Raw genomic sequence first — 288,358 nt, 5'->3', positions numbered from 1 at the left:
TAATGAGGTGTTTTTATCAGAAATCCCAATAAAGCTCTGAAAAGGTTCCCACAGAAAACATTTCAGTGAGCAGTACTGAAGTTACTCTTCTGGTTTTCATTGACAGCTACAATGCAATTCAGGGATCTCTGCTCCAGCTGGGCAGTGGGTGCCTCACTATCCCCAGGCCCCATGGCTGACTGCAGAGCTCTGCAATGGAGCAGTGAGAGCAGCTGGGCCTGCACCACAAAGACAATTCCCCCTGTTCCAGCTGACCTGTACCTACTGCTCTCCAGGCACACCAAGGGAGGCAGAGAAAAAAGAACCCCTGAAAGCATTCCTCTAGCCAGTAAGGCAACAGCATTTCAAACACAGTGAAATACACAGGATGTGTGCTGAACGTGAGATTTTGCTTACTCCACTTCAGTCTCCATCCTACAGCAGGACAGCAGTGTGCTCCACAGAACACTGTGAGGGTTCCACATGTTTCTTAGGGCATGGATATCTTCAGGATTCATTCTTCCCCAAAACTTAATGTGCCTTCCCTCTCTGTCAGAACTCTACCTCCATCCCAAGAGCAATCTCCACACGGTTTCCTAGAGAGAGGAGTTCAGCATGATCCTGATGTATGCCATTAAATAGCCTTAGTCTCTTCTCACATGCTCTGCGACTATAATGGGATCTTTTCCTTTAATATGTTAATTTAAAGGAACTGCAGCTTTGTAAGAAAATTCAGCCAAGAAATGTGTCCCTCAGCACCTTCTGGCTTGGTAGTGTCAGTGTCACCCTAAAGAATGTAATGGAGATTTGGAACTGGAGCAAACTTCCAGTCTTTGATCCAGCTCCCAGAGGAGACACTTGTGCTGCTTGCCATTTTAATCTCCCTAAATCATAGCTCACAGGAAGTGGCAATGGGAAGAGTTACTGAATACATTGTGCTCTATCTGGAATTTTAGGTAGCAGAAATTAGCACAACTACCACTGAGATTCTTAGAGAATAAAAATAAAACCAGGAGTATGATGTACTATTCCATCCAAGAGGAATTTTTGCACATCCCTTCTCCCAAAGCCACCTCTGGAATTTTAGTAAATTCATAGGAGTTACACCCTGGATTAGGATTTCTCTTATGATCCCATGCCCCTTTCTATCTTTCTATTCTAGGTTATAAAGATTGTGTATATTAATTTAAAATATTCAACTTTACAGAACATCAAGTGCTAGTCAATTAATTCCACTGATGATAACTTGGCCTTAACATGGCTCTTTCTATTCATTTCAATAAAATGTTACTCCTCTGAATACCATCAAAGAGCTGAAGATATTTATGAACCTATCAAAAATATTTAAATCATTAGTTATTTTCAATCTATGAAGTATCAATGCTAGTTCTTAAACTGGCTTTAGAAAAAAAACCCACTTTGGATACTTTGAATATGATAATTCTGATGTGCAGAAGGGAACCAAATTCTCAGACATCTGCTCAGGGCCTGGGTACTCTGAGCTGAGAAGGATTTCTCACAACACAGGCATCAGAGCAGCACTTAGTACCCTGCAAACTAAGTACTTCATTGCTTCTGATCTCCCTTTCAGATATTCTGGAACAAGTCCAGAGCAATCCAAGCAGATTAATCTTGTGTCTATAACAAGTGATTGAAGGATCTTTTACAGCTCTTCTGTAACCTACTTTAAGTCACAATTCAGCTGCTGGCTACCTGTGTTTCTGTCTTTCAAAGTCAACACAGCCACACAACTTCATTGTTGTACTACAGAACACTCTGGATCCCTAGAATTTCCAGGTGGAAGACTGCTTGTTTCAGATATCCCTTCATTTCATAAAAATGTAGTAGCTTTCCCCAAAGACCTTCTGTGAGCTGACACTGCCTTGGGTATTTCCACACTGATTGTATATTGCACTCTCTGGGATGGTGTGGGTAGTTAGAAAATGCAGTAAACCAGTATTTTCCCTCTTGCTGTGCAGCATGTTAGTCCCTCAATACACATCTGTGATCCTGAGTAAGCTTAATTGACTGTAATAAGGCAATCAAATGTGAATATCCTTTGCTCTTTGATTTCTAGGATACTCTTTAACAGTAACCAAAATGAGACCAAATACATTCTGCACCTTTGCAGCTCTGGGGGAAAGGAAGGCCTCAAATACTTGACTTTTTGTGCTTTGCACTTCACCAGTGTCCAGTGATGTTAGACATCTTAATGTAAAGGGAAGGACTGTAGTTCCTGACCCAACTGGTGACATCACCAACTTAAACAGGCCTTGCCTCTGGCCACTGCTGCCCTACATCAGAGGGCTCTCCCCTGTGCCAGCCCAGCTCCCTGGAGTCATACAGTGATCCTGCAATTCCTCTTGTAGCCAATCAGCTTGGAAACTGATCCAGTTGAAAAACAATGCTATTTTTTCTTGGTCATCCTACTTTTTAGCAGGACAAGCTCCCTGATCTTGGTGACTCAGCAAGAAGAGACCAGTTGTGCTGGGGCAATGAAGGGACTACAGGAGGTCAGGAGTGAGTGGGTGGCCCAAGATCAGGAAGAAGTTTGCTCAGTTGCTTGGGCACTACTGAAGCCAAATGTCTAGTCAGGAGCTAAACACTGAGTCACATTTTTTTAAACTTTAAATTTTTATCCTCAATTTAAAAAATAAATAAATTGCTACCATACCAGTGTTTTTATTATCCAGTTAAGCCCCTATTAGTATTTTAAAGACCTTTCCTCTCCTCGAATTTAACTGATTTTCAAAAATAACTTTAGCAAAAGAAAGGGAAATCAGAAAACCCCATAATTTGTCATTCCAGCTCATTAAGTAATTAATTTTTCTGGCTAGAATTAATAAAATTTATATTAGAAAGGTCTAGGGAAATATCCTTGAAAATACAATTGTTTTCTGCACTATCAGCCACCTATTATCCAGATGAAATAAAAATTTCATACTTTGGAGATTTTGTGTACTTGCTCAAATTACTGCTTTCATTTTCCTCACACCCTCCATACATATTTCAGCAGAGTAACCACAGAAAAAGTACCAAAATCAGAGAGACAAGGTTTAATTTTGAATAATACTTCCTAATCGAATGCTTTCCTATTACTATTTCTAGTTTTAATACGGCTATTTAGACAAGAAGAGAAATCCCTTTAATAACGGAATTTTGGTGTAGTATTTTTGGGAGGTCTCTTTGCCTTTTTTTCCTCTTGATTCCCCAACACCACCCACTTCTTTTTTATTCACACACAAGCACTCAGTTGGTAATCGTGTGTGATCACTAAACACAGAAACATGTAGGCATGAGCATCCCTAATCAGACGCACACAGAAGCAAAATCTCTGTCCTTCAAGGACAGGGCAATTTCTGTCAGGCATTTTAAAGCCAAGGCAGGTCATTGAAGTTATTATTAGCACTAATTAGGACTCCCACAAGCTGTTGAATTCTTCACCTGCAGCCAAAGGGCACTCAATATGGTGCAGAATTTGCTCACATCAAATCAGAGAACTTGCTCCTCTTTAGAAACACGAGACTGCTCTATTGCCTGTGAATAGGCCTTTGATAAAATTGTATCTGATCCGTGTACCAAATGATCTACAGAAGGAGAGAGATGATGAAATTGGCTCAAAACAAAGAAATTCTACAAATGTCTAAACAGACTCTTAGTCAGAAAAGGAAAACATCTGGTCTTACTTAATGTAGTGGTGCTATATTTTACCTTTCTACCAGGTTACAGACAATTCATACCTCACAGTTACAGTGCTGTTCTTTTAAGGTAGTGTTTTATGTAGGACTTTGAAGACAAGTCTGTATGAAAACTGAATTTTTGCCCTTGTGAGCAGCCTCCCCTAAGAATTAGAGAGATTTGAACTGAATCACTGAGCTCCAAATAAAACACTGATCCTAATTGTGACAGTGGCTAAGTGATGAAAGCCCAGTGAGCCATCACTTTTGTATGTTAGGCACATTTCTAACAAAGTGTCATAACAGGAAAACCTGGCAATAGCTCTCAGTCAAAAGCACTGCTTCAGAGCAGTTGCTGGATTTATTTGAAAGAGGGGAGAAAGAAATGTGTTAAAATCAGCTATTTTGGGTCTATGAAATTACTGCCAGTATGACCTTTAGAGATAAATTTTCTACAAAGACTAAGCAAAACTGTAACAGGAGCCAAAAGAATAACATATCATCCAAAATAAATAGCAAATATTTCCCACAGAACTTCCTATGTGGGAACCTAAACGATTCACCTCCAAAAACAAATCACTGTCCTCTATGGCAAGAAGCTGGATACCTTTTGGAAGCCTTAAAAGACAAGGTGTGTCTCCAACTACCCTTCCTTGCAAAGTGAAAATCAGAGAGTGAGAAACACAGAACAAACACTGCTTTAGAAAATTCCAAGGCCCAGCTCAGTGCAGACAGACCAGTGGCAGCTCTGCAGTAACTGGACATGCAACCCACCAGCTGAAAGCTGACAGCATCACCCAAACTGGGGGCTGCCTGTGTCACTCTGAGCTGGGCTCAAGTTTGTGTCTGTCACAGAGGCTGTAGCTTCCCCACCAGCTCCACTTGGCAATGCACTGGCCCACATTTTCATACAGCCAAATGTCAGCTCACAGAGCTGGGAATAAGGCCCTGGGATGGGCATCAGTCCCTCCCATGTGACACAACACATCAGCTTTGTGGCTGCAATGGTCAGCCAGCCCCTTTGGCTTTTCCTTAAAGTAGCACTCAATATTTTAATGAACAACTCCACAGTTCTGAAGCATCGGTAACAAAAATGGTCACAATTTTAGTGTGATCTGTATCACTACTTCTGCTTTCAATTAGACACCAAAAAACCCCTGAACCTCTAGCTACAATGAGAGTATTCAGTGTGACAACTGGAATCCTTTTTAGCCTCCTCTTCCCATTCTTGAATAATTTTCTTTGTCACACTGAAGACAGCAATGCATTTCCTCTAAAAAAAAATACACAAATAGCATCAAAATGCTGGCCTGCACTTGGTCAGTAGTGATAGTACCATTATGAAGATGAATCAGGGTCACTGCTTTTTTATTTGTGTTATCCACTTCTTGAAAAGCAAGTGCCACAAACTGAGACATGATGCTGACAACAGAGTCTCTGTCTTTTTTCATAATTTTCAACAATGCACATTTGTAGAATTTTCATTGCTTAGATACTTGATTTCCTAACTCTATGGCACAGCTAACAAGGTGTATTTCTGGGAATGCATAAATGGCATGATCTATTTTTTTTAGTAACATGCCAGCAGTTGAAGGGTGAAATAATTGCCTGGAAGTGCATTGACTAGTTTCATTCTGCTGAACTAATTAGGATAATAGGAATTCTGGAAGTAAATCTCTGGACATCTGAGTAAAATCAAGTGTTTTAAACACTATGACAAAAATGAATGTCAAATGTATCAGGATCACTTTCCTTCACAGAGACAAACCTCTCTACAAAAACAAGCATTACTAACTCATAGTTAACTCTCAGAAAGGAAAAGAGAATGATTTCCTAACCCATTGTGATGATTCTAACCCAGCTGGCTCATTTATAAGGTTGCAAAGTCAAGTAAAGGTTGCTGAGCATTGATAGTATACCAGGATCTGGGACACTTTGGATATCCATGTAGAGATTCTATTTACTAAATAAATAGGAGCTGGATACATTCAAAGAATGAGGGCAGTGTTTATTTTAGGAGACATTATATATGGTTTCCAGCCTGTTTCAACAAAAAAGTTGTGCAAAATTAGAGAACTGAAACCAAAAATCTTTATTTGTTGTTGTGACATGAGGGATTGTGATTCTGGTATCTCAGGACTAGGAGGCATGTGTACCACCCTGCCCACTGAAGAACTTTAAAATGAAAATAATCAAATTTACAATGCATATTTATAAGCAACCAAACTCAGCTAAGTTGTGTATGGGCATTGGTAAGTGTTTTGATTCTGGAAATAAGGATTATTTACTTTGAATTACTTTCACTAAATTAAGAGCCATGTGTTGCTGTTGTATCTTTGAACTTTTTCCGTATCTTTTGGCATCTATCAGCTCAAATGTTTAAGATATTAAATATACTTTAGTACAACAGCTGTTATCTCAGAGGAGGAATCTGACCCCACAAGAATCTGTTTGGGCACACTTTGGTGTTCACCTGACATTTCCAGGCAGCCAGCACATCTCCTTGTGAACTGGGAGGGTCAGCAGAGTAAAAGCAATGGTAAAAACCAGGGGATTATAAAGTACATAGAAAACAAACAATTAAAGAACTTCAGAGTTTGCTTTTCATACTTAATCTCTAATGTCAAGATATACAACCAGCTTGTCTTCTTTACCACCTATGAAAAACTGAGGAAAACAATGCTGAGATAGCCATATTTAAAATAATGCTTTAAAATCTCTCTCCTATATCAGAAGAATATAATCTTAACATTATATTGTGGCATTTTCTATTAGAAAAATCAGTTTTCTGTTTTCATCAGCATTGACACATATTGTAATCTAGTGTGCATCAGTTACAGATGAGCCACCATACAAAGAAATGTGGTGATCATTATCACACTCATCATGGAACAATATGGAAAGCAGGATTCTAAAGGGCAAGAATTGTTTGCAGTTTCCACTATTACTAAAACCAAATGTTCCAATTCCTTACTTTTCAAACCAAAAATAATGTTTCTCTCTGATCACTTTCAGTTTCCCTATTAGGAGTTATACAAAAAACTCGATAAATGAAAACAATCTTTTCTTAACAAGGTATCTTTCCACATTCAGGAGAAAAGCGTTCAAAATACATAGATAAAATTTTACATAAAAGTCTACATTCATGATTCTTATGTGACCACTCTGGTTTTTCGGATCTGCTCAAGCTCAGTGATTTTTGGAAGTTAGCTCCAGCCCATAAAAATTATATGTAACCCAAACTTCAGTGACTTCAACATTTCTATCAAGTTTGTTCCTGGAAAGGAAATAATCCCATCAGAGGAAGGGGACAAAAGGAGATTTGCTCAAGAGATTTAAATTTAGGTGTTTTCTAAAATCAGGTGTTTTTTAAAATATGGGCATTCCCCACAATCTCCATTTGTGACCAGTAAGAAAGCAGAAAGACAATTCTTGAACATATTATTACAAGAAGATTAGGCCCCTGAAATCAAGCTATGCTCTCAATATCTCAAGCAAGTTCCTAAATGATGCGATTCCCTGAGAAATTTCTTGCTTTGTGAAGTAATCAGATAAAATATTCATGTATTCATGTTCTCATATAGAACTGCAAATAAAAAATAAGTAAGGGCAGGCTGTCAGTGCTGCTTGCAATACAGTAGCAAAACATGAATGAAAGTAATAGAAAATGGCATGCCAACAAAGTAATTTGAAAGCAGTTAAAGAGATTTATTTCCTTCTTGTTTTTTACTTCTTCACTGGGTTTAAAACTAATTTTTATTAAATATCTCACTTGAGACTGAAAATAAATTCCTCAAATAAGATAAGCAAGAAAAAGGCCCCAATATTCAATTAATAAAAACACATTTTCTTTCTGCTTTGGTGCACACTCCAATGCAGTATTGTGACCAAATATGAAAACAGAACAAAGAATTTCATATTCAATCCATGGCCTCCCTCAGCTTCCAAGAGAGCATAAATTTAAATACTAAAATAATATGGTGTATAAGAAAGACAGCAGAAGTGTGTTTTATTTAATCTACTATTTCCTCTTTAAAATATTTTGTATTTGCTCTAACTACTATTTCTGCTTCACTGGCAGCTATTAATCTTGCTATAGATTATAAGTACATCGTTCATCACGTTTAGCTCATGTCACTGCAAGATGTCCTACAGTGCAATAAGAGCAGGTCTGAGCAGTGAGACATTTGGTGTTAAACACCAAAGTAAGGCCACAAGAGGCCTCTGTGGCAGGGGAGTGCTGGGAATCACTCTGGACTGGTTCTACTCTCGTTCTGGGGATGAGGATCCATGGGAAGCTGCAGCACATCAGCTACATCTGGAAGCACAGGCTTTGGTGTGGATGAGGCTGTGAGGAGCCTGCTTTGTGTGCCCAGATCACTCCCCAGTACAAACCAAAGCATGGGGACATGGGGGGCTGCTTTAAAGAGCACTCCTGGTGAGTTCACTCATCCTGGTGCTGAACAAAAACCTCCCATAGCTGCATCTCACTTGTACTCTCATTGAAGCAAAATTCCTCAGTTCTCCTCTCATGACACAGACAAACTCTGCCCAGGCACTTTCTCTTATCATCTCATTGGCTTGGGAACATAAGAATAAGGCTTATCTTTCCAATTATGAGGAATTAGTAAATCATGGGTCTTGGAATGGAAATTGGAATAATGCAATTAAATTCAGATAATAATTTTATTTCCAGATATATTTCCATTCAAAAGCAACTTTAAATGGTCTCATTGCTAAGATGAATAGCTAACAGCCAGGCTGAGCAGGACTTCCATTTTTAAAAGCACGATATGTCAAATCTACATAATTTTGTTCTTTTTTTAAAATGTTTTTTACAATGTCTAAGCAAATTTTACACTTTGGCTGAAACATATAATAAGCAGCAATTAATTGGATACAATACAATTACATAGCATTGTGAGATTTTTGTGAGAAACTATCATTAACAGAAAAACCTTTTTTTCCTCTAATAATAATTTGTACAGCTTGTTTCCTTTTTTCTTTTCCTCGGTAGTACATCTGGAAAAAATTTTATAAAGAATGCCCTCCATCTCCTTGAAGGTAAACTCTTGTTTGAGTAAATGTAGCATTAGCTCAGAAGCAGAGCTCTCACAAAACCGAATGGTTTCACACTGACTCCCTCTCTTTGCTACTCCTTGTTCCCACACCAGCTTGCATTGCAAAACCTTCCTGCTCTGAACCACAAAGCAGCCAACAGGCTCCTGGGAGCCACTCCCACTGATGGATGCACTTTTCTTTCCAGGGAGGCTACTTGTGACACTTTGGATTAACAAAAAAAACATCACCACAAAAAAAACCCAATAACAAAAAGGAGGTGGGAGGAGATAAAAGCTCATTAATAATGAGATCCCTTGATTGCTGCTGTAGGCAGCTCTGTGCCTGCTTCCTGCCACACAGGCTCTCTCCTAGCATTGCCTTTCATTCTGGGGCTGGAGAATACCTGGTGCCAGAGAAAGAATGAGACAAAGTCTCCACAGTAGAAATTTAGGCTCCTTTAAAATAACTTTGAGACATGGCCATATGCCTAAAAAATCTATCTTCGATTTATTTTATAATGAGCTCAATTCTTCCCAAATCTATTTATAAATTCCTTCATCTTCTGCACACTGAGTATCTTCCTAACAACATTTTATTTTTAGAAGATTCCTTTGCCTGACAATTTTGCAGACTCTACTCAACCAGTCTCCTGAAAAATTCAAATTAAAAACTTGGTAATTAAATACAGAGAAGTATTTCATCCTGTCATAATGGCTGTCTGAAACATCAGAACCTGTTAAATAGTTTGCCTCCGTAGCAAAAAAAAAAAAAGAAAAAAAGGAGAGAGAAAAAAATATATACCAAGCCTGAGTTCAAGAAGCACTTGGACAATGCTCTCAGGGACATGGTGAGGTTCTTGGAAGTCCCCTGCAGGGCCAGAAGTTCGACTCAATGATCCTGATGGGTCCCTTCCAACTCAGCATATTCTGTGACTCTATGAAACTTGTCTGCTTTAATTAATCTGTTGCAAAACAGCTTTTAGAACCACCTAGGCAAATTTTAGGCATCTTCCATAAGGTTTGGTGTTTGAAAAGATGTTTATTCTCTCATTTTGCAATAACACTGACTCAGATTCCAGTTCTCTTTCTCTTCTTGGGACAGGTGTTGTTTTCCCCTCCACCACAGACACTATGGGCCTCAGCTAACAGTTTCTGTGCAGTGTGTCAAATTGCTCTGTGTACTAACACATTTTAGCCACAATTTTTAGAATTTGCAGTTAGATTAAAGGACAAACAGAACAATACAAATAGAGAATCCTCCAAACAAACTCCTTACTTGCTGAGCAATAGTTTTATCAGAAATCCAGAGGTCACTTAAAGCTTGTCTCTGTCTACAGACTTCATATTTCTTTCTCCACAAGATACTCTGCCTTCCTTTTCAGTACAATCTGCACAGTCCTACTGAAAGTTAACTTTATATTCAAGCTGACAAAAGGTCAACTATTGTGTCCTCTCTGAATACTGCTTTTATCTGACAGGTCTATGAGTCAGCAACATCTTTCCTAAATACTCACTTTTATTATCACACGTACAACCACGACAGCCTCTTATTCAAACGAATGATGTTCAGAGAACATGCCCTGGGCATGTCTAGTCCCAAACTAATGCAGCAGCAGCAGGATTTAAACTCATAAAGGCTCTTACACATATCTCAAAGCTACACTGACTTTTAATTTCTGCCTCCAGACAGAGTTATCTTTCCCTGCTGCACAGAGCAAAGCACACCAGCAGTTAAGTCACAAGCCTCGTAGGCGTGGGAAGGAAGGAGGCGGGCCAGGCCTGCTGCTGTAATGGAAGCAGTGTTTGCACACCTACACCTCAGCCATTGGAAATGCAAAGTGTGCCCGGCTGTCCGGGCATGTTCCCTGCACGCTGGCCAAAGTCTCTGTTTGCTGACACATCCCCATCCTGCAGAGCCAAGCACAAGATGAAGGAGGCTGACTCAACTCTAATCTGCTGCCTGGGAGGTTTAGGTGCTCCAGTGCCAGGGAACAGCTCTCTACTCTAGGCTGAGATGCTACAGTAAACTTTGTATGGTTTATTGCCAAACTCTGCTCAACAGAACATAGCAGCTCTCTGACTGAAGGAGAAAAGGAATCAGTAGAAGCTGGTGGCTGCTGCTGTCCCACACCTCACCCTAGGCCGTCCCTGTCCTTTGAGAGGATTTTGCACTGCAGACACACCATGGAACATGCTCTGTGTCCAGAGGAATACACGGCCCAAACAGAACTATTGCAAGATTATGACTCAAACAGTTCTTAGGTTTTATTCATAAAAACCTATTCGAGAAAAAGAATGAGGAATCTAGGAAGATTTTTTCATAGTTTTCCCCATTCAGCTTCCATTCCAGACCCAGCAGGCACTGGCCTGGGGACTCTTCTTTATTACAGTAGGCAATACTGTGCCTTTAAAAAATGATGAACCAACTATGGACTATACTGTTTCTACCTGGACTTCAGAATAGAAGAAATATAAATGGATGATCAGAACTTCTGACCTAATACAAGAATTGTCTCTCTCAACTTTATGTCAGGGACAAAAGAGATAAGTGAATGTGGACTAGAAGTTCATTTTCTCATGGCGTGTTTATAGTCCTCCTATTCTCCCCTCCTCCTCTAATAAGAAGGAATAATTTAATTCTATCTAGAATTTGAAGGGAAATATTTAAGTTATATTTCTTTTCCACATGTATTTCAGACAAATATTTCATATTTCACTTAACACTTTATTATCTAAATTTGCCAGGAAAAGCTGAGCTCAGACAACTCTATTGGGAATAAATGAATTATTCTGCATTTGTGAAGGAAACACAGACCATTCTGCAAATCACTGAATAGACTCTAACAGATAAAGAACAATTAAAACTAAATCAAAAAGTCAGAACTTTTGACAAATTCATTGTTACTTCATTTTCACTCAATTCCAGTTGGAACTGCAAACATACTGAAGCACTGTAAAAAATACTGCCCTGCCCTTGTGAGCTCTCTTATGATTTCTGGGATGCTTCCAGCATGTTCTGAAGTTCAGTCTGATATACTAGGAAATATATGTAAAAATATTTTGATATGAAAATTACAGTCAGTTAGGTGTGGCAGCCTAGCAAAGTTCAGATGACAAGGGTGGCTAAGGATCTCTCAGGACAGTTTTATAAAATGCACCACTATGGCAGAGGTTGTACAAACAATTGCAAACCTTTTATGTTACCCAATTATTCTACTTGTCTTGAAGAATTCTGTCAAGATAGGATGGCAGCTACAAAACATGTCAAACAGAGCCTGTCCCCAAAAATAATGTTATGCCAGTGTAAGAGTACTAGGTTTGTTAATAAATGCCAAAAAAATCCCTACTTCCATTCCCCAAAAGCCCTTGTCCAGGATTAAGTAAATTTGAAAGCTGCTAATAAAAGAAGCAATAAAGCTGAGAGACTAAGATCTATTCTTAGGACAAAATGAACATCCATTTTAAGGAATAATTCTCCCCGTATTTCAACAAATGTAACCCCAAAGGTGGCTACAATACAGAGCACTACCTCAGGTCTGCACAGCACCACAGAAATTAGAGTAAGTGCTGCTCAAAGTTAAAATTCAGAATACTTAGAATATCAGCCCTGTCATTACACAGAAGCATAATTACAGCTAATTACCTTAAAGGTTAGGAAAGAACCTGTGCAAAATAAAGGAAGCTCTTTCTTCTGTTAATGGAAGGTTTGGCTAATAGATTTGTCAGGTCCAGGTAGAAGAACATGTATTTATCTTTTAAAAAATAACAAGCCCTTTATGTGAGTCTATAGTGGAAAAATATGGGAGTTATTAAAATCACTGTAGAGGGGTAAGAGATGATTCTAATTCAAAATGAACTGAATAGAGTGTGACTTTTGCTGCTTGCAGTGGCAGTTGTGTAGTCTAGGCAGTCTCCCATAAATCTGAACAACACCCATGACACTGCTGCAAAACAAACTGAATACAAAAGGCAACAAAGAGCTTCACTTTCATTTCTAACAACTGAGCCAGCCCCCATAGAAAACATGTGATGTATGTCCAGCTGATAGATACAGGGCCTGAGAAGCAATCATACACACCAGCTATCAACACAGTTGCATGTGGATTATCTATTATCAGAGAGAAACTTTAAAAAAAAATCATTAAATGTAATCAAACAATGTCCCATCAGCAATATTAGATGTGATGCCTGGAAAGAACAGAGGTAGTTGCTTGTTGCTGCCAATGACAGCAGCCAAAGTGTGCCCCACATTGAATTTGGTTATAAATTCTCACTTTGTCTGTGTTGCCCAGATTGCACCAGGAACACTCAAAATAGGCAGGACAACAATCATAGAACTGAACTAAAATTGGGAAGGAGTGGTGGGGGGGGGGTGTTTTAGTTACTTTTTCTTTAAAGTTCTCTTTGACTTCCCTTTCATCAATTAGCTCAGTATAAGATGGGATTTTCTTTCTATAATTAAATTATCATAAACCATCTTCTGCCACTTTCCACTGGCTTGTCACACTCTTGACAGTTGATTGAAGTTATTTATTTTTCCTTCTTTCTTTAGGTTAAAGTAAAGTCACTTTAATCACTAAGGCTCTACAGAATAAATGATTATAGAAATTACTAATTTAGTACCTTCCTAGCATTTTGGCAGAAATACAGAAGCATTGTCATTCACAGGAAAATAAATATAATTTCTCAATTGCTACTGAGAAATATTTACATAAAATTCACAGAAAATCAGTAATTCTATAAATCAAATAATTCAAATATTCTATCAGTCTGTTTACCATAGCCGTAGCTATCAGAAACTCTATTAGGACAAAACTGGGACTTTTAAAAATTTCTAACCAGAGGCAAGCTATTACTTGGAAAAAAGAAAAGACAGCAGTAAACTTACCAAGCTAGATCTCATGTCTGCTGTGTCACATAGCCAAACTCATGTGCTCATTCAATACAAAAGGATTCACTGACTGAGATTTCCCCCAGTATCCTCCAAATCAATTGCCCAATAGTTTCAGTCTAGTAAGAACTAGTTCTGTGATGAATTAGGTTCAAATATATCCTTTCTTTTCCTAAATTTTTCAAGTGTCTGCTCAAAAAAAACCCCAATTATTGCTAGCAACATTCTTTCCTTTTTTCTTTTTTAAATATTTTACATTTTATTGATCTTGAACAACAGTTTTTCTTAAATTAAACATACTATGTTAGCTTTTAAAGAGAATGAAACAACACCCATAACTGCCTGGCTAAAAATCATCCTGTGTTCATTTCTTTTCTCATTACAGAACAGAAAGAAAATAGTTATAGTTATTACAACTGAGGTGCATGATGTGCATCTTTGAGAGGAAAACTCAGGAGCACAGGCTCTGTCTGACATGCTGTGCCAGGGAATGTGGATGCACAGACCTTTGCCTCCCTGTTATCATTAATTCTCACATTGTCCCAGATATCAGTATGGATGCACATTATCCCTCTCCTCATGGTTATACAAAGAGCAGTGAATTGACACAGAATATTTCTGCTATCCTTATTCCCTGTCAGTAAAGTGCAGAATGCAGTTGTTACACCTTTCCTTAACTAACTATTGTGTGTCCAACTGTCCATGCTAGTTTTGTTACAATTATGAGCCTTTGATAAGCCCAAGAAAACCGTTGCCCTGTTGGAATAAACGGCTTTTCCTGTCGATTTTTTTCTGCATTTTTCAAGAGAGGTCTCCCAGGAGAACCTAAGAACTGGATGGTGAGGACTGTGGCACATGCCCCTTTTTCACAGTGCACATCATTCAGCAGGACTCACTGGCCTACCAGCAGCTGAAAGGGAATTTGGGATTCATTAGTATGCTGGTGATGCTCAGCTTATTTCCTATATTTTACCAGAAATGTCATTCTTCAGCCAAGATGCAGACATGAATGAGAACAAACTTGGCTGGAGCTGACTCTGCAGTGGACAAAGGCAGTGCTGGCAGCTGGCACTGAACCATTCACATTATTCTAGCCTAAAAAGCACTATGCACTCTGATTCTTGCATCATGCAGACTTTTACTGACCAAGTTAGCACAAGCAAAGGTGAATTTGGTTTGGTTTGGTTTTTCAGTATTAAGTCATGAAGACATTCAGGGAGACTGGAGAGTCTCCAGCTCTAGAACCTGCTCTGATGACAGGAAGAATGTCCATGTTTAGCATTACACACAGCATCATTTTTGGGAAAACACATCACTGTGCTATATTTGATTGCTTTGCTATATGACAAGGAAGATTTGAATTGTCTATCTGGGCATGTGGATTTTCTCAGTCCATATAAAACAGCAAAAGGCAATAGAAGGCTATATTTTCTAAAGCAAATATTAAACACAATGTGTTTTTAAAAATTAGAATCTGATATGTATGTTTATTGGATATTATCACAACTTCGAAGGGATGGACCAGAGGGAAAAGGAAATTATGCAATGAACTGGAGAGAGTTGACATGGAAAACAAAATGTTCTGGCAGTGTATAATACATTATCACCTTCTGTGACTTAGCCACATAAACTATGACTATTATAGCTTTGTTTTTTATGTAAAGAACTTAGCTCTGAGAATTCTAGGTTGAACTCAAATGTATACCAAATAACAAGGCTACATGGTGTTCCTGGCATGACATGAAGAGGCAAACAATCCTGTTTATCTGTATAGTTTTTCTTCTGACTCTATTACCAGGTTGATCACTAGAGATGAATGAAATGATGGTTTGGAGATGAAAGAAAGCCTTGGGATAATTAGACAGCTATCTGTTGTTTAATAAAAGTGAACAATTAGAAATTATTTCTGGACACATAAATTTGATAAATAGATATTACTGCTTGCTAGAAGATGATAATAAAATACTGTCTGTTTATAGCTAATTTCTGTTTATTTATACTATAGTGAAAAGATTCCAATGTCCACAGTAAAACTGAGTGAACTGGTTTGTGTCACACAGACCAATACAAGTGATCTCCATTTTGAAAGTGTAAGGAATGAATAAAATTTCAGTGAGGCAGTTTTCCAGAAGCTAGCAAATGATTGCATGTGTGTATCCCAGGCCATTAACAAACATCCTTGGTCAGTCAGGCATTACTGCCTGTAGCACCCCACCCGCTTTTATCATTTCCGGACAGCTACTACTTGTATCCAACTCCTGGAGGAGACCAGTTCACATAAACATGCCCACATTTCTTTCAAGCAATATAAATTAGACCAGTTTAAACCAGTTTAAACAGTCAAAACAGGTGATGTGAGGTAACCTAGTGATTTTCCTTGCAGCAAATGGGCAACATTGGAGCACTGGCAACAGAACAGCAAGGGTGGTAATTTCTGGCAGGTGGGAAGTGACAAAAAGCTGGAGGTGGTAACCTCTTTGCTGGTACAGATGGATGCAGACAAGGATGCCAGTCCTATGATCTGAATAGACTCCAAAGCACATTTAGGTTCTTATATACAAAGAAAACTCTGCATCCAAATAGTTTTGTTTCTATTGTTACAAAAGTTGGGGGGGTTTTTTAAAGATGTTTTTAAACTGGAAAGTGAATTTACATATAGTGATAAAAAGAAGCCATCTGGAGGAATCTTTAACTATTGTTTTACAAAAGATTCCCTCCCATTTTGTGTCTTTAATTCTTTGCATATGAATAGCAGTTCCACTTTCTTTGCCCTACAAAATATGACAGATTCTAGATAAAACATGCCAACCAAAGTCAGAAGCATGAGCTATGGTGTTATATGCCCCACCTATGCACAATATGGTAAAGCAGCTTTGGACAAACTCAAGTAGTAAAGAGAACAGTGCAGAAAGGTAATCTCCATATTTCTGCACTCAAGTTCCCGCCTCCCTCGTTATTGCTGTCTCCTCCCATTCCCAGCGAATCAGAGTTCCAATACTTTGATCTGCAGTGGCACCGAGCTGTTGCTGCTCCCTGTGAAGTGTCCCTGCCTAGAGAATTACAGGAACAAGCCCAGAGTTCAGCCTTGTCCCTTCTTACTGTGGGCCCTAATGCAGCTGCTTGATGCCTTACGTGTCACATCCGTATTTTGCACAGAAAGGCTGGAACAATCTGCCACTCTGACATGGTCCTGGTGCTTTTTGTAGGTTTCCTGTGCTCAGCAAGGGCAGCTGTTCACCAAGCAGCAAACCTGGCTATCTGGCTGTTCAGCTGAGCCACTGATCTCTCTTCTGGGCTCGTGCATGTGAGATGGCCTTTTCTGGATTGATAACAAACTGCTCCTTTCCCCCACACTGCATTCACCAGGCCTTTTGGCTGCACTGCGCTCTCAAGCACTACAGAGAAATGTCTCATAAGGTTTTCTCAGTCACTTCATAGAAGTTTCACATTGTTGCCCAAATACAATTGGTCTGTAACTATTTGAGAATTTTTAACTTCTGAGGCTACATACTCTGTGCTAGGCAAACGAATACAGGGATTATAAAATCAGCTTTCCAGGTACTTTCAAAGATACCTTTTCTTATGCAAATAGAAAAATAAGAAAAGGTTTAAGTGGGCTGTGATATTTTTTACAGAACAATCTTGAGTAAATTAAAATGTAAATTTTTCTACAATCACTTCTTTTGGGTGACAACCCTTTTGCTTAAGTCTTTAGATGCACCATGCTTCCATTTAATTTTCACATTTGGAGGTTTTGGAAGAATTTGCTTGATCAGTTCTGTGATCTCTTTTCTTATTCCTTATGCTGACTTAAGCAGTTTCTGCAGGAGTCTTTTTAGCCTGCTAAGCCAACAGCAAACTAAACTGGTAGAAAGGAAGATTCATTTTCACATGTTGGCTGAGTGAACTGAATCAAATGAGTGCAAGAATCATGGCTGAACTGCTCAGGTATGGGGAACTGGGTCCTCTGAATTTTCTGTTATCACCTCCATGGATGCACAATTCCCAGTACCAGGCCTGGGCCCTGCCTTGGGAGCTGGGGTTCCTCCCTCACCAGCAAAATCTTCACGAGTCCCGTGTGCCTACAGAGCAAAGTCTGCCAGTGCAAAAAGGCGAGGTTTGGTGTCACAGCAGCCCTGCCCAGCAAAGCTCAGGTCCCCCGGACAGCTGCAGTGCCCCCAGCACCCTGAGGAACAGCAGAGTCTCATTCTGAACGCCTCCACTCTTAGCTGTGCTTGCCTGCTCCCACTGGGGGTAGGTACATCCAGTCTTACATCTTTTGTTTAAATTAGCTCCAATATGTCAGCTGAACACATAAGATTATTTTAAACATGTAAGATTATAAACTTAAAGAGTTAAGAATACAAACTTGATTTAGAGGGACACATATTTAAAGACCCTAGAAGTGAAATATAAGGACGTGAAAAGGACACGGAAAGGACACAAGTCAAATTTATAAAAAAATCTGTTAAATCATTTTGATTCTCAGAGGAACAAATACCCAGCCCTCTAATCTTGGATGGTTGGTAGTATTTGACACAATGGGGCTCCTATTCTGAACAGGCCTCTAGGTACAACTACAATGTAAATAACAAGTCTCAGTTATTAGATTTAGGGACATTACTCTACTGTAGTAACGTATACATTACATGGATTATTTATATGAGTCCAGAAAGTCTTATTAAATTAATATCTTAAAACACAAGTATAATATAGATAGGCAATATTTTAAATTAATCTCTTCAAAGAGAAATTTACAGACTTTTTGTTACCCTTGCCAGTGGGAGATCAATTCTGAACATCTTCCCTTGCAGCATCTGGCAACTGAATTATTGATTTTGCTTGTGATTTCCAGACTGTCAGATTTAATATATCTTTTGTTTAATGATTCCATCCTCACCTTTAAGATTATTGAGGATTCTTCTGTTTTAATCCCAGCAAATATCACAATCAAAATCCCTACTCCTAGAAGATGAGGCATCACTTAGCAAAATGGACATTCCTTTTGGAATGGTTTAATACTTCAGACATATAAACATCACAAGCTTATAGTAAAATTTAATATTGCCCATGTTTGTTGATTTTTTTCCCACTAAGGCAGATCCATTTCATTTTGCAAAGCAAAGCAAACTTGGCCTCAGCACACTTTCATGGTGCTGCCCTGTTGGATTCTGTTGAACAGCTCCTGGTGAGAAAACACAAGGCTGCTTCATTAAACATCCACCAGCAAATCTAATGTGTGAAAAATTTCAACAACTCATTCATAGTTCAGCTAATTTATAATAAATTGCTCATCAACACGACATCACAAGCAGAGATCAAAGAAACTCCAGGGAATGATTTATCTTCTGATATTCATAAACTTGTGAAGGTGGAAAGTCTAAAGAGAATGAGCAAGGGCAGCTGATGAAATAAGAAAGTTTGTATTTCCATCTGTGGAAACGAGTTATAAAATAAAACCCCATCCTAAGCAGGAAATCATTGCAAATGGGGGGAAAAAGTGTATTTTTGCTTGAACTATAGTAATTACCATCAGGAATACATTGTTCACAAGAAGGGTTTGACTGACTGGGAGACTGACATTTCCTGTTCACAGACCAGAACCAGCATGAATAGAAGCATCCCTAGAACTCTTTGTCTGTCCCTGGCTTTCAGTTCATTCTGCTGTGCACTCCTGCTTAGTGCAAATTATTGGGAGACATTTTTTGAAATTCCAAATTTCCAAATAATATTTGCAGAACATTCATTGATTTTCCCAGTTGTTTAGCAATAGGTTTAGCACAATAGGTTTAGTTATGTGTGCTTTCAGATATCCTAAAAACCAAACACATTAACCATCATACTGTTGTTCACTTTGGAACACAGTGATTTTGTTCATCAATTTCTTTGTGTTCAAAATACGGAAAGCAACTTAGATCTTCCCAGTTTGGTTCACGTCAGTCCACAACTGCTAAAAAACCCATATAAATAAAAATAATCTAACTGAAAATGAATGTTAAAAGTTTTCCTGCAATGTGACATACTGTTGCAAAATTCAAATACCTAGGACTACTACATGAACTGAAATAACAGATCTAACCAGAGACACCCTAAAAATCTGGTCAGAGAGCTATCAATACTGAATGGTCTAGAAAAAAAAATAAATTTATCTTGAAAATTAGTGGTTGACTTATGCCTTGAAGCATTTTGAAGGTTATCCAACCTACCACAGCTGTTCTGTTCACATGTCCTTCATCTGCATTAAGAACCATGCTCTGGGCCTGGAAAAAGTGCACAGGAGCACAGCAAAGATTTAGAAACTGGATATTTTATGTATATGGTCTCTGAATATTGAACACTTGAATCTTCTAAGACAAATTCCCAAAGTAATGTTTCATTCACATTAAATGCTGTAATAATGAGAGGAATATCATATGCTTTATCAAGTGCATGTAAGCATTGTGGTATTTATAAAAAGCATTTAATAACCATGTATATATTTTTTTTAAAGATACCCGTTTCTATGTGTGTATGGACTTTGCACAACACTATGTAAGATAATTGCATAAATTACTTAGCTATAATGGACAACTATGGACCAAATTATACTCTAACATAGCACTATACTATTACATAGCACTACTTTGCTGCCCTCTAATACATATTTACTGCTACTGGTTTCCAGAGTTTTGGTCCCAGGACACCTTAAAAACCTACAAACTTTAAAGTTACCAGGAAACCAAACAAAACAAGCATTTTTTTCTCTGCCCATCTCAAATTTGGAGTTCTGCACCCAAATTTAAAGTACTGCCAGAGGCCCAGAAACTGAATTCTCCCTGTCACTGCATTTAACAGGTTAAAATTGCAGCACTGCATGCCCTTGCAGTGCTGCCAAGAGGCAGCTTTATTTCACTTGAAATTGAGATTTAAGGCCTTGAGTGAGACACAAATCACATGTCTAGCCATCTAACTCACTGGACCTTAGCATCATGACTTTTAAAAAGCAGGTTTTATCATTTTATACATATTTTCCTTATGACTGGAATCATGATGTGTAAAGGTATTTGGCATTACAGGTAAAAGGGATAAAACTCCTATTACAAGTCTTCTATGCTGTTAATACTTTTAGTAACATTTTGCATTGTACTATGTAGATAGTATTAAGTATTCCACAAAATGGTATCTTCTGTAATAGTTCTTACAGGACTCCTGGAAAGGCCTGCAGAGCTCAGCAACAACTTTGCCAATTTTAATAATGGTTCACCCCAAACTTAGAGAGACAAATCTTTATAGGACACCGTTGCGAGGCCCCTTTTACTGAAAGAGAAAGTTGTACTAGAACACTAAACAAATGAACTTCAGAAATTCTTTGTGAACATTGGCACAAGTGATGGCCATTGTTATACTCCAGTCTCTGTTCATCTACACAAGGAAAATTGTAACAAATATTGCATGACTGCATTAATAAAAGACCAGTTCTGTACACAGAATGTACTTAAAATACATCCCCAGTAAATTCTTCTTCCTCTTAAGGAGTTTAATTTTAAAATAAATTAATTCAGTATTTGATAAAAGTCTAATTTCTAAACATAACTGCATGGAAATAACTTTTTGTAAACACTGTGCACTCCAGAGGTTTTAGAAGAAATATCTATGGGCATCTACTGTGAAAGATCCATTTGGAGAAATTCCAAAGGATACACTTAAAATGATCAAAGCCTTTTAATACTGTATCAGTGAAACCATCAAACTCTTGCTTAGATGAACACACCAAGTGATTGTCAAAGCAAAAAGTGTTTATCTACTGGGAAAACAGGATTTCCCCTCAGTTATTCTGGCGTAACTTGGGCTTTCAGACAAAAACAGTAAAACAAAACAGTTCTATTATTTTAAAAAAATTATTTAAAAAATCAAAGGACATAATGGAAAAACCAGGAACTTTCTGGAGAGGCAAGAGAAAAAGAGACAAGAAGAAAGGGAGGAGAGGGAGATTAAAGCAAAATAGAGCTCCCAAGAACATATCCTTTAAAATTCTCCCAGTATTTCCTCTAAGACACAGGTTTCTTGGAAGTAGAAAAATTTTAAGGACTAGATGCCAAGTCACCACTCAAACTGAGACTTTTGGATGCTTAGTCCTATTCCCTGAATGGAACAAAGGCCACTTTGGTAGCCTGAGATTTAATCATACTCAACCCAGGAGGATTCCTCCCACAAAACAAGGCTTGAGAATCCACTTTCCCTTTTTTTCTACCACCTGTCCACTGCAACACTCAATCATCTTCCAGGCCCTACTGACTTCTCATTTTCCCCACTGCCTTTCTGCAGACTGAGACAGTTATTTGTCTCTGAATACCAGAGGTCTGCCAAGCATAAATATTCACAAGGGGAGTTTGGTGGAATAGCCACTAGCAAAAATTCATGAACAAAAAATAAGCAAGTAAGTAAATAAACCCACAATTCACTAACTTTGTGCAGACAGGGTTGGTTGTACATATGACTGTTGTACACCCACTCCCCTCAGCTTGGCTCTGCCTTCCAGGGAATAAATCTATTATCCAGCAGTCTGTCCTGGAGGGTTGTCCCATGGCTCAGCAAGTGAGTTTTACTCAGCAGTGCCTTCCTGTGCTAATATTCTAAAAATGCTGATGTTTCTCTTTTCTCGTTCTTCTGGTTTTGTTTTGTGTTTTTCTGAAATTCAAACACATGTTCTTGGTGCATACATTTAACTTCTCCTCATACTATGGACTGCTGTGATCCAGAAGTCATGCTGAATTTCTGACATAGCACGTTGGCACCAGAAAAGTGATTTGCAGGATCACAACAAAGAAAGTAATGCCATAGGAAGAAAATTAACTCCCATTTCCAGCATAGCTACCCTAAAATACAACTCAAAAAATGTCTTACCTATTGCAAGACAGTCTTTTTTTAAATCAAAATTTACACCTGTCATGAGAGCATATGGGAAATGGTTCCAAGGGATATGCACATAAGTAATGGAGGTGTTCTCCTGGTCCCTTGGAAATAAAATTGAGAAAAACAATGTTCTAAATGATGAAGTTATAAGCAAATACATACACAGTTTTGAATCCTTTGATCTAGATTTCCTAATTACCTCTTGTCCATCTCTTCCAGGGTAAAAGCTGACTTGACTTTTTAAGAGCTGAGCAGGATAATATTTTCATATCCCAAGAACATTTTCCTGCCCAAACTAGATAAAAAGCTAAAACTTTACCAGCAACAAAATTTCAAATTAAAATTTCAAAGATTCCAACATAAATTAGCCTAAATATGCTGTTGCTCAATTCTGATTTCAGCAATATTTTTAAATTACTTGAACTCAATAATGATTTCAAGACAATTAATAATTCTGAACAGCAAGTATTAACACTGATAATCTGGATGTGAAAAGGAATGAAAAGTTTTCAATGGACGTGTTTTCCAAAAGCTGTTATTTTTCATAAGGTGTTTGTTTAAGAACCAGCCAAAATGTAAGACAAAAGTAATGCCAGGCAGAGCTCTACATCAAACCTAAGAGTGGGTGTTGTGATGAAACCCAGGCCCTCCCTGTTCAACCCTCAAGAGTGGCTGCCAGACGTAGGTGCACGCTCAGCTCAGCTGCTTTATATAAATCCTTCATTCCCACATCACACCCAGTGAGAAATTCCACAGATTAACTACATGTCTCAAGGAGAATAAATTCATAATCCAAGATTTTGCTTAAGAAAATTCAGATTAGGTCAGATTAAAGCATTGGTGCATTAACTTCAATTTAGGAATTCTGCATTATACAAATAGCACTTAAATGCTCCTATTTAGAAGTACCTGGCTTTAGATGAGACAATTTAGAGGACAGTGTTTCTGCCACCCCACAAGCAATGTGAGTTGTGTGGCTGGTGCCTCCTCCTGTAAACTTTTCAAGAGAGGAGAGAGATTTGGATGCATTTTCCTGCTGGGATAGCAGTTGAGCTCTCAAGGGCCATTGCTGCTTTCATTGAGCACTGGTTTCCCTGTTCCTTGCAACAACAACCCCACAAGTTCATTGATTATTGTATTTAAACTCATGTTTTTAGTGGAGATTTAAATTATTTAAATTATATTTACAAATTATGTCACAATGAAGGATAGAAAAGAGGAAAATCTCATTTAATCAGACAATAAAATAGATAGAAAGTTTTGATAATCAGCAATCTTCCGTGAAATTTTCACCTGATATAAAAAGACAAAAGCACAGTTAACAGTTTGGAGGGTGGGTGTTATTTCTTTGCCTTCTGTTCTAATCTTCACGTCAATACTTGATTCTAAGTAAAGGAGATGTGAAAAATAAATTTTGAAATTTCACCATAGTAAGGGGATTTTACATGGAAGAGAAAGAATAAAATAGTATGGCACAGGAATCAAAAAGAGACAGTGCTTTAGAGAATTTTAAAACAACCCAGTGCTCAAAACTGATGACAGAAAAACAAATTCAGGAAGAAGAGGAAAAAAATACATATTCTCATACTCTAATACATAAATAATAAATAGATAAATCAGAGAAAAATGAAAGGGTAACCCACTATTTTTTTCTCTTAAAGGACATGTTACACTGCATTTTATTTCTCCCTCTTTTGAAGGCATTAAATAGAAATGTATTATTTGAATCATAAGTGACTTCAGATATATCTCTAAAGAGTTGAGACACACAACAGCAAGTGGAAACCAAAGCATGCTATTTGATCTGTTTTGCCATCTTTTTCAAGGTTTTCTAGCAAGACTTCTGTTTGATGTTCTCATTTTATTCTTCAGATCCCCAAATACTTCTACTTAAGGCACTTTGAGGAACTGAAACAGTTCCTGTCTCCATCACCTGACCAAATGCATCCAGGAGAGGCAATTTCAAATAAACAGCAGCACAAGCTACCTAAGTAGAGAGTTCAAAATTAACTGACAAGGTTCTTTGATCAAATTCTTTGATACAAGCAACTTCTGAAAGTACATTGCACTCCTTTGCTTGGACTCCTTGGTCTTAGATCACCAAGCAAACAAATTGTACTAAACAATGATCTGTACTGAATACTCTGAATATATTTTACAGTTGTTTTATATTGCTATGAATGCAATACTGGGTATTTTTTCAAATTAATTTTCATTTAGGAAGCATCATAATTTTTTTAAATGAGGGAGAAATATCATCTAAGTTTAAACTCCTTATTAATATTTCAACAACTTTTTTTAAAAGTTTTTTTTTAAAACACGATTCTGCTATTACTGAACAAAACATCAAATTCTCTTTCTCCAATTCTATGCAACCAGAAATTAATTCTGAATAAAATTAACCAGAAAGTAGTAGGGGTATAGATCTCTGCTGACAGTTCTAACAAGGTAGCTAATAAATACATCTACAAACAAATTTCCACATTCCTCACCCCTCCTGCAAACAGTCCAGGTAAATATAGAACACAGACTTGGGAGATCCAGGGAAAGCAGAACAGAACAACCCAGTGTTAATCATCTCTTAGTAAAGAATTTGAAATTTGGATTCTGGTAGACATTGGAAGGGTCTGATTTTCAAAGAAAACAAGATCTCCTCTGCACTCTAATGGTAATCAATCACAGACAGTCAGAATCGTCCCTGATAAGCACAGAGCTGATTTCTGACCAGGCATCTCACACACCTTCCACTCAAGGTGCCATTGCCTCACTAACCAAACTTCAGAACCAGCCCCAGTGAATTTTGGATTGGCTTCTTTCTAGACACATCCTTCTCCAGGTTCAAGACTCACTAATGGCACCTCCCAGTAGCACTGTCTGAATGGTTTGAAAGCAGGACACAGAGAAGACATTCAGTATGAAAGGTGCAATTTTCTGTGCTCTCCTCTTGGATTTCCCAACAGAGGGTTAAAAGTGTGTTATCAGAGGGCTAACAACAGTTAGGTAATCATCTCTACTCTCCCTATGTGGCTGTTTGGGTACAAACTACACTCATGGTGAGTTTAACTCACCTTTGGCATGCCTGCATGCACACAGGACAAGAGAAACAGAAATGACAGCTCAGAATACTTTTCAGATAGAGAATCTAATTACTCATCTAATACCTATTCATATCTAATCTCACCATTCATTTAAACTTGAAGAGAAAGGGAAGCTTTTTTCAAAATGTTTTTTTCTAACCAGACCTGCTAATGTTTAATCCAATTGTCATAGCTTTCTCTTGCTTTCTTGCTTTTTTTCCATTCATTCTTTGCTAAGTGATACCTACTTTTCATTTGGCAAGGTGAGCAAGTTAAGGAGAGTGAAAACACAAAGGAACTACATGAGGATATGAAAAAATTTAAGCACAACAGACCTTAGTTTTGACTGTTTTATCTTGCCTAAGACTCTGGAGCAATCAAAAAGACTTGGGATCCCCTCTCCCTGTCCCACCCCAAAAATAAAATTACATGTTTTAGAGTTCTCCCCTAAGAACTACAAGAGATGGAATTATCAACCATTAGTTTATGACACCCAAAAACCTTAAAGTGACAGGAACAATAAAAATCAAGTAAAAAGAAAAACTCTACAGGAACTATTTGTCAAAATGAGAAACTTGAACACTGCCAGATACTAGCTCTTCTTTTAAGAGATAAAAAACATCTTGCTATTGGAAATGAGGGGATCTGTGATATATTCCACTTTCCATGGCTCAAACAAAAATCATTAACATATCACTGCCTTTACTCAATTTCATAACAGATTTCTCTGGTTCTGGGGAATTGTTGTGTCAGTTCTTTCTCCAATATTTTGGATACTGGTGACACTGAAATGTGATTACACTACATAAGTACTCTTGGAAACATTTCCCTGTAAGCAGGAAAAGCCACCCAAAAGATGCAGGAGTTTTATCAGGGCTCAGAGAAGTCCAGTCATGACTATGGAGGGAAGCTGCTGCTGGGGTCACAAGGCAGCCAGAACCTGGAAACAGCAGCGTGTGTTCACATGCTGACCTGGGTGATTTTTATGTATCCTTAACATATCAATAGCCCAGATTACAACTACTGTTCAGATTTGCTTAATTAATTTTGCAATTGTCTAAGGATTAGGTGAGAGCCACTAAAATATCCTCTTCAACCCAAGTTCCATGACAGGAAGAAGGATGCTGAACATTTTTTTTCTTAAGCAGAAAAGCTACTCTCCTTACTTGAAAATGCCAATTTTATCAACATTTTTACGCTATACTGTAAGATGAATTTAAAGTGTATGACTTAGCAAATACTAAAATTTTGCTTTTAACATTAGATGGTTCTGCTATACTTCATCCTCTACTTCACATTTAGGCAATTTTTGTGCTATGAAGCAGATACTTTGTAGCTGTACTTTTATACCTAATCAGGCACGATACATAAATATATTTAGACTGTGGATCTCTCCCCCAGAAAAGCATAGGATAGTTATAGTTTCAAACCCTGGACAGCATGTAGACCTTTGCCTAGTTTCCAGTAGAGTTTTCATTAACAAGTTTAAAGCAGTGTTATCACATTTGGAAATTTCAGAAGGGACTCAAAAATTCCATGTTTAGGAACTCCTTCTTATTTTTTGAGGTGATTCAATCCAAGTCACTCTCCTGGATTAACCTGCTTTTTTTGTTCAACTGGAAATCTCACTTCATTTTACTTTTCAATAAGAAAACATAATTATCTCAGGTCAAATCTAAAAATGCTCTGGTTTGTCTGCCCAAAACTAACTCCAAAACGTTTTACAAGAATCTGCAATGAAGTGGTGTTTACAAACCCAGCCTTTGGTCTTTACTGCACCTCACAGTAATCGTTAATAAACATCATTAACACAAAGTAAAGGTGAAGGGCTGAATCTCCTTTGGAGTGTCAAGAATTCACAAGAGCTTTTCTTGCTCATGATTACTGCACTGCTCTGTGGGAAGGTCATTTATGGAAGCACATAGATCAGTGTGGCCACACTGCATTGTCTTTGCTGAAAAAATTCATGTCAGAGGAGGATCTTCTGAGAAAAAGGAAATTAAGTCAACAACCAGCTCACCTGGTATTGTTCCAAAGCAAAACTCTTCGGAGGCTCAGAGATCTCTGCACACTTAACTGTAATTACCATGAAAAAAAATCTTTAGCAGTTGAATTGTGTTGTTTTTGCAAACTGACCTATGAAACTCCCCAGTTCCCTGTGGCCATGTCACTGAGTCACTGGTATGACATTTTCTGCAAGAGTCTGTTGTGGCAGCCAGGCTCTTCAGACACTATTTCCTTCTCCAAGTCATTACACAGATTAACAGATTGAAGCCCTTCCTTGTTGAATAGCACATCCGATCTTATAGGAACTTTTCACTTTTGACGGCCAAGAAGTTCAAGCTGTATTTTTAATCCACTCTCCCAGATTTACCAGAATAACAATGTTCAGCCATTAAAGCACTGCAGCACTTTCCAGCCAGCACCTAAAGAAAACTGCTTTTTATCAGACTTGTTTTCTGTAGTATGTACAAACAGTACAGAGTGACAAAGCGCCTTTGCATTGCACAACCACTGAGAGCAAAAAGAAAATGAAAACAAGGCATTAAACAAAGAAAGGATGTGTACAATGGAACAGGCACAAGCTACTTTTTTTTGGTTTGTTTTTCTTTTCATGCTAAAAATAGAACACAATGCTTATTTTTGTGTAGAGACTAATCACCAAAGGCTGAATAAACCAGATGTTAAGAATATCAACATCATTAAAGCTCTTTCTAATTTTCAGTTCTCTATGTAGGTTCACCCTTTCCTGATATTACTTACTTCAGAAACTAAGTCCTCTGCAAGAGAAAAAAAATCCAACAGAAATTCTTTAAAGTGGACATTGTAAGAGAGAAGTGATCAGACTTAGTCCTGTGACAGTTAAAAGCATCTTGAAAGGAAAATGTGAGACACTGAAGCCACGAATTTAATCAACCAAACCTTCTATAACTTTGAAGCTTTTTAAATTCCAACTCTTGTACAAGAGTGAATAAATTTCTTCAATAATATTTCCCAGCTGTGAAACATAACACTGCTTGTTCATTGGAATGAACAATAATTAGCAACAAACAGAAAGCAATTCACATCCAGTGCAGGTCAGTTTTGGAGTTTTCTTGCCAGAACTGCCATTCACTTAAACAAATTAAATATACTGTTTTATCATGTCTTACCATTACACTGAAATTAAACCTTGAAATATGTTTGTAACAGGACTGATGTGGCAAAAACACAGTCTGACCTAAAGCCAGTACACTTCCACTTTGGGGTTCTTTGCATTGTGCATCACAAGAAGCTACTGCAGATATTTAAACGTGAGAGTTTCATTCCACAACACGTATTTGCAGGATAAAGACTCCCCTGTAAATGAATCACAAGTTCCTTGTAAACTACCAAAATCTCATCAAGACAACAACATCACAGAACCCCAGGACAGATTTGCAGATACAATACAGAAATGAATAGTCTGTGATTTTAGGTATTTTCTAAAAACATCTACAGACATAAGAGTTTCAATGTACCAAAAAAAAAGTGTACAATCTTTCTGATATCAATGTTGTATTAAGGAACTTTAATGCAAGAAAAATAAGAACTAAAATTTAACTGATTTCAGTACTGTTACAGCACAGATAATTTTAACTTCTCATTGAATAAAATATTTGATTTTCACCTCCAGAAACATTTCATTACTTGTTGGGTCTAATTAAAACACAGGCCTCCTCCCTGACCATTTCATTTGAAAAGTGCCCACAATATCCTCACATCTATCTCACAGATGTGCCTGAGCTATGCACCCTGTTCTGGGTGTGGTTAACAATGACATCCTCTCTTCCTACCAAAACCATCTACCTAAAGGCATCTTGGCGTTTTCCTTTCTCACACTCAAATAGTAGCAGTGACTCATGGTCAATTTTGTTATTGATTACTTCAGTCAAGTTTTACTATCTTTGTGTCAGTTCCAATTTATGAGTCCCATTTATAGAGAAATTCCTATCAACTGTATGACCCTGCACTTCATAGTAGGAGATTTCCACCAGTTTCTCTTGTTATATTTTCAAGTTGTCATCTAGCTCTTAACGTTTAATGGTTTGGTCTTCTCAGTATTAGCAAGGGACTCCCATGTTTTGTCAGTCTTATACCTTTCCTGCTGCTTCTTTAATGGAAATATTAAAATAAAATTAGCCAAAAAACTGTCCCCAAGGAACTCCATTAGTAAAATCCCTCCTATCTAAATGTCTGCCCTCCAGTACTAGAAACTGTAACTTCTTTCTTATCTAGTTCATCATATCTTCTCTTCTACTAAACGCCATTTTTTTCTAGCTTAAAAAATATTTATTATACGAAGTTCTTGCAGCTAAATAGATATTCTGAAGTTTCACTAGAAAGGCTTGCAGGTCACAAGGTGCTATTTGTAAGATTCTTTATTTTACTCTATTTTTTCTGCAAATGCTCTATATTTTGTTTTTTCCTTCTAAGTTCATGATGTTGTAAGACCATAGTTCACACTGCCTCCACTTTCTTACTTAACAGACATTTCTGAAAATGCTGTCCTAAATGCACCAAACTATTTTACCTAAAAACAAAATCATCCAAAATACTACAACTAAAAGGAAAACAGTTCATCTTGCCTTTTCAGAGGAAAAAAAAATTATTATGTAGCCTATTAGTCTTAAGCAGTTACCGCAGTCACCCAGGTCTCTTAAGCAGTTATGAGACCCTGAATAAAATGGTTATTTTAGTGTAATGATGCTTGTTCAGCAATTACTAGCAAATGCACATTAGCAGAAATGCTCTGCAGAGTTAAGAGCCTCTGAATGTTCCTGTCTGTGTATGCACTCCATGGTCAAGTCATAATACCTGTACTGTGATCTTACAATCCTTATGCATTTATAAAGGCCCATAGCAATCACATCACTATTCCTGTGTAACTGTTACTGTTCACATAGAGGGTCTCACATAGAGGGACTCGGAGGCACATCTAGACCATCTCAGACTTTGAAAGAGATCACCTTTTTTGACCCAAAATGTACACCTTAGCCCCAGCTGGAACAAGCAACAATTATACACAGGAAGAGTTCCAAGCTTACTCATTTACTGTTTTACAAAATGTGTTGCACTAGTAACTTCTTCAGGTTTTCAATTCCTTCCTATTATGACTGTTGTCATAAATTTCATTTCAGAGGCACTGGGATCACAGAGTGAACACACTACAACAAAGAAAGATCAGCCAAACTTAGAAACCAAATTTCGACTCTATACAGATACAGCTGAAGGCAGCTGCCAGATTTTTGTTAATCAGTTGGAGACTCTTGACAAATGCAGTTTCAATGCCTCTCTTCCTCTGGTGATGATAGTCCACGGCTGGTCGGTATGAACTCACATTTTATTTTTAATTCATATTACATGTGATTTGATATACTTTCCTTCTCATTATGCTACAGAAGCAACTTCAGAAGTAAGGTTGTGATACAAAGATTATAAATTTCACTGATAGCTATCATGGCTAGAAAAAAATATAAAGTGGATATTCCCAACAGATTCTGAAGGAACCGTCTACAAGCAATTTTTCACATGGGACTCCCATGCCAGGGATTAAATTCAGCCCTGGTTTAAAGCCAGCAGAGCTTGAACAAGTAGCTGAATTAATGTGCCATGCCCTGGAGAGCTGAATAACAGTTTCGTTTCTCTGATATGTTCACTGCCAAATATTTACAGACTTCTTGAAAAGTGCCCACAGTGTCCCCACATCTTTCTCACAGATACACCTTTAAAAAGAACTTCTCCACAAGCCCCTTCAGTTGAAAGCAAAGCCTTCAACATTAATGATCACTGAACTGCTTCCAATTAAACTGTAAAAAACCATTCACCATTAAAAAAAAAACTTTCTCAAAAGCATGCCAATACTAAGAGTGACTTTTCATCAGCTTCTCAGTTGGAAAAGAAACAAAAGAAAAGGTAGGACAAGAAAATAAGTAATTTTAACAGATCCTTGAATTCTCATAGAACCAATGGAATCACATAAGGTGGCACAATGGATCTTTCTTGCACATCTGCAAATACAGAGAGGAACTTTGAACACCCCACGTGTAACTCCCTTAAATAAGAGAGATACATTTAACTCCCTTAATAAATAAAAGCCAAGACTTGCAAAGAAAAATTTCTTCAAAACCTACACCCTCCTCAAACCACAGGCCTGAAGCTGCTGCTATTGAAGTTCATCATTCACTTTAACTAAATCTGCAGAGGTGTTGGGCTCTTAGAGGAGTGTATGTGGAAACCCAGACCTGAGACTCCAAAATTCTAATACACTAGAAGAGATAAGGGTATTTTATCAATTGAGGAAATACGTACCACTCGATTAGCAATTAAATCTAATAGATTCTAGTCCATCAAATCAGAAACATGCTTTGATGCATGAAAATTGTAAGCAGGGAGTCAAAAAAGAATGACAAAACAAGCAGCTTTCAAAATGGAATGCCTAGAGATGACAAATGCCTGCTGGCCTGCAATCCTCTAGCTTCCCTTCTCCAATTCTTTTAGCTTATACTTACAGGGATACCTGCTCTTGAATGGAATCAGACATTTCCTGGGCATTTCTGTCTTTTTAACCAGTACTACCAGTTATCTCCAGATGACTTAAAGTATTCGGGAACATAATTTTCACTTGTAAGTGTCCTTATTACAAAACATACATTATTATATCCTTATTATATTGACTCTTAATTTTTTTGGTCCACCAAAACCTAAAGATTCTCATCACTGAAGAAGGCTGAAGCCCCTAAAATCTAGTTATCAGCATTAATCCCTCCTTGTTCATACTATGGTTTTTCTTTCGTTATGTTTTTCACAGCAAATATTTGGCAGAGACTGCTTTCCTGTAACAATGGTTTTCTTATTGTTTGGGGTTTTTTCAATAATAACAGGTGGATGGGATTTTAGAAAGCTGGATTTGGAAAATGGCAGCAGCTCTGAAGTCTCAGCATAACCAAATGAACGTGATCATTGCAGACTGGCTCACACTGGCTCACCAGCACTATCCCATTGCCGTACGGAACACACGCACCACAGGACAGGAGATTGCACAGTTCCTGCAGTGGCTGGAGGTGAGAGCTCCCACACCAACACAGGTTTCTCTAGAAAAGATGTATTGACTTGTTCTTACACTTCCACAACCTTTCTGAAAAACTCTGCTTGCTAATGCTTTCATTTCAGTCACTCACGTTTCTTTAATCAAGTGCAGGTTTTCTTCCATAAACTTTCATATGACTTTGTAAAACTTTCAACATGCAAGAGGAAAAAGAAAGTGGTCTTGTTTATGAAAATATTTTTATATATCTTTAGAGGTGATATAGTTTCCTGCTACTTTGACTTTTCCATTAGCATGTGTGTAGGCAGCTGACACTGTTCCACACATAGAAAACAGGCAGACATCATCATTTGCAAGATGTACATTAGTACAGGAAAATGAGTTTATGTTATCTGTGCTCATCTTCTACTTTTAATGCAGAATTCAATCCCCACACTGTGTCTGTTTATTGCTGTAGTTTCCCAAAGATTAGGATAAAATAATGGCTCAGGGATCTGGAATGTAAAGGGAGACCTTTCAAGGGGACTGTCATGCTTCACAAAGCAGATGACGTGGAGGCAGCAGTGAGTACAAAGCCACACTAATGCAGTGACTATTTATCAAAACTTCTGCTACATGGGAAGCAGTGGCCATGGCTGGATTGAAAAGGCTGCAGCCAAGTCTGCAGAGGATCACTGGTCTCCAGCACAATTTAAGAAAAGGCAGAAAGCAAACAGTAGTGAGTATCACTCATACAAATCAGGAACTCGAAGCAACTCCTATAGTATCAATCTCTAATATTAAGCTACTTAATTTGAAATGAAATTAGACTTCTGTGCCTGACAATGAATTTTTAAATACATTATTTAGATATGGTGAGGCCTAAGGTGGAAGAGAAATGTACTGCAAAGCTGAAAGGTTTGTAGCAAATACCATTAAAGGCATAAGCAGGAATGGCAGGGCTAGAAGAATCATTGTGATATTAGAAGAAACCTGAGCTCTTAATCAAATACAGTTTAAGTTGCTGGAGCCTAAAGTAATTTTTTGAAGCTCTTTAATTATTGAATGAATCAAATGGTGGTCTTTGATCAGTTCCCAGGAGGACACACCACATTGTCAACAATAAAGATATTCTGTGATTTCTCTAGTGTCAACAAACAAATCAAGGCTTGAATAAAATAATCCTTGCTCCAGTATTGTAGGTAGTTACTCTTGTACTGCAATGTACAGAATTTAAATATACAATAAATTGTCACAGCATTGGGTGTATCTAACCAGTAAATGTTCCTCGCATTCAGAAGCACCCCTCCAGAGTTTAACAGTTAAAACCTCTTCATTCCAACTCCCACAACTATCCTTCTGCTATGCTTCTGTCTGCTTACAGGCAGATAATTATTTCAAAGATTCTCAATGGATGTAACAAAATCTGCAGTGCCACACAACATTTTAATAAAGAATAAACAATAAATAAATATTAGTGCTCTTATTCCAAGAATTAATAGGGCATGATCAGTAACAGCCTCGATAGCATCTACTTCAGCATCATCTGACATGAAAATTGGTCAGATCTTGTGATTTCTAAAAGCTGTCTCTCTCACAAGAAGTCTGCCAAATTTCACCTCATCTTCAGAAGAGATTGGTACTGAGACTGCACAGCCACTCCACTGGGACAGGCAGCATCCACAAAGAAATTAAAAGCGAGGTTTGTCTTTCCTGCAAGCAAAATATGCCACATTTTTCTTTACCAGGCAGAAAAACTTTGAGCCTTGCAGCTCAGGTGAAATGCTTAAGATGTACATAGCATTGATTAGGTAGAAAAAAGCACAACTCTGCTTCAATAGATTTGTTACAAATCAGACACACATCTTTGTACAAGAAATACCATTGCTGTATCATTTAACATGTCTGATCAATATTTTGATCCCTTTAGTTTGGCTTGTGCCTGTATCTCAGGCAAAAAAAACCAAGGCACTTTTATAGAGGATTGTTTTACCCTGAAGTTAAAGAACAGACAACATTTTATAATCATAGGAAAGCCAAATGCTGCAAACAAAAGGCTGTGAACATCTGTGTGCATCAAATGACTGCTGCAACAAACAACAAAATCTCCACTGAGTTGATGGTTTTCCATTCATGCACCTCATTCAACCACCATCAACATACAAATTTCTTGTGTTATAATTCACAGTATTCCTAGCTTGTAATAGATATTTCACTGTTTACTTTCCACATTTCTTCATCTAAATCAAGTTGCCACTATCTTCCAGGAATCTGTTCAATTTTCCAGAAGCAATGTTCATCTAATTGGGTACAGCCTAGGAGCTCATGTTTCAGGATTTGCTGGAAGTTTTATCACTGGTACAAAAAAGATTGGAAGAATTACAGGTAAAAGACTTAATACCTTTAAGAAAAATAACAGTCAACTGAGTCAAGTTATGAAGATATTTGACATATCAGGGTCATATTGATAATTAGCTGTTGAATGGCAATATTCAGCACAGTTTAGAAGTTTCATCTCATTGGTTTAGAAATTGGATTTAGAAAACTTAATGAAAATATTTTTGAAAATTAGGTCTCATAGCATTTCTATCTTTGATCCTTCCTACCTCAGTCCAAATTATGACATAACGAATACACAAGTATGAGGACTAGAAATCAAAATCCAAAGCCTCAAGCTTCATGTTGCTTAAATTTGTCTCTTATCCATTCCCAGTAACACCTTAAACCAAATGCTAGCCACTAACCTTGGATCTTTGGCCACTGTCTTGACCCAAAGTCATTCAAATATTATTCATTGTTAGCTAGTAATTTTAAAAATGCATTAAGGAAATTGTCTGACTGTGCTTGAGCTTTCAGCTGAGGGACAGTGCCCATATAGTGAATTCAAAACAGTTCTCCTGTGGCAAAAATGAGAGTTCTGGACTAGATTTTACAAGAAGCATATCATTAGAGTACCCCTGGTAGATGCTTTGAGTAAACAAAGTTAACCCAAACACTTGATTGACTAGTGACATTCTGAACCTTCTGTGATGTTTTGTAACTGTACTAATTATGAGTGTAATGAAAATATATTTATAATATTATTGATACACTGTATACAGTACTTCATCTAATGCACAGCGACAGCTTAAAAAACCCAAACAAAATGAAAACAGAAGTGCATTTGACATATGACCCACATCAGCTACATTTAATTTTTCAGAGAAAACATTTTACTTTAATCAGACTTAGGAGTGAGGCAAATACACATACTTTGAAGTCACAATTCTGATCCTGGATTCATTACCACATACCACAGTCTCTTACACAACTGGTTCTTGTGGCAGTGCCTGCATGCCAAGAAGCTGATTTTACAAAATGTGCCATGATATTACACCAGTGTATGCACTGAAGGACTTGAAGGACAGTTCCCCAGCACTGTTTGTTCAAACCTTATTATAACACCTTGAAAATGGATAAGTAAAAAAACTTAGAGCATATTTTTTACTATAAAATCCATATACATTCTTCAGCAAAAGTTTTTCAGACTAGTAACAATAAGCTCCAAAAATTGACAGTGATAAAAGTTATTAAAGCTAAAAAGAAATGTATGCCTTTGGGGGACTTCCCTACTTGTTGCCTGGGTTACTAGTCTTGTCTGGTTATATCTTTGCAACTATATTATTCCACCATACTAACTGAAGAATATCAAATTTAGAAGCTTGTCCTCAAAGCTGAATGCAGCTTAAAACTAAGCACAAAGTTCTCTTCCTAAATCAATTCCAACCAAGAAGAGCACCATGCAAAAAAGTCCAGAAAACAAAAATCAGCAAGACTCCTTAAGCAGAGTATTATTTCTCTGAATACTGTAATAATCTCCCTTGAAGATTTTTTAAGCTGAAGAATTATAAACAAAATCTAGCAGACATATAGGGCTTTTAAGCAAAAAGTGGAGCTTTAGAAAGTTTCAGGTCCCAAATGTGGGTTAAAAGTCAACTTTGCTGTGGGACTGGTATCTTCCAAAGCCTCTGAAACACACAACCACTAGAGTTTGAAAGAACAAAATTAGGTAAAGGTCTCTCAAGTGACACTGGCAGCAAGCACAGTTTGTCTCTAACAAACACAGCTGTCCCTGGCCCTGTGTCCTTGTGCAGGTCCCAGTTAGTGTTTGTAGCAGTGCCTGTGTTTGCTTTAGGTGTAACCATGTACCCTCTGTGGGACAAGCGTTCTCATTGTTTCCATCAAAGAAAGACCTTGTAAAGTACCAGGTGCTGCCTGTTTCCAGACATTTATAACATACTTACAGCAGTAGAACAGTCCTTCTGCAGTGTGTGACAATGGGATTATTTGCCTTTATTGCAGGCCTTGACCCTGCTGGTCCCTTGTTTGAAGGGATGTCACCAACAGACCGTTTATCTCCAGATGATGCAAACTTTGTAGATGCTATTCATACCTTCACTAAACAGCACATGGGCCTAAGTGTCGGCATCAAGCAGCCTGTGGCTCATTTTGACTTTTATCCCAACGGAGGCACCTTCCAGCCGGGCTGTCACATCCTGCATGTGTACAATCACATTGCACAATTCGGGATCGCTGGTAAGAACCGACGGCACAGAGTGGGGGCAGCTGTACTGAGTCTGTCTGGGAAACTGCGTAACTGTGGTCTTAAAGAGCATCTAAGTGTTATTATTATCACTCCTGATATGCAGGGTATTTTCTTGTTTAGAGATCAGTTATCTGATTTTTACATGTCTTGAGTTCACATTGGTTTTACTGACTCCAGTGAGGAATTGAGCTGCCTAGCACTCCTGAAAATGAGGCCATGAGCATCCTGCTGTCAAGCACCTCTGAATAATTTAATGGTATTTGTTTCAGCAGTAGGGGAGAGAAGAAAATTTATTCTAATTAAGCCAGATTTGTCTAATGTGCCATTAATTATTTCAAATAAAATAAAACACAGGTCTGTACTACTCACCTCCTCAGTTCACCTTTTCCCAATTCCATGTCCTTTGGCAGCACAGATGACACTCTCTCTAGGACCTGACTGCCAGTGTTCCAGGCTGGCTTTTATTTATAGAAGCTGAATTCCAATGTACTTGAACATAAATGTATAGAGAAATAGGTGAAAGATACTGAAAGAGGTCCTGATGTGCAGTGACAACCAGGAGCTTTCACTGGAAATCCCCAAAGAGCCCTGCTCACCCAGCACATGGCATTGCAGAAGTATTTCTCAACTACCATCACACAATGCCTAAATCTGGGCCTTACCTGTTAGAAGATAAATCGTGACAAACATGAAACCAAGCATCAGCTTGAAGCTTATCAACAGATGTATAAAGCAGTCCACTGTAATACATCCTATTTGCACAAAATAATTTTCGTAATTTGATGGCACTTAAAAAACAAAAAGATACTTCTCATAATATCAGACCTATTTAATATTTTTTATTGCGTTCAATAAAATTTTTGCTCCTTTTTTCCAAGTAGTAACTGCAAGAAAAATTCAATTCAACATAAGAGTCTGTCAGTCTGTTAGGGACAAAATATGGTATTGTTGCCTAAGCATCCAAAATCCAAGAGTGTTCAGCAATTCAGAATAAGACTACTGTCATTATTGTGGCACAATCTGAAAGGCTGCACATCAACACAGGTTGTATTTTCTATTGACAAAATCAGCCAGAACAATGAAATCAAGGTTCATATTTACAGTCTGATACAGTCAGGCTAGAGAAGTTTAAGCAGAAAATTATTTAAGTTTATTATCATGGAAGTTCAGCCATTCTATTTTTGAATGATCCCAGAAGTCAAATTGCTACGATGTACGAATTCTGAGGCAAAACTATGATGCAAAGGCTAGGGGTGTGTGGGGGGAACAATAACATAGATTTGTAGTTGGCAACAGTACTTCTCTGCAGTTGAAATGGCAAAAAGAAATAAAGGCATGTAAAATTTTGTTGTTGCATTTTTTCAGGCATCACTCAGACTGTGAAATGTGCCCATGAGAGGTCAGTTCACTTGTTCATCGACTCTCTGCTGCACAAGGACAAGCAAAGCACAGCTTACTGGTGCAATGACATCAACACTTTCAACAAAGGACTGTGCCTCAGCTGTAAGAAGAACCGGTGTAACACCCTGGGCTACAATATCAGGGAGGAAAGGCTGCCCAAAAGCAGACAACTCTTTCTGAAAACAAGAGCGCATATGCCCTTCAAAGGTTTGTGGGAATATTTTTTACAGTGTCCAGATTGATCACAAAGTGGAAGACAGGAGCCTAAGATTTGTGATGCGATTTACTCATTCATTAAAGCTTATAAAATATGTGAGAATAATCAATTTGCTGAGACAAGTGAGAATCCCAGTAGGCCATCTTGATGCCCTTTCATCAAAATCCTGGCTCTTGTATTTCTGTGGGAAAAAGCACACTCACTGCATGCTTGCCCCAGGCGAGCTGTGGAGCCAAGGGCTTGCAGATGCCCGGGGATCTGACCTGCAGGATTTTCCTACAACTGGACTGTGCAGGTTTGTTGTAACACACTCAGGCATACAGCCAAGCCAAAAAAAAAAAAGCAGCATAATTACTCTGGGAGGCCTGTAAAACATCCTGTTCCACATTTGCCCAAATTTTATCTACAATTAGACTATGAAATTACATATAAATTACCACTTTTCAAACAATAGACAGACAACAGAATAGCACGGACTTTTGCAAGGCTGAGCTGTAGCACTACAATTAAGACTGGCAATCTGGCTTTAGCTCTACTACATTACTTTGCCGGGTCAGTGTGGATTTTTAGCTGTATGAGCAGATAAAGAGGCCACGGCCTGCCAGGGGACGCAGGGCATTCCTACCAGTCTCCATTGCACTCAGCTGAGAGCCCACTGCTGCTGACTTTCCCTTGCCGCTGGGAAGGTTTACGTACATTTTAAAGCGAGAACAAGCAGGACGATGTGGGACAATGCCCTTCCGAGGGGCTGTCAGTGCATGGGCTCCTGCACTCGCCCGCTCTCCTCCTCACCCGCTCCTCCCCCGGCTGCCATGAGGCGTGTGGGGAGCAGCGAGCGCCGGGGGCGGCCGGGCCGGGCCGGGCTGGGCTGGGCCACGGGCACTGCCCACACACACACCCACACCCCCCCCCCCACACACACACACCCACACACACCCACACACACCCACACACCCACACCCCCCTACACACACACACACACACACACACCCCCCCACACACACACCCACACACACCCCCCCCCCCACGCACACCCCCCTCCACACACCCACACACACCCCCACACCCACACACACCCACACCCCCCCCCCACACACACACCCACACACACCCACACCCCCCCCCACACACACCCACACACACCAACACACACCCACACACACCAACACACACACCCACACCCACACACACCCACACACACCCACACACACCCCCCCCACACCCACACACACCCACACACACCCCCCCCCACACCCACACACACCCACACACACCCCCACACCCACACACACCCACACACACCCACACCCCCCCCACACACACACACCCACACACACCAACACACACCCACACACACCAACACACACACCCACACCCACACACACCCACACACACCCCCCCCACACACCCACACACACCCACACCCACACCCACACCCACCCACACCCACACCCACCCACACCCACACACACACACCCACACACACCCACACACCCACACCCAGAGGAGACTCCCCTCAGGCGGAGGCGCTGCCTTTCCAGCCCCGACACAGCCCCGGCCACGGGAGTTCCGCACCCCGCACCGGCTGCAAGGGCTGTGCCGGGGCTGTGCCAGGCCGGGGCTGTGCAGGCCGGGGCCTCCCTCCTGCCGGAGCTCTCCGTTCCCGCCTGCCCCTCGCCCTGGGCCGTGGGGTTGGGAAGCGCTTCGCATGTTCGTGTACTCCGCCACGAACACTGAAGGCTCTCGCTGTAGGGATGGGGAGAAAGGCTTTAAAAGGCTGCTTGCATCGTACAACTTGTCTCCCCATAGTGCCCGGCTACCAAAACAAAACCCAACAAAAATTCAGGTACTTTTAAAATCATTTTGACAGTCTTCCACTAGCACAGGTGTGAAATATTCAGTGATGACTCCAGAGGGATCTGCGCAGCCCTGCATGATACTTAGAGCAGCTGAACCTGCTGAATTTCTTCTTAATACTGTTTAAATGGCTCAGGAATCTACTTGGAGTAGATTTTAAAACTCCAGAGGCTGCATGTAGTTCCTGATTTATCTTGCTCCAGCATAGCCAGGGTCAGGTTTCTCACCAGAATCAGAGAATGACGGGCTCTGGGGATGTGCTACCTGCTGCTCCCACACCCGGGCACGGAGATGTGATCACTGTGCTGTCCTCCTCTCTGCATATGGAGCTAGTTTCAGTTTGGGCTAAAATATCTCTGTCCTATTGGCTTCGATTTCAATTAAACATGTTGCATTTTTATGCTTAGAACTGGCTTTGTATAAAAAAACATCCTTGGCATGTATGTGGATAAAAGTACCCCAGACAATGATCTTTCACAAAAGTTCCCAAACAAAATGGCAACTGTAGGAAGGTGCTTACAAAGTCATCTTTGTAATCCTTTTTTAAAAAAATGTTTGAAGGTCATGTGAGAAGCACAAACAGAAGAAATTTGAGAAACTCAACATTACACTTCACAATCCTCTCTCTCTTCACAAAATCTATAATTTAATTTTCAAGTTAATGTCATTATATTCTGGAGCATACATCAATCCAGCTCAAACAAAACCCCCAGTTTGTTACACATAAGTTAGCATTTATAATAAAGCTGTGATGACCCTGCGTTTTTATATGATTTTTCCTTAAAGTAAGCACCATAATCACAGGAAAACCTTAGGCTGTGTCTGATCATATACTGAAATTCAGTTTTTACATAGAGAGAAAACCCAGAGAAAGATAGATTAGTTATAAAAGTGATCTGTAAACAACCCTCTCTGCCTTTGTCCCCATCAAGTTTGTGGCACAGAAACAGCATTTTGTTTTCTACTGAGGGATACATTTTCAAAAGAAAATACATTGTTCACTAACATACAACAACTATAAAACAACAAAAGGATACAGCTGTTCCAGGAAATACTTTACATCATAAGCACTCTGAGCTGCAGAAAAAACCAACCAACCAAAACCAAAAAACTGTGCATATGCATAAGAAGATGATTCCGTTAGCAGTATAGGGAGCCATTCTCACATGTAGTAAAGACTGAAGTGGGTAAAGAGGCTGTACTCAAAAACTAGCATGCAATAATGTTCCTTCATATCTATCCCTTTTGTCTAGAAGGTTGCTGGAAGAATGAGCAGATAGAAAAGTTCTGGACATTCAAATGTAGCTGACAGTATCTGTATGTACATGCTCGAAATGTATGTTGTTGGGGTTTTCTTTTTTCGTAATTTACAAAATATCAAACTGATTCCTTCTTAGGCATTTTTCACGCTGACAATACCCAGTTCAGACTTTCCTAAACGGTGTTCTAGAAACTCCCCAGACCTTAAAGCATTAATGACATTGTTAACAGATGTGTGTTAAGCACAACATATCATTATGCAGTCAAGGAAAGTTTGTGAGTCATCTGTTTTGCAGGGCAATTTTCCAGTTGATCAGAGAAACAGCCTGACCACATTGCATAAGGTCTTTGATCGGTGTCATACATCTCTAGTCATGCCCAGTCACAAGGATTTGCCTGGTCACTAGATAGAGGGCTTGCCAGAAATTCTGACTATTAAACTTCACAAAGCTAAAATATTTCCCATGGAAGAATATTTTATCCCAAAACAAAACACAACACATTACCTTTTTCTCCATCCTTTAAATAAAGCAACAGGGCCTCAGTGCTAACAGATTATACAGCACAGCACCAACCAGAAAAGATGACAATGTTTTAATTTCAACAAATTAGTTGGAAAAAAAAAAAATGGAATAACTGTCAACTTTCTGCTCTGAAAGGCAAAATTATTTTGCCCTAGAAACCTATTGATTCTTTGACCATTCTTTTTGCCACTGTTTGCAAATTCTTCCTTCCTACAGTGTATCATTATCAGTTCAAGATCCACATCATCAATGAAATCCAAGACAAGCCAATAGGCCCAGCTTTCACCATGTCTCTGGCAGGGACCAAGAAGGATGCTAAAAACCTGCACATCCCACTGTGAGTACTATATCACATGCAATTGTGCATGTGACAAAAGATGTCAATTTGTAATATCATATCACATTGACAGCCATGCTATGAGGGAAATGGTTTAGCACAGCTAAGTGAAATTTAGTGAATTCCTCTCTTCACTCATACTCCCTGAAAGTAACAAGTTCTTACAATGATGATACAGTTTGTGCAGAAAAAAAATTGTTAGAAAACAAACAGCAAATTTGAAAAGCTTTCTGTCCACTTACTTTAGTCCATCTCACGGCCAAGACAGGGAGGTGAAATCAATTAAAACACAAATGAAAAAATCAGCTGTAATTAAGATAAAGAATTTTGGATATTTATTATCTGTATTAACAAAAGCAAAAGCAAGAGTGTGGGTCAGCATTTGCTCTAGCAGGCAGAAGTTGTAACATGGATGCTGTTATGGGACACCTTTTCTTTTGCTGTTAGAAACCATACTGCTTTATCAGCTGTTCAAGTTTCTGCCACTTCTGCTTCTTTCCTAGCATGTTGTCATATTTCATCACTTTTTTGCACATGGAGAAAGAACGTTCTTGATATATTAATGTTTTGTCCTGGAGAAGGAAACAGTTCTTTCTCTGGTCTTCAGGGGAAAAAAAATCCAATTTTTTTCACTTTAATTCATAATAATTAAGACAGCATTATTCTCATCTTGTTTTCTGTAGAGTCGAAGGTATTACTGGGAATAAAACCTACTCCTTTCTCATCACCCTGGACACTGATATCGGTGACCTTGTAATGATCAAGTTCAAATGGGAAGGAACTCCAGTTTGGGAAAATATCTGGGACACGTTTCAAACCATAATACCATGGACAAAAGGCACCCGTCGACCAGGACTTATAGTGAAGGCAATAAGAGTGAAAGCAGGGGAAACACAGCAAAAGTAAGTGTCATGAGAGACTCAGTAACAGCACAGGTGTTTGGCACTCAGGTTACCCCAGTTCAAATACAAGCATCCAAGCCCCAGCAGTCATACCAATGGATGTAAGCACCTCACTGCATATGAAATTTCAATGAAACAAGATACTATGTGAGATAAATGATGATTCCAATGTTAACATCATAAAATATTCAGATTCCTACTTACAAAAAATATGCTGAATCTTAATTATTTGACTTTCAATACCTACTTCCTAGAGAAACTCAGCATCACCATTCTTGAAAACACTCATCAGAAGGATCATGTGCTCTACTACACAGTCTTCTGATTATTTTGGGTGTTCTTCTTTCCTCTATTTATTGCTCTGAAACTGGATCACCAAGTCTGAGCAGCCTTGTTTTCTACATACAGCAATGCTAACAACACATTTGAAACTGTCTACTATGCAGAGAAATTTCAGCCAGAAGACAGAAAAAAAATCTCATAATGATTCTCACTGCTTTAATCCTTTGAGAAATTTCAACTGAGCAGTTTAATTAAGGCTAATGAGAAAAGCACACCTTACCTTGTAACTGAGGCTCAGTCTTAGAAGGCAATTTTTCCGTGGTACATTCCCTTTCTTAACCACCACAACTGGTGCAGAATTCCTGCAGAACAACTCTTATTGGCAGAGCTGCATCTCCTTAATATTGACACAAAAAACAAGTTAGACAATTTAAAGAGACATTTCATAAGACAGTCTGTGTGTGCTGGGGGGCAGAGGAAGGATCATATTCTCCTAGGTTGAATCCTCCTAAAAATGTATTTTGGAGGTGTTTTCCTAACCTGGCAATTGGCACGTGCTCCTGCCATTAAAATAAAAGGAGTTTCTCTAACATCTCCTGCTATTTTAGAAGTCATGACCCAAAATAAGTACTGACCTAGCTGGCAAAGCAAATTAAAGCAAAGCATACATTGCAAACTAGGGAGCTCTGTTCAAGTGCAGGTGCCTGTACCTTGAGATAAAAGGTATGAAGGTGAGAAGTCATTTTCCTAATCAGGAAGTTCTTGTCCAATGCAGCTGTGCCAGTAACCAGGCACAAGCCAATTACAGCTGATGTACTGCTTTCCTTATCTAGGAAATTGTTAAGTGAGGGGGGCACTTATACTGACAAAAAATAATGCTGATATCTGCAGGTAGTTAATGCTCCTTAGGAGTTTTTTTGCTGCAAGTGGAAGCACTTTGTGCCAAGCTTTTAGTGGACGCTGATTATGTGCTGGGTTTTGTTCTTTGCAATCTGGGCAGTGACATTCAGTTATCATTGAATTACTGCATTAATGTTTAGAGGGAGAATGAAAGATTATTAGATGGTTCTAAAAGAAGAAACAAAGGACACTCATGGAAAAGTATTTTCTTCAAAAAAAAAAAAAAACAAAAAAAAAACCTGGAGTTCTGCCTTCCTCAGAAGACCAGACATCATGTATTGCAGAATTAGCAATTTTGGAAAGTCAATAATTAAAAAAGGTAGTAAACATGAAATGTATTTTGACTTCTCTTGTGCTTTCTCAAACATTTGAACAGTTGACAATATTTTATCTCTAGGTATCTCTACCTCCAGATGTTTGTGATCTTTGTACACACGATGAAAGTTGCTTTGTTAGATTATCTAATGGCAAAGACTTGAGATGTAACAGCATAAACTTAAAAAGCAATTAACAAACAGACTATTATGAGCAATAAAATAACAGATTCCAACATTTAGTTTCAAATATTTCTGTAGCATATGCAGTTGCTGATGTTAGCATCCTACAATCAGTTATCATACATAGGTGATTTTCAGCAACCTCCCAGCTAAATATCAGTATTCCAGCAGCCCCGATAGGGCAACCGTGGTGGTAACAGCAAGAGCTGGAACAATGCCAGTGCCCCACTGACACTAAAGCCCAAGTGACAGTGAGGGTGTGCTGTGGAGAACATGCCCAGTGACACCAGGGAGACAGAGGCACAATGCACTCTGCCTGCTCCTCTTCTCTGGACCGAGTCTGGCAGGCAGATACAACTCTTTCCTCACAAGCCTGTAAAAACAGAAATACACCTTTCTGTAAAAGACATCATAAGAACTGGCTAAAGAATGGGAGAGTCTAACTAACATGATGTTTTCTAACCAACGTTATGCTCTCATGCTGTCTTTTCTTTCCAGAAATACATTTTGCCCTCAAAGCATTGACAACTTTCACCTTCATCCATCCCAAGAGAAGACATTTGTGAGGTGTGACGATCTCTTCCCGAGACAAAACAGAAAATGAGCAAGAACACAAAAAGGCAACTCCTCACCAAAGTAGTCAAACTATGGTACATCTAGTAAATGTAAATTTTAGAAATTGACAGCATCAAATATCCTAGCAGTTTCAGAGATGGTGAAAAAATACATTAGGATATTTAATTTTTGTCATCTGACAGCTGAAATATGCACTTTGTTCATCTAGGAGCATACTCTGCAAATGATCAATAAACAGCTTCATCAAGGCAACTGTCAATTTTCAACTGTTTAAAATCTGAAAAAAATCAGCTCACCAGAAATAAAAAAAAATATTTGAAAAAATAATTTCAGTAAGCTTTTGAAAAACTTAATTTTATTGGATGTAAGGGGAAAAAAGAAATTTTGTTTCCCAGTAAATACTATGAAACCTAATAGCTACAACTATCAGTTAAAACTTGGCTAAATTATTTGCTAATGAAGGGAGAGTTAAATAGTTCATAAAAGAAAAGACTACCAAATAGACATAAAATTATAAAATGTTGTAATAACCAAATTAAAACCCCAATAATAGTACAATCTAGAAATTCTATAATAAACTTTGTTCTCTTTGAAAATGCCTTGCTATTTAACTAATTAAAGAACTGATTTAAATTACTAGCAATTTAATTATTTTAATGATACTTAGTATACTACACAAAATTCTGGCACAACTAAGTTCAGTTAATTTTTGTATTTACATAATATTTATCCATTCAGGTAAGGTCTGAGATTTTTTGATTCTAAATTTCTGTATGCCAGATTTTGGTGTGACTTGAAACTGCTAGAATAAATGAAAATGGTTAAACCCTCAAACACCTTCAGAGCATAAAAACAAATTTTGTAAGGTCAAACATATACAATTCCCTTGTTTCCCATGTCAGAATATGAACAACAAAAACCACATTGTCTCAGATTGTGTTTATTCTCTGGTTTGTGCATACTGAAACAAATCAATATATATGTATTCATTTGTCACTTTAATGCTAAGCACAAGATTAATTAAAAATTAAGGTTTCTTGAACTCTGAATTTTGAATGTAGTTTATGTTGAATGTTCTCTAAGTGGTAAAAAATGTGCAAGAAACTGCTAAGACCTGAAGCAAAGCATATTCTTAATACCAAGATATTGCAGGGAATTCTGAATCAAAATATCTAGATGTTATCAGTAATAAAGTGGGATTCATTTAGATAGCCTGACAAATGAACAAGTTGAGCAGATCCTGCAAGCAGTGAACAGTGATCAGATATTGAATGCAGAGATCTCTGCCAGCCATTCAGAATATTAACATCTTTTACAAGCTCTTTTCAATAACTACCATCCTTTTAAATGAATAGGAATATTCAATACAGAATCAGAAAGGCTCACAAACTACAACTACAGGAACTGAAGCATACTCAGATCTCAAACGAGAATTGTTGTCCACCCTGATATGTACATTCCAGAAGCTGTTCCAATATTTAAAATGGCTCCTAGGAGTAACATCTTGATTAGATAAATATTTATCTATTTAAATACAAATGCCATGCAAAAGAATCCTTAGTTCCTCACTGAAAACAAAGATTTGTGACTTGAAAGATTTTGTTCAATGAAGCAACCTGGTTTTTTAAACACAAAAGTATTTTCACCTTCTGTGTCAAAAATTCCAATTTAAGTGATTAATTTCATGCTTCAAGTTGTTATCTCAAATATTTAAATTTTGCAACATAATTATTGTATGAGAGCTCTGTAATATGTTCTGTTTTTGTGTAAGAATCAATTGCTTAAGTACAATAGCTGAGTCAAATCAGGAGCATACACAGAAGGGAATTTCAGCCAAAAGTATCTGAGTTAGGTAAGCACCGAGGCCTTTTGTTTGGTTGATTTTTTACATTTGCAGTAGCTATAATCCACTGGAGAGACACAATTGCTAGAGAGCCAGTGACAGCATTTTTAGGGGCATGAAGTTAAAAAGGACCATGTCCTGCAGAATAACAAGCAAGGAACAAATGTCAATGTGGCCGTTTTAGTTTTCCAGAGCACAATGGAAAATGAGAGTAAACAAAGAGAAGTATGTGTGGCTAACTTAAATTAGGCAGGACTAGATTGTTTCTAGAATTGAATTGCTGCTTCTGCAAAATGCTAAAGACCTGCCACTTACTTCTGTTTCAGCGTTTTCTTTTTTTATAAAATAGTTTTCGATTTAGAGAATAATTAAATACTGTCATTGAAATTGCATTTACATCAGTTATCACCAACTTTCTAAGCTGTGAATTTTGTAAGCTTTCTGAACAAAATCCTACCTCTACTCAAACAAAGCCTTTTTTAGACGTTGAAGGATGACAGAGCAAGAGACAAAGGCTAAAAAGAATTGGGCTGTACTCCCCCAGTACAGAAAGTACACTCTTAGAAACATTTCAGACATCAAAATTGGCATTTCTTGCAAATTACTATCACTTCCTTGGTAAGAAGGCTGATAAAGGGATCTAAACCTCAGGGGAAACAAGCATTACTTCAGGAAAAGCAAATGGAAGAAGGGTCAGATGTGTCTACATTGTGCTGAAACTCAAGAAATGGGGATACTACAGTTTGATGGTTTCTACCGTTTTTTTATGAAAAAGCCTTCTCCAGTTCTCAACTAAGAGAGACTTGTATATCCTCAGATAAGACGATTTGAAAGGTTTTAAAGTCAAGTGGGAAAATTAAAAAACACAAATATTTGAACTCTTGCAGATATGAAGATATTTCTGATACCATTTTTCACAAATCATACACTGAAACAAGTTCTGTCCCTATTTTGACAGCCATTACACTAATTTCTGACATAAAAGTGGAATAAAGCCCAAGCTGTAATATATTCAGTCTCACCATGCCTGAACATAAAACTGAAGTCATACCTACAATTTCAAGTGCCTATAGTGGTGCCTTACTCTGTGCTCATTGGAATTATTCCTGTCTCACTCCAGAGAGCTGACTTCAGACCTTGGATTTCACCAGGTGCTTACTCCTGTCAGAGCATGCACAGCTCAGAGTGACAGAATGGCTGCTGTCCTTGTCATCACCTCTCTGCAATAATGAACCTCCAATAGTCAGAAATAAAAACCTCTTCCTTCCTTTTTGTGTTTTCCCTGAAAGAAATACTGGAACACTAATTAAAACCCAAATTACATCAATGGTGTGGTATAAAGTTTCATTGCTTAAGAGGACTCTGATGCCCTTGTCATGCTGACACCATTCTCACTATGCTATATATGCTTCTACATGAGGTGAAGGTATACATTTCATAACTAAAACTAAAAAATGCAAGATGAATAAATTAATAAGTACAAACAAGATTATGTCAAATATTAGCTAGAAAAATTATGTAGTGATTTGTTTCACTTAGACGTTAAAATATACATGAAACTTGTATTGGAGCTGCTTAGGCATTATTCCATCCCTCTGGTCTGTGTTCCTACACAGATTTAAATACATCCACCACCACCTCTATGAGGATTTGCAGAAGGGCTCTGCTCCAAGGGATTTTCTCTTAATGCCCTTTGCACAGACAGTGCTATTTAGCTGCAGGGAGAAGCACTTCTATAAAAAGTCACGGGGGTGGTGGGGGGAGCATTGTGAGACAGGAACTCTGAGTATGCTTTGATAACATCAAAGTCCACCCTGCTCACTTCAGGAAACAGATGTCCAAGCAGGCCACGCTCAACAAACAGCCTGAAGAATGGAAGGCTCACTGGCAGGACCTGGCTTTTAAAAGCAGTCTTACCACTTAAATCAACCATGCAACACACACAAAAACCCAGAGACCCAGCTTAGCTGTTTTAAAAAAGTGCATTTGCTCCTTCTGTAGGTCTCATCCACCAACTGTGTATTCAGAGTATTGCATATTAATTCCAATATTCCTCTCCAAATATATTTCCAAAGGTATCCATCAGTAACAATGATGCCAGGCTTGAACATCCCACCAGCAACTAGTTTTCATTTTGAAGGTAAGAAAAGTTTTATTCCTGTGATCATGTAAGTAATTTAAAATTAATTTCATGGCTTTCCCTAAACAGGTTACACAAACACATTTATTCTTACATACAACTGCAGGATGTTAAAATTGAGAGGGGCTCTTTGACAGAGATCGTACAACTATGACAGTAAAAGCCAAAAATCAAGCAAAGTGGAATCTGTGTACTCCTCTTTGCTTTCAGGGCTCAACAAGTAAATGGATCTTTAGAAGATGATTTCATCAAGTTTATTTATTAATGCATTTCAAGTTTCAAAAAACCTTACATATCTTTGCACAATACTTTATTTTTTGCATTTTTTAGTAAAAATTTCCAAAGTGAACAAAAAAGAGACTGTATAAAACACAGTGGACATGAAATCGACAGTAGTATTTCTGTTTCATTGTCTTGAACTTCCTTTCGGCTTTACCACATCTTGACTTGCAGTGGAGAGTTCAGTGCACATTTCTGTTTTCAAAAAACATTTAACTTAGACTCAAAATAAAATAGGGCAGAATTTGTCTGCCAAAATCCTACCACAGGATAACATTACAGGCAAAAAATTTACATGTTCCAAAGTCTACCACACTCAAGAAGTTACTAAGAACTCTTGCTGAATAAAAGTCACCATTTTAGAAATGCAAACCCACTTCCAATCTTTGCACAGTCTTAAAACAAATGTATTTAAAATGACTTAAAAGCAACTACGTACACTTCTAACTAGTTAAGATCATTTAGAATTATTTATATAGTCTATTGGACTTGGGGTTTCATGTACAAAATTTGTCTCTAAACCATGTACAAAAAGCTGTATTTTGAAAAAGTTACCACATACTGTACAAGTTTACAAGGAAGAGATCCTATTATATTCTGTAACATTTTTGGCCTTGCTGGCTTGCGTCACATTATGAGAATGATTGTGTAAACCTTATACTCTTAAAAACAAAACAAAACAAAAAAAAACAAACAAAGGAAGCCTGTCCAACCCTTAGTAAATTTTCACCTAAGCAAAGCCAGGAAAATTATAGCCATTTGCATCTCTAATTAGCTTGGTGCTTTTGGAAAACAAGCAATAAATACATCACAAGCTTAAACATTTTGTAATGCCCCCTTTCATCTCCTGCATAGCAGTAAGCACCTTAAGACATCTTTTATTTCATCTCCAAAAATGCCAATTATTTACATTCGTAATAAAAACTCTGGAATGGGACATTGTGCTGTTGAACTTCACTACTGGTATAAATGTGGGAAAACTGGTAGTCCTAACTACAGTTTTAACTCTGCCACAGTAGCCAGGCAAATCACTCTACTTTAGTGGTTATCAATCAACAGTATCATGCTGAAAAGTTATCCAAACACCTGATAAATTAAAAAAGAAAAAACTACAGCTTTTCCCTCTTTCCACATCCCTTAGAACATGAACTTGATCACCAAACTGTAAGAATATCTGAACAGCCCAAATAAAGTGGTTGCAATTTTTAAAACAAGTTGAATAACAGGCAGAATTTTCTAACAAAGCATGGAAACATTTGATCTAACTATTCATTATTTCATTGAATAATCAGACAAATTAAAATATTTATGCTGAGCTACAAGGAAGACACTTACATAAAAAATTTTTGAAACATTCTGACATTTGCAAAGTTTGCAGAACACCTGTTAAATCTCTCTAAGACCATCCAGGCTTGTATGCTGTGTCTTAGCAGCTGTTGGATAAAGATGAAATGAGTGCTTGAAACAACTTTTATAATGATAAAAAAATTGTGATTGGATTCAAAATTGCTGTGTAAAGCATCACAGGACCCTTGACCACTACACACCATCATCCTCTGTTATCCTGAGTATGTCAATTAAACAGTAATTTCTTCATTAATAGCGGAAAAGTTTTATAATACAAAGAAACATCCATATTGCAATTCTCTTGTTTACAATTGCACACAAGTACGGGTGTACGTTAGAAATACATGTCTGCATATAACAATGTATATACATTGACAAGTAATGTCTCCAATGCTGAGGTGGTCTAGCTTCCTAGCCTTGTCTGGCAGTTGAAAAATATATCTTTTTCTCAATTCTTGAGTAAAAGTTTTACTACAGCCATATTTGCCTGCAAGTGAAGAAAATGCAGCAATGAAGAGCACAGAAGGGGGAAAGAATCATGATATGCTAGGACTTTGTTCCACTAAATTAAAAATATTCAAGAAAAACACTTTTCTTCTTTTTGAGCTGGAAGATTCTCTCATTAAAAATTAACTACTTCCACTTCTTTTGAGGGCATATCATGCTTTTTTTTTTTCCTCTTCAATTTTTGAGTTAGACTGGGGACAATGACTTATTAGGTTTTCTTTGGAGTGAGTTTTCCCATTGTAGGCACTAGGAAGAACCAAGGCAAAAAGCTGCAGTCAGCGTCTCATATGTCCCATCTGATAACTCTCTCGGGGCCTTTGCCGCTGGGGGGGCTGAGTGGTTTGTGGTGGTCTCCTCCTTTTTAAAGTGCCTGTTTCAAAGAAAAGTAGCCATTATTAAAATTAAATTTAAAAACTCAAGTTATTTCCAGAAGAGTTGCCCTGGCCATGCAAATGAAATACAACTGTTTTTCTGGAAGGCTTCGGATTTAGACCTGCAAAGTTTTAACTAGATGAGTAAAGGCAAGGAGGACATACAGAATACATTTCATTATCTCAGCAGTACTTCCTTAAACAGGCCAATTCTTACAAAATGTACCACGGAATAGGAAATAAAAGGAACTCTGATGCTGGGAAAAGTCTTCAAAGCTTTCTTTTGATATGCGAATTATGTTATAGGAAAATAAGACAAGAATTAGATTTCCATTAATTGTTTCACTGGCATCAATTCCATTTGTAGTTTCACAGTGCCAGACTAAAAACTGTAGGTTGAAACATCTGAAATTTCTATTTAGAATTAAACAGCTGAGGAGAAAACATTTCTCTGTAATTAGCTGGAGTACTCACCTGGAAGTGGTTTATGAGGAGGCAACTTTGGATTACTGCTTGGAGTATGAACACTGCATATCTTAATGAAACCAGCCATCAACATAATCAATGCAATTCCCATAAGCAACACTGCCCACCAGTAAGCCTAAAAAACAAAACCACAACATTATGTAGGGGCTGGCAAGCATGCATAAGAGACAGAGGACAGTGAATATGACTTTTCACTGCATTTTAGAAGTCATCAAAAAGCTTTCTGAAACATGACCAAGAATATGTGACCTAACATTTGAAAGAAACGCCCCCAGAGTTCTTCCGCGGAAAAGCCCCAGTACTTCCATTCCAGTATCAGATGGGTACTTCACAGAAGATACACTCAGCAGAACTGTATAAGCCTAAACCAACCAAGAGCTTACATAAAATTGCCTGTGCAGCTCTCAAAAGGGCGTTTCTCTCTAGCTCTTCTTCCAGTATAATAATTATTAAAGTGCCATCTAGCACAATAAAAATGATGAATGCTAAAGATCAAAAAATTTAGTTCCTTAAAAGAAGTCAGAGCATTCAAATATGAAGAGTCAAAATATGAAAAAACAGCAAATTAAAAACGTGAATGAATAGAGGTATTAACAGATCCTCTTTGTTTGTTATTTGTTTCCATTCCCTTCAATCTAGCACTTATTTGTTGCACACAGGGTGCATACAAAAAAATCTAGTAAAACAATGGCTAATTAAACTTTGAAGAATGCTGAAGCACTCTGCATATCAACACTTAACTATGAATCTTGATTACCAAGAGCATTTCATATTAGACTTGGAATATAAAAGTATACTTACCACAATCCATTCTGCAATATTTTCATATAGTTCTGGATTAAAAATTGCTTTCTTTAATCTAGCTAGAGGGCCATCAGCATCTACTAGCCGACACCTCATAAACACATCACAGTAGCCTTTAAAATCATTACAGGGAGATCCAGGTTGCAAAGTAATGGTTTCAAGATTAAAGTATTCCTGCCATCGACTCGAGCCTGTGCTTGCACAAGTAGCTGGGTCCACTGAAAAGTGAATACAAATTAATCAAACCATTATTGTATTAAAATATCTGTACATGAATACCCGCCCCAATGTTTAATTGTTAAAAATGCTTTTCTATTAATCTGTAAAAATGCAGCATATATTGTTTATTTCCTACACAGTACAATGCAATGTCTGTCTGAAACTACATTTGAACAAAATGCCCTCAAAGCTAACAAAATCTCAAGTACAAACATCATCAGCAGGTTCCTCAGAGCCCTCCTGCTCTATTTAAACTCATGATTCAGATAAATCTTACTTTTTCTCATGCAGCAGACATGGCACAGTTCTCTGTCATCCTTGCCATCTGAACTAGCACATGTACACTCCTCCAAGCCGTGCTTCTCACAAATAGAGCCAGCACATTGCTGTGGGAGACAAAAGCACAGCAACACAAAAATCAATTTCACTTTTAAGCACACTGACATCAGGAAAGATATTAAAAATTAATATCTGAAAGCATAATCATAGGTCTAAAGATCTAAAAAGGGATCTAAAAAGTCTAAAAGCAACTTCTTCAATTTTTTTTCCAAAGCTTATAAACAAAAAATTATTAGTTTATCAACATCAATATTTCAGCATATTTTCTAGTTTTTTTAGAAGTGATTTACCTTATTTTATTTTTTTAACAGACTATCTTCTTTTATAACCCAAGAGTACCCTGCAAGACACCCACAGCACCACAGTTCACACTGAAACAATACTACTCAAAACCATGCTTAGAGAAATAACTCTAACGCATGCATACATAAATATTTCTTTTGGAAAATTATAATAATTATTGGCATTTAAAATTCTGCATTTAACTTCACTGTGTGAGGGTCCTACAAACTCCAACTTCAGTGTATTTATAATTTTGTTTCAAAATTAGTAACTATACAAAGACAATTCCTCTATCTTTAAGATGGCTATAAATATTACAAGCAGTACTTGATGAAAATCCTGGACTCTGGAAAACAAACTTACAGCAACACAAGTTACAGATCTTTAAGAGGATGATTTTTGCTTGTGTTTGCTTCCAAGTAAACATAGATCTATTTATAAGAGACTTCCCATCAATATTTTATAGCAAGTGCCATGCTCTCTTTAACCCAGGAAACTAATGGCAGCTCAGAACCAGTCTCATTTCATATGCTTGCACATCAGTGCTGTATGTACATGTTTGGAGAAACTGTGTACTGCCAATAAACCAAATGCAAGCTCTATTGATGTGGTGACTAACCCTGGCCTGGAGGCCTCACAGTTCTGGGTAACCCCAACTCAACAAGTCTATGCTGTTAGGGAAAACAGGTGAACATCCCTAGAAGCAAGGCACGGAGCAAAGCCAGGAGATTCAAATTCAAACCACAGGTCCAGCCAATGCCCAAAAGCACGGGCACAGGCAGCCATTGGCCAGTGAGCTGGGTGGTAACAAACTCAGCCAACTGGGAGCAGCCACGAGGGTTTCTGAACACCACATAAAAGAGAGCCACACTTCATATAATTCGCTATTGCTGCATGAACTATGCAGTGTCCATCTCAACTGCAACATATTGACAGGATATCGTTTTCTAAAGCAACAAAACTATTGACCAAGACTGAAGTGAAAAGGTGGCACTGGAAAATAACACTTTCATAATCCTCATTTTTGCAAAAAATTTTGAATATAACTTTCTCAGACAGTACAGCTATCTTGAGATTTGTTACCTATTTCTTAGTCCTTGGTGTTCTTCCACTGTTATTTTGACTGACACAAATAAATCAAACATATATACAGAAAAAGAGACTGAGCTTGCACTCCTGTGCAGTAATTACAGAAACCATATCAATTCACAATACAGTGCCCTGCAATAAACATTAGCAGCTTCATAAAACTGTAAAAACCATACCCCCTTTATGCAAACTTGGGTGTTCCTGTTGCACACTGTGAAGTTTTCTTTGGGTTCAGATATTGGGCAGAGAGCACTGACACCATTACACATTCCTTCCTTAGCACAGTCAGAGTCATTCCGACACTTATCTGTCCTCGATTTGAAATCACACTGGGCAGTGCAACACGGGCCTTGGCTGGGGCTGGAAAAAAACACCAATTGTGAATGCCAAGAAAAAGCATGAACCACTCCTAATGAACTATTCACCCTGAAATCTACTCAAGCACTCAACAAATTCCTGATTTGTGGTAATCAAAATGTGACTTGAAAATAACTTTTCCCATAGCCTAATTATGCTTATGTACTTCTCACTCATTGTATAAAAGCCTTTTAAACAAAATCAGTACTTTCACAAAACTGCAGGTAAGCAGATGCAGATTCTGAAATCCCCATTACAGTTCCCACTAAATGCCCAAAATTAAAGTGTAATGTAGCACACATGCACAATACCTGCAGTTTTTGCCTGGTCTTAATTTGCATTTTTTATCTTCTGGTTGGTTTGCATCATAACAGCAGTCATCTTTACACTGGTCACTATATCCACAATCACACTGTTCTCCTTGTTCAACCAGTCCATTACCACAGATGGGCTGCCCAGACTCTGAAAAATGCCAGGATATTTACGTATAAACCAGCACAAAGAATATGCAATACTTAGAAACCTTAACAAGCATCCAGCTAATCACAACCAAAAGAGCCTGCTCTAGCTGGACTTCAGACTAGTGCTCAAGTCAATTTGCATTACTGCTTGACACCCAGCTTAGTCATTGCCACAATTCATAGAATTTTAAGCCTCTGAGTAAAAGGTTTTGGCTGGTAAGAGTGGGAGTGTAAGAAAAGCTTTCTGCTCAGTCTCCCAGGGGGATGCATCCTTCCCTGCCCTCCTATAGCAGTCATGGGACCTTGAGGCAAAGCCTGATGGTACTGGGGTGAACTATTCCAAAATCCAAACCTACTAAGCAGATGTGCAAAGCTATGTGAGCACGAGCTCACAAAACTTCTGAGAGCTCACATCAGACTCCAGAAAGAAAAACTCATGCAAAATTATTTCTCATGTCTAAATAGGATTCCCTGCAGTTTAACAAGCGCTCCTCACCTCTAGTTTTTCACAATGAGCATGACTGAAACCAGCTTGACCCTGTTTGTTCACTCCCTCCCACCAGGCATTTACAAAGACAGAGAAGAGCCTCCCTCAGCCTTCTCTGCTCCACACTGAACAGGCTCTCTTGGACTCTCCTCACATGTCAGATGCTCCAATCCCTTAATAATCCTTGTGGCCCTTTGCTGGACTCACTCCAGTATGTCCTGCTGTTTCTGTGCTGGCCAGCCCAGAACATGAGACAGTACTGGAGATCTCAAATTCAATTCTTTACTTGCAGAATCTTTCAGTAAATTTAAAAAAATAAGATAAATAAAAAATAAATAATTAAGCATTACAGTAGTATCTTAGCTATTCTCCTATCAGGAGGATGAAATACATACCAACAAAACAATTATTTCTTTTTTTCTCAAGAACTTGGCTGATATTTCGAATGCTACAAATTGAGAATTTATTGTTGTTAAGTTTGTCCCCAGACGTAGCTCTTGCATACATGATGTAATTGCCATTTTCCTTCTGTCCCAAGTTCTTGGATTCTCCAGGAGTGCACTCCATTCCAGAATCATGCTGCAAAACAAGTATTTTACTTGTTTACTTTACTTCAATCATGGCAAAAGTATGAATTTGATAGCCTTAACACAGAATTAAAAAAAATAAAAATAAACCACCATCTTACACTCTCAGGTTCTTCACAATATAAAAGCTATATGCAAACCCAAGGTTTGATTTTGGGTTCTCTCAATTCTATTGTTGTATTTGTTTCCCCCAAGACAACACTAGCAAGTATCTAATTTCTTAAGTTTCATCTTATTTGCATTCTTGGGGGTAATTTACCCCCAGGTGCATGTCCCAGAATGAACAGTGACTTGAAAAAGCTGCCATGCCCTAAAAGGAATGGCTTTAGGATCACAAAAGGGTAATCAGCATTCTGTGGAATAACAGCAGGAGGAGTTAACAGAAACCACACTCCATTCTTCTTGTTTGCTTTGAGGGAGGTACAAAGAGAACTTCAAAACAGAGGAGGATTTTGTCAGCCAGTGACTGCAGCTACAATATCCAGTGTAAGGAATGAAATGTATTACATACTGGCAAAACAAAGCCTCATGCTTTCAAGCTTGCTCCAAACAAGTTGCATCCCTAAATGTCTGTGAAACAGTTCTGCTTAAAAGCATTCTTCTTGGTATCCTATTTCCCTCCACTATTAAACTTGTAAGTATAAATCATGTAACATAAACGTGAGCCACTTGCTGAATAAAGTGTCATCTTAATTTTGCAGTGTTTCTTCCTCCTCTCCAGGATAAAGTACAATATATTTAACAAGATTCCCGTGACCCTACTCTTCAAAAAGAAGGAAGTATTTAGTGAACAATAATAAAGTGCCTTTGTAAGGGATTGAACTAATATAAACAAACAATTCACAAAATGCACTGTTGCACCAGTATTGTCAAATACTCAAAAAAAGGGCTCAGTCTCCATCCACTTTGTACACAATGTATGTGCACATCTGCTCATGGAGTCAGGATTCTGCTTTCCTTGTTTTACAAGAAGTAAAACCTCCATTTGTAAACCACACCCTATGAAATGGCTGAGAATGAGTTAACAGATCACCAGTAATACTTACAGGGGAACCAAAGTTATGCCCAACCTCATGTGCAAAAGTAATGTGAGAAACCTTGGGGGGCACATGAGAGCCATAGTTCTGGACAGTGATGATTCCAGTGTTTAGAGACTTCTTCTTACCATCTGAATACAATTTGCTTTTCTCACATATTCCACCAGAGCTCCCTGCATTCAGACACAAGTACAACAGTCACATTTAGGGAAAGAAGTGTCACGTTACTTGTGTACTGGCATCCAGAGCAACAAACAGTTTGCCTCTGCAGGTTTACAGACTAAGACCTCTCTATAATTAATATCAACACAATCTTGAAAGTAGATTAGATTTATTCACACAAATGCTCTCAACACTGATTGGATACATTCACACAAGAAGTTAACTGGTTTAGAATAGCTTTTGGGAGCTATTTTGGGCATTCACTGAATGGATGAGCCCTTATTTCATAAACCTGTAGTACAGGACTAGCAGGGTGCAATGTCCAACAGAAGTAGCCTCAATCTACATCTTCTTTGGATTTCATTGAGTAAAAAAATACACACGTAAATTCGGAAAAGTACAAACTAAAGCTGAAAATTCTTTTGATACGTTGGTTAATGAGACCCATGTTTAGAAGGTTGGCAGTCAAGTACATCACACTTCCTGTTTGGAAAATTCCCAAAATTTTGACTTTAATTTCATCAAATTTTTCCATAACTTGAGTTTCTACTGAAGCATTATTAATGTTCTAAAATTCAGCCATTCTATTGCTAATGTAAATGGTGTCTAAAAACCATTCTAAAGAAGTTTTCCTTTCTCAATTAAAATTTCAGTTTACTGACATATCCCATTTAATCTGTCAGTCTGTGTATTAAGGATGAGAATCTCAAAGATCGTAGTTTTTCTCAATTAATTTCAGTGTTGAAAGCAGTGTTATGAACTGCATATTCAAATTTATCCTGTGCTTGCTCAGTGTATACACCAGAATAGTCATCACAGATCCGATTTCTCATTTCTATTTACCATCTGGGCATTATTTTTCCTATGGTTCTTCCACAGTCACTAAGGTTAGTCCACATAGGTCCATCTAACATATCAACTGCAGTCACGGGTCTATTGATCTCTTATCCCTTATGAATAATTTCATGTTTCTTCTACCATTACTGAATTCTCTTAAAATTCTCAATAATGTTCTCATTAAGGTATCCATCTCTAGCAAAGTCTCACTGAGATTTTTTATAATCCAAGGACATACTTTAGACCCAGAATACACAACTAGACTGAAATTAATGAGAATCAGTTCAAGAAGAGTCATGCAGTAAGTATTGTTGTTATCCCCTAGAACAAGATCTCACTGATTTAAAAAAAAAAATAATTCTTTCAATACTACCTAGAAAACCTAAAGGTTTTGCAGTGTAGTTCTCATACACAGAGCATCAATACTTGTTTCATCTGTCACTTTACTGGTCACTCACACCTACCATAAATAAAAAGCAATCTAAGTAATATCACCTTTGTATAACAAAATAAGTATATTTTTCTTTATTGTTCATATTCTGCTCATCAGAAATACAGAAAGATGACTTGAAATAGCACAATATACTAAAAATAAAATAAAGCCATACCCAACCAAAATAGTGAAAAGCAAGAAGATTTTTGTGTATTTGCTGTCAGTTCAAAAGATGGTTTCTACCTTTCTTCTAGTGCCTACCTACAGTACTTGATCTCATAGCACTGAAGGCTTGTACAAAATTACCTGAAGGGGCTCCAACCCAAGCCAGACCAAGGACTCCATCATCAAAGTCACGGTCTGTAAACACATAGGCCAAGCAATAATCATCATGATTCTGCTCTGAGTTCAGTTCCAGAAACTTTTCCACACCAATGTTAGGAAATCTAAAGGGATTGGAAGAGTCCTTCTCATCTACAGTTGTGTTAATCTAAAAGCAAATTGAAAGAAACTGTAAGACAGGATTCATTTCCAGTTGCACATGCCAGCTAAGAGGCTCACTGTTGTCAATACCTTGCTATGTTACACAGCTAAAGATGTTGTTTCAAATTTAAAAGCCCGGATTGTAAATTCCCACCCCAATCTTTCGAAAATAAAGCGCTACAATAAATGAAGAATTACATTTGTGTAGTAAATCCCCATTCTTATTTCCTTCTATTTCTTTTCCATCAGGACCCCAAAAATTCTATTTATCCTCCTAAATTATCACTTTTACAAGGAAGTCCCAACCTAGATAACCATTCTCTATTTTACTGTTAAAGTTCTTGGAGAACAGCAATAGTTTTTCACCACACAACAATGGTGCCAAAACAAAGTCAGTTGAGTCCTCCAGAAAAAGTGACCACAGCTTAATAACAGAAATAGTGGGCTTTTGACAATAATAACTAAAACCAAACCAAATAAATGGTTTAGGGCATCATTTACTGCAGAGACATGTGTGCTAAAGAACGGTTATAAAACAATAAATGGGTACAAGTGAACAAGAAATGGACATTTGAAGAACACAGCCTCCAAGCAGCAGAAATGAAGGTGAAAGCATTTCCAACACAACTTACTCTGATTCTTTTCACCATGAAGCTGATGTTACGGATCCCTGAAAAATCTGTGGACTGGTAAATGGTGTCAATTGCTTTAACATGGCTGGAAATCTGTCAAAAACAAAAGCATCTACAGTTCAGAGATCTATGCATTACACTATAGCTGATCTTAAAGAGCAATAGCTGCAGGGCCTACACTCCTACAATATGTGATATTGTGCTGTAGGAACTCATAACAGGTCTTTTGAATTAAATAATGGCACAAGATGGAAAAAAAATCACTACCAGTACCTGCATCACCACCATGCCAGATTCCACCAAAGGATTTTGCCATTTAATTTTTTTTAACACAAAATTCTGTCAACTTTTAGATACTCCTTAACTCACTGCTTTGGTAAGACACCACTGTAGTGGAAATCATATTCAAAGCACTGTATTTCTTTCTAGGAGAAAAAAATTTACTTGTTAAGAATTATTCTTGCATTTCTGGTAGAAGACATATGTGAAGAAACTACTCATTCACCTTTTCTAGCAAGCAGAAATGCTAACTCACTAAATAGCTGATTTTGAAGGTGACTTCCAAGCTTTGAAAAATGTTACTCGAATTGTCTATGCAGTGTGATAAACAGTAAAATTCCAATCTGCAAGTGGCAGTGAAGTTTCAGACTTCAGAAGTATGTTAACATGATAGCTATACTTTTAGAAAATTATCAGCAAAACCACTAAAATCAGTGACCCTTTTCCTTAATACTATACTGACAAATGAAAAGCATCTGCCTGTAGCTGCCACTGCTTTTTTAACCATCCACTGTATCAGATACTACAGAAATAGATCTCAGCATCATTAGCTCACAGTGTTTTGAGCTAGAATTTCAAAGGGAAGCCTATACAAGTGTTAAAACAGAGGCTTGGCAGACTGCCAAAGAGGATAGAACTCTTCAGGAAATGCTATTTTTCTGAGTAAGAACTGGAAACAGTCAGACTGCAAGCCCTGCTCAGAGGTGCTAAACACACCACAGCTGCCATTAAACGAGGCACAACTGCCCAGTACTTTTGTCACAGAAACAGCATCTTTTTAGCAAAATAAAAAACGTTGTTTCCATTATGTCAGACCACTTTAACAAATGAAACAAGAAATTATAAAGTAAAAAGAAAAAATACACACAGATAAGTTACATGAAATTTATCAGGACTACCCGAAGTAAAAGCAGGTAATTTAAAACAAAGGGATTGGAAATACCTGTGCAATCACAGCTTCCCTGGTTCCATAATGCTTGTAGAATAAATGATCAGTCTGGATGTACAGCTGACAGGTGTTTTTTTCAGCCTGAGTGGCACGCTTTTTTCTCAAAAGCTGTGGATCATCCTTCTTAGGCTCTTCAACAGGCTTCTACATATGCACAGGAAAGAAGTACATTAACTTTGTAGTTCCACATGCTGCACTAGATTACCTAAAAATAACCATGGTTCTAAGCATACTCCACTAATACAAATTGATTTTCATTCATTTTCTTTAACTTGAAAAGTTTGATGAATCTGGAATTAAGATTGAATGAAGTACATTATGCTCAGTTTTCAAATACTTTGAATGCAATCTTAGCAAAAGCTCTCTCTGCACTGCATTTCATATTACAAAAGGCAGTCAAGTGTTACATAGATTTGTTTTTCATTCATGTGATCTTTGAAATATTTCTTTTTTATAATCCTTTTCTAAGATAAACAAATAGTTGATAGTTTAGGAAAAAAATCAGCACTGGTGGAACTCAAATACACCGTCCCCAATACCAATTATTTCAAATTGTAATTACCTTAGTTGGCTCCCTCAGCAAACAGAAATGTTTAAGCACTTTAGCATGGAACAAATGGGGCACAGAACAAGAAGTTAAAGGAACACTGGTTAGTCCAAGTGGTATCTGGCAGCACTCACTGGTTGATGGCCCTCTCTCTCCATAAAGTTTTACAAGCAAATTTTTTGGGAAAGCGTGTAATTGTTATCAATGCTGAAAAGCACATTAATGTTGACAATTTTTGGAGTCACAACATAAACAAATGAAGTTGTTGATGCTATTTAAAAAGCCATTTTGCATCGTTTTCTGGATGTATATTTAGCTGACACCACAAAATTACACCAAGACTTGGAACAGCTCAGAACACAGCTAAGTCTAAAAGAAACTCAGTAACTTGCTGTTGGGAAAAAAAAATATTTTGTGACACATGGTGCAAACCTGAATGCAAAACCACCATGGGATTCCACCCAGGTCCACAGGACACTTACCTCTCACAGCAGCCCATCTGTAACGTGCTGTACCCCTGCAAGCTTACAGGGTTGTTGGGAAGACTCTCCCACCAATATAATTTAATTTTCCACTAAAGCACTCAGATATCCCAAGTGTGTTATATTAACATAACTTGAAAATCTAGAAGTTATTACTCTTTAGAAACAATGTATTACTTTGAGATCAAGGGATCTTGAAACTCTTCTTTCTCAATTGCAATGAAGTATATTCCTCATTTCAAGCTTGATTTCCACATCCATCTAAAATTCTAACTGTTGAAAAACTTGAGATCATGTAGGATTCATTAAGACTATAAGTAGCACATCTGGGCTACAGAAGCAATGAGAAAAAGAATTTAGGAAAATTGTGTTAAAAAAACCCTCCAGCAATAATGTAAGTAATCTCACAATGTGGAGGGATGATTAACTCACCAAAAGTAAAAGAGACAACATACAAGAAATAGGAAGTTACCACACTAAATACTAATCAACATAATCCATTAGCCTTTGTTGTACCTCTGTTGTTGGTTCTTCTATACCAGTCATCTGGTACTTCTGCATTCTTTCAAATACTGAATGATCTGCACAACCTCCTTGCGGTCCATATTTATGTGGATAGTCTAAAAAGAGGAAGGCCAGGTTGAGTTTTCAAATTCCAAGGACAATTCCAAAATATGGCTGCATCAGTGCAACTTATTCACTTGGTGTCCAATATTATGCATGTGGTTTGAGGGAAGCATTACAAGATTCAAGGTTTATGCAGCTTTCTATCATTAAGCATTTCTACTAAGACATTCTTAGTTTTACAAACAGAAAAAATCTGATATTTGCTTTTCTTAACATTCTTTTCTCAGGCAGCACAAGAAAATAGGATGAGCAGTGCCTAACATAAGAACAAGAGCTTTTATTTACACATCTGTACGCACTTGCTTCAACTAAAAGCAGCCTTCAAAAATGACATTACAATGGAAAGTTATTAGATATCAAGTATACTAAAGACTGCTCAGGTAAGAGAAAGGGTTTTTATGCTACTTGGTAAACAAAGAAACCTCACCAACATTCTTAGAGGATTTTATTATTTTATTCATCTTCCACTGATTTTTTGAAAGTTTTCACATTATGCTACTTAACTACCAATACATAAGAAGGGAAATGCTAATGGATAGAACCATGGTTTAGTTAACCACTACAATGTCAGTTAAACATGCTAGAGATGTCACAAACAAGTGATAATATCCCACAATCACCTCTTTAACAAGGCCAACTCTTGCAATAGTTGCCAGTGCACACCTCATTGCACAAGGGAATGTGCTTAAGCTTTTACTGTCAGCATCTATTGTAGATTTGTAACTTGTATTTGCAGAAGCTTCCTCTGGAGATGAGAAATACTGAATACTTTTCCCTTTGATTTCTTTGCAGATTCAACCCCATCATAAATTGGTGCCCAAGTAAGAAATAATGGAATACAGATTATGGCAGTCACAAATTTGAATATTTAGCAAGTCAGTTTCTGTAGGGCAAACCACAGTTTTAGCACCATCTCAACAGAGAGCCATCTTTGTCAGAAATGTACAAACTTTACCAAGGTTTGTTGTGTTTTGGGAGTTGTCAGTTGGTTTGTCTTTTTGTTTGGTGACGGGGTGTTTATTTTTTTAAAGAGTGGAGATCCAAATTCACAGAGTAAACAGAACAGACATGTAAGAGTAGAATTATAAAGCCTAGGCCCCAAGGACCTGATGCTCACATTATATGCATTTCAGGTGATTTTGCCCTGGACTAACTCTAGTCTGGGCTGTGGGGTGAAGGCTTGGCAGCAGCTGGAGCACAGCAGATGTGTTCCCCTGGAGTATGGGCTCTGCTATGGTTTCAACTGACAGCTGCCTTTAACTATCTTTGACTGTTATGGCTGTTTCTTACAGTCATACTACATGACACTGCTAAACTAATTCAATATACGGGTTACCTTGTAAGTTTATTTCATGACTTTCTACATATTGGTTTCCCTCATTTCAATTTCCACCACCACACAAACACCATTTTTGCACTGCTGTCTCATCACATTTCTCCCAGAACAATTAGAGCTAGCACAGTGCCAGAAGAATGGAGAGAAAAAGAAAAGTAATCTCTTACTGCAAGTCACCCCATCCAATTTGCTCCAGCATGGTAGTGGAACACTGACTTGGCTACAATCAATATTAAACAAAAAGCACCACCCTGCTGCAGACACCTTCTACTTCCTGGGATTCTGTTTAATATCACTGGATTGCAGTTATGAGCAAAGGACTGTACATATGATCCTTCCCTTCTCCATCTCCACCACAGTATAAAAAATTCTCCTGTATTTAGTCTAATGCAAATGTTCATTACCTACGACCTGACTTCACATCACTGACTGTTTATCTCTGCAACAGGAGCACCCAGGGGCAGGAGCAATGGCCCATCCTCCCTTTCCCCCACACTCTGCCCCTGCAGAAAATCACTGTGCCCTGGAAAGCAACTCCTGCAGGAGCCCCACTCTCAAGCATTATGACAACTGACAGAACACTACTGGAAATAAATGCTCTCAGTGTATTATACAAAATAATCTGTCTTTTCTCTCTATCTTGTTTCCCAAAGATGTTAGGAAATCCCTTAACACATTTTTTTATACTGACTGCCTGCAATTCAAATATTTCTCACTTCAAAAGTAATAACCTAGTAAGAAACACTTAAAAGCCATGACAGTTAAAATTACAAAAAATGAACACAAAACAGTCTGCAAGAGCAATTGCCAAGGGTTTGCATGTGTTAGAAAAGACAAATCCCCCCAAAATCTGAGACAGATTTGAATCACCCTGGTAATCACAGGAGACAGGTAATACAGGATAGTTCACTTTAGAACCATTTCTAATTTACAGGGAAAGTTGCATATGACATTTTCATTTGCTAAACGCTGAAGTGCCTCCAAACTGTGAAGGCACCATTCCCTTGTCATCTTTTGAGACTTCCGATTTCCATCATCCCCTGCAGCAGTTCCATTCTTAAATATCTGAAGCTAAGCAAGAACTACATGGTGCCAGATGACTTGGCCAGTTTTGACCCACAAGACAGAAGGCTGATCCATGCTCTTGTGAAGCTTTTCAGTGCTCTGAGATGTGCCAGCTTTCTGAGCAGCCTCCTGCCAGCTCTTTGGGATCAAGAGCTTCTTAGCCTATCCCTGCCACAACCCTGAGAAGTGAAAAGGAAAAAAACCTTCTTTCATCATTAAATGATTGCTTACAGTGAATGCAGAGTTGAGGAGAAAACAAAATACTATTTTCTAACAGGGCTACAGTAGAAGAGGTTAATAACAGGTTCAATCTTCTAAATAGAAAAAATCATTAGGCAAAGAAACCCCTAACTTCTTCTTTTGCAGTACTGTCCACTTTCAGGTTTTGGACATGCTGGCAGAATGTTAAAAAATAATAAAGAGTAGAATAAAATAACAATAAATCTAAAAAACACCCACAAAATCTTGTCATTTCACAGCTTCTGACTACAATGTCTTATTCTAACTAGATGGCAGATGATTTTTAATGATATATACAACTCCAGATGCTCAAAGTAAGATTTGTTTTCTTTTTAAGATGTACTACTACCTTCCACAAAGACATTCCTGAACATTTGATTTTTCTTCTAATTATCAGTTAACAGTATGACCTGCTACATATTGAGGTTAACTACTTAATCATTACTGGATTTAGGCATCTTGGGCAAGGATGACATCAAACTTCCATTACAAATGACGAAAACTCAATTCTGTAAGAGTCATAGAGATTTGCCCAATACTAGCAAAAGCAGTAATGTCAGAATAAAACTCTAATATAAGCAGATACAAAAAAAAAAAAAAAAATCCTTATTAGAGATTTCATTTGCAGCACTCTGTGATGCTATGCTCCCATGACAACTGTCATCATAATGTGATGAGAAAGAAACCAGGTTCTCATTAATAACAGTTTGCAATGTTCAGCAGATAGGGCTTTGCAAAATTACAAACCACTTCACTTTAGGTTCCTAGTTGCATGGCCCTTCCAAGATCATAAAAACAATTAAGTGACTAGATTAATTTTCTGGAAGGCCTGAAAAGGATTTTCCTATACACTGTTGATTGGAAGAAGTACTGATTTTGTATTTTACAGTATGAACTCAGGGATACACTCGAAGCAAATATGATTTAAATACAGTAAATACATCCTCATCCCTAAAGAAACGTTTCCTAAATTTCTTAATGTAAACAGCAATTTACATCTTTCCAACCCTAAATTATAAAACAGTTTGATCAAGACTGGCTTAGAAACTAAAATCACTGAACTTTGTGTTTCAAGTCATGAATAGAAGGCTGCCTTCCACTGGTCACCAGATCCACTGTAACAGACAAAAGCTGCCTTATAAAGTTGACAATATAATCCCCATTTACAAAACAACTTTTGTTTAACTACTGAAAAAGAACTCATTGAGATGCTAATCATATGTTGCATTGTGGTTTCTGAAAAGCACTAAAAAGCATATTGTTTCAAAAGGCTGAAACATGGGTGACCAAAAAAATACCCAAATTAAAGCAAAGATGACTTTTTACCTCAGTCTCTCCCGAGTTTGAAATGTGGTCATTTTTGTTGCTTTTGTCCTACATAAGATAGTAGTGGTTTGATTCTATTTCATGAGAGCTAGCTTTAGATTACAGCAGTAACAAATCTACTACAAAGCTTAGCCTTTTGGAATTGTGGGGCATTTTTTGGAGCTGCAGTTCAATGCAAAAAATAGGTCTCATGAAAGACAAAAATAATTTAGCTTCAAAAGCACTCTTCAGAAAGAGAAGGAGCAGTTGTGTACTCCAGATATTTCAGACAACAGAATCTTGGAGGCATCTATGATCCTAATGACTGAAGTGACACTATACAATCAGAACACAGGCTGCACTGGCAGCAACCAACAGGAGTGATGTGTTTTTAAATAGTGCTGCTTAGACTTCACTCCAGGATGGGCTATTTTCAATCCTGCTGAGCAAGCAGCAATGTTCACTCACTTGGTGATTTGGAAGCCATACTGTACTGCTGCTTTAATGTGGTTCACCAAAATAGATTTAGACCACCCCCTCTGATAATCTGATTTTGTTACTAACTGATGGTTTTGATGCACTAGATTCAAGAGGAAAAGCTATCTAAGCCAACATACCAATACCTGAGTAATTAAAAACACCTCAACATACCCTGCTTCCATTCACTTTAATAAGACACTAATAAGAACCAATTTCAACATTACTTTTTCCAGTTCCCAAAGCAGTTTACTTTTCCAACAGAAACCACTCCTACAAAGCAGCAATAGCAACTTTCATAAAATCAATTTATCTGATTCTTTAAGGCACAGTTCTATTTCTGTCAGTATTCAATAACAGTGTAGAGTATTTTTAGTCACCCACTATTTACAGCATAAGGAACTGGCACATGAGACAATCTTCCTGATGGTCTCAACCTTTGAAAACTGGGCACCATCCCTGCCTTGTGTCTCTTACTTTCCTCCTCCTCCACTTTTTAACAAGGTTAGTTAATAAAACCCTTTATGAAGATGACAGTGACTTATTTACACAAAGTCCTACATAAGTGGAAGTCCAATACTCCCACTACCAAGTAGTGAACTGAACTATTCAGTGAGACCTGTAAGATGCAACACAAAACTTAGAAGTCTGTGTGAATTATTCACAGTAACACTATGAAAGCTATCTTGCACTTCCATGCCAGACTTCTGCAACTTTTTTATTACTTTTCTCCCACTACTCTCCTGCTACAGCAGCAAAGCCAGTAATAGCCCAACTGCAGAGAACTGGGAGAACTGCCTTCTCCCCTTTGAACTGACTTCCACCCTGCTGAATGACCAGCAATGCTCTGTAGAGATCAAAATGAAGCTCATGCTGCAATTTCTCTTTGAGAATCAAAAATATGGAATGTTATTATATAAAATTATTCTCAAGTATGGGTCTTGTAAGCACCAGGAAAATATACACTTAGTCAGAAAACAAATACTGTTCACATATCCAGTAAATGCTTTCGTTCACAAGCTCTTTAAAATTATGGAAATTCTATTTGCTTTTGGGTTAGTAATCATATTTACAGAATGAGATAACAGGAAGGACAAACATATTTGCTAGCTCACAGCAATTTTAATATACTCGGAGACAGCACACATACTGCCACTGAAAGTAAAATACAAAAAACCCTCCCAAATTTGCTGAGTTTTTAGTGGAGAAAGATCACTTCTCTTCACTGCATTCACACAAGAGAAGCAATCAAGGAGAGCAATATGCAATAACTGTTTTTTTCATTGGCTTACAGCACTGAGAAAATTATAATATACAAAGCCAAATCAATCAGAAACTGTCCTCATCTAACTTCCTATTCTTTGACACTTCTTTTCACAATGCAGTCTCATTATGACTTTGAAAATGATTTATACATATATCATTATCAGAGTGGCTAAAGTAATTTCTAGTGATCTAAGCTTCCTCATCTGATTCCAAATGAGAATTCAAACTCAAGTCTAAGGTTTGCACAGTGGCCTGGTTTTTAAATGAAGTTATGGTTTATATTGATTTTTAAGCAAGACTGACATCCTGAAGTTAGCAGGAAAGAAACTCTGTTAGCTTCAATAACCAAAAGTTAGTCTTATATTGTTACCAGTACTCACTGATAACATCTACCTTTGATATGTCCTTGATCTTTGAAGGATTTGAACTTGGAATCACAACTTTATTGCAGTACTTTTGAGGTTCAATATAACTTAAGCATCAAACAAAACTGATTTGTATTACATCTGAAGACTGATCATACATAAATAGGCAGGTAAAGTGCAGGAGAATCTGGTGCATCAGTTCTGAAAACACAGAAGTATTAGCATAGAAGTATTTCATGGTACTTTTCCAGAGCATTTGCAACTGAAGTTAGATTTCTGGGGCTATACTTGTCAAACTTAAGTACTCTTCTCTGTATGATTCCATCAGCTGATGTGTAAAATGGGACATTCTGGGTGCCACCACCTCTTCTTCTTAAGAGCTCTCTGAAGGCACATGTGAGAGACATGCAGGGGAAGTTTTTACTTCACACAAATGTCAGCCTCACAAGATATAGGCAATCATTTAGTGACTTGAACTTTTATAATATTTTATTTTCCAGATCACATGGAAGAACAATCAGTATAGATAATTTTTAATTTTTTATAGATCATTCCATAGGAAATGTATTGCTTGCACACCTAAGCCTGCTAAGGATTTCTAAAAATGGCAGAATAAAGACTGATTTTGGTTTGCCATAAATCTCCCTCACACCATAACTGTACATGAATCACCTGAGGACAGCACAATTCACAGTGTCATACAAAAGCCAAAGTCTCATTTGATGCTTACAAATGGTGTATAGGTTTTGACATTTAATAAAAAAAATATTTCATCTGTAGCACAAAATGGAAGTACTCACTGATATCATCTTCATGATAAATGACAGAGTGGAATGGTAGATTTCTGTCCTTTATGTATCTCTCTGCTGGCTCAATATAAAAGGTCCCACTGTGAGTTTGGATGAATCCTTCAAATTTTCCATCAATAACAGACCCATGAGTAAAACTTCCCTGCTCACCTGTTAAGGGACAAAGTGTATTAGTTTTTTTTATACCCTTCAAAAATCCTTTTTAAGACTAAGATTACCCATCAGTAAGACAAACACTTAACAGCAGAATCACAGTCACTAAGTTCAGCAGCTTCCCAATCAGGTGCATAAATGAAATGTTTAAAAAGCATATAATGAGGAATTCAACTCTGTATTTTAAAGCTGGTACATACACAGCATGTAATTCTACAGTCAAATCCTGTCCTTATAAACCCATTCATACAATTAGAAATAATAAAAATCAGAGCAGAACTTTGGAATTATATACAGAACTTTGGAAGCTTTCAAAGAAAGACTTCCCTATATTCAAGACATCCATTTTTCTCTTCAAGCATAATCCTCTTAAAACTGTAGCTAGGTTTAAACCTGGCATAGAGTGAATTTGTACTTGAAATAGTCACAATCAAGAAAAGTCCCACTGTCAAAGTTTAATCACTGACTGCTACAACATGCAGCATCTCAACAGCCTTTCCTATATAAAGAATGAAAGATTACTCTGCTAAAACAATGTTTATACACTCCTCTACTGAGGAAAGTTCAGAATCACACTATCAAAAAGCCTTCTGACCTACCAAAATAACTGGTAAATTGGTCTACCTAGAAGATATGAAGCCCTGTGTTTCTTACTTTTTCAAGTTGAAAATGCTCACTTCAAGACTGTGGAGCATGGCTTAGAAAGACCTTCAGGAAAACCAAACAAACATTATAAAGAGGGGCAGAGTAAATCTTAATCCATTTCTTCTTTCCATCTGCTTTCAATTCTGTAATTCTTCTTCCTTTTTAATCAATTTTATCTTTTGTATTTACTAAAATCAGGTATATGACCCTTAATGATGGTAACTCTATATTCCTTTTGTTCCTTTAAACTAAGAATGTCATCCGATTTCTTTTTTCTTCAATGCATAGAACTTTTCTTTTCAAAGGCATCAGACTTCTAAGAAGAATATGTTTATAAACAGATTTGAAATTCAAGTTTCATGGATATGAAAATTATTAGATAAGATACTCATTTAAGTGTGACTCTATGTAAAAGCAGATTGGAGTTTAAATGTGTTAGATGCATTATTAAAGTTTATCAATAATCTAATCATACAGATACTAATTTTCTCCATGTACAATTAGAAAATTATTGTTTAAAATTGCTGCACTTTCATCCATTTTCAAGTGTTATACTTACCATAAATGTGTCCAGTGTAAATATGGGAGGTATCATAATCAATTACTTGGTTCGATATTTCTACTTTAAAGTCATCACTAAAAAGAGATGTATCTCTCTTCATTCGAAGGTTGAATTGTCTAAAATGAATAAAACAAGACAGTAAATTGGCCTTCAGCTACAAGAGCACTAAATAAAGTACTTCAAAACAACATTTTTGTGCAATTTGCAGACCTTGTAAAATTTATTTCTAGAAAATGTTTTTACTGTATGAGAATTAGACAAAAACCTAGAAGAATTTTTTAAGCAAGATTTTTTAGATGATTTGATAAAAGTATCTAAATTTACAAGATTTAAGCCAGAAAACACATTAGAATTAAACACATAACTCTAAAATGCTGACTTGGACTCTAAACTTGTTCCCAGTCCTTCAGAAGACACTCGAGTAGCTTAAGAAAAATGCAACTATTTTACTTCACAGCACTGTGAAGCACAACAGATAAAAACAGCTTTCACTTATTTTACATTAATTGATGACACTTAAGATTCAAATAACTTAAATGAAATGTAGGTGAGTTACAGTGCTTCAACTGAAATTCAAAAAGTAAGATGGGCAACAACATCTAGTAAAAATACTCAAACTAGTAGAGTTATTACATGAAAAACTATGTAAACAGCTCTACTCATTAAACGATTTGGTTCAGTTACACCACTACGTACTTTAATGCAAATCCTACTGCCAAACTTGATATGAAACAGCTTCCTTGTATGACAACAGGAGTTTCATTCAAGCAAGCAACATAACTGAAGGGTTTTAAAATACCTGACATTATATGAATTCATACCTGTAACAACCATGACATTACCTTGCTTCAGAATCTCATTTGGTATTCTCCTAAATTTTGTATAAACATTTATGCAAATACAGATCATGAAGTTGTTCATATTTTAGCCATTCCAATTTTAATCTTAATTTTCTTCCTATATTTTTCCTTTTCCACACAATGATGAAATTGAAGGAATATTATAGTTATGTCACCAGTTTGTTACACACAAAGGTAACCCTGGTAAGTTGAGTACATCTGGGTTATTCTCTTCATCTAAAAGCAGTGACCAGCAGAGCTGACCTTCACAGTGAAAGTGTGTATCCAAGTATGCTACCAACAAAATAACCCAGGCAATTAAGAGCCATAGTGTAACATTGATTAAATCTAGTTACTTTTTACTAATGAGATGAAACATACACAAAGTATCTTCAGTCTCCACCTGCATGTTAAATATGGCACCACAGCCATAAGTATTTTGAAACATTAAGATGCAAACTTCAAGATTAAAAAAAAAAAGCCATGCCTACACTTAAAGCCTGGGAAGGGCTGTAGTGACTCATGTTGACTATTCTGTAATGCAAACAGCATTTCACAATCAAACTGTATTTATTATTACTGCCACAGTGTTAATAAAGGTTCAAAGCAAGTACTCTCCTGTGGCAGTGTGTCACAGGTATCTACTACAAGGTTATGAAACTCTGAGATGTGGCTGGTAGATGGGCAAGGTTAAACTTCAAACTCAGGCTTTGTGCTAAGCCCAGCAGTGCTCCTACCACAGTTCCAGTATAGATGTATCATATGAGGAAATTCTTCCTGTTACAAAGGAAGGAACAATTCTCTGTGCATCCAGATACTGGCAGAATGGAGAGACAATAGGAATTATTGTTCTTCAAGTTTGCCTTTTACTACCTCTGCCACAATAGTCCCTTGGAAACCCAGAGGTTGGTGAGGAAGAGGAAATAACATGAACAAGCAATTCAGACACACCTGGTAGGACTGAATGCTCCAAGATTACCCAACAAATTTTTTGAGGGTGGGGTGGTGGGCACTTTGGAGACTCGAAGCCACTTTATGTGGCTCTCCTGGGCAGAAGTTAAAAATGAACAGGTAGAAAGAAATTAAAACCAACACTAATAAGAATATGATGAACCTTATTTAAGTACTTGAAAAAGTTATACTCACTTTGGATGTAATACACTGCTCAGGGTGTTACACAGATTTGAGCTCCATTTTAGTCTGAGCTTTCCCTGTGACTGAGTTGTCCCACTCAAGGATGGATCAGACTCTCAGTGCATTTGAACTGAAGTTAAATGGCAAGAGATCCTGGACTCATTAGAATCTCTCCTCCCTTCTCTAGCATTTGACAGATTTCTTACCTTTCCTCATGAAAGAAAGTTGTTTGGGGAAAACCCCTCACTCTATATAGCACTTTTCTTTCAGAAGTATATACACAATTTCTTTAAAATTACATTTTCAAATAAAACTGAGAAGTTGTCGCTAACACTCAACTGCATCAGCAATTTTGTATGGCTTTGCAGTACACAGTGCAGGAGAATGCAGGACTTCTGATGTATTAACTCCCATCTGTACCAGCAGAGTAGGGGGAAAACCCAGGACCTGCTCTCAGCCTGAAAGTTGGGAATTATCAAGCTTAGCTTAGTGTAACCCCAAGACCATGGATGGATGAGCCCTAGGCCTGATTTGTGAAGCCACCCAGGGTATCCTCAGTTGTTGCTCTCACCCTTACAAACCAGCAGGTCAATGGTGGTGCAGCCATGGGCTACCCTTGGTGGCCATCTAACCACGCTCAGGGCCAGCCTTGAGTTTTGCCTACACGTCCAACACTCCAGGACTTGCTTTTAGGGGGAAAGAGAGGCTCAGTGGAGTTTAATGAAGCTGGGGATGGTTGTTCCTTCTGTGGGATACCCTTTCATCAACATGACCTGTATGTCACTTCAAAACAGACTGCAAGAAGTTATATGCAGCAAATTAAAAGTTTCACCAGTTTAAAATTTAGGAGGCTTTTATTTATTCTCCTTTAATTTCCACCCTCCTCTTGCTTTCCCCAATGCTACATAATAAACACTAATTCTAATAATTGCTACTAGTAAACACAGATTCTAACCCATGTTGCTGATTATCCATCTTTTAATAAAATTAGCTCTATTTGCAGGATCAGAGAACTATTTCAAATACAAAAAAAGCTCAGCTGTGCTTTACACTAACAATTTTCTATTTGATTTCTTAACTTAGTTAAACTATTAGATAACCTGACCATCTTTGAGCTATTTTTAAACAGGTCTTTTCTTAGTCATTCAAACATACTTGATGAGAACAGGATTATCCGTCTGGATTGTTCACCTTCTTCATAATGAAAAATTGACAAATATTCCTTTACTTCTTCCCCACCAAAGGAGGGAAGAGACAACTTGGGACTGTGGGGAAGAAAGGGTCTGGGGAGGGTGGAGGAGTAAACAGGCATCTACTAATCTCTACTTCCAATATTTAACAACTTTTGCACATCAAACTTCAAACATAAATTCTACCCTGGCCTAAATCCAGTAACTTCATTATTTTTCTGAGCACAGGTGACTCCAGAGAAGTTAAACATATTTGTCTATATCATTACTGAATACGGTTTCTAAACTAGCCACAATGGAAGAAACAAGAAGTTTCAAATAAGCCTTTTGACAATTACAACTTGTACAGCATTTCTACTTTTCCTACCTAAGAACTCAGACTCTCTTCTTGGAAAAATGGAAAAGGGGGTCTATAAATGGACAGGGATAATAACTTGAGCTCTTCTTTCTAACTGCTTCCAAGAGGCATCCCACAATCTACTCAGCTCCCACAAGACTGCCAGACTCATTCCAGCTCTGAACTACAGTAAATAGAAGGCAGCTTAACAACCTAATACTGGAATTTATAGAACCCACAATACTAAAGAACCATCACACCTAAAGATTTTTTTTTCATTGCTTTAACTTACTATTCAACTCACACAACATACTTTATCACTTAACTGCTAATTCCCATGGTCCTGCTACTTAATAAAGAAAACTTATCTTTGAAGCAGCACATGACAGGGTGTCCAGGTTTATCACTCTTTCTTTGATCCATCTAGATGCACACAGAATCATTCCCTAGTAAGTATTTATGTAAATCCCAATCTCTGCACTCAGCCATCCTAGCTAGAAAGCTTGCAACTTATGTTTGTTTTCCATTAACACCTCTGGGGTGACACTATAATAATACTAAAATGACTACAGTAAGAACTAAAGGGATCAATTTTTTTCCGTTTTCAAGTTTAGGACAGCCTAAAATGAGTTGCAGTAAGTGAATCTTGCAAAAATTCATTAAAATAATTCTCCTAAGTCTCACAAAGCCAACCAGTAGGTTCTATTTGATGACTGCTAAACCAACCTACTGAGGAAGTAGGAACTGAAAGAGACAATATATATTTTCAGATTAGTCCAGAAATACTGAATCTGCTTTTTGTTCTGACAGGCTCACAGAACATAAAAGACAGACCCATTTCGTGAACTGAGAACTGTGCTGTATACACAATTTAAAAAGTACTTAAATTAAATGCCATAAAAAGAACATCTAGTGTAATAAAAACCTTAAGTTGACAATACAAAGTCCTCTTCAATGCAAGAGTAACTAGCTCAGTTACTTCAGTCCATCTCAGCATGGCAGCATGCTCAGAATGCCACTTTTAAAATTAAGTTTATCATATTATTTCTCTGCAGATATCCTCCTTTGTCTTCATAACCTACTCAAATATGGCCAACAATTATCTTGTTTAAACACATTTAGCAGCTCTGAATAATGAGTGCAATATGAACGATTACAAATTACTATAGAATCAAGAATTCAAAATGTTTTAAAAATCCTCAGAACTTCAGAACTGAAATTTTGTGGTCCACGTTTTTCCTTTAAGGACCATGTACAGACAATACATCCCTACAAACATGTCTGAACAATTTCCAGTATTTCTCAAAAAATAAAGTTTGAGGTAAAATCTAGAGAAAAATATAGCTAAACTGTAAAACATCTAAAAGAAATTAATCCTTAATTTAATACTCAGCAAGTGTTATCATGTGTTCAAGTACCACTTGAAAATTCAAATGTTCACTCAAGCTGTGTGGGCACCCTTCCCGAGCAAGAGTCATTAACTAATCTAAGAGTAGTGAAAGTGGGTGTGGATGGACAATTAACAGGATCAAGCAAAGAATTAGAAAGCATAAGTTACTAGTAATGTATTAAATAAAATTTGACTGAAAATAGAGTTAAACAATACATAGACATACTTTTTCCCTTCTGAATGCATCAGCATCTCAGGAATTCCTGGTTTTCTCACTAGGTAAAGGAGTACAGTTAGAATATCAGACATCATCCAAGTTTTTTCAGCTCTGTCCTCAAAATCACTATTAAGTATTCAGCATATTTCTGACATTCTACAGTGGATAGGAATTCAGGTCAAGATATTTTTTGATTAATATATTGCAAATATTTATACTGAGAAAGGTAAGAAAACTTGCCAGTTTCTCTGCAGGGGAAGAGTTGTGTCCTGTAACCCAACAAGTGCAAGTGCACATTTTGTGATCAGGTGAAAACCGTGTATAAAATCCAACACCAGTTCAAGTGATATCCCAACTCCCTTTTTGAAACTACTGACATTACCCTGGCATGCAAAATGAAGTTACTCTATTTAAAATGCTTCACTGTATCTCAAGTCAGTGCCAAGGCATTGTTTTTCTTTGAATCAATCCATGCATTTTGGGATTCGATGGGGTGGGTTCATAAACTGCTTTATATTAACCAAGTTTCTGGTATTAATACTGTGCATTCATTAACTTTGTGTGAGCCTTCCCTGGACTCAAAGGGCACCTTAAATTAACTCACACTAGAACACTCAATATGAACTGGCAAGTGGAAAAGCTCTGATACACAACCAGGATGGTTTCAAACGTTCATATTCCTTCCAAGTTGAAGTGTTATAGAAATAAGCACATTTTGCACCCCTGGGTGCAATAATGCCAATTAATCTAATACACGGTTTATTATTAAAAAAGAATAAGGATTTGTAGCTTAGTTTCACAAATTTTAATTGTTCTACTAAGTATTTCAGCATTGAAGAGTACAGCTGGTTCAGTCTAGTTCATTGCATTTACCATAACAAGTTGTATTTTATATTACCAAGCAACAAAGATTTTGAAAAATTTCTATTCTGAGCAGTTTATTGTGTGGCATCTAACTTTCAGATGAAAGTTTAACAGAGAAGGTTTCTCAGTGATGGCATATTATATATTCATTTGTAGAATTACTGTGTGAAAAAAGGTAGCTTTGGGTTTAATTGCATCATTTCAGTATCTATTTCATTATTAAACTATTAGCCCATAGTTAAATGGCTGCTTTAATGTGGTATAAATATGTAATATTTAAATTACGTTTTTATTTCTCCCTTTTTCAACAGAAGGGTACTATTATACAGTTCTTAAATCCAAACAGCCTGCTGAAAAGAACAGATGCTACTTAGACAATCCTAAAATACTGGTAGCTGCCAGTCAGTTTCTGGACAATGAAACTGTAAGTTTGATTAATGCTTATCTGGCATATGTCAGCACTGCCACTGAAAAGGCTGGTACTGCATCCTTCCTCTCACCACTGCTGCTTAGTTCTGCACTCTTTTTTCTTAAAGCACATTTGCCTCTACACTGAACAGAAAAAACAATTAACCTCACTGAAAAATAAGCAGTCAAGTCACTTTCCCATCTTGAGTGGTCACATGAGCAGCAGGTGCTTCCTTTGGCACACGCCAAAAGATGAAGTTCAGAAGTTCCAACTGGTCCCAGAGATACAGCCTGAGAACCACTGTGGCCCAGCTTCACTTGCTGCTGCCAGCAGAGAATGCTAGTAAATATTAGGACAGCTTTTCCATTGTTTGCTGGCTACAAAATGCAGCCATTTAATCAGAATCCAAATCAAAATACAAGACTGTCATTTCAGTCCTCATAAGTAGAAGCTGTTTACTTTATTTATGAAGTTAAGGGAATGCAAGTTGGACAGCTGTGTGCCAATAAACCACTACACCTGGAGGAACCCTAACAGACCATTTGCTAAGAGACCATTCAAAAAAGATCAGGTATAAGTCGTCAGAATCTCAATTCTCAAACTGATTGAATGCCTTTAAGTTTCACCATTTGTATTTAAATGCCAAAGCACATTAAAAGTCCATGGCTTGTATCTAAATCATAAGTGTTTTGCAAAAGCTTTATTTTCTACCTTCAGACAAAGTAACTCAAATATTGATAGAAAGGTTTTACTTTTGTCCTTCTCAGTGATGACATAAATCACTTAGTTATTCACAATAAACCAGCTGGAATTGCAAAAAGCCAATCCTATTTATACAGCTTCCCAAACTGCTACACACCTTCAAAGCAAATAAACAGACTTTGAAGTAAAACCCAATTCACTTGATCCTTCCTAATTCATATTTAAAGCAAAATGAAAATATTTTGTAAGAACACATCCAAATTGATTAACAGTAACTTTGGACTAAATTTACATCCTGTCAACTACCCTCTCTTTGGCAGGAAGCATTAGGTGTGCCACAGCAAACTACCCAAATCCTAAATTATGGATTGGTTTGACCTTACAGTCAGTTTCCAATCAGCCTCCTCAGTTAATGCTGGATTTGTGCCTCAGCCATAGGGATTTTATGATCAATTCCACATATAAACACCAACATTTTTCTTCATGAGTAACAGTAGCTATTATCAAAATACTTATAAACCTGATTGACTAAAGTCTGATCTTCCCCTGTGAAGTAAGAGAGGAAATTTTTTTTAGACCTCATTATCCTAGGTACAACTACAGGATAAGGATTTTTAACCCATCCTCACACCACAAAGAGAACTCAGAGGCTAAGCTAGCAGCTCTATCTTACAGAAGATTATTATGGGATTTTACTAATGACAAGATGAACCTGCTCAAGTGGCCTGAAATATGGCCAGCTCCCAGAAAGAATGGTCTTGTCCTTTTTTCTATCACTCCTTCAAGTCACACTGTTTTTTGGTTTTTTCCCCAAGTAATTTTTAGACAGATTAGTTCCCAGGTGCTATTCCTTGCATGGCTTTAGCCTGAGCAGTGTTAGCACAAGGATGATGCTGGGAATGTGGTTAGGCCTGTTTCTCTCTGCAGCAGTGCACACTTCAGTGAGCTTAAATTATCCATCAGCCTGCAGCTTACAAGTGGCAGCATTAGGCTCAAACTGAACTTCACTGCCTTGCAACCTTGCTGGAGATTTAAAAGGAGCAAGGTTTACTCTGTGAGAAGTCTCTGAAGCATTCTACTCTGCAGTCTTGTTTATTAGAACAATTTAATAGGCAAAACTAGAGACTGCCAGTGAAATTACAGCAGCGACAGCAGCACTATGACTCTTCTTTAAACAACAAAATTCCTTGGAATAAAAATCACGCTTGAAAACATGGTTTTAAGGACCGGACTTCAAATTTAGGATTTGGGGTGTAGTTCTACAGCATTTAGAAATACAACCCTAATGCTGACCTTCTGGGAGCATGCACTGAAATTCAGTCATTACATCATAAACCTTCAGGAACAACACTTCATTTCCCGAAGAAATGACAAATTGGCACAAGAACAAAACACTCAAAACAATATCCCAAACAGATTCAGGAGACCCGGGTTTACATTTTCTCTGTTAAACTTCTTTTGCTTCTACATGGCTAACAATTATTTATCAAGCTCTAAATACTTAAATTGTAACTGAAATAACAAGAAAAACAAGGGCATTACACATTCCTGAAATATATTAAGAGAGTGGTGCTGCAAAGGAGGGAGCCATAGAAACTAAGATACAGACACAAATATTTTAACTTTATTCCTGTTTAACTTTATTCCTGTTTCACACACAGAACACTTTTTGGCCTATTTTGTAGCTTCAAATGCAATTTGAAATCTTACATTTTCTCAATTGAATGTCATCCGGCAGTTTAGCACAATTCTTGGGGAAAAAAAAAACTACAGAGAAAAAAATCAAACAAAAATATATTCAAAACAAAACTGCATTATAAACTCAGAATCAACTACCATTCTGCTCCGGGTATGATTCCATTATTTAAACTTCAAAGTGGATTAATAGTTACCATCAGATGTTTGAAGAAGTACTTGCAAGTAAAAATTTCATCCTAAACTGGATATGAGAAAATACTTCATAGAAACTGTAAACAGTGGAATATAGTGTATTCTAACTAATGTTATTTTGGTCGTTGTATTTCATCCTTTACATTTCACTACGAATAAAACACATATGAATAAAATATTAAAAGCAAACACCTTTTAAAATCTCACTAACCTTCCATGAGCATGAAAATCTAGGCGCAAGAACTGCTCTTCGTGTGATACTGCTCTTTTGGCACGCTGGTGTTTTTGGTGTAACAAATCCACATCGTAGGACAATCCTTCATAGTGTCTAATATATTTATTTAGAGGATTTCCATACTGGCCTGAAAAACAGATGAGTAAGGTTATAAACATACTACCATGCATGGCAGACCTGTGGTGCAAAGCAGTTGGTAACAGGGACCCAAATTCCACATTATATCCATTTTAACTTACTTTTCTCCTTTGTGCATGTCAGACTCGTTCTACTCCAGTCCCACAGACAGGACACACAATCTGCAGCTACAAGTGTATCAGATGGACCTTGGAAAGCATCTACTTGAATTTCAATCAAAACAAGTATAGTTCATTTACTCCAAAACTACCTCACAATGCAAACTACATCACTGTCAATAGGAATGCTTCAGACAGGCACTCCTGATTCAAAACAAGAAGTGCAACAGCTGAAAACCTTTCTCTGGGTTCCCTGAAGTTGTGCTTCCAACTTCACTCTGCAGTCATGACACCACAGTATCTGCTCACAATGTTTGTATTCTACATGTGAAATATCCAGGGAAATTAAGAGCAAATCATGCCACCTAGAAACAAATTTTGTATCACATGGAATGTTCTACCACATGGAAAAGTTTTATTAAAATGTATCTCCAGAGATGTAGATTCAGTTCGGTCTATTTCACACAATTCCTTCTAGGGTAATATTTATGACTCATGTTAATATGAGTTCATGGCAGAAAATGGTGAAGATTTTGACCCTCCTATCCTGATGGAGGAACAGACACTAATCACCAAAAAAACCCCAAAACACAACTTGTGGAGAAAATCAGAAGAACTCTGAATTATGCAAGAAGAATGATTATCTCAATCAATTTAACTTCAAACCTATGTAATGTGAGTTCTCAGCGACTATATGTGGTATTTCTCTTCAGATATCTAAAAAGATGAAGTAAATTAGTACTTTCATATGCATTGCTTGCATTTAGCAGTCATGTGCACAAGATGATATCGCTCTGTTTAAAATTCAATTAATGCTATACTGCAGAGAAATCACATTCAAATTTCCTCACAGTACTGCAGGCTTCTGCAAATGTTGACTCTTCATTGTAAACTGCAAATACAGTCCAATAACAAAACTTCATTCTAATTGCCTCTCATTCTTAGTCTCAAAATACATGGCCATTCTCATCCAGCTTTCCAGAAAGCTCCTATAACCCAAGAACTTCTATAAACCAAACTGGCCTGCGACTGTGCACAATAGACATATGCCTGACTACAGATACATGCTTTCCAATTCCAGATGTATAACCCAGAGGTGCCAACATTGAAGAAAACAAGCTTCAAAATAACTGATATAGGCTAAAAACTACAAGTTTTAATTGTTAAATGAACCTGAATCTAGAATACTATATTAATAACTTGCTTTAAGAATTTGATTAAAATTAGAGAGTAAATACACTGCAGAATGTGCAAACTTCTGTGCTTCAGAATAATCTTTACATTTTCTGGGGTACAAAGCTTTTAATAATATACTCCTTCAATTGTTATAGACCATTTTTCTTCTCAGTATTGCAAGATACACTTTCAACAGCTTCAGGCACCCAGAAAAAAAGTTTTGAAGTGTGACGAAGACCCAACAACACTTGGCATTCTATCCAGGTCTCATGACCACGTGAAAAGATGAGAGACAGCATTTAACTGAGTCACAAAGAATAGTTTTTAAGTGCTAACTACTGTGACAGTCAGCAAAAGACTACTAACATTAGAAGTTTTATAACTGTTCTCTCTGCTAAGGAAAAACAGAGGGTTTTAAGCAAAGATCTTTCTTCACAAAAAAAATTCATACACTTGGTATGATCACACAGAGAAACAAGACTTTCTTTTCCCTTTCTTTAAAACTTAAAAGAACTCCTTATGTTTTAAGTACTCTCATAGCAAACACTCAACACAAACACTCCTGCTGCTCTCTTCTTGCTTAAGCAGAGCAGCTGCACACTATCTAGAGCATTATGGCTTCTGCAAGAAGGAACTTAAGGCTTCAAAATGAACAGTTTCACTTCCAAAAGCCTCTGTAACATCAACATTGCTCCAGTGTTCAAAGTCTGCAACTGATCACTCTCCTAATCAAACCAGCTACCTATCAAAAGGAATTATCTTCTTCACAAAGGTAGCTTAATTAGTAGTTCAACCTTGGTAACACAAGAATCTATAGAGGATTCTGAGGCAAAAGTTCATTAAACTGGAAAGAAAACTTCACTGAGGTACATGAGGCAGGTAGAACTGCTGGCTCCAGTTTCTGTAATTAGAAGACTGCATCAAAAAGGAATTAGTCTATCACAGGATCTCGAAGTGACACACCCCAAGAAATCATTACGATAGCACATACCAGATCCCAACCTCTGTTACAAACTGCTGCCGTTATTGTCTGTAAGTGAAAAACTAGGAGTTTGATTTTTTTAACAAAGATTGCATGACAAAGATATTTTCAATTAGGATACAATCAGGAAACCTGCAATAAGAAACACCAAACCATAAACACCTAAATGTAGTTTATGGGAACAGTCCTATGAATTCCATGTGTCATGCTGCCATCAACAAAACAGACAGCATGATGCCTTTCCAGGCAATCTGGTGGAATAAAATAACAATACACTTCACCTAAACACTAAGCTAGGAGACAGAAGCCCTTCAGGATACAGACATCAGAGAGTGACAAGGAGATGGCTTTTGAACTTGGCAGTATAGTCTTTCAAAGACTTGCTAAACTAGATGTGGCATTTCCTATGACAAATTCCCTGCAGGAATGAAGCTTCACTCTCACAGGGAAGGACTTTAAACAGAATCAGCAGAGCATTTAGGCAAACGTCTCAGCGTGGCAGTCCCTGTGAAAGATGTTTTGTGTGTGGATACACAACTCTTCAGGATCCCTAGAGAGCTGTGAAGCATCTACAGTTGTTGTTGTGAACAGACAAATCCCACTGGACAAGTATGGAGTCTGAGGCATGTACTCTCACCTTCGAGCCAGCCTTATGCAAAGGCTAAATTGGATCATCCATGTGATTTCACTGTAAGCTTCCGGGCACAAGGTGAGCAAACACATGCAGCAGTTGCTGGTGGTATGTGCTACATGATTCCCTGGTTGGTTCCTTCCCCAGGGAAAACACGAAGAGCTTCTCCCCCCCAAGACAAACCCTCCCCAATCTGCAGGAGAGAAGCAGAACCTGCAGCAGATGAAACCAGCAAGGGAACATTTCAGCCACCTGGATATACAGAAGTCCACGGGATCAGATGGGATGCACCCAGGAGTGCTGAAGGGTCTGGCTGACACCATTTCAAGACTTCTACCACCCTTCTGAAAAGTTACTGTTATAGAGGGGAGCTCCTGACAAATGTCATCCCTATCTTCAAGGAGGAGGGCCTGGAGAATTACAGCTGGTCAGACTAATCTCAGTGTCTGTGAAGATTCTGGAAGGAAATTTTTATGGAAGCTAGCTCCATGCACAAAAAAAATTACTAGCAATAAACAGTAATGAAAGTTTACCCATGTTAATATGAATATTAATTCTATACACATCATTGTAAAAGAGAATAACATTTAACTTTCCATAAGAGGATAAATCAAGCATGCTCTGTTCTAAAAGATGAAGTTTGCATAAAACCACTCAGATTAAGACTTGCATGACAAATGCAAATAGCTCAAGCACAACTCAAAGTTTGTTAGTGGGGTGAAAAAAAGCACAGAATATCACTTGACAGAGTATGAGAAACTGTTCAGAAGCCAAGCTAACTCACCAGACAAGTCTTATTACTGCAAGCATCATCACTAATTTGCAGATTTAAAATGCCAGCATGTGATAAACATCTTGTAGAGAATTATTATTATAATTTTAATTAAGATAATCAAAGCAACTTTTCCTTCAAGTTGTTTTCAACACAGAGTTTATCTATCTTACAAAAAAGCTCCCTTTACATGGGACATTGAAGAATGTACACTGCATTCAGATTTAGCAAGCCCGAAATTCTGCCATATACCTCCAGATCTGGACTTCTCCGAAGAATTTATTCAGTCTAGTGTTTCAAAACTGCCAGCAGAAGGGCAGGCCCTGCTGCCCTTTTACATCTACTCTGTTCCCATTCTTTCCTTGCACTGGCACTAGGTTCAGCTGAAAAAATATTCTCTCTTTTCTGGTCAAGTGAGTTTCGGGTGAAAGAAAAACATGTAATCAAGAAGTCAAGTCAGGATCATTTCCCTTCACTGAGGCCTCAATTTAGGGCATGGTCAGACAGTACAGCAACACCAGTGCAAGCAGATATCTGCTTTTTATTGACCCTCTTCCTCTCCACCCTGTGAAAGTCCCAGTTCTTCTTCCCCATCAGACCTGGGTTTGCTCAATGAAGCAACTTTAGTTACACATCTGGCAGGAACTGATTAATTTTTTCCTTTGCATTGACTTCTCATGCCAGGAGGAGAGGTGGAAGGGCAGGACCACCAGACAGCAGGAACTCAGTACAGTGACTCTGCCATACAGCAAAAGCAAACCTTTGGATCTTTTAAAAGTATAAACAAACTGCAGTTTGAGGCTTTTGGGCAACAGTATTTCAATGCAACCATCTAAACACCTGGTTTTATTTTTCATCACTACAGGCATTTCTGAAACAACCATCTGACTGCTGCCTTGACTAGACACTGTCCCAGCCATAATGTTTTTGTTTTAAACTCCAAATAAATGCTGGAGGCTCAGTGCTGCCATATTTCTGAAGGCTACTGCTCCTCTCAATTTATAGTAAGAACACAACTAAATCGCTCAGATGCTGATAGCTCATAAATGCCTTCTCACAACTCCCCCATGCGTCCAGAAAAAAAGCAGAATTTCTCCCGTGCTCACTGGGAAATAGGCAGTTCAATATCCAGCAGCACAAGACACTAAGATACAATTTGGAAGTCCTAGCAACATAAAAAAAGCATGTCATACTAGTGACAACAAACTATTTATCACAGATTTGCAGTGATATTCAGCATTTGATCAGCCTAGCCAAAGCATGGTCACTCTTGTAAAATCCAAGCTTGTTAGAGGTCTCAACAGTTCTTTGTGTTTGCTATTGCCCGTTCCTTTTTTTTTAAACGACCCTTAGGTACAAGGAGAGGTTAAATTAGTTATTTCCATTCCTCTATGAGCATCATTATGTATGGATAATTAAGTACTGATTAATATACCTGCATGCATCTTCATCACATGCAACAAAGCACGCTACAAAAAGCTGCCAATAATATTACCCAGCTTAAGTACCACTTCACACACATCAAAATTCATGACAGCACCAGTGAGTGAACAGATCCCTTAAGCCAAGCAATTCCAGAGGAGTTGGGGAATGCTGAGATTCACTTTAAAAAAAGAATTCTTACAAGTCAAGGTACATATACCCTATCTCAAGTAGGCATCATATACTAGAAGCTAACTTCTAACTTTCCTTAATGACTATCAGAAAGAAAACAAAACAAATGGTGTGGCTTTTCCTTCTTACACTATTTAAAGAGTACTCAAATTGACCTGCTGGACTACTGATTTTATGAAGGTAATATTTATGCAGTGGAAGGAAAGAAAGCAGAAGAGAACACTAGAAGGATCTAATGCCAGAACCTGATCAAGAATGTTTCTGGGCCTGTTAGGCCAAACTTCTAATAACATGTCTGCTTTAACCACACAGACAGAACCTACCAAAAGCTAAGAAGCAGCCCAAGACAGACACTGCAGTACATTTCACCAGTGTAGCAGCACTACTGGTTGCTTTTGATTTCATTCCCTTCATATAATTTTAAGAATAACAAACTGTAACAGAATATTTTTTTAAACAAAATAAAGAGATTTCACTAAACCTTCTAAAATAAACTATCCAAATTATGCTGCATCATTTTTTTAAAGCTGATGTTATGATTCATAGTTAGCTGTGAGCTAATGTTACAGTTGGTTCTGTTATTCTATACCTTTATATATAAAGGCTACTACAATAGAATACGTAGAGTGTCTGCACAGTACACAGGCACAAAGCCTGGCATAATTCTGAAAGAGTTCAAACTCAGGTATCCTGTAAAAATACTCCAGTCTTAGACTCCACATACAAACCCCTAATTAATTTTAAAGTGCAAATTAATGGAATTTCCAAAATTATTACTATTAAATACCTATGTGGCTTTAAACCAGACAACTTTACAGATAAATTCAACTTAGCTTCAAATGTGCAATTAACAAGGCCAGATGCACTGCACATAAATGAAATGTAAATTGTTGGGTTCTTTTCAGTTCTTTGCAGTTTGAGCTGTTCTCACAGTAACTTCTTTAAGAATCATGAACTTGCCCTTTCCACACAGATATTAATGCCTGCCTAGAAGGAAAAATACAAATGAAGAACCCTATTTTTCAATAAATAAAAACATTTACAATCTATAAAAAACTCTAGAAATATGAACACAAGTAAAACAGACCCTCCTAAACTTAAAAGGCTATTTTTAATTTAACATACAACTATGGCAAATCTTTCATAATTACATTCAGACTTCTACTAAAAAGGTTCTACTGGATATTTTAGAGATGTGAATTGGCATTATGACCAGACTTCTATCCAGCATTATTAATCTTTCTTTAAAGATTTACCTGCACTGCTACACACCAAAGACATGCACTTCTGCTAGTGAGCTGTGCTTCCTAGTGCCCAGAAATGTTGAAGGCGCTCATTCTTTTCTCAAAGAAAAAAAATGAACAGGAATTTCTGAAACACATTTCACGAACTTTCTTATATACATCCAGAGGACTGCACTTAACAAGTTTACTACGATTTTTAAGGCACAACTGCCTGCCTGGAATTAAACAGTGAAAATAATCCTCACAACTGGTTAACGAATTATTTTGAGTTAGTTCTGTGCCAGCACCATTTAGTTCAGAAAACAAAGAGGCCTTGAAAGCATGCCAACATTTAGGTCTGAAATATCTCGACAGCTTACAAAAGTTTACAAAGAAAAACCTAAATTCTTTTGTGCATCCCACTGCTAATCATATAAACAACAGGATGGCTTCTGACCATGCATATCACCCTGCTTTTTATCTCACAGCCTAGCCACAAGTACAACCTATTGAAGTTTCCCTTAGTTTGATGTTACTTTTTGAGAATATGTGAAAGACCAGCATTTAGTGCTAGTTTCTTTGTTAATAAACCTACATATTGATGCACACAGAGGCAGAGCCCAGATAAACCAGAGAGGTGCCAAATGAAATAGAGGAAATAAGTCTTTATCAGTTGTTCCACCCACAGTTCTCTAGAAACACCCTCCCAAGTCCACCCTTCCCGAAACCCTTTCTTCTGTCCAAAGGCGAAACTACTTTCCCTGCCATGACTTGAGCAATTAAACATTACCAGGCACAGTGGAGAAACTGCCCAGCTCCTAATGCCGAAAAACAACTCCTAACGGGAACCAATACAGTTACACATCCCCATAAACACAAACGAGTTTTGCCCCGGCCTGCGAGAGGGGAGACCCTCCAGAAAGTCACGGGAAGAACTCGGGTTCGTCTTTTATTTCCTTAAGCTAAACTTTCCACCTGCCCGTCCTTCCTGGTTTCGGGGAGAGGGAAGCGGCCGCGAGGGCGAGAGAAGGGAGCCGGGAAGTCCTGAGGGACGGGAGCGGAGCCGGGAACGGAAAACAAGCACAGCCGAGCGCGGAGAAAAGGACCCGAGGGGAAGAAAAGCGGAGGGCAACTGACCAGGTCCCCGGCGGGGAAAGTCCCGGGCAAGGGGCGGGGGCGCCAGACCGGCCCCGGGCGGTGGGGAAGAGGCCCGGGCGGGCTGAAGCAGCAGGCGGAACGGGGAGCCCGGCTGGCGGCCCAGCCGCGGCCCTGGCGCCGGGGCGCCCCGGAGAGCGGGGCCCGCCGCCCCCGGCCCCGAGCACCGGAGACGGCGGAGAGAGAGAGAAAGGGAAGAAAGAGGGAGAGAGGAAGGGAGACGGCCCCAAACCAGGGCCCCGCGAGGCCGGGCGGCTCCTCACCTCCAGCGCCTGCCGCGCAGGAGCACAGCAGGATTATCGTCCCCGCCAGATCCATCTCCGCCGGGCGCAGGCCCCGCCGCCGCCGCCGCCTACCCACGGCACATCCGCCCCAGACCGGCGCCGGGCGGGATGGGGAGGGGCGAGCTGGGCGCCTCCCTCCGCTTTGTCCCCCGCCGCTCCGGAGGACTGTTCCCGCCCACGGAACGGCCGCGGATCGCCGGCTCTCCCGGCAGCGCTGCCCCCTCTCCCTCCGCTCCACGCGCCGCCGCTCCCTCCGCCCGCGTGCGCGCTAGACGCCGCCGGCGGGGCGGGACCGGGCCGCGGGACACGCCCAGAGCGCGCGGGCCCGCCCCGCCGCGCGCGCAGGGGGGGCGGGGCCCGGTGCGAGGGGCGGGGCCCCGCGAGGGGCGGGGCCTCTCCCGCTTCCGGCGCGCCCGGGGCCGCGGCTCGGGAGCCGTCACAGCACCGAAGGGCGCACACACCGTGCGGGATGCTGGCCTTTGTCCCCTTACCGGATACATGGCGTTTCCTTGCAGAACACTAATTTACTTCTAGAGTTTTGCTCTGGTTTCCTTCATCCCCTAACCAGATACACATTTTTTCCTTGCACAAATAATTTACTTACTTTCAGAGTTTTATTTTAGGCCACCGACTTCTCCCGATGCTCTACATATTGTGAAGTGATGCAGTGGCCCCAGTGAACAGGGACTTGTCATTCTGAGACGGTCTTGAACAACCTTAACAATTCGAGGGTACAGGAAAATCCTCCCGTGGAAATACAAATGTGAGACATCTGAACACAATGTTTCCTCTCTTGTTTGTCCTTATGCTAATACTTCCACCAACTGTGCCATCTCAAAAATTTATTTTTTATATTAGAACTTGTGCCAAGTTTCCCAGTTTACTGTCAGCCCTTCATATTTGTGCTTTTCCATTCCTATTGCTGTGTCAGAATAAAAGCTTCCCTCTGAACACTGATAGAGGTAAGAAAAGGTGTTACGGAAATGCACAGAGAATGTAAAATTACGCTGAACGTACCTCAGGTAAGGCTGCAGAAGTTTATGCATGCAAATGTTTATGGAGCTCAAATTAGAGAGCTGCTGAGAATAAAATGAGAGGATAAATCCTTATCATCCCAGGACTATTTTAAAATTGTGATTAAAAGCTGAAGATTTTTGTAGGGAGAGGAGAGGTTCATTGGGGTAAAGTCTGAGTAATACACCCACAATAATTCTTACAGAATCATAGAATGTTAAGGGGTTGGAATGGAACTTAAGGAACATTTCGTTCCAGTCCCCTGCTATGGACAGGGACGCCTCCCACTAGACCAGGTTGCTCAAGCTGGACTTGAATGCTTCCAGGGATGGGACATCTGCAGCCTCTCTATGCAACCTGGGTCAGTACCTCAGCACCCTCACAGTAAAGAATGTCGTCTTCATGTGTAACTTAAATTTCCTCTCTTTCAATTAGCCTATTCAACCAAATTGTTCAAGTTATCTATTATACTCACCATAGCCGTATTTTTTTATAGTATGACTGTCTAAGAAACCGCAAGGAAAAGCACCGAGCACTCTTGGGAGAGCCGGACTCACCTGTTTCCCTCCCCTTCCCGCTGCCCGCCCCGCCCCGGGCCCCCCCGCGCCGGGCCCCGCCGTGACCCGCGGCCGCTCCCCCCCCGCCCGCACGTCCCCGGCGGGGCGGGGCTGGCGCCGCTGCTGTGATGGCGTCGCGGGCGTTGCGGGCGGAGGCGCAGCCGCTGCGGTGCCAATAGAGAGCGGAGCGGCCGGGCCGGGCATGGAGAGCCTGGCGCAGCCCCCGCCGCCCCCGGGCTCGCTGCAGACGGGCGGCGGGGGCGCTGCCAGCCGGCTCCACCTGGGAGAGGCGGCGGCGGGCGAGAGCGGCTGCAGGGAGGCCGAGGAGGGCGGCGGGCGGCGCAGCCCTTCTCCTCCTCCGTCCCCCGCTCCCGCCGCGACCCCTCAGACCGCGTCCCCCTCCCGGGCCGCGGAGGGCGGTGCGGCGGCGGAGGGCTCGGGGCTGGCGGTGCCGGAGAGTCCCGGAGCGGCGCCCGCCTCGGAGAGCGGTCCCGCGGGAGCCGGCTCCGGGAGCAGCGGCGCTCCCAGCCCGCCGGGGGAGGAGTCCCGCAGCCTGGACTCGCTGGAGTCCTTCTCCAACCTGCACTCCTGCTGCCCGAGCAGCTCCGAGCTCAACAGCGACGCCGACGAGGCGGTGGTGGCGGGGGCCTCCTCGGGGGGCCCGGCCCCGGAGACCGAAGGGGACAGGCCGGCGGCGGGCTCCCAGCTCCTCTCCGCTTCCAAGGAGCGCTTCCCGGGGCAGTCGGTCTATCACATCAAGTGGGTCCGCTGGAAGGAGGAGAACACGCCTGTCATCACCCAGAACGAGAACGGCCCCTGCCCGTTGCTGGCCATCATGAACGTGCTGCTCCTGGCCTGGAAGGTAGCGGGCGGGCGGGCGCCATGGCGGGGCCGGGCGGGCGGTGCCGCTCGGCCAGCGCGGGCGGCTCGTGTGGCGCCGGCAGCGTTCGGGCTCCTGAGCCGCCGCGGCGTGAGGGCACCGCGGGAAGTTTGTGCTGTTTAGGACAAGGACATTATAGAGAACGCTGGAGAGGAACTTCTGTGGTGATAGGACAAGGGAGAATGGCTTTAAACTAGCAGAGGGCAAGTTTAGATACGAGGAAAAAATTCTTCCCCGTGAGGGTGATGAAGCACTGGCGCAGGTTGTCCGGGAGCCTCTGGATGCCCCATCCCTGCCACTGTCCAAGGCCAGGTTGGTTGGGTCTCTGGACAACGTGGTCTAGTAAAAGGTGTCCCTGCCCATGGCAGAGGGCTTGGAACTTGATGGTCTTTCAGGTCTCTTTGAACCCAAACCTTTCTATGCTTCTTTCAAGAAATACACAGGCTTATTTCTGCTGTTAAGCACATGTCTGACATACAGAACTTGGAAAATAAACACAGCTGTGCAGTATGTTGCCAATACACTACTTAGATGCTGCTGTCATATAGGCTTACTTCGTTGTTGTCTTAAAACTGAAATATAATATCTAGATGATGTTTACTAACTTGAACAATATATCATATGTAATAGTTTGCAGATGTGTACAGGTTTCTAGTAAGTAAAGATTACTATTTATAGCAGTGAGCACATAGGTGATATTTTTGGAAAATAGGTTAGTTTCATATAATGAAGTGTATGTAGAGTTGTATGAAATGCAGAATTGTACAAAATGTGGATTTGTACAAGTAACTGCCTGAGTTAATGGGGACACATTCATACACTTATGCAGTATAGATTGTATTTAAAATTAATGAATAAATCAGATGGTGATCAAGTACAGCTTTGAGACCTGCAAGTTCTTCTGCTCTTTAGCCATTGTGGATGTGGACTTCCCTTAGTCTTAAAATAACTTTTTTTACCCAATCTTTTAAGTAATTAAATTCTAAGGCATAATGTAGTTATTAACATTTCTATGTGAAAGGAGTATCTGTTGGAAGAAAGCTCTAAGGTTGTGTGCATTGCAAAACAAGTATGAGGGGCACGTCTCAGGAAATGCTGGCAATTCAGCCCTGGAAGATTGAAGAGCTGATAGGATGGAGTCCTGAAATAGGAAAACTTTACAGGAATAACTTTTATGTTGTAGTAGCAAGAGGAAGAAATTTGGTATTGGAAGAGTAAGAGGTTGTTCGCAGTGTGACAGGTGGCTTAAGAAAAGGTCAAAATGGAAATATGTTGTTAGAAGAAATTTGTTTAGATGCAGGTAACTGCAGAAGATTAACGCTCTTGGTTGAGTAACAATTTCTATGGATTTTTTTTTAGCAGAATATCTCAGACATCAGGAGGAAAACTCTGGGTTACAGTGATGTTGATATTTAAGCATCAGTAAAAGCAGTAGAGGGAAGTTGTGTATGACTTTAAGGTATTGCCTTATGTAGGTTCTGCTATCCTCAACAGAGTGTGGAGGTTGTCACAGGCTTCAGCATTGAACACTTGCTTTCTGTGCTCCCTCCTTAGTGTCTAGGGATGACTTGAAAAACTTGCCATTCCTTATCATTTGGGGGAGCATTTTAAAAGAAACGACTAGTTACAGGATCTTCCTTTTAAATCTTTGGTTTAATGAAAGATGTAAATGAGACGGCACTGGTCCTGTTGTTAGAATTCAAGTTTTTGGAGGTTTTGTTCCTTAACATTCTTCCTTTTCCCTCTGCTGCTGCTCTCCAACCAGAATTTTAACTGACATTCATCTGGGATCAAATATTACATTAGTGAGAATTAAGACAATACTCAGTTTTATAAATAGGCAAAAACCAAAACACCCCTTGGGAGTGCCCTACTGTTTCTTATTGCTCAGATTACAGGAAGTTTTCTATAATTCTGTCTATGTAAAACCTTAGCAAAATTTACATGAGTTGCAGACAGGCAGCTAAACTGGTGAAACTGTCATCACGAGTTCTTATTTATAGGTTTGAGGTTTTCCTGTTAGTTGGTTATATGTTGTAGACGCTTGTAATTCATTTTCCTAATTACTGCCTCTACAAATTGGCCTTTATTTTCCCCAGTTCATAGTCAAGAACCATGTTGACAGTGGTTGGGGTGGCAGCTTATCTGTACGTCACTGACAGTGGCTTGCTGCATGTGAAGGCGTCCACCCTCTCACTCCTCCTAGACCAAGATGAACACTAGACTGGATTGAGTAATTATAATTTGGGAACAAGAAGGCAGACTGAAAGATGAAAATAGGTAAAAGCAGAGTGAGAATACCATAGTACATAATAGGTGAAAAGAAGTCACATGAAATGGGGAAAAAGGGCATGGGAAGGAGATCAGGAGGGAAAATAGAAATCACAGCAGGGAATAAGAAGTTAAACAGTTACACTGGGGGTTCTCTTCCCTCTAGCAGCCATCATCTTTCCTTCTCAGAACTCTGTCCTGACAGGATTGAGAGTTCTGGTCATCCCGTGGATAGGTCTGGTCTCAACCAACTTAAGTGCAGTACTAGTTTGGCAGTTGGGGTTTTGGAAATTCTGAAATAGTAGCACCCACTGTGACTGTTCAAATTCCATTTTGAAAATACCTGGTTTTGGAACTAAGCTTGTGATAAAACTGCTATCTCTCTTTTATCCACTACTTTCAAAGGATACATAAAACTTTGAGGTGGCAGATTGCAGAAGCTGTATTTTAAATATTAAAACTATGAAATTACTTTTCTTTTGAAGTGTTTTTGCAGTCTCCCTGTCTAAGTGTAACTTGCAGTTGAGCCTGTAGGAGGGAGAGCTAAGATTTCTGCTAAAGGAGTGTTACAGAAACGTTCTAAGAAGAAAAACAAAAGCACTATGACACCAACTTGTAAAAGTAGCTGTTGTGCAAAACAGGTGTTGTGCAAAACAGTGTCATAACCACTTAGACTTATGTTATGGAAATTAAGCAGAAGTAGAGATTGAAACAAACATTTTTAAGTGTATGTACAAGCATGAGTTGTGTCTCTGACGTAGAATAGTGTAGCACACTGTTTTTAAGCTTATTTAAATCTGGAGATTGCTCAGTTTTTTCTGAGGCCTGTGGCTCACTGTGATTAAGGTTAGCAGTGCAAAGTTGGCTTTAAGTGCCTTTTGTGATGTAGTTCAAAGATGTGATGTAGTTCATGCAACACTTTGGTAACTTCTGGCATTTCATGAAATATAATTTGGGTCGGGGGGAATGTGGGAATCATCAGATGCTAAAAGCTTAGTGAGGGTGCCATGTGATTCTGCTCTGTTTCCTAGGTAGGATGTGATGTCTTCTTGCTGAAGAACTTTGTGAGCCTTAACATGTTGCACATAAATTACATATCTGAAGTGTCCAGGGAAGATTTTGAAACATAAAATAACCAAAGAGAAAACATTATACAATTTGAGTATAAATATTATTAATGTTGTCTTTAAAAGTGTGGAATATCTTGTCCTTATGTAGGAGAACAATGCCAGTTGCATATTTGGAAATGTCTTTGAAAGTTTTTTGTGCCATAATCCTCTCAAGAGATGGAAGAGGCTGTGTTCCCTACACACCTAGTTTTACTAAAACTTTGGTAACTTTTAGAAGTCTATGAATTACCTATTTAGGTATCATAACAATTACGTAAGTAAACGTTATGTAACCATTTCTTGCTTAGATGTATCCAAACTGATGTGCAGAGAAGAGATAGAGTAAAAAATTTTGGTTAGAAATTCTTAGTTGTAGGTTTTGATAGAAATGGAGTTTTCCAGAGGAGCTGAGCGCAGGCAGCTCCCGCTGCCGGGCGCTCCGTGTGTGCGAGGCCGCAGTGGCGGTGCCGGCTCTGCGGGCTGGCCCTTCCCTTCCCTCGCCTCTGCTGGCCCTTCCCTTCCCTCGCCTCTGCTGGCCCTTCCCTCGCCTCGCCTCTGCTGGCCCTTCCCTCGCCTCGCCTCTGCTGGCCCTTCCCTTCCCTCGCCTCTGCTGGCCCTGTGGCTGAGCTGGCCGCCCGTATGGCCGGGCTTGGCACAGATTGCTCGGCCGGGCCTTGGCAGCCTCCCTTCCTCCGGCACCTGTGGGATGCGGTGAGCCCGCGGATCGCACCTGGAGCTGTGCCCCGGCTCAGAACAAGCTCGCTCCGAGCGGCTGAGGGAGCCTGGAGGAGGGGGACACGCTGAGGACCTGCAGTGGCAGCACTCGCTGTCCTGTGACAGCTTCATGAAGCTGCTCCTGCCAGGCCAGCGGCACTGATCTGCAGAGAATATTAATTGGTTTTTGTCAAAGCTGCTTGAAGCTACCCTTACCTCTCTGGAACACTCTGTTCAGAGGAGTTGCATGTTTTAGATAAACATATTTTGAGACTTTAAGTCTTATATAAGACTTATTATATAAGCCATTAGAAATTTTCTTGGACCCTTTTGATATTCATAGTATTTTCAGAAGTGTTATCCTCTGTGCATGACTATATCACTTAATTTTTTTTAAGCCCTTCTGTAGTGTGGAAGAATATGGTGAAAAATTAGTATTATGTAGTTTTGGGGTTTGTAGTCTAATTTATAGGAACTGTGTAAGTTTTATTAGACAATCTGTTCCATATGACAATTTGTTTACCACTCTTCTTTTAATTAAAATATGCCTCAACTGTATGTCATGCTGTAGTTGTGTGAGAAGGACTAAGTTTCCCACTCCTGAGTGTAGGAAGTAAAATGTACCTAGAGTTAGAAAGAGCCATCAGGGCAAAAGACCAGGAAACTGTGGTAGAGGGGTACAGGAAATGGGTGGGAGTTGAGGAAATACATTTTAGCCTAAAATGTGGAATTGATGTAAAATCTAGCAACTGAACATTGAAACCTATTGAGAAAATGTGTCCCTCAAAATAATAGATTGTGATAGACAGCAGCAGCTTCTGCTGCCATTTCTTACATTGTTTTCTTCTGATTTATCTGGATAATGACTGTGGTTCTGTATGATGTTTTGCTCTCCCTTAAGTTCCAAGGTATTTTTCTCTCCCATTTCCTCTTCACTGTACGTTTCCTGTTGCTTACTTAAGTGCTTGCAATGAAGCTCTGAACAGCTGGGAAATGTCATCTTCTCTCTACATCCTTAAGTCAGCTCCGTTTAGAAGTACTTAAAACTGTGTTGGAACCCTGTTAGCCTTTAAAGCACTTTAAAGGTGTGATCAAGGTCCCACTACACATGTCAGCCCTAAAATTATGCCATTTAACCAATTAACTTTGCTCAGCATTTAATCAAGCAGTTAATTTAGCTTGCTAAAATATCCAGCTTCGAGAGATCCCTGAGATACGAGTAAAACCACTTTACTTTTTCTGCAGTAAAAAAATAAACGGTTAGCTTTACATTTGTGAGGGAAAGTTCCATTTGTGAACCAGTGATGTACATAATATGTTGTGCTATTTGTACATGGAGCTCAAATATAGATAAGCCATGTAATTGTGCTTTAGAGTTGGTGTTTGTCATGTAAGCTTGCTTCTAAAGGTTCCAAATGTGGTGCAGAACAGAAACCCCCAAACAAGGCTGGCTGAGCTGATACCAATGGTTTAAATAAATAATAAAAAGAGCTAACTTCAGTCCTGAAAGAAGCATTACAGAAGCCCAGTTAACAGTTGAGGGAGCAGTTGAGGGAGCAGAGTTCCTTCATATTGCACTGGCACATCTGTGCTGTAGCACTTCAGGCAGGGCTGGTGGAGGTGATGCTGCTCTGTGCCTTAGGAGCTGGGATGAGCCCTGGCTCAGGGGTGTGCACAGCTAGTGTTTGCTAAGACATGAATGCTGCCAGTCCCAACTGGGAGTTTAAGAAGCAACTTTTTTAACTTCTAGTCCTATTGTTTACATGGCTCAATACACTATGTGAATACTCAGTATGAATATTGTGAACAGGATCAAAAAGTATGAAAGCATTTAGGCTATTGAGCATTAGTTTTGGGAAAAGCTAAGTTCTGGAAGTTACAATCACTTGTCATTCATTTAATATTTAAAAAAAAAAAACATGTGCCATGCATGCATGCCTGATTTTTCTTCTTTAATTCCTTTCCCAGATCCCAGTACTACCAGCTTCTTTATATGCCCACTATCTCTGGGTTGATCAATGTGTGGCATATGCCAACTCTAACCCAAGCAGGGACGTATTTCTTAGAGTATAAATAACAAAGCCATATTAACTTGGGTCTCTTTCTTCTTCCAAATTTAATGAAACTTCTTATGCACTCATGTATTTTAACACATTTACCTTTTGTCAAATATAATTAAAATTGATAAGACAGATGTAGCCCAATCACACCTCATTTTCCTTGCAAAGTTATTAAAATAGCTCTGTTTTCATACTGAAAACCCTCTCCATCACAATGTGAACAAAGTAGTGTGTTGCTATACTATATATTTGAGTTTGGGGTGCTGCATCAAAGGCTTTATGTGTATTACTCTTCCATCTCCTGGCTTTCTACTTCTTTTCCACAACCAGAAAAGTAGATGGACCCTATTAAATCTCAAACATGAGTTAACATCTCACGTCATGTCTTTTTATATGTGTCAAGGGAAACAGTGATGAGTATTGAGGAACTTGATTTAAAAATTCCTAATAATAAATACCTTTTCTAGACTTTGAATGGCAAGATGTTGGAGGGTGATAGGATGAGAAAATTAAAAACTGAAGAGAGCTTAAAAATCAACCCCTAAGACAAATGAACCCCAAACCCTAGAAAAATAAAATTCACATTTATGCAGAGAAAAATTGAGTGTACTATGTTTAAAGCCTGTTTTCCTGTGGTATTTCTTCAGATTGTCAGAAGCATGTCCTTGTATGTGTTTGTGCTTTGGCTGTTGCACTTCTTCCTGCAGTAAATGGAAGTGTTCAACCAAAACATTTACCCGGGATGCTGGAAGAGATGAGAATGCAGGAAGCTTTTAGCTCTGCCAAGGTGGCTGGTTTTAGCAGGTGCTGATGGTGGGAACAGATCAGGGAAGAGGGGAATGGAATCTTCACCACAGAGTTCTGTGTCTGGTCTGCTCTGTGTGGAATTAAACCAAACCCTTGGAATGTGAACGTGGGATGAGAGGCTGGGAGGTCATTTCCTTATAACTGCACAAGTCTTTGACTTTCCTGTCCCAGCAGCTACTGACACTAGATCCTTTAGAGACTGTCTGTATGCAGGAACTTTTTGAGCTAATACTCAGTTAAGGATTTTAATGAAGGTAGGGAGTCAAAGATTTGAGGAAATGAAGTTTTCTTAACAGTTCCCAGTCTGTTAATTCTGAGTGCCTGTAGTTGAGCCACTGCAGTGAGTGCTGAGAGCTCCTGTGGAGTGGGATGCTGGAGAAGCGTTTTGGTGGGAAGGGAGCACTATGCAGAGATGTGCAGGAGGAAGAAAGTGCTGTGTGCATGTGGTTTGTCTAAAAACCAAAACGCCTTTTTAATCTGTTCTTGTAGCTGCTATTTAGTAGAGGTCTAGTATGCTAATGGCCTTATAAACTGGCGAGGGAAATGTAATCAGAAGTCTTCTGTCTAGAAATACCATGCTTTTAAAATTGTAGTGTTTTGGTGTTTTAAAGAGAATGTACTTCTTACTTTGACAGATTAAACTGCCACCAATGATGGAAATCATAACGGCTGAACAGCTGATGGAGTACTTAGGTTAGTAATTGCAATAAATCACTTTCATTTGTATGTTGTACTTTGTAGTGCTTAGTAACACAGAACTGTTTTATTTATTTACTATTCTATTCAGCTTTTTATGTGATTCAAGAAAACTGCTTACAGTATTCAGTTACTCATGCTTTTCCTTAACTGTTTTTAGAAGTTTTCTGCACTGCTTTCCAAAGTGATAGGTCTAGTTGATGCTGTTGGTATGGCTTAGTGCACGAACACATTGATATTTAAAATTCTTCGTCTCTTACAGTGTTGTTCTATTAGAGTTGACAGAATGTAGTAAGTCATTTCTGTCTTTAATTGTCTATAGTAACTCTAATCCTTGGAAGTATGACCCAATTAAAATAACAAGAAAAATTAATGTAATCCTCACAGTGATTGGGGTCTCATTTGCAAACACTCATCTGGTATTGTATTCATTGTTCAGCAGAACTGCAGCTCTTTGCATCTGACAGAGCTGGGACTTTAATACCCCTGATGATCCAGGCGTTAAAAGTGTAGTTTTGATAGTACTTAAGGTGTATGTACCACTTTTCCTTCCCTTGTAGCCTGACAAACATAAAATGTTGGAACTTAATAGACTAGGTTTGATTTTTCTTAAGCGGGAGAAAAAAACCCTTACTATATTTTCTTTTTATCTGCTTGTAAAGAACATAGCTTGTTCTTTTCAGAAGCAAATTGCTGACTCTTCTGGTTGAAGAAAAAAGGTACCTGCATAATTTTCCCGCCCAAAAAAAAGAAATCTCGTTCCATGTGTCTAAACATTTCTTATAATTGCCTTGATGACACAATACTGTCTGAAGTCACTGCATGATTTCAGTTGTCTAGATGTGTAGTCTTTCTTGAAGGCTTATTTTAGCTTCTGGAATTGTCTTATTAAATTGAATAATAAAATTGTGTTCAAATTATTTAGGTTCCTATTCACTCAACAGGATTAGCAGTTACAGTTGTTCTACAGCTGAAAAAAAGCCGAAAACAACAAAACAGCCTTCAACCACTTCAAGTTAAAAAAGAGTGTAAATTAGGAAACCTATAATGATATTTTTCTGAGTTTAGTAATGGAGAAAGGGAATAAGTACAAAAGCATTGAAAAAAAAATCTGGAAAGTGAACACTAGGCTCTAAAGATGTTACAAATCTTGAAACTCAGTGCTTTGATTAACTATTGACTAATTTATTACCTTTGTGTTGTAGACACAGATGGAATACAAGTGTTGTGGTTTAAGCCTAGGCAGCACCTTGCTCATTCCCCCACCAGTGAGATCAGGTAGAGAATGGGAAGGGTAAAAGCCAGAAAATCGATGGGTTGAGTTAAAGACTCAGTATAGGGAAAGCAGAGCAAAAGAGGGAATGAATTCACTGCTTTTCAGAGGCAGGCAGGTGTTCAGCCCTCCCAAGGAGGGCAGGGCCATGTCACCTGCAGTGGTGACTTGGGAAGACAAGTGGCATCACCCCAAATGTGCCCCCCTTCCTCCTCCTTCCCCCTACCTTATATACTGGGCATGATGTCAGGTGGTCTGGAGCATCCCTGTGCTCAGTGGGGTCACCTGTGCTCAGTGGGGTCACCTGTGCTGGCTGTGTCCCCTCACAGCCCCCTGTGCACCCTCACCAGCGTGGCCCTGTGAAAAGCAGGAAGGGCCTTGGCTGTGTGTGACCCTGCTGGGCAATAACAAAAACATCTCTGTGTTATCAGCCCTGTGTGCAGCACAAATCCAGAGCACAGCCCCACACCAGCCACTGCCAAGAAAGTTAACTGCAGTCAAAACCAGCACAACAAGTTTTATAGAATTACTGGTGTATAAAACGTGGCAAAACATTCACAGTATCAATCAAGATAAGTGATTGCCTTTTCAAATTGTGTACAGAATTACATACCTTACTGTGAACAGTTTGACCTTTTTATATTTTTAAGCTGAGGCACAGAGGGAGGTCAGCTTTTGAATAATGAAGAGATTGGTATAATACCCAAGAGATTATGAAATGTTGCTTTAACAAAAGTGTTGGCCATTTGAATATTATTTCTTAATATGATCTTACTAAGTTTTTAATATTCATATTTTAGTCCATAATTGTAATTCAAGTTATAAAACAATGTGCATTCATTATTTCGGTAGAAAACTTCAGTTGTGGTATTTATTATCAGTCAGCTTCAGTCAGAAATATTCATAGAAATGTTGAAGCTTTGATTGTGGAATAAATTTAATTTCATTTTTGCTTTCTTTCAGGAGACTACATTCTTGACGCAAAACCTAAAGAGATATCTGAAATTCAGCGACTTAATTATGAGCAGGTAAGGAGCTGCTCCTAAAACACAGTTGCTTATGTCTGAGGAAACTTAAAACTACATTTCTCACACAGAGTTTTTCACCTTGTTAAAAACAGGAAGCATACAGACCATTGTTTGTAGCTTGATTTTTTTCTTGATGTAGAGTAATAATTTTACATATGTGCTATTAGTGAAGAAAATCTCAGTATCTATTAACACAAGACAATTTTTCCCCCCTGTTATGACTGTAATGAAGTAAAATGGGTTTTAATGAGAAACTGTAACACAAAGGTACTAATAAAAGTATGTAACAGGGTGATTGCATTTTGAAGTCTTCTGTTACATGTCCTTCAGTTGCTCTGTTCTGTGGTGCCTGCCAGAGTCTCTCTGAGGATGTAAACTGAGTAAGAGAGATCTGTGTTCTTAATCATGATGGACAAAAAGAGGTTGATGCCATGTTATGAAAGGCAATATTATTTGCACTGGCCACTATTTATATGTCATCACAGAAGTCTTTAATGCTATTAGTTTTAAAAATTATTGATTTAGTATATATTTTCCAAGCTCTGTCTGTACTCATAGCTGTTTTTTTGGTTACTTACGGAAAAGCAAATTTGGATTTTTTAACAGATGTAAGAGTTTGAGGTAGTTCTGTTTATTCTTAGGTCATTTTTTCTTGTTCTCATTCAGTGTTGAAAACCAAATCGAGTAACTTGAGATTGGTTTGTATCAGATTATAGAAATTACTTTTGTAATAACAAAATTGGCTATTTTTCCCCACACAATTCCATGCTGTAGAAGGTTATAGCTATCATCAACTTTCAGGAGGGTGATGAAAACTATTATGCCTGGTAAAAGTACAACCTCTATATATGTCTTTTGTTCAAATATATAGGTTTACTACATAAATGTCACATACCTAGTAAGGTTTTAACTGTGTAATTTCAAAGAAGCCTTCTGTTCTAGAAGTCTTCTAAGTTGCTTTGAAGGTACGGAAATAGCTGAAGTAGAAGTGATAATGTTGAAATTCTAGTGAGAATCTTCTGTGGTTTTCTGGTCTGTTTGATGTAATCCTGCTTTGTTTGCAAAGTAAACATTGCAAAATAAATGCAGCTATTGTCTGTAGATGTATGGTCTGAATTTGTGGATGGATAGTGCTGACTTACTATGGACTTCTTATTCATTTAGCAAAGATTATGGCAGAATTTCTTTCAAAACATCTCAGGTTTTTTTATTTGATATCTGATCCTTACTAATGACAGGCACTTGTTAAGGTGGTTTGGTTTGCTTTTAAAATAATAAAAGCTGAAGCCAGTCTTGAGAATTACTTCAAAATCTTGCTAAATTCTAAACCATGTGATACAGCAAAGTTGTCAGTAAGATGAAGCAACATGTAGTAAGATAGTGGGAGCTGTTCTATTCCTGATCATGGAAACCTGACAGAACAGAGCAGTTAAAGGGCTACAAACATTAAAACTCTCATTTATAGCAGCCGTGCTCAAATGCAGAATCTGATCAGAAGACAACAGAAGCAACTGCCTTTAACCATCAGTAATTTTAGTCTCTGAATCTTTGCTGTCTCCATCTCCTGTCTAATCTGTATTTCTGGTCTTTGTCATGCTACTTTCCCATTGTTGTAAGCCTGAATTCCTCTTAAGCAACAGAATGTTGCAAAACCCAAAAACCCCCAGACAAACAGCAAAGTGCCTCAGTTTCCCCAAATCTTTTGTACAGACTTTCCGACCGTACTCTGTGGGCTTTTCTCACTTAGTGGAAAATTTGTTTTCCTGCATGTCAGGAAGTTTTTTTATCTGCTGGTTCAAGATAACTGTCTCACAAAGCACATTTGCTTATCTTTCTTTTCCATGATTGGAACTTCATAGCTTGATAATTCTCCTTAGGATTCCATTGGAATCACTACTATAATAAGTGCTACTTTCATGACTTTTTTCTGCAGTAGCATCTACAGGCCATTGAAAGGTATGCCCAAAATAAGACAGCAAATGTTTTTTTATTAAAGAAAAACGTGGTGAACAATTAAGATTCTGATACTAAGTACTGAACCCTGAAATTTTAGAGGTGGCAAATGGGTCTGTGTAGATCTTACTGTTCATTATGTAGTGACAAGTACTTCAGCCTGACTTGTAAGGGAAGGCTTAAAAGGGGACAAGAAACCTCAAGAAAAGTCCCTCGAAGATTCCCTTATAATTCAGTTTTCTTGCAAACATTTAGCTTGTGACTTCTGGAAATAGACCTAGAGCAATCAGAACTGCCTAAAAGTAGTTTATGGGTGTAAAAAAGAAATAGATGTGATTGGAGGGAGGTTCTTATATTTCATACATCTTCTGGCACAATGTGTAAGGTGAATGTGCATCGAAACATTTGTTTAGGTAATTTACCCTTTAAATTTTTTCTTTATTTTGAAGTGTTAAGTTGATGAGTACTAAATGATGAAGGGTTATAAGAGTAACCACCAAGTGAACAAAGCTCTGTTAGGTCATCTGTTCCTTTTTCTTTTTGTTTTTTTTTTTTTCCTGTTGTCAGAATATGAGTGATGCAATGGCAATTCTGCATAAGTTGCAGACGGGTCTGGATGTCAATGTGAAGTTCACAGGTGTCCGAGTATTTGAATACACACCTGAATGCATAGTGTTTGATCTTCTTGATATCCCCTTGTACCATGGATGGTTAGTGGACCCTCAGGTAACTTATTCTGTTTCAATTATTAAAAAAAAGTTATTTTTAATGTTATTAGTGCAAGGGGTGGTATTTCCGAATTTTAACAAGGCAGTATTGAATATGGTAATGAAGTTTTTTAATCTAGTCAGAAAATTGAGGAGTGAATATAGAGTGGTTTTTAGTGCAGGAACTTTGCAGAGCCTGGGTCTATAGTCAAACTACTTTAAAAGCCTTCTATGACTCTGTAAAGGAGAATTGTTTTTCTGAGGGAAGTAGCAAGTTGCCCCAGATTTGGTGTCTCAGTCATCATTTTTGAAAGCTTATTAGAGAACACTTGTGAGGAATACAGAGTTACTTTCCTCCTTTTTTAAGGTCTGATTTATTAGTCACTGCTATTGAGAAATGAGGATAGTGGAACTGGTTGGAGAGAACTGCATCTTTAGCAAACGTAATTTATTTTTAATTGTATTATTTAATAAACAGTAAAGTGCTATTGTTTACTTAGGGGGAAAGTGGTGAGTTTGGCTGGAATAATAGTGCCTAAGAGTTTTTCTTCTCCTGCCTTGTTGGTGAGAGTTGCTGTTCTCTTACCCTGGCCTAGCTGATCCAGCTCATGCCATGTTCTCCATCTGCCTTAGCTTTTGATGCTAAGGGTTAACTGAAAGATTTAAAATAGGATCTGAAATAGTAAAATATGTAACACTCTGGGCTAAAATGTTTTTGCCTAGATTTTTTTAAGGGGATAGCATCTTCTTTTTATTGAATTCTTACTGTCTTATTAATAATTGCCACTGGCTTGCAGTTGTGTTCTGTTCTTTTCAAAGGTAAATTCTCCATGTTGTTCCTCCCTACTGCAGGTTGCTGACATAGTAAAAGCAGTTGGTAACTGCAGTTACAATCAGCTGGTGGAGAAGATAATTTCTTGTAAACAGTCAGAAAACAGTGAACTGGTTAGTGAAGGTAGGTAATGTTTTTCTGTATTTTATCAAAGTATGTACCCTGCCAAATCTAAATTACGTATTTTCCATGTGGGTCATGCTGAGTAGAGATACAAGTGGGAAGAGCTGCATTCTGTGAGCTGAGCTGTGTTCCCTGGGCAGGCACACAGCACTGTGCTTGTCTTCCCAACTTTTCTGATGCATTCTCTTGATCTATTCAATACACTTTTTCAAAAGCTGGCAAGAACTTCTCCTATTGTGGCAGCATTCAGATTTCAACTTAGCTATGTATTATCTCCTATAATTAGAATATTAATAATATACTCCATTACAACAAGGAAAAACATGAGTAATATTAGAAGTGGATATAGCATTTCTGAACATGGGAAGGTTTGCTTACAATGCTGTGGTTTTAGAACTTTGGAATTTCTTGTTCCCTCTCTGAATGTGTTCCCTAAGGCTTGTGGCAATATGGGGACATAGGGGGGAGATAGGAAAAATACTGCTATTGTTACCAGGTCTTACATTAGCAAGTGTGTAATAGACACACATAACAGTATGTGTTGCTTTTGTAGGGTTTGTAGCTGAGCAGTTCCTAAATAACACAGCTACACAATTGACATACCATGGACTGTGTGAGTTGACTTCAGCTGTCCAGGAGGGAGAGCTTTGTGTGTTCTTCAGGAACAACCATTTTAGCACCATGACCAAATACAAGGTACAGCCAGCATTTTTGTCTTTACTGCTGCATTTTGTGTTTCAAAGCAAATAATGGTTTTTCACTGTATTGAAATAGAATTAAATTCCAGGCTGTTGTGTTACATGTAAATATGGCTTACAGTGACTGTAAGGTCTGTAGCAAATGTTACTTAGGAATTACTGATTACAGTGGTTTAGTCACTGGGATCCATTACTACTTTAAATCTTCTTGTACCCTTTCCCTTTATGTTCAGTTTACTTCCTGTGTTAACTCTTTGTGGTTATGTATAGTTATGGACACTTCTTACATGAGTTAAATTTTCCTGAAGTTTGTGATTGGCATGATAAGCTTAATTTAATTAATTTCTTGTTTCTGAGGATCTAAAAGTTTGCATTACATGTGGGCTAGTAGATGAAAAGATCCATGTGCAAAATCCCAAACGTTTGGAGGAGTTGAGATGAGCTACAATATTGGTTCCCTTTGTTAGGGAAGAGAATTTTTTAAAATTATCTTTTATCTGTATCTGAGGAAGCAAAATGGCAGCAATTGTGAAAGGAGTATTCCAGGATATAAAAAACAAGTGTCAGCTTGGTTAGTGCTTCTGGGACTCCTTCCTGCATGGAATGGAGAATCTAGCTTGGCAAGTTTACATTCATTTATGGAGCATCTTCATGCTAAAATAACTTTACTTTTGCTAGGATGGTAGTGTATGAGTTCTCACCCTTACACAGAACTCTTAAAGTTATGCTTTGGTTATGTGTTATTTAATAGGACTTTAATTTCATGTACACTTGTAGTTATGAATAATAGTAATAAAAGCAAAAAAAGAAGAGGTGTGTAACATGCAAAAAAGTTAAGAAACCACTGGTTTTGCCTATATATGATAATGTCATATACCTCATGTGAATGACACTTTCATTTGTCAGTACTAGTCCTTTTTTCCTCCCTCTGTTAATCTTGACTGTCAATGCTCATCTTTGGCATTTTGAGTAACTACTCATTAGCTAAGCTAAAGGTCTGAACTGTCCTGATAAAGAATGATTAACTCTACAAGCAGTAACACATTTGGTTTTCTGATTAGAGTACATCTGAGAACTGTTTTAAATCTGTGTGTACGATGCCACTCTGTTAAAGCATTAGGGCAAGTAAAAGGATCTTTCTCCTCCCTTCTTCCATTTAAATAACCAAAAGCTATGAAATACATCTATGTGTGGTCAAATATTACACTTCCTGATGCAGCTCATTTAAATCACAATTTTGAGTATAGTTTTCCTCCTCTCTGCTTTTCTAAATTTAATTCTTGAATTAGCTGGTGGTAGCTCATGAAGCAAGCCTGTACACTGTTTTATGGTTTCATTTTGGAGTGGGAAGAATAAACCCAAATCTCAACATAGTTTGGTTTTAAAAAAGAAAATAGTAAAGTACAGCTGTACTTCCTGGGTACAAATGGTATATAAGAAGTGCAGGATACCTCTTTTACTTTGTCTAAAGGCTATTATAGATAAAATAAATCCTCCTGGAAATAATGCATTTTTGTGCTATTAATAAAGCATTTAAAATCTAAAATATTATTTGTATTAAATACAGTCAATGAATATCACTTTGACCTGTGGATTATAAGTGCAGATTAGTTTTGTAAAACATAGGCTCTTTGTAATCTTCTGCAGTCCAGTATTTAGATTAAAGGTCAGAACCTGGTTTGTTGTGCTTTATTAGCTTCATACTTGTGAATATGTACTTCTCAGTTCAGATCCTTTTTCCTTATTGAAATAAAATGCAACACTTCAATGAGTTAAATATCCTTAGCCAATATTAATAATACAGAACAGGTTAAGGCAGTGAGTAAAAATCTGTGTCTTGAGGTTTACCTATAAGAACTAAACACAAGTCCTAAGAATTACAAAGTTAAAATATTTGAAGAAGAGTGTTACTTGTATATTTAAGGTTTGCTGCTGCTAAGTCACAGTGGTTTTAATCTTGTGCTTTTTGAGAATTCTTAGAATTCTGAAATGCTAAGTTTTGAAATAGAGGCTATTATTCTTGTTTTTCAATTATGGGGAATGACCTTGTAGTTAGTGTTTAATTTCCATAGTATTTACATGTTTTTGTTCCTGAAGTTATTGCTTGTAAACAGTGTTCATTTTGATTTGGATTTCTGCTGAGTGGTACATGACAGAATTTGAGATCTCAAGAAACTTTTTAATAAAGACCAAAATAATTTTTTAATTGATACTTAAAGGCCAGCAGTAACTCTTTTGCCTGCTTCTAACCTACCCAGCTGTTTGCAGTAGCTACATGTCTAGGGGGTCTTTCATATCAAGTCAGAAATAGACTTAACTTGGGCTTTTAGCCAGGAGCACCTCTCCAGAAATTTTTGGACCTCCAGGGTGCTCATGTGAGTGCCAAATGCGCTGTTGCTACAGGGCTGAGGTTTTTTGGACTGCTTCACTCTTTGCATCTCGTGGGTTTAATGCTCGCTCTGCAGATGGAGTTTGCTCACACTTTGAGCAGCAGTCAGCAGTAGCTGGACTATGGAGAAAAGTCCATCCATTGGGAAAACTGGAGACACAACATATGCCAAAGAAAATGGAGGTATAGAACTTCTAGGGCAAGGAGGATGCAATTATGTTTTCTCTTTCTCTAATACTGCCTTTCTCTCTTTCCCCTCCAAACCAAAACATGGAAAGGTATAAATAAAGCAGCTATAAAGTTAATCAAAAGGGAATTACACATGTAATAAGTTATGTCCATGTAATAAAATCGGTGTATTTTTAGAAACACAGCTTGAGTAATGGGCGATTATTGTTCTAATTAAGCTAATGCTTAAACTCTAATTTGGCAGCTTTAATTTGCAGCTGATACAAGGACTTGTACACTGGGGATATTTTTTAAGTGCAGTGTGTTTTTTTTTAAGGCTGATATTTTAGTGAAAGGACTTGGATTCCCATACCTTGTCCATTTGCCCAAGTGATCATTTTTTCTGCTTCCTGTAGAATAATTCCTTTAATTGCATACTAATAGTCTTGGCTCATGTGATTATACAGTAATAATTTTCAGCAGTTAAAAATGTGATTTTTTTGCCTTTGCTTTTCATTATGCAGATAATAAATACATCAAATGATAATTCCCTAGATCAAGGAAAAACAGGACTGTAAAGAGGGGATCAGTTTGGTAAGAAGATCTTAGTTCAGTTGGAACGTTTTTGCCACAGACTTGTTTGTAATAGAACCTGTGTTCTTTACTGAAAAGTATCAAGACACTTACCTGTTTGGATTTTTAAATATGTGTTCTTTCTACTTTATAAATGTGTGTTTCTGCTTCAGAGCTCAACAGATACTTTTATCCCGATACAAAGTGTATTTCATAACAGTAATTGCACTTTTTCCTTGGGCATTTAAGGTTGGCATAGTAGAGACAATGAATATAACTGCTTAAAAACATGTTTATTTTTCAGTTTCTTAGTAAGTGTACAGTTCTTATGCTGAGGGTTACTCTGAATTCAATAGTATATACTTTCTTTACAAAAATCTTTTTAATATTAGTATATCTGAATGTTTTAACTGTTAGAGAAAATTAAAACAACACTCATTCATCAACTTAAAACACCTTCACAAAAACGAAGGGATTTGATCCAGAAGTCTAAGAGAATATTTACAAACTGTTCAAAACATAAGGCTTATTAAAATGTTTGTCTTTCCTGTATGAAGCTATTGGACAGGTGTTTGGTTTTCTTTTTCAGTTTTCTGAATTGCTGGAAACTCGGTAATTGGCATTGGAACAAGTAGTTTTAAAACCCTAATTCTTTAGTCTGATTTTAAAATATCCAAGGAAAGAAGGTCTAGCAACATCCCCAGTAGCCTATATTTGTGCATTTCAGAGAAGGGTTTTTGTGTGCAAGCCGGAAGACTGAGAGATCCCTGTTTGGGAGAATAATCTTGCTTTATATCAAGGTTTTTCTATGTGAAACTATAAAATCTGGGCATTGGTCTACAATATCTAAATATTGATTCTTACGATAAATAATTAGTCATAACTTCGTTAAAGTAAACTGTGTCTACAATAGTTGTGCACTTGGGGCTTTCTTTCATTGTTGTACTCCTTATCGACTACAGTTAGTAGTAGATATTTTTGCTGTCAAGTATGTGCTGGTATTTTGTGGGGCAGTGCTAACCCACGAGACATTTGTTAAAAACTCTGCATTTAAATGCAAACCTAAAAGATAAGCTGGCATTACTCTAGAAATGTCCAGTTAAGATTTTTTGGCGGTAGAACCATTCTGTACAGCGCTGATGCTGTTCTCGGTGAGGGGCATCTGAAAGTCATTTTTGTGTGCATTGGTTACCTGAGCTCTCCGAGCTGGGTGTGCAGCAAGCCAGGTGAGCCGTGCCCGGGGACCCGCAGCGGCTGCACAGTGTCCCTGTCCCCGTCCCCCGTGGCTCTGTGTGTCCCCGTCCCCCGTGGCTCTGTGTGTCCCCGTCCCCCGTGGCTCTGTGTGTCCCCGTCCCTCGCAGCCAGCCCGGCCCGGGTCCGGCTCTGTGGACGTGCCTGCCCATGGCCGCTGTTTCGGGGCCCGGGCCCGGCCTGCTCGGTGCCGCTCCGGCTCCGAGGCCCGGCGGAGGTCAGAGGATAAAAGGTAAAAGCTTTTCTCGGATCACGGGCTCTCCTCGCTGGAGTCTCAGTGTGGCTGTGCCTTTAGCCGTGGGAAGAGAACGTGCCTGGCATTAAAACTGTTCCTACAAAGGCAGTCTGTAGATAGGGCCTCTATTTTCTTGTTGTGAGTAGAAGGAACAAACCCATGATGAGAGGCTACATTACAGCTCATAGCAAAAGAGCCAACTGCTCTTACTTTATATATGAAATATTGCCAAAGGCTCATTGAATATTAGCAAGATTGTGAGGGTCCTGGTTGGTTTTTTTTGTTGAATTCAATTTAATTACACTAATATGATATAGAGATCAGAGAAATTAGTTAAAACTAAGGGAAAGATGACTTTGGATCTCTGATCTGTGATTTCCCATTTTTCTTTCATTCCAATAATGTGAACGGGAACTCTTTCTCTTATCAGGTACTAGGGAGCCTGTGTTTGTTGGTTTGCTAAGCTTTGTTCAAATGAAGCAGAATGTTTTAAGGTATGCAGCTGGTATTGGAATTGCAGTGTCAGTGTACAATTTGATATATAATGCAGTTTATTGCCTTTCAGTAGAGAGCTGTGTTACATTTTTTATTATTTACTCTAACGTGACATTTTTACAATCAGTGTTTGAGAAATTCTTACAAAGGAAGAATATGAATTGTATTTAAGATTCAAAACGGGTCTCTATTTCAAACAAGTGTTAGCTTTATTCCATCTTCAGATACTAGATTCTAATTCCATGAAGGCAATGATATATCTTAATATTTGTGTGTGCAAAAATTAAGCTTATAAAAGTTTGGAGAGAGGAAAACTAGTATTTTCACAATTTCAGTATTGCTAAGCTACACAGTTTATGGGATATAATTAAAATGTATGGCATAATAGAGGAAAATCTGAGACACACACATACCACCCCCTTTTTTCGGTTTGGTTTGAGTCAATGTACTCTTCAAAATAAAACCTAAAAGTTCAAATACATTTTATCTTTTAAATTCGGGGATTTTTTTTTACATCTTTTTGAAGACTTCTTATATACAAAATATTGTGAAACAGGTATTCTGTGCAAACTGGAAATATTGCTAAATTACTTCCTTTTATTTTCTTCAGGTAATAGTAAGTGTCAGGAGTATCCTTCAGTTCTTAGGCAAGTTTCCAAGGGACAGATGATTTCTTAGATCATGTTATGTGATCAGACTTGTTGCTGACACTTGTATTTATGTCTGTAAAGCCCCTTGTGCTGGTTAACTCCTATTCCAGAGCTTGAACATACAGTAGTGTTACCTGATGGTTTGGGTTTTTATCCATCTGTTTGGCCTTGTGCATAAGTGCATGTTATGGTATTAGGTAATATTGGAATAATTGCTGCATGTGAGTCTTCAAATAATATTTTTGTTACATCCAGTGACCTCCCAGCCTCAGGAGGGGTGGCTGTAAACAGTGGGATTGACGAGATGTGATTGGAATTTCAACACCTCCCTCAGAGTTATTTAATGACTTCAGAGAAGTCAGGGAGCTTGTTGTGTATGTGTTGAGTATGGACAGTTTCCATTTCTTGCCTGTTTAGCCTCAAAAATTATTAGAACAGGATCTGCCTCTTGCCTGGTGCAACTTCAGCACAGTGATCTTGGAGAACCCTTTGTGTGCTGCTGGAGTACAAATACCAAATTTTTGTGGATGTCACAATTAACTGCCTTGATTTTTACAGCTAAACCACCTTACAAATTTTGTATTGAGTGTCTTGATCTGGTACATTCAGTAATACTAATGGGAGCTTCAATCTTAATATGCTGTATGCTCAGTAACAACATTCTTGATTTGGAGTACAGTCCTAAAAACATGACAAAAAAGGTAGGATGAAACGTTTTATTTAAATGGAAATTTAAACAGGTATTTTGTGCTGCTTTGCTGTCCCTCAGGCATGCAGCACCACCTCCTTTTACTTGGGACCTACTTCAGTTATTTCCTTTTGATTTCAGCTCCTCTCCCACTCCTTCAGCCTAAGCTTACATTTCATCCTTCCAGTGCCTTGGTATCTGCACTTATTAGCATTGTCTCCTTCACTCCAGACCAGCCCATTTTATAATTTCAGACTTTGAAATCAAGAAATTTGGCCTTATAGAACTGTAAAATTACTAAAATGCCAACAAAAGCAGTTACTGGTGACAAGTGATAGCAAGAATCTTAAATTTAGAGCTTTCAATTGGCACAGACCTCAAATTCTAACAAAACTCGTTATGAAACATGAAGTCTGAGATGTGGTCATTTCGAGGTAGTGCCTCTTGGATTGTTTGGAAAGATCACCTTTATCTCCATATCTTGCCTTTGGAATTTAATGTGATTACTCCTAGATTTAAAGTGTTTGTTGCCAGTTTTTAAGCCTGCTTCTTAGGGGTGTTTCTAAAGAGCTGTCAAGGTATATAGCTTGATATATATTAATATATTCATTTTTATCTATTAATGTTTTATATTAATTTCTAGTCAATATGAACTTCCACTAAGAATGAAGAGTTGTAAGATGGAATACAGAAATTGTGTGGCTGTTAATTTATCAGTGAATACTAGTATCTGGTGGTTTAATGCTGTATGCTGATTTTTTTAATTATTAAACATGCTAAAACCTCTAAATTGATGTTTTATTGGAATGCAACATTTTTATCATTTCTGCTTAAATTGTACAAAGTTGGGTTGGTTTTTTTTTTTTTAGTTTTACAAGTTTTCCTTGTTTTTTGTATAGGGTCAGCTTTACCTGCTGGTGACAGACCAGGGCTTTCTTACAGAAGAGAAGGTCGTGTGGGAAAGCTTACACAATGTGGATGGTGATGGGAATTTCTGTGACTCTGAATTCCACCTGCGGCCTCCATCAGACCCTGAAACTGTCTACAGAGGGCAGCAGGATCAAATAGATCAGGTACTGGATTTCTACCTTTCAGTTGTAAATTAGTACTGATTTTTAGTCATATTTCTGTGTAATTCCACAGATGTGTATGTGTGTGTTCTCATGCACATGTGAGACTATAAAACTCCTTTAGGGACTTAGGTTGGGATTCCCAAAAGTGCCACTTGAAAGCATTAATAGGTTTTGAGGGAGGAAAAGTAAGACCAACTGAGTGGTTTGGAAAATGGGATTAATCTCTTAGAATCCACTTCTGCAAAGTCCTCACTCAGGTGAAATGTCACCTCTGCTTTGTATATGGAAACAGAAGCAGACTGTGGATTTTCCCTACGTTACAAACTCCCTTCAGCTCATTAAGATTGTCATAGCTGAGCTTTGCCTTCTGCTGCCCACTTGGCTGAATGTAGGACAAACCCCACAGCAGATGGCATGTCATGGTGGGTGTTTGTTATTCTTACTGACACAGAGTTTGCAGAAGTCATATTTGAGGTGAGGCTGAGTTATACCAGTTAATGCACAAGTGCAAAGCAAGACGAAGTTCCTTGGAAATCTTACATTCTGAAAAAGTTTATAGTGATCAAAAGTTTATAGTGGGGGAAAATGAGTAAGATGCTTCTTAATAAATGGAAGGACTGCATCTCCCTCTCAGAATAAAAATCAGATAATTTGCTGCTAGGTCATAAATTTAAACCTGAAAACAAAATTTTTAAATTAGTTTTTGTGTTTTCTGTGCTGCAGCTTAGGCATTGTGAAAGCAGACATGTAAAGTAGCTATTCTCAGCTTTTCTGCACTTGAGGTTATGGACAGGTTCTGGAACAAATTCCTAATCGCTATTTGAAGATAAGGCTGGGAGAAAAATGATGGTACTGTGTAGCTGCACATGCTGAAAAATTCACTTGATATGACTTGACTCTTTTCTCTGTGAAAGAGCGTTAATTACCGAGTTTACTGTTTAGGATTATCTGATGGCATTGTCTCTACAACAAGAGCAGCAGAATCAAGAGATTAACTGGGAGCAGATCCCAGAAGGAATCAGTGATCTAGAGCTAGCAAAGAAACTCCAGGAAGAGGAGGACAGGAGAGCTTCTCAGTTCTATCAGGAACAAGAACAAGCAGCTGCTCAGGTCCAGGTAAGAAAACAGTACTACAAAATATGATCATCAATTTTAGAAAATACTAATAATTGCATAGAAACATCTGTGCTTGTACATATTTAAGCCTGAGGTGAATATAGGAATCTTCAGGAATATGCTACAATTGTTGGAGTATGCATGTAGACATGACAACTGCAAACATTTAGATACTTTAAAGCAGGCTTAACCTTCTAAATTAGGGTTTCATTTATACTTAATCTGGAATGATGGTATGAATTAATACGTCAGGTTACAAAGATGTTGTCAGCAAGTATTTTACATTACTTGCAGAAGAACATTCAACTAAACATTTTGATAACAGTTGAAGCTTTGTCTTTATTTTGTCTTGCAGAAGTTAGTTGCTGTACATTTTCAGGTGATTCAGACTGCAATCTCATGTGAATCTATTCTGTTGTTCCAAATTAGGCAATTCACAGTTTCTCCCAGTACACCTTTACATCCCATACCCATAAGCAGCTGATTTAAAAATCTTCTGAAAATGTGATTCATGTACATCTATCCAAAAATGCAATTTAACTGAATCTTCTGTGCCAGAGACAATAGTTAAGTCGGTATTTTGGATTTAGAGAGTTCTTAAATCACTGAGAAATTTCAGAACTGCTTTTATTTACAAATATGTAAGAAATAATCTATATAAAGCCTGCATCTTTGGCCTGAAGTAATTCAGAACCATTAACTGGTAAGTTTAAGCATGAAACAAGAACTCTGACAGGTAAAAGTTGTGTTATTTGCACTGTATGTTGCTTTAATAGAACCAGCAGTACCCAAGACACAGATTTATTACTGCTGGCTGCCAAAGGTAGAAAGAACTGAAGAACCTGCTGAACAGGATTAAGCTACTCATTTGCAGCTATGAATGGAGGGAATAGATGATGAATTAACAAAACTTACGTTACCTTTGCATACCAACCCTCTTGCCAAGAGTTAAAAGAGTTACTAGTCACAAAAAGCTGCTGCCTTACCATTATCTTGCTGTCCACACCAGCACTTTGACTCTGCAAATAGTGAAATGTGGATTATGTACTTATAAGAGAAACTAAGAAAAAATTGCAGTATAATAACACAGAAGTGCCAGAAAATGCTTGAAAACATATTTTATTGAAACTACTGATCTGAATATGTGGACACAACAGAAGGGACACATGAAACTTGAAATATATTTTCAGCTGACTTAATTTTCAAGAAATATGCAATTTTGTGGAGGTCCTGGAGTAGATAGCCCAAAAACTCCTACCTGAATTCTGCTGGTTTGCATAATACTTAAATTTTTTTGTTTGTGGACTTGACCACACAGTAATAGTTGAGACTGTATCTGCAATGGTGTTGGGTTTATTTCCCAGGTTGTTTTCCCTACACAGCAGGTACAAGGTGCTGCCTCTCCAGCCAGTGCAAGACAATCCGGGAGTAACGAACGCAAACGCAAAGAGCCTCGAGAGAAGGAGAGGGAGAAAGAGAAGAACAGCTGTGTTCTCTTGTAACAGAACAGGGATCCCATCTGGAGCCAAGTGCACGTCCTCAGAAGCAAAAACAAGGAGTAAAAAGGAAGACAAACCTGTTACATGCCGCCTGTGCCTGATTACCCCATGGATTTTGTTCATGTTCCAAGAGAGGATGGATGACTTTGTAACAATCAGACTTCCTTCAAAGTCATAGTGCGTGCTGCTCAAGAGGGAATTCCAAATCACAGTTGGATGCGGCTGTGCTTTGAGTTAGTCATAAGAAATACTGCACCTTGTAGCTGAACACACAACTCATGGCAAGTCCTGTGTCACAGTGACATCCATTACTCATTACATCAGTTAGTAAGCTATTTTATCTTCTACTCTAAACAAAGGTAATTCATTTTGTGTAAGGCTTTTTCCTGAAGTCTGTACACGAGCACAACGGAGTTCTGTGTTACTTCCTTAGTATGAAACTATATCTTAGGCTGGGTGTAGTCTCCATGACACAAGAGCCCGAGTAACAGCTGGGCACTGCCTCCTTAGTGTGTCCAGAATTCATTGCTTCTGGATCTGGTATGTTCTTTTTTAGAACCCAGATTTATATTTGTTACTGCTATCACTGCATCTCCTGGCCAGCTTTCTTGCCCCAACAATATGTGAGTTATTAGGCAGCATACAGAAATTGTCATGAAAAACATGGGGCATTTATTAAAAAAGCAAGATGAATATTGTTTGCTTTTCTTGCAACTACAGACTGGGTATGGCAACTCAGATGTTATCAGGGTTAAAGAAGTAATTTTATAGGTAACTTCTTTTTCTTTTTATTATTTTTTTTCTCTTGTAGGTAAACTGGACCAGATAAGCTTTTATTTATTGACCTCTCCATATGATAGATGAATGATGAGAGGAAACTAAAGTCTATAATAATCGTTATTCTATATAAGAATGCAGAGTTAAAATAACTAACTATCTGCCTTTTATCCAGAAGTACCTTGAACTTCAACATGACGTTAACATGTCCACTTGTATATTTAAGCAAGTGTACTGTAGTTAAAAACACACTTCTTTGTTTGTTTTATAAATCATGTATTCTTAAAAAAGCACACTTCTGAAGGGGTGAGAGAGAAGTGAAGCTGCTCTCTGAGATAGTTTGAAAGGTGGCCAAGTGTAATATTTTGTTTTTTTAAATCACTAATTTAGAATTTTTGGAAACCAGATTTTTCTAATTTATGGGAACCAAATAAACATGTTGCATCTTGTAGTATTTATAGAATGCAGAAATAGAACACTTGATGAATTTTGAGGGAACCACAAATCTTCCTCCACTTCCATTAAATCAATAACAATACCTTCTTGCTGAACCTTTTGATAAAATTTCTATTTAGCAATTTGTAGGTACTTTTGCAAAAGGCTGCTTCTCCTGGACAAGTTCTGTATCCATACTCTAAGCCTTAGTGTTCACACAGAATAACCTGCGAGCTAAGGTGGAATATGACATTCCTGCTTCCAGGTGTTTGGAGAATGTCTGTAAAAGTGGGTGTTTAACACAACTCCACTGGTAAAAAGCCACTTGACAATTATTTCAAGCAGACTTGCTGCACTGATGGCAACCAGTCATCACACACATCTGTTACCAACATAGAATGAAAATGAGATAAAGGAAGATTGTATTTTTACCAGCTAAAGGGCCAATTTGTATCACTTTTCTTCCATGCCTTTTCCTCTTTTGTTTTTTCTTCCACATTTGTTACGATTTCCCTTTTATAATGATGAAGTAATGAAGAGTAGGAGGTCTCTAATATGTAAACTGTAAATTTAGAAATATCTTCTCTAGAAAAGTCATGCCCAGAGAAGTAATTTTAATACTTAATGTATGCAGTTCAGATAATTTTCTACGTCAAAGCAAAGGTTGATGTCTCTTTTTCCTTTGCAGCAGCCTAACTTCTTCAAACAAATTAATGTGATGGAGGATCACCAACATAATGACTTAGCTACTTTAAGTAGATGAGAAACTATTTCCAATAGTGTCAATAACAGAGACTTTAAACCAGAATGTTGTTTAAAAACATTCTGTTACTAAGATTTTTCCAAATTTGTGTATTTACATTTATTTATTGACCTTGAAAAATAAATATGTCAAGCTAAGTGTTTGTTTTTATTTTCAGTGACAGTATTGCCACTTCAGCTCCTTTTGGAAGGAATCTAGCTGTTGTGGCTATGGAGTTTATCTCTTTGCCTAAGATACTTGCTCATATTAGAAGAATTCACGTTACATTTCCAGTTTCAGACAGATGTGCCTGAAACAATATACTATAGTTAGAGGAATTATGGTCATTTGGTCACAGAGGACGAAGAGTTAAATGCAATGCTCATCATGAAGTTGCAACTCCCAGATAATTCAGTTTCTTTCAATAGAGGAGTAAAGGGTTTCAGGGTATTTGAAATGGAAGGCATGCTATGAAAACAGTCCTCTCTTAATATCCTTTTTCCTTTACAGGTCTTGAAGCTTTGGAAAAAAAGGTAAAGAATTCCTGAAGTTTAGGGCTGCTTGAGTTGAGCTTGTTAGTGGCAAAAGTTATAAGCAGTTGAGCTTCCTAATACCCAAAATGAAATTCATGTGGAAGCTTAATTTATGCCCTACTGGGAGTAAGCATTCCAAAAGCACCTGTCACAGTTGGTATCTCTGACAGTATCTGAGGATCAAAAAACATGAACAGAATTGCTTTTATCTATATGAAGTGAGCTTGGAAAACAATATTGCACAATATAGTCTTGGAGTACCAGGAGGACAATATCTACTTCTGTTTACTTCATTTGCCTTTTTTTCTTTTTTTTTCCTCCAGCTCATGTTCTCACAAAAGAGTATAGATTTATATTTAAATCTATTTATATAACTTAGCATGCACATGCTCCAAATACCTACATAATATATATATGAAAGTGTCCAGAAAAGTAGAGTAGAATTTGTTTTCCACTAGATAAATGCTAGCACAGAAAACAGAATGATAGGTTTTTTTCTTGTTGCATTATAGTTGTGACATTAAAAAGCTACATACAAGTATTCTTAAGATTAGCAAAAAACTGAGCACTGCCGTAGAGATAAATGCTTTTCTATAAGGCACTTTGTAAATGCTCAAATCCACCAGAGAATGAAATTAGCATTCCTGAAAATTCACTTAAACACAATACAAAAACTACATTTTGTTAGCTGTCCATGTTGTTCAGGTAAGAAATGCTGTGTTCAGAGTGTCTCTGCAGAGCTGCTCTTGTGGCTCACAGGAGCACGAGCTCCAAGGGAAGCACAGGCTCTGCTGGGAACCTCAGATTGCTGGGCAGGCTCTTACTCACTTGGTGTTTCACATTGTTGTCATGTTTTTTCAAACTTGTGTACACAAGCTCTTGAGAAATTTTCCAGTATGTAATAAAAGGCAGTTTTGAGTTCTTGAAATGGAATTTCTTGTGCATTCAGCAGGAAATACTCTAGTGAAAGGTAAAGCTGATGTATTTTTAACTGAACCATTCTTCATTCCTGCTCCATTGGTTCTGTAACAAAGTCAGCTCATTGCTTGGACTAGCTCTTTGCATTAGGATATTTATTAGAGAATCTATACAAACTACGTCCTTCAATACAACATACTTGCTGAATTAAGAGCTTATTTTGTATAAAAGTAGATTTTTAAAGGTTGCAGCATTGAACAGATGACTCAGGAAATGCACGTTAATTGATGCAGAGTCCTCATTAGAAAGCATATTACAGAAAAGCAAAAATAACAAGCTGTAGTTTGGGTGCAATAGAATGCCCCCATCTTTTCCATCTGTATTATAATGAAGAACGCCTTGGTAGCAAGAAGAACCCAACTCTAAAAAATGTTCGTTCAGTCCAGGGATAGCAAATGTCATGTGCAAAGCCTGAAAATGGCATTTCATCTTGATGAGTGCACATCCTTTTTTATTAAGCATACTAGCCAGAGACTGTTAGTGTTGAGTGGGAAAATGGGAAGAGGTGAGTGACACCTTCTCAAACCACATCATTTACACAGAGTGTGTCTGATGTTCACAGTGATCCTGTACAGCTCCCTCTTCTTCACAGCCTGGCCAGTAGAAAAGCAGTGGATTTAAGCTTGGCTGTGATCTGCTTTGATGGGCAAGAAGTGCCACAGGGGAATGCTAAGGAGGAAAGAGAGGCTGGAACATAAAAAGTCTCTGTGTTACCCCTCGAGAGTCTTTTAAGGCTTTGTCCTTAATTTTGCTGTTATTTTGGACACAAATAGCTGTGGCACAGTGTGCAGTTGCTGCATTTTCTCACCTAGGTAATGCCCAGCAGGTTCATTTCCTGGCAGGTTGGCAGTGTCCGTCCCTGGACACATTGCTCTTCATTCTCACTGTGCTTTCAAGTCAGGACTAGCTGTGCTGATCCTCTGATAGCTCCAAATATTTTTATTAAATGTCAGTTGCCTACTGTTCAGTTTTGGTCAGCTCCTGTCACTCTGAGTTCTCTTTGCTGGAGAGTTCTCGCTAGAGAACTTGCTGAAATCTGCCTTCCTCCTTCCTTTTCTGGTTTGTAGGATTACCTGTACTCATGGAGAAGCTTTATGTGCTGAAATGGGCAATTCCTTGTTTTTCAAGGTTAAAACCTTTAAATACTCTGTTAAAATCATCATTAGAAAGTCAAGATACTATGTTTGCCTCTACAGCACAGAAAAATGTGCAGCGTTTTATTTGGGAAATCCTAGGGCATGATTCAGATGATATTTTAGCACTCCAAGTAACTGAAAAGTTTGCTAGCTCAGACTAAAACAGTGCTTACAAATAGTGTAACACTGCTGGAATCAAAGGCAGCTGCTGATCAGTGTAGACACAGCTGAGGCACTGCCTGTGCTGCCCTCCCCACGTTGAAGGAAATGGGGGTGGTTTGATAGAGTCAAACACTCAGCCAAATATACAGAGACCTTGGGGGTGGACAGGGACACAAACTCAGCTAAGTTTTATTATTTAATTACTCTCTTGAACTTCCTTTAGTGCTGACCCAATTTCAGTTTAGATCCCATGCACCGTAAGTGATACCGATTGTGAAACATATGGGCAGTGATCTCATAGTCTCTATGAGCCAAAGCCTGTAGCTGAGACAAGCTGAGGTTCTCCAGCACAGAGCTGGATGAAATAATGGGATACTTGGTCAGTCTTGAAGTTCATCTTCTCTTTCCTTGTTGAAGCCCTTAGGAAAATTTGGATAAGCTTTTTGAGTTAAAAAATTCAGCTGTAACTTTGAAAAGTTAAGTTTATGCTAAGCAGTTTTGAAAATTTCACCTAAGTTTAATGTTTTTAGATTTTTTCTGAATGTTTCCAAAAAAGGTGGGATAACTTGTATTTTTGTCAGAAACCTTGTGATGGCTTTTGTTCCTGCATACTGGCACATGCCAAGGAAAAGGTCAAAATTGCAATTAGAAGAAACACCAATGTGTCTTAAATCACTCAAAAAACTTAAATCAGTTGAGTAATGGGAACACCCTTAGGTTTGCTCATCTCTTGTTTTGGGGAACTCCAAAGTATCTACAAAAACAGACAATTCTCTCTCTACTATTTTGGTATCAGTTAATTTTATGTCTTTTGTTATTGCAGATTAACCAGAGCCAGAAACTGGTTTATCTTAGTTACTGTTTTGTTTACAGTTGTTGTAGTGAAGCCCTCGACATAAAGCTTGAAACCAGGTTCTCTGTGAGGTAACAGTATGGAGATTTGACCAATTGCATGGGTAGATTCTGTTAACTACAGAGAGAAAGTATTGCTGTGAAAGTAAAATCCTTCTTTTGCTTGGAAAAGCATAGTAGTAGGTGGTGTCTTCAAGACACTGCAGATAGATACATTCAACCAAGGAACCTGCTTGTGGACTTCAAACGATTTATAATCCAGATTTTGCATTTCTTATCATCAATACTTGCAATAATTGCATGTTTGCATTCCATATGCTCGGGTTACAGCAGGTATGCTTGTATTTCTGGATTTCTTATGTGTTTTCTCTTAGGGATTGGCAAGCAAAAATAACTTTTGAGAACCCCTTAAAAAAGTGACCATAGGTACAACGATTTCAAGAGACAAACCGATGGTAGCAAGGATTCCTTCACCTGTAATTTGATAACTCTTGAAATCACTAGTGCTGTAACATGCTGAGAAGTGTGACTGGTCAGGGAGTTACAGTCCAGGCACCACTGAAATAAGCAGGGTTCTGGTTTGGATACACTTTGGACTTGCCAAAACACCCCCAAGTAATGCAGTTTGCTATCCAATTGTACTGGACAGGTTATAGCACCTGTGAATGCTTTTTCCCTGTGTTTCTGCAGTGTGTAGTCACTGTTTACAGGCTGAGCCTCACAACTTTGAGAGCAGTCCTTAGAACTACAGAAGTATCAAGTACTTGTCCTGTGCCACAGAAATGTATTCTAAATCTGTTACATCTTGCTCAGTATTATGTTAATTCCTTACAGCATTTTCTTCGTAAGAGAGTGAGAAATACTGTCAGCAGTTTCCCCACAGTAACCTGATAGAGTTTTAATGTTATATGACAGAGTTTGTTTATATTACAGCTTTCAGTAAACCAAGTTCTTATTAAAGTGTTTTTTTTTAAATAATTTTCAGTTATCATTTTATCTGGTCACCAGCTGCATAGCCCTTATTTTTACAACTTGTGATAATCACCTTTTACATTTAAGCTTAATGAAGAAATGACTGAGGGAACATACAAAAATGAATCCTACAGAAGTCTCCCCAAGTTCTCCAGTGTTAAGTCAAATATTTGTTGTCTTAACTGCCTTGACTGGGTCTTTTACAATTAAATGTTTTTTTTAAGAAAGCCCCACACACAAAACCCTGACACATTTTAGGAAAGTTCCAAAATACTTCCAGATTAGTCATGTCTTCAAGATGCCACCAGAATTGTGCAATTCCTATGTTAAATCAGCAGTTTAGTCTGTTAGTTACCCCGTGCTTACCTGATCTCTAAATCTGGTCTTAAAAGAAAATGCAAAATAAAGCTGATGCAAGTGACTCTGGATTTACCAAGAGAAGGGAGAAGTTAAATTTTTTTAACTTGTATTTTAGAGGTGCATGACAATTAAATCTAGTCATGCAGTATCATTTGTACCAATGTATGTGAATGAAATAACTTTTCATCGTGTTACACCATTATCCAACACTGTAATGGCATCTACAAATTCAACTACTGAATGTTTTGCATTTTAAAAGCCTTAATTGTTTATATTGTATTGTGTTTTTAAAGACTATAAGGAAATAACATTTCCTTGTAAATTGTTAAAATAATTTTGAACACAAATAGTTTTCAGAGAAATCCAGTTCTGTATCTTAATACCCCTTTTTGTTTGTGTACCACAAAGCTGTTAAATTCTGTTACCTTTTAAATAGTGTCTCCCGTTATCAGCCTCTCTAGTTCAAGGTCTTTACCCAACTGAGATTTATTTTGGTTAATAGTCTTCTGAAACTCATTGTATGTAAATAAATTTAAGTGATCAAACTTAAATAAATATTTCATTTAGATATTTAACTTCTTTCCTAATAATAAAGGTTGGATGATATACTTAAAAAAACCCAACAGCGAATAACCCAACAAAAACTCACTCTGGAAAAGAAAAGGATAGACTTCTGGTGCTCTTAAACTTTTGATAAATTCAAAGGTTTCAGCAATTTGTTTTCAATTAGTTTTTTTTCCTCCATTGTCTGAGTTTGTATTAGTATTGTAAGTGAAATGGCTACACCTGCACAATCACATTTTTAATTTAATTAAGCTTTAATTGTTGGAATGCCCATCTAGACTTTTACAGGGAACCAAGCACATCTCAAGTTTTATTTTTGTACCTTTCTATGGCTTTGGCTTTTAAGGTTATAAACTTCCAAATGGCCCATTCGATCCATTAGCCACTATAAATTCATCTTGGAAGAGAAATTTGTTTTGTGTGTGTTGTCACACCTGATAAAGCACAGACTGCAGCCAAATGCACAAGTACTTTTGAAAATGCACTGGGAACTTGTACTTTCTTGTGCAAACTCCTGCAGCAAAACAGTAAATTGAACTTCTTAGATTTTTAAGAATTGAGTAAGATGTATTAAATATACCAAGGTAAGTGACATACTTGCTGAGACTGCATTTATTTTGTTTAAACCTGAATATTTGTCAGATGTGAATATCCATATAGGATTCATTAGAGACAATGCTGTTACACAGCAGGTTTCTCTCTCCTCCATCTTTCCTGAAAGGCTACTTATTCAAAACCAGTTTAGTTTAACTCATTTTCTGCTCTGCTCTTAATTCCCCTGGAACACTGCAGGTGCTTAGCAGTTCTTTCACACAGCAAGCAGCAATCAGCATCTTATTGCCTCATGCCTTTAAAAAATGCAACCTAAACCCTTCTTTCACAGGCAATCTTGATCAGTCGACATGTCCAGCTCTTATTCAAGGACTTTCTTATGCTCTTCTGTTCTGCTAGGAGTGCCCTGTTCATTTAGGTAACCATCCACCAACCCAGCTTTTCCATATGGGATTCATTCACTTTTCTTCCTTGCTGAACAGCAGAGTTGTAACTACACCTTTACCCTGGCTGGGTGATAAATGAGCCCTGGCCTGGCTCTTGGTGTTTCTAGCAAGGTTTAACACAGACCCTACCATGCTGACCCAAACCAAAAGGCTTAAACAAGATGCAGCCTTCTGCTCAAGGCCACATCAGTGAGCAGCTGCAGGAATCCCCAAGCCCTGTAAGGAGAGTTTGTGGTAGTGTGGTATAAAACCCCAGCTGTTTGAAACTGCCACAGAGCTTTGCCAAACACAAAGAGCAAGCTCAAATTATTTCTTTGGGCCTTGCTTGAGTGTTCTGCTATTTTTTGGTTCTAATCTTTCTTCTGTGAGCAAAACATGCTTCTAAGTCTTCAATTCAGTAACAGTGAAGGAAACAAGGAAGTTTTAGTTAGAACCTAATGGCACCCATGCTTTGATTTGCTATACCAACACATTTAATTCTGCCTTTCTTCCCCAAAGACTGCTTTAAAGACTTACTAGAAGCTATACAGAATATGAAGGTTTATTTCAAAAGAATACATTTGCAAGAATACACATAAATGCACTCAATGTAACAGTACCTTCTGCAAAAATAGGTTACATAATACCCAGTAATGAAAGAACAAATCTTATTTCTCTACAAATTAGAAAGCAGAGATAATAGCCTGGACAACCTTCAAAATGGAGGTTATTGTGGATGTTGTGAGAAGTAGCTAACTTTAAAGCATGACACCACAGAGCTAATGTTGGCAAATCAAACTACTAGCACACAGCTGCAAACTATTCTTTTATACAGAATTAACAAATATTTTGGTTCCAATTTCTTTTTACACAGCTCTAGTGCCTCAGGGAAAATGCTTATCAAAGATACACAAAAACTATTCAAAATTACAACGTAACTATTAAAATGCCTCCAAAATTGAGAGGAAAATAATCATGTTAAATTAAAAAAATTTAACCAGGATTTCCAGACAAGATTTCCTGTTCTTAATCAGAGAAAGTTTACAAGAGATTTCAATAAGTTATCTTGAAACCAAACAGCTGTAGATCTTAGAATCTTCGTGGAGGTCCACCTTTAAATGGCTTAAATCCTGAGCCACTTCCCCTCTGCATGGAATTGCCTGTGATCTGTACAACTCTATTAATGGGTGAAGAGTTACTGGAAACAGAAGTTTAAAAAAAGTGTTATGATACATACCTAAACTCCTGGTGCACAGCTAATAACATTCTTACATCTCCTATCACTCAACTGTTAAACTGTAAGTCTCAAAAGAGAATTGAAAACATGCAGGAATAGAGACTTTGCCAGAAGTCCCTCCCCCTGTGCTGGCTGGGCAGGTGGGGCTGTGTGCTGTGCAGCAGCCACAGGGAGTCATCCTGCTGCTACCCACACTGCTGCACTTCCTGAGAACACCAAAGCTGGCAGAGGCTCAGTAAGGAATGGACAGGAAGGAGTGGTTTCTGTACCTTGTATGTGGAGCCATCATGCCCCCTCCTCCACGGCCATCTCCCATTCTCCTTGTGTCATGATAGCCACTTCCTTGAGAACTAGGTCCATGCCATTCTTTCCTTGGTCCAGTTTCACGACTGTGGCGTTCTACGACATGTCTGTCCTCGTTGTAGTGCTGGGGAGAAAGTGACAGTCATTCTCACAAAGAAGAGGCTCTTTTATCCACAGCAAACAGGCTTGTCAAGAAAGGTAAGCTTACAGCTGATAGAGTAAGATACCAGTCCATGGGCTGCTCACACATGTTTACAATATTCCTGTTAATTCTAGGTAACAGAAACTTCGTTGCAATGATGAGTGTTTGGGTATAGAGGGAGTGAGGTTCCACAAACTCATACTTTACTCCCAATTCTGCCCTCATCTCATTATCACTGGCATAAAACTGAGGAAGAACAACACTAATACTTTTTAAATGCTTCAGGATTTACCAGCAAGAGTGAGTTAATCTTTAGTCTTTAGAGACAAGTCTTGCAGTAGGATTTTCGCTCAGTATCGTATTAAAAACTACAATTACAAACTGCACTGAAAGTAGCAGGCAGTGTATGGTAAAACCCTGAAAAGGTGACAACAAATCCTCAGAATCTTCATCATCTACTCTCTCAGGTATTGTTCTGATCATAAGGATGCCAGAGAAGGAGAATAGGGAAATTATTCTGCAATTTCTTGGGTTATTAGAAAAGAATCTTTAAGATAAAGAAAAGCTGAAAATAGGCAGAATGCTTGTGAATCATTTTGATGATGTTATATGGTCATTTTTCCAGTATGAGTCTGCATTTTCCAGCCTCTCCTTCACGCACACGAACACCAGAAGGTGACTCACTTGTCCTCCACCTCTCTCTCCCATCACGCCCCGTTCTCCTTCCCTGCCCCCATAGCCGGAGGCGCTGCTGCGGCTCCCGGGAGGCGCTCCCCTCACGTGGCCGGACACTTCCCTTCCCGACCGGTCCGGCCGCTCGCCTCTGTAAAAATTGCTTTCATCAAAATTGTGGTTTCAGTATATTTGAATTGGTACCAAATCACAGCACATGTACACAGCAGAGATTCCTGTGGTTCCTCACAACCTGCAGCTGACTTCTTAGAAACATTGCTTTAGATCTGTATGGCTTTTTAAATAATTCAAACTCACGTGTTACTCCGTTACATCTACATTCTACACAAAAGTCTCCTTAACTCTGTTGCTACTCATGATTAAGAACAGACTGCTGGGAGTCAGCAACCAGTTCCTAGATGAGATTTAACATTTGACAGCCTACATTTCTTCCAGTGCTTTTCTTTAGGAGAGGCGGGTCTATGCTCTCTTTACACACTAATTCTTGACGAGTCACTACTATGGATAAATTCTACAAGAATCAGTACTTTCACTGGTTAGTCAGCACATTTACCTGCCATCCCGTTTGTCTGCGCTTATGCTTCCCTCACTCTTCCAGTTTGTTTGCCTGGGTGGGTTGGAAGCAGTTTCTCGGGGGTGCCGGCCGTGCGGGATTTCCGGCCTGTCGTGAATGATCACTGTTCTCCTCTCGTCTCTGTCTCCTCGCACTTCGCGCCTGTCCGTGTCCCGCAGTTCACTCCGTGCCTGGGGCGGTTCATTCCTTCTGGACTCACTGAAGCTCTTGGGATATCTCTCAAACCCTGGCTCTTCTCTCCGTGCTGTTGGCCGAGTCTTTTTTGCTTCACCTTGATTTACAAAACGATCTCGCCTAAGTTGTTAAAGTAGGAAAGAGTCATTTGCTTGTTTCCCATTTTCACCTTTCTCTGCATGTGTAAGCACATACATGAGGATATAAAATACCACTCATTTTTGGATTAGTTGTTTGCTACTATATATGTGAAATAGAAATCAAAGATCCTTCCCACCCCGAATTGTATTTATTTCTACAATTGTATTTTTGAGCTTGAGTTCTAACAGCCAGTTAAACATTTCTTTAGGCATTTATTTGTTCCTATTTTGGTCAATGTAATTTAAGTAACTATGGGGCCACCTTTTTGCCCAGTATGAAACAGGAGGAATGCTAGATTTCTCAAGTCAGAATTGTATTTACAATTTTAGTTCACTGCAACCTAAAAGCAGAATTCCAGAAGCTACAATTATGTGGTCTTAGCTTTACTAGTGGTTACTAGAACGATGAAATTGCATCTGGAACCAGCATTTACTGCACAGTAAATTACACAGGTAATCCACTGAACTTGTGACTAGATGTGAAAGAGGAAGGAATAATTGCAAAAATCCTTTTGAAATGTCTCACAAAAAAGGCCACCACATAGCTAATTCGAAGTCCTCAGAGAAAAGCAGATTAGATTCTACGATAAAAGTGGCCAGTCCTGAAGACACAAGAAACGTCAGGACAGTACTGCAATTTTACTGTATCAGAACTGTGTAAAGCCTTTAGCATGACGTTCAGTTTTGAACAGTTAGGAGTGAAATCCACAGAGATGCTGGCAGACAAACACCTGCTCCATTATCTAGACCCACCTATCAAAAGAAGATGATGGAACAGAAGAACCTTCTGGATATCGGCCTCGTTCTCTGTGATCAAAGTCATTGAACCTGTTCTGCTGGCGGCTGTAATCGGAGCCGTGGCCAAAACGTGCATCTGTATCAAGAGCCATTTTTTTACTCTCATTCCAGTAAGGATCATCTCTCCTTTAGCCAAAACAAAGGAACCCTTATCAGTCACATGTAGACAAATCAAGGCCTAACACGCAGAAAACTGTTGAGAGTCAGTTGTCTGAGATGCTCATTTGATCTTTGGAAAGCCACTGACAAAGTAGACTCTTTAAAGAGTAGTGGAGAAAATCATTTAAGAAAACACCCAAAACGAACCATCCACTTAGCAGAAATATGAATTCACAAGGTAGAAGCTAGAAGCTTCAACCATTAAGGCAGAACAGCTTTTCTCAGCAAACGCTCTGGATTGTGCTTTTTTCACTAAAGAATTTTTTTCACAATAAGAATTAATTCATGGGATGCTTCTCTAATTTCAAAGCTCCCTCCTCCAGATGTGTACAGGAGTGTTTCATGTTTGTCATAAACCAATGTCAAACCAAACAAATACCAGAAATCCAGTTGTTCTGTGAAGACCTGCTTCCGGTACAAATGCACTTCCAAGTCTAATAGAAAGCTTGTAGCTGTTTTTGTTATGCACTACAAAAAACCAGTTTAAGAACTACCTGTGATCTACATCCCGTGGCCGTTTCAATGAATTCCTCTTTTCCTGTTCGTATCGGAGCTGCTGCTGCTGCCGCCGAAGTTCCTCCCTCTCCCGCGCAATTCGCTCGGCTTCTTTTCGGCGTTCCTGCCATGAAAGGAACCACAAACACAGCAAGTCTTAGCTAGAGATACCCACAGAACAGTTAGCAAGGATACAGACCTACCCCTTGTCAGTTAAAGGTTATCAGATAAAATTAATCCTAGGATAGCATCTAAGATTAAAGAGCGCAGGGACTATTTCTCTAAAAAGGGAGACAACAGATCTGGAGATGCTATTGGTTGTTACATAGAAACGTCTCCAGGTCATTTCTTGTATTACTACTGTATTTATTGCCCAGAAACACTTCATGAAGTTTTGCAGTGGTATTCTATAGGAAAAATCTAGTCAAATTGTGAAAGAGTGATATAGGCAAAGTGATCTATTGTACTTCATATTTCAAGACTGGTTTGTATAGCTGCTTCAGCAGCAAGCATTTTACATCAAATTATTCCCAGGCAAGCAAGATGAAGATTCCCTTTCTTGTACATTGTGAATTATGTAATGTTTGGGTGGGTTTTATGAAGGGAAAAGAACTGGGTAGAAGAGTGAAGAGCAAAATTCACTGCAAGGGCAAACTGGGCCATCTTCCAAGAAGCTCCTGCACAGTCCAGAGCACAGCTCTGCCCACCTGCTCAATCCGAACTCTCTCTCTCTCCAAGCGCTCCCGTTCCATCCTCTCCCTCTCCAGCTTTTGCCTCTCAATCTCGAGTCGCTCCCTCTCCCTCTGCAGGCACTCTTCTCTCTCGTGCATTATCCGTATCCGCTCTCGCCGCTCTCGCTCCGCAATTTCTCTTCGCCTGAAGAAAAAAAAAAAAAAGAGGTGGAAATTAATCTGAAAAATTTTATCATCCAAAACTAACATCACCTTAGGCATAGACATTCAAAAACTACTTCAGAGTAAGCTCTTCACAGAAGCCCTTGCACCAGAAGTCTACTCCTTTTAGCCTCAAATAGCGAAAGTAGTTTTAGCTTATCTACAGAACCATTAACAAACAACTGATAGGAAATGTTATTTTCAAGAATAATTTCTTGATGTATTTTATTTTTAATTTGGATTTCCCATTTGTCATGTGGCACACAGTAACAACAGTATTCAGTAGCCAAGAATATGACTGGATCTAAAAAATAAATGCTATTTTAGCTCTTGTCCTCTTCAAGCTAACAAAAATTTTACTTAGGGTTTTCTGTCCAAAAAGTAAGACAGCCAGCCAATCATGACCACTCTGAGTTGCACAGGTGAGTAGACTTACGAACAGCTTCATTGTACTTTCTTCTTTTGACCTCCCATAATACAGCCTAGAGGAAGCACAAAAGGCATTTTTCCCCCTAAAGCTTTATGCTTGCTGGGAATTCCTTTGTTTAGGAATTGTTTTCCTTTGTTTAGGGAAACCCAGCTAACAACACAACTCATTTAAGTGCTCTTTGCAAGCTTTTGACTATATGAAAATAGCAGAACAGAACAGTGTAACCATTTGGTCTTTCGATTTAAAGGGTCAAGATTACATTATGTTTGATTAGTCATTTAGAGATACAACATTCTCTGTTTAAAAACAAACAAACAAGCAAATCCCAAATACTACTTCTGGCCCTGTCTCCTAGTCTACTTCTCACCTCTCCAAAAAGAAAACTGGCATGCAGTAACATTTATGAGATACACCCCCCCACGGTAACAAACTCTAAGCTGTGTGTGTACATATATAGCTATTAAAAGATTACACAAAAATTTTGGAGTTTGTTAATTCACATAAAGAGACTGTTAGGTAGAGTCACAGACTTTAACATCTGGTTGAAAGGCCTGTCAGAATGAATTCTGATTAGATTTCTAAATATAGTATCTGATCAATTAATGGATAAAATAGCCTTTAGCAAAAAGTTGAATTACTACCTTCGCAGTTCAACAGCTCGTCGTATTCTTTCCAATCGAACCATGTGTTCTCGCAATCTCTGTTCCTTCATCTTTTCAAAAGGCAAGATATCCTTTCTACCCCTGTATTCCCTGAATTTCACTTTATCTTGAATAATACGCTCTTTGTTCCTCAATATCTGTGGCTATAGATAGAGATTACAATGGTTATTTCAGAAGTCTCATTCATTTAGGGAGATTTCTGGATGCTATGTTCAAGTATCATTAATGACTTAGCAATCCCAAAGCACACAAAGCTTCTATCTAAGCTTAACAGTTAGTGATAGTTTATTGACTCTTCAGTGCAAATATCAACTGCAAGGTAGGATCAAATCAGGTAAGGATTGCATCAAATCTATAGATACTTACTTTATCAAACCTTCCCCTTCTAACTGTCCTAGTGTGGCCTTGGTCTCCTTTTGTTTGGTCTAAAACTACAACTTGACCTGGGCTTTTACCACCTAGTGAAGGGGGGAAACAAAAAAAAACAAAAATAAAAAAAGGTTTTAAAACACACACAAACTAATCTCTATTTCTTTAGTGAAATTTCTAAATCTCTGAAGTGAACTGGTACTGGTAGGAGAAGCATACCAGCACATGCCTGTAATTAAATATTAGTATAAAGTATGGAAGTAAAAATGTGTTACTGGAGTCTAAAAAAGAACAGCTGTTTAATTGTCCAGTTTCCAGTAAGAGCAAGAACATGCCCCCAAGACAAGTCAGACACACAGATTCAACAGGAGGAAATATGGCTATATGGCATACTTATTCTTTTCTTTTCTTCAGTTTTTTTAGTGGATTCTTGATTAGGGCCACTTGTTCCATTATCACTCTTCTCATCTTTACCTTCTGTTTTCTTGGCTTCTTTACTTTCTTTTTTTTCAGATTTCTCTGATTTCTTTTCTTCTTTTTTGGTTGACAGAGTTCTTATTAGGAAAAAGAAGACAAAATCCAGTGAAGGAAATTCAGCTTAGAGAATTTTCACAATTTCAGAAGACGTGAAATTTCTTACTTGCTAGCTTTGTCACTGGATGCCGTCTTCTTATCTCCTATGCTCCTACCCGAACTAGATTTCTCATCACTTTCCTTCTTCAATTCTTTTTTGGAGGGATCACCTTTCACCTAATTTTTTTTTTCCCAAAAGCAAATAGGTTAATACAGATTCTTGTACAAGATGGTCTATTTTGGGGGAAGTGTTCATGTTATGAAACCTACTTTCTCCACAGAGATCTGCTGTCCGTGCAGCTCTGTGCGGTGCAGGTGTGCGATGCACCTGGCCACTTCTGTACTAGAGGACATGGTTACTATGCCGTAGCATTTTGCCCCCGGGCTTCGTGCATTTGTGACCACCTTTGCACCAAGTACCTGTGCAAACAGGAACAATTCAGGTTTGGAGAGAGACGTTTCTGCTAAGGAAGCTATGTATTCCAATAAGATTTTTACCTTAGAAAACAAAATAAATTCACCCCAACAGCAACGTAAGTCCCACCCCACTAGAAAGACTGACACTTTCAAGTTCTCAAAAGCTTTGAGAACTTTATCCCAACTTGCACATCAAGGCATGTTAATGCTTGCATCCTATTTTGATCAGTCACCTCCTCATGCCCATTACCTAAATGCTTCTCTTCAGTTATAGTCAAAATTCATTCACAGAAACACCACTGACCTGAACTTGATGGCTCATCTCTGACAGATGAGCACCCACAAAAAAATGTCAGCAGCTGCCAATTAATGGCAGGAAGGTATAAGCACTATTATGTAGTAACTTAATAAGAGAGCCAATTCTTCAAAGTCATCTAGCAAGTGTGTAGGTTAAGCCATTTTAGCATTCAGCTCTGACATCTACTTCTTGAGAAGGTATTAAGATTTGTGTTCCTTTCTCCTTGCTAGAATTTCTGTGGCCACTGGAGCCAGTCTTTTTGCCATGCTCATGCTCTCTAAAGGCAACAATTTTATCTTTCTAGCTGTCATCAATTTTATCTTTTTAGCTGTCTAGACTGTCATGGTACAGTCATGAAATATTTCCCAATCAATTTTAAAAATGGGAAGCTACATAAATATAAGGACCAACCAGCTCTACAGTGGAAACAGCCAAGTAACTGGAAGTTTCAACAAAATATACTTTCAAGTATCCACACTTGTGAATCTATTAAATAAAACCACCTACTAAATTCATTAGAAAAAATCAGGTATGCCATAATCAATACACATACTTGATAGTCACAGTGCTCAGGTTCTAACTAGTTCCCAAGACACAATAATGCCATACCTGCACAGGACACTACAAATTCACATAGTTATCAGCAACTTCTTTGGGAAAATGGGTACCCTGGGTTTAGATTTCTACATTGTTCTATGGAATTTGTATGTTTCAATTAACCAAAATTGGGAAAACAGACTTAATTTAAAGCGGACTGTAAAAAAAAAAAAATCATTAAGTAATTGAAAGAATCCCTAAAGGATTAAACATTAAGTGTCACATCTTTTTACCAATTCTTCCCATTCATAAGCCTTCAGAACATATTTTAAAAACAGTCTCCCAAAGCAGGATGTTCTATAAAAAGCACTTGTATTACAATTTAATCAGTTAGTACATTATCTTGCACTCATGGTTAAATACAGTTGCTACAAAGGAACATAGCCATCAAGATTTTAAAAGCCAATCCTGATCAGAATATTCAAGTATTCGTGAAATTTATTTTGTACTTATCTTACCTCCACAGGAAGAAATACTTCTTATAAAATGAACAGAGTTCTTCCTGTAAGAATACACTCTTAGTGCTGGAATATGGGGTTTTAGATTGCACTGCTCAGACATTTCCTCTGAAACCTTGATTTAAATCAAGTATTACTCAATTTCTGTAACTGAACAGAGGAGGGGGAATAGACACACACCACACACGGTATCACACCCCATGAAATACCTTTCCATATTTGCCAAAGAGATTTTTCAAGTCAGCAGCTTTTGTGTTGGAAGACAGTCCGCTAACCCACAGGTTTCTAGTTGAACTTCCACTGCTACCACTAACACTGCTCGCACTTCCTGAAACAAGTTTTACAAAACAGCCAAAAAATTAAGGAGACAAAGGTACCATGAATATTTAACTAAAGTGTTGCTGAAAAGAGAAACTTAGCCTGTTACCTCTAAATAATTGTTTATCTGGTTACCTTTCTTGAAAAGACTTCTATAGAAAAAAAAAAATATATGCCATAAGATTTCATACATTTAACCATGTATTGAGACCAACAGCTTGGCTAGCTTGTACCCAAAGGACAGAGACAGAAAAATAATACAAATATTTGTTAAAGGCATGCTTTACTCCTCATTTGGGTAAGTACATTTAGGTTCAACATCTGGCTCTTATCATTAGGTACCATCCATTAAATGGGGTTTTTTGCACACAGTATTTATTCTCCACCATGATGTCTGTACACTGCTGAAGTTACCAGAGACAGCAGAAAGGCAAATACAGGAGACTTGGATAATCCCAGCCTCCAGAATCATGTGGTCAATTTCCACAGCTTCCTGAAGTATCCGCTTCATCCAGAGCAGTTTTTAAAAAATACTACTGGATGCAGAATTGGATACAACCCACCAAAATTATTTCCCACATACTAAAGAAAAGACTAAATAAAAGCTGGAAAAACATTATGTGCCATAAATACTCCCTCCACCCCACATATTAGGTATTTTTGCAACAACACAGCAATAAGAACTCAAGAGATTAATGTAATCTCATTTCCAGTATCTTTTAGACTTCAGTTATGTAGTTCAGCTTGTTGTTGTTTGCTGCTAAATGTATGAACTGCTTTGGAATATGTTAAAATGTAGCCAGTCCTACAGGCAAGACCAGAACTTGATCTTGGTCTTGACAACTGGAAAATCTGGTGATGTGCAGAGTTTTAAAAGGTAATTTAACCATCTTGAGAAAAAAAGGGATAGTTTTGTTTCCTCAATGCATCAAGATTAACTAAGAGCAAGAGGCAACGTATCTCAGTTATGGTTATCCTGATACGAGTTTAGATATATCAGGAAGAAATTCTTCCCTCTGGGCCCTGGCACAGATTCCCCAGAGAAGCTGTGGCTGCCTCATCCCTGGAAGCATCCAAGGCCAGGCTGGACAAGGCTTGGAGCAACCTGGGATAATGGAAGGTGTCCCTGCCAGCAAGGCATTGGAACAAGATGATCTTTAAGGTCCCTTCCAGCCCATAACACTCTATAGTTCTGTGATACACTTAGAACATCAATAAATACCATTAAACAGCCACTGGCTTTGGCTGTGTATATTAAGAAAGCCTTACAACAGAAAGCCTTACTATTACAGTTATCACATATGCTACATAAATAACTGCTTTCAGTTTCATGGTAAGCATGTAACTGTCATGAAAAAATCCACATCTACAGAAGACCCAATTATGTCTGCCACAAAAATTTCCTCTCAAATTCATTTATCAGGTAAAGTTTCATTTGTCCCTTACTGTTAATGCCAGAGATTCTGTGACAAAGTTTTTTGGCAGAAAGGGAGTAGGTAAAATAAGGAGACACATGAGCTCACACAAATGCATTTGTTCAGCCATGATGCATCAGTGTAACTGGTGACATTAATGTGCTCGAGGTCCACTCTTCATATTTGTAATCATAATACAGGGTTTTATGGAAACAGATGGAAATTCCAAGGCAGAAAAATAGGTTCAAAATTAATACATTAAACAGCCACAAGAGCAATTTTGCAAGCTGGCATCTCAGCTATAGTACTTGGTTGACAGTTCAGTTTAAAAATGAGCTAGAATTACGAACAAGGCAAAAAAAATTCATTGACATTACATTTAAGTACTTGCAATTATTTTTTGCTTGTTTTGCTGTAAGTTACAGCAGGCTTATCTGAAAATTATAGCTTCTCATCAAAACAGAGACTTGGGAAATAGAATGGAATTTGCTCCCCAAAGTATTTTGAAACAGAACAATATATTCTCATCAAGTCTTTAGAATAAGTATTTTTGATCTTATGACAAACCTAGCATAACGAAAAACAATATGTAATACATATAGCAAGTGATTACTGTACCTCTAGCATAATTTACAATAGATGCCCGAGTTCAAACATATAAGCCATTTCATTACGTGGCAAGCAACTTCTCAATCAGGAAAGCATTTAGTTCAAGACAATACTACTCTAATTTGTAATAGTTACCTTTATCATCCTTTGATGTTGTCTTGCTTTCTTTAGATTCCTTAGTAGAGCTAGAGAAGCAAATTAAAAAAATCAGAAGAAAGTTGAAACTACAGAATTTGGTGTTGCATTTTATACTACTAACACTAACAGACAAGTTAACATTTCAAAAAATAAAAATGAAAAAGGGCCAGACTGTATATTTGAACAAATGATTCCCTTATGGATTCTTGCACTGATTTTCCCCAAGATGCCTGAAGATCTAGATTTTCTGACAACTCTATTCAGTGGATATATGGCAATCTTCTCCAGATTTCAGAACGGGGACTTGACTTCATTTTGTGTTCTTAGAACTGATAGCTGTTCATTACCATCATCACAAGGACATTTAAAAAAATCGTCAATTTGAAAAAAATAAATAAATGCTGACAATTCGACAATGCAATCAGTAGGACATAGTGTCTATACGAAGATCTTGAATTTTAAAAAGTAACTTATGGCGGTCAAAAAACCTATAGGCAGGAGCATAGGATACTAATTATAAGATTCTTGCTGCTACCCCCTTAATGTAGAGTGATCTTATTGAATGCTGGTACTCAGTATCGTAAAGAACTGACATAGAAAAACAAACCTCTTTGCTTGACCAGAGGCCCCAGTAGACGAGGGACCTTTCTTCAAAGTATCCTTTTCTTTGTCTCCAGATTCTGCTTTCTTTGAACCTTCTCTGGCTTCCTTCTTGACGGGATCACCCTTCACGCAGTCTTCCTTCTTACCATCTTTATGGTTCTCAGTCATCTCATAGTCCTTGCTTTCCTTCTCCAGGCTCTGTGAAATGGTATCCTGCACATCCTTTGGCTTACTTGCTTCAGAATCTGTAATTTTCACATTTTTACCTGTTTCTAGGAGGTCATCACCATCAAAATCCAGAGTGATGGCATCTTCGGCCTGGATTGTAACCGATATGTTATCATCCTCAGCTTCTTTCACAGAGGTGTTAGCTTCCATCTCTTCATGAGCCGTGTGATCAGCCTCAGCTAGGCTTTCTTCTGAAGGAAGAGGTTTAGATACTTCTTGTGTACCATCACCAGAACCTGCTTTATCTAAGAGGATTTAACAGGAATAAATATGGCAAAACAAGAAGTTTAAACAATTTCATATGCATAAGCTAGAATAGGACCTAGAAAATACAAAGCCAGTTATTAGCACTGATGGAAGGTTAGAAAAAAACACAAGGTGTATTAACACAAATATAAATCCTTTACCCAGGATCACTTATTCTTCATGGCAAAACACATTTTCTAGAGACAAATACCAAAACATTAGGAGGGAGAATATGGTTCCATCCTGGAGATACCCGTTCTTCATAAGAAGTATCCATTTTCCAGTTTAGGATTTAGCATTCCAGAAGAACATAGTTGCTTTGGATGTTCACAGTTAATCTGTCTTTGAATCTTCCTGGTTCCAGAACTTCTAACCTTCCCAAATCCAAAAGAATTACAGTCTTGGAGAATTCCAGCCAGTCTTCCACGTCGGTGTTCTCCGTTCTTTTCCTTTCCAAGCAGTTGCTTGGCAGTCAAGTGAGTTGCACAAGGCTGCTGCAGAACATGGATGGGTGAGCCTTAATCCAGAGTTCGTAGACAAATGGTCTCAATCTTCATCCACTGGAAAGATTTTCCATCTCAGTCCCACAGAGACATCTCCAAGTGTGTTCTTCAATTTGCGTAGATGAGACACTTCGGCCATGGGGTCCCTCGTGAACGCGGAGGCTGCAGTTTTATCCTGTAGCTTCAGTAATGCGTTTATTCCATCTTGTGTAAAGTGATGGTGTTCCATGTCCTTTTGAGTCCACAATATGTAGAATACTTATGACTTCTGTCCAGGAAGTTTGTTTGCCCAAATGCATTACATTCCTTCTATAGTTTCACTAATGAGCACAGCTTAAAAAAATGGTAGCCACTCCACAGGTTTTCAAACACTTATTTTACCATCCTACTGGTATTTCTAAGTGACAGCAGGCCAAGCATATGATGGTCCATACATTTGTGGGGTGCTCAACTTCAGTGTGAGAGTGCAGTATTTCACACAACATCAGTTACTGCAGTGCAAGTTGGAGGCTTTGGCATCAAGACTTACCGTGTATTAAAATCAGTCCTTGAATACTATGGGTTTTTATTAAGAATCATAGTATTGCAACTGTATTATACATCCACCACAGTAACTGATAAGTACTGTAATCAACTCTTAAGAGTAAAGTAACTCTTAGGAGTGAAATAAACTGACTGCAGTGATTCCAGGTGCTGAGCTCAATGAGGAGACAACTGATACTTAGTGCTGGAGATAAGCCTAGTATTAGTAGAGATTGAATGTTACAAGAGAAAGTTGCCTGCTCTACCAGAGTAAGACCTCTGAACTCTATTAAACTTTAGACATACCTTTCTCATTTTCTTCATCTTCCCCGTCCTGCAAAAAAAGAAAGTCGACACTAAATGTCTCCTATTTTGAAACTTTAAGCAGAACAGTTTGTATTTTTCATAGAATTTCTATTGTATGAAGGCAAATACTGAAATGAAAACTGTTTCCAAGGATTATCCAGGAACCAAACTTGTGCACCTCACTTGTCAAATCACTAAAAAAATTTATGAAACAACTTGGCATTTATCTGCAACATTTGCAGTTTTGCAGTTGGTTGGGACATGCAGATATTGTCTTACCCCCTTAACTCAATGGGACATTTCTAAACTATTCCATGTGTTATCAAAGCCTTCAGAATGGATGTTAAGCTGCTGATTAGTGCTTTCAGAGAAATGCAAGCAGTCCATCACTAGCTTTAAAAGCTCAAGAGAGAAGTCAGAAACTAGGTAGCCTTCCACCAGTAAATACTTAAAAATGAAACTCTGCTTTTAATAGGTATTTACTTATGTCTCATTAGTTTCACTGAGCAAGGGATGCTGTATGTCATTTTTCAGACATCAGTTCCACGTAACTCAGAACGAATTTCTGAACTTACAGATATCAGATATTAGTATGAACATCAAAAACCATCCCTAAGCAACCCAGTTCCACGTTCCCCACATTCTCTAAGGGCAAAGTTACACATTAAACAGAATCTCTAAACTCCTGTCCAGGCTGTATAATACTATCACAGCATCTGGCATAGCCCTCTGATATGTTTTTAAGGGAGTGTCAAACATATTTGTGAAGTCTATGCACTGAACACTCCCAAATTGTAGACATGAATGATGTCTTTAAATAGGTCAACTTACTTCGTATCACAATTATCAGCATTATTAAATACTTGAATGAAAGTTTCCCATATTGTTTACCTTTATAGTCTTACATCATCTGATTCTAACATGCACGCTGGAACAGAAAAAGCAGTATAAAAGTGATCTTTTCCAACTAAACAGACACAAAAATTAGCTTAACAGAATGGATTTAGAACTCACATGGCCAGTGGGAAAAGTGTAATCTTCTATGTCTGGACCTTCATTTTCCTACAGAAACAGAAAAGGGACTAGATAAGCAAACTATTTATAAGACACTCAAACATTCAGAGAGGGTCAAGAGATGCCATTAGATCAGTAAACATTTAAGCGGATACACACTCAACAACATGAACATCAATAAGCAGTTCTCCTGATGTAAAGAATCTGAACACTGAACTGAAAGGCACAAATCACTGCTAGTACAAGGGAAAAGGACCACTTAGAAACTAACTCTGTATTGACTCTGGTAGAATTTTATCAATCAGTGCCACATTTGTTTCAGGACTATTCAAATACAAATCAAGGCAAATAGAAAGAAAAGAGTAAAGTAGAGCAAAAAGAAAAAAATCTATATTTTAGAGATAAGCAAGACAAACTGAAAAACTAGTTGACTTCTTAGTAACAAACACTAAGAAAAGTTTATATCTTGCAGATAAAAATTCATGTAAAATATAGCCAAGTACCTGACTTTCAGAATCCTTCTCCACATCTTCTGTTGTCTCTACTGGCTCCAGGTCATGGTATCTTTTCTTTTCTGCAAGTGGTAGTTCTTTAGAATTCAAGTTCTCATCTTCAACAGATTCTTTCAAGTCTTTCAATTCATCGTTTCCATCTTGATCACTTGCATCTTGTGTCTCCAACTCACTTTCCTTTTGGTATGAACAGAAATACTTGGTATAACTAGAAGTATTAGCTTTATTCTGAAAAAATCACTGCAATAATCAATGTTTCACTGCAGTGTCTCACATGCATAATAAAATTAATACCATGTCTTAAACCCCCCCCCCCCCCAGCTTCACACCCTTAGGCATCACACTGTGAATACACTAAAAACAATCCTCCAAATTTCCACATAAATTACCACAAAGAAAATGGAAGCTTTTTCATTAACTGAAGTCAAACACTGACCTTAAATACAAAATGGGAAAAGGTTTTACATACTTTTATTACCTTGACAAAGGAGTCCTCTTCTACTGAAGCATCACCAGTCAGTTCATCAGCTTCCTGCTTTTTACCTGAAATGATGGGATATGTGACTAGACCTGCTATGTAGAGTACACGTTTAATACTGATTATGTGTTTGGCCTTACTTTATTATTCTCTACTTGTTCTTGATTAGCTGGATTGTTCACTATAATATAACCCTTCAAAAACTGAGTAATTTTTAAGATAAGGAGATACAATGTCAGCTGAGTGAGAAAGAACAATCCATGCTGTTCAATAAACAGGTGGTTACATCCAAGATAGTGATTGTAATACCTATCTTTCTCTTTTGAGTGATAATGGAATTCAGGAGAACATTGAACTAGAAACTAAACATTTCGAGAATTACCGAGGTTAAGTAGGCATTATTGCCTTAGAGGACAACTAACATCACTGAGAAATTAGGTTAGAACGACACTCTAAAGGTCATCTAGTCACCCAATCGCCTGCTGAAAATTACAGTGAAGTTCCAAGGACAATGGAATGTCTCAGGACTTTATTTAGCTGCATCATTGAATATCCACAAGCATGGCAATTACAAGCCTCTCCAAGCCACCTTTTTCAGTGCTTTTCACTAGAGGATGAAGCGAGGCAGAAGAACTGAGTAGGTGAAGCACTTCTGCTTTCTACATATGCTTTAATGTTAAGGACCTGTTCTATTGAGGAATTCTGTTCTTCCAGCAAGGTGCACTTTTCTCTATTAGAGGTGTTTTTGTGGGGATGAATACTAGACACAGTTCCCTTTGGAACACACTGCATTTCCTTACTCTTATGAAAAACAAGACCTAAGAACACTAGATAGAAACATCTCCACACAAACACCCTTTGAAGAACATTCTGTCTCTGATTCAGTCAAAGATTAGCCTATGCAACAGTTTTCAGTAGCACAAGGTACAAAAGAAGTTCTGTTAGGAAGTGGCTTTACTGTATCTTCTACTGAAACTCAGCGTCAATTCAAATGCAAATGAGATGACAGTCATAATTAGCACTTAATGCTTCATTTTTTGGCATCCTATCTTCCCTCCTCCCTTCAACCTCTAATGAATGGCTAAACCAATTTTATAGTTATTCCAAAGGAATATATAAAAGAAAACCATAAGCCAAAGTTCAACACAGTATGGACATCTCTGCTAGCTGAAATACTCCATTTTTTCAGCCATTAATTTCTGTGGTATTTCATATACAGTTGTTGCATGCACTTCAAAGCTGGAAAGTACTCAGCTACAGGGCAAGAGGAGACGCTATGGTTTTGGGTTTGCTTGGATTCCAGTTGCTTTTACTCATTTCCCTGAAAGGCAGCACTCTGACCATACTCCTAGAAAAAGCACATTGCTGTTTTCAGTACAGGCACGCACCGATCTCCAGGAAAAGGCACATGGCAGCAGCTATTTCTGTGACTGCAAAACATGAGATTTCAACTTTCAAATCTAAAGTCAGTGTCACTGATTTTACTTCACTTGAAACAAACAAACAAAAAAAAAACAAAACCAAAACTCACAAGAAGTCCTGTGTTATACTTGTAATGAATAGATTTGTGATATTTTGGTGCAATAAGCCACCTGCACAGGTATGCTAAGGGAAGCCAGCTCTTCTCAGGAAGAGGACTTACACTGATAAAACAGTTTCTGATGTTCATCACAGCTGATTCCTGAAACAAAGACCAACTCAAATTTTGTGCTAGCTTTTTAACATTCTGTGATAGAACCTACACATCCAGGTATCTTCAACATAAATAAAAAGCAATGAGAAACAGCAAGGATTTCTACACACATTCCACTGTTTTCTGTTTTACTCCCTCACATTTCAGGTCGCTTGTTAAACCTGAAAGACCAAGTTCTTCCTGATCCCATATCCAGCTAGGCATACACAGAGACAAGCAAACACACAGGGCTGATGCTCAACACATTTAGCAACTCTCTGGCATAGACTATCATGAAAGCTATTTAAATCATTTATTTTGCCTGAGGAGATATGGCCGGTGGATGAGAACTGAGACTTTATAGGGAATAGAAAAGAAAACCAATGGCAAGGCTACCTCAAGTTAGCCCCACCATTATGCAATAGCAGCTAGAGAACTGTATTTTATTGACTGGTCTTCATCAAGAGCAAGTTACAGCATTCAGTAATGAAGCTGTTTTATCTTTTATTCGCTATTAGATTAAGTAATTATTTCATTAACCCTTCTATACTATGTCTGTTGTCTTTGTAGCAAGTCCCATTTACTCTGAGTACTAGAGGTATTCCAAGGCATAGCAAGACGTGAACAACGACCTTCACTTTTCAGCTTCAAGCCAGAAAGTGGTATAAGTTTGCTCTCCCTCCCAAGTTCTGTGCTTGGGGTTACTTTGCTCTGGTTAGAGTTACATTGCTCAAAAGTGGCGTTTCAAGGTTCTGAAACAGTTTTCAGATGTTGGTACAGTAGCTTCCCAAAAAGCCAGCATCCACAAAAATTCAACATTTATCTGACTGACACTCATTTACAGTGGGCTACTTAAAGGCACACTTGGCTCTTAAATTCACATAACTAAAATCAGATTGCAACAAACACCTTGCAGAAAACAACTGTTTCTCTGAACTTACTCAAGACCAGTGTTGGCCTGATTGAAGAGTAAGCTAACAGAGCCAGAACAGCTGAACCTTCTGCAGACAACAGGGGCAGCTGGTCTCAAGTCACATAAGTTGTCAACACCTAAATTTCTGTACAGGTTTATCCAAGCACTGGCTGTTGAAAATGTCAGTGTGTACACAGCATTCACCACAGATCTGGGTGCTTAACAACACAAACACTCATTTACCTTGGAGTGATGGCACTCCTTTACGAGCCATGCTCAATCCCTTTTCTGGGCACGGCAATTGCTACACACCATAAAATTGCAACAGACTATTACACAGAGAAGAAATATTCTCCTTATAAGTAAGTAGAAGAATTAGAACATCTTTAAAATGTTAGTTTTACATTATGCAGGTTTAGCTTTCATTTACAAGCCTTACAGTAGCACAAACTATTCTACCTATTTATGGTCCTCCATGTAAGAAATTCAGGCTGAGAGTCTATGGAATTATAGAAGAGTATATTCTGGACAACTCCTGAACTAGATATTTGCATCTCAGGCAGAAGCAGAGTGGCACACTCATCAGAAAATTTTGGAAGAATTAGTGTTTGTATTTCTTCTGGTATTCCTGCTGAAACTCCCAACAGGGTTCTGTCACACCTAATGTGAAAGACTAATCAAAAACATGAGATAAGAGTCTAAGGGGAGATAAATCCTTACAATGGAATCAACTCTCTATAGCATTAAGAGCTCTGGTACAATTTGAAAAGTATCATTTGTCACAATATTAACAAATGTACACAATCCTTTTCTAATTCTGAAATGGTATCATGAGGCACAGGAATATTTAAATCTTCTACTGTGCTTAAAAGATACAGTTCTTAGTCATTCTTTTTTGTTAGAAAGAAAGGTCTGTGAAAACCAAGTGTACAACTTAGTTTACTTTGTTTTGTTCTTATATTTAGGTAACTAAACAGTTTCAATAAAGAAGTCAAAATTATTTGGGCAATAGCACAAGCCAGGCACTGTCCCTTTTCAGCCTTCGATCCAAGAAACAGTATTGTCAAACTGGAAATTCAGTTGCAAACTAGAGCAGTACTTAATCTAACTGGCCTCAGAAACTTGCAGAGCAGCAAATAAACATCTTTGCTCACATTAATTCTCCAAAGTTAAAAATGATCAGCCTAAAATCTGTTCTTCACCCACACTAATTCCAGAACTCATCAGGAAAGTAACTTTCAATTACCAATTTTAATATTTCAATATTCCGCAGCATTTTTGACTGTGGATCCTTCAAAAGAGCATTCATATCAGAAACATTTGAAAAATATTTCATACTATTAGTGAGGTAACTTCCCCTAGACACCAGACTAGGCAGCAGAACAGTCAGGCTTGAAAAGTTAAGCTTTTCCCAAAAACTGTCCTCTTTTTAGAAAAAGAGAAATTCCTCCATAGCTACTAAATGCTACACTGGAGAGGCACAGCTGAGGCACTTAAAAAAAGAGCACTTGGCTTTTGCTCCTTTCAAACTTTATTTGGCAAAACCAACTGATCTTACCTATATACCTATATAATCTTCTGATTAGCTGCTCTGCAGTTCTTTACCCTAATTATTTAATTAAAGTAGCATCTGGAAAAAGTGTTAAAATTTCTACTAACTTTGCATGAGGATTGATCAGGGATTCTTGCTGGATTACAGAACGCTTCTGCAAGCATTTTTTAAGTTGTGTGAAATAAGGTCCCACTCTTGGCCTTTTGAGTATGCTCCCTTTTTGTAAACATACACACAAAAAAGCACGGAAAGACAAATGTATCATTCCCTCCCCACACACACACAGCCCCCATTGCCACTCTAATTTGGCCTGTGCCAATATTCCAGATCAGGTTTTTGTAACAAACAGTGCTGGGGAATCAGACATCACACTTTTTCCACAGGTCTTAAGAGCTCCAGTAAAACTGGTTACAGAAGGCTTTCAGATCTAAACCCTACCTGACACACTTGGTGACTTTTTGGAAGGACAACTTCCTTCCTTCTCTCCCACTGGCCTCCCCCTCTGGCTGCTATGAGGAGGTTTAATCACCACTTCCACTCCCTGGCCTTTCCTGAAGATGTATTTTATTTGTAAATGAGTATCTAATACTCCTACCCTCCCTTGTACAGCAAGAATAGCACAGGAAAAAATACATAACTAGTAATGTCACTAGTTTTACTGTTTTCCAGTAGTAAAATAATTAAAGACCTATCAGTATTAGTCTGAAGCTGCAAGGTGGGGGCAAAAACAAGCATTAGCAAAAAGCCTTTATCAATCTGTCAGCAAAATCAGTATGGAGGAAAAACACCTCACAGAGTAGTTAAAAATCAAACAATATATTATTTCATACAGTTAGAAATAAACCAATGCAATAAAAAAATATTTCCCCTAGACCAAACAGTGAGTTTTTCATGTTCCACCATGAACTTCCCATACTTTTGGCACAAAATTTGTTCATAAGACTTTTGTAATCTAGAAAGTAATGAGGAAAACCTCCTGAGCTTGCAAAGTGAACTGATAAGAACTTCACAAACGCTGTGTTTTCCTTTGAGGTTTACCAAGAACGCACATGTCATATGCATGCATTAGGATGATCTGGTGCACAGGAGAGGTGGCAGGGAAGAGTTACTGAAGCCCTGCCTCAGGCAGCAGCAGCACTGGCTGGCAAACTACCTCTGCAGAGGCAAAACAGTCTAACTACCCAAGAAGCCAGTTCAAGAACATTATGCATATCATGATATTAGTCTGGAGACTAGGAGGATAAAAAGCATCAGATAAGAGAAGTGTTTGTCACAGCAGAACATGGAGCCATTTAGATCTCTACATGAAAAACTGTGGAAGAGTTTCCTTATTTAGCTTCCATGTAGTGATCTTAATCAGCAGTTACATTTCTAAAGCAGGGAATAAAGTAATGTCATAGAAAAAAAACCAAAACCACATTTGAAGGTTTATTTCCTTTCACTTCTCTAAAGTGTAAAAAGTGCAAAGAAGTTATTCAAAATTTCTAAGCAGACAGATTTCCTTACTAATTTCACCATTCACAGCATCAGACTGATTGAATAATCACTTTCACCACAAAACTCAGCCCATGACAAGAGACGTGTGAACATTCTTACTGTGTCTGCTCAATGAAGAATGCTGTGTATAAAGCACACAGGTCCTTTCCCACTACTAACAGATCACACATGCTCCCAAAACAACTGAAGACACAAACCCAACCAAAATCCCCCAGACTCCAAACTCACAAAACAGAATTTAAATTCTCAGACAAAAGAAAACAGAGCTAGAAAATCTGAAAAAAAATCACTGCCAAAAAGATTAGCACAAAATTTAAGTATTAATTTCTCACAACAGAAACACTAAAATCTCTTATTTAGACATTCCACTGTGAGGCTTCAATGCCTATTCGGAAAATTCATGTTTATAAATCCTGTCTTCAGTAGAGAGCGTGCTAATACTCCCACATTACACAGCCCTCTTCAGGGAGTGCCCCCCTAGCTCACACTGCTCTGCCCTCATCACCAGCAGAGTCCAGCAGCTGCTCGTGGCTGAAGAACCTCTGCTGTGACACAGATCCTTCTGGATCACAACCAACACCCCCCACAGCAGCTCCTGCTCCACCCTGCACCTGTAACACCCCACGTGCAGGATCTCTGAACACAGCACACACCGAACTCCCCACAGCTCATCTACAGCACCTCAGCACACGCTGCACAGATCTCCAGGAGCTGCGGGCAGTACAGCCACTACCTCATAACACACATCTCTTAACCCACTCATTTTCCATCTATGTCTCTCTCAATATATATTGCTCCAGCATCCCCACACATTGTCTACATACAATGACTGACAACAAATATGCAAGGCAAAGGATGTCTTATATGACAGAAGTTAAAAACAGTAAAGTCACAACTGCACCCAAACTATAGACCGCAGTCCTTCTTTAAGGTGCTACATGCAAAAAATATCTGTGTAAGAAGATGAAGTGTATCCTAACCTTTGCCTTTGGTTGGTTTCTTGGTGGGTGTGTCAGCTGAAACACTGATTTCAATATTATCTGGATCACCTCCTTCCTCTTCAATAGCCTAAATGAGACAAAAATACAATTTTTAATGGCTTTCGGTGGAGAGCTGGACAGTTTGACTTCAGCAGAAGTCTGTAAGCCAAACAGTTCTTTCGGCATCTCAAAAATATTTGGGAAAACACTTTGGGTTAAACCTTTCACTTAAAGCTGGAGAAGAGCAGGGGAGCACTAATGATAAAGGCTGAGAGTTTCAGCTGTTAAACGACACTTTGGCAGTACAGCTTATCAACGATCCACACGTTTCTCTTTGGAAACGTAACACTACAAGGCCACAACGACATCCTTAATGGCATTAAGGGCAGCTCAAAAACAGGACAGCGAGAAGCACAGACACCCCTCAGCAACAACCTGTCCCGGGGCCCGCCCGACGAGCTCCGGCGCCCGCAGCGACGGGCGGGCCGCAAGGCCGCGGGGCGAGCTCCGCCAACCGAGGCGGGAGCTCCGCCAGCCGGGACACCGCGCCCAGCCCGGCCCAGAGGGACCGCACAGCGCCAGGGGCTCGGTGGGGCGGACCCCTCGCCCGGGCACCGGCGGCACGGCGGGGACAGGTCCCGCCCCCCACACCGGGACAACGGCAGGGCAGCCGGCGCCCCGCCCCCGGAGCCGGGCGGCAGCAGCGGCCGCCGGGGCGGGCCGGGCCGGGCCTGCGCCCGCCGCTCACCTGCTTGAGCCGGGCGATGAGCACTGTCTTCACGCCGGTGATGTCCAGGTTGCGCCGCTTCAGCTCCGACTTGAGGTCGATAACGCGCAGGTCGCTGATCCTCTTGCTCTCGGTGGGCGGCGCCGCAGGAGCCGCGGGAGCCCCCGCGGCAGCGGCGGCAGGAGCGGAGGCGGCGGCGGCCATTTTAGAGCGGGCGGGCGAGCGCGGCGGCCGCGCGCACAATGAGTGCGGTGCCCGGATGGAGCGCGCGGCCGGCGCGCGGCTCTGCGCAGGCGCGGAGCGGCGCACCTGGCCCGGAGCGCCCGCCCCGCCTAGGCCAGCCCTGGCCGTGAGGGGAGCGGGCCGTGAGCGGGGCGGGCCGCGCTCTGTCCGGGGCAGATCCCCAGTGATGGGAAGGGCAGCGGAGCTGGGCAAGGCTCTGGAGCGCCTGTGCTGTGAGGAGTGGCTGAGGGAGCTGGGGGACACAGCCTGGAGAGGAGGAGGCTCAGGGGTGACCTTATCTCTCTCTACAACTCCCCGACAGGAGGGTGTAGCTGGGTGGGGGTCGGTGTCTTCTCCCAGGGAACAGCAACAGGATGGGAGAACATGGCCCCAAGCTGCACCAGCGGAGGTTTAGGTTTCACAAGGAAGAATTTTTTCACAGCAAAGGTGATTGGATACTGAAACGGCTGCCCAGGGAGGTGGTGAAGTCACTGTCCTTGAAGGTGTTTAAGGAAAGACCCGACGTGGCACTTGATGCCACGGTCCAGCTGACATTGTTTTCAGCCATAGGTTGGACTCGATGATCTCAGAAGTCTTCTCCAACCTAACTACTGCTGTGATTCTTGCGTGCTCTGGCCACTGACTTGTCGGAGTTTAGGAAATGAACAATTGATCTGTTTGTGTAACACTTCGTTATTGGAAATATTCCAGAAGTATAATACTGATGTTTTAAATTTTCACCAAAGTACCTCTTATGATTTATTAGGCTCTACTTGTACCAGGTAATGGAAGATGTTACCTCTTCGTTCCATTTAATTCATTTTCTGTAGGGAACGTTTCAAGTTATTTTGTCAACAACAGATATTAAGCTGCTACTAAATCTTCAAATGAGGCAGAATTTAAGTAACTATAAATTGAAGTCACAATAGTCCTCTTGTTCTGTCTCTTCATTCAGAAATTGCATATAGATAAAAATGAAAAAATGTTTTTTATTTAACAAATCTTTGTTAAACAACCTTTTGTGCAAATTAAGTTCTGAATCCTAAAAGATTTGTTACACCATTCTTTTTTTCTTTTCGAAGTGCACTTGAAAGTGCATTTCCAAATTACCTGAAGTAATACTTTGATTAAGTAGTTATCAGTTGACAAAGGGTAAAATCTATGTATTTAAAAGGTAGACATGCACAGAAGTCTTAAAGCACACTTTGGACTGGTAATTGCATGCATGTCTTAGCTATGTTACACTGCTGTTGCAGTTGATGCCAAGATTTTTATAAAAAGAACAATCTTAAATAAGAATATATATTTTTGATTTCCCTGTCTTTTGTGACATTTGTATTAACATCAAATATAATAGGATTGACTCTGAGGTTAATGGATGAACACTAGCTTTAGACTACAGAAACATTTTTGTGAGTGAAAAAGACCTATTTTATTTTCACATAACCTTGAATTCAGCAGTGCAGCAAAATTTTAATCAGGGATACAAGCTTGACTGTGGTAAATTGTTGTGCAAATACACCCAAACCCCACTGTGTAGGTTCCAGTATTAATGAAGGCAAGTTTAGTGTGTCTCATTTCTGGAAAGAAGATGAGAGGGATAACAAATACGGCACTTGCAATAGTTGTTAGGGATTTCTTGACATACCTAAACCTCAGTGCTTGTTGGTTAAGGTCATGTAGATGTTAAAGATGTTAAGCTTTACACTTAACACATCCCCTCCCCAAATAAAAGACAACCAAGAGAGCCAAAATGACCTTACCTGGATTCTCAGTCATCCTCCTGCCTCAAGGCACAATAAACTATTATGAAAACAACCTCAAAGGATGTTTGCACAACCTGTTCTTAAAGCCTTAAACATAGATTCCTCTCATTCCTCAGGCAGTCTAGTCTAGTCCTTAACTCTCCTTTTTCAAATGTCTGGATTAAATACCTTTTGCTGCAGTTCAGCTGATTTATTCCAAGTTAATATGGACAATGTTCCCTTTCGTTTTGCAGCACCCTTCTACACAAATTAAGACTGTTACCATATTTTTGGTTTTTTTTTTTTATTAAAAGCACTGATTATTTCTTTTCTTTTAATCAGTTCTGAAACACACGACTTTTTATCGTACCCCTCTAGCTCCTGCCCAGCCTTTTCACAACTTCCCAAATTTACCTTAGTGGCAACTCTTCTGATTATGCATCTCAGCAGAGTGAGTGGATGCCTTTTTGAGCTTCATGAACTTGATGTGTTCTGCTTGTGATCCACTCTGCCTACTGGCTTATTTTCTGCAAGTTTATTACAATTACTCTTCTCTGTGCAGTTGATTTCTTGCTAAGTGCAGAACTTTGCACTCGTGTTTGTAGAATCATCATCTCCCTGTTGCAATGATTTCAAACTCTACTCCTGCTTCTCCTCTTTGCAGCACCTCCCAGCCGGGTGTCAGCTCCAGGCTTATCTGCATGGTCTCCAAGCCTTTATGCAAAGACATTACAATATAGAAGTGTACAAGGAATTTCGTTTGATGTAAGTTTAGTATTTGTGCAATTTGATATTAAACTGTTAATAGCAATCCTTGAAATACAACCAGTTTTGCATCAAATTGGTGGATTTTCTGTCCAGATCAAATTTCCATATCTTTCTTCTGAAAATGTCAATGAAACAGAAGAGCCTTGCTGAAGTGAAGATCTTCAATTTATTTATGTCTGTAGAACCAGACATAAAAAACTAGGTTGGTTTGATAGACTGTTATGAACAAATCATGTTGGTTGTTATTTATAATTTTGTTATTTTTGAGGTATCTACAAATATTTTTGAATTCATACAGGAATTTTAATCAAGTTGATTGGATTCTAATTTCCTGTTTGATTGTTGTGTTTTGGGGTTTTTTTCCCTAAAGAAAAACTCTCAGTCCTTTATTAGTCTCTTGAAACATCTGCTAGTTTTCAAAATAAATGTTGTTTTCTACTATTAGGTTTTGAAATTTGTGGAATGGTTTGATTAGGAAATGGTAATAGACTTCCAAAAAGGATAAATGTTTGGCACAGATATTAGTATTTAAACAAGTACCGACCTGTGCTCCTGTAAATTGTTTTTTGTCTATTTTGTGAGACAGCTGGAAGCTGTGAATGTCCTTAGATTTGTCACATTTTCCCCTGGGCTTTATACCTTTATGGGGTTTTTCTGTGTAGATTATCCCAGTTCCAGCTTCGCTGCCCAGTCTCTTCCCAACTGAAGCACAATGCAGGAGCAAACACCAGCTTTCACATCTCTTGAATGGCTTAATGCAGTTGGTACCTGAATTTTTAAATTACTTAAAAATGCAGTTTTAGTGTGTTTGGGCTCTGTAAAAATAAAGGGTTATTCAGTGTTTTTAAACATAGAGAAGTAGTTCTTGCCTCTTTTTTGTAAGGAAGCCTAGTAAGAGTATTCAACTAGAATCAACAGGATGTCCCAGTTTCCTCCTCTTCACACAGCCACCCATTTGTCCATAGCCCCTTCTAAAAAAAAGAGATGTTGGTTCAGGAAAAGGGGAGGGGTTTGGAATGCTGGAAGGTCACCTCCAAATACAATCTCTACAGTTGGACAGAGCCCTGTCTCACTTGAAACACATTTCTGTTTATTATTGCAAAGATCTATGCACTTCTCTGCTTAACATGTTACTTCTTTAAAAACTGACTGTTGCAGTCTGTGTTTTCACTCTTCAGTTAGCAACAACTCTAACAAACTTTTGTTTGTTTGCCTCTGAAATCCAAGTTTCTAGTACAGATTTTGGATTTACTTTGGGGGCTGACTAATGAAAGCTAGTTATTACAGGAATATATGATGCAGTGACTCAATTCCTTTTCCAGTCTAACCCTTTTTAAAAGAGTGAGGCTGGGCTGATGCTGGATTAACTGAAATAGCAGGAAGAATCCTTTTTACTGTGAAAGACACTGAGTCTTGTCCCAGTTCTCATGTAACATTGCCTGGTTGGTACAATTTTAAACTGCACTATCTCTCTGGACTGTAGACAAAGCAAGAGTAACTATTTGAGACGTTTCAGTGAATACTTTGGAGTTTAAAAATCACTGATAATTTAATATGTATCACCGCTATAAAAAGCATAGCTTTTCCTACTCTGGATGTATAGTTTTCTTTTAGATGTATTATTGATGTACTGCATGATGAGCAGTCAGAGGAGGTTGTAAAAACGAATTTCTGATCTCTCAATTGCTCTTGTTATAATTCTTCTAGAGAACAGCAAGGAAAAGAACAGAAATCCAATTGTAAATCAAACACAAATATTGTCCTATATTTTACCACTGAAACTATACGTACATGCTAGGAAATGGCTATTGAATTTCTTAGTGTGAAGTCAGATCATTAAATGCAGGATGCTTTTGTTTGCTTTAAACCTAATTACTCTAAAAATAGCCACTGATGCATCATTAAAACCAAAAATATATTTGGCCCCATTATTGTACAAGCACTGAAAGAATAAATAGGAATATCTCGTGATCTTTCTACTAAAAGCTTGGTGACATATTTGTTTTTAAATTAAAAAAAAGAACTATTAAAAATACTGCAAACAAACTAGCTATTTCCAAGTAATAATATACACCACACCTTCTTAATTATATGGCAACTTAAATACTTAAGCTGTCAGATAATCTCAGAAAGATACTGAGACCTCAGTAGGGATTTGCATAATTTCTGAAGTTGTATTGTGAAAGTGCTGTTTCTAACCTTACAGAGTCTTATCAGGCTGTACAACATGAAATCAAATGAGTGCCTGGTGGCTCATTTCTATATCATATAGCATTATACTGGAGTGCAGGGTATTTTGATTTTTCATATATCTTAAAAATAAAAATTACCTGAGTGGTGCATGTTATTTTCTAGAGCTTTTTACAAGTTTTTAATCAATCACATTTGAAAATTTCCTTTAGAAAATGTACAGCATAGGCAACCATCAAGTTTTACTTTTGATTCTGCAAATTATTATTCTTTTCTTAGTAGCAATTTTTCATAATATAAATATTTCAGGATTTTTTATCTCTTCCCTGTTTCTCCACTTTCTCTGGTAAGGTCTTCATCTGGGCTGACTGGAGCTGTGACTGTTCATCATTCCAGTCTCAATCCCAGAGTTTTTGTAATCTAACACAGAAATGTTATCTGGTTTTCTGTATCATCCTCACAACATATCACAAGAGGATTTACATTTTATTAATATTACTAGTAATTTAAAGTTGACTTAACTCGTGCAAACATTTAAATATATGCTTAAGTATGGTCCACGTTAAGTCTACACAAGTGCACCTGATGTAAATGTCAAGGATGGCGTGATGACCCTGGCTGCAGGTGACAGCTCCCCCCAAGCAGTGTGCGTGTGACAGATCCACACTCCTGTGTACGCAGTGGTTTTAGAGGTGGGCGCTTTGATACGGGCCTGGCCCCTACCAGGCTTCAGCCAGCAGGGCTCAGAGCAGAGCCAGCCCTTTCTGAGAGAGCAGCTTGGGCCCTGGCCCCGTGCCCGGTGGGGCTATGGCACTGTGTTCCAGAAACTGGGCTCACCTCTGGAAAAAGCTGTGCCTCGCTTTCATTGTGAGCGAGCAAACTGCTACAGCAGCCCTGCACACAGCTGTGTCCAGCCAGGAAACCAAGATGCTGAAGGTACCTCAGGATAAAGGGGTTACTTTTTTTGTCTTTTTGCCAAAAATGTAAAGTGCAATCTCCTGCTGGCTGGCACATTTTGATCTTGGATAAGATCGTTTCTTCTCCATGTCTTTAGTTCTGCCAGGCCCTGGGGTGTGCATATAAATGGTTTTGTTCAGTTGTAGTTAGAAGTTGAAGAGTTCAGTATAAACTGATGACACCATAGCCTGAAAGCCATTCTGAAATTTGCATTAGTGATTTAGAATTATTCCATTTAATCTTTCAGTTTTCTGTACTAAGAAGCGTGAGAAGGAGAATGTGCTGGTTTGTTCCAAGGAATCAATAACCTATTTTCAAGACAACTGTCTGTCTCTGCAAGATACTAAGATAATGGCAGATATAACTTACATGAAAGGGCATAGATAGAAGTTTGGTTTTTTTAAAATAGTGAATAATTCTGGGCACTGAAGTATTTTCTACATCACTTTTCTTTAAAAATGAAATTAACAACCAGTCAATAATGGACAAACTAATTTTTATCAAGAGTTTGTTTAAGGCTGACTGACCCACAAATTACTAGCTTCTTGTCAGCTGGTGGTCCATACTGAAATAGATGTTAGGAAATCTTAGCCAATAAAGATCCTGGAAATTCTGCCTTTATGTTACAGAAAGGTCTACAGAATCATACCCAGAACATTTACAGATCATTTGGCCGCTGTGACTTTGTGCTGGGAGAAAATCAAGACTGACTGCATTTGCTTTTTAATTTGTAAACTGAAAATTTTAGCCACTTGTTGTTTTTGAAATGATCTTTTGTATGTCTTCCAGTTGGTGAGCAGAGACTCAGTGACTGTACATTTTTCTCTACCAAGAACTACCTTTCTGTCACCTTTGGCATGAGTGTTCAAACCAATTATTACGTAAATAGGTAAATACGTAACTAGCTGGTGTGGTTTTTTATTGGTATTAGTCTCTGATCAGCTTATTCACAATGCTCCTCTGTCTCATTTCTGAAAGTAATCCAGCCAAATTTTATTAGCTTCCTCTCATATTATCTACACTGTGTTTTATTGAGTGTCCTGCTAAGATTAGAGTTCATCTGACTTGGCTACGTATTAAAAAAAAAGCTGCATAAGGTAGTTGGAAGACTACATCAGGAATAATTTTTGCAATAGCACTGAAACCTCTCTCTCTCTGAAAATTATTTAGACTAAATTATTCTACAGACACGTTTGCTTTTTCAAGTCTACATCATGTTGACTGATGGTAATTTACTTAATTACATTGGTAATTGAAATTCACATCCAACTGCCTCTTACCTGACAAATACCCAAAACTTTTGGTCATTAACATTCAAGTGCACATTCTTTGTGTTTGATGTTTTTTTACTTTGCTTCTATTAGTCCTCAGGGTCATTCACTTCTTCCTACATATTGTCCTGATTGTTTTTTCCCCAGCTGATTTTTACTAAAGTATTCCAACTTTGAATCTAGTGCTTAATGGAAAATATTGAAATTGCTTACAGAGTCAAGCCACTAGTGACCTCCATTGAACGATATGACCTTCTTCCCACTGTCTGTTGCTGTCTTCATGTTCTCCACAGTTTCATTGGTTATTTCATCTGTGTTTCAGTGTCTTTATTTACTGAAATTAGCTGGATGTGACATGATTTTAAAAAAAAGAAAACTACCCAACAACACAAGAAATATGTAGAGAAAGGTAGCAAGTTAATGCTGGGTAACCTGTGTTATTGTCTTTATTGCAAACTGAAATGAATTATTGCTTTGCTTATGGAACCACATGAAATAACCTGTGGTATTTTTCCCCACCTTCATTCTATGTGGGTCTCACTTCTTATGTTTTCATTTCACACATACAGCTGGAAAAGTCTTTATTTTCATATAATTTACGTGCTATAGTGCTTTTTGCATTTTGCATTTGCATATATTGAAGTAAAGCCTAATTTCCATGTTGTTTTATCCACTTTTGCTTTAAGGAAATTCTGTTCAGAAATTCATGCAATTAATAGTGTCAACATGCATTTTTCCACAGTGACCATTGCTTTTGTAATAATGCATGCAGGTTGTTTAGCTCCTCTGAAACACGTAGGAACTGCTGTGTACTGATGACTCTGGTGCTGTGTGTTCTGAGTCATATCTTTAACTATTGGTAGACCAGACTGTACCTTTGTGCTCCAAAGCCTTGGGTTTATGTAGCTGTTGGTCAATGAGAGTGTATGACCCTTGTCTATCCAGTGTTTCAATCCAGAGCTGGGATGTGTACCCTGACATTGATGAAAGGTCATCTTTGGCAGAGAGATATCCTGGCCTTTGGCAGTTGCAAAGTTAGCAAACACCCTGGCTTGCTGCTGTATGAGAGCCTTCCCAAAGTTGTGGCGTTTGCTGTGCTGTCCGTGTGACACACAGCCACTGTACGGGACAGGTTTGTGTGAACATCAGTAATGAAGAGGGGGAAGGCTCACCTCATCCCGAGCCAGTGACTGCATTGTGCAGTAAAAGCAAATAAATTCTTACTTCTAAAGAGCTGGGATGGAGAGTTGGGATTTGTTGGCATTTCTTCGCAGCCGCATCTGTCACTGGCTCCAGGACAGGCAGCTGTGAGACACTGCGGTGTCAAGGGAAGACACAGCGCTGGGCAGAACACGAATGTTTTTAGACAAGTCCTAGAAGGGGACATCACAGAAAGGGTCAGGTTGGAGGAGACCACAGTGGGTGCCCCTCTGGTCCGACCTCCCTGCTCAAGCCGGGTCATCCCAGGAGACAGGGCACAGGACTGCGTCCAGCTCTCGGATACCTGGGCAGCTCACTGTTAAGATTGCTCTTTCTCATGGCGGGTGGAACTTTCCGTGCATCAGTTTCTGCGCGTTCTCTTGTGTCCTATTGCTCGGCATCACCGACCAGGGCCTGTTCCATGCTCTGATACCCCCGCTTTATTTACACACAACCGCGTAAATGCAGCAGCAGCGAAGGCAGCCGGGACCGCGCCGCCCGTCCGTCCGTCCGTCCGTCCGTGAGCCCGTCCCGACCCGTCCGGTTTCCTCAGGAGCCCGCGCTGTGGCTGCGCCGCCGCCCGGCAGGGGGCGCAGCGGGAGGCGGGGCGCGCGCCGGCGCGGCTGCGCTTTGCGGGCGGCTGTAAAGCAGCGCCGACTGTCGCGCTGCGCTGGGCAGGGAGCGGCGGGGGCTGCGCCACAACAGAGCGGGGCCCGCCCGGCGCAGCGGCCGCAGCGGGACCGGACCGGGAGCAGCGGCTGCACCGCCACAGCAAGGACGCTGCGGCCTCCCGAGCCGCGCCGGGCAGCGCCGCGGGGTCACTGCGGCGCCCACCGAGGCCGCTTCTACCCCTCGGCCCTGCGCAGGGCGCCGGCGGCACCCGCCCCTTCCCCCACGGCCTCGCTGTCTCAGGTACGGGGGGCGGCGGGGACCCCGCGGGTGGGGCCGGGGACTGCCGGGGGCTCCCCCGCTTCCCCCACCGTGCGCCCTGAGGGCAGCGGTGACCGGCGGGGCTGTGCGGCGGGTGGGAACTTCACACAGAATGTATTTTTCCTTTTTTATTCAGCGCCTCGTTGACGCACAAAGCAGTGTCTTCACTGCGGGCAGCCGCAGCACTGTCTAGGGTTTTGTCACAAATTTGTCACAAATTTTCCCCTTAGGGAAACGAGTTTCTATTTCTGTGCGTAATCGGGTTTGTTATGACGTCATTTGTTTTGTTTGCGAAGTTAGTGTTCTCTTAACCCCTGTTCAAAAATCACCATTTTCAGGTGGCTTTTTTTGCATGATAAACGAGGAAGTAACGTTCATTCAGAAATGTAGGCCAGGATCTTCAGAGGTACGTAGGCTTGTCACTGTTGCAATGGGCAGGTGTTAAGGGTATATACTTTTTAAAGTGTCTGTGTTTCTGTGATTAAGGCTGAGCATGCATTCGTGGAATTTTTATGTTTGAGTAAGCTCTTCCATGGCTTGAAGTGATTTTACTAAATCATAAGCGAGGCCTGGTTGCTTTAGCTGATTAAATGAGACCCTTAATTCCTGATAGCCAAGTACTTCTACGGAAGAGGACATAATGCAGGAGGTAGGAATTTGCTGTAAATAGAATAATTTGATTCTCATGCAGTTATTTCAGAAACAAAGATTTGACCAAAAAGATAAGAATTGACTGCTCATTGTGTAGACCTGGGTTTGTCATGGTATCTGTATTATAAGCTATTAGATGAAAGCAGAATGCTTCAGGTGCAGCATAAGGTCTTGCGTTGTCTTTGTTGTAACCTGCAGAAAATTCCAAAGGTATATTAATTAATAGAAAATAGTAGTAATTAGTAGAAAGCTTTTTCAGGAAAACTAATTTTTAAATAGTTGCGATGCTTTGCCACTCTTAAAACCAGAAATGACATCATCTTTTTGTTCATATATCCGTAGTTCTTGCTGTCAGAGCAATTTAAGCAATTTACTTGGTTTTGTACTTATTTTTTTTTTTATAAAGTCTTGGAGCAGGGAGGGAACAGAAGCAAACAGTATTAGATTCTGCAGGTGTGCAAGGTTTAATAGGGAAAGAAGTAATCTTGGTTTATTTGATAGGGTGAACATCTGTTCACCTGTCTTGTGTGCTTATCCACAATATAGACTCACCTGTGGAATTCATTAGGTGAGAGGCTGTAGGAACATCTTATGTTTCATCTTAATTAAATAATAGTGTATAAAGCACCAAGCTTCTGTTTTAAAACTCCAGAAGTCTCGCATATTTAAAAATCGGATTGTTTTTGTTGATGGTTGAAGCCTTTCAGCTACAGCTGCGATTGTATCTGGTATTGGGAGCTTGAGGGTGAACAACAGCTCGCATCAAAATATGGATGAGAACATTCTGACCTTTCAGAAATATATTTTGTATGAAGCAGTGGTGTTTGTGGAAGTGTATTAAGAGAATATCTTAACATGACGCTGACTCGCACTTTATCTTTGGTTAGTAACTTTGTTGACCTATATAACCAGATCAGTTATAGCAGTTGATTTTCATTGGAGGTGGCTGTGTTGCAGTAACATTTAGCTGACAGCCATTGCTATCTTCTTTTTCCAAGATGTACAATCTTTCATTTCAGTTGTTTGTATTTCCTGTAATAGTGAGGACATTCTTTTGGGAAGATAGAGGTGATAGTGCCCTCCTCCATAGCTGATGTATTATAGAGGCTTGGATGTCAAACAGTTGAATAAATAGGGAAAAATTGAGAGGGGAATGGTGATGGGATGGGGAACAGGATGATTTAATTCACATGTAAGCAATGGGGATAGTACAGGGAGATGGATTTGCCATAGGCAGATGCTGTATAAAGGGTTCCTCGCAGCTTTCCTGAAGTGCAACCTCCTTTAAGTGAGCTGTCACCAAAAGTTTAAGTTGGTGAAAGAAACATTTTCTTTTCTTTATTTCCTTCTGCCCCATTAGGGTTGTCTGCTAGGCCTGACCTGAACCCACCAAGAAAAACACCAACCTATACTTAATCTTGAAGGAAGTTCCCTAGTTAAGACTTCAGCTGTGGATACATGTTTTGTTTCTTGCAAGAGCACTGTAAACTTTGGAAGCAGCTACACCAACGAAACTTAGGAGACTACAACTTTGAGTAATTATTCTTATGTTGTGCATGTATCCCATACAATGTTACTCAATATGCATATTTATAAATCTCTTTTCAACCTTACTGACATGCAAACAACTAAACTGCTGCAGATCTGGTGATAAACCACGATTATTTTGTTGCTTTATGTAGCTTATGCTATTTGGAAAAGGAATTGCTCTATATTAAAATGATGTCTTCCTTATAAAGAGTTTACCAAGTGAAATCTGAGAAGGCTGGTTCATGGTTGTAATAGCAAGAGGCCAGTAAGGGCTATTTACTTCTGTCTTTTTTTTTTTTCCCAATACAGTTTAGACCTAATATTTGACTGCTGTTAGGCAAAATGTTTACTTTTTGTCTCTGCTGGTTGCGGAGTGGAGGTCTGCTGTAGTGTCCTTTCCCCTGAAACTGGCAGATCTGCTCAGTTTAGTATCTTTTAAATCCTCTACTTCTCATGGGTTTCCTGAAGAACAGCATAAAACTGTCCTAATGGCTACTTTCACAATTCTCACTTGAAAGGTTCTTACTAGCAGCTGTGGCAAAGATCATGTTTAACTTTGTTCCTCAAAGCTTTATCGCAAAGTGTTTGCAAAATGAAACTACATCAAGAAGAATTACACATACCTCAAAGGTCAAAAATGCTTGGGGGACTAAGAAACAACTTTTAAAATAATTTTTGATGGCCATGTAACTCAGAACTTCCCTAGCTGTATCGGGAAGCAGAATTCCTAGTTAAGATCTTAAGTTCCAATAAAAACTTGCATTTTGTCATTATTTTATAAAGCTACAACTTTTTATTCCCAAGTTCAATGCTGTTAAGTTTGTCTTGGAGTTCACTGAAGTCAAAACATTCCTGATTGCCAAATCATAATGCTTCTATCTTAAACCCATGATTTACATAGTGTTAATGTAGCTAACTGATTTAAGCCTAGGACAGAGCAAAGAAGTGTCTAGACTGAAGAATGTGCTTGTAAGCACCATGTTTGTCAAATATACCTGCTTGCATCCATCGTGCAAAGGCAGATGGATTCCTTGCCCGGGTGTGTGTGTGCCTGGTGATGCTTGATTCAAGTTGGGATTTCCTTGGGTGCCTTTATGGCCTTGGAGTGACTCAGTGTACTTCAGCACAGCTCACCTGTGCTGGGAGGGTTCTGCAGCATTGCTCTTAGCTCACCATCTAACAGGAGGTGCCTCCAGCTGCACGTGCTCTGTGCATTTTGTCTGTTCCAGCTGGAGCCAGGCCGTAGATCCTGTCCTGAAGAGCTCATCTGTTTGTAGCTGTTGTGTGCTGGGTTCTATTGGCAGAGGTGAGACAGACACTTCAGTAGCCTCTCCATAGGAGTACAGTGCTGTTCATTCTCAGAGGTGAATGGCAACATGGCACAACAGAGGCATTCTGTAGCTGTCCTATAGGTGGCCTGACATTTCTATTACAAGATAATTGCTTAATGAGATGATTTGACTTATGCATCAGGAAGCAAACCTTGAAGGTCCCAGAGGACTTTTTCAGGGATAAGATTAAGGAGACTTTGCTGGTCCAGAGGTTGGATACTGTTCATTACAGTCCTTGATGGTACAGTTACTGTGGTCTGACTTTGAGATGGCTTTGCAAAGGTTAGTAAGGGTAGTGCTGTACTTGAAATAACATTGTTTCACTTCCAGAGTAGACTTTCCAAGCCAGTGATGGTTCCTAGAATTGCCTGCAAGCAGTGGATAGGCCTTCCTGCGTTGCTGTCACTCTTGTAGCTGTAGCACCTCTGCAAAGCATAGACCCTTCTCCCTGGGCTGGATGTTATGGGCTGGCTTTGGGAGTCTGTAAGCAAGAACCTGTTTCCAGAGCATTGTCATGCCGTTAGTACCTTTCAGTAGGGCAGAACATAAGTATTCTGCTCGGAGAATTCTCGAGTAATTTTGTCATTGAAAAATGGAGTCATCACCATGTCTGCATTTGAGCACAGAAGGGAAATTGAGAATGGTTTGCAATGGCATTTAATATTGTCCTGTGAATAAATATACATAATATCAATACAAACACTATGGAATTTCAGATTACCTTTGATTGTTGCTGTTTTATAAAATGCATAGATCTTCAACTTATCAGTTACTTTATTTTTTGCCAAAGATTAAAAGAGCAATATGTAGGATGCTAAAATTTAGTAGTTAAACAAGCTTTAAAAGACCATTGTTTTTCTAGTGAAGTGATTAAAAAGTGAAGAACAACCAAAAGTGAAGAAAAATGCAATAAAATTTTGAGATCTGATTGCACTTGTTTTCCTGATAGGGGAACTGAATATTAGATGTTTTTCTTCTTGTCACTTACTCTGCATTGTATGGACATACAGGTTGTCCCTGCTTGATAGAAATGTAATGAATAGGACAGTATTGCCTCTTTTAGGAAAATGAATGGGGTTTTTCTTGTGATCTGCTCAGTGAGTTCCTGATTTTGTTGAAGCAGCAGGGCATGATAGCACTGACATTCAATGTCCATGGGATTGAGTTGGGGGTCCAACTTCTAAAGTGGCTCTAAAGCCTTCTGTCAGCCTCCAGTGTGTCAGGGCCACGCAGGAATCAGTCTTGCTTGGCTGCCTGCTCTTGAGATTGGAAAGCAGCAGTGCTTAGGTTTTCTTACTTTGCTAAAGGCCTTGTATAAATTTTATAACCTTTTAAATTTTCCTATTTCTTGATATGTCTAATGGAAAAGCCTTGCTGAAAGAATAAGAATACATCTTTCTAATGAGAGGAAAGAAAGGTTTTCTCATGAATTTAAGAGTACGAGTATTAGCTTATCAGAGTGAAAATAATGTTAAATCTGATACAAGCTTCATATCAGGGAAGGGAATTAGTTTTAAAAGTTAGCTGGGAGTTCAGTGACCATATGCAAACAAAATGAGTTAGAACTGAATAAAGGGACAACAAATAAAAGGACATTTTTTTTCTAGATGGTGAAGGGAGTTGACTATATTTCAGAATGTAACTGAAAATACATTATCAGGGTAATGCTATATTAAATCACATGTATTTATCACCCAAGTTTATACCAAGAAACTGAGTTATATGTTGTATAATGAAGCATTTTACTGTTTTCTAGTGCTGTAATGCTACCAACTTTTTGCTTCTAAAGAAATGAATTATTAATGACAAAATCCTTTGCTCCATCTTATAACTCAAATGTTTTTTGCTTTGATATGTGATCATAAACTTGCTGTAAAGATTCTCTTTAACCTTGGTTTTTGACTTACCTATTTCCAGGGACTTCCCGGTTTGCATGAATTTTTTTGCACGGCTGTTTGTCTTGGAATGATTAATAGCAATGGTTTTAAGTGGTGCAAAGAATGGCTAAAAGTCATGTGCACTTTATAATTCTGAATAGTCATGCACCTGAGAGTGGAACATAGAATAACTGTAGTTTTCAGGTAGCTGTCTTAACAGCTCTTCATTGAGTTATAATGGCTTAAAAGAAGACAGTAAATCAAAACTTTGAGAGGAAACATGTGGGACTAAGGCAATATTTTTATTAGGAAGCAGAAACACTAATGCTGACTGAGGTTACTAACTTCATGTTGCTGCTTTTTGAAAAAGCTTCCGAGGATTACTTTTAATTTAAGTAGATATTGTAGGAACTTCTAAATGTTTTAACAACAGATGAGCTCATTTTAATGACTTAATTATTTGCATAATATTTTTGTAGTCCCTCTGAAATTGTCTTCTGTGCAGAAGAAAAATTACTATTTATGTCTAACCATTGAAGATACTTAAAATGGATTGAAATCTAGTCCAACATTTGCCTTTTTTTAGTCAAATTTTTTGTTTGAAAGTTTTTAGTAGCATTTCTAAATAGTGAAGGAATGGTTTATTTGTTATTGTTGATTGCTGTCATTCACCTCAAAACCACTCCTGTTTAAGCTGTTGTGTAAGTTTGTAGTTGGAAGGCAGCAAATCTCCTGTGAGTAAGCAGTCCTTCAGCCTCTCTACTGGTTAGCAAAAGTGAAGAGTTCTTGATTATCTGGTTCAATTTCCATGGTTGTAAGAGTAAAAATATACAAAATACACACACAAAAAATAGAAAATGTTTGAATCTATGTTAACTGGCTATGGTGTATGGTATATGTAGGCTCCTGTTGGAATAAAACTAAGCCAGTAAATAATGTTTCAGATGCACTGGTTTTCACTGTGTGATAATTTCAGGATTTTGTCATGTTACAGTAGTTTGAGGTTTCTCAAAGTAAAGTAAATGTCATTGCACTGAATTTTTTGCTGTAACTTAAATATCTGTATTTCAGCACGGTGGCCTCTGCACTAAAGTAAACAGAGCTTATGCAGAGATAATCACATTCAGCATGCAGAGTTTTCACACTGATGGAGATTGCTCCACTTTAGTTTAACAGTACAAAGGGGAGGGTAGCACTCCAATGAAAGAACAAAATCCTTTGTAAATTAGCACCTGGTTGTGCTCACATAATGAGAAAATGTTCAGATATTGATTTCTTAAAAAAATTAAGGGGTCAGTTCTCTTTGATTCTGAAATTATCATGTTAAAAGTATGGGGAACAGTTATGTATCAGCTGGACATGTAGTATATGCTGGCAAGTTATGACTGTGTTCAAAGACAATAAACTTTCTGAATAAAACCATATTTTTCCCCAAAAATTGAAATATTTTGTGGATTTTCTAGAGAAACTTCTGATGAAATACACTGTTATTGTGGGAGGGTCTGGGTTGCTTTAGGTCTGGGGTGGCGACTGACTAGACTGTTACATTTCAGTGAAAGAGTGGTGCATAAATAACAGAGCTAAAAGGTGACCTTGGGAGGATCAGGAAAAGGACTATGTAGTGCTTGTTCTCTGTGTGCTTGTGGAAGGTCTGAATGCTGTATTCCTGTCCTTGTCAGAAACTGGATAAAATGGAAGTCTTGGTCTTAATGTTTTCAAGGAAAGATGATGCATGTGTGTGAGGGTATGGACAAGCCCATTGATGGACTGTCTTAAGAGCTGGAGCTGAGAGGGGTAGACAGCAGAACACAGCTTTAGTAGCCTTTGTTTTCTAGGTAGACTGTTTGCCCTCCTAGTATTTATTCTAAGGGTTTTTTTTCCAATTTTTCAACCTCTTTTTTTTCAGCCCAAAAGAAAAAGGTAGCCTTGTATAGTACATTACTGCTATAAAAAACGTAGTGCCTTGATGAAATAAGAACTCCTTGCAAGAGAAGGTTTATTCCAACTTGCATGAATATAGCTTCTGACTTGCATATGAGACATGCCTATCTGCTGTAATTCCAATAGAGAACAGCAACACTTTTTTGTCAGAGGATATAGGCCTCATATTTAATAGTAATTGTTATAAATTTTTATAGTATTTCCAATAAGAACGTTTACATGAGACTTTTCAGCTGGGGTTCTAGGATCCAAAAGGTTCTTGATCTCCAGAAGGATCCTGTCAACTTACAGCTTCTGTAGATGTTAGTTCTGCAGTATAGATGCCTTTTGCAAAGTTTTTATTCCAAATTACATCACATGGAGTGTAGTCGTTGCTTATGGCTATGAAGAGAACACCTGAGATGATGCATCAGTTTATACCCACTGCAAACTAGAGGCTGTTAGGAACAGCTCACAGCTGCTCCTGAAAGCATCAGTTTGTGAAACAGTCTAAAGAATTCTTATTTACATCTGTTCTGTAGTCTCAGGCTTGTATTGATAAGTTCAATGACAAAATAATTAAGGACATTAAATATTAGCACTGCATGTAAGGATGCATTGGCATTTTGAAGAGTTTGGAGATTCAGACAAAGGATTATGGACCTGAGTGGGCAGGGCTGCTTAACCTGCCACAGATCATAGAATCATCATAGGATGGTATGGGTTGGAAGGAATCTTAAAAGCCATCTACTGCCAGCTTCCCTGCCACGGACAAGGACACCTTCCACTAGACCACATTGCTTAAAGCCCAACTTTTCCATGAACTCTTCCAGAAATGGGCCATCCACAGCCTCTCTGGGCATCCTGTTCCAGTGTCTCACCATTCTCACAGGGAAGAATTTCTTCTTCATATCTAATCTAAATCTGCCCTCTTTTGGTTTGATGTCATTCCTCCTGGTCTTGTCATTATATGCCCTTGTCAGAAGTCTCTCTAGAGCTCTCTTGGAGCCTCTTTAGGTACTGGAAGGTGCTGTAATATCTCCTTGGAGCCTTTTCTTCTCCAGGCTGAACAACCCCAGGTCTCAGTCTGTCTTCATAGACAGATGCTCCACCCTGGGAGTATTTCATGACCCTCCTGTGGTCTTGTTCCAGCAGCTCCACATCCTTATGCTGGGAGCTGCAGAGCTGGACATGTAAGTCCAGGTAGAATAGAGGGACAATCCCCTCCTGTGACCCGCTGGCCACACTTCTTTTGAGCCAGTCCAGGATATGATTGGCATTCTGGACTGTAAGCACAGTGTCAGGCTGTGTCATGCTTCTCATACATTAACACCCTCTGAAGTTCTTCCCAGAGCTGTCCTCACTCCTCTCTCTGCCCAGCCTGTATTTGTGCTTGGGATTGTCCCAGCCCAGGTGCAGGACCTTGCACTTGGCCTTGTTGAACTTCGTGAGGTTCATGCAGACCAAGCTCTCAGGCCTGTCAGGGTGCCTTTGGCTGACTGTTGTTGCTGTTTCTAGATAGCTCAGGTGTTTTTTGTAGCTTCATGCATATTCCCAGCTGTGCTGCTTAGGCAGCCTTATTCCACTTAGGGCACTGTTGCACATGTTTTCTTAAGCAGCCTTTGGGTAGTTCAGCACAACTTGCTGTAAGCTGTCAAGTATCTACTGTAGCCTTATTGTGCTGAGGCATAAAAACTCCTGATAATAGTTTCAGTAAAGAGTTTCAGTAGTTCTCACAGTGGGAACCAAATTGTTTCATCATTCCCTTTTGGGAATTTAAACCAAAGGCAGAGATGTCAGATGAAGCAGATTGAACTTGGATCTATTACTGAGGTTACTGTTGTCTGTGTCTTCCAGTACAAAAGTATTTCTTTGAGGCTAATGTTATACATTGGCAGCTTTATATTTTGGCAGGGAGGGGAACCCGCCCAATAATGACTTCTAAGGGAACATATGCTATGATATACTCAGTTTCTGACATAGTGTAAGAGTCAAAAGTACATGGAATGCAAATAGCTTTGTACACTGTACTGCTAATGTGTGGTGGCTTTTAAAAGAGACCCAAGGTAATAAATGGATTTTTATTTCTTTGCCTCAAAATAATAACAGTTCCAAATCTCTCATGTTTCATTCCATTTCATGTCAGAAAAGAATGATGAATTCTAAGTAACTGACTTTTATAGCTCAGTTGACACCATACAACCCCATGTATTGTGTTGAAGTACTTACTGTCCGTGTGTTCTGCTGCAGGAGAAGATACAGGCCTTATTTAATAAGCATCCACTTTAGTTGATGGCCATGGGAGATATTTAGCTAAAACTCAGGTAACTTCTATAAGCAGCAGCCTGTAACTGCCATGCTTAATATCAGTAAAGCAGATGTCATTGGTTTTGCAGGTGACATAGACCAGTATTTGCTCTGTGAAAATGATGTTTTCGCTGACCATAAGAACTTCCCCTCAATGCAAATTACGAGAGTTCTGTCTTAATGAAAAATTACATTGTCAGGGAGTATTATTAATATTTTGAAACAGTTGTATTTTGGTTACTGTTGTTTTGCCATTCCCACTGGGGATTGGTCCTAGCAGTAAATGGGTTTTCTCTTATTTTAGCTTTGCTTTTGAAAAATCTAATGCTTCTTTTCTTGATGCTTATCTGTTTTATTTTCTAGGCCGTTCTTAAATCTTTCCATGTCTAAATGGACTCCTGAATGTAATATAGCTTATACTCTAAAAGCGGATATGAAGAGTGAAGTTCCTTCTGATGCACCAAAGAGACAGGAGAGTCTGAAGGGGATCCTCTTGAACCCTGAGCCTATTGGGGCAGCCAAAAGCTTCACTGCAGAAGTTGAGATGATTGCCAGTAAAGTAGGGAATGAGTTCTCTCACTTGTGTGGTGATTCTCAAAAGCAAAAGGACATGAATGGCAACCATACAGACCAAGAAAAAGCTATTGTGGTGCGAAAAAAACGCAAGAGCCAGCAGGCTGGTCCTTCATACACTCAAAACTGTCCTGATAAAGAAAATAAAGGAATCTTAGGGTTGAGACAGCATCTAGAAACACAGAGTGAAGACAATGATTCTTCTTTTAGTGACTGTATCTCTTCACCTTCATCTAGCTTGCATTTTGGAGACTCTGACACAGTAACATCTGATGAAGAAAAAGATGCTCCTGTGAGACACCCTCAGGCAGTGTTGAATACTCCAAGTAGAACTCACAGTGCAAGGTCACAAAAGTGGCCTCGGACTGAGGCAGACTCTGTACCCGGGTTGTTGATGAAAAGGCCCTGTTTTCACAACAGCTCTTTAAGAAGACTCCCATATAGGAAGAGAGTTGTGAAAACAAGTTCATCACAGCGGACACAGAACCAAAAAGAGCGAATTTTAATGCAGAGGAAAAAGCGGGAAGTGTTAGCTCGAAGGAAGTACGCTTTGCTCCCCAGTTCCAGCAGCTCTAGTGAGAATGATCTCAGTACTGAATCTTCTTCCAGTTCATCTACTGAAGGGGAGGAAGACTTGTTTGTGTCACCTGGTGAAAACCACCAGAACAGCACAGCTGTTCCTTCAGGTAAAACTAAATTCCTAAGATATTCTGTATTAGTTATCTTTCATCGTGTACAATAGGCTTTTTTACAAGTTCTTTGGAGCTGTTTTTGTTGAAGTTAATGCTACAGATAGACTTACTGCAAGTACTGTGAAGATTGCAACATAAATTCTTGATGGGAAAAGTACATTCAGATCTTACAGTAGAATTACAGCAAATCTAAAATCTTGAATGTAAAATTAATGGCTTCTAAAGAACATAGTGGAAGGTTGCTCAGTCTAATTAGTTACATGCTGCTGAACTGATCCATTTTTATTTTTTTTAGCTGTTGAATTGTGTTAAAAATTTTAGCTTTGAACTGATTGTGATAATTCTATTTTCAGAATGTAGAAATATCTGCTAATATTTAACTGCACGTGACAATTTAGAAAAATATGAAGGAAAAAGTGAATTGTTATAAGAGCTGAAATATGAGTCAGTTGAAGGTAGCTTTAGTACTGAGATAAAAGTACTGTATATATACCAAATGTTTTGCCCAGATAAACTCAATTCAAGGCAGTTGGTTTACATAGTTATTTGTCTAACATGTCTTGTCACAGTATTTGAATCTTTGACTGCTTGGAGGAAGACTTTTTGGGGGATGTTTTTGTTTGGTTTGGTTTGGATGTTTTTTCCTGGTTTGCTTGTTTGTTGGGTTTTTTTTTTTAATTGGCAGATTTTTTTGGACTTCCTTTTATGTCAAATTTGCCAAGTGAAAATAGTTGTGCATTCTGTTTTAGTTCAGCTTTTTAGATCATGGAGGACTAGATAGAACACAGCATGGTGTTAATCTGTGCAACCATGTGTTTTATCTGGTGACAAATATGTTTTAATAAGTGAAACCATATCTCAGGCTGTGCTGATCATTCCTCTAAGAAAATGTGGCTGAATATACAAAGACAGGTAAAAAAAAAAAAAAAGTGTGACCTTATCACTCTCTACAACTCCCCGAAAGGTGGCTTTGGTCAGGTGGGGTTGGTCTCTTTCTCCAGGTGGCACTGACAGGATGAGAGGACACAGCCTTAAGCTGTGCCAAGGGAAATATAGGTTGGATATTAGGAAAAAGTTTTTACAGAAAGAATGATCAAGTATTAGAATGGTCTGCCCAAGGAGGTGGTGGAGTCACCATCCCTGGATGTGTTTAAAAAAGAGACTGGATGTGGCACTCAGTGCCATGGTTTGGGAAGTTGAGGTGTTAGGGCATGGGCTGGACTTGATGATCTTGGAGGTCTCTTCCAACCCAGTGATTCTGTGATTCGTGTTAGGGCAGGATTTATGCTTGAACAGATCCAGAGTACTAAAGTCTAGATTATTGCTTGTTATTTGTTGCAGTAAGAGATAATGTATGTGATGTTTAAATACAGGAAGTAAAATCTGCTAGGGCTGGGCATATATAACTCTGAAACAGAAGAATTATTGCACGGCCTTAATTATCTTGATGCAAATTTGTGGGAATATAAATTAATTAAGCCTAAAAAAGTTACAGTTGATGTGCATCTGTAGCCATATTGAAGAATATGATTTGTAAATAATAAATGTGTGGGCATATGCATACATTTATATGAAAAGCCAATTTGAGAAAATACTGTGTCAGCACGTTTGTTTCCAAGTTAATGGTTTCTTACAATTTTCAGAGAGGGTGGAGTTTAATGTAACTAAAATGATGTAGGATCAATACCAACTCTCCTTCCACACTGATGTGGAGAAGTCCAACGGTTTAACTTTTATACTACTTAAAAAAGCACACTTAATTAATGAAAGTGAAAATAAAAAATTATTTTCATGTCATGAATGAAAAAATCTATTAGTTCTGCACCAGTTAATTTTAGATTAGAATACTGACATGACTTGTAACTGAAAGAAGGTCTGCTTTAAAGATTGTGTCCTGTCGTGCCTGTACTCCAGGACCAGCACTTGCAGGGAGCTGCAAAGCAATTCTGGCTGAGTGTCTGTGAATACTGTGGGGGTTTTTTCCAGTGGAAATACATATTGATGGAAAGTTTTTTAAGCATTTTGTTTACGTTGCATATATAATGGGAAGTTGAGCAGACATCCTCTGTGAAAGTGTCCTATTTTTAGCAAGATAAAAATGTGATTAACATTTTTTGTAGCTTTGTGCTGTTATATAAGGCATTTCTGGTTATTGAGTTAATTAGGACAGAAATGGGGCCAGCTGGAAAAACAGCGATGCAACTTCTTTGTACAGTGAGCAAGCATGATGGGGTTTCTACATGAGGAAAGGCTTGTATTGATAGTAATGCTCCATGAGCTTGTTAATGTTAGGGAGAATTTCTTTGCTCTACATTGGCACATATCTGCTGAATTGATAGTGTGCTGAAGGACAAATAACTTCTGCTAAGAATATGAGGCCTGGGGCATATATGTAAAGGTGCTAGAGGACAGACTTGGGAAAGGAGGAGGAGAATAATAATAATAATTTGAAAAGAAAATACAGTTAAAAAAGATATGGTAATAACTGATTTTTTTAAAAAGCAGGCTTCAAAGTGATGTGATAAGTCTTGTAGCCTACTGAATAGCAATTTGTATTGAGGATATTGCAGAAAGTATTTCTTTGCTTTGAATGCTGATGTTTAACTAAAGATGCAGTGCATTTAAGGAACTAGTAAGTTAAATTAGTTTAGACTGTTCTGAGAACCATTTCTTTCTGACTGTTGCAAGAAATTAAAGTAACAGACCTTTTTAACCAAAGAAGTATTTAGTAAATTCTTATAATTAATAAAATTAACTTGGCTAATTTAGGAAAAATCATATTAATGGACATGTGAAGGGGGGTTTTTTGGTTTAACAAAACCTTTACCAAAAAACCAAATAGGATTATATGGGGCTTTTTCCCCCTGTTCTCTTAGGGCTTTAGCCATTCTCCTGGTGAAGCTCTGTGCTTTTGGAACAGTAAATCCTGACACCTGGAGTAGATATTGTTGTACCAACTGTGTGCCATAGAAGGCATTGTTCCCTTACATCTGGGAAGGGCAGCTGAAGCTCGTTCAGGAGAGACAGGAGGTGGGGGCCTAAGGCCAATGTAAAACCAGCTGTGTACACTTTAATGATCCTTACAGCTGGAGGTGCAGGTGCTTACAGGGGTGTGTTTTCTAATTGCAGTGTTGATCACTTGGGTTCAATTGCAATACTGGGCTTGCAGTTAAAATGACAGCAAGCAGCAACATTTTTGCTGGGAAACTCGAATTTTGATTCTATGTTTTGTTTAGGTAGTGCAGAAGATTTTTCTCTAACCCTGTGCACACACCAGTAGAAATAATCCTCCTCCACCTTTGCCTATAAAAGGTGGCAAAATTCAACTTTCACTGTTGTTGGATCTCTTATGTTGTAATGCAAATGTTCTGCTTCTGCAGGTATTTGATTTTCATCTTGGATCTAAAGAATTGGAGCTGCCCTTTGGAGGGAAACCTAGCAAAAGCTTAAATTGCAACAACTTTTTAACTTTACATTCTCTGATTTGGCAGTAAAGCAGAACTGTGGAAAATGGCAAAGTGTTGTTAGAAAAAACAGTGTAGAGTTTTATTGTCATAAATTGTTCACCTAATAACTTACAATTCCTTCAGGGTCTAACATGTTTTATATTTTTGAACAACTAATGCTAGACAGGTTTTTCTTTTCTTATAATGTAATGCTGATGAGAAGCTCCTCCAAATTTTGTTCAAATCGGCTTAGTATGATAAGACAGTGTTTATTCACTACTTTTGTCTTGATTCTCTAACACTTGTTGTCTGTCTCCCAAAAAATATTGAATGTAGACATTCAATATTCTGCAAGCCAGAGGCTGGTGAAAATGTTAAGCATCTAGTACTTTGTGCTTAGGTTATTTTAACAGGTTTAAGATTAAGAGGTATTAAGTAGAAATGAGCTGCCTGTTGTTAGAGTTGATTATTTTTCAGTTACTTAATCCCTCCTACAAACTACAGCATGAAGTCCTTTGCTCACACCAACTGATGCAGCTCATAATTCCAGCCTTTTATCTCAATAGCATTAGTGGATAAGGAAGTGTATAAGTATCCTGTTAACCATACTGCTTAATGGAGAAAAACTGAGAGCTGGTGAGGAAAGAAGCACCTGATTTTGTGTGCAGTGGACATTAATCAGTGTTGCATATCCATCTGCTGTGAATTGGGGGTTTAAATAACTACAGTAATACAAGTTAGTGAAGAATTCACTTCAGCCCTGCTGCAGCTTTCTGTGCTGAAAAGATGCTATTTGTAGAATTGGCTTGTTGTGGCATTGCCCATAGGACTGATTTTAGTGCAAGCTTAAGAACAGTTGGAATAGGTTTGAATTAGCATGACTCATAGTTGGACACAATTCCCTAAACTGTGGTTGACTGTCTTTTCCAGCAGGGTGCAGACTCCTAAGCAATTTGTGCACTTTGGAAAATTTTTCCCATCATGCACAGCTATTGGAAAGCATATTCCAAGTAAGTCTCAGGTACAGAAAAACTGTCATCACACAACCCTAAGGGAACAGGCAAGTTCTTGCCAGAATGTTGACAGCACTAAATCCTAGTTACAATTAAGTCTTCCTTTGCTTAGTAGGATTTTGATAGAATGGCCCTGGATTTCTATAAGTAGAGTCTATGTAATACAATCTATAAGTGCATAATACAAAATTTATACTACCACTAAGTTAAAATTTCTAATCACATGGACCCTCTGCAGATTAGGTCAAATCTTAACATATGGTTTGCTTTATCAATATAACAATCATAATCTAGACTCAAAAACCATATAAAAGAATGAGTCACTCACTCAATCCTCAGAGGAAGCAGATGATGACAGAGGTGTCCCTTGCCACCAGTGAGGGGAGAGGGTCGTGTTGCTGGTCCAGATTCCCACTTGGGGCTTGTAGCTGCTGGACTTTGTGGCCAGTGCTCTGGGTGCTGCCCAGCTCCCCTGTGCTGTGGCTGGATCACCAACACTTGTTTGGCCTCCTGCCCAGGACCTTCAAGGCCGCCAGGGGAAGGGAGTGATCCTCCTGGCACTCAGGAATCTTGAGCCAACTAGGGAGGGAAAGGACAAATGTGTTTGGTCTGTCTGCTTGGTTCACAGGACCTTCAGAGCCTGAGAACGAGAGCAAAGCCACCAGATAGGTGACCAGCTCAGTGACAGAGGATGGCTCCTCACACATTGGTGTTATGCTAACAGGGCTCAGAGCAATGCTACCAGCCATACCTAGCTGAAGACATTTGAGATGTAAAGGACACAGTACTCATTAATACTATCAGGATATGATTTTATTCATTTCAAGCTGAATTACTATTCAAGCCATTATCTTTAATTCATGAGCATAAGTGGCTGTAGAGGCACATAGTCCCATGTTCAAAAAGGGATTCAACACACACTGACAGCTGTACATGGTCAATGACTGGACAAGAAAGTGTGCTCTGACATCTGTGACATTGCTGTGGGTGCTGGGTGGTGTGAGAGCATTTAGTTAAAATTTTGTAGCCTGAACTTTCTGCTCTGAATGCATAGTTTTTTGCCTGCTACAGCTGGCAGAGAGGGCATGTGCCTGTGTGGGCTCTTTGTCTGATCCAGAGAGAGCTTGGAACTCAAAATCTGCAGTCAAGTTCCAGTGACAGAGATGACTTATTTTAAATCTCTTCTGGTTTCACTTAAGATTTGATCAGACTGTCTTATTTGAAATTATGTATTGCAAAATGCTTTTATTATCTTACATGTAACGTTCAGACTGGTTAAACTCCATGTTAATTGCAAAACAGCTGTGAAAATACTCTCTGAGAATGACAACAGTCAGCCAAACATAAATTTGGGTATTACAGCAGTGTTATTTATGCCCTTGGTGGGGTACTTGGGATGATTGATTAATCTTGGAGTTATGCCATGGTCTTTTAAAATTAAATAGTAGTATAATTATATGTATTATATATGTTGTATTGTGCTAAGCTTAGTCTCTTGATTAGAACTTCTGGATTATTAAAGTATTTTATTCTAAAGCTTGCTTCCCAGCAAGTTGGTCTGTCAGTGGCACATAGCAGTTTCTGTTGGGAAATACTCTGTTGGGAAATAATCTTACAACTTTCTAGGGAAAAATATGTCATTGACTAATCTAAGTATTGGACTTCAGAGTCCAATATTATCTTTATTTTGTTATAAAAGTTCTATTCTGCTTTATAAAGCACTTTATGACAGATTTACTGTCTTTGTGAGGTAGGGCCTGGACGAGAGTGTGTTTTTCTTTTTAAGGGAGGATTATAGTTTTGCACATGTTCAGATTTGGATTCAAGCATGTGCCGTTTATCCCTTCCCCTAGGCCAGCTGAGCATTAGGTTTCCATCATAAAAAAGGCTTTTAAAAGAGGGGGAAAAAAACTTATGGGAAGAAGTTGCTGATTATTTCTGATTAATAGTCGTATACGAAATTTAATTACTAATGGCTATTGAAAGGTCTGAATGGGAAATGCAAAACTTGCAAACTGAAATTTGGTGTCTTGTGTGCACTAAGAAATACTATTTGAGGATGTGAGAAGGGAAAAAACAACCCCAAATTCAGTGGAAGCTATTAAAATCCTGACTGTGATTTTCAAGAGAAGTTTTGTTTTTAAGTAGCTCTCTTGAAATGCAGACTGAGTCTTTCAGTGGTGGCCCAAAGGTTAATTTACTCACAAATAACCAGAGTATAATTTGCTTGCTATGTTCTGTGATTCAGAAGATGACAGAGAAATAATGTGTGCCTGCAGGAGGATGATTTTCTATTTGTTTTGTAGCCATAGGTATTATTCTGAAAGTAGTACAAAATACATCTCTTTCATCTGTGTGACTGTTTTGCTGTCAGCAGTCCAGTGACTCTTCTCCTTGAAGCGAGATAACCCTAGAGAACTGCAGGAATAGTGTAGTAAACTCTGTAATTATCCAGATTTAGCTGGCTTCTTACAGCTTCAGTCATTCAGATGATGCACTGATGAGTAAGGTATTCATGCTTTAAATTTTGCTTGAAGTTCTTTACAGACAGAAGATGACTGACCAGTGACTGGTATGTGCTAAAAGAAAAAAATGGATTATACCTTATCATGGTGGACTGTATAAAACAATTAAATATTTACATAGTTTAGAGGAGTTGTTTTACTGCTTAATTTTGAAGAAGATATTGGTTCCTTGTATAGGAAAGTACTTCATCAGTTTGTGCTTTTGACTTAGGAGGGTGTTTTTGGAAGCAGGAACAGTAGGAAATAGCATGTGACTGAACTATGTCTATGCTGTATCCTACTTGGAGCAACTTTGACTATTTTCCTGAAGATTTTGTTTGCTATTTTGCAACTCATAAAACCGGTTCATTCAATACCAGTCCTGATGTTTTCTACAGTTTGGTTTGTGTAGTTGGTACAATCACCCTTCAGCTGAAGGTGTGCTTAAAAAAAAAAAAAGAATAAAACAAGCTTTCAAACATTGAGAAGGGTATCTAAATTGTGTAGATAGTCAGTTAAGAATTCCCTTTGGTTTTCATGAGCTAAGCTTGTGTCAGAATTTCAGTAGAGGTATGCACTGGGTGAGTTTCAGTATACATCTACATGGCAGAGCAGATGATTCAGTCCTCGAGAAGAACTTGTTTTCTGAAGTAACAAAATCATTTAAGCCTAAATCTTTCTACTTTTGCACCTGTTGTGAATTTCAAGAAATGCTGAGCCTGAGGATGTGTGGACTCTGAGGAGTGCTCTCAAATTTATATTTCAGAGAAATGAAGGCTTGGAAGCTAGAAGGAAGAGCTTTGGGTTTTTTCTGACCTTTCCCCAGCTGCTTGGCCACGTAGTTTTGTCTGACAGCAGCTGAGATGGTTTTGTGTAAGGAAGCTGTTGCTTGTTTGCCCCTGATAGGCACAATGTTTACATTCTTCTGAATGTGATGATGACTTCAGCTACTGCCTTTCACTATTTTCAGTTTTGGAATGTTGTTTTGTGTTTTAGACTTTGCAGTATTTTCAGTTTTCCCCAAAATTTTCCTGCAAGTTCTGAGACCTAACTTTGTTCCACACTTCCAATTGCTAGAGTTTTGTTAGTGCCAGTATTTGGAAGCATCATTCTTTACATCTTCAGCCAGCAATCTTTCTGGGATAAGTATGGTCAGAAACAAAGGGTATTGGAAAATAGGCAATGCAGTTTGGGTTTTTTTCAACGCAGAAAAACTGATAAAAATGGATCATCTTTCCCACCATGTAATTGGGTAAAGCAGCTGAGAACAGTCAGTCCATACAGAATGGAAGTATTGACTTGAATGAGACCAAATTCTTGAAGAAATTTGCAAAAACCAAAATGATAGTTTGTGATTTCTAAGCTATACAGATTGTTTTAGGAAGTTCTTTTATGCTCTGTGAATACTCAATTTAAGTCTTGTAGATAGCTCAGACTCACCACTGCCAGTGTTGCAGCTCTAGAGAAGTATTTCATGTGTCTACTTGTTAAGCTGGAACTGGAACCATTCTTCCTGAAGTGGAAGCTGTTTCCTAAGAAAACGCCTTTTTTGTGGGGCTTTTCTTGTTGTTTTTTATCATTCTTAGTTTTATTTCATCTTCCTCTGTCTACTACAGATTGTGGATGCCACAAAAAGTCTAGATACAAAGGTGTTTATGAACACCAAGGGATTAATTTTGTTTTAAGTATAAACTAGTTGGTGAATCGTTTTTCTTGTCAGTGTTCAGCCTTGAGACTGATACCTATAAAAACATTTTTTAAGAAGCTATTAGTGATAACAAACCACTACTACTTTACTAGCTTGGAAATTTGTTCTGTTTTATATTAAATGACCGAATTTTGTTGGTGTTACAGATAATAAAATTCACCGTAATTGCTTTCAATGTCTGTAATGCAAGCTTGCATACCTACCCCCCACTCAGTCTTCTGTCTCCTTGTGTCAGTATTTACAGCAGAATTACTCCCTCTGATAATTAGGTCATGTATTTGACAGTTGCACCTAAGGTTTTGACATATGTCATTTAATTCTCTGCCTATATGTATTTTAAGTCTATGAAAAATAGTCTCTTATAATGAGAGTTGCTGAATGAAGTATAAATGAAATATAGAAACTTTCTTCTTCCTTTTTCTTCCTCAGGAAGTATTGATGAAGATGTTGTTGTGATTGAAGCATCCTCCACTCCCCAGGTCACTGCTAACGAAGAAATTAATGTTACCTCAACAGACAGTGAAGTGGAGATAGTCACAGTTGGTGAAAACTACAGGTGAAATTTGCATCTCTTTGTATTAATGAAGTTTTGCTTGTCTCTGGTTTTGTCACAATGCTTTGTGCCATTAAAAGCCTATAAGGTAATGTCACTGTATTTCTAACCAGAATGCACAGTATGCATTTTTTTTATTTAAAAAAACCAAACCAAACAAAACCCAATCAATAATGAAAAACCCCGATCCTAAACTCCCAAAGAAAGTAAGGACAAAAAGCCCAAAGCACAGCTTTGCCAAACCTTGAGAATTGAACTAGTCTGGAGTTGTTGAGGTGGATATATCAGTGTGATTGATGTGCAGAATTTAGGGGAAGCAAAGCTGCACAGTGACATCCTAGAGAGAGCACGTGTAGGCTGAGTTAACTATCTAGGGATTAGCTGAGTATTTCTCAGGAAAGCAACTCTCTTTTTTGAAGCTGCTGCTGTATATGCTTTCCTGTTCTTCCAAGAATCTCTGGAAGTTTTGTTCCGTATTTTCAGATTTTATAGAATCTTTTAAAGTGGAGTTCCTTGAAGAAAACTTCAGATTCAAACCTATCTATAGCCAGATGCTTTTAAAAAACCCCACAGCTTTGTATATTCCTGGCATCAATAAGATGTGTTTTCTGTAATAGCCTTAAGATGTGAAAAAATTAGTTCTTTCTTCCCTCACCTTCTGCAGTGCTACAGCCAAAACAGCAGTAGCTCCATGGTGATTTGTGCAATGGGTTTTGTTTGTTTTCAGTGAAGTCATTCCCTTTTCTTCACATTTTCCTCTTCTGAATTTCTGAAGTCTGAGTACATTGTTGTTCCAAATTGGAAAGAGCCACTTGATTTATGTAAATACTGGAGAGTCAAAGTTTTTTGAGAGTGAAATGGTAAATACAATACTGTAAAAATATTGTTCCTTTAATTAAAGACTCTACCAAAGAGGCCACACACTCCAAAGATCATTGTTTTGAGTATTGGGTAAATGTGTATGGCTAAACTGACCGGAATGGGTGCTGTGTGTTATAATGTAGAGATAGATCCATCCCTTTCCTTAGGTACAGTTACAGGCTTAGGATCTCCTCAAGCTACATTGCATTTTAGTTTAAGTATCACAAAAAGTTGTGTTTGCTCTCCAAAGAGAGGGAGCAAAATAATAGAGGGAAAGATCCAGAGATTTTGCACAGTTAAGACACTTTGGAAATTTGAAATATAAAAACTATCCTCTGAAAGTACTCTGTCACAAGTTAAAATGCAAAAGTGTACTTAATGTACAATTTTTTTATTGTTTTCATAGTTCTGTCGTCATTCATAGACCTGCTGTTTCAGACTGCACAGGAGTAGTATAGGATTTGGGGACTCTTCAGTCACTATTTACAAAGCTAAAACAACTTCAGCTCTAATTACTGCCTGGCCACGGTTGTAGGGTTTCACAGTGAATTGTTTTTTAACATAGCTACATGTACATGGGACATGGTTTAAAGACCTCCATGCTGGGCATTTGCTGTTATGTTCTCTGATAAAGGCTGCAGTAGCGTTTGTGTGTTTGGTGAAAGGGACTCACAGGGTATCTCAGTGTAACAAAATGCTTTTCTAATAATAAAAAATTCCATGTAGCTCCTCAAACAGGAGGAGAAGAAATTAATGCTGGCAACATGTAGGCCAGTAGCTGAGGTGTTCCCTTTGCTAAGGTCTCGTTCTGCGCTTGGACACTCGAGATCGCACTGGGGCCAGAGCTCGGGTTCCCACGCTGCCCGTGCTCCGGAGGCGCGGTCCCGCAGCAGGATCTCCACTGTCATCCAGCCCCTGCGGCAGAACGCGGCCGAAGTCGTGGACCTCACTGTGGATGAAGATGGTAAGTTGCTTTGGCAGAGAAATCTCTTCAGCAGCAGCGTGGGCAGTGTAAGGGCACTGAAGTTCATTGCATGAGATGTAAGGTACCCTTCTATGAGGATATTTGATTTCCAGGTTTGACAGAAAATCCTCTTGTGCCCTTCCTTTCAGAATTTAAAGTTTAGCCATTTTCAATGGATCTTTTCGATAAAAAGATGCAATTTTTCTTCCAAAGCTGCCTTGGGTGTGTGTCTGAGGGCTGACTCACCAGGCAGAAATTACAGAACAGGTTGGAACTACTTCTTGAAAAATATGCACTTACTTCAATGCAGCACTATAAAAGGAAAGTCTATCATTGCCTATGCTTTGGAATAGTGACTGTTCTTTCAGGCCTTGAAGTAAAAATAACTTTTAAAAAAAGAAAAAAAGCCCAACCCTAAACTAGTAAAGTGTGTTAGGTTTCTGAAGCTGTAACCTTTCATTGGTTCCTAACATTAAAAGCTGCTGACACTTAATAAGTCTATTCCTGCTGAAAATCGTAAGAGCAACTTACCAATTACCAAAAAATTTGGAGAAGGAAAAGCTGAAGCTCATGTATGTTTTTGCACTTTTATATTTGCAGATGGTGGTGGTTTTGGGGATTTCTTGGGTGCATGTTATTTGTAATGTGAACAGAAGTTTTGTCCATTGCAAACTTAGAATCTTGCAATATCTAATTCTTCAAGTTGTGGTTTTTGGGGTGGGATGGAGAGTCAGAAAGGCTTGAGAATAGTTTTGGTTGGTTAATGGCTTTTAAGGTAGAGGATGAGTTGATGTACAGATTATTTTTTTTATGGATTTACTGTGAAATATCCCAACAGCTCTATTATTGAAGGGGTGCAGTATAGGTTTCTGTTGCTTTGATTTACTCTTAGCATTCATATTATAGAAATTAGTCTTGTATTCAGAAACCAAATTATTTTTAAAATACACTTCCATCATGTGTGTGTTAAAGACTAGCTGCTTCTCCTGCCTTCTAGAGGAAATGCCTAAGATGAAGCTTCCAGGATTTAAGGAATACTATTTTTGGGTTTAGGCATCAAATTTCACACATGAATTAGTGTTAAATGATCAGACTTCCGAATTAACAATGTAAAAGGCAGCTCTGCAGTTTATCCCAACTTTACCTTTTTCATCAAAGATACTGGTCTTAAAACTTGGCTGGCTGCTTCCTGAGCATAAGGATCCTGACTTCCTGGGTTCACACTGGTCTGGGCAGCATGTTAAGAAATTCAGTTTCTTGTAGCTAGCAGTTCACGGTGGACCAAGCCCCTTGTTTTTCACTGGTTTGGGCAGGGGAAATCAGAAGTGTCTGTAGGGCTGTGGTGAAAGTCTCAGCTGCTGGGGAACCTGAGCCTGGGGGAACTCAGGGTGGCCACTGACCTGAGCACTGGCTGATCACTTCTCATTGTAGGCTATACATGTACTATAAAGTTGCTCTTGTTTTCTGAATTTAAAGATTAATACATTTCACCCAAAACGTTGTTCTTAAAATAAATAAAATCAGTATATTGGAAGGCCACATTAAAAATAAGAGGCATTTAGATGTAGATACCAGGTCATGTTTTTTTAATGTGATGAGTTGGAAGACTTGCAAGAGAGAAGTTATATTTATTCCTTTGCTCACTGAATTGCTGATACTCCTTCAAGATATAGAGAGCAATCTTGAAAGCTACTCATACTTTATTTTGGGACTTTGTGTAAAGGAAGTATTTGATGTTTTTTGATGCTCCACCTCCCCCAATATCCATGCAGACGTTTTTACTAAAAAAACCTGAGCTGTTTCTGATGATTTTCCCTTTTATAGTATCTTATATTCCTAGTCATGTTGTTGTCTTTCATTCCTTAAGAGGAATCTCAAATTTTCAGTCAAAGTCTTTTTCAAAACTAAATTCTAATTATGCCACCAGGTATAGTTTTAAATTTTAACTTGTTTACAATTATCTAGTAAAAGAGAAGACTCATAAGTGTTTTGGATTTTCAGGATATGTTGCTCACTGTTAGCTTTGCAATGTGTAATATGAACAGGTATGTACCTTTAAGAGAAGTCTCAAATATTGATAATCTGCTTTTAGCATGTGTTGAGACTAGAAATCAAGCTTACCTTGCTAAAGCCTTTAGTTTTATGCATCTGGAATGATCAAAGTTTGTGAAACAGTACTGTTAGTTTAGATGTTATGCTGTTCTTGGTGAGTGATCTAGAAGTTTTTCTGGTTTTTTTAGGCAATAAAAAGTTATAAAAATAATACTTAAGCACAGAGTTTCTTTGTGGATTCATGGAGGATATCAGTGAGTGTTTTTACCATAAAGTACTGCAATAATTTAATGTCCTTTATAGTAGGCGTTTTTTATCCAGTAAATAAAACTTAAATATCAGATTTGGTTGAGAATTGATTTTATGTTCATTATTAAAACTTGAATAGAGTAAAAAAACATGAGAGAGGAAACAAAAGGTAATTTTAATTTTCTTTCCATACACAGGCCTGTCAGATTTTTGTGTTCTGACTTTCTTAGCTTCTGGCAAGGCCAGAATTGAGAATGTCTTGTAAAAAAGTTCAAAAGCAGGAACAACAATAAAAAAACCTCAGCAGCTTTTAAAGCTTAAAGAACATGAAAGCTTTTTTATTTCACTAGAGCCGACAGTTGTGCCAACCACATCAGCTCGAGTGGAGCCGCAGGTCGTGAGTTCTGCTTCCACTACCAGCTCCAGTACGTCTACCTCAGAGCAGGCCTCTGATGCAGCTCCAAACGTGTCCAGCAGCCAGCCCTCTGCAGCACCAGAGGCCACTCCCAGTCTCCCCAGTGGCAGCACTGCCGGCACTTCAACTGGAGGTACAGGATAAGAGCTCTGAACTGTTGCATTGCCTCTGAGTACAAAGGAGGTAGAGGAAGTTAATCAGCGTTTTCTAAATTAAATGCCATGTGAAGTTTTAGTACTGAACCTAACAGTGCTAAGCTGAGAGGACAGCAATCTGGAAAAGACTATTGATTTCTCCATAAAGATACAGGAAATTTGTTGGAGCCTTCTGCTTTTGCCTGTTGAAATGATTTGGTTATATATAAAGAACCATGTCCTTGCTTTTTGAGGAGGTGGAATGTAGTTCACTGGGAATTAAGTCTCTCATGGCAGTGTATTACAGAGGTGTTACTTCAGTCTGTGTTGTAAGGCAGTGAAGGATGTATTTGGATTCCTTGAGTGTATCTCTTGCTGTGGATAACCCCGTGGGAGCACATTTATACAGACCTGCATAGAGCCATATATACAGGGAGTGCTCATGGCATCACTGGAACAAAGCTGCCCTGTCTGCCAAGTGTGGTGAGGGACAATTAACCTGAGTGAACCACAGCTGCACAGGAGTTTGAGGTCTCTGCATACTAACCACAGGAACAATTTTTCCCTCCTTTCCCTGCTGATGACATGCCTTAAATTTGTGGAATAAGGCCAGTGTAATATTTATGTCATCCAGTGGTTACCATGAGTACTTCCACCTGAAACATTCAGTTTTGGTTCATTTGGCAGGTATAGCTAAATCTTACTTTTTGTATCTAGTTTGTTTTGTTATATTCTAGATCTGGTTTTCAATTGGTTAAATATTTAATTGTGAGGTACATGGTGTTTTGTTTCTGTTTAAGACACTGCTTTACAGTGATCAGCTTTACTAATTTCTTTCACTTCAATATTAACTTTGTCTTCAAGATGAAATAAGAAGAGCTGCATCTAATTCAACACTGGAAACTGGCCCTCCAGCCATGCCAAGGCTGCCATCGTGCTGCCCCCAGCATTCTCCGTGTGGAGGACCTTCACAGACTCATCATGCACTGGGGCACCCACATACAAGCTGCTTTCAGCAGCATGGCCACCACTTCCAGCACCACCACCATCACCACCACAACCCTCACCCAGCTGTGCCACTATCTCCTTCGTTCAGTGACTCCAGCTGCCCTGTGGAAAGGCCTCCTCCCATGCCTGCCCCGTGTGGAGCAAGCAGCAGTTCTGGCACCGGTTACCATGAGCAGGCATGTTTAATCCTTGTGACTCACAATCACACCTTGTGACTCGGGATTTCAAGTTGTTCCAGATAGGAGAGAATAGGATGAGGATACTGAATTATAAATTACTCTCTTGCTCTGTATTAGGCATTATAGAAGGGAACTAAAAGGAAAAATTGAACCGTAATATATATGAACACAAAACCCTGAAATCTTACAGAAAGACATAATCCTTCAGGTAATCATTGACAGCTGACCTCTTCATGGTTGTAAGATGAGTGACTGCATAGCAAACCAAACATAATTACCTTGAAATATTCTGCCCATAGTAGCAGTTTTGCAATGCAAATCGTTGAGCTGCTTTGAGGGAAGAAAAATATCAAGTCTAATGTTCTGTATATAAAAAGTGTAAAAGAGTTGCTCCTCTAAAATCATTGCTTTTTTAGACTTCTTGGGTAATTAAATCACAGCAGTAAAACAATACAGTCATAAGAAAGAACAGTCCTGTGCTAAGTTACAGTATGCAAAACTGTCAATCTTACTTATCTATCGTTGGGGTTTTTGTTGAGGTTTTTACTTTGGTTGGGGGCAGTGGGGGTTTTTTGGGGGATTTTGGTTGGTGTTTACAGAATCTAGTGTAAGGAAGTTGGTCTCGCCAGATTAATGAATTTAGGAATAAGAAATATTAGCCATATTTAAAAAATGTTCTAGAGTCAAGCTGTGAAACTTCAAAATTTGGATCCCAGTTGCTTGTGCTAATATTTATTTTTTCTAAATCTGATATTTGAATGTGACTTTGCTTTCAATGTGTGAAGAGTGGCCTGAAGAAAGCTGGTTTGTTTTTGCAGCAGGCACTGCCAGTAGACCTGAGCAGCAGCGGTATCAGAAGTCACGGCAGCGGCGCTTTCCACGGAACGTCGGCGTTTGACCCGTGCTGTCCCGGCTCCTCGTCGCGCACGGCGCTCTACGGGCACCAGGCGGGCGCGGGGCCCAGCCAGGCGCTGCCCATGGACGGCTACGGCTCGGCCATGGTGGCACAGCCGCAGCCGCCGCCCCAGGCCTCGCTCTCGTCCTGCCGCCACTACATGCATTCTCCTTGTGAGTACTGCTCTGCTGTGACACTGCCCTGGCGGCAGGGAACACCCTGCCTGCTTGCACTGATCCTACAGCTGGCCTAGCAAAACACCAGTTAAGAAATAATTTGAACAGTGAGGGGGTTTGAACAGGACCAAAGTAAAGTTAGAATATTTTCTTACGAGTGACCATAATAACATTGAGACTTAAAAACTGTATTTGCTATGAAAATATTTTTCATCTCCTTTTTATTGGCTTTTTATTTCATTTTCTTTGGTTGGTCTCTTGTCCTATCCCCCCAGTGAGATATGCTTTGGCAGAACCATTTGTTTGATTGTGATTTCTTTTTTTTAAATTTTATTGTCTCTGTAGAATAGTGAACATGGAAAGAAGGGGCTTGAACTTTTAAAAATTAAACAACAAATGTAAACTAATACTGGAAGGGAATTCTGTCCTGTTCCTTCCTCATGAGACCCCACTGGGAACAGTGTTTCAGGTTTGGGCTCCTCAGCACAAGGAGGACAGACCTGCTGGAGTGAGTCTGTGGAGGACCGTGAAGGTCCTCAGAGAGCTGGGGTACCTCTGCTCCAAGGACAGGCTAAGAGAGTTGGAATTGCTCAACCTGGCAAAGAGAAAGCTCTGAGGAGACCTTACAGCACCTTGCAGTGCCTAAAGGGGCTATAAGAGAGAGGAGGAGGGACCTTTGACGAGGGCATGTGGTGGTAGGACAAGGGGGGATGGCTTAGAAATGGAAGAGAGTAGATTTAGATCGGGTTTAAGGAAGAAATTCCTCCCTGTGAGGGTGGTGAGGCTCTGGTACAGTTTGCATGGAGAAGCTGTGTTTGCCCCTTCCCTGCAAGTGTTCAGGACCAGGTTGGACATGGCTTGGAGCAGCCTTGTCTAGTTGAAGGTGTCCCTGTCCATGGCAGGGGTTTGGACCAAGGTGATCTTTGAAGTCCCTTCCAACTCAGACCTTTCTCTGTACCTTTTCCAGTTGGTATCATACAGATTTTTTCTTTCTTTTTTCCAGTATTGGAAAACAGAATGCTTTTGGCTGCAGAAAATGTAGGTTTCTTGTAGGGTATATTGCTTGAGAATCACTTTATTTAGAATTTGCATAAACACGTATTCCCATGTTGCCACTGTTTAAACTGGTGTACTAATACTAAAACACCTATGTGAAGATACTGCTTAAATTAAATTTAAGTCAAAACCTGCAATTGACCAAATTAAAAGCACATGATGTTTTCATTGCAGATGCTTCCTTGACCAGACCTCTTCACCATCAAGCTTCTGCATGTCCTCACTCTCATGGAAATCCTCCTCCACAGCCACAACCTCCACCTCAAGTGGATTATGTTATCCCTCATCCAGTGCATCCCTTCCATGCTTCAATCTCCTCTCATGCGTCTTCTCATCCTGTTCCACCTCCGCCACCAACTCATCCCTTAGCCAGTGCAGCTGCTCCAATACCACAGCATCTCCCTGCAACACACCAGCCAATATCCCATCACATCCCTGCAACAGCACCTCCAGCACAGAGGCTACATCCTCACGAAGTGATCCAGAGGATGGAGGTCCAGAGAAGAAGAATGATGCAACACCCAACGTATGTCACAAATGTACTCAGAACAGTATCTAAACATATAATTCATTTCCCTCAGGTTTGTAAAATGTTGCATGCGAATCTCAAATTGTTAATTGCATGGTTAGGAACTGTTAGTGTTAAACCATGGTAAGAAGTGTCTTTACAAATCATCACAGTCACGTGAGCAGTAGGACTGGCCCTGCTCCGTTACATCTCTCAGGTGTGTCTCCAGGTAAGGCACCAAGGGGGTGTGGAAGATAAGGGGAGCTTGTCTCTCTTGCCCATTACTCTGGATAACAAGAAGGAATTTCTCCTCAAGCTGAATAGCCTGAAGAGTACATCATAAACTCTGGTCAGATGTCTCTTGACAGTAAATTATTCTTTTGCCTTGTTGATGCAGTTAAGATTTTTTTATATGACCAATACTTTAAAATTAACAAATTGTCATAATGGACAATATCCTGAGTTTAATTCAGATTAGATGCTTATGTATCTTTCCTATGCCTTTTGCTTTAGAAGAGAAGGAGACTGAGAATGTGATCAATGTTGAACTGTAGCTGCTAAGATGTGCTACTGTTGTTGCTTAACTAGATTGTTGATGCTAGTATCAAAAGATAACAGGTCAGTAGTAGCTTTGTATTCATAGAGTAGCTGAACTTGTTTTAATTCTGAAGGTAATATGTTTAAATATCTAAGAGAATTTCAAGAATGAGCTCTCTACTTGTTGCTCCTAACTTTTTTATACAAACTTGACTCATAACTAACTTAAAACTTGTTTAGAAGTTAGTGCTTAAAAGAGAATTCTGCTTTAACTGCAACTTTTAAGGCAATTTCCAGGTTAAATATCTATAGGCAGTGAATGCCCACAAATGGCACATGACAGAGAAGCCAGTGGCTGAGAGACAACAAGGTAGCATTTTAAGGAAAAATAATAGTGTTAGCTATCTTACGGTTCTGGGGTTTAAGTAGTTTGGGGATTGGAGTTGTGAATATTGGCAGTTCTGCAGTGTAGTGAATTTGTATAGAAATATGCATATGTATAGGAAATTGTAGGCAAATATTGATAGTAGGTTCTTCCTTGACATGCTCTCTGAAGTCACCAGTCTCAAATCAGTCAGGGCCAGTTTGCTCAGAGGTGTTTCTCCTCTTAAGCTTTGGTTTGTAACCATATGGAATTGTTTTGCCCTTGGTCTTTTTTTTTTACCCCTCTAATTCTCATTCAAATTACGTGCAAAATCAGTCTGTCTTTACCCAGCCTCCTATAAATCAGATTGTACTCTGACAACCAGAAACTGGTGTACTCTGTTACTGAATACAGACTCGAGGCTGCCAGCAGGCTTGCAGTTCCTTCAATTCTGTATCATGAAATCTTAAAGTGTTCTTAACACGTTTCATCCTTCATTTCTACAAATAACAAAAGGAATAATAGTCCAGGTTGTTTCCTTCCTGTCCAGCAATATTGTACCTTTTCAGGATTGGAAGTAGAGAATGATTAGTCATATATCAAGGTGCAGTGCATCTGTATAATATATGGGCTTTCTGGTTATTTTTTGTCTAATTTTCCACCTATAAAGACTGTGGGATGGACAGCCTAGGAGTTTTACATTTATACATTATTTCCATGATTTAAAGATGTTTCTTTTAGATTAAGACTTGGTTTAGGGAAAACGAGTCTACGTGATGTTCAGGTTTCATGAAACTATGGAAGTTGTTTTGCTATGGTGTTTTGTTGGTTTTTTTGGGGTTTTTAATTGAATTTTGGTAAAATACAAGTTTTTAGGTTGAATAATAAACCATTCTTTCTACATTGAAAGCAATGAAAAAAAAAGTCCTAATCATTTATTTCTGTGGTAAAGTAGGTAAAGTGGGAAGTGGAAAAGTAGCAGAAATCAGTCATCAGGCGTTAAGTTGGTTTTTTCAGATCCATAGCTGTTCTGTACCAACTGGCATGGATAAAAACTCTGTGCCCCGTTTACCTGAGCTATGATACAAACATGTTTCAAGGAAAATGTCCTCTGATTAGTGTATTAAGTTTCCCATAATTACTTTTGCTGGTACAGTTTTACTAGAAATAATCTGCAGCAGAGCTGTGAATGACACTGAATCTGAACATATCTGTCACATGGCCCTCTCTTTCCTACCTGCCCTTCAAGGTTAGGATTAAACACTCTCAGTCTCTATAGTCATGTCTGCCAAGTGAAGGACAGGTCACTGTAGCTGAAGCTGGTTTTGGTTTTGAATATGAAATCTTTGTTAAAATTAGTTTGTAACTTATATCTAAAGTAGAAATTAAAATACTGCATGGTGAGCTTCTTGTTTTAAAGGCACCGTAGTAGTTTGGTCTGTAACATTCTGGTTATGGGTGTCAGTTTCTTCACACTAAAAAGTATGTGAAAGTAATTGTGGCTGTTTTTTGTTGTTTAGACGTGCTCATGAGCGGCCTCCTCCACATCCTCACAGAATGCATCCTAATTATGGTCACGGGCATCACATCCATGTGCCTCAGACTATGTCTTCCCACCCTCGCCAAGCTCCGGAGAGATCTGCCTGGTGAGTAATCAGACACTGTTAGAGCTCTTGGGACTCTGGACCACAATGTGCTGATCACAGTACTGATAGTGCTGCCTGTGGTTTTAAAAGCTGCTGCATGTACCTGTAGTTTAAAGTTTGTAGATGTTGATATGGCTTTGAAATATTGCTTTGAGTACTTAATATCTTAAATATATTTCTAGTGTTTTTTAAGGGCTTAGTAGTACAGACTACTATATTCTCTCCCCTCTTTGTTTGAACTTCTGTACAATTGCATCAGGCCCACTTATGAAGTGCTTATGTTCCCCAATATATTTATTATTAAAAAAATACTTTTGGTCATCAGTGAAGAGGTACATGCATGACAGCTGCTGTTCCCACAGCATGTGCTGCAGAGAAGACTCCACATGGATCATATTAGTGGGCACAGTAAATGTGGAGTTGTCTCAATTTTTTTCGTACTAAATCTTAGCAGCTATTTTAAAAATAACTTTTAGTTATGATAGCAATATTCTTTAGCAAAGTTTAAATACAGTAAAAAAAAACTTTTATGTGAAACTGTTGTTGGAGCTGTACTGTGTTGTAGGGTCTCCAAAGCAGTGGGATTGTACCTAGGAGGCAAGCTGTTCCTTTACTGTAATGCCACTTTCATTCATGTGACAGGGAACTAGGAATTGAAGCTGGTGTGACTGCAGCCACCTACCCTCCAGGGCCCTTGCATCCTCACTTGGCCCACTACCATGCACCTCCTCGACTGCATCACTTGCAAATAGGAGCTCTTCCTCTCATGGTAAGGAGATAGCTTATGGAAAATTATGATCATTGGTCGTTTTGATTTTTGTTTGTCAGGAAAATGGATGTGTATACATTGCTGCAAAGTGCTTAACTGAAAATACTTTACTGTGTCTGTGTGTTACTCCCCACAAGGGAGCTTGAGCAGGCCCATTGTGTAGTAAGAGAAGACAGTATAGGGCCATCTACATTTCTAACTTCAGCTCTTGGAAAATAAAATATACTTGAATTAAATTGTCACTTGCATTGCAATGCATTGACCCTCTGCATCTGATTTTAAAAGTTCAGATTATTCTTTATTGAGTTTTGGATTGTTAAAGGTGCCAACTTTCCACCCAATGCATGAAAATTAGCACGGATTCTTTCTTTTTAAGGTGTGTATACACACAACTAGAATTCCATCTAGAGATTTTATTGTTTTCAAACAATATTTATTATTCATCCCTAATTCTGTGTGATAAATTGTATAATTTTGTAGCATGAAGTATTATAATCTGTAGGAAGTGTAATGGTAAGGTAGTCCCCATTACATGTATTTTTTTTAATCTGCAGTAGAAAACCAAAACAAACCAGCATATTTTTATTCTCGTTACAGAGTATTGTTTTTGGAAGAATGCTTATAGGTTTAGTTATAATTTTTCTTAATTTTGTTTAATTAAAATTCAGATAAATTAGTTTGACTATAAATTTCAGAGAAATTTAGTTTGAGTATATTTAGTGTTTCTGTGTGGTCAAGCAGTAATGTTTAATCCTCTTAAAGCTAGTTAATCAAAATTGTGAGCTCATCTGTAAATTAATGCTAAAATTATAATTTAAAAACCCTTGAAAGTTTCATCTTTTCAAAATTCCTCTGTTAGTAGCCTGAATTGACACTTAGTGTTTGAACTGTAGATTTACAACCAAACTATAGTAACTGTGTCCATTCTGGTCTTGCATTGCATATTCCTCACTCTTTAATTACCAGATATGATGATCCTTAAGTACCTCCCTGGTAAATGAGGGTTGGTCATTGCTGGGTGCTGCTCACATACTTAGCACAGGCTTTCTAAAGCAGTCTGTAGAATTTGGTATTTTAGTGTAGCCAGTGAGGTTCTTTAATGCATATCCTTTTCCTGTGCATCATCTCTTCAAATTAAGTTTTTCTGCATTCTTCAGTTAGGTGTCTGCTTTTTCAAGTGGATGAAAGAGGGCTTTACTCTCTCACATTTATTTCATGTGTTGTAATGTAACAGATAACATCAGCTGTTTTAGATTCCCTCCTAATAGTTCAGGGATCTGTAATTGTGTTAGGAGGCAACAAGTTAAATCTGTGCCTGTTTGAGCTAATTTTTTATCAGGGCTAATAGGTCATCTGTGGGATTTATTTCAATTATCACTGTGAAGTTTCTAGAAATTTAGGAGTTCAGATGATCCTTATATCACAGTGTGATGAGAAACTTTTAATTGTATTTTAATTTTAATCCGGGTATTCCTACAGCTAAAATGTTACATAAGCAAATAGTTGGGACCCCACTCTTCTTCATATTTTTAGCAGTAGAGGAGAAGAAAGCTGTGATAGAAAATGTTTAGAAATATTTCCTGAATGTATGATAAAATATTTCAGGGATTTATGCCCTTCTGCTTGGTAGCTGCAGTTTCTAGTTGGTAAAAGTGATAGATGAAATTAGGGGTTTTTAAGTCTACAGAAATCTGAGCAAGTGTTTATGTAGGGATATTTGCTCCTTATAACAGTAATTAATGAGTGGCTGAGTGAAACTGAAGTTTGTGTTTTGAGGCCTTGTACACAGTGCACTGACAGCGTGTTTCATCATGAGCAGACTGCTCTAAGCAGAACTTCTTGAGTGTTTGGGATCTGGTTTGAACCTTGCTGGGATCAGATTGAGTGCTGTGGCTTTGAAATTGTGTAGAGACTTTGACTAATTTAAAGTCTATTCACACACTAGAAGAACATGAAGGCAAGTTAGAGCTCTGCTAGAAGTTATATATACAATGAGTTCAAAGCATTACAAATGCCTTTTGATGACTCTACCCCTTCTAAGGCAGTAAAGAAAGTCACAGGTTTTGTTTGCGTGTGTGAGAGTACAGTGGATCTGTCAGCAAAAATTACTTTGAACAGAGAGCAGGCAGTGAAGTTTTTCATCTAACAAACTTGACTGGATTTTAAACAAAAGTGCTGTTTTATGCAATAGATTATTTGCACCTGCCACCTGTTTTTTTTCTTTGTAACTTTAGGAATAGGGGTGGGGGAGGAGAGGTGGAACTGTGATTAGAGTCCCTCTGCAAAGTTCTTAATATTCTAAGGAGTGTTTTCTTCTTCAGGTACAGAGGGTACTAAATGGAGATTTCATGAGTGTCATATTTTTTGATGCAGATATCATAAACTAGGGGGTTTTTTTTGAGAGGGGGTTGTCTTTTAAAGTAACTGATGCAGCCGCTCAACTAAGAATTTAATTAGTATTGGATCCACTTTGAAATGGCTTGCAGCACAATTGGCAGTGTGCCTGTTTTATGTGTAGTACTGAAACCCCACCAGACTGTAAAGGACATAATGGATTATTTGGGCTTTAATGACGTTAGTGCTCTGTATCAGTTTCTGACTTTAATTAGGTGCAGATAACCAAATCTTCATCTATTCAGTGCTGGAATGAAGACTGCAGTTTTAATCCTCAGGGAGACAAAATGATCAAGATATATGAGGGAAGATAATCAGCGTTCAGCAGCTTTGACAGTCCATATAGAGGGTTGGGGAAACAAAATCTCCTTTTCTACTAGTTTGGTTGTTTAAATGTTGTTTCTGGAAGAGTCCTAGATTAAAAGGAGTTTGGAAGAACTTTCTTCGGATCTGTCTCCAAGAGTCAGGCTGCTCCCCTTCTTCCTTTAAAAATAATTACTTTGTGACTGTGGATTAAACTTTGTGTTTGCTACAGTTTCAAGGCCGTGTATGTGCAGAGGAAAGAGCTGAGGGTTGGATGAAATCCTTTCTGGACAAATACCCATTCTGCTAACTGATCATTTTTAGGGAGACTCAAGTGAAGATCAATGCATGGCATAAATAATGGAACATTAGACAAGAAGGTTGCAGGACACAAAGGCTTCTTATCTGGTCCTCTGTTCTTCTCTGATACCAGTGTTTGTTGTTAAATGCCACTTCTATTTCTCCTTACTCTGAGTTCCTTTGGCTGCTCCTTTGGCACTGTTAATGAAAGGCTTTTTGACTTGGAGTTCTAGCACTGATTACCACATCAGGGTGGGCAGGATGGCAATTCCTGTAATTTATTATGGGGTATGGTGTCTCAGACTCTTGACTCTAGCTTCTTCTGCCCTTTTGAATGGTGTGAGGTGTGGTGGGGGAATTATTTGGACTTCGTAGTTTGCTAGGTATAGTGTAATAAATATCTCTCGAGTTGATGCAAGCCTTGAGAATACCTTTAATTTATTGTGAACCTGAGCTTCTCAGTCTGAGGGAGATCTTTGGATCATATTTTTAAAAAAGACAAAACCCCATACAAAAAAAAAAAAACCAAAACAACAACAAAAACCCCAAACAAACCTGAAGTTTCTTATGGTACTTTAATCTCTCTCAGGTGTTTCGCATCCAGCTTTCAATATGCTGTGTCCCCTTTTTCTTCTGTTGCAGAGCCTTATTGTTTTGTTCCTTTACCTGTGGGTTGATTCAGAGTGTTTGAGGTTATCTTTACACTTAGTTGTGAAAATCCTTAGGGATTTGGAGGTGTAAGCCAGTAGGTCCCAGCACATTATGGTAGTTGTGTGCTGGTCAGAATAATATTGCTCATAGTGTAGTCAAACTGGTGTTGCAGCTCTAAGAGATGCAGCTGTTTTTTACCCCAAAAGCCAACAAGTTTCTGTATGATACCTGAACACTTAAGGCTGTAAATTGATGTAGTAGGAGTAGTTTAAGATGAACTTCAGGTTAGAAATAGCCTTGATTAGCTGTATCAAATAGAATTGCATTTTTAAGAAAAAGCTTCTAGTTTTTTTCTTTATATAAATATTAATTACTGTTCTTTGGGTTTTTGTAGAATAAAAGCTATTGAAGAGCACTCATTTTATGTTCCCCTAAGATGCAGGGGGGATAAAACCACTGGGTTTTATCTATGCAGCAGATGGTACTTCATTGGGTTCCTTCACCCAATGATTTTCTATGAAAACTGCTTTTCCCTCTTAATATTTGGCTTAAGACATGAAATGATAAGCTTTGCTTCAATTTGTGTATTGATACTAGCTGAGCAGTTAGTTAACTGAACAGGCTTACACTGGGGACTTATTTTAATATATATGAAATCATACTTAATGTGAACCACAGAGGCTAGGGTGAGCAAGATAAACAGCACCATACTGGGCAAGAATCTCTCCACTGACTGGCAACTGAAAAGCAGAAAGATTTTGCAAAGGTAGAAGCTATTTAGCAAAGAAGAAAGCCTTCCCTGCAGGTTAGATGTTTCAAACTATTGATAATGTTTGCACTGTGAATGGTTCAGACTTAGCCTTGAATTATTTTAGTTGCTGCAGATTTTTGTGGTCATGGAATATATCAATAGAAAGTGCAAAACAAGAAAGAAATGATACTTCTTTAGTTCTTGGCAGACTTGTGCTGGAATTTGCAGGTCCAGAGTATATTGCTTTACATATCTTTTAATTTGACCATATCCAAAAGAATATATACAAACATTTAGTGCAGACTGGCATTACTTTTAACTACTCACATTCTCCATTAGCTTTAATATTTTTTTTTCTTTTCCATTCTGTATGAAAGCTTAGTGAAAACTAATTTCCACTTGTGTGTGAAGCTTTTTAAGAGAGCCGAAATCTTTTTGCATTTGAAGCTTGGTGGTAACTGTTGAAAGGATTTTAAGCAAGACCATTCTTATTTGGGTATTATTGATAGTTCTCTCTTGCAAATCTTTTCTCCATCTTGTAGTCACAAATGTACTCAATTAAAATTTTGCTGTGTTAGCAGACTGCTTATTCTGCAGGTGTAAAGGAACTGTTTTTTTTTTTTTTTTATTCTTAGAGATGTTTTTCCAGAGTAGCATTTTACCTGATCAGTAATGTGAGCTGTCTCTCAGGGTATTTCATAAGAGAGCCTGTACATAATGCAGGTTCAGGTAATTTTGCAGAGGTGTTATGCCCTCCCCATCAAGATAATATGAAGGCCCATTCATTAGTATGAAAACATATTGTCCCACACAACATTTCTGTTGTCTTGAGTTCAGTAGTTTATGGTAGGTACTCTGAACAATTTTTGGTCTTGTACTGTTAAAAATAATTTTAATAGGTTTCTTAGTCTCCAGTAACAGAATTTGTTCCAAATAGAAGACCTACCCAGGTACATATCACTTGGTAAAGTTGGTAAAGTGATTGCTGAGGCAATTGGAACTGTAATGATGGAAGTACAGCAATTCATCTGTGACTTTGCACCTCTTGTAATGATGTTGTATCTGCACTATCACATTCATTGTTTTCCAAAAAACTGATTTGAAATCCTGGTCAATAAGAAGCAGGCATTAAACATCACTTCTGAGATTTAAGTTAGTTTTTGTCAGGAGTTCCCTTCTTCTGAGTGGTGGCCATCGATTCCCAATGTTATAAGAGGCAATAAAATTTCCTAAATTATGCTAGGCAGGTCTATGCCTGTGTAAGCCTGGCACAACAGGAATATTCATAGTGTGAGTGAATGACTTAGTTCTTTAAATGCATTTTCTGTAATTGGAAGCTGAAGTAGAATCACATGCTAAAATGCAGAATGAATCATAAATCAGCGATTATCTGAGACAGATTTCCTACAAATATTTTTAATCTGCTCCCCCAGAATCCCTTAGTTACAGCCACAGTTTATAATGTCAATTAGTAAGACCTACCATACCAACAGATACTACTTACGTGAAGTGTTTTGATATGCACATGAATATGCATCTTTGGTTTCTGTTACTCTGGTTTGTTAAGATTTAAGACCAATATTGTGGCTGTATTTGGGGCAGGTGTTGGCACTACATTGTCATTTAACAAGCACCACATAAACTGCTTTAAAATAACCAGATTCTGCCTTTTCTGGAAGAAATTTTTTTAGGGCAGAGGACTCTTGTCTGTACCTGTCAGCTTTTAGTTACAAGACTGGATTTGAAAATTGTAGAAAGGCAGCTTATTGGTCTCTTATTTGATGTGGGTGGCTTTGTCTAGGTCTGTGCTTTTCCACAATGCATTCATTGAGTTTTACACCTTATATATGTTAAACTTGAAAGTGTCTAATGGAAGGAAGAGGAGCAGCATGTGAATATGTGACTTCATGAATAGTATCTGGAATATCTGACTTGTGGACAGCCTCATGAGATGAATGTTGAGCTGTCATATACAGCAGCAGAGACATTATCAACTGATAGCAGCAATTCACTTGGAAATTCTTGAGTACCATCTTCGTTTCTGTGCTGACAGTCTTCCTGTCAGTGTGCTGTGGGATTAAGTAAACCAAATCTGCTGATAATTTTGGGTTTTTATCACCTATTCATTAAATGCTATTGGGATTATTCACTCCTCCTGCTGGGATAAAAAAAGAAATGCAGCAGCCCTGCTGTGGAGGTAGTCCCTGCTATATGAACTATCCTTCAGCTTTGCTCTATGAAAAGTGCTGATGCTTGAAGGGTCTGTGGAATATAGCACTGGACATTGGTCTTTTGTTCACTGCTTATATGTCTTACTGTGCAAGGAGGTTTAGTGGATGCTTGAATGTAGAGTTAACTGTGACTTTAGATGTGAGTTTTGAGTGTTAATTTTTATTGGCCTCTAAATTTAAAGACCTTTGGTTCTTTTGAGTCAGATAAGAGTATTGGCTGCTTTTTCCAGCCTGACTTTTTTAGCCTTGTTTCTTCTGTGGTATCAAAAGCTTACATTTGAGAATCTGTAGCGAGTCCTTTTCATAATTTTTTGTGTAGCTGTGTTATGTTAGGTGTTCTGTTTACAAAAATAGTGGTGGCTTTATTATGGTGGTTTATATAATGTAGGTCGAGATTTCGAGATTTGGGAATTGTAATGCAGATGTGGAGAGGTTACAGGAGAGGATCTGGTCTCACTTCTGTTTTGCTTCTGGTTATGTTTAGATGTGTCAGAGTGGTGTTTGTGTTGTGCTGTCAGTTGGAATTGTATGCTCAGGCTGAGGAGTATAAAAAGTGATTCAATTAAAGCAAAAGGAACTTAAATTTTTCAAAGTGAACAGTAAAATACTGGAACTGTTCTGAATAGGTTTAACTTAACGTCTGCTGTTTGAATAGGTACCAGACATGGCGGGCTACCCTCACATCCGTTACATTTCATCGGGATTGGATGGAACATCATTCAGAGGCCCTTTCAGGGGCAATTTTGAGGTTTGTAATAGAATAAAACTAGATATATGTCAAAATGTGTCATGAGGGAATATGGGGAGGGTATATGATAGAGCTAGTTCTATATATAGATAGGAAGAATCATAAAGAAAATACCCTTTACTTACAGAATGCCCTCACCATTGTGGAGTGGGACAAAAGCATATTGAAAAATTGGTCAGGAGAGGGTGCCCTGGACAATGCAGGTTAGGTGGCAATTTCCTGACAGTTCATCTTGCTCCTCCCACCAGCCATCAGTAGGACTGAGTAGTCCCATGACATTCTGGGAGAGGGCAGTGGTGTCTCTGAGTAACTGTGCCAGGTTCCTCCAAGTGAGGCTGAAACTTGGCCACACTAACAGTGCTGTCCTGTTGTATAGTGCCAGAATTGAAATGGAGTGAAGGAAAAAAACAGGAGATCATAAAAGGTATCAGATGCAGAGAGTTAATGACCTAGTCCACTGAAAACCTCTTCAGTGACATCTCATGGTTCTAATAAACTCATTGCTGGAGAAAAATAAATCAGCCATTGTATTTCAACTTAAGCAACTTGTTTTTTTCTTCAAAGCCTTAATGACTGTTAGAAAGCAAATATTTACATAGCATATTTTAATTGCCTTTTCGTTATTAGACACAGTATGTGTGAACATACTGATAGCCATTCCTAGCTGACAAACATTCTCTCTTTTTTGTAGTAAAATATTATTTCCCTAGAACTTAAAATACCAGACTGTGTTGTGTGGGTTTTTCTACAGAAGCCCATCACTTTTCCCACACAACATACTTTTTGGCTTTGCCTATATTTAATTAATTTGGGAAATAAGAGTTTGTCATTCTAAAAATGAAGATGGTTTAAAATAAAATTAGTACTTCCTCAGTGTAGTTGAAATAATAGTTTTTACACTGTTTATTCCTTCATGATTTTTAGGAGCTGATTCACTTGGAGGAGCGACTAGGCAACGTTAATCGTGGAGCAACACAGGGAACTATAGAAAGATGCACATATCCACATAAATACAAAAAGGTGAGGATTTCTCAAATTGTGGCCTAATATTTCTTTGAACTTGTTAATGGTTAGCTTAAATCTGCAGAATTTTCAGCTTCAAAGAGGGCATGTTTTCTGTATCTTGAAATTTCAAGGATCGTAAACAAAGCTTACTATGCCACTTGTTTCACAAGGAAAATCTAAAATTAGTTCCTTAGATAAAGACCTGCTGTGATGTGATGTGATAAAAAAAGTGGTTTGATATGATTAACTTGTCCTAAGCTATGCATAGCCTTGTGAGTAATGAAATAAACTGCTGCTGGTAATAGCAAACAACTTCAGACTTCAGCAGTAGCTCACAAAAGAAGGCTTTATGTTGGCAGTAAGCTGTTCACAGTGCTTACCTGCTTGGAATATATAAATTTAAACTTTTCTTTGAACACATGGGGAAGACTGGAACACCAGGAGGTTTGAACTGGGGTGCACAATTTTGGCAATTGAGGTTGTCTCTCAGTTGGAGTTCAGTCTATTATATGATACAATCCTATCCACATGATACTTCTTTCATACATGATAAACAGTGATAAGACACTAGGTTGAAAGGATTTTTGTTTGCCTCTACATGAATGAAATTAAGATATTTAAACATAGACAATAAGTTAAATGACTGGTTGCAGCACTATGAAATTAATAGTCCAGTAGATTTCTGTCATTAACAGTAGTTAAATTTGAAATGTCCTGGGTTTGCTCCTAGTGCTGTTTTTTTATTAATTTTGGTTCAAATACATTTTAATAAATATTGCAAAATGTCTTCAAAGAAATAATGTGTTGAATATGTATCAAAAACAGATTTTACTCAGTTTGTCAATAATGTCATCTCTACTAATAAGGTAACAACTGATTGGTTCTCACAGAGGAAACTGCACTGCAAACAAGATGGGGAGGAAGGAACAGAAGAAGACACAGAGGAAAAGTGCACCATCTGTTTGTCTATATTGGAGGAAGGTGAAGATGTCAGGTAAATAACACTGAGTATCAGAGTACGATGTTAATGTTCTGTCTTTGACACCATACTTGAATCTGGTTCACTGCTTTGCTGTAGTGCTTAGGTTGACAATTAGTTAACTACTGTCATTGAACTAATGCAATAAAACAAGTTGCAGTTGAAAATACACATTGTTCAGTCTGTACTGTTGTTAGTAGAGTGTGGGTTGTTCTATCACAGTCTTCCATAGTGTGACTGCCTGTGTTATGAGCCCAAGCTGATGGCCTGAATTAATCAGGACTGTCAGTGTTTCTGGAGTAATGCTACTTAAACTCCAACAGGTTTAAATCAGTCTAATGCAGCAGAAGCCAGTTGGTGCTTGACTTCCTTGCCCATATCCGTTTCTTTTTGGAACGAGACAGAATGCATGTGCAGCTGGAAAGGCTATGAAACCTGTGGGGAAACAGAGCAGAGCTCTGTAGCAAAGCCCACATTGTGTTTTTTCCAGTGGGTTTGTTGATATGGAAATGCTTTATTAACACTAATGTTTTTGTGTTCTGATGACAGGCGCCTTCCATGTATGCACCTTTTCCACCAAGTATGTGTAGATCAGTGGTTGATTACTAACAAGAAGTGCCCCATTTGCAGAGTGGACATTGAGGCTCAGCTGCCTAGTGAAAGTTGACACTGCTTTCCAGAACTCTTGTCCTCCCTCTCGCTCCCTCTCATCCTTCCTGGTACTTCAGTCAACCAAAGATGGCATGACTTACCTGCGCAGATTTGGAAGCATTGAACCCAGAGTGCTGGCTCTGCTATATGGTACAACTAATGCTAGACCTACAGTTTATGTAGAAGACAGTTGAGTTTCAGTGTATTTATAAATTTTGTTTTGTTTTACATTTTTTTTCCTTTAAATTCATTACTGTATTTTTGCATGGTTCCTTGTATTGCATTTGTTTGCACATATTATGGGCTTTGTGACCCCAAACTTGCAGGCGAGATTAGCTGCTTTAGTAAATAGAATTGTGTGGTCTCTTTTTTGGTTTGTTTTATGTAGTATCAAGCTTTGAAAGTATGATTTCACTCATTACTAACCTTGAATTCCTTAATTTAATCGATCATATATATTTTAGTTTAAATGTATAAAGATCATCTAGAAAAGGATAATATTATGTATTGAGACATTCCTTAATTAGGAAAAAATGGCTGCTGTATATTTACAAGATCAGTTCTGATTCAAATAACATCCTTAATACTGGGAACAGAATATGAATTATATTCAGTTCAACTGATACATATAGCATACTCATCACCAGAGTTTTTGTCTGATCAGATTTTTGTTTGTTTTTAAAATTTCAGCACAATGCAGATATATTTGAATGTCAATATTAAACATTTAGACTGCTGTTCAGATTGTATTTATCATTTTCTTCTATGTCTAGAAATTTGAATCCCTAACTTAAATATAAGCTGCTGTGAAACAGCTCTTAGTGAACACTAAATGTTGATTTCAGTTAGCTGGATTGTAGATACTTGCAGATTGAAAGAATTATTAGGGACATGGAAAAAGAGCTTAGAATCTGTTTGGTCTTCTGCTAACTTAAGTTGAAGTATCTGCGCACATTGAGGGTTGTTTTTTTGGGGTTTTTTTTGGCTGTGTTTTTTTTTTTTGTTTATTTGTTTGGGTTTTGTTAATTTGTGTTTTTTTTAATACAAAACCATTCAATAAGGACTTAAAGCTGCAGGGTTTTTGTTTGGGTTTATATACATGAATTCATAGAATTTCTGAGAATTCCAGGCTTGTCTTGGGATTTTTATTAGATTTGAAGTTAATAAAGTTAGCTAAATCCACTTGTCTCTTGTTTTTATTTTTCATTAGTAAGTCGAAAGCCTGTAAATTCCTGTAGAAACTGAGACACAAATTATATGGTTCCCTAGTTTTTGCCTTGATCATAGATTCCCTCTTTATAAATTACCAACAGTCCATCACTGATTGAAATATTTTCTATAGTTAAGATTTGCTGCATAATATAGTATATAGAATTAAGTTATAATGTACTAACATTTTGCCTTTGAAGGAGGTTTTCATCCATATCAGGATTCAAGTTGCTCATCAACATTCTTTCATGTCTAATAGATTATAGTTTATATAAATGTGCTCTACATTGCAAAATGCAAATGTGCAAAAACATTGAGACAGTATTACTGTCACCTTAGAAAAGATGTTCCTTGGGGATCATATATGAACATGTCAATTAGCTTGCATAAAGCCACCTGCTTTGTAAGTGGATTGAATAATAAATACCTTCAGTTTCTCTTGTCTCTGTCTTTCATGATCAGATTACGTGTAAAATGGTTTACTGTAAACCTAGAAGATAAACTCTTATGTTTACACTAAAAAAATCCATTTATGAATATTACCTTAACTAATTTGATGCCTGTTTCTGTATGGTTAAAGCTGCTTCCCTTTTATTTTATTTTTTTTTACCTGTTAGTAAGTAGCATTTGCAAGTACAGTGTCTATTGCTGGCAACAAACTTCACACCTCTGGCACTGAGGCTTTAAACAGAGAGAAATTTTATTCCAGCATGTGTGATAAACGGACCTTTTCAAGCTTAATTGCATTGCTAAAACTGAACTTAAAACCACTTTGTGCTTGTGTGATGGGGGATATGGGAGAGAGGCAACACAATTGGTCTGCTTCAAAACCTGACTTGGGTTTATGCTTAAGCTTCTTGAACATTCTGGCTGTAGGAAACTGAAAGTGACTGCAAAGTTGAAGCTGCATGAATTTATTCATTGCTAAGAATGAATAAGAGTAACTGAAAAGACTGAACAGACACTTGGTGTTTTCCAGTGACTGTTGAAACGAAGTTAATTGACCACTAATGCTTGAAGACTGATAATACTCATTTCTAAAAGTTTCCAAGAAGGTACTTGAGAGATATGGGACAAAAAAACCCAGGGCCTCTGAGGTAACTGAGACCCTGGGTATGTGATAGATTCTATTTTGGCTTCCTTACAGGACAGAGAAGCACAGGTTTGGGGGGATTTTTAAATTTTTTTATTTTTAAGGAAATATTTTGTGGGTCTAATTTGAGTGCCTGGTACTAGAGGTATTTTAGTGATCCATGAATTGATTTGTTATTTAATAGCTACTGATACTGTCTTGCTTTTAAATGTATGCATAACATTGTAATGTGATGCTGAACACTTAGGTATTTGTCAGGAATCACGGTGTTCTGATCTTAATGCTATTGCAGGGGCTAAAAAGCTGCAGCTTACTTCTGTTCCAGAAGGTTGTGACTTTACCATAATTTAAGGGAAGGAAAAGGAATAGGCTTATCATTTTGAAAATTTCCACCACTTACTGTGCTTTATATGCTTAGATGCATTGCCTTAAGTTTTCTGCAGCATCTTTGAAGATAAGATTCTCAACAGTATGCATCAAATTACTTTTCATATAAAATTCCATTGTCAAAAGAAATCCTTTTGTATGCAATAAATAAAATGTTAGACTGGTATCATTCAAAATCTGTTTCTTTTGCAATTTTTTCCCCCTTCCCTTGTTTTGCTCTTGGAAGTCTTGATCCGTGAACATTGTTTGCACGTATTAATTACTGCAGCTACTGCATAAGAAAAAACTTAGTGAAGGATCAAGCATTTAGTTGAAGTTAATTATCCTGCTAAATGCAGTTATCTGGAACCTTGGAATTCAGTCCTTATTTTAAGAGACTGGAGAAGAATTTTAAGTAAACTTTTCTGTCGTTTAGGCAACTACGGTAACGTTGAAGTTCCTGAATCTCGGACTCGTTATTAAACCTCCTGCTGCCTCTTCGGCTCCTAGCTGGGAGAGGCCGTAACTGCCCGGCCCGCGGCGGGAGGCGTTGGGATTGCCGGTGGATTTTGGGGTTAAACTCTCCCGCTCCGTGAGCTCGGGATCGGCCCCGCCCTGAGGGAGGCGCTGCGCCCCCCGCGCCGCCCGCCGCCACCACCGGAAGCGGCTACAGCCGTTTCCTGCTGGGGCGGGGCCTGTGCAGACGGACCAATCGGACGCGTGCATCGTACGAAGTTGTCCAATAGTAGAGCAGGACAGGGTTTAAAGGGAGCCGCGGTAACGTGAAGGAGCAGTCACCGGTTTGGCTGGAGAGCGGAGCCTTTCTGTGTGGAGCGGCGGCCGCGGCCCCCCTTGTATCTGTGCCAATGGCGCTGCCGGTGACACGCCGTGCCCCTGTGAGTACCGCCATGGGCGGCGGGCGGGCCGGGGGGCGACACAGGAGCAGCCGGGGAAGGGGGGGAGTGGGGGGCCAAGGGGCCCCGGCGCTCTTTGCCCTCAGGCGGCGCGGGGGCCCCGGGCTGGCCGAGTAGGGGTGAGGGGTGACGGCTCTCGGCTCTTAGACCGGCCAGGCCCCCCCGTACTTCGGCGGGTGGGGTGGCGGCCGGACCGAGCTGTGGCCCAGCGGTGGGAGGGGGCCCCGTTAGGGCAGCGCGGGCGCTGCTCCCGCCTCGGCCTGGCCTTGGCCGCCCGCGCCTCCCCCGCGGAGCAGGGGAGGATGCGGGAGTAGAAAAACTAAAGTTGTTTTAGGAGGAGGTGTAGGATGGGACTACAGGAGCCTCTCTTTTGTGGTGATTGTCTAATGGTTTAACCTGAACTCCACGAAAAATCTGAAGACTGGTGTTTTCATTGCTGTGCATAACAAAGAATATTAAATTTTGCGTGTGTGGCATAGCTTTTTAATTTGCATGGAATATATGTAACAAAGAACTTGCTTTACGCATCCTCTGAGGGGCGCTGCTGGAGTTACAAAGTGTAAGTATAATTGAGTTAAATAGCAGGTGAGCACTCTGACCTTAAAAAGTATGAGATAGGGTGTATTGCCTAATTTTACACCACCATTCAGAAGAAGAGTGCTCTGAACCTAGAGAGGAGACTTCTTCCTCTGAATGTATGTGACTGGTTAGGAAGTAAAAGCTGGTTGATAATGCATAGTAGGCACAGAGGTACCCAGGCACAGTGGTGGTAAGTCTGTAATGGAGCCAGACATTGGAAAGCTGTTGGTCTCTGACTCTTAAACTCTTGCAATTTTATCGTTTTAGATCACTAGGGGGATGGAGAATGCTGTGTCTGACCTTAGAAGTAAAGCAAAAGCTCACGTGACTGGCAAAAGGGCTGCTTTAGAAGAAATAGGAAATAAAGTTGCAACAAGAGGAACACACATATCTAAGGTAAAGGAACATTTGAAATATCTATATAGGGAGAGGTTAGATTGCTGCTCTGCACTAATAGTGATTGTTTTCACTGCAGAAAACAGAATGCCCCAAAGCATCGATAAAGCCTGTGAGAGGACCTAGCAAGACGACAAACGCAATTGTACTGCCTAAAGCTCCAGCTGTTGTAAATCAAGCAAACAAAGAAACTGATGTTCCAAAGGTAGGAAGCGATGATACTGTTCTGGTTTTTAATTTGATTTGCAACTTTGAGCTCTACCTTCACAATAGTTGATCTGTGGCTGTATCTCATTCCCCTGCCGAAAAAGCCAAGCCTCTGTACTGAGGTTTTGGTTTAATGCATGTTGTACTTAAGGCTGACATTCAAGTGGCAGAATGAGCTGTTGAAGTACTGGATGAAGTTTCTGCTTTAGCTGGCAATTACTAGAAGATCTTGGGATTCAGTTTGTGGTATGTCAGTGAAAACTTGCTGCGCTGGAGCCCAAGCTTAGTTTCAGCTTCCATCTAAAGAAACTGCATTAGTAACTGGTGAAACATGGAAACAGAGGAACAACAGTAAATCCGTATGTTAACAGATACGATCTATTGCTTAGGTTCCTGCGTCTCCTGTCCCTATGGATGTATCAATGCAAGAGGAGGATTTGTGCCAAGCCTTCTCTGATGTGTTGCTCAACAATGTAGAAGACATTGATGCTGAGGACTGGGAGAACCCCCAGCTGTGTAGTGACTACGTAAAAGACATCTACCTGTACCTGAGGGAGCTCGAGGTAGGAGATGGGTGGCCCGGGGCTGGCCTGGTGTGTCAGGGGCGTTGCCTGGCTGCTCACCCTGCTGTCCCCACAGCTGCAGCAGTCGGTGCGCCCGCACTACCTGGACGGGAGGACGACCAACGGGCGCATGCGCGCCATCCTGGTGGACTGGCTCGTCCAGGTGCACTCGAGATTCCGCCTCCTGCAGGAGACTCTCTACATGTGTGTGGCCATCATGGATCGCTTCTTACAGGTGAGATCTCCTTCCAGTCATGCTCAGTAGTGATTCAGTTACTGTGTTGGTAAAGGAGTTCAGGATTTAACTTTTCTTTAGAAATCTAACAATCTACAAAATCTGCTCTGTGTGTAAGAGTAGTTACAGTGCAGCATCTTAACTCTGAGGCTGACACTGCCTTCTTTGAGCCTGTCATTATACAGACACCTTTGACTAGAGTGAAGACCTCATTTATAGGGATGAACACTGTTATGCTGGTATTCTAAGCTGATAAATATGAATCTGATTATCTAGGATTGGCACTTCAGGACCTGCATTTTAAATGTCTGTGTTGCAGAGTTATCCAGTACCTCGCAAGAAGCTTCAGCTGGTGGGTGTAACAGCACTGCTTGTAGCTTCAAAATATGAAGAGATTCTGTCTCCTGATGTAGCAGACTTTGTTTACATTACCGACAATGCCTACACTAGTAATGAAATTAGAGAAATGGAAATGGTTATTCTTAAAGAATTAAACTTCGACCTGGGGCGACCTCTTCCAATTCACTTCTTAAGAAGAGCATCAAAAGCTGGAGAGGTGGGTACTTGTCCTCATTACCTAGCACTTTCCTGTGTTGGTAAAGCTCATCAGGATTGCTTCTAGCATTTTTATCATGTGATCTTAACCTCCTCTAGTTAAAATGCTGGATGAAGAAATGCTCAGCTCTGAAACTCCACCTTGTGGAGTAACACGACAATGTCACTGTGGCACCCACTAGTATTTCACGTTTCTATTTACTGACGGCCATGTTCAGCCATAATGGCAATAATTTTACTGTTAAACCAAGAACCCTGTCTTTTAATCTTTTGAATCTTGGTGATCAGGGTACTTACTAGTAAAACACTAGCAGTGTTGCAGTTCTTTGTAACTTCTGGTTGTAAATACTGTGTTATTTAAGAATCAAAAGATAAGCTTCCTCTTTGACCCAACCCTTTTTTTCTCCACCTCAGTAATTCTATTCAAGTGACTGTCCACTCTTGAGGTGGGCTTTAATTACCTCAGCAGACCACTGGGTAACTTAAATAAGGTTCTCCTTAAGTCATTTTACAGTTCCCCTACCTCAGTGTGCATTACATAGGGAGCATTAATGTTCCTAGCTGGGCACAGCAGTACCTGACACTGCAGTTTTCTGTTAAAATTCGTCATTTGACTTTGTGTCCAAATTCCAAATGGCTGGCTGCTGGTCTTGATTTTGAGAGGAGTGTCTGTTAGAAAGGATGGTCCTTACACTGTAGTAAAGGTTTTGGTATTTTTGTTTTGTTCTTGAACACAATAAGCAATTCTGAGTGATTATGCTAAAGTGAAGTGAAACTGTGGATTAACAAGCTCTCAACCCGCTAGGCTGATGCTAAGCAGCACACTCTAGCGAAATACCTGATGGAGCTGACACTGATAGACTATGACATGGTTCACCACCGGCCTTCAGAGATCGCAGCTGCTGCACTGTGCCTGTCTCAGAAGGTTCTGGGACATAACAAATGGGTGAGTATTTTAATCAAACTTGCTGTTCTTCACTCAGTGGAATTGAACCAATAAAATAGTACTTCAAAAATTGAGTTTAGTTGGTATCTGCTGGTGCTGAAATGATGGCTGGGAAGCCTGATGCATAGTAGCAGGTAGAAAAAGGAATGTACCAGTAAAAAAATCACAATCCTTTTCTGTGTGAATATCGGAGTGCAAAGGGATTTTTCTCATTAAAGCATCGAGTTATTGAAAACTACACTGTAAATAAAAGTAGATTTTCGTAATTCTTGCAGTACACGTAGGTAGCATAATGAAGTTGTGGACTGTGAGTAGTGAGTTGTAATTCAGCTGATAATTCCTTTTTTATCCTCTGCTCAGTCTAGAAGCATGGCCCTGGAAATTGATGTGTCCAGACTTCTGCACATCGGGTTACTCTGGATCTGTCATTTAAACTGACAGCGACAGTTTCCAGCACTTGAGGCTTAGCCATGAAGCTCAGGCTGTTTGCTGCCTGGAGTGATTGTGCCTCAAGCAGCAACTCCCCCTTCACAGATCTCACGTTTGTTACCATTTTGCTGCAGGGTACAAAGCAGCAGTACTACACTGGCTATGCAGAAGACAGTCTTGTGATGACCATGAAACATATGGCCAAGAATGTAGTCAAAGTAAATGAGAAGTTAACCAAATACACTGTAAGTATAACTACTTAAATCCTTTCTCTACTACTGTTTTAAAAATAGTTTTGCTGCATATTGTAGCTCCTTAGATAAATACTCTGTATGTTATCTTAAAGCATAAGCTGTTCTGACAAACCTGTGAGAGGCTGTTGCATTAAATGTTAACAGCAAAACCTTTTAGACAAATTGCGTTCTTGTTACTTTGCAAACTGGTTCAGTGCCAGCTTTGTTTGCTTGCTTGTTTTCCAAACAGGCAGGCAAACTCACAAAATTATCTGCCTGAGCATCAATAGGGAATGCATGAAACTTTTATCTCTGTTCTCTACTCTGCAGGCTATCAAGAACAAGTATGCAAGCAGCAAACTACTGACCATCAGCACCATCCCTCAGCTGAACAGTGAGATCATCAAGGATCTGGCTGCATCACTCCTGTGAAGCCAGGGCCTGATGGGGTGTGCACTTTGTTTGTCTTCTGCTTTTGTACATAGCATTCCAGCTTCCCACACACAGTTCCGACTCACACAGAAGGTGACATTTTAAATCTGCTTTGTAATACAGCTTTCTATCTAAAAATAAAACTCCTTTCTTTTAAATACTGAGAGTGTGACTCTTTAAGGTACAACTTACACGTTTGCAATGTAATGTCCGAGTGGGACATTTGGCTAAATAGGTAATTGTTACAACTTGCAGTTAAATGGGCTTGATTATTCTGTGGTTGTTTCCAGAGAGAATCTCCAAGCTTTATATATTGCATTATATTTATTATTTTCACTTTCAACATAAAGAGGAGGCATATAGTGCTTGTTTTTGTTGTACCTTAAAGAACACTAAATATGTACTTTATTTCAGTGCCTTGTTTCAAGAAGGTATACTGGAATTTATTTATTTTTGTAGTTAGCCATCTTCAAGTTTGGGTAAAGATGCAGGCTATCTTTAACGGGCATTAACCTTGTAAATTTTGTGTTTCTCTCTGTGCTTAAAAAAAGGGAGCTAAGGTAGAAAAACTGGAAGTCTCCTGTAATGCTGACAACTGTGCAGGGAATACAGGTGTGGAACTGTGGGCATGAGATCTTTTGAAAGCAGTTCAGCCCTTGAAACTTTCTCCACTTCCTGAAAATAACCCCCTTGGGTTTTTAGTTACCTGTTCACTTGCCCACATCTTCTTTCTTCCCCTGCTTCTCCAATAAAGCTCTGTACCTGGGATTATAGAGTCAAACCCAGCAAAAGGCAGTTCTTGTCACTTCCTGGGCACTTTGCTTGCTTTTGTCTTTGTTTCTAATCTAAGTGTCAGTATCTGTATGCTCAGGGAATACAAGCATGTAAGTGATGCAACTTTTCTGCCTCAATACCTCATGTATGTCTATGTTAAATTAATCTTCTATGAGTAATGTTAAATTAGATCTTTTGAATAGTCTCCAGGTTATCCTGAACTCCACCTAGCTATTTTGTGATTGCTGAGCATCCATCTCCTCTTCATGAGTTTGCTGGCTCTGGTGTAGAAGGCAAGAACCCACTGCTATAGAATTGCCCTAGACCTCAGTGCTCCCCTGTGGGAAGGATGTTGAAGCTACTGGGTTTTCTTTCCTCAAGCAGGAGATTTTTCTCTCCCCTGGCATAAGTAAGCCTAGCACTTGCTGCAAACAGTCTTCTGAAAAATGTTCTTCATTCCTTGTGTGGATATTATTCCTCCCTTAGAGTGAGGTCCTCATTTCTGCCTCCCAGAAACAGCTTCTATAGAAGATGGAGTTTGTGTACCTCAGTTAGACTCAAGGCAGTAGTTTTAGGAGGGAGGGATTCAAAATTTTTAGCTGCATCTTAAAGCTTATGCAACTTTTTAATACCAACATATGCAGGGCTTTTTAACTGCTTTTAACATGAGAGAAGGAAATGCATAGCACTTCATCTGGGCATAGGGAAAATAATTTGGAGTGAAGAAAGGGATTCTTTCTTTAGAAGTCAGTGCAGTAAAATCCTGAAGCCATTGTTGTGAAGGGAATGTTTTGTAGATGTGAGAACAAACTTCACAGAGAACAAACCAATTGATCTTCCCATGTTTTATTTTATGGAGGTTTAAAAGGCAAAGCAGGAATTCTCAGAACTGCAGGGCAAACAACAGCCACTCTGCTGGGGGAGGCAATCAGACTTGGGCAGTAACACCTGTGCTTTTGCTATTTAAAAGGAGGAGTAGTGCATATCTGTAAGTACCTGGCATAAAAATTCTAGCAGTACTACTTCATAAGAACAGTGGACTACTGCATTATACATTTATACATGTCTCTATCATAACGTTTTTATATACAGTATATAACTATTTCTATAAATGTACAGCTCTGCATAAAGACACTTCCTATAACAGGTAGAGTATTAAACATAAATCCAACATGGGCCAGCCATATTATAATATAAATCTTGAAGAAGGCAACATTATAGCATACAGTACTATGTGGTTTTCTGTTTTTAATTCTTACAGTGCCTGTTGGAGTCCCTAAACACACCTGCAAACACCAGTTCCATTACATCTCTGTACAGAATTACTTAAATAGACCATCACAGTAGTTTTTCAGATGGTAATATCCCAAATGAGCCTAAATCTTTTTGACATGTAGCAGCATACTCATAAACACGTTCCCCAGAATGATCTGCATTAGAGGAAATGTGCATTTTACATTATCTTCAGTAGACAATTAAAAAGGTTACTGATTTTCAGCTGAAGGCACTTATTAAATACACCCCTTTCGAAGTCCCTGGTTCCAGACTGTAAATCACGTGTTTCAGGAAGATGGTATGGTTGAGCATTGTTCGCTTACCAGGTGTTTAAACCAGGTTTTAAATATAATAAATAATTGGTCAGTTCATTGCTGTATGGTGCTGAGACAAAGACTGTAGTCTGTGGGTAGCTCTTCCTGCTCATACACAATTAACTGGTGAAAATACTGCTGAGAACGGCAGACCTTGAAAGAATAATGTCCTGAAGGTAAGGGAAAACATCTTCAACCACTGGTACCTTCCTTCACACAAGTTCTTCTCTTGACAGTCTTTTAAATCTTGGTGACATAATTGTTGGGAAACAGACCTTGTTTCCCTCGTAGTCTTCCAGTCCACCAGCCAGAAGGATCTGTAACAAGGACAGCAAGGTAAGGAGTGAGGCTCTGGGAAGCGCTTCTGTCTACTTGGTGCAACCTTACAAAGCTGTGCCACTCAGTGAGAGCCTTTCTGGGAAGGAATGAGCGGGACAGGATTTTTGGTGTGTGTTCATCTTTTGGCCACATCATTTTGCCTAGAGGAGGGCGCTTTGGAGACCCTGATTTGGAACCCGTTAATTACATTTTGCTTCTTGTGCTACAGCTGTGATTTAGGCTAATTACTGTCTCACTAAGTGTACAGTTCTGCAGTAGCCAGTGACAGCTCCTTGGTCTGTCTCTGACATGCTCTTGAGTGAAGAGGTTGGACTGGGAAGTTTCTCTGCCCCCTGAGCCATAACAGAAATTTTCCAGCCCAGCAAGAGAAGATGAAGTGTGGTGGCTCAGAGAGTCCTGTCCTAACTCCTTGTGGCAATGGCCCTCAAGGAGCAGTGCCCAGGTGCCACCGTGTGTCCGTACCTTCCTTGAGGATGTCGATGACGTCGTTGGCGTTGAAGCTGAGCTCGTCGGTGTCCTGCGCGTCGTAGGCGTAGAGCGCGCGGCACTGCGGCACCTGCGGCTTGGGCTTGGGCTGCGGCTTGGGCCTCCCTCCGGCCGGCGGCGGGCGGCTCGACGTCTGCCTGCGGACACTGCGGACAGCAGCGCTCGTGGGCTTTGCGGCTCAAACCTGAGCTTGAGCAAACCCCTCTCGCTTAATGAGTTCATTTTAATGAACGGCACAGAACAAGGGAAAACAGATTTTCTCTAATGTCTCAACTATTAAAAATAGCAGTGTGAGACTGCCCCGTGGAAGGGACAGAGCTGCCGTTTGTTTCCTATGGAAATGGATGAGCAGGTACTTCCCAACAGCAGTTCAAATGCTTATAAGACATTTAGTGCCCAGGCTGAAATGGAAGCAAATGTGTACATGCGGTTCATGCATATCTCGATACCTATACAGCTTAGGCTGTGTCTCTCCCCTTGCCCCAGTGTCACCAGTGATTTAATTTTCAGTATCAAAAACAAAATTCTAGCTCACAGGCTTGCTACTTTACCATTCTTGTGACTAAGCTGTAACAGAGACTCGCATCTCTTTTAAAGTTGCCTCAGATTCCAGGGCCATCTATGGACTTGTTCTCTTATAGTCAACTCTGAAGCAGCAGGGGAGATGCTGCACAAACTGTCACATCTGTGACCACTCCAAAGATTAGGAAGGGGAAAGAGGGAAGAAATGCATTTTGCCAGCTCATCAGCTAATAAAGGCTGGAAGAGAGAACAGGTATTAGACTCAGTATGTCAGTTTAGAATTAATAATATATGTGCTGAATGACTAAAAATGTAATGATGTGGAAGAGAATGAACTGTGATCATGTCATGTAACAGAGCTTCTGCAGAACAGGGTTACAGTCACTTAAATGAAGTCCTATGCTTAATTTTGTCAATAAACCTCTAACTTTGCAGTGAACTGCACCAGAAAATAATATTTGAAGTATGGATTTATAACAACACTTGAGTTCTCAATGTATCTACAAGGAGAGAGATTTTTCTCCTGTTCTTCAGCATCTACTGCCTTTGCTCAGGATAGGAGACGTTGTGAAACCTAGACCTACGTATGGAAAGGAAGGGATTTAGCACAAGTCTTGGAAAGTAACTCAGCTTTTGTGCAGCTACGATAGAACTACAGTATTTTAAATGAGATGTTTTGGTGCTTGGGGGAGCCTGCTGATTTTAATCTTGGTCTTGTGTACTGGATTGTTAGTACCACTGCATCCTTCTTGGCAGCTTTGCTAAAAATAAACCTAATTCTACTCCTTAAAAATTACATCTACTTCTATATGGCTATGGTTTTGAAATACTAAATTCATACCTCTTCTAGCTTCCTTTTGAAAAGGACCAGGCACAGAAATGTGTCTGAAATGCACTGCTGAATACAGTTACATTGTTTGTTTTCAGTGTATTAATAAAGGAGCTCATGATGCTCACACAGCCTTGGGAATGTCACTTTCCTAAGAGTACCTCCTTAAGTTTGGTACTGCTGCAGAACACCTGGTATGTTTGGTTTTATCCTATGGCTTACGTGTTTTTATTGTTACATGAACTGTATTCTCAAGATAAAGTAAAGTCTAATATTAGTAAAAGAGTTTAGGAAGAAGTTGTCATGTGACAAGAACATTTCACCACCAAAAGCCATGGACGTTATTACAAGATGTATATGTGCCTGTTAGCATGTGCTGATGGGTTTGCAAGTGGTAGGATAAGCTGCAGTGACTACTTCTGATTTCTTTCTTAGTTGAAGATTAATCTCAAACAAAAAAATGCTCTAAATATGCCTTGAAATCTCTTATGGCTGACACTTGACACTGGGGATAAAATGACTGCCATTAGTACAAACTGCAAAGACCTCTGTACATGCCTAATGCTGCTCAAGGGCTCCATTTTTAGGAACTAGAAAGCTCCGCCTTAGGAACCCTGTGCACTCTGAATTCTCAAAAATCTATCAATTGTGCACATTTATGTTACTATTTCGTAACTGTGAGATGTGTAATGCTCACTAACATTGTAACTAATCCTCTTAATAATCTGCCTGTTGGATCACACAGCAAAAGAATGCTTAGGCCAACAGGGTAAATTAGTGCAGAGCATCTGCAATAAGGAGCTTGTCTGCTGACTGACAGTTGAGACAGGGCTGCTTGTACAAAAAGTTGCTCTTGATATGGTTACAAATAAATATACTTTTGCTGGCTCCAAGAACTTCCATTCATGCAGATCACAGGAGTCATCAGCAAACTACTTCTAAACTAAATTCTTTATTTTTTTGTCCTAGAACTGCTGAATAGGCAGCAGTCTTTGACAATTAAGTGACACTCAAAGATTCCCAGTACAGTAAAACTCCATTAATGTTCTGCAAGAGAGTGGAGTAAGAGCTGAGTTAAAGAAGAAACTGTTGGATCACTGAAAAACCTTCTACTTTTTTAAGGCCTTCAAAATCCAAATTTAAGATATTAAACCAGAACTGCTTCACCTTTATTCCTACGGGTCTAGGATGGAGTTATGTTTTGGAATCTGATGGAATGGATGGTACCTTTGAGTACAGCTCAACAGCACAACCTGGTGACTGAGGCACAGAGTCTATCAGTCATGAACAGTTTGAGTGTGTAAAAAAACTATTTATAAAAATTGACATCTTTTAATCAGATTCAACGTAAAATCTTACCCAGCTGCTCCTTGGTCAGGTACTTTCAAGAAATCCAAGCTTTGTGGTTGCTGTGAAATCTTGCCTGATCCTCCTGACATTTGCCGTGGTAAAGCTGGCCGTGTCATACTTGTGTAAAGGTTCTTCTGATTGGCCCATTGATTTCCTGGGGTCTGGGGATGGGCTGCAGACTGGGGGGGATTTATTACTCCATTTTGCTGCTGACCTAGAAGTAAATAAAGAGTGAGTGCATGCAGTCCAAACTCCAGCTCAGTAAAGGTAACCTTTGATGGCTTAGCTGTCAGAGAGCCTCACCTATCAAGGAACCCAAAACCAAAATCATGTTTATACCCAGTTTCTAGTGTTTAAGGTTTAAGACGTGTGCCTGGGTGTACCAAGCAAGTACAAGGATTAGCTCTCAGCTGAGTTCCAGTTTATCTAACATGGTACCACCAACTCCTCTCTAAAACACTGCACAACATTTTATCCAGATAAGGGTTAATCAAAAGCTAGCCAGAATTTCTTCTTTTTCTTTTGAAGTTCAAACTCAGTCTACCACATACTCAAGGAATTTGACTGTTTTTATTAAGTCACTATAAATACTTGTCTATTTTAACAAGCATGCTGGTAGGGATTGTTTGGGCTTTTTAATTGTTTTGTTTAAAAAACATGCCTTGATGCTATTTTGATAGTTGAAAAGGAGTTTGAATTTTCTAGGACTGACATGGGTATGTGCCTTTAAATAAATATTTATGCCTGTAACTTGAATTTAAAGCAAACCCACCCATGTCTGAGCTACTTGCAGTATTAGGGCCTAAAGAGTTCAAGTCTGTGTACTTTTCATTCCTAAAACTCTTATGGAACAAGAGGAGAGCTATGCTTCTATTAAAAATCAGTTTCCTCAATTATATGGGTGACCCTCTCCTCTGCCATTGTGATGATGCCTGCTGAACATTAGCAGAAGAACAGCTGTGCAGAGAGGAGAATTCATGATCACAGCACCTGGGAAAACCCTACTGCCTGTAACAGCTGCTCTCTGCTTTGATGTTCTCTGGGTACTGTGGCAGAACTGAAGGGTCATAAACTCCTGTGCAAACCCCACTCTGCAATGCAAGCCAGCACGGCATATACATTATTGTGATTAATAAACAAAGGTTTGGGTTATTCTGAACTTGTACTGAACACTCTGTTTAGCTACTGCACTACTGATTTCAAAACAAGATGTGAAAATAGCAGAAGCCAGGTAATTGTTTGGGACTTTCAAAGAGGAATTTGCCCAAATCATAACATGGCTTCAAACTCCTTGGAAGTCTGGACATTTTAACGGGACCTCTTTTGTAACACCTGTCTGCAATTTTGTTTTTCCAGGATGTGTAGAAAAACAAATCTCTACTTTCCAAGAGAGTTTAAAATTCAAAAACCAACCAGATAAACAAAAAGCCATGTTACAGTAACCTACAGAGAGGTTTGTAGGAAGGCCTTCTACCCACCTTTTAAATGTCATAGCCCAATGCCTGAGGGTCAACACAGCACTTAACTTCAGCAGTTACACTTTTAGCTATAAAACTGCTGAAAACAGTTTTTGAATATATAAACCAGACTATCCTTTAACTGATGCTGGACAAATACTATCTCTGTTTGCTGACAGGTCAGCTCTTAGAGTAATTTCTCACTTCACTACCACTTCTGGCAGATGACAGAGTCCTCAGTTTGATTCATACAGCTATGAGGATTTGGAATTGTCTATTTAATTTGGTGACGGAGACTGGTCATACCCCTAACTTCCACCATCAGCATTGTGCTTCTCAATAAACAGCAGCTGACTGAAAGAGGACTCTTTGTTAAAAAGAAAATACTCTGCAAGTATAAGGTAAAAAAAAACCTCTTGGGAAATGCTGGGTCAATGGAATATTGTTCTCCCCTGTGAGTTCACAAGCAAAATTAATCATATCTGCTCAGGGCAGAAGTGGAACACCCTGATGACATCAGTCCCCTGATGGCAGAAAGAGCCATGCCGTTCACTGGCACAACTGCTGTGTCCCAGCACCTGGGCACACAGGAGTTGTAACATGTCTGACAGGGCAGGACAGTGAGACACAAATTGCATTCTGTGCTGTGCTGGCCCTGAAAGCAGTTCTACTGCAAAGCATTGTCTATGGCTTGACAAGCACAGAGCTTGTATCCTTCACAGTGGAGAAGGCTACAGGGTCAGGTTTAGATTCTGTGGCTTTATACCAAGTGTCTGAACAAGTCACCATCCAAGTCAAGCAGGACAGCTCCAGGGGAATATCTAGCAAGACACTTCATAAAATGCCTACAAACAGATGCTTTCCAGACAGGATCTTTTGAAGAGAAATTTAAACTGTTACTGTAATTTTTTTAATGGGTAAAAATTGCGAGAAAACCAAAAGCCTTCATTTGAAATTCTGTTTTGCCCAAGCTAAGAGGACTTACCTGGAGGAGGTGGTGCAGCTCTCATAGGATAAGTCTGATTTTGAGACCTACTGGAATATCCTCTGACTTGGGTAAGGTTCCGTCTAGTAGGACCTAGAAGAAACCAGCAATATTCTGTTACACCTTCACAATTACATTAATTGGGTAAGGCCTGCTGGCTGCCAGACCCCTGTTCTGTGATCAGAAAGAGCTGAGCTTCAGGAATAAGGAATCTGACTCCTGCAGGGTTCGCCAGGTTGTTATAAAGCATTAGGTGCAAAAAGGATGATCTGGGGATATTCTCCCTTTTGTGATCCAGTTCAGCCTCAGGATATAAAGCAAAGCCTTGCAACTACAGTAAACAAGGCCCAGAACACTCACAGCTGTAGAGCAGCAAGGAACTCTGTTGTATCCTTAGGATCTTTGTGTGTTACAGAGAAATTAATAAAGAAAATGGTGAGGCTACAGCAAAGCATTGATAAAGTCAACCATTCTCTGATTTTATAAACCCCTAATTTCTAGAGGAAATTCATACTTACGGGAATTCTTTGGTAGCCCTGGTCCAATGCTGATCTGCAGCACTTTATTACTTGGTTTGAGAATGGCTACATCTCCTTGGCCTTGCATAAACTGCACCTGTCGAGAACCAGCACTGCTCCAGGGCCCCCAGCTCTCCTTCTTCAGCTTCACTTCAAGTCTGACAGAAGCGTGTGAACACACAAATGAAAAATCCAGTTGCTACATCAAATCAAGGCAGTATTGCAGTAGATAATTTAGAAATATAAAATTAAAAGCTTAGACTGAGAATCTGCATTCCATGAGTGACCCAGCCAACATAACCACCTCTTTTCTTTTAAAAGAAATGTTCTTCTTAATGGACATTTTAACTTTCCTGGTACAGCTTCTCAAAGGAAGTTTAAGATGCCCTGGAGAGGACAGGGAGCTTTGAACAAAAATGTGCAAAGGTCCAAATAGGAGATGTGTCAGCCCTGAGCCACCAGTGCCTCTGCTGGCCTGCTGTTGCTGATCTCCTTAAGGGGTGGAAGTATTAATGAAAGCACAGGTTTGCTGGGATTGTTTCCAGGATGTCCTCACAGCCAAACTGCACATCAGACATGCTCTAGGTTTTCATGCTTGTTTCTAAAAAATGTTCCCAATATCATTTATTTAAGTGAGGACTCCTTAGAATTATTCTTTCACCCTGCAGTCCCCTGCACCCACAACAAACTTCAGCATTTCAGACTGCTACATTATGTGCCCAGAACTCTTTCAAACTCTTCATTGAGATGTCTGCACTCCTAGGTGAAGGTGAAGGAGGGAGCAGAGGATGCTCCCTGCTCCTGCCAGGAGCCAGCAGCAGCTGTGCAGAGGCCCTGCCCTGGTCCATGGTTAGGAGAACAAAGGCAGCCCTCCATGGACACGTGCAGTGGGAAGTGTCAAATGGCCCTGGTAAATCCTAACTTGGCAAGCACAAAGTCTGGTCTTCTTGCACATTCAGGGTTTTCACACTGTGCTACCTCCTGTTACTGTAAATGAAATACAACTTAGACTCACTCATTTGCCTTGGCAGCAAGAATAAAACATTTATCCCTAAAAGCCCACTGAAAAAAGCCGTAACTCACGTATTGCTAAATTTCAGAGGTAGTGTTCTTTGTGTTTTCTCTTCATATCGTTTAGATAAGAGGCTTAAAAACTCCGTTTTGAAGACTGATTCGAGCAAACTATCATATTCCTGTTCATGTAGAATGAAAATGTCATCCTGCATGGTGCTGCAAGGAAATGAGAGCATACACCATCCAGTTTAAAATGTCATCAGTAAATACAGCCAGCATTATAATGACATTTGCAGAGTACTCATGGTTAATTTTAAAAAATATAACAAAGTCCAAGCACCATTGATTATAGAGCCTTGCTTTCCGAGAACAGTTTGCGTTTTTTCTGAAGTTGATAATGGAATAGCTGAAACAATACTACTTAGTCATTTTACAGTAATTACTGTTAGCAAAAAACTATGTGCTATTAAAGTTACAACTATAATTCTTCTCTTCAATAATGGCAGACTTTGTGACAAGAGATAAATTGGAAATTTGAAGGTTACTGAAGCAAGTCTGAAACCCAAAGCAAGCAAGTTCAAAAGGAAAGCATCCAATTCCCACTTCATCCATCAACTTATTTTCCCTGTCCTACACAAACTGCTCTGTCAATGTAAAAAATATATTCCAGGTACTGACCTTAAAGAAACAGACAGAATTCTCTCCACTTCTATCCTTCGCTTCAAGACCTCCTTCACCTGGCCCTTCTCTGGGCCCTGCTTTATCTTCTCACGCCCAATCAGGTAAATGCACTTGGGAGTGAGGATGAGATCTCGCTTCACGCTCTGAAACACAACATGGAAAATACACAGCCGTGTCCTGTGTGCTGTGACCCTGAGCTGGGCAGGTCCTGGGACAGGATGATGAAGACAACTCTGACTCGCAGCAGAACTCGTCTTTAGGGGATGTTGCTGTTCCACCCACCTTAAACCGTCTGTCATATTTAGTTACAGTGTCTGCAAAGTCGATCTTCTCCCGCTTGCCCACAAACTGGCGGAGCTCGGGGTGGTCCTCCATGCCTATGTAATCTCCCACAAAATTCCTGTTGATGCTGTTCCGTCTTCTCTCCTTCTTGTTCAGCAACAGATCTGATGCTTAAATACAAAACATAAACATTGATTAATTGCATCTAAGAAATTTCCTAAACCCATGCTCTCAAAGAGCATTGTTCCACACAGAATTTCTTGAGAAGTGATAACCAAATTGTTTCTAATATGGAAAAACAGTGAAGCACTGCTGCTAATCATTTAGATAAGGATATCTATTATCATTAAATCCATTCCTAATGAAATACACTGATGGCAATCTCAGTAGTTGTGGTTAATTGGGAGCACCTCTGGAACTAAGAAATTGCTCATTCACTGCTAGAGATTAAGGATTAACCCTTCCAAACCTAGCATGATTATTCACACAGCCCAGGTCCCATACAACTAAGTCCCAAAAGAGTCCATGGATTGATCTTATCACCTACAGATTATTCAGATTCTGCACAACTGTGGGAAGTTGGGGTTTTTTTGCCTCCCCTGCAGCATCTCTGCTGTCTGTCCTACTCAGTCTGGCTTTGATCTGAGAGTAAAACACTGGGCAGTCCAAGAGATTTGTGAATGCACAACAGTCAATCTCATCAGTGGTACTGTAAGGGTCCAACAAAGTGCAATCATTCCGAGATACCTGCATCATACCTTCAATGCAACTTTAGCCTACAGAGAGGGAGAGATTTCCTTCCCCTTTGTGTCCCCATTTGTGCTCCAGGAGCCATGTGTGTGTGAAGGCCCTGCCATCAGAAGTTCTGACCTACCTTCTTCTCTCATCTGCACGTATTTTTTCCTGGCAGCGTACTTCCTCCAGGCCTTCTGGATGGCCCTGGCATACCCATCATACTTCCTCTCTCTCATTTCTTCTAACAGAAACAGCTGTACAAAGAGACAGTGAAGAAAATCTGAATTTTACTTACGACAACTCTCCAGTGTATTTCACTCTAGATCCAAGCTGGTGCCTCTTTCCCAGCTGTGGGATCTGAGACTGGAATGTTAAGGCAGCCTTTCTGGAAGCAATCTCTGATGCTTGAGTGGCTGTGGCTCTTACCAATCTACCCATTGTGTTCCATACATGATGAAGGAAGAGGAAAGAAATATGGATTCTCCCTGAAATACTCTACTGGTGCAACACAAGGTTCTCCACTCTCCATTTCTTCAGCCTTCATCCACACATTCTCCAAAATTCCTACTTCTCTTGTCAGAATGTTACCACGTCTGTGGAGATCTGTGCAACGTGTAACACAACTGTTCACAAGCAACTATTTCCCCTGGCTGAATTTCATACCCACCCTGTCCACTGTCTCTCACCACTGAAAGTTGTCAGCTGTCTGCAGGACTTGTAACTATGACCTAATTCACAAGTATGACATTGTAAGATTTTTGGGTCTAAAATGTTAGAAATCAAGAGACAATACTTTTTTATTAAAACAGGAATGGAAGGTGCATCCCCTTTTTTGAGAATTTCCCAGGTCCTATTAAAATACATGTAAATGTAATGCATTAGAACAATTTCATAATTATTGCAGGAGACAGCATATTCACTTTAGCCTTTTGCATACTTCAGTTAGATGAGGCTTTTGTCTTACAAAGAGCACAAGCATTTGGCTAAACTACAGCATTTAATCAGTCCACAGACATGACTATTGCTTATTATTTCCCTGCATTGTGCATTAAATACTCACAATATTCACAGTTTTCTTCTAGCTTTCAAGAGATAAAATTAGTAAAAATGGGTATATGGAGAAGCAAACCTGGAGTTTAGGATTTTTTTTTTTTTTTTACTTTGCTGCTCTAAAGCATGCAAATCTAGAAAAACACTGTTGATCATATTGATCTGAAAAAAGAAATTCGATCTGGTGCAATCCATTTCCACAAAACCTCACTTGCTCCTGTACAGAGTTATTTATTCAGGTGTAGGATGGAAATGTAAATAATGAAGCCTTTCTGCCACCCATAAAACCTTATTTCACAGTTGGCAATTCTCCATCTACAGCAAACTTATTTAAAAAAAATTTAAAATCTCTTCCTGAACACAAGCACTCACTCACGTTTCAGCACAGGCATGAGAGCTCCTGATGCAAAAACATCCTCAGCTGCAGCAGGGGCAAGACCAAGCCCTTGTGCAATTCAGGTTACAGTGACAATATTGATGCTGTCTCTCATCATTTATTTCTCTAACAATAATGTTAATTGCAAAATCTCAGTGCAAAATAATCTATCATCTGCAGCTGAAGGTCACTATTAAGCAAGTTCAACTAAATAACTGAGCTAAAATACAGTTCTTAAGCTACAGAAATAAAGATACTGGATAAACCCTTTCCTAAAATATGTATTATAAAACCTCCTCTTACACCCTCAAGCAAATCAAGTATTTTGCATCTTTAACCACAAAAGGTGTTCTTTTTGGTGGAAGAAGGAAAAAATTTCATTTACCATCTAAAAGATTATTTTTCTCATAAGCAATACAATCATAGCCAGTACTTTAGTAGTATAAGATAAAAGATGATTGCCTTTCTTAATAAAAGATAAATCACTCTTTAAAATATTCAGTTCACAAAAACACTTTCAACATAAAATAAGAAAAGCCCATACTCATTTTGGTACTTATTTAAAAAGAGATTTCATGGCATTAAAAAAAAGGTAAAAAACACATACAATAATTGAAAGCATTAATTTAAATTAAAATTAAAACAGAGCCCCAAAAATAATTTCCCGTCAACTTTGTTGTCCTAACCTGCAGAACTGCCCTTCAGTAAAACTCACAGATACACCATTAAAGGGCATATCCATGCAAGCAGGACTTAGCATCACAAAAATGCATCAGGATGGGAAGATGCTTCCACTGAGCAACAATGCTGTCCTCTCAAAAGAACGAGCTGGAGTACAGATCATTAACTGACTGAAGGGGAACTGGATCCATCAATCCCATGGCAGCACTTGCCACTTGGCTACTGAACAAAAGACAGACACCAGGAAATCACACCAACTTCATAAGACAAAACTCCAAATAATCTCCAGAAAGAAATCACAGCTGTGTTCCAGAGGAAGCAGGTAAAGCTCACACTCCCTCAGAACTGGTTGGCTGTTGTTGCCATGACCAAGTAGGATCAATCCCATATTAGTTTTCTGCTCTGCCAATATGCCACCTGAAGTATTGTAATAACCAACATCTCAAGCACTATATGCTGTGGTGTATAAGCATGTCTCTCAGATGTAGGCAGGAATGCAAATCCCATTATTCCTGAACAATATCTTACCCTCTTTATGGTAGAAACAAGAAAATTTCTATTATGACTTGGAGAAGCATTCCTTTTTTGCCTTTAGCAAGTATCTTCCCATGTGATTGGATACAGCAGTGTCATTGACTGAATTTTTGTTCTATAGAGGAAAACATATGTTCCTGGAACAGCAAATGATAGCCAGGGAAGTGTTCAGCTTTTATTTTAGCATGTAACTTCAGACAAAGCACCAAGAAATCAATGCTCAACCTCAAGATGTGCTACACAAACTAAGCCCCATTGTATCAGGAATACATGAGCCTGAGTAGAGCACAGATTTTCCTTAAACAACTTTTTTGAATAGCAAAGTAAGAAAACTCTTTTCCAACAGATTTTGCACAATTTAGTAGTCACAGGATAAAACTAGCCTTGTGATGCCTCCCTAATATTCTCTTTGGGATTTCAAGTTGCAGTCATTTTGGAACACTGATTTACTCCATACTGTGTAACATATCCTTACCATCCCTTGGGACTACTCTACCTTCATCAGTAGTTCTTGTTACAAGAAGAGGACCAATGTTCTTGATACCAAATCATCTTCATAACCCATTTTTCTTCTTCTTGATGCATTTAATTATCTTTATATTAAGTGCCAAAACCCTGTAATGGCCTTATGTAGTGTGGTCTTTGCACAGCCTCTATGATAGAAGTGCTCAGCTTGTCTTAGACTTTTATACACTTGCCTCACCTGAGCAGGTATCATGCTCAACTTGAGGGGGCAGAAGTTTAATTTCAGCAAAGAGTTGCACATTTAAAGCATTGTTTTCTGGCACACTTACAGACTCTGGAGCTTTGATGAAGACTTTGGACTTCCCGAGCTGGTACTGGTCAGGATCCATGTTGACTGACTGAAGCAGGTGGAGGACTCCTTGCTTCTCTTCTCCTTTCCATGAGGGCCAGGTTGCTTTGGTCAGAATGGCATACCTTAACCACCAAGGAGAAGAGATTAAAACCTGGGGTCAAACAGCAGCAGCAGAACACCATTGACTCTTGGCCAGCACTACCCTGGGGGAGGTTGACAATGACTCAAGAGCCTGGTGTGTGTGAAGATTAAGTATTAAGATGTTTCTTGTTTAGTGAGACCAAACAACTGAAAAGGACAACAATGCCCCGGAGTCTCCCATTTGCAGATGCTAAGTTGCTGTCTGGTAATTGCAGCAGTTCACTGCAGAAAGTTGTGCTGGAATCTGCTTAAATCCAGGCTGAGGTTATTCACCAGCAGTGACCTTATGGTCCAGATTTGAGTACCTACATCCTTGGTATTCTACACTGATTCTTAAGCACACGTCCAATTTCTCACTCAAGCCTTCTCACTCTTATTCTTACAAAGGTCTTTTCAGTTTCTGAGCAAGTGACCACCTTGTGCTCCTAACCCACCAGCTCAAGAGCTGGGCTGCATTTAGCAAGGAGCCATTCCTGGCTCCATCCCAGGAAGCCTCTGGTGCAGGAAGGAGTCAACAGCGATATTGGTGCTACCTTGAGGGCACGCTGGGAACTGACCCCACAGAGGGCCTGGAAGGAGCAGGGAAGTGCTCTGACTTGTCTTTGACAGAAAGAAGCACGTAGCCTTCTCTCTCATGGTGTCCTCTGTAAGCCTTGAGAATGAAGTAGGTGCCAGCTTGCAGCCCCTTCTAACTGCCCACTTTTCCAGGTTTCACTCAGGTTTTGGGAACTGCCGGGCTGGAGGTACAAAGCTGCCTTGTTCCACTGCCCACCAAAGGAGCACTGCTGGGCTTCAGCTGCCCCAGCATCTCTGTGGGTAACTTCTCTGGAAGCAGCTGTTTAGGCTCCTCTAACAAGAAGACTGGAGAACAGTTAAATATGTTGAGGCAAATTTCTCCCCAAAATCTTATATTCTTTATTCTTGACAATTTCCTATGCCTTAGGCATACTTAAGTTATGTAAACTAAATCATGCTTATTAGTAAAAGTATTCAACACATGAAAAAAGTGATCAAGTATGGAGGTCGGTTTGTTGTAATTCCCAAGTTCTTAAGATGATTTAGGCAGCTCCTAATAAAATGTTCTCAAAAAACAGATAAGGAATCACTGGAAAATAGATTAAAGGAGTGTTGATTACCTGTTATCATCATATCTAAAATGTTATCCAGCCAAGAAGCACGAACACTGTCATGCAATTTAAGTAACAATACCACACAAACAGAAATAGCAAACACTTAAAAAGAAATGTATCACAAAACCCAAACACCTTTGAATAGAAGGTGTATGAGAAGAGAATAACTTCTGAATAATTCAATAGGATTCAAATCACTGATGTTCTCACGTTCAAATCTCTCAGTTAACAAGTACTCAGGTACTCTGCTGGAAGGTGTAATGAAGTAGCTCTTACACCTTAAATATAGCAGTGTATTATACACAATCTGCCTTTAGGCAATGTGTGCACTTACATATTTATGTGAATTATCAGTATTATGGGATAAATAGATGCAACCCAGTAAAGAGTTATAACTTAAATAAACTCCAAACTCCTTTACTAACCAGCCTCTTTTGCAAGCTCATCAACAGTGCAGCTGTGTACGTGGGTCTAACCAAGGTAACTGAAGGTAAAGGAGCTGAGGTGAATAAAGGTGTTCCAAACTGCTCCCTTCCACACAAGAGACTGTGACATGACATTTCAGCATGCTACAAATTCTCTCCTACATCTCCTGAGCTGTAAAGGAGGGCACAGGGAAACACATGATTCAAGACCTTTTAATATACATAGAGCTCTTGGGTACAAAGGAAGAATATATTTGAAATTCTCCTTTTTCATCAAATTAACTTCATACATTTTACTGGTGCAACAAATCTACAGGGCAGAACAAACAGATCATTCTATAATATGCACTATTTAAGCATTTCACAGTTTGGTAACGTGACAAGTCTCACTGTTCACTGCTCTTTAGCAACGGCACCTCGTGCAGCTTCCCATGAAACCAGTCATGTCACCATCCATGAATCCAGGTTTGTTAAGCTTGTGTAATTTGATCTTGCAGATGATTTCAGCACAAGTACTAAATGTGCTCTTAACATGCTTCTGAAACAATTTCCAATCATGACTGCCCTCCAGATAGGTACTGCAAACTCCCAGTAAGCAGTTAGGTCTGATGGCTAAACAGGGAGCTCAGCTTTCAGTTTGGTTATGCTTGGGAACACACAGACCTTTTCAGTGACTGTGGCTTTTTGCATGCAAATGTAAATTTTGTACATAAAAGTCTATTCAGCCCAGCAATCTCCACTTGCATGGAGCTGCCAAGGAACGCCCAATGAAAACAAGTGTACAAGCATGCATTTCCTGTGCATCCCATGCCTCAGGCCGCTTTTACTCACACTGACTCAGGGGGTCAGAACAGAGCTTGTTCTGGATGCTAGGAACTGTGAATGGAAAGGGTGCAGGAAGAGTTTTACTCATAACAAAATGTTAAATTTAACAAAGCTAATTAATCTGAAACAAAAGGATGAATTCCTTAAGAGGAGTTTCAATTGCCTGCGGATACAGAAGTACCAGGTAGCTTTTTCCTTTGTGCAGGGCCTGCCCAGCCCTCACAGTCTGTGTTCAGGCTAGATTTAGCACAGCACAAATCTGTTGTTTGTCTCAGCAACAGTATGTGTTAAGTAACACAGCCTGTAGCATATTCATGTTTATACGTCTGGACTTAAAGGTCATGAAGAAAAAGGAATTTAAAATCATTCCATAATGAAAATTAAGTTCACACTTTCAGAGACTGTAGGTCTGACTGTTACTACATTATTGGAATATTCTTGGTATTATCATGCAGTATTACTAATGGCTTTGTTCTGTGCTGTCTGATTAACTATACTCCACTCCTTGCAAAAACCGACTGGGATTTCGTTTGATACTCTCAAGTTCAATGCAATGACTTCCAACAAAAGTCAATTTATCACATAAAGCCTGTTTGGGCACTTACTAGCTCTATGTCCCCAGTTTCTGAAAAACAGAAGTTGAATGTTGTATAAATCTTGAAACTGCTCTTATTTAAGAGAATTTCATTAGCTAGTGGAGGTAGTTAATCATGTTAACAGCTGGTCCTAAGACACCGAGAACAGGATTGATCTTCCAGAGCTCTGACTTGCTTTCATTCATTCACTGAGCAGCTGCAGAGGTTTCAGCTGTGCCCATTCCCAGCTGTTGGAACACCAGTGGAAGGATAAGGAGCACTGTAAGCTGAGGTTACTCTTTACACTGCAATGGCTGATTGGCAGGCGTGGATTTCTTTACCTGTCTTCTGTCTGCCGTGGGGAGAGCTGGGAGAGCTGGAGCAGTAACGTTTTAGACAAGAGCTTGCAGCTGAACACTCAGATTTCAGGCACTGCAGTGGTTCCTTGAACTCTTTGTAACTTTGAGGAACCCTCTCACAGCACTACAAATACTGAGGCTTTAGGTAAGTTTACAGAAAAGATGAAGTACTTTCAGTAACACAAAGCCAGGCTTTAAAGCACTTTGAAATCTCTGTGTGAGAAATGGCTACGTGGGAATGAGAAGGTTCCAAAACTGGCAACCTCTTGGTTCCCTCCTCATCATGTAAACAGCCCTGCTGTTGTTTGCAGCAATTCTTCTAAACGAGCGTTACTTACCTCTGCAGAAACTTCTTGAAAACCCGTCTGTAGGCATAGCCAGCTCTTCTGACTCGAATATTTTCTTTCAGACCCAAGTATTCCACTTGATGTTTTACCCTGGGGACAAAAACAATGCAAGGCTTAAAATCCATTTAATTTCAGCATACTTGTGGATTGAGGCATTCTTAAACATCTGAATCATGTTTAACTGTTGATTGCTAAAATTCATGCATAGGTAAATGAATCTATTTTTGCACATTGCTCTGCACACTGCATGGTAGGAAAGATATTGCAGGCAGATAAACGACAGCACTGAAATACACATAGCAAGTTAACCTTCGCACTTTTTCCTAGTTTAATTTCCCATCTCCAAAATAATTTGTGTATAAATTTCTTAGGTAATAATAAAATCCATAAAAGGCCAAGTAACTATTACCTATACAATTACACAGCTGGTATCCAAGGGATTGGGAAATTGTTTTGTGTTCTTTTACTGTGAGTTTTTCCTACGCTTTGCATAGCTCAAACAAACACAGCAACATTCTTTTCCTCGTTGTTATGGAGAAAAGACCAAATCTGATGGAAAAAGCCCCTGATGCCAAACCTTCACTACACAAAGAATGAGAAAGTAGAAAGCCAGGTCAGCATACTGATGAAAAGCCAGAAATTCTCCCTAATTTTACCATGCTGCAAAGGAAGGATGCGAGGACAGGCACAAGACTGGCTGAAGCCAGTAATGGATGACTCATCCGTGGCACATTTTAAATTACAAACAAAAGCTGAGCTGGTACCAGTCCCACAGAAAGTGTTAATGGCTGCGGAGGAACTCTGCTGCACATGGGAACTGAAGCACCATTATCCCAACACCATCAGAGCTGCCTCACACCCAAGCACTTCCAGTTGGGTTCTAACCTGGAACACGTACGTGGCCATGAAATGCAAAGCAGAAAAACAGCAAAACAAAAAAGCTTTTGCATTTTTCTTCGTTCTAGACCTGTGGTACATTTATGTTTTTGTTCCTTCTTACATAACCCGCTAGTCTACTACTTAATGTTTGTTTCTTTGAAGAATTTCAGTTGCTGATTTGCTCTGCATTTCCTTAATTTTCTCATCTAAGTCAAGTGCTGAAAGAAGCAATGTCAGTTTTTCACTCTGTTGATGTTCTTCTACAGGGCAAAGTAGAAAAGCTTTAGCTTTCAGTCTGAACTATAATGGTTATTAAGATTTTAGTTCTGCAAGTTTAACAAACAGTATGTAAAAGAGCATCTGTTTACATATAATTTTTAAAAAGTGAGCCTGGAAGAAGCCATTTAATTTTGTTTTACTTTCTATTGCTCTGATTTTACAGAAGATTTTTCCAAATCCCAAAACACTCAGTGAATTCAATGTTATTTCTCTAGCTATTTTGAAAAGTTAAATTTGAATATAAAATGTACTGCCCATTGATTTTTTTTTGTTGAGACATTTTTTTCATATGACTCATAGTACGAAGGGAAAAATCTTTTAAAATCCCTTGCTACAAATGACAAAATCCCTTCAGTTATTTCTTCTTTTTGAAGACCACTTTTGAGAGGTATTTTACTAAATGATGAGTGATACTGCTCTTTTAGCTTAAGACTACTACACATTTTAATTTTGCTGTGTTCAAGGAATAAAGTATATTTTGTACCCACTCCAAGAATTCTGGTGCAGTACAAAGTTGGTGGACAAAAATACATTTTCCTGTTTATAGCTTTCCCTCCTGTTCACATCTGGAATAATGCACTGGAGCAACAGTACTACTCCCATTTTCTTACTGTCCCGCCAGTATCAGTGTCCAGCACCAGAGAATTTGAGACATTTTTCTGTTTTTTCCCTTTCCTTTCTGAGAAAAGACACACTGAAAATCTCCCTCCAGGCAGCAACCCCAAGCAGGTCAGGGTCTGGGAATTCAGCTAATGCAGCAGTTTTGAATACAAGTCCAAGTGGCTGTGCCAGGACCTGAACAAAAACACATTTCAAGAACACCCCAATTTCTGGATTAACTAAGGTATTATACAAGGTTTACATATTACACAAGGCATATGTTTCAGTGCTAAGTATTCTGAAGTTATTCAACAGCAGCAGAAAGGTAGAGTTCTATGGCTTCTGTGAGCATGAAATATGACCAGCTTTGTGGAAGGGTTTTTTCCTTTTTCAGTTACATTTTCACGGTCTAGTAACCTGCTACTAATAAGCAAATTGCTACTCCCATTACACTGACTAAGGCAGCCTGTGTATGATGCAGCATTATGTGACCACACAAGAAAAGAAAGCAAAAAATTTTAAAAATCAACTTATCAGCAAAGTATCACATAAATTCAGTTATGTTTGTTATTTCCCTCAAATCTTTTTCACAGTAAAACTGAGAAACGACAATATTAAGCTTAGCTTTGAATTGTAACACACATATAAATTTCTTTTCCCCAGACCTGTCACTAAGTGCCCCAGTGAAGTCCCAGTACAATAGATGGGCAGTCACAGATTGAAATGGGATAACGTTGGGATTTTTAAACAGGGAGAAAGGATTACCATTGTAAGCAGCACTTCCATTTCTGTCTGAGCTTGATAATATACAGTCCTTTGTATTTCACTTGGCAAATACAGCAGCTACTGATAACACACCATCCTCATTATAGTAAAACAAGAAGAAATCTTGCCCATTTTTGCTCCTAAAGGGGTTCCCTGAAAGCTGCCCTTTTCTCAGGACTAGGACTGTATTTGTTTCACTGGTTTCCTAGCAACACCTTCCACAATAACAGGCCTGTTTCCCAATATGCAAATGATTGATTTTAAAAGCCCCTCAATTTTTAACTATAAATTTCATAAATACTTTTCCCAGGATCACTTAGTTTCCTCCTCTGGTCCCCAGTGTCAATAGAAAATTAAGTGCAACATAGTAGGACTGTCAAGGTGGAAAAGCTAAAGGGGGTCTACATTTACTGCCAAGCCCTCACTGAGACTCTGAAGTGCAGTCCCAATAGCTTCTGTAAGTGCTCTCCATCTGCATGTGACTGTGCTGGTCTGCTGGAAAGGCAGGAAGGGAATTCTGCTGGGGTTGTCCAAGAATGCTTTTTATCAGACTTTGTAAGCTGTTTCACCATGATAAAAATAACCACTTGCTTTATCAGCAATTTTACCATTCTCAGAAGTACTTGGTATATAGCAATGAATGCCTACATTAGGCCCCCACATGGTTTACACATCCTACTGAGCACCTAGGCTAGTGCAAAAAGAAAGCCTCTTTTCCAGAGAACAGGAAGATGCTATAAGAACCATGTAGTTAAAGATGCCTTAAAACACATGTCTAAATGATCAGTTTGGTTTATCACATCTATTTAATGTCTATATAAATACCTGGTATGACATTCCAGTCAATTCTTTTTAAAGAGTTAGCTAATCAAATGTAAGAAGTAGAACAGGAACTTTCTCCACTGTTCGTTATAGACACATTTTGGCAGGTTTGATACATAAAAGTAGATACAGAGATCCTATTGGCTTTTTAGTCTCTTAATAGCAAAGCATAAAAGTGATCATAATACACATTCTACATGGAAAACCAAGTTTTTAATATACTGGTTGTGTTACTTATGCAAATGTTGGTTATCCATAACAGGCAGGCAAAAAGCCAAGAGCTGCATACACTAAGTGCTCATTTAGACCAAGTGACCACCACTTATCTTCAAAGTTTAGGAGAGGTCATGCCAGATTTCATTTCGCATAGTTTAGAGAATGTAGTTCTGTTCATAGGCCGTGCAATTACAAATTATGAGTTTTTGTGGCTTCTTTTGACCATTAGCACTGCTTCTCCTCACACACTTTACTTATTCATACCTGCTCTCCTCCCAGTCTCGAGACTTCTTTGTTTCATTGGGTTTGATGCAGCGGATGTAGTGGGGTGTACACTTCATCAGGGTGCCAACAAGGTCATTGGCTTGTTTCTGTAAAACAAGGGAAAACAACAGGATCTGAGCTGAACAGGGTAAATCCTGAGGGAATTCTTGATAAACCATCTGATGATGACTCTACTGGCTACAGTTGCCTTTGGTCTTTCTTCAACAACCGAAGTGTGTTGGGTTAATATGCACCTCAAAATAAACTTAACAGTAAATAGGCACCATTATCTCCAGCTAGGTAACACATTCAAACTTCTATATAAAAATGTGGAGCAAATGCATCAAGTGAACCTGTCAGGGTGAAATGTGAGAAAAGAGGTTGGTAAAATACTGATTTGCAAAGTCATGTGTAATCTAAGTGTGTATTCTACAATCAGTCTCCAAACAGACCCTGGCCTTGTAGCACTTTCTGCCTTAGGCAAGGCACTCTATGGTCAGTAGAGGCACTGCTGTTGACTGGGTGGGTGTTGGGTCAGCATTCCTGCACTGTAAAGAGACCAGTTACCTGTAGGACATGAGAGGCTGAGTGAGGTGGCTCATTCATTATACACATGCAAGGACCATCAACTGCTCGTTTTGAAAATTCACTGCTATAGGATGCTGCTGAATACAACATTTAATGAACACTGATGCTGGGTAGAATGATTCTAATAAAGCTATATTCATACACAACCACATATACACACACCAACATTGCAAAAGGAGACATACTTTGATTTTGCTGCCTGCAGTGGTAGGACGGCCCTTCTTGTCCACTTGAAGATTTTCGGGAAACAGAGCCTTTATAAAAGGCCTAGAAAAGAATTTATAAAACAGGGTTGGCATAGAAAGACAATTCAATGCAAGTATGTTAAGGAATATGCTGTAAAAGTTGATAGTTGAGCAGAATATAAATAGCTATTTCTATTACTCTTGAGTTATATCAAATCTATTTTAAGATTAGTACTTTCCATGAGCTTTATTCCTCACAGAGACCCCTTGCTATTTTAGTGAGCATCGAAAGCCATGACATCAGACATCTAGAAGACTTGAAGAAATGCACACTTCTTAAAAAGTAAGCATCAATTAATTAAAATACATCACAAAAAATGTTACTTTGTTTGTCAAAACAGTGCCTGTTCTGAGAGCATGCCAGACCACTGATGGCCTTGCTTGAGGCCAAAACAAAGGCTGCCATTACAGCATTTGATTCTGACACTGCAGTGCCCCCCTTGGCCCAATTTTCAGAAATGAAGGTCAGGGCAATGAAGGGATGCTGTACTGCAGCACTGGGTTATATTTGCACTGGTACACAAAGGAGGTGAGCAGGTACAAAGCAGAGAAGTCAGGCCCTGTGTGCCCCTCCAAACCACCATGACATTCCCAGCTGGAAGCGAGTTTTGCTTACGTACAAATCACTGCTCTGCATGAGTTCAATCAAGTCCATGAAAAGAACATCCCGATTCCTCTCACAGAATCCATCCATATCATAGGATACCTGGGCCAAGGTAGAAATTGATTGTTTGTGGTAAGTTGAGAACCCAATAATTGAAGAAAATTTAAATTCTGTCCTCATCAGTTGCTGTTCTGTACTTTTTGGTTAATCTGGTAAAACTCAGATACTACAATGAGCACTAAATCCCAGCATGTATTATTAAATTTTTCTCAACAAACAAAGGAATTTCATCTTCAAATATAAATTCAGTTTAAAATCAAATTTTTAAAAACTTATGGAACTAGTGAATGGAACATGACAAGTGAATTTAATACTGAATTTTACTATGAAAATTTTTTGCGTAGTAAGGACAGTAAGTTTCACTGTTATTAAACAGTAAGTTTTATTGTTATTAACTGCAGAAAACAATGAATACTCCAAGAAATAAATCCAAACAAGACAGAATTGCACATTATATTTCCAGTTTTATTGGTATATCATCACCTAAACATCATTTTTGTATCTGAATTCTTTAAATTTACTGCTACTGTAATTAAAAAATGCTAACAAAAGTCACGGGGCATTCATTCATTACACTTAAGTTCTGGTTCTGAGAGCAGCAAGGCCCAGACTCTTCTCTCCAGCAAGGGCCATGTGTGAAGGCATTTCTGTCCTAAGCTCCCTGCACTGTGAAGGGACACTGTCTCCTGAGAGAACCTGGCTGTGTAAAACCAAGCCAGCCCCCTGCAGGGCTTCCCCCTTCCTCTCATTACTGCTCTCTTTCCTCATAAATCCATTACAGAGAATTCAGTGATAATTTTCCACGTTACCTTTCCAGCGTAATGATGGATGATAAAGCCCTGGTTCCAGCTGTTGAAATGTTCATGAGTCCCAATCTGCATCTGCAGTTTCTGGAGCAGTGTCTGGTCAGCCCCCTCTCCCACGGCATGCATTGTGGCACACACATCATCTAAAATGCTCATAATCCCCGGGGGATTCTAATGTGTTGGGGAACAAGAACAGCAGCTCAAGTGAGGGGGGAAAAAATTATGGTGCCAGTTGCTTCCCCCAAACAGAAAACTGTCTTTGCTACAAAAATACTGGAGCACAGTCAGGAAGGATTTCCCCCCAATCAACTGAGATTAACTTTTACACCAATATGCAAACAGTTTAAGGAGAGATGACACTTCATGGGATGATAGTGACAGTGGGAAATGATGGAGGAAACAGTGATTACTGTTGAGAAAATCCACATTAACAAAAACATTAAAACACTCAACATTTGTTAAAAGTTTCTTTCCTCACTCCACCAAAAAGTAAATCTATGTCTGAGGAAAGTATTTAAATGGACATACTGTAGTTTCACAAACGTAGAGCTAAATATTGAGATTGGGAGGGAAATCTTATTCTCTTCCTACTGATCCTCATACAGATAGAAAATGGGCAAAATCTGATGTGCATTTAAGCACAAGCCACTCCAGTCTTTCAAAACTGTTCTGGCCTACACGAGGATAAAGAACTATCTGAAAAACACTCTACTTCTGACCTAAAGGACAACTCAACATTCGTCATCCCAAAGCAGAACATAAAGACTCGAGACTACAGAACAGTCTGTGCAGCAAAACCACAAAATTCCTTCTATCTACAATACTGTCTCTTTGTTTGTTTCTGTTGGATTTGCAACAGCACCTTAAAGGAAAGGCAGTGCTGTAGCTTCCCCAAACTGGATTAAATCTCCCAGTATGTCAGTAAGGTCTTAATTTTTTTCCCATTATTTCGTTTCTTAGTCACATGTCAATCATGCTATGGTATAGTTCTCTTTTTGGATGGTATCTTACATGATCTATCTTAGGGCTCCTATAAGACATCTTATGTAAGATTTATATATAGCCTTAGTATGACTCAGTAACAGAACAACAGGATTTGCATTTTCCTATGAACCTTCTTTACAGAAAAAGCAGTTGTCCAAATGTTCAAGAGAAAAAATCCTGTTGTTTTCTCCACCTGTTTGTTCTAAATACTTACCACTTTGTTCTCTATAAGGTCACATACTATTTTGTTGTTAAAGTATTCTATTGGTGTCCATCTAATTCCTTCTTGCACATATTCTTCCTGTTAAGTAAAAAGAAACAGATGCAAACATTCCTTTGCACTGTAGATGTAGCACTAGATTTACAACACACCACAGACACAAACTCTGCACTACTCATGTTCAGGAACTTGCCAAATGTATGACTGGGTGGAGGTGGGAGAAATGACCCTACTGATAGTTAAATCCAGCTCTCTGCTGCCTAAAAGATGAATCGAAATCCTACTCTGTTCTCCCCACACATTCCTTTGTCATTCACAGCCTTTCCGTGGTTACTGACAACAGCAGGCAGATTTCAACTCCATTTATTGTCAAAGCACTTTACAAATAGTAACAAAATGACTTTTACAGTATCTTGACAGTGCACCTAAGTATCTACACATCCTGATCTATTTTAAAAATTAAGATTGTGACAGGCACATTGAGGATCAGATCCCCCAGACAACACATTTAGAAATGTACATGAAATGAAGATGCAGCTTTTTATTTCTGTATACAATTACTGTATCCGTAAAGGCACCTAAAGACAGACTGGGGAAAAATCCATATTAAAATTCGATTAAACTGACCCAGTCAGTTGCACATATCAGGGCCCAGCAGACAGTCTGCAGGTCACTTGTGCACCCAGTGCCATGACTGGCTACTTTCCCACAAAGGCAATTGTGTCTGGGCATTCCTGAAAACTCTGTCCCAAAGCTGGTGCCAGCCCTGAGCTCACACTGCACACAGGGCTCCTGTCTCAGCTGCATCCTGTCTGCCCTCCAAAGCAGAAACAAAAAAAAGTGAGATTTGGCAGTAAGACTGTGAGTAGAGAACTGCAAATACTTCCACAAGTATTTTTCTATTTCTCTGATCTATTTCATTCTTGCATATACACACATACACATATATACATATATATTTTTTAAAAATAAAAAAAAGTGTAGAGGAAATTAAGGCAAGTATCCCCAATGAAATGTTTATCATGCTCAAGGGAAGCCCAGGGATGGAGCCAGGCTGCAGCTTCCCATCCCTGCCCATGAGTCAGACTCTGCAGCATGCCTGGGCACAGTCATATGACTGCATTAGCACACTCTGGGGTGGACTGGCTCCTGCACCACTCCATCAGACAACAAATGACTGCAGCTGATGTGCTCTAGAGTTTTAGGGTCAACCAGCAACAAAGGTTGTTTTCTTTCCCTTTGTCTTGCTTATTAACAAGGTTGATTTTACTGTTAACAGATGATGAAATCTCGATTTTTCCACCAGTTGGAAAAGGAATAGCTCATTTGTGAATTCCAAAGTAGAAAAGTCTGGTTACCTGCTCTGCCTTCAGTGTCAGTTCAATAAAAATCTGCTGCAGTTTTTCATTTACAAAGTTGATGCAGAACTGTTCAAAACCGTTTTTCTGTAGAAAAGGAAACGATGTAAAAATTAGTCTCCTACCTTATATACAATAATTTTTAGTGCCTATGCTGGCAATAAGCTTCAAAGAAACACTGTCAGTGACAGATGGGTTGCTGACTTTATAGACATTTTGTGGAATCTCAGATCTTTCTTTTAAGATCAATGACTTCATTTCTTTGAAGTTTCTTCAATACTTCATGTTTATTAAGTGAGACATTACCAGTGAGATCACAATGTTCAGGAAGATGGGCTGGGAATTTTTTTGCTTTTATTCTGGCCATAGGATGTGTGATTTTTTTTCTGGTTTAAATTTTTTCCCCTCTAAATTATAAAAAAAACCCCTCTCCTAGGTCAGATCTGCTCGAACCCCAGGTATTCCACTGCCATACCTGAAATATTTCAAAGCCATAAATATCAAGGACACCAATGTTATATTCTTCGTGGTCCTTCTCCATAGCCTTATTAATAGACTATCAAAACAGAAACAAAACATAAAACAAAGCACAGTTATACAATTAAAATATATCAATATTCCTAAATATTTCTACTAAAATTATTCTAAAATAATATATATTTAATTGAATACAAATATACTGAATAGGTTATTTTGCTTTCACTTTTTAATAAAGTGTTACAAACAGTTAGGAAATGAACAGTATGTTATCCTGCTTTCCAGGTCAGTGAGTCTTTGGATTTACTATCTATAAAAATCTTCTCTCTTCGCTGTAACTGGCTCAGTTAAATAAAAGGACAAAGAAAAAGAACTTTATGTCTGCTATCTGATAAATTCTGCTGAGGGTACACTGAATCTCTTCCCCTTACGTGCCCCCCTCCCGTGCAGCATCAGTGCTGGTACAGGCACAGTGGGATGGCAGGGCTGCTGGCAGGAGGGCACCTCTGGTCACTGCAGTGCCCATGGAGCAGATCCCTGCTGCACCAGGAGCATCCAGGGCCCCCAGCCTCCAGCCCAGGGTCTCACTGCACAAGAGAGCATTTTGGCATGGAGAATGGAATGTGGCCCCAGCTCCACCACCAAATGTGGCTGCTGAAGGGGCTCTTTGCAGGGAAGTGGGAGCAGAGAGCAGGAGAGCACAACCAACTAATTCTGCTCTGCTATGGAGGAGGAAGTCAGAGAAGTAGAGATGCTGAGAGGAAGGACATGAGGATCCCCCACGGGACAGTTCTGGCAGGAGCCTGCAAGCACAGCTGGTGTCAGAGGCAGTGCCCTGTGTTTGGTATCCATGGGCACACTCCCACTGCACTGAGCAGGCTCGGGCAAAGCAATGACAGGCAAGAAAAGGCCTGCAAGGAACATTCCTAGTGCCCTTGAACTTGTTTTGATACTTCAGGAGAATCAAGCAAATCCAACTTACATCCACCAAGTAATCAAAAACACGGGAATGAAGGGCCTTGGCCAGTGCATCCCTGGTGTAGCAGGCTTGTTCCACATTCAGGGTGACATGAATGGACTCAGATTTGCCTCCCCACTTGCTGTCCATCTGTCTGCTGGTCAGTTTTTCCTTCAAGCGGTCCTGGTTAATTCCCAGGAGAAAAGCAGGGAAAGCTAAAACTGCAAGAAAGATCAGGATTGCTGGATTATGACTTACAGGCTAAATACAGAACAAAGAAAAGAATTAACTGTTATCTCAAATAACAATAAAACTCACGTAGTGTGCAGCTTAAAAAGGAAAAGAGGAGTGATTTATGTCTTTAAAATTTCCCTATGCTCCTTAAGGACATTTTCAACTCTTTATTTACATGGATTTCAATTAAGATAAACCACCTTGAAGTAAAATAGTCAGCTACTTCTGTACCTTCAGTCCTTCAAACATGTAAGCTGCCACAGGACATAGTTTTGAACTGTGTGGTTCAAACAAATCACTCTTGGAAGAGATGGAAATAAAACATAGAGCTCACACATGAAATAAAAGCTATCTGCTTCCTAATATCCTTTCTCTTTCTTCTTATAAATTAGGACATTGGAAAAAGTTTTTAATTACCTTGCCTTTTATTTTTTAATCCCTTATTCTCTAAGTACTTTGTCAATTCTGTTTCCCCTTGTTTAAAAGCAAAGCACAAAAATACATGTGCCATAAGCAGCCCAGGGTCTGGAATTCTCTGCACTCTCAGGACATGGTGCAGATGTTACTGCAGGTGTCACACCCTTCAGGGAGTGGAAAAACAGAAGTATCTTGAGAGCAAACAGAAAAAGCTCCTCAGGAAAACGCCTGGAGTTGGTATTGTACCTCCACTAAACACCACGAGCCACTAACAGTGTTTCCTCCGTGTTCCACTGGTTTCAGATGTACTTTACTGGTGTGAGAATGTAAAATAATCACTAAGACAGCAGCCACTTGAGCTTTACACATCTGTAATGTCACAGTATGACTTCACTAAATCCTTTAGTACATTATTCCAAAAGTATTGCAATAACCATCAGCTTTCTAAAATATGATTTATTACCATCAGCAAACTGATTAAATTTACTCTGGGGTACCAGGAACGACACAAAGTCGAGTCACTGGCAACATCTTTAGTAATTCAGAGAACTCAGGTTGAAGAGCACATGAAAAGGTTCATCATCATATTGATTTTTCCCTTTAACTTGGGAAAGAATGTAGGCAATTATAGAGCAGATATGCTCACATATACTGTTAAGATGCCAGGAAAAATGCTTAACCAACACTACTGGTAAGAATTTATGATTTGTCTAATGGCAGGGAGCACTGTGCAGAGCACAGAAACTCTCCCTTCCCAGGGCTAATGATTTACTGTAAGGGAAGAGTAGCTGGCCAGCACTTGATACAACTTCACATTCTTAAGATGCCTGATTTTTTCCCTAGTTAGGATCATAAAGTTACCGTCTGGAAATTATTATAAAGCAGGATATGCATATATTTGAAAAAATGATCCTCAAAGAGTCATCAGTAGCACTCAGTGGAATATTTTAAATTCACTCTGTGAAGGAAAGCTGAAAAGACTGGGCTCACTTCCTGGGCTTCCAGGAAGTGAAAAACAATCCTCCCAATACAATGCAAGTGTAAAGAGAGAGGGTTTAAATTCTTTTCTCCTTCCAAGAGAGAAGTACTATTATTTGCCCTGATTTGTAGCATGAAAGATTTCCAGCAAATAAGAACTTTTTTCATCTAATACTATAATCAAAAACTGGAGCAGATAGCAATCACTGGTAGTTTTAAAATCGCATTTGTTTAAAAGTCTGTCAAGAAGGGTCAGTATAGATTTGATTCTGACTCAGAGTGAGAGAGTAGAATTTTTGGTGTCCCAAAGAATGGCTTTGCACATTTTTTTGCAATTTGCTATATAACAGGAACACAACTGACCAAATTCTTAAACTTTTTATTATTTTAGGCTTACAAAAAGCAGGACTGAGCTGTGGTTGTTCCTCGTGCTTTATCCTTCGTGGCCATGCAGGCTATAAATGCTTTACTGTTTAGCTGGTTAGGATGAACAGTAAACTGGGGGGAGGACTAACAGAGAAGAGAAGTGAGTCCAACTTTCATTTTCATAATGCAGAAACTGTGCTAGACATGGCTATTTCTTCTCTGGCTTCTTTAAAATAAGTATATTTATGCCTAAGTTTGATATTCATTCTACTTTCTAATTTCTTCCCATGTATTATTCATACATAGTTTTTGTATTTGTATCCCAGGGAGCAGGAGAAATGTGGACATGGCTCATAACAGAAACACATTCACTTCTAATGCTTTATTTTCAATTCATGTCTTTGCATTTGTTATTTCGATGCAACCCATTCTGTAACCATCTTCTATGGCATTTAAATGCCTTGATTTGATTGCAAGATTTAATACTGTGATTGAAATTGAAGCACAGCAGCTCATTCGTATTTATATGCTTTTTGATTCCAACACCACAAAATGTTTTTCTTTGGGTTCGCCTAATTTCTTAAGTTGAGAGACTAGGAAGGTTAAAAATTAGTGATTTTTATTTCCCTATTTCATAAAACAAATAGCAGGAGAGTGTTAATACAGTTGAGTGTGAAGCTGACTGCACAAGGTAAGTTAGTTATGGATAAAGTATCTAAAACAAGACAAATGCAATTTTCCTAAACATAAGACCCATTCTGAACCAAGAATTAAGAGAACCCACAGGTATGTATAAGGTACTGTTAGGTATATTGTGCTTATCCACTCTGCCCTTAAACCATCCAAGTAGCATAAATCCACATTAGATGCAAGGTGCAAATCATAACAAAAACATTTAAAACTCCAAGTCCATTAACATTCCAACACTGCTGCTGCGGGCCCAGCTGCTACAGAACAGAGCAAGCGTTGAGGGATGCAAGGACAGGGCACTGTGGGAAAGGGAATTGTAAAGAAATAGTTACTCAGTAGCTGTAGCTAACAATGAGGTATCAGTTGAGGAATTTGAAACAGGAAATATAACTGCAGAATGTAAAGTCTGCATTTCAGTTCAGCTCTGAACCTCTGTTTACAAGGCACATGCACACACCTGTATGGATGCCTGGGCACCAGCCATGTCCTGAGCCCAGGGACACCCACAGCTGGAAGCTGCTTTCACAGGACAGGAGGCCACACAAACCAAAGAATAAACTGGGGTTTTTATGAATATGTGCTGGTGCACTGAAAGAAGCAGAGTTCAAGCCCTTCTCATCGTGTCTATTATTTCATACTCAAAGGCTGGAACAGGATTTCTCAAATTCAAAATCACACTCCTGTTAAGTCAGTAGCCTTTTACAAGACAAAAGAGGGGCCTCAGCACCTGGTTTTGGCACAGACTCTCAATTGGCAGCCTCACACTCTAAGGAACGATGCTGTTTGGATAAGCAGCTCTAAATTGCAGTTCACCTTCTGCCATCTGGGCTGCAGCCCACTGCTGCTCCTCTAACACTTTCCAGAGGTACTTACACTCCTCGCTCTCCACTCCTGCATAGTTGCCAACTTCTTTGAAGCTGATGTTTCCCAAATGCAATATTCCTGCCACTATCTGCAGTACCAATGCCTGCTCCTCTGCAAAGATCCCAATCACACTCATTGCATGCTGGGAAGAAAAACAAACAAACAAACAAATTTGTACAGTCAAAAATTCTTGTCTTAGAAGTCCTTTTAAAATTTTGGTGTTAAAAAGCAGAGTTATTTAAAGCAGTTCAGATTCCTAAGGCAACCAAACTTCGTTAAAGTTGAATGAAGTTTCAAAGGGTGCCAGATGTTCTGCTTCAGCATTTCTATATTTTTTTTAGCTAAATACAGAAGCAGTTACATTTTTTGGAAGATGTATTAACAAAGTAAGTTCTGGGAAAAATAAACACCTGCTTTTAAGTGTCCCACTAAAAACAAATAGCGTTGTTGCAAATTGGGAAACAATGAACCTAAGAAAAAATTATTTTATTCCTTCTACACAGTCAAGTGGTTTTACCCACCAAGACTAAGAATTGTGAAGTTGTACAGAATGACTCTAAAAAACAGTCCAGAGTCTGGCTTAGGCTGTGAATTTCAGCCACTTACTAGAAAATCCCTAGCACCCTTGGGTTTTAGATTTCAGAGTACATGACAACTTACAGAATGTCTTCTCAACAAACTATTTTTCTAAAATACCAAATAAGCTCCAGTACAACAGTAATAATTTTTTTTAGGCCTTTAAATGTGCTACATACATAAATGTGTAAATACACCTACATTAAATAGTAGATTCCTAAGAACAGAACGCCAGCAGTTGGCAGGTCACACAATGAACTGGCAGCAGTGCTGGATAAAGATCCCTGATTTGCTTTCACACTCCCTTTCTCCAGCTTTTCAGCAGTAATGTTTTAAATAAGCATGGAAGGTCAGCCAGCACTGGGAATTCAGCTAAAGCAGGTCACTCTTTTATATTTTTCTTCTAATGCAAGTTCCTCACTGTGTTTGCATTTTCACATTTTTCATACTACCAGATTATCTGTACAAGTTAAATTTCATTAAATTTGCACCCTTCTGAAAAAGAACAAACTGAAAATCACAACACCTTTCTACAAAACCTGTCTTCAGGTTTAACACACCTCCTCAGGGCAAAATACAACTAGAATAAGTTACATCTACAATAATTTCTCATTCCCACATCAATAGATCAATGTCTTTGTGAAAAATGAATGGCAAAATGAACATACATCCACCATACACAAATCATACAGTAAAGAACTCACCAGTGTTTCTTGGAAATCTGATTTGTCATTGATGTCATCGACTTTGTAGGACCCAGAGAGACTCAGATAGTAATAGTAGTCCATACTGGTAATGCCAAGGCTGCTTTTTTGTTCTGAGGAGGCCCCTTCAATTAGCTGCAGAATAAAAACCCCCAAATTAGGTATCACCCAACAATTTCCAGCAGAAATGAGCAGGTCAGAAACAGGTGAAATTACTGGCAGAGATACAGCTGGTGCTGTGCCAGGGATGTATCTTTCCTACCTCCTGGGAATTGCTTAATCCAGAAGACCAGGCTCTCAATCCCATTCCCACAAACGGTTTAGTTCTAACTTTACAACTAATAAATAGCTAAAAATTTGACTGCCTTGAATGCCTTCCATTATCTTTAACTCATTAAGAAAAGGCAAAGTGGGTTTTCTGATCCCCAGTGTGTTTCCCTAAATCCTCAGGAGCAATGTGTTTTCCACACCTAGTGCACGGCAGGCACAGCTGAGAGCACGTTCAGAAAGCATCATCTGTGGCTCTCACTGTGAGGACAAGCATCCTTCATGCTCCTCAGACACATGCAAAGGCCATGCAGTCATGCACAGACATGGCTGCACCAGGGAGGAACAAACCTCAAAACAGAGCTGTCAAAATCCCACAGTCTTAAATCTTGTGTCAAAAAATCTCTCCAGGCCACAGGAAAAGCAGCAGGACAGGGCAAATTGTACATATGCCCCAGAAAAGGAGTAATTCCAGCACCAACTCAGCTTTCCCTCCTGGCAATGGCACTTCATCTATGTGAAGCTGGCTACAGTCACTTACAAAGCTCTGTCTTGGCCCTAGCTTTGTAGAGCTTGATCAGCAGCACTCCAGCAGGTGAGGACCATGCACATCAAAGACCAGTGAAGGTCAGTAAAGTCTTTTCAAACACAAAAAACGGGGATACTTGGACAATTCAACAAAGAGTATTATCATAAATGTCTCAGAAAAATAAACTGAGAATCAAATTTCTCTTTCACAGGAAGTATAGGCCAATACAGATTATATATAAACTGGTCTCTCTCTACATATATATATGCCAGTTTAAAAAGAGATCTGCTGAAAAGTTCTAATTTTCTATTATATTCTCCTAGACTTTTCATATGTGAGAGTTCACAATGAATTTCCAAGCAAGGCTTGGCAATACTGCAGTATTCTGTTTTGGAGCTGAAAGGCAGCCAGGCAGGTCTATGGCAGATGGTGTCTCACCATGCCATTGAGCTTCCCAGCAGATACCAGGTTACTTTTATAGTGTGCACTCAAATCTCACTGCTTTGAGAACAACTTTTCAATCAAAAGGAGAAACGGTCCTAAATACTTTACATAACTCAAAAAGGACTTAGACGCTTCTGACCTGGTAAAAAATGTGAAAACTCCTCTCTCCGGGATTCCTCATTACAACTCGAGATTTTTCCAGTAGGAAGTTGGAGATTTTCCCTCCATCTGGTTCTCCACCTGGGCTAAACTGTATTTCAAAGTATTTCCCCTGCAATAAATAATTCAAGCTGTTAAATGGTTAGTAAACGCAAATTCAAAATTGTGCATTTGTACTGTATTTCAAGCAAGGTTACAAGGATATTTCATCTTTATGGATACCTCAAGGTACAACCTAAGCTTAGACTGTTGAACCACCACGCCTTTTCTGCATTTATACAGCTCGACATTAACACATCCCATGTTAATGCAAACATAGAAAGGCTTCTCCTCACTGCTGAGACTCTTGCTTAGGACAAAGGAAACCATGAAGCTCACCTGCACAGCAAGTCAGTTCAACAGCTTTACAACCAAGACCAAACTGCTCTGCCTGGAAGCAAAGCAAAGCAAAACAACGATGCCTTGCTTTCCCAGAGACACTAACTGCATTAACACTCATGTTAGCCAAGGAACACATCTCAGATTTTTTAAGCCTACATGTAACTTGTTAAAATGGAACCTATGGTGTGCAATTCAGTGAGCAGTCAGTCATTTAATGAGATTATCTTGACCCTTCTAGAATGACAGACTGAAGGTAATTCCTGTCTACTGCCTGTATAATATTAGTAGTAAAGGCTGCAGCCTTGGTACTTTAAAAGCTGTACCCAGTATATACAGAGAAATAAATGCACAACTTATACAGAATGCAACAGAAGCTTCTGACATCTACCATGGTTTGAAATGCACTTTATATCTTATTCACATTTACTTCACCTGTACTAAACTTATATTATACCCCTGAACACTGTCTCTGTAACAGCACAGAAGGTGGAAGGGTAAAGTGATCTCGAAGGTAGAGGGACTTACAAATCTGCTGGAGTTGTTGTTCCGTACAGTTTTTGCATTCCCAAAGGCCTCCAGTAAAGGGTTGGACTGTAGAATAATATCTTTAACATGCTAAAATTTTAGCAAAGAAAAGAAATGCAAATTCAGAAATAGATATTTTAAAGTTCTTACATTTATTTTATTTAAAAAAAAATCCTAAGACATATAAATTATGTATTAAAAAGGCAAGAAATTCTGCATCTGTAAAAAATTCTCGTGATCATATAAGGAATAGAATCCAACAATTTTTCTCCCAGAGCTTTTAGTTCCTATTTTTGAGGAAAATCCTATAAAATTAAACAAAATCCCTGAAGCTAAAACCTGTTTCTGTGCATTGTTCTGCCAGGCAACACAGCTGACAAATTAACCTGTTTTTTCCATCATCTTCATTTTAAACCACACTTACACATGAGCATTTAATTTTTCGGGTAGGTCTGGAACCACAACCAATGAAGTCAGAGTAGCATAAAATTTAAGAATCTGCAAGTGCTTCAGCAATCTGTTTTGGAATCACTGATAATGCTATCCAGTTTTCTTAGAAAGCAAAGTAATGTGTTACTATTGTCTCTTTATTTAGTCCTGGGAGCTCAAAACATGGAGAAGATATCAGCTTTGGAAAAAATCTAATGCATGCAGAACTGTGAAAAGAAGATGGAATTTATTTCAAAAGAAATGCTTAAGGCAACCTACCAACCTCATCAACTCTAAATCTGTAATTACTAAGTACTAACTATTACTCTGTAATTTTTTAATTTCGTACAAAAAGCTGGAATCTTTTAAACAAAATATTTACTTAAAAGTATGGTTATATTTATATGCACTCTCTGGATCATTCTCTTGGTTACTGAGTTATTCTCTGCAATGGTCTCAGTGTCACTGTTGCACAAAACTATGCAAAAAGAACACACTCACCATCAGAGACTGCAATAAAGCAAAAATTACAGTAAACACTCAACAGGAATGGACTGGTAAAAGCAGCCACTACCTACCACTGCCTGTGAGTGTAGGAATGACACTGTCATTAAGGGAATTTTTATGGCTACTTCACTCAACTAGCTTTAGTTTGTAGGTAGAACAGACATCAACAGCATCAGTACTACCAAAAGCAACTATTTATTTTTTTCAGGCAGCTTTCACACACTCTAATTTAGCCTAGATAACATCATAAAACAAGATGATGTTTTTGCCGTGCCTCTTTGATGTATACACACAAATGAGAAATTTAAAGGAAGCAACAGAAACCCCAAAAGCCAGGTCAGTTTTCAATAAAATGCCAACACAGGAGGAAAAAACTAACTATACATCCACTAAAGGACTGATTGTTGTTCTTAATCTGGTTTAGAACAATTAAAGTACCTCTTACCAGTTAACTAAGAAAAAAAAAACTAAAACAAAACTAAAAACCAAAGACAAAAACCCACCCATCTTGCAGATGCAATTCAGCACAAGGGTTACAGCACCTGGAGCAGAGCTGGCTCTGGCCCTGTGCTGTCCCTGCCATGGCTCTTAGGCAGCTTTCTGTAGGTGAGCCCAGCTCAGGGCTCTCTGCTTTGGGGCTGCTCATCCCCAGGATACCCAGGTCAAAAGAGCCTCTTGTCTGCCAGTGTCTGCCCCAACACCCTTTGTCATTCCACCTCTCAAGTGAATCTAGACCAAGCTTATGCTTCAGTATTACTGTGTGTCAACTCACCTGTACTTTAGGACCACCTCCTGAAATTTTGGAGACATAACTCATGATATATTTAGCAGCTACAGTCTTTCCAGCACCACTTTCCCCACTATAGGAAAAGGAACACAAAAATGTACACGTTAGTTTTTAAGTAACTCGATGGTGGGGTAATTTGAAGTTCATCTTGTCCAACCAAGGTGAGGTACCTTAATTAAATACACCACATTCAGGCTGAGTAACCTGGTAATACAGACTGTGATACAGTGTGGTAGCATGGTACTCAGATATGTTTGTGAGTACAGAACTCAGAATACACCATCTTGCATTGGTACCAGAGCCTCTGTGAGAGTCCAAGGTCAGAAAATAAATACATTGAGAAACATCTACTTAAACCAAGATGCTCAGAAGAGAATTTGTGTGTTAAAGACTCAATTCCCACCCATTTAGGGGGATTTCAGGTCTTGACACAAAAATAATTTGAAAATCTGCGCTGTGCATGCCATGCCAGATACCTACTTCATTTTGGTACTTTTTTGTTTTAGGTGTTCCTGAATAAAATAATGAGGCATTATTAATCACATCCTGAATGACGGAACCACTGCCTTCCTGTTCCTATGCCTCTTGACACAGGGTACAACAAGTTTTAATATCCCATACTAGCTCTCACAATTCCTTCCTTCCTTCCTTTATAATATTTCACTTCAATGGTGAATGGTGTTTACAACACCAGCAGCTTTGCCTTCTTTCAATCAGTAAGTTTCTCAAGAGGGAGAGAAGACTGGCATGCCAGACAATCCAACCTCCCTTCCCTTCATCCCTTAAAGCTTCTTCCCTTCATTTCAACAGAATTCTTCCAGACTTCATGAAGTCTAATGCAAGTCAGCTCTGACCTTAATGCATTTCCTGTGGCCTGGATAACTACACCAAAGCAAAATGAACAACACACAGATGTCGGATCAATGTCCCAAAAAGAGCTAAAACAGTTTTATCTTTGGTGCAAATCTGTGCTATCTTTAAACTCCTGAATAATTTCGGTGAACATTGTTGACTCTTCTATCCTGCGCCCACTTGTTCCTGGATATGGATCAAATGCACATCTTTTCCTGCACCAATTTCAGCTACATCTGCCAAAGAAACATCAGCATGTCCTGTACAGGAAAGGGACTCACCGAGAACGAACAACTCAGAGCTCCTTATCAGCATGACTAATAGACACATTTTTAAAGGTTTCATTCTGGAAAAACTCCCCAAAGTGCCAAGCTGCAAATGTAATTTTACATCTTTAAAGCTTCCAAACAATACAGAAATACTTAAAGGCTCTTGAAAATTATTTTCCCAGAAACATTTTCATGCTTTTATCTTCTCCTGACTACAGTTTTACAGATTAAACTGAAAACTTGAAAGGGTGAAAAAGTACTTATTGAGCATCCATCTGTGGAGCACAGACCATGATTATTATTATTCTTCTGAGTCACCTTTTCCCAAAAACCAAGAAAGCCTGTATTATGCATATCTACTATATTCACAGGGACAGAGTTTCATGAATGGCAAACTGCTTTTAAAAGTTCAACTCATGAATAGTTCAATAATTAAAATAACATTTCTTCAAAATCTGCTGGCAGTAAATTTGTTCTTCCTGTAAAACGAGACAAATCAACTGAACCTGAATCATACTCGGAGCTTACAAATTGCAGTTTTCAAATGAGTACAGGGAAGGATCCAGGGCCAAACACTGGATGAATCTGATCAGGTGTTATTTGTCACACAGTAAAAATATAACACATTTCTGTAAGATTTTCTTCAATGCATCCATTATCCTTCTCCTCCTTGCTCAAATTAAGTGTGGCTTGTATTTCTTACTCCACAGTGTCTGCCACAGAACTGACCTGGAGCAATAAAGCTCCATTTTATTGTTATCCTCTGTTTCAAAAGAAGTGGTCCTTTCTAGTACATTAATTTGGCCAAAAGATTGCCTGCCAGAGTTTGCTTTAGATTTATGCATGCATACACTCTTTTTTTTTAGTTTTAGGGTTTTATTGATCAAAGACCAGCAAATTGCTCCAATTAAACTAGAATAAAACAAGAAGATGCATAATTTATGAACCAAAGTAGCTTTATCTGATGGGATGATATCCTGCCTCCAATAAAGCTCAGGTATTTAAACAAAACAGGGAAATTGTGGCATTCCTGCCAAATGGTTCTCATGCAGCTGCTTCATATAAACCTTATTGCTCTGCTGCTATTAAAACTATTTTAAGATGTAAGAATCATCTAGCTTAGTAGTTTGAAGTATGTTGGAAGTAAGTAAGTTTTTAGAGCTTGAAAAAACTCTTAAAATGGCTTAAAGTGGACTGTGGTACCAACAATTTTCTCAGAGACTTTCCTTGCTAAAAATAAAACTAGCATAGTCTCAGTCACTAACAAAAATTATAATGCTTTGAAAGACATATTGATTCTTCTAGCACTATTTTCCACTTCATAAAAATGACATTTTCTTCCAGAAATTCAATTAATACTTAGCTGAAATCAGAGTAAGACTACAAACACAGAAGGAAATTTTTTTGCTCCTGCTTCCTTCCCAGAGGAAACAATCAGTAATTAGAGAAGCATGATCCGATACACAGCATCATCCTTCTCTCTGAAATTAATTTTCTGAGGAACATTAAATCTGGTATCCATGGCTGTAGAACAATACAAGTGATGCTTATCTACATCACCAGGACAATGTAGGCATTTCAATACCAAATATTTATAAAGAACTCCTGGATCTGCCAGTAAAGAACACTGTACATGTAAAATACTCTGTATTTGGATACATTTTTTAGTTTGTTTACACAGATAATTTACATTCTGCAATTATGTTCAGAGAAACCTCAGTAGCATGATTTCAGTGAAATATTTTTCCCTTCTGAATCAGAGCTTTAACCTAACTTTTCTTACAGTGTGAGACTTATGTTTCTACCACTTCCTCATTAAAATTCAGCCCATATTTCCAATCAGGTTGTCTCCAGATGTTTTAGAATGATCAGTCATTTGAATCTTCTGGAAAGCTGAGATATAGAAGCTGACTAGAAATCTCATACTGAATTTTGAACTTAATAGATTTAAGAAAGACATGAGCTGTTCACTAAAAGCAGTTCAGGTGGTAAATGACCTTTTCATTAACACCTATTTATAGCATATAAGATGTATTGTGTTTTCAGATATGCAGTCATCATACACTGCTTTCCTGGACTCATATACTGCCACACAAATGGCACATGTAAACTAAAACTACAAACAAGAAAAATGGCTTTAACACAACAGTAACTTCTCCTGGCAGGGATCACAGAATCAAAGTGAAAATAAAGTCCTCAGCTTTATAGAAAGGTAAAATCTTAACAATACTCTGAAGAAATGAATTTTTTGCTACATTATAGAAGAATACTAATCATAACCTCCACTTTCTCAATTAAAGGACGGTGATAGCCCAAAAGGAATTAAAAGTCACAAGAGAAAATCCTTCATAATTAAAATCTTTACTGGACAAGTCTTTTTGATAATCTGGAAGGGCTCATGTCACATGGTGGAGAAATGCCAACAGTCTGTTTTAATTGCCACGGACGAGCTTAGTTCAAGAAAGGTCTAAATTAAACATCATGCCTCAGTAAAACATAAACTGAATGAGAAATGAAGTCCAGCGTAGCTGTCTGACCCCTGTGAGTGACCTTCCTCTGCACTCCTGCCCATGCACACGGAGCCAGGGAAGACCTGGGGGCACAGCTCCCTCCTCCCACCTAAGCACACCCTGCTCCTGGACTCAGCCCAGCCCGCAGGCAGCCCATGAATAACCTCTCTGTTTATTTACTCTGCAGCAGCCATGCAAAGCAGCTCAGCTATGATTAGACATGTGCACATGCAATTTTCTAAACACGTATGCAAATATGCTGGAATTACTCAGCTAATGAAAAAGCCTTCCCTGGCCTTGGTAAGGCTGTTTGGTAACAGTTTTTCTTTTAAAAATTAGTATTATCATGTGAAAAGAGATTCTTTTTGGTTGCCACCTATTTCAGAGAATTGCATTTTCTTCTGGATCTGCTTTCCCAGTTCATTCACTGACTTCTGAAGAGGAGTTTTTCTATCAGTGTCTAAATGCATTTAGATGTAATGTTCAGGTAAAAGGTGTTCTGCCTACATTAGGGACCCTCCTTCACCTGCCTGGAAACACACATCCAGTCTGATGAATGCATGTCCCCTCCCAGGTTTGGAGGTAGATGCCACAGGTGCCCAAAGCACACGGTGGGAGGACACAGCAGGTGTGCACCTGCCCCTTTCCCACCATCCTTCTGTCTCCATTCCTGAGGCTCCCATATGCAACAGAAGCCAGACTTAATTAGCTTTTGTGATCTGGCTGTGAATAGGGCTAGTCTACACTTTATTTCTTACCTTCTCTCTCTGCAAATCTTTCCTTACAGAGGAATCTGCTACTTTGACAAGGAAAAAGAAGGAAAAACCTGGGTACTAGCTGGTTCTGGTCCTTCTGTTCTACCAGAGATTTTCAGAGGAGTCACTCCAAATTCAGACTAGTTATGAAGCAGAGATGTAAGAAGCACCTCACTAGAACCATATTATCATCACTCATCTTCCACAGGACAATTTTTTACAGCAAAAACTATGTTTCAGTGAACACAAAGGGTGGCACTGACAACACAGAGCTGTTTCTCAGTTTTCTGAGAATCACTAGTTTAGGGGCAGAAATGGTAAAGCCTCTGGCAGCTATTATGTGAAACTGATGCAGTGGTAGCAGACTCTAAGTTAGGCAGAATATTCACTTCACTCAAGAGCTGCAGAATCCTGGAAGCTGACAGTCTGCAGGAATTTCAGTGCCTTCTGGTCCACACAATAAAACATAAAGCAAGAAAACTCCATACTTCAAGAAACTTCCTTCTAAAGCCAGCCCTGGTTGTTGGAAATACCGGTCACAACAAAACAGAAAATACAAGATGTAGCTAAACAGCTTAAATCAAATGTGATCCAAAAGATTAAAATATCAACCAAATGATATCAATTTAGTAAGCAGGTGAGTTACTTCTTATTTATAGGAACGATTTCTAGGTGTCCTAAAAAATCAAAAACCATAATGAAAACTACTTGTAGGTCTTGTCCACCATTATCTACAGTGTTTGTAATAAAAATATCAAAGGAAAGATAAATGTGTAAGAAGGGAAAAAAGGTCTCTGAAATGTGCCTTGCAAACACAATCCTTCTTGTTTCAGTTTTGCAGTAGATTTCATTTAACTCCTGCAGACTTTGAATAGGCTGTGCACACACTAAGAGAAGTTTTACTCTGCACATAGAAAATGCACATTCCAAAGAGCATTCAAGTACATCATCCAGCATTCAAGTACAAGAATTCTAATGTAAAATTAAAACTCTAAGTCTGTATCTCAGATCTGCATCTCAGCTCTCTCACAATGTGACTCTCTGCATGCATTGCACTGTGGGGCATAGCAGAGGACCAAAAAGTAGGGTTTTTATTCACAATCCACAACAGCTCAAAGATTTTTCACTGTAAATTTAGCTTCATGTGAGACATCCCACTCTCTTGGATGTTACTTCATGCCAAAAGCAAAATCCCAATTTTACCCACTCCTAACAGGTCTCAATTTGACTACATGTGCCTAGTAAACTTCAGCACTACAATAGGCATCGGTTTTCCAAAGAGAAAGACTGAGCTCAGGGAACAATTCAGCCATCCCAGTGACAGGCAGGAGGAGAGCTCTGGGCTTTTTATTTCCTATAGCACCAGGCTGTCTCAGGGGCCCAGGAGCAGAGCAGCTCTCCTTGGACACAGCAAACTGTTCTGTTACCACCTGCTTGGCCTTGGTGTAAAATCTCTGCACAGCCCTGGGAGGCCCCACCCTGCTCTGGGGACAGGTAAAGGGCAGCTCCAGGTGCCCTGCACTGAACCTCCCCAACAGCCCTGTCAGAAGGTCCCAGATGCAGAATCCTGCAGTTCTTTTTTTTTTTTCATTTTCTTTTATCATGCAAAAAACCCACAGATAAGAACAAAGTGTAACTCTGGTCCCAAAATTCACTTCAACTGTCATTTAAATAATTCCTGTCATTAAAAAAGTTGACTAATAATTCTACGGTGAATTCCATCACTTAATAATTAAAATAGATTAATAGTGAAGACAAAATTAATTTCCCAGTATCTCTTGCCTTTTGCCTCTGAGTGAATGCAAGTAAAATTCCAAAGGGAACAAAAGACCACAATAAATGCAGTCCTTGTGGGATTGCTGGGTTTAACATTATCAGTGGTTGTACAGCTGTTAATCCAACCCCCTCATGCAGTCATTCAAGCTGTTGTAATTTTAGTATTGGACAAGAAAATGGCTGTGTGAGTAAGAGATTTCTTGTGGTTAAGCCAGCATCAGGATTTTACTGGAAAACAAAAAGGAGGGTCAGAAAATACTTAGCCATCCCAGAAAAATCTCAAAATGTTAATGTGGACAGAAGATTTTTAATGATATAATAAACTTTTCTGCTTCTTCAAGTTAAAACACCATAAGAAGATAAAATATTGTTTACCAATCTTTTTCTTACCTAATAATGACACATTGATTTTCTCTGTCAATAATCATGTTTCTGTACATGCTGTCTGCAAGAGCATAAATATGTGGTGGGTTTTCATACTGTGCCTAGGACGGGAAATAGAGAATAATTTTTCAAGACAGCATTAAAAAATGCAGAAAGAGCGAAATAAATTTGCATCTAAATTGGAAGAGTTATTTCTCTGGAAAAAATAATTATGGATAGCACTTCATAGTTAATTTCCCCCAATAATTCTTTGGTACATTTAATAAAAACAAATCAAAATCTCTAGACTTTGTTAGTTTCTTTCATCCATAATTTCATCCTTGTTCTAAAAGTGGCTTCTGCTGGAAATGTATTACTTGTCCAAAGGAAACTCACACAATTTAAGCCTATCCCACCCGTGGTCATGTGCTAACAATGCTCTGCCCCAGCAGCACTCAGGGCCTGCTGCCTCGGGTCCCATCTTCATCCACTGGGCCATCCAAATCCATCAGCTTCCCCAAATGGACACACCCAACTCAAGCAGGAAACTGAATTTCAAGTCCCTAATATTCTTGTGCTGACTCACTCTTCAAGCTGTATTTTCAAAAGTGAATTTTGGCACCTCACTTTTTTTATTGTTCTTGTCCATTTAGAGACTTTTGCAGTCAGTTTCCAAATCCACTATTGGCCATTTTGTGTATATGACAGCTTAAAAACTGCCTTTGCAGAAGCAAGGACATGTCAAGGAGAGAGGCCTGATATAGATTAGAGCTAATCAATACAAGTATTCTCTTGAAATACTGATCTTACATTGCAGGGAGTTCAGTTTGAAGACTCAGTCTATGGCAGTGACTATCTGCCAAGTTCTCCCAGGCCAGCACAATGCCAGCAAACCCAGAAACAAACACTTCCCAGTGTTAAACTGTGTAGAGTAATATTTCCAAGCCCCTACATACTGCACAATATTTTAGACTGCTTTACTTACTGCTCCTTGGTACATTTCAATTTCCTTTTCTCCAAAATATGGCATTTGCTTGAAAGGATTCACAGAGATTAATACGGAGCCAATGTATGTCTGCATTCAACAGAAGTTAAGGTAGTAACAGTTTCATAAAGCATCATCTTACTACTAATGACAAAGATTTTTTCCACCTATTACATACTACTTCAAACAATAGTAAAAACCACCACAGCTTACAACGATTTAATAAAAATTAAATTTAGCAGGCTTACAAGAATATAAACATACCATTCAATTGGAATATTTTTGTATTATCTTACTTTAGGACAAGTTAAGTACAGAAACATTAAAAGCCCAAAACATGACACACCCTGAATAAAAATACAGAAAGAAAATGGCATATTTGAACTGGTTTTAGTCCTTTGTAACTGAAGAGGTTGTATAGTAAGCATTAGAAAATATTGTTTTGACCTTTGCAGAATACAGTGCAGGGACACATTCTGATCTCACAGGACAGTGTGAGCAAGGAGAGCTGGATGGGAACAGCCACTGTTGAGCTAAAAGAGACAACGACTCAGCTGCATGCACTGGGGGGTGCTGAGGGAATTGGGTAATTCAGTCTGTGGTGTTACTTTATGAGAAAAATTATTAACAGGCCCTTGGAGTCCTCTCCTGCAGGCTGCCCTGTACCAAGCCACTCAACTTCAAGTTATTATTAGGCTTTTTGCAACATTTTTAATATAGTATTTCATCATTCTGCATTCAGCTGCACATGCTCTGCATTTCAAATACTTCATAAACCTTTGGAACTACAGCTGCAATGTACACATAGGAAGCACCTGAGAGTAATTCACAGATATCAGTATCACTTTTCATTGAGCTGGGAGTTAGCAATGAGCCTACACCTATGGCTCCAAAATGTTGTAGTGCAGGTTTCATTAACAATCTGGAACTGCTCATAGGCAAGCTTGCTATTCAAGCTTTCTGTACAAAGTATAAAAATTAACAAATCTATCCTGTTGGATTGTCTTATGTAGGAATCTCCTATTATGCTGCCAAGACACTAAAGGTAACGTGTTAGAGAAGAACTATAATTCAATGAACATAATTTCTGTAATATCAATTTGCAATGCTTTCTTCATACATTTTTAATTTAATTCAAAAAGAGTGACAACATCTGGATCTTGGATATACTAGATCAATTACTCATTGTGTCAGTATAAACACTTGAAGTAACAGTTTTGTTGGTAAACAATACCAGCCTTTTCTGGAATGATTCCGTCATCTCTGTACAATGTAGCACTGAGAAATGTTCATTCAAGGGTGGACATGCAAACAATTCAAATATTCAAGAGATGATCTTCAGCTTTGAATGAAAAGCCTTCACAGAATTGCAAAAGGAGTTCTTATCCCTCCATGAGGGAAGACTGATCCCTCAATGTGACCACTAGTCCCCTTGGGAAACACTCTTATTCTGGCTTCAGCAGAAAGATCATCTCCATGTCAATCTCACTATTTTCATAAAAAGAAAAAGCAGAAAACTTTCTTCTGCACGGAGCACTGAAGTCTCTGTGCACACACTGCAAGGAACATCCAGCACTCCATGGGCCAAAAGCACTCGTGTTACTACAGGAAGGATTCTACAGCTTGTCCCTGTACTACACTCTGGCAAATACTGTGCAACTTCGTCATGCTCCTATAAAGCAATTTTAATAATAGTGTGGAACTTCAGTGAACAGAGGATCTAAACCCATGTTCACACACATATTAGAAACCTCTGCAGTTTGTGATGGAAACAACTGCAACATGAACTTTTCTTCTTTCAGTCCTTGCTAAATTGAGCTGCTACACAGCTCTTGACCATCTGAATATATGGAAACAGCCAGGAGATCTTATACTTCCTCTTCTTTCTGATAAAGTATGTTAAATTCTTCAAGAAACCATTCTCCAGATACAACTAGGAAGTATGAAAACCTGGCTAAAGCGGCTAAAGCAGAAGGAGCAGCATAAGTTTTTAATACATAAGCACGGACTAGCATTTACCAAATTCATTACTGAAGCTCATGTTACACTGTGAAAGCTGAAAATGCAATAGTGACTATTCTTATCTTAAGGAGCTGCTTTCCTATGAAATTTTTTTAGCAAAGCAAGCCTTGGGCACTGAAGTCTGCTATTCCTGTTAGGTTGCAGGTTCAGATATTTAGATTTTCACATTTTCATTAATCATAGAAAAAATTTAAGTGAGAACACTGAAGATTTACAGATGTCGACACAGTCACCTGTTTCCATCATCTCATGATTCACAATATTAACAATTCCAGAATAAGTTGTAAACGGGGTTATGCACAGAAGAAATGCTAATTTGAAAGCGTTATAATTTTGGAGGTACAGAAGACAACACATCAATAAATGTACTCCCACTTAAAACCTATTAATTCTTGCTCTTAGAAGTAGCATTACCTCAGGAGGCTTCAGGGGTCACGTGAATGTATAAATACATGGAGGTAAAATCTTCAACATATTAAAAAGAATACCTTAAATAATGTTTTGCTATCTTATTTTCAACCCTCATAATTAGCTGAGTATTGAAAGCCTTTTCTGTTATCCCAGGTGAAGTGTCACATAAAGCGTTCAGCATCCTCGAGTGCTCTGCTTAAAAGGAATGCATAGACATAATTAGTGTCATATTGGCTCAGCAAGGCCATGGGGCTCCACAAAAACCAGCAAAGGATACAAAAATATAGTCATCCATGTATCGTTTCTTTAGGTTCTCCACTATGGAATCCTCAGTGATTTTGGAAAGCAGGACCATATCATCCACTCCGCTGTGCTTGACATTGTGGCTCTGCCAGTGGTATCTGTAGTGTCCTTTGCTGCCCTGCAGGAAAGCACAGAGAACATCACAAAGGTTACTACATTTCTCATCAGCACTAAGTAGCTGAAAACCATTATTCAAATTCCAACTTTCCAAATGTTTTTCTTTCGTTGAATTCTATTCCTTGATCCAGGCATTCTATGAAAGCACACACAAATGGTGTCAGCTGACGTGCCTCTTCACTGTTGAAGAATTGCACTGCCCTCCAAAACTAGAAGGTAATTCCATGGGGTTTTGTGACCACCTACACACAGAATGGATTTCAGATGGCAGACATTTTTAAATCTAGTAGAAAAAAAACCCCAATTATTTTAACTGAGATGCAGCTATTGGAACCTAAGGATGCAAAAATTACACTCCTACATTGTAACTATTAGCAGTGAGGATAATTACAATTACCATCACCACTGTGAATTCCTCATCCTTTACAGTCTTTTAAGTCAAAGCTGCACATGAGCTGTTACTGGGAGGTAAGCTGTGAGCCTGCTGCAGTTAAGTATTCAGGGATGTTCTGCAAAGTATGTACCCCAGCTTGTCGGCTGCATGTCTTCACAGTCCCTTTTGATCAGTTAGTCACCATGCTTAAGTGACATCTAAATAGATACTCTCTCCCCACACTTAGAGATTACTATTTCAGGATAGTACTAAAACATGTGACATTTCATGCTGTACCACTTGAAATCAAAATCTGTTTTTCTTCCAGCTGATTTGAACAGTAGTTTGGTTCCATGGATACACCCACAAACAGATTTAAATCCAGTCGACATTGAGGCTATTAATTCAGCTATAAATCTGCTCCTCAAACCCAAACCTATTTTCTACAGCCTAGCAGACAATGCTAATGGAGTTCTAATATCTTCCCTTTTTCTACTTAATTTTTGCTTATACAATACTGAAATTAATGATGGTGGAATTACCACATTTAACCCTGAGAAGTGATCAAATACGTCGTCAAAGAAGATGAGGCCAACAAAATGCCAATTCTGCAAATTCCCCTTATTCTTATTCTACAATTTGTAACAATGTGATTTAACTACACTGCTCTGGTGTACATTATCCAGGATCAAGTCACATTCACCGGGATACAAGCAATTTATTATTCTAAAGTATATGCATTATTTTATTCTGCAAAAACTTTAAAGAAGAAAATCTAGGTACTCTGAACGCTTCAGCTGCATTGGTATTTTGAAATGGGGCATCAGTAACTTACAGAGGGGCAACTTTTGTGTGTACACAGTTCTGCAGGAGCAAATGACCCACACAATTGTACTAACACCAAGTGCCCCAGCAGTCCTACAGCTTAGCTTAATGACCAACTAGATTTTTACCTCGACTTAAATTAACTTCCACTCAACCCTGCTACTGCAGACAGCACAGAAGCTGTAGGCTTTATGTGTGTTTTCTCTTAAGTCTCCAGCCACTGCTACCCTGATGGAGATCCATTACTGCTAACACCAGTGGAGAACAGTTGCAAACTTAAACCAAAAGAATGCTTTCAAATATAGTGCAGCAGAGGTAAATATGTCTGAAAACACAATCTCAGCAATTTGCTTGAACATCCACCAGCGCTCCACAAGTATTGAAGCATGAGCTTCAATAAAATAGTAACTTTAAACTAGCTTAGCTTGTGTGAACCTTGTCAATTTTCTATCTGTACAGTAGAAACAATGATCTTGAAGCACTGAGAAACCAAAGAATCAATTTTTAAACTGTCATAAAACATATGACTGAAAATATTAGCTGAAGCTTGGGTTTTTGGAGAAAACAGAAATCCAAAGGAGAAGCATAATTTCCTTCAATGTATTCATCAGCTACTTGTGATATTAAACCTGGAAAAAGGAACTGGAAGGATAGACAAAAGGTACAGTATCAAAATAAATATGGATAATTAGATTGTTCACAAAGCTATACAGAATGTGATTTAGTATCAGATAATGGAGTAAGCTACAGAAAACGTGTAAGAAATGAGACTGGGAAAACAATCAAGCTTCCCTTTGGAAGCCATGGCATCAGACCCAGTGAGCTCAATGAGCACAAAGCTTGCAAAGCCACAGGATAATAGAAAATGTGCAACTGTCTGCAAAACTGCAGCTTTATGCAAGTCACTGACTGTTGCTGACTGTGATTAAGCCACACACAGCACCAGGCCAAAGGGTTCTTCCCCAAAGCAGGGCAGCAAGAGGGCAGTGCCAGGGCTGCCCAGCTCCCCAGACAGCAGCCCTGCCCTGCCCCAATCACAGCAGCAGCCACAGCTGAGAGCCACAGCACCACAGTGGCACTGAAAACCACAGAGAGCTTTAACTCAGGCAGCAGCCTAAATACCCAGTAAAGCAGTGCCATAGAAGACAGCTGACAGTCATGGCACTGAGCAGCTCACATTAAAATTGTAACTCAATTTAAATGGCAGTTTTGTAGTAGTTCAGAATTATTCTTTTCCTTTCAAAACACAGCCTTACATTCAAATGTGCAGATAAGCAGCAAATCACCGCCAGATTACTGTCAGACTTCCCCCTCGGATCTACAAATAAGCCCAAGCTTTGGTAGTGCCTGACCAGCCGTGGTTAAGTTTTGCTCTCACTCTTCCTTCTCCAGGAAGTAACACCAGTGGGATGGCAAGGTGCAGTGGCTATCACCTCTTTGTCTGGGCAACAAAATAGGGAGTGTTTTGTCTAGAGGACACCACCTACTCCCAAGTTCTTGTCCTTCCAAACATGAACAATGGCTATAGAGTCTAACTTGAATTCAGCAACTTCAGTCACTTCCAACTGGTACTATAACCATGTCCAGCTAACCACTAACTGGTTTTTAACAGAGCTTTGAAATAAAAAAAAAAGCAATTAAAAAAATCTTCCTATAATCAATCATCTGAAAAAACTTCACATCATAACGGTAATAAAAGCAACTCTTCATCTTACTCCAGGCTGCGTATTTCCCAAAGGTCAAGGCTATATGCTTATAAGTTACACAAATGATTTGTTCTTACTGTATATTTCTTGAGAATTCAAACACTTTTTTTTTTTTTTTTTGTCAGAGCTTTCCATCCTCCAGATAAAAATGCAGCACTCCAGTCTGGAGATAATTTACACCTGAGCTAGTTACCTGGTGTCCACCTGAACCTGCTTTGCAGGGTGCACTCGGGCTAATTCGCTCAGCTGCTAATTGTCCTCTGCTGTCCAGCGCACTTCTCCCTCCACCCCTCTCCAGACGGATCGATCAGATTCAAGGCCAGCTCTCCTGGCCTGCCTTGTGTCCTTTCCCAGCGGGTTCTTCAGAGCCAGCAGCACAAGGCTGGCAGAGCTGCCCCACAGCCAGGACCTGTAACTCCAACAGAGCTCCCTGGGCCATGGTCAGAGTTGTGAGAGCCCAGCCCCGGGCCAAGCCTGCAGGTCAGATGTCAGCAGACGCTACTTGGCTTCTCTTAGGTTTTCTCACTGAAAGGTGTGATCTAACTGTACTGAAGTAAGCAAATAAAAGTCTGTGTCAGCACTAACAACGCCTGAGCAGCTGGAAAAAGATGAGCTTGGCAGATTAGGAAAAATACAAAACAAAACAAAAAACCAATCCCAAAACAAAAACACATCTCAACAGGCTGCTGAAAACCACAGAAGTGGAAACACCAGCGCAGAACAACCTGGCTGCCAGGCCTCCCCCAGGCTCTTCCTGGGCTCCCAACCCCAGCGTCTGCCTTGCACAGGGAGTGGAGGCTGCACTGGCAAGGCTGCAATTAAAGGCGTGTACCACACTGCTGTCAGCTGTTATTATTCATTTGCTTGCTGTTTTAGGCTCAAAATCAGATCTGCTCTGCACTGACAAGAATAACATTTACGAGTCACAAGCTGACCCCGTGAGCTCGGGGCGTGCTCCTCCCGAGCCGCAGCCTGAGGAGTGGGCATGGCTGCCTCGGGCTGCAGGGCCCCCTCTGCAACCCCAGCACCCCAACAGCCAGCACCCAGGAACCCCAAAATCCACTCTGCACCTCAACACGCCTGAACAGCCAGCACCCAGGAACCCCAAAATCCACTCTGCACCTCAACACACCTGAACAGCCAGCACCCAGGAACCCCAAAATCCACTCTGCACCTCAACACACCTGAACAGCCAGCACCCGGGAACCTCAAAATAACCTCAAAATCCACTCTGCTCTCACTCTGAGCGTGTCCCCGAACAGCCATTAACAGATGAACACAACTGCTACATCAATACCAAGAAGGGAGATGCAAAATATATTCTATGTACTAAATACTGTCTATGCCTCCTGCATTACTTCTGGTTCCGGCAGTATAGTATGGTTACAGCAGATCATTGTTTTGTATAGAATGAGTAAGTATTGATAAGACATTTATTTACAGAATTTACTTTTGCTGCCCTCCACTATATGTTACAGTAGCAACTGCTGGTTTCTTATTTTTTGCCTTTATTATTGTTTGTATATTCTTGCATTATCCTAAGCAACACGTATTTGATGTAGCTATAAAAAGACAGAGTCATGCTGTGTCACAACATGGGTTTCCTTTTAACTGGAGAAAAAAGCAAATATTTTTGTATTTCAAGGTGTTTAAAAATAGAACATTAAAAATGAAGCACTAAAAACAAGGGATCAGAAGAGACTGTATATTCAGTGCCTGAGAACCTTGTTACTCTTCATCCATCAGAACTCTCACTAAACTAAACCACTTACATGCCATCAATAAACATTCTTCATTTCCACAGAGGGAAAAATTGCCACTCTGCATCTCTGACAGCTTTTTTTGGTAGCAAACATCAATGTCCCATCACAGTGCAGAAGGGATTCTTAGCCCCCAGGAGGGAGTAGGAGTCTCAAGTGATCACAAGCACGACCCTTCCTTCCCCTTTGCAACTGACACAGTACTACTGCACAAAATGCTTGTAGCTCTGGAGCATGTGCCGACCTTCTCAGCTCACTATTATGAATACAATAGTAAATGAGACATACACACGTTAGCCAAAGATGCAACAAAAGCTGCACACCATTTAATTTAGACCTGACATCATCCATGCTTCTACCGAAAGAGGCCTACCACCAGGCCCATACATACATAATTTGTATCAGTTTTTTCCAGCTAACAAGAAACTAAACCCACGGCTTTCTACAATGATATAATCTGTCAAAATTAGCAATCTTTTCTATTCCACTTAGAGGAATCTTTCACATATTTCTAAAAAGTGAAAGGGTCTGCTATTCCAAGAGAATATTGCAAAAATACCTAATGTGAATTTTGGTCCTTGACTGGGATAATCAAAACAGAGAAGCTTTACTGAACAAATGTGCTCCAAAATAGCTCTTGTGTATCTTATATTAGAAAAAGGACTTCTTGGCTGCAATGATGTGACCATATTTCTGAGAGGAAATTAAAGGAAGACAGCAGTAGCAGCAAGATGGATAAAGATAAAAGGCCATTTATTGAAATTTAAAATGAGGAAAATATTAAGGGAGACAAAAAGCAGTGCTTAAAGATTTGAGAACATAGCAAAGCAAAAATACTGAGCATCTAAGCAGCAGGACAGACATCTTACACTGAGAACTAAAAATACCAAAACTGTATTAAGGAATGGAAACTACTAGCAGATTAATATCCAAAAAACATAGCTAGGGGAATATAATACTGAGAAAAAAATTCTGGGGGGGGAAAAGTCAAGAGTTCTCACTGTTTGCTCCAAGACAGGGGTGGATTCAGCCCAACAGGACCTGAAGGACTGAGCCCAGAGCTGGTTACAGGCTGCGGGAGATCCCAGTGGTCCAAACACCTGCTCCCATCAGCTCCTGTGCAGGTGCTGCCGCTCCAGCAGGGCCTGGCCCCAGGGCAGCTCCCCAGCATCACCTCCTGCTCAGGGCTCTGGAGCCAGGGAGCAGCCAGGGCCAGGAGGAGGAGACAAGACAGCAACCAGAGCCTGCTCACCTGGACAGCAAATGCATGCTCTAACACAACAGCAGTTATGAAAACATGAGAGTTTACAGGATTTACACATCATGCTCATTTTCAGCAGTCAGAAACTACATCGGCATTCTTCTAAGATACGTAACAGGACATTACCAAAATAGAAGTTACTTCAGTATTTGACCACAAGGCTCACCTGTTGCATGAGTACTAACTTTCACTAAAAATTTTGAAAGTCTTTTTTTAATCAGGCGTAATTTACATGATGGAATGAAATAAGGACACGAATGAGCTCAAAAGCGGATCGTGCAAATGTACCTGTATTTTGAAACAAGTTACAGAGACTGCAGGCAGATACTGGGAAGTAGTTAATGAACTGTGAACCCCTATTTCCTTATCCCACACCTTGTTGGGTGGCCTTGTCCTGATGTACCAAGTAGTAATTTTCCTAAGGAAATGCAATAATGTTAACAACTTAATATGGGTGATTTGCTCTTAGACATTTATTGTCTTGCTTCACTTACTGAACAGTCTCCAGAGCTGTTCTAAGTCTGGCTTGTTCCTTGTGGCATGTGCAACAAGCTTTCCTGGGACTGGTGGATCAGTATAGGCCCTGGCCACCTTGCAATAGCAAATTTTAGTCCATGTATCTGTGTGCATACACATCACCACCATCCCCCCTGTACTGCAATCACTGCACCGAGCAGCATTCATGCACACTAGCGCTTGATCTTGAATTGTATATGCAGTTTATGTCTGTATAGCCCTATCATGCAATTTACGAAATGTAAGAACAAATATTTTCATCTTGGCTGTGTCAATCCTTCAAATGTAATAAAGATGTTGTGTGTGTCACTTCTCCATTAAAGATAGGTTTCAAAGGGGTTTAATCATACACCTAATACATAATATTATTATAGTCTTTAATTTAAAAACCTAGTTTGAAAATTCCATCAGAAGATTCAGACAACATGTGACTGCCGCTGCTATAGCAGAAGACTGAAAATATTTTTCCTAGATCATCCTGAAACTAAATAATAAACTGAGGTCCCTGGGAGTTTCCCATGTGCTCTCCAGAGGGAGGAATCTCAGAGCAGCTGACTCAGAGGCTCCATGCGTGGGACCAGCATGTCAGCACGCGCTGGAGTGGGGAGCATGTGCATGCTGCAATTCCTGCACTGTGTTGGTGCCAGTGGAAAATTTCGGAGCAAGTAGAACCCTGGCACATTAAAAAATACCGTCCCAGCCATGTCCCGTTCTAGCTGATGTCAACACTCACTCCCCTGCCCCACCTCGCAGATTTTGGAATCTCAGGCTTTAGCACCAAGCTTCAGACCATCAGGCCACAATCACCGCAGAGAATTCCTTTCTGTTCAGTCACTGCCCTCTTTGTAGGGCTGCAGCCGTTCCTGTTCCCCTTCTCCTGACCCTTTTGTTCACGGTAAATAAAGACATTTGTTTCCTCATCAGACCGATACTGCGAGATATGACCCTGAGGGTTTAACGCCAGTGTCTGTCGCGGCAGCATCCCCCAGCTGACAATCCTGTGACAGGGTTTTACTGGGGAACCCCTGGTTACTGCCGAGTCCAGGACAATCCTGGCATGGCCGTTCCCAGCAGCAGGCTGAAGGCATTCATTCTGCAGCTCACCGAGGTATCTGCAACAGCGTTTAGTGGCTGCTCAGCCCAGACTCCCCTCGGATCCCTTCCCTGTACCACAATGCTCTCCTTCCAGAAAACAGAGCAGGGCAATGCAATATCAAGAAAAGAAAAATAATTATTTCAGCCTTATTCTTTAGTGCAGGTTTGCTCTTTTTTATCTATGCAGAATACATACATTTTTGCACGTATTAAAAGATGGAGAAATAGTATTAGAATTTGTAGGATAGAATATATATTTGTAGGGAATAAACCAGCTCATGTTAAAACACCATATATATAGCATTCCACTGTAGCTGAAGAGTACCGGGTTTTATACTGTTTGCATTTACCAAATCCATTTCCACTGATGACACCCAGGACCATCAAATGACTGAAAAAATCTCATTCCCAATGACAAATGTTTACATAATCAATTCAATGCTTAACTATAAGCAGAAAGATACCATAAATCCTAAAGAAATACTCAGTTGTATTTTTAGTTACACTTCTCAATAAAATTACTGAACACCTAGATTTTGTTGGGTATATTCGTCCTCACCAATTACTAATGGATTGTAAGAATACAACACATTGGGCAGACTGCAGATCTTATTTTAATACTGCTTTTAACTAAGAATATTAAACAAGATGTTTTTATGTCGTTTGATTTAGTTGAGTAACAGTATGTAGCAATTCCACAAAAACTGAAAGACTAATTTCTAAAATAAGCATTAGCTAAATCATTCCCCTGAATAACAACTAAATCTAAAATAATTTGGGAAAACTACAGCTGAGTCTCTTTGAGGGTTTTAAAAAAAAATCCTTTTAAAAAAAGCCATTTTATGAACTTATTTACAAACCAGAGGGAATATATTTTTTTTAAGTGGAGACTGTCATGTAGTCACATGCCTGCAGCAGTTCAGGCTAAAGAAAAACACTATTGCAATAGGCATGATGAAACTACAAAAGCTGCAACACAGCAGAAAAACTGTGGCCAAGACTGCTTTTTCAAGAGTATATACCAAAAAGCACCTTTGTGCTGACATCACCAAACTTTATTAGTGCAATGCATTGCTCAAAGTTATAACATTTAACTCTTCTAATACCACACACAAGATCCACAGTCAACTGCTTATTTCTTAACGTGGGCATTAGCGTGGCCATGGGTTCCAAGTTCACCTATTTCTGAGGTATTTGCTTTGATCTTCCATCCTGTAGCATAGTTTCAACGCGGATAAGTGGGGCAGGACAGGACAATCTCTGCTCTGTGTACCAGGGTGGAGCCTGTGATAAAGAGCTTGTCTGCCTCAGACCTTCTCGCAGAATTCCAACGCACACTGTTCGGTTTACACAGGATTTTCCCAAAGAGGTGGCTTCAAGTAGGTCTGCTTTCATGTTTGGTGAGAGCTGGCTAATCTGTTCTGGGACTGTGCTCGGCTGCGGGGCTCAGGGCAGTGTGCTTCTGAACAGGTCACTGTTCTCAGCTGGGAGGGGCTGCCCGGACAAGAGGAGCTCCAGGAAGCGCAGTGCAGGGGCACTGGGACGTGGGATGTGCAGGAACAGCTGCAGGGGCTCCCTGCTCACCCAGGGGTGCTCCCCACACACCAATATCCCCACGGCACAGGAGCTGTCAGCTCCTCTCACTGGGGACAGTGCCCGGAGCAGCGTGTTTGGGGGGGCAGGAGGAACTCCACACTGGGGGAGGTTCTGATGCAAAAATTGCTTTCTATGTTTATTTTAATTTCACAGAGTGCTGAGTAAAGAGAGTAAAAGCTCCAGGACTGCAGCAGCTTCCTGTTTACCTCTGGCAGCAGCAGGGAAAGGCTCAGGGAGTGGTGCTCACTCACTTACAGCACAGCCTACACCTGGGTGGTAACATGCATGTGGCTCCAGTCGAGTCCTTTCGATGAGTTGTCATGTTTTGATACTCGTGCAAAAATCACATTTGAATTCAGACACTGTGGGAAATAAGACTATTTGATATGTTGATTAAACCTTTAATTTAACTTCAAAATAATCCAACCTTCCTATTTATTTCAGTGCATTCAGAAACAAAAGTTTCCTCGGTTAATTATTACACAAATACAAACAAGAATTTGTTTGAGTATTCCACCTCAGGAATAAGTTACACGTCTTGTCAATGGACCAAATTTACAAGTTCACTTCAACTCCCAAAAAGTTAATCAAAAACCAACAGGAAGCAAAAATCCTGGGAGAAGCAGTAAACATCAGACCCAACAAATCTCATACACTGCACAGAAGACTCAGGCAGGTACTAATCCACTTTCTCAGCTGTACATTCACCTCTGTCAGGAGGCAACCTCATGCATAGCTTAATGCATCTTTTGTCAGGGCTTTGTTTTTACTTTAACCAATAATCACATTATGCCAAGGCAAGCAGGTCCCATTGAATGTCCAATCTCCATAACAGACAGATTCTAATAACCAGATTATCTTCCACATGCACTTTATTCATAAAGCTGATACTTGTAATTTCACTAATTTTCTACAGCAGCTTTGAACAATTCAGTCCAGGGCAGCTTTGAGAAGAAATACATTTTAAAAAACAGCATGTAACACTCCAGTTGTATAGAATAACTGGCTTATTATCATTTCATCAATATGCTTGTTTACCTCACTTTTACTACAGTTACTTTCAAATCTGTATAACAAGAACGCTGTTCTCTGAACATTTTTTATTAACCCAGCTTGCTTAAGACTTCATACAGTTGTCTAATCTTCTTCCTCTAAAATAGTATGCTTCAAATTATTTAGTCTAATTTTGTATTAGGCTTCTATCCTAGCTCTGTAGACATACATATTTCCATAATAATTCCCAAGTCACCCATGAAAATTAAACTAAAAATCTATATACATGATCTCTTTCTCACTGCACTCTGTCAGTGAAGCTGATATCCCAGAGAGGTGGAAGCATAGAAATGCATTGCAAATATGAAGCATTCATTCCACTCTAGTGAACACCATGGTTATTAATGGAAATATGTAAAAAGTGTCAGGCCCAACATTTTTTAACACAACCATCAACAGCTAGGAGATGAGGGCTTCATGGTTATTATCTGGACTGTGTATTACAAATACATGTGTATGATATCTGCATCCCCAGGATTTTTCTTTTATTAACTCTGGGCAGAAGTTCACTTAACAGCTAAAGTGATAGTTCCTATTAGTCTATGAAAGAGATTTTAACACAGAAACACCTATTTCCCTCAATCTCATTTTAAGTATGTGAGATTGTTTTATGTTAATATTTAGCATTCAAATTATTCCTGAAGCATGAAAGCTAACAGAAAATTAATTTGGACATCTAGCTATCTTCATAACCCTAGGCTTTTACCAGATGCGTGAATAAATACATTGTTTGCAAACCACCCTTCTTCCTCCGCTGGAGACATGCATTAGATTCAGTCTCACAGATGTTCCATTGGCATAATTGTGCTCTGAGCAGATGCCAGCCAAAGAAGCTGTTTCACAAAACCTGTAACTTTATCACCGACTTGGCAGTATTATGCAAAAGACCACATTTAAATGTCTTTTAGACCTTGCAATTCAGCATCAGCATCATAAATATACATAAGATTCCAACGATTTCTGTTAAAGGGGAAACCAAGTAAAAAGCCAAGTGCCAGCTTTGAGGAAGCTCTGAGGCTTCAGACCATTGCAGATTAATACCCCAGTTTTATTTAAAGTAACCTTTGTAGTGGTGCAGTGTGATGCTGCATTCTCTTTTCCCTTTAATTTCCCATTTCTATGTCTTCAGCTAAACATCAAAATGAAAACCCAAGACAGGTGAAATTCAAGCTAAATCACAAAGTTTCAAAATCGGGGTAATTGAGAAAAACAATTTAGATAATTTAGAGTCAGATGTTGAACTGTGGCTGAAGACTATGGCTTGCAGCACTTTGACACAAACCCACATTAAACTTAAATGCTTGCAATGTACCTTGCTTTCAATTTCTGGACTCATTCAATTTCAGAAATCTAACTCAAACCCACATGAGCTGAAATAATATTGAATTAAAATATAAACTAAAACTGCTGAATTACTTTTTATCTAAGCATAATATTCTGATTCAGACAAGACAACTGTTGAGTGAATGATGTCTCGTTCCCTCCACCCCAAACAACCTGGACATAAACAGATGCTTACATTATCAAAATCCTTTAACTTTTGGCTGTTGCAATTCATTATACTGGTGAAGCCCACAGAGCAGCCTTAACTTTTTCTACATTCCATGTTACATGCAAGATATGTGTTTCCTTAAAAATAAAGTTCTGGCTTACAAAGTAACTTGCACTCAAGTAGCTTTTTTCTAAGCTTACACGTCAGCTTGATAAACAACATACTCCTTATGACCCATCAGGATCATGGGAGCAGCTTAAAGTCTTTCAACCATGCTATAAATACTGCCTTTGACTCCATCTTGCCTAACAGAAATATAATTTTAAGTGGCGTGCTAAAAGAGCAACCCAGATGCAGTTCCTGTAGCTGTGCCCTCAGGGTGTACCAGCTAAGGGTGCAGTGCTGCCACACAGCCCTGTCTGAGCACCAAGGCTGTGAGAAAGGCACACAGGTGGGGACACATACCCCATAAACAGGTACCCACTGCAGTTCAACTTCACCTTATTGCTAACTACTCTGTGCTGAATTCTTATCAGCTTGGACCAATCCTTCCAATACGGTTTCCTTCCACACTAGCTCCTTTGCCTTCCTCACACCTCACCTAGAAACACTGAGACAGCCCTAAGTTAGAATGAGAAGGAAAACAAATGTTGTGAGCATTACAGGAGCAATACCAAAACCAACTTCTTAAAAAACATCAATACTTTCTACAGGCTTCCCCAGTGCTGACTAAGGGCTCAACATGCTGTATTAGCATTTGGATAATCCTAAACCTGCAGACATTTCCAGGGCTTTTACTATAGTTGCTGGAAGGGGCCAAGAGTTTTGTTCTGTTTTCAAGTTGCTCAAGATCAATCTTTTATTCTGCTACCACCCAGCTGCCGGGGTTTGTCCCTTTTACCTGTGAGCACCATTCATTCCTGTCCCAGCTGGCCTTTGGCTTCTGCAGCAGTGGGTATGCAGGCTCAGGGGCTCCCAAGCATGATCCATAACAGGCAGTTCCCAATCTTGACTTGGATTCAGGCATCTCTTACTGAGGCTCAGCAGAGTACCAGTCCTTACATAAACATAGCTAAGATTTTGCCAAATGTAATTAACCACAGGATAATTCTGAACAAAGGAATGTGGGAAAGTCTTTTTTTAATAAGTTGCTTGAGGTTCTTTGGGACGTAAATAATGTGTAAACAAAGTTCACCATGAATTATTCAACACCTAAAATACTGAAACTCATTGAGGCTTTCAAAAGCAAAATTCTCCTAATTATGAACCCACAATTGAAAAAGAAAGAATCATGAAATATCCAGGTATCTGTAATAACTTGCCAGTTTTATTTACGCCTAAGTAAGGTTTTGTTGAGAAGAATACCATTTGCTTCTGCAAAAGGTATTTAGGCCAACTATCAGTTGCAGGACTGCAGGAAAAGACAACTTTGAGGAAGCCTGCTTTTATGGATAGTGTCCTTTTAGGGATAGTGTCCTTTTTTAAAAATAAATTTAAAAATAAGAAAGGACACAATCCACACATCTTATGTTTCTCTCCTTGTCTGCACATTTCAGATGACTAACTGCAACCCTGTGTTAAAGATTCCATCTAATCTGTTCCACTGAAATTAAGGACAATTTGTTCTACTCCTTATAGAGCTGGATCTTCAAATATCTTTCGAGATAACTTTACACAAACACAGACAAGAGTATCGACAAAACTAGGTCTGATAAGTCCAAATCCAACAAGACCGGAGGAAATCCTTACATAGATTTTTTTTTTTTTTTAAACAAGTAAGGTATGAAGGCTGCCAGCAGCTAAACCAATCTGTCAGTCTTTGCTATGTTGCCATTGAGAATACAATTCCTAGCATTTCAAACTCTGCCCTTGTTAATAACCCAATTAATGAAAGCTATTAGAATCACCTATGTTAAGGAAAACCTCAGGGTTTTCTCCTTACATTTTTCAAAATAAAAAAGAATACAGCAGCAGGAACTGTTCTTTAGTAAAAGTTGTAAATTGTTTACAAGCAACACAAAGTAATCCCTACTGTAGGTCCTGTTGCATTTAAATGCAGAAACATAACCCAAAGCCTGCGTGCACTCGAGTGCCTCATCTCGTTCAGCTTTTTAATAGGTAGATGAATAACCCCACGTCACAGTTTCCTATTAAGTTTTTATATGCAGTACTGTAAGACTTTATGCTAATATTTCAAATGTCTATTGATTTCATTTCAGTTTAACTTACTGAAAGACTGGTTTTGGATTGCATTTCTCACATTATTGAAGCACTCAGAGGCAGCTGCAGAGCAGGAGTGAAGTTAGGCAAAAGCTCACAGTTCACAGCCACATCACCTCCTACTGCTTCAGTCCTGCCACGTGCCACCACTGCTGGAAAGTGAGGCCCCCTGAGGGCACCATGCCCTACAGGACTTAAAGCATATGCCGGAAAAGGGAGTAAAGGCATAAGACACAAAATGCTTTAGCCCTTTCAGGTGGGATCTGAAGCTCTGAGGTTGGTGATTTAGCAATGCAGGTTTGGGAGTCTCATTCCCATTCTCAAAACCTCTGCTAAAGCCATAGAATCATAGAACATAGAGTTAGAAGGGATCCAAGAAGTCCAACTACACGTATGCTCAAGAATCCCACCATGTGCCTGAGAGTGTTAACCAAACTCTCCTGGAACTTTGTCAAGTTGGTGCTGTGACCACTGCCCTGGGGAGCCTGTTCCAGTGCCCAACCACCCTCCGGGTGAAGAGCCTAATGTCCAAACTAGACCACCCCTGACACAACTTCAGGCCATTCCCTCGGGCCCTGTCACTGTTCACAAGAGCCAAGTGATCAGTGTCTGCCCCTCCTCCTCCCCTCTCGAGGAGGCTGTACCAGCACTGAGGTGTCCCCTGGGTCTCCTCCAGCTTGAACAGACCAGGTGTTCCCAGCTGCTCCTCACCATCTTCATGCCCTGCTTTGAACACTCTCTGACAGCTCAACATTGTGGTGCCCAGCACTGTCCCCAGCACTGGAGGTGAGGCTGCCCCAGAGCCGAGCAGGACAATTCCCCCCTTGCCCAGTTGGCCATGCTGGGCATGATGGCCCCAGGACATGCCCGGCCCTCGTGGCTGCCCTCATGTTCAACCAGGACCCCAGGTCCCTTTTTCCGTGGAGATCTTCTCCAGCCTCTCACTCTCCAGGCTGCCCATACATCCATGGGTAATTACCATACTTAAATAAACCTGAGCACAGAAGTGAGAAAAGCTTGTTTTCTACAAAACACGCACAGTTCTATGTATGTATATAGTGAAAAAATACATCACACGCTGGGCATGTGTGTGATGATCTTCAGCCATCCCAGCTATCTGCCCGTGCCTTTTTCTTTCCCCTAAAAAACATTAATTTGAACAACTATGTTACGCAGCTAAGCATGTCTCATCCAGTTAATGAAAGCATTTCTTAAAACCTATAGATTAAAGAATCAGACTATTAGATAAGCAGATGTGCTTCTGCATACTCCTTGTGCAATATCTGACTGCCAGAGTAATTTTTTTTCTTGCTAAAACACAGTAAGAGGAACAGGAGGCAGCCTGCAGCTATCTTGCTTTGCAATTTGCTCCTGTCAAATCTCAATGTTTAGCAAGGGTTGATTTACATAGCACTTACATGGAGAGCATCAGGTAAAGCCTAGACTTTTAGAGAACAACACTACTAATTTAGTCATGGATGAGTCAGTAATAGCCAGTTTGGCAGAAGGGCTATCAAAAGGGACAAAACCTTTTGGTTGTGATGAAAAAAGGTGCCATGCAACATTTTGCAAGTAAAAGTTAAGTCCAGTTGTATAGCAGCTGTATTGCTTCTAGATAGTTTTGATAGCAAGTTCAAGAATGCTCTGCATTTGAAATCATTCAGTGACACCTTTCATGACAGAAAGGCTTTCCTGTATCTTTTAACACATACTTGTGCAGGCAATATCTAAGCAGCTATGCCACAGATTCCTACTAGAGATCTATCCTCAGGCATGGCCTGCCTATTTTCCAATTATTTCTATCTTTTATTGCACTTTAAAAAATTATCCAACACTCGACAGCAGTAGCTGTAATGACTACTACGAAGATAAAAAATTATTTGTAATCTACTGCTAAAGTCACAAGTTTCATATACAGGCATTTAAGTAATAACATGACATTCACATAACCATATTAATGAACTACAAATGTATATCTGTACATGCATTTTCATCTCCATGACCTTACTGAAAAGTACAAAATAGAACTTATTTGCCTTTATACAACATATTTCATTGCAAGTTTCCCTGTAGTACGTACTGTCAGGAAAATCTGCACTTTAAAAAGGACCAGAAAAATGACCCAATGTTTACACACAAGCCTAAGCCTGTTTAGAACTACTAGTAAAAGCGTAACTCAGACATCACATTACTGCAGGTAATGTTAAGGGATAAATCCCCAAAATCACCCTGAAAGCCTGTAATGAAGTGGAGCATGTCCTTTGGCATTTGCAGCTGAAGACAAAAGACCCCTGCAAAGGCTCACTGAGAGTTAAAGATGTAGGAGGGAAGGCATGAGGAAGGCAACTGTAGAAGGTGAGAGCTAAGACCAGAGTCAGGCAAGTATTTCAAAGCCACATGGCTGGTCTGTGGGTACTCAAATACACATTTTCTATATACGGTTATAATCAGAGAAGGTATCAGACTGAACCAATTCCATCAGCAATATTAAAGGCTTATAAACAGATGGAAAGAGCACTACCTTAGTAGGTAGAGCTGAAGGAGCAGAACTTCACATGGAAACTGGAAGCAGATTGGCTGGACCAGACCAGGCTCCCATCATCTTGCTAGCCCAGACCATTCCACCATTCTCTCTTAGATTTATTTCTCTTATTCTCTTTCCTGTTCGAGAAAGTTCTGTCTCTCAGTCTACTGTGGGCCAAGTCACACTTCCCTCACAGAGAGCACAACATAGTTTGCAAGTATCATCTCTCAAAACCAGCCCTCTCTCACTCTATAGAAAATTTAGGCTCCTAGGAGAGCTCCACAATACAGCCCATGGCAGCTGTTAGGGACGTGCCTCAGATATTCCCCACTGAGTCCTTATTAAAATGGCACCAGAAATAAACAACACTCACAGAGTGGTCACAAAGGCTTTGCACATCTTTGGTACTTCGGGAGGCTCTCCCACATTGTCACACTAGAGACTGGAAGGCAGGACAGGAATAAGGGGACAAAACTATGTTTTACTGCAGCTATAGCAGCAAATGCATAGAGCAACAGAAAAGCACTCCCCCCCACCAGTTCTAATACTTCCTATGTCCTGACCTGCCCTGACTTAAAATACCACCTTAAAAAAACAAAAACTAGTTAGTTTTAGTTCTTGAACATATTCCAAAGTCTTCAAAAATACAAAGAAAGAAAAATAAGAGCCTAGGCAACTCATTGAGGTGTGATGCAGAAAAAGTCGTTTGTTTCATTTAAATGAGGTTGACTTCTACTCTCCTGAAGAGTTTCAATTGGTCAAGTACAATTCCAAAACAATCCCTAAAAGGACACAATTAGCTACAGAATGTAGTTTCATTGTTCACTGTATCCTGTTACCAGCCTGAACATAATTTTAGCTACTAAATTTGAGCTTCTTTGTTTTAGCAATCAGACGATATTAATTTCCCCTTTGTTTTTTTCTTTTCCTGTTTGTACACCTGCACTATCAATGAACAAACAGCACCAGGGTTAGTATTTTATAGCTAACCTACTACTCTACACCTGTAAAAAGCAAGATGACAAAATATTTTCAAAGGCTCAGGGAAAAAAAAAAAAACAACAACCCAAAACAAACATCATAACCTTGACTTCTAACTTTAAAGATCTCAGTGTAGTTACCAGGCAAAAGAACCTTGAAAAAAAAATGTATATTCTTCCAATATACTGTCTGCTTCAGATGTAAAATGAATGACCATAGCTACCTCACCACAGGTAGTTAACATCACAATTACTGACTCTCCACCTACATACTCTGAAGTGCAGACTAGAAAGAATTCCCCAGCGTCTTAAGTGCTTCTAGTACAGTAAAAGTTAATATTGTCATTTTTGGCTGAAGTTTCCCCCTTCCCCAAAACTAAGTTAAGAGTTTTTTAACCATTTTTGAGTATCAGAGACCCAGTACAAACCACAAGAGGTGGGTTACAGTGGAACTGACAGGACAGTTTTGCTTGCTTTGTCCCTTGCTTTCAGTGCCAGGCTGGACTCCAGCCACACTCAGAGAAGCCCCCGCAGAGCTGCAGGGTAAAGCCTGGTGACTGCTTCATTTGAAATGTATTCTGGTCTCAGAACAGACCCACAGATGGGATAAGTAAAGTGAAAAAGTCACCTAATGGCCTAAGGTGCAGAAACCCCTCAGCCTGCTGCATCATTAAGAAATGACCTGAACAAAAGAAAACCTGATTTCAGTAGGTGAGCACTCTCGAGGTGTGTCAGACTAAATAGCTCTTCATGACTAATTCATTAACTGTGGTGACGACACACTCCTCCATTACAAACTACCACCTTCAGAACAACTATGAGAACATCCTCGGTGGTTTATGAGTACCTACCTATACTCTAAGGGTACAGGCTGTACTGTCTGTACAGCCCAAACAGATTTGCTTCAGCACTTGTCAGCTTTCACATCGTTAAGCCTCTTTTCAGAATAAATAGCTCTTATATTCCTCTCCCCAAAAGAAGTGCTCAGGTCTGGGGGGGGAAAAAAACAAAAAAAAAAAACAAAAAAACCCCCAGTGTTCAAGTCTATAAAGTTATCCTGTGTCACTGAAACAGGGATTTAGGACTCTGTATTATGTTCCATTCTTCTGGATAGATTTCAGACATTCCTTTCTTATTCAGAATTGGAGGTTTTTAGCTCTGTCAAGACTGTATCCATAAAGGATTAATTTTAGCCATTCTGACACATGCAGCTGAACTTATTTACTCTCAGTTCAAGTACAGATTGCAATAATTAAGAACAAGAAAAGGTAAATCTCAGGACTAGTAAAATAAAGATTAATTATTTCTGCAGTCCTTAGTTTGTCTTTTTACCGATGAATTGCATGGAAGTAGATAAGGTAGCCAGCTATTCCAGCAGGAAGCACAGTGTCAGCAGGGCCAGTACACTGTAGGCAACAGTGCCTACACTGTCAGTGATTACAATGCTTTTCTGAAATATATTGTATTTGCTTCCTTCCCAACACAGCTTTAATAGTGGCTATTTAAGAAAGTAGATTTATGGCTTGGGGCTCCCTCCTCACCCCTAAATCTGTACAGAAGACATGAACCCTTTCCAGTAAAAGTCTCAAGAAAAATACCAAGGAGAAAGTTAGGAGGGGCAAGTAAGCTGATGTTCTAAATACTGTTTCCTCTTCCACAGTTAAATACTTGAGTGCTCAAAGTACTTACTAACACTCACTAATTCCAACTCTTTATAAGAAAATACATCACTATTAATATGTAGACCAATGGAAGCTCCACTGGAGAACAAGGAATTGTAACCACGTAAGTACAAGCTTTTAGTACTGTGAAGAGTCAGGCCCAAGGGTGCCCCCACCAGCGCCACTGACCATCACAGTAACACTGAGCAGAAAACTGCACTGTGCACAGCAGCAAAGGAAACGGACCCTGTGACTCTGAAAGATGAAGCCGTGGTTGGAGGCAGGTTACATTGTCCAGGAACATTGTATCACCCCTCTCCTCTAGTGAGGGATGTCCATTCTGTCTACAACAATCCCAAATATGGGAATAAGTAGCCACTGCCCCGCTTCCTCTTAAGTGCTCCTAGAATGTACCAAGAATAAAAACACAAAGTAAACGACAGGAAGAAACCACTGCTGGTCATGAACTTATTCTGCATATTGAGATCAGGTCTCTGTGGACTGGGTGTGCTGGTATTTCAGGCATTAAGAACCCTGGAACCAGAATTCGTATTACCACTAGAAGAGCTTTAACGAACAGTACTCATGGGAACAGCGTTAAAGACTCCTGGAGCAGTCAGCTGGGTTACTGACACTGGAACTGGCAAACCAAGTACTCCTTTCAACATTAGAACTGCCAGTTACCAATAGTCCTACCTATGTGAAATAATTAATCCATTCTCTCTGTGCTACTGAAGTTCAAACACTCTGTCAAGCCTCACACACTTCATTACATATTCCTGAGACTGAGGTCAAAGTCACTGGAGGCTGTAGAGAACACATTATGTGTGCTTGAAGGCAGCTTCAAGCTAGAACAGATTAATCTCCTTCATTGTATATACTTTTTAAAACCACAACTGAACTTTTTCAGCTTTATCAAATCAAGTTTTGCTGGCCACATGCCAGAATATATGTTGATTTGTTATTTAAAGCAAGTATCAAATCGGGCAAATTCTTATTTTCTCCAATACACTGAATCTAGTCTTTTATTACTATGCAGATATATGTTACAGAATGCTGAGAGACAAGAGTGGCAATTATAGACAAATTTCTAAGCTGCTTAAGAAACCAGGCTCAGTTGTTGGAAACAGGTACTCAACATTATCTCAAGTTTCAGATACTGGATACTCAGGTACTGCCAAGTCCTCTTTCACTTGCAGGTACACTTCTGTGACCTGACCTGCTCTGCTGAAGACCTACTCGTGCCTTCCTTCTCATCTGAAAACAGTTCATGCTTCAAACTCTGTGGTTGCAACTCATTGCTGAGATAAAACAACTAAAGCATAGCAAAACCAGTGGCCTCTCCTCCAATGAAGTCATTCTCCCCACTCCCAACACTGCTTCACATGGAGCTCAAGATTTTGCTCATTAAAGGCCAGACCTCAGCTCAGACCTCCACAGACATACACAGGATCTCCATTTGTTACAAAACATTCCAGTTCACTTTTTTCCCCGGGTCAAGTCTAATCCTTCCTAAAAAACCACAACGAATAGCACAGTCTGCAGAAGTTACTCCAACCTCTATTTGCTGACAGTGTCTTTCTATAACAAGAATTACCAACATGGGCCCTGGGTCCTGCCAGGGCTCTGAACCACTGTTCCTGCCAGCAATCTCCCTTCAGCCATTGGCAAGTACTGGCCACCGAACACCCAAGGGGCTGCTGAGTCCCACCTTCAGCTGAGAAGAAGAACATCCCTCCCCACATCCCTCCTCACAGCAGCACTGTGTGCCAGTGCCACCAGCAAAGGTGGCTGCAGACAGCTGGGGTTATGAACTCCCTGCTACCCCAGGAAAAAGCAGGAAGAGATGCTTTGCAAAGCCAACAGCCACAGCAGAGCAAATAATAGCCAACAGGCTGGGTATAGCTCAGGATAGAATTATACATTTTTAGCTGTTTTGCAATAGATTTCTCAGCAGGTTTACACTGCTCCTCCTTAGCAGGAGCCCCCCTCCACCAGGGACCTTCAATTCCAAAAAGGCACCTTACTTCAGTCTACTTGAGCTCTGCAGGATACACAATAAACCAGCCTGGATCCCCTCAAAAACTGAACACATCCAAATTGCCCTACTCTGAGAACAAATTTCTGTTTTTCGACTGCAAAGACCAGAATGTTTTTGTAGGAAACATTGGTTTGCTGAATCTAGCAATTACTAACCAATATAGAAGTTCCCAGTGTATACTTGAGGGGAAGCACTGAAAAAGGCTTTGGAGAATACCAACAACACAGCATCAAGTCGTGGAAACATGACCGAGTAAGGCACAGTTTTTAAGTGGTGAAAATAAATCCAGCTGAAGTAATTCTGTTCTTAGTGGATGTACTCTATTTTAATTGGCCATGTCAAATACTTGTTTGCTTGGATTCAGAATTCGGGAATTAATCAAGTTTACATGTGAAGTGGGATAGTTCATGGTACAGAAGCTACGTGTAATAAAATCATGTTTAGTAATGTACCATCTTATTGTAGCCAAATTTTTAATTCAAATTATGGTAGGAAAGATATCAGAAGTTTCCTGACAGGAGTAGCATATTAATTTAACCTTCTCTCATAAAAATTGCACTATCAAGACTCAACAAAAAATACAGAGCTAAGTATGATACAAGGGTCTAATGTGACTATGGATTCCCATGACAAATTATTTTTTCCTAGATGATTGCATCCTATCATTGATTCCTTCAAAAACAATCTATATTTAGCTAGACAGCAGAAATAATTATGCAAAATCCATGTTTCTTTTCCATTACTAGAGGATACCACAGATTTATCTACTAAATCAGGCTATGTAGGCAGCTTATACCTCTGCACTCTGAAAGCAAGAATGGGTGGGTTTGCAGCTTTATATCCTTTCTGGAATGAATCTAACCACATTTTTAATTCTCCTTTTAATTTAAGTATATCTGTAGTATGACTGTTTCCAATTACCGTTATAAACACTTTTGCACATCTCTCTTTAGGTATGCAATGAATGCAGGTGGGTATCAGTACAGGAAAACAAATTCTTTCAGAATTAATAAATGAACAAGTCAAATACTCCTCAAATACTGAAAGAAAAAAAAATACCTAAAAGTATGCACTTGCTTGTAAGTCCCATGAAATAGCTTTTAAGATTAGGTTTAACAAAAGTTCTCCTTCAATACGACTCAAGAACGCTGCTTCCACCTAACAAAAGAAGTACTTTTGGTTCATAGATCAAAACACCTGCAGTAACTCCAAACCCCAAGTGATCAGGAGCTGAACATGCCAGTGTGTGCCAGTAGCAGCACAACAGCTCAAAGATGCTTACAATCCCTAGGTAAACTTTTGCTCTTGGAATGGCCCTACTATCCCTCAGAGCAGTAGCACTTCCACACCAAATGAGCCATCAAAGAGTCCAGGGTTCACAACCCCAGGGACTCCAAATGCAGTGGCAGCATTAAACACACTTTGCATCTGTGCACTTCTTTACAAAGTCGTGAAAAACACAGGGGTGCAAGTTATTGCAAAAGCAAATTTGGAAGCACTCAGGCATTTGTGCAGACTTGTATCCTTCAAGGCAGGAAAAAAAACCAAAACAAAACAAGATGAGACAAGTTCTCAACTACTGCTTGGCACTGCAAATATATTACTAACAAGAGGCTCCAACTTCTATCTTTCCTACTATTAGCAATATCCAACTCAAAGCACAGGAAAAGACATCAATCACTGCAAAAGATAACAGTAAGCATTGGTAAACTGCCTAGAATTTAAAGCCTCACAAATGTTGTGGAATGTCAGACTGAAAACAGAAGACTGTGCTAGGGTGCAAGATGAAACATCAGGCAGCATATTTTATAAGACACAAGCAGGAAAGACTTTAAAGCTGTTGAAAACACTTTGCTTGTTTTATAGAGGGTATCAGGCTGCATTGTTCAGACTTGAATATGACTCCAACACTTAAATTAGACTGACCAAGAAGTGGTTACAGAGTCAGGCTCAGCTGATGACAGTGATTCAGTGAGTGGTTCTGAGCTGGCAAGGAAAAAAAGCCCCACACTTCCTGTACAGGGACAAGTGCAGCAAGTCACTACGAGACTGCTAATCCTCTTTGAAGAATGCCAACAAAAACCTCTCATTTAGACTTCAGATTGCTGAAAAAAGCATGAAAACAGCTTCTAGAAGCACATGTTTTTGCATAAACTATTTATGTCCCCTTTTTTAAGGCGTATATAGAAAAACATCTATCATCACTCCATCCCAAAGCCATTGCTCTGATGCCCTGCAAGCCAGAAGTGGCTTTCACCAGACACTTCTGGCAGCTGAAAAATCACACACATGACAGGACAGCAGAGCACCAGACCTATTTTATAATCCTTTTGACACTTCCAGGACAGTGTTGATCACGAAGCATACTCAAGATTTGCTAATATCTGGCTTTAACTTCCAAGTTCACATTCAGTAAGTCATGTTAATAGATAAGCCCTTGTACTTTAAAAGCACTATGTAAGTAGGCTTCCCAATAATCATAACTTCTGATAGCTCTGACTCACACTCCAACTGCCAACACAGCTTTCCTCATCAGCTCTCACATTTGTTTTGTTTGAAAAGGTATTTTCAGTTTCAACTAAAAAAAATTAAATTCAGAATTTTTTTAAAATTATACTTTACAATGTATGCATCCAATCCATGAGTGCTTTTAGTATCAGTTAAATGTTGCTGTATCTTTGGAAAAAAACCTTGACCATACCCTTCTCCCTAGGCTGTTTACATTACAGAATCTTGAGTTTAGAAGTACTTGCTTGTGTAGAGGACACCATCAAACGCCAAAGCTATTTACACATTTATATGAAGCATATTTAACAGAAGAAGCAGAAAACACCTGTTTGTTTTCTGTGTGGAAAATCTGTAGACCAAGACACCTTTTCAGATCACAGCAATGACTCAGTCAAGGAGAGAGAACGGATCCCATGCACTGCCAGGATTTGACTGCACACCTGGCATCCCCAGGGGGTATTCAGAGTTTTGAAGAAGTGAGGGAGGAAAGCAGTAGGTGGAGGACAGGAAAGCTAGAAGAGGAGGATGAGTCAGGAGAGGAGTGACAACCGTACTTCCTGGGCAGGACACTAACTGGCATCTCAGGAATGTGGAGAAGGGAGTAGGAGATGGAAGCCGAGCCCAGGAAAGTCTGACTAAATTACAGTTCTTCACACTCAAGCTGCCCCAGGAATGGCACAGGAGGCGCTGAGGTGAACATCTGAGCAAGTCCTCAGACACAACTCAGTCCTCATCTGAAGGGAGAAAATTCTTGTTTACTTCCTGACATATTTCTCTGATATTTACAAATACTTTTACAGCCATAGTAGAAATAATAAAAGCCAAACAATAAACCTTAACTATCCAAAGTCCTCTGACTACAGAAATTCCAAAAGTCAGCAGACACTCCATACACCTGGAATACTGCCCCATACACGGGCAGTACAAAAACCCACTTCCATCAGAGTTGAAAAGGCTGCTCATTTGCTAGTGACCAACATCAACCAGAAAAGCTCCTCGGCAGACCATACGTAGTGAACAAGTGAATGGCCTCCAACAGACGAGAAAATGTGTGAGAGCCTTTATATGATTTTCCCTGAAAGGTTTAGCCTTTCGTGCTGAGGTAAACTTTCCTGCTCATATTCATGGTGAGAGTTTAGATAGTACAAAGTGGCTTAATTCAAAGAACTACCAGTAATGCAAGCCAATCCTTTTTTACCAAAGCCTATGCCTGGATTTCTGTGCTTGCAGAGGAACTGAAATAGTTTCCAAATCCTTATTTTTGTAGCACGCACATATACAAACACACTCCTCCCAGTTCCAAAAATTGCTTCAATTTTACTGCTTCTAGTCTAGCACGGTTAACTCCCAGAAAAAAACCCTTGTTAATTCGGTGCAAAGCTCCTTTCTAACACAGTTCTTAATGCCTTTCAGTAGCCACACATTACCTAGACCTGGAATGCAGCTTCCTAAAAAAAAAGTAGACTGAAGTACTGCATTACAAAAGTGCTTTGGGAAACTGAAAAGGAAAGCAGATGAATTTGTCATTTATAAGCCATTTATTATGGCAATAACCAGAACGAAAGGGTAAGCAAAAGCCTAACAACTTGCAGGCCAGTTCCAGGCTGGTCTCCACCAGCAGAACTGCAATGAGAAGAACTCTTCAGGTAACTACAGGAAACTTGCTCCCAGGGTTAGCCTGGCAAAGTAAGAGCTGGGAGCCCAGGAGGAAAAATTACCTTTCTTTTTGCTCTGCAACTCCTCACAACATGGAGCAACTAAGTTAGGCTTTATTAATATAAATGATTCTTCTGTAACTCTGAAGATGTTTATTTACATTTTCTATATATTAGTATAATTAATGTATACATGCATACTATATTAGAATACAAATCCAAAGACGCAGGAATTTGGTATTCCTTATGCTGAAATTAAAAGTACCAAAACCTTTATTCTTTATCATATACCTTGGATAGATAGAGCAGTGCAGGACCATTTAGATCAATGACACTTTTAGACTAATTCCTACAACGGAGAATAGAACGTACTGGTATTTATGAAATCAAATTAATCTAAATTATTACAAAAGGTGATAATAACAGTTCTCTAAAGAGACGTACAACTTTTTAGTGTCTCAAGCAAGGTAACATACTTTCCATGTTAAGATGGGAACATTACTAAGATTTTACTGAATACTCATAAAAGCTTAACATTCCATGTGCTAACCATGACAAAACTCGTTTTAACTTCACCCATGCCACATGTGCAGCAATGCCTTAGGAACAAGGCAGTGAGACTGGTGAATGTTATTCCTTTAAGTAAAGAAAAAGTGGCTGCCAATTGTTTAGTAAAACTACTAACAGCATTGCCACCCCATTTCCTTCACAATAAATTAGTTATGTATGTAGAACAGAAAAGAACCGTAATCTGGAAGGCAAAAGAGATTATGAGAAAATTGCTTAAGATATACATACATACATAATCACATGTTCAGTCTTCAGCTGCAAAAGTTGCATTTGAGTAACATTCTGCATACTTTAGCGTCTTCCATAAAAGTGCTCTAACATACACAGTACATCCTTTATCATTCTAGAGGTCTAAACTAGAAACAAAAACAAGCATGCACACAATGCAAGCCTAAACTAAAGACCTCAAGTACTACTGTGTTTTAGTATATTTTATATATCAGCCAGAAAGAAACATCCTATAGCTGGAAGATTTTCCATTAATGCACCTCTAGACATAACGCAAAGCACATGCTGTTACCCTCCCCAGTATTCCACATTTGGCAGAAAACAAGGTTTGAGCTTAGGCTACTGTCTGCAGCACCAGACAGAACAGCACCCTTCAAATACAGGAGCATCACTGTCTTGCTTGTGACTTCCCTGCATAAAAAAAGACTTAAGATAGCATGAGGTTCCAGTTCCCACCACACGTTCACTATCTCAGGAGTGAATCCTAAAGGCCAGTAAGTCCCCTCAGGCTAATCCAGTCTTTCATTTCTGCAAACTTTCGTAGGCACTACATAGAATCAAGTTATCATCAGCTTCTTGCTGGACTGGGCTATAAATATCTGCCCTCTTCTGATGTCAAACTGCTATAAAAAGGTTCCTTTTTAAAAATCAGCCTTCCATCTTTGCTGAAGAGTTGGAACCAAGAAGACACCAAGTACGCCCAGAAAAAATGCACATACAGACTGCAGTGTTACAGAAAATTGCTTAGCATTGAAATACTGGTTAAAGGTAACATAGAAACACATTGGGTTTTTTAACGTAAGTATATTAGACAACTCTGGCTTGCTCAACAACTTGTGAGCTAATCCAGATACTGCTGATCCTGCTCTCTCTTGGGAGCTTTTCCTTCTGACTCTGCCCAACAAATTGGTACAAAACCTCAGCAAAAGCACTCTGGAACAGAGATTATGCATAAGCAAGCAAAATTGATCACTCATGGGTTGTTGTTGGGGTGGAGCATTTATTTGATTTTGTGGTTGGCTTTTTTTCTAAATATAGTAGCAGTTTATGCCTTAGAAAAATACTTGCTGATTGACATTCAAAGTTTTATCCTTAGGAGAGTAAAAGCCAGCTGACAGTACTCAGGGGAACAATCTTTCCCTGAAGACTAAAGAGCTACTTTAAATGAAAGGTCCAAGATCATTTTTGTAACATGATACAGGTTCTCTATCCTATTCAAGATCCTCCAATGCATCTCCATGAACTACTCCATGTCATGAAGTTTCTAACTCACAGTCTAACAGCCTTAAGTTCAGCTGCCCATATGCTCCCCTTTCAAGCAAGTTCCAGCTTATTTTCACCAAAGGCTTCCTTCACTGGAGTGGAGCTACTTGGCCCTGACATAATACCCAGTTTTTGAAGACTTAAAAGCTTAAGCTAAGCTGTTAGAGGCTTTTAGGGTTTTTTTTATTTTTAATTTAAAACATTGAAACACAAAGTTAACAAAATGGATGCATTTCAAGACAAAAAGGTCAAGCTACCAGATGCTCCTTAGACTGGTCAGCTTTACTGCAGTTTTGCCCTGCTGTTGCTCATTCCCACCTTGTACTGCCACGTACAGCCATGAACAGCTCACCCATTCCATGCTTGTAGATCTCCTCCTGAAACCACCCTTGTTAACTTGACACAGATATTGATCTGGATTAAAAATAAACCAGCAGAAAGGAGCAGACGTATTGCTAAGTGCAGAGAGCAGTGTGCCAGCTGAGCTGGGCGGGGCAGTGCACCATGGCAGAGATAGCAAAGGCACCAGTGACAGACCAGTGACAGACCAGTGACATTGGTGTCTGCTCTGCTCCATCAGATGGCCCAGAAGCACCAACAGCACCTGGTGCCAGGGGCCACTCAGCACCCTGCACTGGGGACACCGTCAGGACAGTAAAAGGGGACTCTGAGGTCTACAGTGAAGATATGGCAGAAAAGACTAAATTTAGAAAACACAAAACACTTGTAACATTCAGCTTCTTTCACCCTCCAGATATCAAAACTGTTAAGACAAAACTAAGGCGAATAATGCAAGTTTTTTATACAGCACAGAGAAAGAGTATAAAGTTTCAGGATATTAGTAGCATGATTCATGTTCACCAGCAGTCCTTGTAAAGTCCTGCCAGGCAATCGTTCTGCCAACTAAGTTACAAAATACTACCTTCTAATGACTATCAAACAATTGTTTAGGCATAATTATTTGAAAAAGTAGCACTTCCAAAAATATTTTCTGGTACTGCAGTAATAATTATTCACCAATAATCTAAAAACGCAATTCATATTATTTTGAGATATCACAGTGGAAAACTACTTCAGTATCAAATTAAAAGCTGGAGAATAACTGTCTGAATACATCCCTAAGAATTGTATCTTGTGGAAGAAAGGAATTCTCTGTAAGTCTCACAGGGTACGTTGCCAGTCTGTCATATGTATTTACAAAAACTACTTTGACTAAAACCTTTGATTAAAAAGGAATTAATGGAGCCCACAGCAAATCAACTAACAGACTGATCTCAAGTATTAGTGGTAACAGGCAGACGTAAATGAAGCACCTGCAACAAAGACTTCCAACCTCATTTAACATGTCAGCAGTTTAAGCAATGACGAAGCCTCTGCCAGCGAGCCCATATGTGCCACAGGTGTCTGTGCCACAGCAGGTACTTGAGGAGCAAAGCTTAAGGCTAAGGAGTTGATCTGAATCATCAGGCCAAACAATCAGCCCCAGGGAATACAAGCACCTATGTCATTCAAAGCTCCTTACCAAAAACAGGATTCTAAGAGTTAGTTGATATCATTATCACTGGCTTCAAGAGAAGTTTTAGCTTCCCAGCTTCTGCACTGCTTGACTTAAAGCAAAAATTTGTCCTCCACATAGGTGTAACTAGATACAACTTTACGTGACTCAGGAAGTCAAAGCAGAGGCAACGGCAGTAAGAAAGGCATCCTTGAAAAGGTATTGGGAGTGAAGCTTTGAATACACAAGAACTAGGCTGGTCAGTCTATAAATGTTAACCTCAGTTAAGCTTTAGCAGAAATACTGCAAAAGTTTTTCAAGTATCTTAACACTCAGATATTTGGTACTCTGCTTTAGAACAGTTTTAAATAAATTACTTGTTTAAAAGTTACGGATTTTAGCCTAGTTTATTTCCACGTAAGATTCAACAGGTAGACATAATCGTTATTTGGATTGCTTCAGGATGAAAGCTTTTATCAGTCATCAGGAGGCAATTATTAAAGACAACCCAGGTTCACCTGCTGAACCTCAATCTCCCCTCAGTCTAGCAATGAGGTGTTTTCCTGACCCCTCGTCACCCCAGCAGCGCGCAGCCCCGGCAGTGGCGGTGCCGCAGCGGCACACCTGAGCGCTCCTGCCGCCGGGACAGGGGACCGGAGCGACAGCGGCACTGGGCACGGCGGGAGCGCCGGGCACGGCGGGGCCGGGGCGCGGCTCTGCCAACCCGAGACTCCCCCGCCAGCTCCCTCTGAACCACAGGCGTCACCTGTTGTTCGACTACGCCGCGGCGTCCCCCTGCCCCGGCATTCCTCCTACCCGAGGACACCAACATCCAAAACTCCTTCAGATCCCAGGCGGCGGGAGAGGGCGGCAGACGCGGCTCGCGCTCCACAGGCGGCGCCGGCCCTGCCCGCGCCCCGCGATGGGACGGGCGAGTTCGGGACGAGACTGAAGGCACCGAATCGGGCCGGCAGCCGCTGGCCCTCGGCAAGTGCCTGGCACGGCCCGGCTTCTCACAGGCCGTCGCTGTTACACAAGCGCTCTCTGGCCAGGAGCGGGACACGGAGCGCTGCCGCGGCCCCTTCCCGGCACCGCGCGAGGGGACGCGACAGCCGCGCTCCCACCGCCGCCCCGTGGGCCCGGGCCCCGGCCCCGCCACAGCCGCCCCGGCCCCGCTCGGGCCCCTGCCGAGCTCCCCGCTCACCATCGCTGCTCCTCGGCGCTGCGCTGCCCGCAGCTCTGCCCAGACACGCCGGCGCCCCGGGACGGAGGGACGGGCGGGCGGAGGGAGAGAGGGAGGGGAGGGGGCAGCGGCTCCGCCCTCCCCGCGCGCGCAGCTCCCGGCCGGGCGGGGCGGGGCCGGGGAGGGAGCGGTGCCGTGCAGGGGCCGGGGCTGGGGCCGGGCTGGAGCGCGGCGGGGAGGGGACCGGAGGAGACGAGCGGCGCGGGACCGGGAGCGGAGCTGCACCGAGCGGGCGATGTGTCCATAAATGGAGAACTCGCCCGGCGCAGCCAATGGCCGCGCGCCGGGACGTCATTCCCTGAGGGAATCCCGGCGCGCGCGACTCGCGAGCTCCGGCCCAGGGCCCGCGCAGCCGCTGCTCCCGGAGCACCCGGGATCAACACCGGGATAAGCGCCCGCCCGCCCGCAGCGCTGACCGGCCTTCAGGCAGCGGGGGCGGCCCGACCCCCGCCGGCGTGCTGTGTGCGCTGCTCTCCTCCCGCGTACCTACAGAGAAAAGGTGCTGCTAATCCCTGGAAACGCTGGAAAGTACGATGCTTCTTGTCACCGGGTGGATGCTGGAGCAAGTCCTACAGTCATCTCACAGACGCGAAACAACGCAGGTGCCCGCAGGCAGCCGGCATCTCCTGCACGGTGCTCGGCTCGTTCTGACCACAACACAACCAGTACAACTTCCAGGAGCTGCGCTTTCTAAGCGATCAAACCAGGACACCCGCCCGAAGCTGACTACTGTAGTCCTGTTAACAAACGTTTCACCTCAGGCTTGAAGCCCTGCTATGGGCTCTAATGGGTTTCTAACGCCACTTCTAAGCCAGAATAAAAATAAAATGGAAGCAACATAATGTAACAATCATAACAACAGCCAGACCCCGAGTCGTATGTTGATACTGCTTCCATAGCACTTTGAAAACCACTCTTAATGGGTAAAGATCCTGCCTTTATCAATAGATCGTACTGGGATTTAGTTTATTTCTGATTAAAAAGAAGTGCAGTTATTAGAAAAAATATGAAGTCGTTTGTACACAATATATGTATTATATTTTCATTAGTTTTATGAACGAAAAGACTCGTGTTCACACTAGAGATGAGGCTTAAGTGGATTCACTTCTGGCTTTTTGGAGGAGAACGCTGTTCTGGCTGCTCCGAGCCAGGTGCTGGTTGTGCAGCCAGATCTGCCAGTGCAGATGAAGGACAGAGCTGTTCTGCACCTGGCTTTGTCCTCACAGATCTGACCAGGACAGGTGTGATGGGGTCCAGACATTAAACATATGGCTGATAAGCGTCACAAACTCAAACCACTTTGATGTGCACAATATAGAAATGGGACAAAACTTCAACTATTTACCTGCCCCCTCTCATGTCCTACAGACTTTGGTGGTTTGGATGAAACACAACAGTCCTTTGGGCACGTTTCATCCTTGGTTTTGAAGAATAAATGAAACGCTTCTCGGCTGAGCTGGGCTTGCACTGTATAATTACTGATCATGTGAAGCTTGAGATTTTCATAGTGGATTGCTTGGATGTTGGCTGACATTGATAGGAGAGGTAGGGAATATTTTCATTGAGAAAATAGCTGAGTGGCAAATATGACCTGCAACAGCTATTGAAGTAAAAATACATCTGATAGTGCTATTAGTGCACAGAACTTCCCAGGAGATAAGTTTCACACTTTGATTCTCTACAGAAGGTGAGTACAGCAGTTTTATGGAAATAGAACAGAGTTAATTTGCCTAGTATTTCATTTGAACATGGAAATACTACATAAAATTATGAGGCTGATAAAAAGCAGTGAAAACGGTCCTGCAAGAGTCCAAAGAGTGTATGTATATTGGGCCAACAGAAGATACAAAATCAATACAGGTTTTGTAGGTTTTTCTATTCACTTTGGATGTGGATTTGTTTATCGTACAGGTTAATTATCTTAGATATGTATATTTGTATGTATGTGTGTTTACATACATAGAAACATCTTTATAACAAGAAACAAGGTTGTGGAAGAATAGTTAAAAAGTGCATCCACACTGGCCAGCTAATCAAAAAACTGGCCCTGAATTCACTGAAATGAATGTGTGCTACTGGGTCCATCTACTCTACATGGACTACAAGATGACCTTGAACAGAATTTCTGGAACTGAAAGAATCGGTGCTGTGCATCTGCATGAGCCTTTGCTAAGCACTAGGTGGACCAAGCACAGTCTAATTTATAATAAACTCTTTTCATGCTTTTAAACATTCT

At 39.3% G+C, this 288,358-nt stretch overlaps 7 protein-coding genes across 25 annotated transcripts in view; 4 read left to right on the top strand and 3 right to left on the bottom strand.

The window, feature by feature from the left end:
* Positions 1–47,008, top strand: part of LIPC (lipase C, hepatic type) — a 55,356-nt gene extending 8,348 nt beyond the window's left edge. The window contains exons 3-10 of the mRNA XM_014874012.2: positions 30,736–30,923; positions 32,479–32,658; positions 34,889–35,006; positions 36,963–37,196; positions 38,572–38,814; positions 42,682–42,802; positions 43,486–43,704; positions 45,882–47,008. Coding sequence (XP_014729498.2) covers positions 30,736–30,923; positions 32,479–32,658; positions 34,889–35,006; positions 36,963–37,196; positions 38,572–38,814; positions 42,682–42,802; positions 43,486–43,704; positions 45,882–45,987 — 1,409 coding nt within the window. The 3' untranslated portion in view covers positions 45,988–47,008. The remainder of the gene's footprint in view (positions 1–30,735; positions 30,924–32,478; positions 32,659–34,888; positions 35,007–36,962; positions 37,197–38,571; positions 38,815–42,681; positions 42,803–43,485; positions 43,705–45,881) is intronic.
* Positions 47,009–50,182: 3,174 nt separating this feature from the next.
* ADAM10 (ADAM metallopeptidase domain 10) lies at positions 50,183–89,710 on the bottom strand. Its single transcript, XM_014874010.2, has 16 exons — positions 89,508–89,710; positions 81,432–81,582; positions 72,246–72,364; positions 70,880–71,038; positions 63,915–64,018; positions 62,364–62,513; positions 61,142–61,234; positions 60,333–60,516; positions 58,604–58,767; positions 57,366–57,549; positions 56,334–56,484; positions 55,842–56,025; positions 54,233–54,341; positions 53,734–53,954; positions 52,921–53,047; positions 50,183–52,445 (listed from the first exon to the last, which is right to left on the bottom strand). Exons 1-16 carry the CDS (start codon positions 89,560–89,562, stop codon positions 52,351–52,353), a joined length of 2,250 nt encoding a protein of 749 aa, XP_014729496.1. The 5' UTR covers positions 89,563–89,710; the 3' UTR covers positions 50,183–52,350.
* Positions 89,711–91,282: 1,572 nt separating this feature from the next.
* MINDY2 (MINDY lysine 48 deubiquitinase 2) lies at positions 91,283–123,909 on the top strand. 3 transcript variants are annotated; one of them, XR_015806483.1, is made up of 10 exons: positions 91,283–91,961; positions 99,576–99,633; positions 101,873–101,937; positions 104,458–104,616; positions 105,450–105,552; positions 106,106–106,248; positions 113,599–113,772; positions 114,715–114,888; positions 116,253–119,659; positions 119,691–123,909. XR_015806483.1 is itself a non-coding variant. In XM_088172484.1 (9 exons), exons 1-9 carry the CDS (start codon positions 91,302–91,304, stop codon positions 116,388–116,390), a joined length of 1,674 nt encoding a protein of 557 aa, XP_088028610.1. In that variant the 5' UTR covers positions 91,283–91,301; the 3' UTR covers positions 116,391–123,909. The 3 variants fall into 3 exon arrangements, 2 of the variants coding, with proteins under 2 accessions (XP_088028610.1, XP_014729522.2); XM_088172484.1 differs by having other exon boundaries at positions 116,253–123,909; XM_014874036.2 differs by having other exon boundaries at positions 91,287–91,961; positions 116,271–123,909.
* A 1,512-nt stretch (positions 123,910–125,421) lies between these two features.
* SLTM (SAFB like transcription modulator) lies at positions 125,422–148,765 on the bottom strand. 11 transcript variants are annotated; one of them, XM_088172471.1, is made up of 21 exons: positions 148,542–148,765; positions 147,794–147,881; positions 141,171–141,244; positions 140,693–140,878; positions 140,190–140,237; positions 139,176–139,203; positions 137,375–137,843; positions 136,765–136,814; positions 134,497–134,615; positions 132,788–132,937; positions 132,585–132,694; positions 132,338–132,498; positions 131,942–132,033; positions 131,555–131,718; positions 130,298–130,466; positions 129,590–129,714; positions 128,892–129,062; positions 127,804–128,118; positions 127,242–127,392; positions 126,382–126,539; positions 125,422–126,073 (listed from the first exon to the last, which is right to left on the bottom strand). In XM_088172471.1, exons 1-21 carry the CDS (start codon positions 148,722–148,724, stop codon positions 125,965–125,967), a joined length of 3,120 nt encoding a protein of 1,039 aa, XP_088028597.1. In that variant the 5' UTR covers positions 148,725–148,765; the 3' UTR covers positions 125,422–125,964. The 11 variants fall into 11 exon arrangements, with proteins under 11 accessions (XP_088028597.1, XP_088028599.1, XP_088028602.1 ...); XM_088172473.1 differs by having other exon boundaries at positions 127,242–127,380; XM_088172476.1 differs by having other exon boundaries at positions 132,419–132,498.
* An 8,809-nt stretch (positions 148,766–157,574) lies between these two features.
* Positions 157,575–202,599, top strand: RNF111 (ring finger protein 111). 7 transcript variants are annotated; one of them, XM_014873992.2, is made up of 14 exons: positions 157,575–157,785; positions 167,783–168,678; positions 177,785–177,911; positions 179,570–179,733; positions 182,385–182,582; positions 183,448–183,767; positions 184,589–184,838; positions 186,072–186,423; positions 188,827–188,952; positions 189,595–189,721; positions 197,007–197,099; positions 198,024–198,119; positions 198,971–199,098; positions 199,633–202,599. In XM_014873992.2, the coding sequence occupies exons 2-14, from the start codon at positions 167,802–167,804 to the stop codon at positions 199,748–199,750; spliced, it is 2,976 nt and encodes a 991-aa protein (XP_014729478.1). In that variant the 5' UTR covers positions 157,575–157,785; positions 167,783–167,801; the 3' UTR covers positions 199,751–202,599. The 7 variants fall into 7 exon arrangements, with proteins under 7 accessions (XP_014729478.1, XP_014729479.1, XP_014729481.1 ...); XM_014873993.2 differs by lacking the exon at positions 157,575–157,785 and adding an exon at positions 158,145–158,209; XM_014873995.2 differs by lacking the exon at positions 157,575–157,785 and having other exon boundaries at positions 184,592–184,838; positions 198,995–199,098.
* Positions 202,600–202,841: 242 nt separating this feature from the next.
* Positions 202,842–208,049, top strand: CCNB2 (cyclin B2). The gene is made up of 9 exons (XM_014873997.2): positions 202,842–203,298; positions 204,163–204,291; positions 204,371–204,496; positions 204,888–205,061; positions 205,138–205,296; positions 205,616–205,852; positions 206,657–206,797; positions 207,361–207,471; positions 207,790–208,049. The coding sequence occupies exons 1-9, from the start codon at positions 203,269–203,271 to the stop codon at positions 207,889–207,891; spliced, it is 1,209 nt and encodes a 402-aa protein (XP_014729483.2). The 5' UTR covers positions 202,842–203,268; the 3' UTR covers positions 207,892–208,049.
* Positions 208,050–209,495: 1,446 nt separating this feature from the next.
* MYO1E (myosin IE) lies at positions 209,496–286,195 on the bottom strand. Its single transcript, XM_088172470.1, has 28 exons — positions 286,084–286,195; positions 255,915–256,058; positions 253,205–253,294; positions 252,247–252,341; positions 245,680–245,767; positions 243,972–244,061; positions 243,046–243,177; positions 241,667–241,801; positions 240,396–240,528; positions 236,862–237,058; positions 235,878–235,958; positions 235,403–235,489; positions 234,039–234,125; positions 232,844–233,011; positions 231,991–232,076; positions 231,311–231,392; positions 230,538–230,644; positions 226,704–226,802; positions 222,888–223,032; positions 219,592–219,706; positions 218,718–218,887; positions 218,433–218,578; positions 217,824–217,970; positions 216,741–216,898; positions 216,223–216,315; positions 213,790–213,994; positions 211,056–211,225; positions 209,496–210,571 (listed from the first exon to the last, which is right to left on the bottom strand). Exons 1-28 carry the CDS (start codon positions 286,084–286,086, stop codon positions 210,495–210,497), a joined length of 3,330 nt encoding a protein of 1,109 aa, XP_088028596.1. The 5' UTR covers positions 286,087–286,195; the 3' UTR covers positions 209,496–210,494.
* Between the last annotated feature and the right edge of the window lie 2,163 nt (positions 286,196–288,358).

The sequence above is a fragment of the Sturnus vulgaris genome, chromosome 13, assembly GCF_052056855.1.
Source record: "Sturnus vulgaris isolate bStuVul1 chromosome 13, bStuVul1.hap1, whole genome shotgun sequence".
Classification (NCBI taxonomy): Eukaryota; Metazoa; Chordata; class Aves; order Passeriformes; family Sturnidae; genus Sturnus; species Sturnus vulgaris.
Note: the sequence above shows the minus strand (reverse complement) of the source record. Positions and strands in the feature narration are given on the sequence as shown.

Excerpts from the sequence above, each read along its gene's own strand:
- MYO1E (XM_088172470.1), bottom strand. Across the intron at positions 237,059-240,395 it reads AGGAGTGGAGAGCGAGGAGT|TTTTAGCTTTCCCTGCTTTT; the intron begins GTAAGTACCTCT and ends TCTTTCTTGCAG. Across the intron at positions 217,971-218,432 it reads ATTCTGTCTGTTTCTTTAAG|CACCATGCAGGATGACATTT; the intron begins GTCAGTACCTGG and ends ATTTCCTTGCAG.
- MINDY2 (XM_088172484.1), top strand. The coding sequence starts at position 91,302 with ATGGAGAGCCTGGCGCAGCCCCCGCCGCCCCCGGGCTCGCTGCAGACG. Across the intron at positions 91,962-99,575 it reads TGCTGCTCCTGGCCTGGAAG|ATTAAACTGCCACCAATGAT; the intron begins GTAGCGGGCGGG and ends TTACTTTGACAG. Across the intron at positions 106,249-113,598 it reads GCACCATGACCAAATACAAG|GGTCAGCTTTACCTGCTGGT; the intron begins GTACAGCCAGCA and ends TTTTTTGTATAG.
- ADAM10 (XM_014874010.2), bottom strand. The coding sequence starts at position 89,562 with ATGGATCTGGCGGGGACGATAATCCTGCTGTGCTCCTGCGCGGCAGGC. Across the intron at positions 81,583-89,507 it reads CTGCGCGGCAGGCGCTGGAG|GCCAGTATGGAAATCCTCTA; the intron begins GTGAGGAGCCGC and ends TCTGTTTTTCAG. Across the intron at positions 72,365-81,431 it reads GATTTTCATGCTCATGGAAG|ACAATTCAACCTTCGAATGA; the intron begins GTTAGTGAGATT and ends TATTCATTTTAG.
- RNF111 (XM_014873992.2), top strand. The coding sequence starts at position 167,802 with ATGTCTAAATGGACTCCTGAATGTAATATAGCTTATACTCTAAAAGCG. Across the intron at positions 168,679-177,784 it reads CAGCACAGCTGTTCCTTCAG|GAAGTATTGATGAAGATGTT; the intron begins GTAAAACTAAAT and ends TTTCTTCCTCAG. Across the intron at positions 198,120-198,970 it reads ATCCACATAAATACAAAAAG|GTAACAACTGATTGGTTCTC; the intron begins GTGAGGATTTCT and ends TCTACTAATAAG.
- CCNB2 (XM_014873997.2), top strand. The coding sequence starts at position 203,269 with ATGGCGCTGCCGGTGACACGCCGTGCCCCT. Across the intron at positions 203,299-204,162 it reads CGGTGACACGCCGTGCCCCT|ATCACTAGGGGGATGGAGAA; the intron begins GTGAGTACCGCC and ends TTATCGTTTTAG. Across the intron at positions 204,292-204,370 it reads GAGGAACACACATATCTAAG|AAAACAGAATGCCCCAAAGC; the intron begins GTAAAGGAACAT and ends TTTTCACTGCAG.
- SLTM (XM_088172471.1), bottom strand. The coding sequence starts at position 148,724 with ATGGCCGCCGCCGCCTCCGCTCCTGCCGCCGCTGCCGCGGGGGCTCCC. Across the intron at positions 140,879-141,170 it reads CCTTTGTCAAGGTAATAAAA|GAAAGTGAGTTGGAGACACA; the intron begins GTATGTAAAACC and ends TCATACCAAAAG. Across the intron at positions 132,034-132,337 it reads TGAAGAAAAGAAAAGAATAA|GTGGTAAAAGCCCAGGTCAA; the intron begins GTATGCCATATA and ends CCCCTTCACTAG.